This window comes from Mirounga leonina, unplaced genomic scaffold (assembly GCF_011800145.1).
Source record: "Mirounga leonina isolate KUSES-001 unplaced genomic scaffold, KU_Mleo_1.0 Mir_91, whole genome shotgun sequence".
NCBI classification, from domain to species: domain Eukaryota; kingdom Metazoa; phylum Chordata; class Mammalia; order Carnivora; family Phocidae; genus Mirounga; species Mirounga leonina.
The window spans coordinates 32,562,153-32,788,572 of NW_023270839.1; the positions used below are offsets into that span (position 1 = coordinate 32,562,153).

At 46.3% G+C, this 226,420-nt stretch overlaps 1 protein-coding gene and 1 pseudogene across 1 annotated transcript; one reads left to right on the forward strand and one right to left on the reverse strand.

Moving 5' to 3' along the window:
* Positions 1-77,688: 77,688 nt before the first annotated feature.
* Positions 77,689-80,232, reverse strand: LOC118003567 (annotated as a pseudogene).
* An 8,383-nt stretch (positions 80,233-88,615) lies between these two features.
* Positions 88,616-204,734, forward strand: CGNL1 (cingulin like 1). Its single transcript, XM_034994795.1, has 19 exons — positions 88,616-88,851; positions 104,793-106,385; positions 107,152-107,246; positions 109,013-109,118; positions 111,960-112,061; positions 112,809-112,957; positions 114,330-114,465; positions 123,435-123,647; positions 171,395-171,601; positions 172,465-172,569; positions 178,315-178,467; positions 179,374-179,544; positions 183,507-183,668; positions 186,754-186,843; positions 198,469-198,552; positions 199,266-199,390; positions 200,317-200,425; positions 200,726-200,889; positions 201,946-204,734. The coding sequence occupies exons 2-19, from the start codon at positions 104,808-104,810 to the stop codon at positions 202,076-202,078; spliced, it is 3,882 nt and encodes a 1,293-aa protein (XP_034850686.1). The 5' UTR covers positions 88,616-88,851; positions 104,793-104,807; the 3' UTR covers positions 202,079-204,734.
* Positions 204,735-226,420: the final 21,686 nt, after the last annotated feature.

Sequence of the window (226,420 nt, forward strand, 5' to 3'; positions counted from 1 at the left end):
AGGCTCAGGGCTCTCAGTTCACCAGGCCCTGGGTGAAGAGCAGGCCTCACCACCACTGATAGTTTCCTGGAGGAAGAGGAGGGAGAGGAAGAGGGGGGTAGAGGGGGGAGGGGAGGAAGGGGAGGGAAGAGGGGAACCTGTGGGGGAGGGGAAGAAAGGAAGAGAGGAGGGGGAGAGGAGGCAGCAGGGAGAAGGTGTGGAGGGCCAGAGCAGGAAGAGGGGAAGGGACTGAGGGAGGAGAAGGAGGAGGACACCTGTCCCTCGTCCTAGTGGGGACTGTCCCTGCTCCTTAGACCAGACCCCTGCCCCCCATCCCTCTGTCTTCATCTGCAGGCAGGAGGGCCTGCAGTGTGCATTTGTACCACAGTTACTTTAAAACTCCAGGGGCGCCTGGGTGGCTCAGTCGTTAAGCGTCTGCCTCCGGCTGGGGTCATGATCCCAGGGTCCTGGGGTCGAGCCCCACATCGGGATCCCTACTCGGCAGGAAGCCTGCGTCTCCCTCTCCCACTCTCCCTGCTTGTGTTCCTGCTCTTGCTGTGTCTCTCTGTCAAATAAATACATAAAATCTTAAAAAAAAAAACAAAAACGATTAAAACTCTAAGGTTCAACTTGAAAGTTACTTTTATTTTTCATTTTACCCCTCCGTGAGAACCTGTAATGGCGACCAATACTTACTTTTTTATGCTTGTTTAGAAATGCTTTCTTCAAAACATCTTCTCCTATGCCCCTCCAGGCCCTTTACCTATGCTCATAACCCCAGGTAGAGGCAACTGAAAACGTGTGCTTTTTCCCTTGTGTGTTCGGAAAGAATAACACGTACAGGGTGTCGTTCCTTTTAAGTCACTGTTTGTTGTGCAAAAATGGGATTATACCAAATACAATTCTTGGCCACTGAACAATAAATGCATCATGAAAATCCCTCTGCATGAGCAGATATGGATCTTCTCCTTTTTAATGGTGTGGAATACTCCATGGTATGGACTTCTTAGAGCGCTCCTACACGGCTAAGAGATTTTTCCCCAATGGCAAAATGGAAGTAGTTTTTTTTTTTTTTTTTAATGCTTGAGACTTTAGTGAATTCTTTTTATCTGGCAAGGAACCGACCTACCTGGACGGACGGTACAAGAGCCAAGACCAGCAGCCCTGTGTGAGTTTGTTGGTAAAGACAAAAGAAATGGCTCTGTCCCAAGGAATTTGCTCTCCTGCCATTATGCAACCCCCCTCCCCCTGACACACACAGCCATGTGAGGAGGGCTGAATGGCGTATGTGCAGGATGGAGGCCTGACTGACCCCTCGAGAGGGCACAGCCCTGGGGGACAGCATGCGGGCTGGCAAATACTGATGTTGGAAATGATCTGATTGGCAGTGTGGCCAAGACACGAAGCCAAGTCAGAGTGTGTGTGTGTGTGTGTGTGTGTGTGTAGGCTCCATGCCCAACGTGGGGCTTGAACTCACGACCCTGAGATCGAGTCACATGCTCTACCGACTAAGCCAGTCTAGTAGGAAAAAGCGGGGTTACTCTAAGGATGGGTGAGTGGCCACCACCTTCCCGCTGACTTTGCCCCAGGAACTTCAACAGCCCCAGCTTATTTCTGGCCTCTCGTTCCCCTCTGTGAGGCTTGCACCACTCACCTCTTGATTTTCTAACTGCAGAAGGGATGAAAGTCTGAGATTTCAATCAAAAGCTTAAAAAAAATAATAATCCCTTGTTGCCCTAATTCTTTCCTGAAAATACCTCACACTGACAGAAATTGTCTTTAAGCGCCTTTTCTCTTCTTTCGTGCTTTAAATTTCCTCCTTAATTAAAAAGAATTGTTTACTGGATGTGGGCTCCACAGTGCTTATTTATTTTACCAGATCTTGTATCTTTTTTCCTTATCTTAACCAAGTGACTTGATAACTCTATAACTCTCTATTCTGCTGTCTTAAAATGCCATTGTCTCTGTCACCAAGGTAACATAATAATGAACTTTATAATCAGCCCATTTCTATTCCCATGGAACGGAAGCTGTGTTAATAACAGGCAGAAAGCACAGAGCCCCTAAATTCAATGGCCCCAAATTGGCTGCCTGTCCCTAGCGGAGATTTTACAATGGTCTTCTCCTCAGAATAATATTTCAATTTCTCTCAACCCTATGACATCTGATGACGACATTAGCTGAAAATTGATGATGAATGAATGTGTGCATTCCAAAGTACCTGGTTGAATTCACTGAGTAAAAGAAGAAATAGAAAAAAGGCAGCCAAAAGGACACATCATTGAAAACCAGCAACTGTTGATTGACAGACTTTTTTCCCATCCCTTAAGGCGATCAAAAGCAGTACCCCATCTGAGAAAGCCTCCGAGACATGCCACCTGATGACTCGGAACTTTGAGCTCAGGGGATTGTGATAGAATTAAGTCTGACTCACCAAATGAGGTCACTGGGAAGAAGGGCTGGCATTAAATTTACCGTTAATGGCAGGGTCAGTTTGCTCAACAGTCATCCACTTGTGGTTCCAGAAGACCTCTGGGTAAATTCCAGAGATGGCCTGGGCTGAAGATAGCTTGCACATGAAGTCACCGAATCTTGGTCAATGCAACTTTGGGTGACTATCGTTGAGTACCCCAGCAAGTGTTTCCCGAGGCAGGAGGCCATTTTGGTATGGAAAGCCTTTGAAATCTGTGGAAGGTGACTTCTTATGTTAAGTCTAGAAATTGGTGGCGGGAGGCGAAGAAACCACGCTTCTGGTGCCAGGAAACTCGAATTCCAGTTCTGCCACAGATGTTAATGGGCTGAGCAATTGAAGACACCGCATAGCTCATCTCAGAGGTCTTTCTAGATTAGCCGTTGTGCTGTATCAAACGTGTAGAAAAGTAAGGAATTCTGCCAATCAGCAGTTGTCAGGCATCAAGGATGCCTTTCCCCTATTTCTCTGAGCCACACTTTCCTTATCTGTCCCGTGGTAAACAATAATTGCTTACTTCCCCAGCCTCCCTCCCAGGACAGTTAACCCGTGAAAGACGAGAGTATGCATGTGAAATTGCCACACAAAATAGAAAGCACTAGTGGAAATCATTGCTAGATTCTCTCTGATGAAGCTTTTTTTTTTTTAAGATTTTATTTATTTATTTATTTGACAGAGAGACACAGCAAGAGAGGGAACACAAGCAGGGGGAGTGGGAGAGGGAGAAGCAGTCTCCCCACTGAGCAGGGAGCCCGATGCGGGGCTCGATCCCAGGACCCTGAGATGATGACCTGAGCCCAAGGCAGACGCTTAACGACTGAGCCACCCAGGTGCCCCTCTGATGAAGCTTTTCAGTCATTTCCACCCGCGGTTTTAGGGATTCACTAAGCATATCCTTGCTGTGGAGCCTGTGCTCGTTCAAAGGTCACCCCCCCGGGGGGCAGTGGTCTTTTCTCTGGATGGACCCTTGGGGCTCAGCCTGGCTGGCCTTCCTGCCCGGTCTGTCGCTCACGGCCTCACGCCCCCTGCCGGTGACCCTGGGGCAGCAGGGGCCACAGAGGATCCTCTCCCCCTGACACCCCCGTCCCTCACAATGTCCCAGCTGTGTCTTCTCACACAGTCACGGGCTGGGCAACCCCTCTCCTTAAACTAAGTCAGGTCTCCTGAATTCCTAGAAGCTGCAGAGCGAAGGGGCGGCCTGTGGGGCAGACAGATCGCTTATTAATTATCCGTGGGCCTTGCCGAGCCCTGGTTTTCTCATCGGTAAAATGGAGATAATAAATATACTTTACTGGGTATCTAAGAGGATGAAATAAGAGAGGCATATCGTAGGCACTGCATACAGGGTTTTCTCCCCTTCGCCTTCTTCCCCCGCTCCCCACACTGCGGCCTGCGAGGCACTGTGCCCTCTCTCCATTTTCTCTCTCTGCCAAGGAGGTCTGGAACACAAACTTGGCCACGGGTCTGGGCATCCTCCTGGAGAAGCCCTCACAAGGCTGCATCCTGCCCGTCCATACTGGCCGTTTCGGCCTTGTTCCAGATTCTCCGTATTTGGAGTTGTGTGGGGGAAACGTCTGGACGGGTCACTTCATTTTCCGTGTTGCATCTGGATGTGTCACATAGCCACCCCGTCACGGCACACGGCGAATCGTTTGTGTTGCTGGCCAGCCAAGCGGAGGCTCTGTGCCAATTCCTAAAAAGGCTGGGGTGGCCCCAGAGGCAGGGAGAGGGACGCCGCCCAGCGCCTGAAGTGAGGAGTCAAGGAGGATCTTCGGGAGTAGGGGTGTCACTGAAGCTGCTGACGGTCTGCTCCCTGCCGTCCTCGTGGGGGACACCGAGGGTGGGAAGTCAAATCAACCTGGGCTTTCCCAAGTCACTGGAGCCATGCCTTTCGATCCAGGTTGAGGGGGTCACAGGCCCTGCCAGGCACACCTGCCCCATCACCATTCTGCAGGGGGGAGGGGAACGTCACGCTGGAAGAACTGGCACGATCGGCATTCGGCACCCCACCCCACCCCCTCCACCCTGCGGCCCCCCCACCTCTGCCTCTCCACTGTCTCCTCATCTCTGTCTTCATTTTTGTCTGTTCCTGTGGCTGTCCATGGGCTCTCGCGTCACCTTTGTCATCATAAACTCATGATTTCCAAAGTGTTCTCTGTAGAACACCTGTTCTTTGAGAATGTACCTCAAAAAATAGACGGCATGGCAGCAGGGAATGCTGGACCCTCCGTCTCCCTCTTGGGGATTCTTGATTCACATTATCTGTTAAGAGCTCCGAAAGAATCCCATAACCAATGGTTTCATCTTCCTTAGCGAGTTTTGTCCAAAATTCTTATGGTCACGAACCCTTACCTAGGAGTTCCCAAGGAACACCTATGAATGGCGTTTGGTGAATCACTCTTTGGGAAAAGCTGCCATGAACAATGTATTATTTGTAGGAACACTGTGAAGTCAAATTCACTAATGAGGAATCTGGCATCAAAGGCCGATGGGAAAATGCGTGTGCTTTGCTCTAAAGAAAATATGACATTTGTGCAGATCAGAGGTTCCCACCCTTTTCACCATGAAAGATCCTTTTTAGTTCTTTCCTCAAGGGATTCCATGTTTTGAAAGCTTTTATCTACCCAACAAACTACACTTATTGAATAATAATTTGTTTCTTTGAGTTTTATTCATCAAAGACGTATAACTGCCAATTAGTGCTTCTGATCAGTCCAGATAACCACTGTTACCGCACTGAGTTGATATGACTCTAGCCAAAAGCAAATAAACTTAATGTTTTATTTAGTCTGGGAACCTCACTGAGGTAAATGTATGATTTCCTTTGGGCTTTTTGAAATCTTGAAAATAGCTTGCAGACCCCCTCGCTGCCTTCACAAAGTGCAGGGTGGGTGGGAAGCAGGGCTGCGTGTGGAAACGCAAAGAGGACGCACAGGGTTGGAGGAAGTTGGGGAAGTGGGGGTCCGTGGGGGTCCCACAGACAGCGTGGACAGTGAGGGGCTGAGTGGCTGCAGCCCCTGGGAAGCCTGAAGGTCCATGGATTAGGGGGAGCAGATCCTGGTGAACAGATGAGGCCAAACATGGAGCTCTCCAATAGGGGTGAGAACCTGGACAATGACAGCCGCCCTCCGTGCGCCTTCTGCACTTATGGACCCGGAAGAGGGCTGGGGGCGTGGGCAGGGGAGGGAAGCTGCTGGGCGCCTCTCCCCACACCTCCCCCGGAGAGTTTTCATTACGAGCTACTGGGAGGTGAGTGAACTCAGTTCTACGGCTGTCTTGGCTATTGATGGAGCTTTTGAGGGCCCCCTCAGTACCTGCCTTCTAGGTTGCGGTTGGCTCACCCCAACCCCGAAGGAAGAACCTCTGCCCAAGGAGCTCCCTGGCTTAGCAGACCCCGTTCCCGTTCCCATGGGAAAGTGGGGGGTATCGTGTAGCTCTGCCTTAGATGGCCGGTGACCATGGGCTCCTGGTGCGTTTGAAATGGGCTTTAGTGTCCTGCCACCTGGCTTTGCAGAAGAGCTGTGGGGGGCGCTGTGGGTGCAGCCGGTGGCCCTATTACCTCAAGTGAGAGAGGGGGCTCCTCCGGGGGAGTAAAGTGCTCAAGCCGTGCCCTTTAAGCCCTAATCAGCCCTCATGGGCTGGGCCCCCAGCCCTTCATGGCCTCATGGACCCTAGCCGTGCTTAGCAATGGCCTCGAACTTGAACATCCCACCTTGCTTCATGTTCCTTTTCCCTCATTAGACAGGACCCAGCATTTTCCCAGAAGATACAATCTGTGTCTGGCAGAAGCCTGCTTGCAAAAATAAATCTTTCCCTGAACATTTTCCAGGCCCATTTTAGAAACAAATCTGGGTGATGCCTTTTACCCATTTCCAAAGACAAACAACCACCGCCGGAGGCCTCTCTGTGGCATACACGTGCTGAGCACGGAGGAAGGGGTCTGCCCCTCAGAAGAACCCCCCTCTCCGCAGGGAGGGTGAGCAGCTCTCGAGACTGTCCCCTGCCATGGGCCACTGCCGCTCAGTCTGGGGACACAGGCGGGATGCCATCCTGTGGCTTCTGGGAGCACTGCCCTTTGCAGAGGCTACACCCTTCCCGATGTCCCTTCGATCGCTCATTCGTTCACCCAGTACATATGTACAGGGAGCACCTGTCGCATGTCAGGAGGCGCGCCGTGCTAGGGGCTGGGGAACGGCCGCGACGGGGCCCCCTCACGGCCGGGCACATCGCGGGCGCCGCGCCAGGGCCGGGTGGGCAGGCGCGGGCGGTGCGCCCTTCGGGGCGGCATGAGCGCGGTCGGTTCCACGGGCGCCCCGTGAGCTGGGAGGGAGCGAGGGGGCGAAGGAAGCTGCCCTGCATCGCTCGTGCCCTCGGCTCGCGCGCGCGCTGCCTGCTTGAACTTCCCGACTCGGCTACGCCCTAGGACCCTATCCCCATCCTCACTTGCACAGAAAAGGAGGCCAAGGCCCAGAGAAGTGGCAGAGGACGGACAGACACAAGGCGGGTCTGATCCCAGAGCCCCGAACTCTCTCGCGTACAGACACACTCACATGCGCCCACGAGCGCGCACGCACGCGTGCCCACATGGGAACCCTGCTCCAGGGGTACCACCGACTGAACCTCATGCCGACATTTTACCGTCCTTCTTCAACAGATGAAGCCCCTGTCTGCACTGCGCGGGCTCTTCTCGGAGCCTGGCGGCCTCCAGGAGTGGCTGCCCCAGATGGTGGCCACTGGCCACGTGTGGCTACCGAGCACCAGGAATGCGGGTGAATCCCAACTGATACGAGCCGTGAGTGTAAAATACACACTGAATTCCCAACACTTAGTGAGAAAAAAAGGGATGTAAAATACCCTGTCCTTTCTACTGATCACATGTTGAATTTTTATATATCTTCTGGGATATTGAGTTGAAGAAAAAGTGTTCTTAACGTATTTCCTGTTTCTTCTTGTTTTTGAAACATGGCTACTAAAACACGTAAAATCACACACGTGGCTCATGTTTGCGGCTCGCATCCTATTTCTTTTTTTTTTTTTTTGAAGATTTTATTTATTTATTTGATAGAGACACAGCGAGAGAGGGAACACAAGCAGGGAGAGTGAGAGGGAGAAGCAGGCTTCCCGCGGAGCAGGGAGCCGGATGTGGGGCTTGATCCTAGGACCCGGGGATCATGACCCAAGCTGAAGGCAGAGGCTTAATGACTGAGCCACCCAGGCACCCCTCGCATCCTATTTCTAAGGGGTAGTGTGGCTCTTGGTGGAAAGACACTCTAAACAAGTAAACAAATGCAGAAAAGGGGTAATTGCAAGTAGGGAAAAGGGGCGGGAGGAAACGGTGCAGAGCAGGGTGCTGGGCGGGGCTGGTGGGTGGGCATGGCGGTCTCAGGGGGCAGTAGAATGGGGGCAGTAGTAGGAAAGGGCAGCTCCCACAGTGGGGAGGTTCCAGGGCCTGTGTCGGAAGGAAGGAAGGAAGGAGCCGGTATCCGCAGATCCAGGGAGCAGTACATGCTTCCCCGACAGAGCATGAGTCCTGGAGCTGCAAGGACCCTCAAGGTCACCACCTCTGCTTCTGGGTTTCAGAGGGTTGGTGTTTGCCGAGGCCCTGATGTAAGGCCGGATGGCTCTCCTGTGCCCAGTCCCGTGGTGGGGGGTGGGGCGTTACTCCACAAATGTTGTCAGAGTGTCTGTGACTGTCCGGCCAGTTCTAAGCTCTGGGGAAGTAACGGGGATGAAGTAAACCCAGAAGCTCATAAATAGGAGTGGGGTGGCCAGTGAGAGACAACAGGCAAAGAAACAAATGTATATATCAGGTGTGATCGATTAAAAGAAAAACCAAGAGGGAATACGGGTAGGGAGGAGCTCTGTGAGAGAGAAGGTGACATTTCAGGAGGGAGTCCTGAAGTCACCAACAGGAAGAACATCCCAGAGAGCTGGAACAGCATGTGCAAATGTCCTGAGGTAGGAGTATACCTCTTGAGTTCAAGGACAGCTTCAAGCCAGAATGTTGGGCAGTGACCAAAGGAGACTTGGTCAGGGAACCTCAGAATCAGGGTGAGGACCTGGATGGATCCAGAGTTACATAAGTGTTCTCTATAAACGGCAGTCATGGTTACCATCATGACTAGCGTTCAAAGAGAACACAGGCTTCCCAGAAAGATGGCAATTGCCACCATTCACAGGATCTTCCAAGATGAGGAGGTGCCTCTGACCTCAAGGCTCAGTACAAAAGAAATGGGACAGCCTGTGGCTGGGCAAGCACACGCTGTCTTAGGCTCAGTGGTTTATCTGTAAGGGACGTCTGCCAAGAGGCATTTGGACTGCGTGCTCTCTGGGGTGGAAGTTTGTGGCTATTCGAGAGGGAGGAGGCCCAGGTGACCACAGGACTCAGACGATTCCTACAGTCAGGGAGCCAGAGCCCCAGTGGCTTGCTCATGTTCTGCTTTATCGTCCTCTCCCATCTGCCCCCAGCCCTGGGCTTATCATGCCCCTTCCCTACTCAAGAACCCACGGTGGCTCCCTACTGCCTGTTGTCGTCTTCTTCAGCTGACCCTTTACTGCATGATCACTCATGCCCCTCAGGTCTCCTTGTCCGGTGGTTATTTGCCAAAATATCTTGTCTAAGACTGCTGGAGGAAATTACTTATTTTTTGCCAAGAGGCAAAGACCTGTTTTAATGAAATTTTCCCCCCAAGAAAATGATCCTTCGGCCCTTCTCTGAACCACAAAGCCAGCGCTACATTGGCTTTCCTGTCATTTTAAGAGTCCCTCTGGGTGAGGTGGCCTCAGAGAGCAGCCGAATCTCCTCTGGACAGCCATGTTCACCGACCTTGGCCTACTCACCAGCTACCACGGGAGGCCGGCTGTCAAATATGCGTGGCAGGTGCCTTCAAGGAGCACTGGCTCCCACCCCATCTATGCTCAGCCTACGTTTATTGAGGGCCTACCATGTGCCCACCGCTGTGGCCTGACGGCTTGAAGGTGGCCCCTGTAGGGGACACTTGTGTTACAGAAAGGCCATCACCATCTTGGAAATGATGACTGGTAGAAACAGAAAACCTGTCTTGTGACTCTGATAACCACAGTACACCAAGCTTATAAAAATCTTTCCATAATCGATCACATCTCATAACGCCTGTTCTTTGATCCCTGGAGCGGATCCAGTGTGCAGATCCTTCTGTTTGCTCTTTATCAGGAAGATGGGCATCATTACACAGCAATTTGCAAATGAGACTCAGAAAGGTTAAGTGACCTCACTAAAATCACACAGCCCCATGATCTGGAGGCAGAGTGGAACTTCTGCGCCTGAATCCAGAGGCATTCCCCAATCCGGCTGTTCAGGGGATCCCCAGAGGGGAACTTTTGCAATGACCATCCCCCCAGTTGCCACCTGCAGAGGATCTGATTTAATTGACAGGGCCTCTAGGGGAAGTTAAATCTCCCTGGGTGATGCTAATAGGCTGCGGGAGCTGACAGTCACGGCACCAAAGCCTGTAGCGCGAGCACACGGGCCTGAGGACGGAGGAACCATCACGGCTCTGCCGCTGACTTGCTGTGTGATTTGGGGCAAATTCCACAACCTCACTGTTCTTCAGTTTCTTCCTTTGCCAAAAGGGAGATCTCTTTCGGGGTCTCTTTTGCACACGGGGTCTGGGAGTCACGTGGTAATGGGAAGATGCTTGGGAAGCCCACAAGGCAGGACACTGTGAGAAAGGGCTTTGGCCCCCGGCCCTCCCCACATCAGACCAGAGGGAGGGAAAAGAAGGTTCCACACAGGAAACCTGGTCACCGACCCCCTGCCTTCTCCACCCAGCAGTCCCAGGGTTGCTCTTCCTGGGTTGGATGTCAAGTGTTCCTCGGCAAGGGAAAGGCATCTCGGAGGAGGGGCAGGTGTGACGTAAGTGACTGAGGCCGCTGGATCTGCAGGGCCAGCCCTGGGCGTATGGTGGCTCCATAGCCAGGAGAGAGGCCACCAGGGCCTGTGGGTTCAGCAGCCCCCCTCAAGAAGGGAGATTTCCTTGGGGGGGGCCCACAGACAGAGGCCTGGTCTGATCAAGATGACTGGGGAGAGGGGGGTCCTCTCCATAATGTGATGCTCAGAGCTCTTCTTTGTTCCCAGTTCCTGATTGTGAAAAATGTTACAGAACAAACAGAACTATGATTATGTTTCCCACATTAGGAAGGTGATTTCACGTTCTTTGGTGGTTTTTCAGTGTTTCTGAGATAGAGTTTATTTTTCTTCAGAAACATTTTGGGGCTCACTGGGACATTACCATAAGATGATGGGGGGCCGTGGCAGGCCATTGCTCCTCCCCATGCTAGGTTTATTATCACAGTGGAGGGGGCTCAGAGAGCTCGAGACTGGGGGTGGAGGGGGGTGGGGGCTCTGAGAATGAAAGGGCGGGGGGGCAGACCTGAGCCACCAAGAACTCACCGAAGCCCCTTCCTGCACGGACAGAAGCTGTGTCTCCGCAGTTCCCTGTGCCCAATAGGGACACGCGTCACCGCGCCTTTCTACCTGGGGCCCCATGTGACTTCATGTGACTTCATGTGCCAGCAGCTTCCCTGTGGAGTGACAGGCATGAGCTGAGCCACCAGGGCAGTTCCGGCTTTCCCTCTCTGGCTCATTGGTGGTTTTCTCCTCGGCCCCCGGTCCACGGGCGGCCCAGAGGATGCTAGCTGACTGGCCACGTTCCCCCTGAAAATGTGGGCTCTGGAGCCAGGATTTCCTGGTGTGAAAAAGCACATCCTGCCTCAGGAAGTGGATCATCAAAGTCCTTTTCCAAGCCCTTTTCTGCCTGTGTACAGCCTCTGTATCCAGAGTCTATATACATGAGCCGGGGATGGTCAGGAAAGGGGCCGGCAGTCACCGCGCAGTGTGGCCGGGCCACCGAGTCCTCCCAGCAGCTCCCCAAGGCTGCTGTGTCCGGTGCGGGCTGTGGGTTTGCTGGAGAGACTAGGGCCGGAAGTCTGCAGTTTCCTTTGGTTTTCTAGCTCCCTCTACCAGGCTTGGAAGGAAATCCCGCTGTTGTGTCTGGGAACTTTCCTGCTCCCTGGGGTCCTAGGGACCTGAGAAGTGGTGCTCTGGGCCTCAAGACACCATGGGCACTGCTGAGAGATTGGCTCTTTGTCACCTTGGTCTCTGGAGGCAGCAGACCACGGAGTCCAGGCTCAGCACCACCCCCCCAACATTCACGCCCCATCTCCTTGAGCCATCTTGGGCGCTCCCCCAACCCTGATTCCTCCCCGTTTGCTGAGACCACCACTCCTGTCCCCCATCTCTTCTGGCACTGTTGACTCTCCCATTTCAAGTCAAGATACCAATCTCAGCCTCTTCCCCTCTGAGACCACCCAGCTACTCCCTCTCCCCTGTCCCCATGGGTAAAACGTGAGAATTCTTTACTTGAGGAGCTGATAGGTGGGTGGGAGAGCTCAGCCCTTCAGCCCTTCAGAGGTCTCTTATTCCCAGAACAGGGAGGAAGAAAGGTGCTAATCCAGAGCAAAAGCATTATTAGCCAAATGACACTACCTTCTCCCACCACCAAAACAAAACAGAACAAACAAAACCCCAAAGACCAGGTTTTTTTTTTTATTTTACTAAAGAGCTCACCTTGTTACATTAGCTTTATCTTACAGAGGAAGAAACCAAGGCTTAGAGGGGTTCCTTGTGTTGCCACTTGGCCCTTCTAAGTTCATAACCCTCCAGGGAGCTTTCCTGGTTTAATCTGAAACTGCCCCCCGCCCCACCCCCCCGCCATGTGGAGGGCAGGGAGAGACTGAAGAAAGAGGCAGGCTCCTTCACACTCGTAGGTGGCAATTTGTTTTTTAAAGATTTTATTTATTTGAGAGAGAGAGAGCACGAGTGGGGTGAGGGGCAGAGGGAGAAGCAGGCCCTGGGATCATGATCTGAGCCGAAGGCAGACGCTTAACAGACTGAGCCACCCAGGCACCCAGATAGATGGCAATTTTAAGAATAGCAAAGGGGGGGCGCCTGGGTGGCTCAGTTGGTTAAGCGACTGCCTTCGGCTCAGGTCATGATCCTGGAGTCCCTGGATCGAGTCCTGCATCGGGCTCCCTGCTCGGCAGGGAGTCTGCTTCTCTCTCTCCCACTCCCCCTGCTTGTGTTCCCTCTCTCACTGTGTCTTTCTCTGTCAAAAAAATAAATAAAATCTTAAAAAAAAAAAAAAAAAGAATAGCAAAGGGGACTTAACATTTGAGGCTTGTCTTGGATGGGAGCAAATTGAATAGATCCCCACACCTGCCCTCCAATTCTCAAGTTTATGAAAAGGCCTTAATTGGGCTCAGTCATGTGTACCGTGCAGGTGTTTTCCACAGCACATCACCATCTCAAGGTGATGTCCTTGTAGCAGCCTCTGGGAGCAGGAAAGGTAAGAGGAGCCCACGTTTTAAGGAGAGGGGAAGGGGTGAGGAGCCTCTGAGTGCCCAAGTCCAGCTCAGGGGTCAATTGGCAGTCACAAACTTTTGGACGACGTTCCCCAACAGCCCTGGGTTGAAGTTTACCAAGACGCTGGCCCCATTTTTTATCCATTCGACCGGACCAGTGTCAGGCACGGTCCGAGGCACTGCGGACTGAGCTATTACCCACCTGCTGAGACATGGCCTCCATCATAACTTCGGCCACTGCCGGCAAACAGGTGGGACGTGACCAGGTGACTACTACATTCCACCACTGACGGTAGAACTGGCTAAGCCTTCCTTCAGAGGATGCATCCCCATGGCTCAGGATTCCACAACGCGTGTGCTTGATTCCAAGCACCTGTCCTGTCCCTGGCACGGTGCTCACAGTCGCGCATATATTATCTTGTGTCACCTTCATAAGAATCCTATGCCTCTTTTCATTCTCCAGACAAGAAAATGGGTGCCAAGCATGCTGAGTAACACCCACATCCTTTAACTTGTAGGTTGCCAAACTGGGATTTGAACCTGAACCTACTTTTTTTTTTAAGTAGGCTCCACACCCAGCATGGAGCCCAACCTGGAGCTTGAACTCATGACCCTGAGAACAAGGCCTGAGCTGATATCAAGAGTCGGACACTTAACCCACTGAGCCACCCAGGTGCCACTGAACCTCCTATTTTTAACTCTGCTGTTCTTTCCATCATATATCAGTGGATATATTGCTCAGCTGAGCAATTTCATTTTTTTAGACAGAGCAAAGCAAGAGAGGAGAATGTCCATATTCAGTCCTTTAATTTGCGGTGACACACTGGTGGACAAAAGACAACAGGAAAAGGCATCAGAAATTTCAGTCTCAGGAATTTAGGGATCAGAGAGGAGCTACTACGGTGGTTATTCTACAAGCGACCAGCAGGTGGCACCATTGCACAACAGCTGCACACCCAATTGGCTAAAATCAGAACAGGAGGGGAAAATACAGCCCAGGGGAGTGGCCTGATTTCCAAAAGTCACTAAAGAGCTGGTAAGTCTAGCAAGGCTGTGTCCACGCCTGTCCATTGCTCATGTTCCCCCGATGACAAGTGCTGCTGTCTGCATAAGAAATTCACTCAGGCAGCTCATGTCCATTTACTAATTCATCTATTTAGCAAAGATATCCTTTGTACCTAGCAACTATTTAAAAATATTTTGACCTTGTTAGATCTTTTAATAGAATCTGGTCTGTCTCTTAAAATGCTGTGCTTCCTTGTCTGGAGGTACAGGGAGCAGGATGAATTCTTTAATGAAGTCTCCGCCTTGGCCTGAGTGGGTGGTAGAGACAGGTGTTTGGTCTGGGTTGAGAGTGAAGAGGTCAGAGGTCATGCAAGAGCAGAGGTGGGGTTTGAGCAGGCATTTGGGGGCCAAGCAGGCAGCTTTGTACGATCTACCCTTTGCCTCTGTATGGGGTTGGGGAGTTGGGGAGCTTTGGAGTTAGAGAGAGGGGAAGGGAGAGAAGTGGAGAATAAACACTTCTCACACCGTTGATAGGCATAGAGTCCTCTCCATTGCTAACTTGGTGCTTGGATTTGAAGTTCCTAGAAAAGGCGTGGTAGGGGCAAGAATCAAGAGCCCAGGGAAGTCACTGGGCTGGCTCCACTGTGGCCACAAGGGCGTCTGTCACATACTCTGCAAATGTGGCAAATGTCCCCCCAGGAGAAGTAGGGAGTCAAAATGGAGGCCCCAGGCACTGAAATGTGAAGAGATGGGTCTTTCCTGATGGAGGGAAATAATGGGGCAGCCAGAGTCCCGAGTGGGTGATGCCCACACGGGGAGAACACAACTCCCAGTGTGACATGCCCAGGATTACCTTCAAAGAGCAGGTGAAGGAGCAGGTAGAGTTACTTGGCTTGACAACCTCCAAACCACCTTCCCATAACCCAGAGTAAGTCAGAAATAGGGCAAGGGGTCAGGAAAGGAGTTGGGGAAGGGGGCTTTTGGGGACCAAGGCATGAACTGTATGACCATGTGGGCAGCTTGTTGCCCAAGTGAAGGAGATCCAGAGACCAGATGGAAAGTGGCTTCCTCCCGAGGAGCAAGGCAGGACCTCAGGCCACACCTGAGTGCTCATTGCTGAGCTCTGACTCATTGGGAGGCAACTGCCTCCGTGAGGAAGAGCCCAAAGCTCTCCAACAGTGCTTTTCACTTTTATTTTCTCTGAAACTCTAGCCCAATCTTTATACAATGAATAGCCAGTAATGGAGAATTTGCCGGAAGGAATGTGGAGTCTAGAGAGAGATTCTAAGCTGTGTTGGGGGAAAAAAGCATAAAGTACTGTGACAGATTTTGTGAATTACAGCTTAAGAGATACTTTTTCTTTTTTTTTTTTTTGAGATTTTATTTATTTATTTGACAGAGAGAGACACAGCGAGAGAGGGAACACAAGGAGGGGGAGTGGGAGAGAGAGAAGCAGGCTTCCTGACAAGCAGGGAGCCCAATGCGGGGCTCGATCCCAGGAGCCTGGGATCATGACCTGAGCCGAAGGTAGACACCTAACGACTGAGCACCCAGGCGCCCCAAGATACCTTTTTTAAGAAAAAAAATTATTTTATTATTTTTTTCTTTTTAAGATTATTTATTTATTTATTTGACAGAGAGAGACACAACGAGAGAGGGAACACAAGCAGGGGGAGTGGGAGAGGGGGAAGCAGGCTTCCGCCAAGGAGGGAGCCCGGAGTGGGGCTTGATCCCAGAACCCTGGGATCATGATCTGAGCCGAAGGCAGATGCTTAATGACTGAGCCACCCAGTCGTCTCTATTTTATTTATTTGAGAGAGAGAGAGAGAGAGAGAGAAAACACGAGTGGGGGGAGGGACAGAGGGAGAGAATCTCAAACAGACTCCCTGATGAGCGAGGAACCCAATGAGGGGTTCAGTCTCACGACCCTGAGATCATGACCTGAGCTGAGATCAAGAGTTGGATGCTTAACCTACTGAGCCACCCAGGTGCCCCTTTATAGATACCTTTTTAAAAACTATTATCTTAAGATGACAGGTATCCAATTATTTTTATAACTACTGCACAAAATCTGTAAAAAATGAACAATGAGTATTTTTAAATGATTTATTTAAATATAATTATAAAGGAAGTTCATAGATGATTTTGTATTCAAGTTTCATTGCTGTGCAACCTCGGAAAAACTTTCCTTCTGTACAACTTCTCATGTGGAAGCATAAATTTCCATAAGTTGTTCTGTAAGAGAATATAAAAGCAGGTTATCAACAAATAAGACCAATAAACATGGCATAACCTCTATACAATGTAGGAATACTTGTTTTTTATGTAGTAATTTGGATTTAAGGGGCTTCGAATATTTTTAGGTGTTTTGCATATCACCAATACCCCGAAGGTCCTTCAAACGACTAAATCTAGGGGTGCCTGGGTGGCTCAGTCGGTTGAGCGTCTGCCTTCAGCTCAGGTCATGATCCCGGGGTCCTGGGATCGAGTCCCACATGGGGCTCCCTGCTCGGCAGGAAGCCTGCTTCTCCCTCTCTCACTCCCCCTGCTTGTGTTCCCTCTCTCGCTGTGTCTCTCTCTGTCAAAAAAATAAATAAAATCTTAAAAAAAAAAAAAAGATTAAATCTAAATTCTAGTCCGTGTAGTGATAATGCCAGTTCCCAAGTGTTATGGGCTGAATTGTTGTCCCCCCCAAATTTATATGTTGAAGTCATGACCCCAGTACTTCAGAATATGACTATATTTGAAGATAGTTTCTTTAAAGAGGTAATTAAATTAAAATGAGGTCACTAGGGTAGACTGCCACCCAGTATGACTGGTTCCTTATAAGATGAGGGAGTTTGGACCCAGATATATACATAAAGGGAAGACTACGTGAAGACACGGCCAAAGAGAAGGGGCCTCAGAAGAAACCAACCCCGCCGACATCTTGCTCACAAACTTGTAGCCTCCAGAACTGTGAGAAGGTAAGTTTCTGGTGTTTAAGCCACCTGCTCTGTGGTCCTTTGTTACAACAGCCCCCGTGGACAAAGACACTGAGCTACACAGACAGACGGGGACGAGACAATAAGGATAAAGGAAGCTAAGATAGCCTCTTTCCATGATAAATCCCTTTTTCTAGAATGACTTGTACCCGTCTTCTTAAAGGAGCTATTTACACCAAAAGAGAGTAATGAATTTTCAAATTTCAAACATGTTCATTTGTTTCTTTGCAACTGTATATGGCCTGAAAGTGACAGTAATCCTTTCGAGAGAGAGAGAGAGTCCCCTGTCTTCTAAAGACTCACGGCCCGTGCTAACCAGAGCTGTGCCCAGGCCCGGACTCCAGTTTGGGAAGATAAGTGAGCAGACGTGCCTGGTCCTTGTGCCACAGCTGAGCCCCGACGTGGGCAGGAGGAGTTGGCACGGGTGTCCCTGGGGACTCGGGCGGGGTCAGCCAGATGGCGAAGTGACTTCTAGGGCCCCGAGGCCAGCCACAGTGAGTTTGGTGGGGATGCTGAGCAGGGGCTGCTTGGGGGACCCCAGTGGGTAGGCATAAATGCCAAAGCCGGACAGCGAGGACAGGCCATGCAGGAGCGCCCGGTCCCTGTGGGGGTGCCCCACCCAGAACCAGACCGGGGCCCCGATGAGCTGCCACAGGCGGCATCTGGCCCGTCCTCTATTTTGGGGACTGTTTTAAAAACAAATAGTTGGTGGACTGAATAGTGCTTTTTCAAAAAGTGGTTTTGTATGGATGGGCTAGAACCTCCTAACACATAAAGGCAATTTTCTATGGAAAAAAATCCTAGAAACTATAGCTCTAGGTCTATGACGTTGCCAGGCCAGGGAGCAAAATGAATTATTTTAGAGCGCTATTTCTTGGCCGTCAGCATTCTGGCATCGCGGCATATGGATACCTCAACTTTTTCTGCAATAAAACCTTATTAACTCGAAATCCAAAGAACAAAAAGGGAAATTCTCCAACCCTCAATGGACTTTGCATTTACCAGGTTCGGCTTATCTCAGCATTTTTATTAAATAGTAATAAAAGGCCACACGTTGGTTGGGGACTAGCCGTGGCTTTGAAATAGTCGCTATTTTTAATTAACCGACATGGAAATGGTGAGGTTTTACTGTAATTTGGTATGATTTAATTAACTCTGTCTTGTGCCTTAAACCTCTCCCCGCCCCAGTCCAGAAAGTTCTCAGCAAACTGCTCGGATTAGGTGTTTCTCGGGACGGTGGGGCCTCTGGGGAGTCCTGCCCTGCTTGGCCTCTTTGGGCAGTAGCAGACACCCCACTTTTGCTCGGCAGCGTTGGGGTCACCTTATTTTCTGTTTCGTTTTGTTTTTGCTTGCCATCACCGCGGACTCAACATGTCTATAAAGCTTCCAATGCCACCTCCCTCCTGGACTGCGTCCCCTGCTCTGCATCCATCCACCAGGCTCCCAGGCTCAGAGCTGCCCTTAAAAGGTCTTCTCTTCTCCTCAGACCTTCACCAGCCCTCCTCCATCTTCCTTCTCAGAGCCTCTCCATGTCTGTGCTCACCCCTGCACAGTCCAGGCCCTCCACACCCGCAGGCTCCCTGCTCCCCTCCTCAGCCTGCTCAATCCATTCCCTTTTCAACTGACCCTGTCATTCTCCTCCCAAGCCCTCTGGCAGCTCCCATCAGAGCTTGTCTGCCATCCTCAGAGCTCAGGGAATTGGGGGGGGGGGGTGGCTTGGAGGGGATGAGGAGGGGCGGAGGGGACACCACTCCCCGGCAAGCCACTTCATTGGCACCTCTGCTTCGACCACAGTGGCCCTGCTTTCCCCTGAGTCACGCTTGAAGCTTCTGGGGAGTATTTGCTATGGAAACAAAGGTTTCTGTGGCTAAAATTAAGTTCGGAAAAACACTGATCTGTACGATAGGATCCATGTTCCTCAGCTTAACCGTCACGACCCTTAACAGCACAACAAGGACCCCCTCTCTGTTTTTCTCCACCTTTCCCTCCCTCCAGAGCCACTCCCTCATCGGCCCTGAGAACATCTGGTTTCCTGCCTTTGTGTCTGGGCTAGAAGGCCCTCTCTTCTCTTTCTAATTCTCTGGGGTTGAAGGCCTGGTGCAGACCCCATCCCTCTGATGTGGCTGTGTCGTCCCTGACTGTCTCCCCTGGAAGATTCTCTCTCATTCCACAGGCCCCTGCTCCTCTCCCTGGCCACAGCTGGTCCGACCAGGGGACCCCTCACAGCCTTCCGTGGCCTGCTGCAGAAGCACCTGGCTGCTGGAAGGTGTGGAATGAAGAAAGGAGACCCTTCCAGACAGGGGCAGAGAGAGAGAGAGAGAGGGAGAGGGAGTGGGGGCGGCGGGGGGGCTACTCCTGACAGCATCCTGGTTCGGGCTGCTGCTGGGCGGTCTTGCAGCAAACCTTTCCCCTGCTGAATGCAGCCCAGCGCAGGGGCCTCTGGTCCTGCCAACGAAAGAGCTAGTTCACATATCCCTGGCTGGACTTCGAGCACCTCGAGGTCAGAGACTGTGTGTCGTTCAGTGTTTTTTGCTCATGCAGCACGCAGCCCAGGAACACGGCGGGGGAGCTGGGGGGGCTCGAAGGACCAGGCTGCCTGCCTTGACCACAGGGCATGTTTGAGCTTTACTGTGGACTGAGCACAGCCCAAGCCCGGGTAGGCAGTGGGGGGCATCTCACCCCCAGGAGGAGGGCTGTCATCCCCAAGATGACAATAGCAAGTGTCGGGCAAGGATGTGGAGAATTGGGGCCCTCACACTTCGGTGGGAAGGTAAGACGGGGCGGCCTCTGGGGAAGACAGCCTGGCAGGTCCTCAAAAGGGGTAAACACAGAGTTGCTATATGAACCAGAAGTTCCCCTCGTTTTTTTCCCTTCAGAATTTGTTTGTTGACATAACTGAGTTGTTGGTCCGATGCAGTTTCCCTCAGTCTGAACAACACCGTGTGGTGTCGTTTCACGTAGTTCTCTGCCTCTGGGTTGTCTGTAAGTCTGCGCCGGAGCGCCCGGCTTCCTCGGATTCCTGTCCACTTTTTTTTGGCAAGGTTCCTTCAGAGGCGGTGGAGCGGCCTTCCAGCGGGAGGTTCGGGATGTCGTTTGTCTTTCTTTGTTGCCTTATCGGCCATTGCTGCTGCTGTTTACTTCATTAGGGCTGCCTGTATTTTTTAAAAAAGATTTTATTTAATTATTAGAGAGAGAGAGCACGAGTAGGGGGAAGGCAGAGGGAGAGGGAGAAGGAGAAGCTCAGCGGGGAGCCCGACGGTGGGGCTCGGGGCTCGATCCCAGGACCCTGAGATCATGACCTGAGTGGAAGGCAGATGCTTAACTGACTGAGCCACCCAGGCGCCCCCCGCCTATATTTTTTTTTTAACTGAGCTATAATTCCCATACTATAAAATACACTATTTTAAAGTGTACAACTCGGGGCGCCTGGGTGGCTCAGTTGGTTAAGTGTCTGCCTTCGGCTCAGGTCATGATCTCGGGGTTCTGGGATCAAGCCCCGCATCTGGCTCCTTGCTCAGCAGGGAGTCTGCTTCTCCCTCTCCCTCTGCCGCTCCCCCCGCTTGTGCTCTGTCAAATAAATAAATCAAATCTTAAAAAAAAAAAAGTGTACAACTCAGTGGGATTTCTTTTTAGTCTATTTACAAGTTTGTGCAACCATCATCTCTAATTCATCACCCACAAAAGAAACCCCGCTCCGTTAGCAGTCCCTCCCCCTTCTCCCCTTCCCCCGGCCCCCAGGTGCAGACAAACGCTCATCCACTTTCTGTCTCTCTGGATTTTCCTCTTCTGGACATTTCATATCACTGGAATCATTTGTAGTCTTCTGTGACTGGCTTATTCATTTAGCATAGGTTTAAAAGCTTCGTCCACGTTGTAGCTTATATCAATACTTTATTCCTTTTTATTCTCAAGCAATAAACCATTGTATAGACAAACCGCATTTTATTTATCCATCCATCAGTTGATGGACATTTGGGTTGTTTCCACTTTTTGGCTTTTATGAATAATGGTGCCATGCATATTCATGTACAAGTTTTGGTGTAAACATGTTTCTGTTTTTCTTGGGCGTATATTTAGCAGAAGCTTTGTAGTTTGATGTCGTCCCACTGATGGTTTTTGCCTTTATTGCTTGTGATTTTGGTGTCACATCCCAAAAAAATCATTGCCAAGACCAATGTCAAGGTGCTTCTTCCCTGTTTTCTTCTAGGAGTTTTATGGCCTGAGATCTGATGTTTAAGCTTTACTCCCTTTGAGTTAGTTTTTGTGAGTGGTGTAAGAATTTCATTCTTCTGCATGTAATTATCCAGTTACCTAACACCATTTATTTTTTTTTAAAAAGATTTTATTTATTTATTTGATAGAGATAGAGACAGAATACAAGTAGGGGGAGTGGGAGAGGGAGAAGCAGGCTTCCCGTGGAGCAGGGAGCCCGATGCGGGGCTCGATCCCAGGACCCTGGGATCATGACTTGAGCTGAAGCTTAACGACCGAGCCACCCAGGCGTCCCACCTAACACCATTTATTAAGGAGACTATCCTTTCCCCATTGAGGATTCTTGGCTCCCTTGTCAAATATTAGTTGCCCATCTATATCTATATCTATATCTATCTATATATATATATACACACACACACACACACACACTCATATATATATATATGTATGTTTATTTCTGGGCTCTCGATTCCACCTCCATTGATCCCTATGTCTGTTTTTGTGCCAGTATCATACTGTTTTGTCACCTCCAGCTTTATGATATAGTTTGAAACCAGGAAGTGTGATGCCTCCAGCTTTGTTCTTCTTTTTCGGGATTGCTTTGGCTATTTGGAGTCTTTTGTGCTTCCTTACAAAGTTTAGGATTTTTTTTTCTATTTCTGTGAAAAATGCCATTAGAATTTTGGAAGGGATTGCACTGAATCTTTTCAGATTTGATAATAGCCATCTTTTGGTTGCATTTTTGGAAAAAGAGTCCTTACATTTAGAATCACTGAAATATTTACAGGAAAAAAAGAAAAAGCTATGATGCCTGGGATTTATTTCCAAATAATCAGGAGAGAGGGAAATGGGTGGTAGTATAGATGAAAGGAGATTGGCCAGACGTAGACAATTGTGGAAACTGGGGGACAGGCATTGGGGGGGTGTCATTATGTTCCTACTTTTGTGTGTTTGAAATTGTCCACCTTTCCATGTTTGTTTATTTTTAAAGTAAATACGAAAGGGGACATTGAAAGAGGAACGTCACAGGCCAAGCAGTTGCCGAGGTGGCTGTCAGGCCTGCCGTGTGTCAGATGTGGGCAGGCTGGCTGCCACTGCCCTGGGCCATCTCCACGCCCACCCCCCCATCCTGCGGCCACCTCCCAGGAGAGAGTGATCTCAGTGGCTGTGGCCATCTGAGCCTGGCTTCACTGCCATTTCCACAGGGGAAGAGTTGGCTTCTGTGGGCCAAGGTAGGAAGAGCGGGTAATCCCATGTGGCCGGGCTGTCGGCCCTCCCGTCACCAGAGCACTTCAGAAAGCAAAGAGCTGCAGTGTGGGAGAAGCAGGGTGGAGAAACCGAGGCTGAGAGCTCACTGCAGGGTAGGATAAGGGAGAGGGGATTTCTGGATCAGAGGCTGGGGAAAATCCTGACCAAAGGGGTGGACGAGAGCAACAGATAAATCAGGCAAAGCATCTTCGAATGCAGAGCTTGATGAAAATTGAAAGGCCCCGCAGGGAGGATGTGTGCTTCTCCTTTGCTCGAAGACGAGCCACCTTGGAAATGGCTGGTGCCCCAAGAAAAGATCATTTGTAGGCTCAGCTGTTTAAGAACAGGGAACACATTTCCCGTGGGGGCACTGTTACATACAGTGTGGGGTTCCCAAGTTCCCCCCTAAATTTTATTTATCCAGTTTAACTGTTGAGCATTTGCACCTGAAGTCGCTAAGACCATTATAAAGGTTCGGCAAGATAGACAACACTGGAGTTACACTTCTGGCCAGCAAGGTGGGTGCCTGCAGCCCTCAAGGGCTGTGAGGAAGACTCAGCGGGGGAGGGAGCCCTTCCAGATGGCAGTGAGATTGGAGGTGAATACATGGCAGGGGCAGGCACAACCCTTCTGTCCTCCTTCCTCATCTTTGTGAAGGAAAATTCTGAAGTGTGCTTTGAAGCAATTGCCAAATTAGCCTTGAAGGAGGCCCCATGAGTTAGGAGGGAATGTTAGGAGCAAGGCCAAACCCGTCCAAGACAGACATAAATGTTCTGAGGATGTGATGTGCTGAGCTGGTAATCATCCTCCAGGGCTTTGGGATGCCTCCAGGTGACCATCCCCACCCCATATCCCTTCAGACTCTAGCCCCTTGGCTCCCTGACTGATTTCTCACTTCCACGTTTGTCAAAATTGCAGGGTCACATTGACTCTTATCTTTGTTTTTATTTTTGATGTTCCAAACACGGCATTCCTCAAGCAATCTTTTCTACCAGGCCTGTAACTTCTTCCTGAAACCAGCATCCAGAATGCAAATACCAGATCCATTCGGCAGGTTCAAAAAATAGGTCTCTGATGACTTCCTTATTTCAGGAAACATTGAATTAATTATTTCCACTCAGGAAAATACTGTATTGGAACCCATTCCTGCTTCTAGTCCCCACGTGAACACCAGGAAGAAACAAATGAAAAGCAGTCTTAGTGCATGCAGATCAAAGGAGAAAAGGAACTCATTTTCCCTAGAATGAAACTTTAATAATTAAAATAATAAAGAAGATGGGTTTCCTTGACTCCCTCCTATCCACTCCAGCAGCCACTCACTCATTTCCCATTTGCCTCTTAGCCATGAACTGTTCTGTATCAGTTATCTATTGCACAATAATGCCGTGTAACAAAACATCCCCAATTTTAGCAGCTTAAAACAACAACCATTTATTGTTGCTCATACGTCTACAGGTTGGATGGCTGGTTCTGGTGATTTGGGCCAGGCTTGGCTGAACTCACCTGGGCTTACTCTGTGGCCAGCTAGTTGGTTCCAGAGCTAGAGTTAGTGGATTTAGCATGGCCTCGAGTAAGATGAGTTGGCTCTATTCCACAGATTAGCCCATGGTTGGTCTCTTTTCCTCCAGCAGGCTGGTCCAGGCTTGTCTTGATGATTGAGGCAGGGGTCCTATGCAAAGACCAGACACATTCAAGGCTTCCTGAGGCCTGGACTCTAAATGGCACATTACTACTTCTGTTACATTCTGTTGACCAAAGCAAGTCACAGGGCTAGCTCTGATTCAAGGGGAGAGAAAACATACTCTACTTCTTAATGGGAGGAGTTGCAAAGTCATGAAGCCAAGGGGTGGGTACAGGGAGGCCATTAATTGTGGCCATGAATACCATCAATCTATCAGAAATGCCAATTTCTTTTTAATTGTAGACTTAGTCCAATTTCACATATTAGTGAAACTCATTCAGATTCGACTTCCAGATTCCCAATTCCTAGAGGACTGGGAAAGCAGAGCATGCCAACCTTCTATAATCCTTCTTCATGTGACAAACATTTCCAGAGCTCCGACCCTGTCAGGTCCCTTGCTCAGTAGGTCCTGGGGAAGTAGAGGAAAATGACAGTCCCTCGACCCTGAAGTGCTCAGCTCAGCAGGAAAACGGGGCTGTGAACAGTGAGAGCAGGTGAGAGGCAGCCACTCAGTTCCCGTGGGAATCCCTGGGGAAGTAATAGTTGGTCTTGAGAGGTGAGTAAGAGTTTTCCAGAAAGAGAAGGAAGGTAGTTTATTCCAGAAAACTCAAGGATGAAAAGATGGTTGTGTTTTCGGGAATATGAGCTGCTTGCAGGGAACAGGATGTCCCACATGGTGAAGGGACTCATCTGCCCTTCAGTAGAGTATACACCTTTATTGTGAAGGATATGCAAAGCACCGGAGGGTGTAAGCTGCACTCTTATGCTTTTTGGAAGGATCTCTGGGGCAGCAGGGAGGTGGGGGGACAGCTGAAGACAGGGAGACCAGCTGGGAGACTATTTCCATTTTAAATCTATCCTTTCAGGTTGAAGTTTCTATGACTGTCCACCTGAAATGGGGAGATTCTCTGGAGCAGCTAAACTTTCGTGGTTGCTTGCTCAGAATTCGGCTAGTCAGTTTGCGGTGGGGGCAGGGCCAGGAGCTTTGTCCTTCTCTGCTCTTGACTTGACTTCATAACAGGTTAGCTTTTAAACTTCTAGTTCATTCCAGACATTACGCCGTTGGCCCCGAGAAAGAACGTGGCCTCCCTGACCCTGCATAACATTTCCACTTTCTGGGAAACACACCCTGTGCGTGATTAGGTGAGGGAGGCATACACAGACCCTTTCTGTCTCAAGCCTCCCTTCTGCGGTCCCTTCCCTTGTTTATGCACAAAGGTTCCAGCCTGTGACAAGCCCCAGGCACAGTTTTCTTCTTCTGACACCTCGTTCAGCCCTCCCGAGCCTTCTGATTCCAGCCCTTCTCTTGCAAACCAGGTTGTCAAGAATGTCATGGGAAGTGGGACAGGCAGAAGAAATGGCCGCCAAAGATGTCCATGCCCTGACCCCTGGAACTTGTGAATGTGTTATTACAAGGCACAGGGGAACTAGGGTTCCTAATCAGCTGACCCAAAGACAGGGAAATTATCCTGAATTATCAGGTGGGGCTCAATGCAATCCCCAGTGTCCTTAAAAGTGGAAGCGGGGTATAGCAGAGGGGGCAGAAGGAGGCAGTGAGAGAAGATCTCTGCCTGACATCGCTGGCTTGCAAGAGGGAGGAGGAGGGCCATGAGCCAGGAACGTGGGTGGCCTCTAGAAGCTGAAGAAGGCGAGGAAACGGATTCTTCCCTGGAACTTCCAGAAAGGACCAGAGCCCTGCCAACCCTCTGATTTTGGCCCAGGAAGACTCACATCGAACTTGTGGACCACACAACTGTAAAATAATAAGTTTGTGTTATTTTAAGCCACCAATGTGTGGTAGTTTGTTACAGCACAATAGGAAACCAGTACAGATGTGTGAGTTGACTGTGGCCTCCTTGGCGACAGGGTGTCCACTATATCCCCGTTACCTATGTGATGTCAGATGCTCAGGGCTCAGGAAGTGCCTTGGGAATGGACAGGGCTGACTGAGAGGCAGGAGTTGACATCTGGTCTCTCGAGGCCCCATCTGGCTGTGTGACCATGGGTGAGTCCCCTTACTTTCCAGTGACTCAATTTCTATGTCTCTAAAGTAAGGACGTCAGGCCTCATGCCCTTCAACGTTTGGGTGACTTTTGAGTTGACTCATGATATGTCCCTTAACCTCCTTTTCTCTCCCAATAGCCACCAGTGGGTGAGTCTCTCCCTTCCACCTGGTCACACCCGTGAAGTCCAATACCATCAATCTCAAATGCCAAAGTCATTAATTAGTCAGCACCTGAAGCTTTCATCAACTCTGTTCTCATCACCGTCTCTGGGGCCCCCTTGTTTTTCATGGGTCCCCTGTCCACAGGTTCAACTTGGGAGTCACGGTAGATAGACATTGCTGCTTGGACCCACCTCATCCTCCAAACTCTGGGACAGCACCTGGCCCTTTGTCAGCGATGAGTTATGTGGCAGGGACTCCTACATCACGATTTTGCTTATGGTCAGAGCTAGGACACCCCCTTGGCCCGTGATTATATTTTTAGTAGAGCTTTGAATCTGAATCGTGCATTTCCTCTGAGCAGTGTATGGCTTCTGGGTCCAGCTTCTCTATACAGTGTTAGGGGACAACTACTGAATCCATGGGAATAAAATAAAGCTCTGTGTTCTTATTTACTATAAGAACTATGTCACAAGTATAGGAAGATATTCATGGTACCATCTGTTTTCCTAATCCTTTTACCTTTGTTTTCAGAGAGTAACAATATGTCTAAGTGCAGATTCAACTTAGAGGAAATTTTTTTTTCCATTTAGTAAAGAACTGAACCAAATTATTATTATTTTTTAAAGATTTTATTTATTTATTTGAGACAGAGAGAATGAAAGAGAGAGAGCACATGAGAGGGAGGGGGGTCAGAGGGAGAAGCAGACTCCCTGCTGAGCAGGGAGCCTGATGCGGGACTCGATCCCAGGACTCCAGGATCATGACCTGAGCCGAAGGCAGTCGCTTAACCAACTGAGCCACCCAGGTGCCCCGAACTGAACCAAATTATTGCACGTTACCTCCATGTGACACTCACACGGTCTACGTTGTTTTAAGGTTAGAGATGTTTTGTCTTAGAGCAAATTCTGGCTACCCATTAGAATCACTCAGAGTATTTAAAACCCAAAGCTGGACCCCAGAGCCCCTGAAACATTGGGTTAAAATCATTTGGTTTATTCATTCTTTAAAGATTTTACTTATTTATTTGACAGAGAGAGAGAGGGGGAGAGAGAGCACAAGTAGGGGGAGGGGCAGAGGGAGAAGCAGGTTCCCCACTGAGCAGGGAGCCCGATGCGGGGCTCGATCCCGGGCCACTTAACTGACTGAGCCACCCAGGCGCCCCTGGTGTGTCCCCTTCTGAGAGCAGGTCTGACTCCCCTCACCCACTCTGGGCTGCCACGGTTGAGAGGGAGTCCAGTCACACAGCGCATCTCTTTCCTGGGTGAAACCCCTCGGCTAATTGTTCACTCAAAGAAGAGTGAAACATCCCTGCTTCCGAAGAGCTGCTAACAACCAGCTGCTAACTAGGTGGCACTTGAAGTTCACGGACACCAATTCCCATAGCAACCTCAGGGCACTCTCACGGCCTGCCCCTGATCCAAACTGCTTTAGCAGGGCGTTTTGAGAGAATCACATATTTTTAAGACAAGTTTTAAGCATAGTTTTTATGTAGATGTCAAGGGGTTCCTCAACTGAGGCACTTGGATGAGAAAGTTGCAAAACTACTCTGATGTGACTGACTCCCAACGGCTGGGAGCAGAAGGACACGGGCGTAAGGCGTAAAGGCACCCAGACTGCATCCCATGATGCAGGGGGACATCCTAGGCTTGGCATTGTGTTTGAGAACCTTGGACAGACCTCCACGCACAGTGCTGTTTGGGTCGTCTTGCCAAATCACAGAAGCCGTAGATGCATGATGTCAACACTGGTATGAGCCCCCCAGTGGCCTGATGGGCACCGAAAGGTCACATCTTTACTTAGCTCCTCTATTCTGCCACCTCAGGGCCTTCTGATGAGAAAACAATACATTCTTCTCTTTCTTGGGCACTGAAGGGGATGAGTCAGTTTCTCCCCAGGTCCTCTTCTGGGAGAACAGGATGTCTGGCCCACTAGAATGGATTCTCCGGGTACAAGGGCTTCTTGAAAAAAATGGGTTGGGATTTCCCTTGAAAAAGGGAAAATACAAAATAAGCCAGGAGCAGCTTGTGGTGCCAGAAAGCGAGGAAGTCCTTGAAACACAACGGAGACGTGTGAAGAGATCCCAGGAGCCAACTTGAAAGGGCTCTCAATAGCCAAATCTGGGGAATTTGAGCAACAAAGTAAATAACTATGACAGTGGATCATGACCCACAGAGGAAAATGAACATATTTTGCTAAGTGAAAGAAGCCAGATCCCCAAAGCCAGCTATCCCCAAGCTATTACATGAATCCACTTATATGACATTCTTGAAAAGGCAAAACCATAGAGATGGAAAACAGATCAGTGGTTGCCAGAAATGGGGGGTATGGGGAGGGGTTAATTACAAAGGGGCAGCAGAAGGGAATTTTTTTTGGGGGGATGCATCTGTTTGTTTCATGATTGTGGTGATAGATACAGCTCTATACATTTGTCAAATCCCATAGGACTACAAAGCACATAGAGTGAATTTTACTGTATATAATTTTTTTTTTAAAAATTAAGCAGGGTGTGTGTTCCCCAAATAGAACACAGATTGTTACAAACGAACTCAATACAGATGAATACTATAACCACACTGAAAGGGGGGGGGTAGAAAAAAACTAGCTTGGGGGCACCTGGGTGGCTCAGTCGTTAAGCGTCTGCCTTCGGCTCAGGTCATGGTCCCAGGGTCCTGGGATCGAGCCCCGCATCGGGCTCCCTGCTCGGCGGGGAGCCTGCTTCTCCCTCTCTCACTCCCCCTACTTGTGTTCCTGCTCTCGCTGTGTCTCTCTGTCAAATAAATAAATAAAATCTTAAAAAAAAAAAAAGATGATTAGATAGACAAATGGTGAGCATTTAATAAGACCTGTAGATTATATAGTAGTGTTGTATCCATGTTAATTCCCTGGTTTTTATAATTGTATCGTGGACCATGTAAGATATTAATGTTTGGGAAATTTTTTTTAAAAAGATTTTATTTATTTATTTGAGAGAGAGAGAGAGAGAGTGAGCTGGGCCGGGGGGTGGGGGGGGGCAGAAGGAGAGGGAGAAGCAGACTCCCGGCTGAGCAGGGAGCCCGACACGGGGCTCCATCCCAGGACCTTGAGATCACTACCTGAGCTGAAGGCAGGCACTTAACCGACTGAGCCACCCAGGCACCCCTAACATTTGGGAGATTTGAGTGAAGGATTATGGCAATTCCTTTTTGTTCCCCAGGTTTATTGAGATATAACTGACATATAACATTGTGTAAGTTTGAGGTGTTGCAATGTGATGATCTGACATAATTAGATGTTACAAAATGCGTACCACAATAGGGTTAGTTAACATCTTGACTATGTCACATAATTACTTTTTTTTTTTGTAGTGAGACATTTAAGATTTACTTCAAGCAACTTTTAAGTATATAGTTTAATATTGTTATCTATAATCACAATGCTCTACATTAGATCCCCAGAACTTATTCATCTTCTAACTGGAAATCTGTACCCTTTGACCAATAGCTCCCCATTTCTCCCATTCTCCAGCCCCTAGCAACCACTGTTCTACTCTGTTCTATTAGCTCAGGTTATTTAGATTCCACATTTAGTTGAGATCATGCAGTATTTCTCTGACTTATTTCACTTAGCATAATGTCACGTTCCATCCATATTTTCACAAGTGGCAGGATTTCCTTCTTTCTCATGGCTGATAATATTCCAGAGTGTGTGTGTGTGTGTGTGTGTGTGTATCTCACATCTTCTTTATCCATTCATCTATCAATGGACACTTAGATTGTTTCCAGACCTTGGCTATATAGTAAGTAATGCTGTAGTGAATGTGGGAGTGCAGATATTTTATCAAGATCCTGATTTTGTTTGCTTTGGGTATATATCTAGAAGTGGGATTGCCAGATCATATGGGAGGCTTTTGTCTTTCCACATTAACTTTAGAATCAGTTTGTCTATATATAAAATAGTTTGCTGGGATTTTAATTGGATTTGCATTGAATCTCTATACTAGGATGGGAAGAATTGACAATTTAACAATAATGAATCTTCCGATCTGTAAACACAGAATATCTCTCATTTATTTAGATCTTTCTGATTTCTTTCACTGGTTTTGAGGTTTGCTGCATATGGATACTAAAGATTGTTCATTAGATTTATATGTAAGCATTCCTTTTTGGGGGTGGGTTTGTCAATATAAATGGTACTGTGTTTTTAATTTCCAATTCCAATTGTTTGTTGCTGGTTTATAAGAAAGCAATTAATTTTGGTATATAAACCTTGCATCCTGTGACCTTTCTATAATTGCTTATTTTCTGGAGTTTTGTTGTCAATTCTTTGGGATTATCTACAAACAAAGGCAATTTTTTTTTTCTTCCCAGTCTCTATGTATTTTATTTCATTTTCTTCTCCAATTGCTCTGGCCAGAACTTCTAGTACAATGTTGACTAAGAGTGGTGAGAGGTGACATTCTAACCTTGTTCTTGATCTTTGGGAGAAAGCATCCTGTTTCTCACCATTGAGTATGATGATGTTGGCTGTAGGCTTTTTGTATATGCTCTTTATCAAGTTCAGGCAATTTCTATTTCTAGATTACTGAGAGTTTTTAATCATGAATGGATGTTGAATTTCATCAAATGCTTTTTTTTCTAAACAATTGGCATGATTATGATTTTCTTCTTTAAAGCTTGTTTATATGGTGGATTAGACTGATTTTTGAATGTTGAACTAGCCTTGCATACCTGAAATAATTCCCACTTAGTTGTGATGTATAATTCTTTTAATACAATGCTGAATTGATTTGCTAATACTTCGTTGAGGATTTTTCATATTCACGAGAGTTATTGGTCTATTATTTTCCTTTCTTGTAATATCTTTATCTTGTTTTGGTATTAGAGTAGCATACTCTAATAGTATGCTACTCTAATAGCATACTCTAATAGCCTCATTGAATGAGTCAGAAAGCAAACTCTCTGCTTCTTTTTTTCTGGGCAATAATTTTAAAAATGGCTCTTATCATTGGAATAGTCAATATTTATGTAGATTTCCAACATGTTTTTACTGTTGCTTTGATCAGTATTTCTTTGCTAACTGTTTCATCTGTCATTCCATTTCTTCATTAAATGTACATATTTCTCTTAGCAGGGATCTGTATGAAATAAAATCACTTTGTCTTTGTAGTCTGAAAATGTCTTTATTTCATCATTGCTCTTTTTTTTTTTTTTTTTTTTTTTTGAGAGAGAGAGCATGAGTGCAAGCAGACTGAGGGGTAGAGGGACAGAAACCTAAGCAGGATCTGTGCTTAGTGTGAAGCCTGACACAGGGCTTGTCCCATGACCCTGAGATCATGAGCTGAGCTGAAATCAAGAGTCAGATGCTCAAATGACTGAGCCTCCCATACACTCCTTCACCTCTGCTTTTGAATAATAAGCCCAAGTATAGAATTCTCATTTATGAAATTTGCTGTGATTTTCCCTCAGCCCAGTCATGATTATTATTCCACTATTTTTGATATCTATTATTGCTGCAAAAAAGTCTATTGTCGATCTGAGTAGACTTTTTTTTCTAGTACCTTTTAATATTTTCCCTTTATCCCTGATGTTCTCAATTAATGGGACCTTTTAAACCTGAGGACTCATGTCTTTCTTCGATTTTGGGATATTCTTAGGCATTTCATTCTTGCGTATCTCTTATTTTCCCTGTTCTTCATTTCTGGAACTCCTTTTCTTTTTTAAAAAGATTTATTTATTTATTTATTTATTTATTTATTTATTTATTTATTTGAGAGAGAGAGAGAGAGAGCAAGAGAGTACAAGTTAGGGGAGGAACAGAGGGAGAGAGAATCTCAAGCAGACTCCCTGCTGAGCATGGAGCCCGACATGGGGCTCAATCTCAGATCATGAAATGAGCCGAAGTCAAGAGTTGGATGGTTAACTGACTGAGCCACCCAAGCACCCCCATTTCTGGAACTCTTATCTGGAATTGGAGATTTCACCTTTTTTCCCATTATTTTCTATCTCTACCTCTTTAGGTTGAGTCCTGGGTAATTGCCTCGGTTGTATCTTATAATTCATTTACTATAGTTTTTAACTGTGTCCAAACTGATGATTATCCCTCTGTTTAAATTTTTAGTTAAATGATTATTTTTCCATTTCAATATTTTTAGTTAGTGCTTTTCAATATCTGCCTGTTTTTGTTTCACAGCTTCCTCTTCTTGATTTATGAATACCATCCCTTATTTTCTCTCTGGGGATTTTGGGAATATATATTCTTATTATAGTTATCTTGTGGTGTTATCTACATTTCTGCCAGCATGAATTATCTCATTTGCTGAACCCAGTCCAGTGTTCATAGCACTGGATTGACTCATGTGTTTTGCCATTTTGTCTGAGAACTCTTCTTTCAAGTGAGTTTTTTCCTCACTGTTGGGTGGTTTCCTGGTTACACATTCTTAAAATTTGATCTTAGGGTAGTGGTCTAATGTTTCTTCTCTGGGCAGAGATTAAATTCTGGATATTAGGTGTGAGTCAGTTTTCAGTCATGCAAGTGCCCCTGTGTCATTCTCCTGCTGTGGGCAAGAGGTATATTTTTGGTTCTAAATCTAATAAGCAAGCGATTTGAGTCCCTATTCTTGAGCAGAAAGCATGATTTCCAGCCTTGGCTTCATACCCAGGGCTGTCAGGTTAGTCTGCTCCCACTCTGAGGAAAGTGAATATGGCTCCCATTCTCAAGCAGGCATGGGGGCCTTTGCCCCCAGCTCATATCTGACCTTAGCTCTCCATGAGTTCCCAGGGGCAGCCATTATAGCTAAAAATTTTCGTTGTATGTGGGGACCTTCGTCTTTCATTTATTTCTGTATTTGTAGTAGAAGAGAGTGGTTTCAGTCAGTGCCATCTTGACTTGGAAGGTCTGAGTTATTTCTATAATGAAAAAATACACATTCTAAGATAAACATTATATATAAAAGAGCTGGCTCTAGAGACTTGTGATACAGCACAACGATTAAGCACATAATCTTTGGAGTCAGACAGATCTGGGTTTGAATCCTAGCTCTGCTACTTGCTAGTTGTGCAATCTTGAGCAAATTATATAATTTCCGTGTGCCACTTTCCTCCTTGCACAATGGACATAACAACACTGCTTGGGCTAACTTGTGAGGACTGAATGAGACAATGCATTTAAAACCCTGCATAGCCTGGCACATGGAAATTCCTCTCTCCCCTCTTCCCGGGTCCTCACCTATTGGAATGGATGTGGGAAGCAGGCAGAGGAGACCGAACGGGCATTTCTATTGCTGGTGGAGTTGTTGGAGAACAATAGGAATATTAAGTAATGGGTATCTTTCCCAAAAATGATGCCTCTTGTCATCATTAATCCCATTTTCAACAGATTGTGTTACTATATCCAGGTCAATATAAAGAATTTAATACTATACGCAGCTTTGTTGATGCCCCTCCAATAGTTCATTTGCATAAGAAACATTTTCAAAATATGTTGGTATCTTTTGGAGATTTCAGAAGAGGGGTTTGTTGTTTGTGTGGATTTTTTTCTTGGCCTCTGGGTGCTTTGCATGGTATGGAGCAGGACTAAGACTGGAAGAAAACATGGCTATGTGGGCTTGAATAAGACGCTAAATGTTAAAAGTGATGTTGTGATTTTTTTCTTATCATAAGCTAATTAGTGTGTAATTATAATATTTCATAAAATAAGACCCAGACTCAAATTTCCTCCATTTACTAGATGCCTTCACTAGTCCACAACAGCCTAGACATGTACTGATGCTCACATTTTATACTTTCATCAGCTAGACACAAGTAATCAGAAAACTCTTTTTAAAATAAATGTAAATCATCTCCTCTTTTCCTTTTGTCATATATAAGTATACACACATATGAAGACAAGCAAAACCACAATCACAATGTTTTTGTATTTTTCCCCCTACAATCTGGACTCAGGGGCTCATCATCATCATCATCATCATCATTATTATTTAAATTGTGGTGAAATCTACAAACATAAAAATCCCCATGTACACCATTTTAAGTGTGTATTTCAGTGGCATAAAGTACATAACACTGCTGTAAAACTATCACCATCCATCTCCAGAAAATTTTCACCAAAACACAATGTTTTGAAAACTGTCAATTTTATTACGTACCTCTCGTTCAAACAGAACAGCTAAAGAAAGAAATATAGACAGAGAGACATGGACACTCTTAGCTGCTACATTTCAGAAGTAGTAAAGTAACCCGCGTTGAAAAATCTCTTTCTATTTTATCATTCCTTGCAAATCCTTGCAAATTCCTTGCTTTGTGAAAACAAAATTTAAAATATTGCTGGTATATAACAACCAGAGTTTATAACAAGGCAACCATTTTATAGCCCTCCAAGCTCATTAAAACTTCATTCTTCCTGTTGTATTCTATCTTTTGGACAGGTATATAATTAAGATAGATGGTGTGTGTGATCCTAAGAGCTCCCTTATCGGAGAATGTTCTGGCCAAATTCAGTTTGTTACATTATATTATTGTTTTTTTGTTTTGTTTTTTTTTAATGTCGCTTAGTATCATACTTCTTAGCTGTCTCCATTAATATCAAATCTAGGTATTTTCCTTTCTAAAATGTTTTCTTTTCTTTTTTTTTTTTTTTTTAAAGATTTTATTTATTTATTTGACAGAGAGAGACACAGCGAGAGAGGGAACACAAGCAGGGGGAGTGGGAGAGGGAGAAGCAGGCTTCCCGCGGAGCAGGGAGCCCGATGCGGGGCTCGATCCCAGGACCCTGGGATCGTGACCTGAGCCGAAGGCAGCCGCCCAACCGAGTGAGCCACCCAGGCGCCCCTCTAAAATGTTTTCAACCTTTGTTATATCCACTAATTCTGAGATGTCTGAATTTTACCACTGACTGGATAGATCTTTTTCTAGTATTAAGTGTAAGTTTTAAGGCAGTGAAACATGAACTGAACTATGTTTGTGGTAGTTATCTTTCACTTCTTCTGTATTTTCTTAAAAATTTTGTAATCCCGTGAAAATATGCCAGGCCATCTTATGAGAGCATGGTATCCAGAACTCTATCCTCCTTCTTGGAGCTTAAGAATGTTCTAGAATAGTATAAGGTAGGAACAGAGCGTCCAGGATCAGGAGAAGGGGACTATGCGAAATCTCTGGCATGAGTGGGCATCCCCTCCTGGGCGGTCACCGGGCAAAGGGCTGGCTGCGGCATAAAGGAAGTCCTGCCCAGGGAGCGGCAGCTGATATAGTCTGCGAGCCAACATGGTGGCTCCCAAAGTACTCCTCAGTCCCCTTGCAGTGGCCTTTACATCTAGTTTTTCTCATTTGTTTCAGTGGTTTCTTCACATCCACCCACCACGCTCTGCCCTCAGTCTCTTCTCCTCTAGTCTAGAATAATATTTTCTATTCCACCAGAGCAAATCCCACAGCTGTGCCTCACATCGCCCAAACTCTGAGCCTAGGCCTAGAGACCTCCAAGTCCAAAGGCCTTTGAAAAACCACCACGCTGAATTCCTTTCTTGTCTGCCTCCCACCGGGTCACATCTCACCCTCAAGCCAACAGCCAAACAACAGGGGCTTGAAAAGGGGAGGGACAGCTACAGAGAGCAGAAAGAAAGGGGATTTTTGTCACGGATATTTCAAAAACATTGTCCCACTGTGATGTAGAGAAGTAGATTTTGTCTGATAGAAATAAAATATAGGGAAGCCTGGGTGGCTCAGTCGTTGGGCATCTGCCTTTGGCTCAGGTCATGATCCCAGGGTCCTGGGATCGAGCCCCACATCGGGCTCCCTGCTCCATGGGAAGCCTGCTTCTCCCTCTCCCACTCCCCCTGCTTGTGTTCCCTCTCTCGTTGTGTCTCTCTCTGTCAAATAAATAAATAAAATCTTAAAAAAAAAAGGTAAAATAAAATATAGTCAGGCTCTCTACTGGGGAAATTGATCTGCAGAATAGCAGTCCCTCTCTAGCCTCAAAAGGTAGTCTCTTAACAATTTTTTTAGGAAAAAAAACCCCAATAAGTTGGGGCACCTGAGTGGCTCAGTCGGTTAAGCATCTGCCTTCGGCTCAGGTCATGATTTGGGGGTCCTGGGATCAAGCCCCATATTGGGCTTGCTGCTCAGCCAGGATCCTGCTTTTCCCTCTACTGCTCCCCCTGCTTGTGTTCTCTCTCTCTCTGTCAAATAAATAATTAAAATCTTTAAAAAAAAAAAAAAAAAAAGAGAATTTGCTATTGAGAAACATACCTTACAAAGAAAATATTATTAGAACTTTTAAAAATGCCAAAATTGGGTGCCTAGTTTCCCCCTAGAGACTTTGATTTAATTGCTCCAGGGGTAGAGCTCCAAACAAAGCTAATTTTTAAAGTTCCCCAAGTAGTCACTGTAGGGCGGAAACCCTCTGGATATAAACAGGGCCAACTCATTCATTAGACTCAGCATGTACACTGCTCAGGCCCATAATGCTCTCAGAAATCCACAAAATGTTTAATTTCTTTTAAAATTAGAGGAGAAAAAATGAGCATTTAGGTGGAAGAACATGTTTTACTATATAATATTAACATACTTTATACCAATGCATTTGTAAAATATCATTTTTTTAAAGATCTTATTTATTTATTGGACAGAGAGAGACACAATGAGAGAGGGAACACAAGCAGGGGGATGGGAGAGGGAGAAACAGGCTTCCCGTGGAGCAGGGAGCCCGATGTGGGGCTCAATCCCGGGACCCTGGGACCATGACCTGAGCCGAAGGCAGACGCTTAACCAACTGAGCCATCCAGGCGCCCCATTGTAAGATATAATTTTTAATATTTTTTTGGAAGAAGGGACCCACTATGCCAAAGTGCCCAGGTACCGCAGAAGACCACGTAGCCCTATAGTAAAGGAACTATGTAAGGGTACATCTTTGAGTATCCTTAAATATAATTATTCTGTTCGCATTAAAATACATCAGTCATGTTTAGACCTCACACTGGCAATAGTGATGCCTAAATTTCCTTTATCATGTCCTGTCCACTTCAGATGGTTCACGGTGGTCTCTATCCCACTGCAGTGAGCCAGCTGTAAATTCTGCTTTGCTGCCAATGATAGCCTAAGAGGCATCTTTGAGTGCCTAGTCTTTTATCCAAACATTTAATGCTGTGTTCGATTGGAGCCACTGGCCATGTCCCTGTAGTTTCAGAGACAGAGTGGGCTGGAGGCCTCAGAGGAAGAGAAGCTTTGTCCCTGACTGAGAGGCCCAGGGTGACTCTTGTCCCCGCCAATGTAGAGGCTCTCCACCCTGGCTGTGCTGGCCCCTGATGCCCCTGGCCTCTCCTGCGGGCAGAGCTGCTTAAGGCTGACTTATACACAAACCTCTGCTGCCCCTTTTCCTTCTTTCTAAGCCCGCATCCAAAGCTTAAAAGTCATCTTCATTGTGTTGGCACAAAATCTGGAAATCATATGGCGAGGGAAAGCCCTATGGACACCAATATCCATGTCCTTATATTTCACAGAAGGGTCTCAGGGCTGGGAGGGACTGAGGTATCAGGCATGGAGGGACAGCTCCAGGCTGGGTTCTGTGGGCATGTGGTCCCCTCTGAGCCTTGGGTGTGAGACTAAAGCACATGGGGCGAGGGGACAGTGGGGGGCCCAGTGCCTGGGTAGCTCAGTCAGTGCTCTGACTCATGTCATGATCCCAGGGTCCTCACATCAGGCTCTCTGCTCAGCAAGTAGTCTGCTTCTCCCTCTGCCCCTCCCCACCACTCATGCTTGTGCTCTCCATCTCTCTCTTTCTGAAATAAATAAATACAATCTTTAATAAATGAATGAATGAATAAATAAATAAATAAAGCAAGCAAGCAAGCAAGCAAGCCAGCAAGCAAGCACACAGGGGAAAACTGCCCCAAACCACCCATCTGGAAACTCCTCATGGCCGCCCAGGCGCTAAGGGCCCCTTGGCTTCGTGCAGGGCGCTGGAGAGGCGAAGACCAACCCTGTTCTGAAATGAGGGAAGGAAGTCTTGGGATGAATCTCCCTAAATGCCTTCCAGTCTGACAGCCTGGGATTCTCCAGCAAAGCTCTGGTTCTGATAGACCCAGGAGCCATAGAGATTGCTTCTTCACATATTCATTAAGGAGCTGGTCTTGGGCAAGTTGTGTGACTTTTCTGAGCCTCAACTCCCTCATCTGGAAAATGGGGATAAGAACATCTACCTCACCAGGTGGTTCTGACATTTAAATGTGCAACGCGAAGTTCCTCAGACTGCCCCAGAAATCCAAGTTCCTGCTACAATCACTGTCTCCTTGACCACAGGACTGTAAACAGAGGGAATCACCAGCCTGTGGACTTCAGCCTGCTCTTTAGTAGACCAACTCACAAGCCCTATGCCAACTCTTTCTAGGTTCTAGAAAAATAAATCATATTGACTTTTGCAAGATAAACTAAATTCTAGTTTTTGTTATTTCAGGACTAGCTACCAATTAATCCCTTGATACTTTTTCTTTAGACATACCCAGAAAGATGCATTCTGGAAGGAGAACTCCCTTGTTTGAGAGCTTTGGCAATCCTAAATGAACAAAAACACAGCATTTATTTATTTTTATTTTTTTTTAAGATTTCATTTATTTATTTGACAGAGAGAGACACAGGGCGAGAGAGAACCTAAGCAGGGGGAGTGGGAGAGGGAGAAGCAGGCTCCCCGCTGAGCAGGGAGCCCGATGCGGGGCTTGATCCCAGGACCCTGGGACTGTGACCTGAGCCGAAGGCAGATGCTCAACGACTGAGCCACCCAGGCGCCCAAAAACGGAGCATTTAAAAACAGCTCATCTGGTGTTTCAGGTCTCATCTGTTGCCCAGGTAGTCTGAGAATGTGGCCCGCAAGATGGCTTAAATGACCTATGATCAAGTAATCCAACCCCCTACAAATGGTTCATTAATTTGCTACAGAGAAATTGTGGCCCACAGAGTTAAAATTTAAAAAAGAATTTTTTTTAAGTTTTGTTTTTAATCTTGGAATTTGAGCTATCCTGACTTTGGCCAAAGTGTGGTGAAAAGGCAAGGCTTTTATATACTAGAGTTGTTTCGACACAGCCAGGGACACTCTGGGGATAATATTTAACAAATGCATCTTCATTGAACTCATATCAGTGGTGTCAGAATGACCGAGGAGACAGGGACTGTGAACTTGTCCTGTGTGTCCCTCCCTCGGCTGATCGCTGATGAATTCTGCCTTTCCTACTCCAGATAGGCATGACAAGCTTCTAGAAAGTTCAGCCCTGCTTGGGGACAACGGAGCCACAAAATGCACATAAAATTCTTTTGACTATGCTGGATCCCTCTAATGTTGCTATTTATTCTCTCTTGTTTTTTTTTTTTTTTTTTTTTTTTTATTGTGCACATTGAGACACCTGTGGGAAAAATTTGTGGTCCCCTTAGAGGAAATCCTGAAAGGGCAGTGTGGAATCAACTCAACCATGTTTCATTTTTTTTCTCCTCCTCTTTCAACATTTTCACCTATATGATAGGGACATCCTACCTTTAAAGTGAATAAAAAAATAAAGTGACGGTATCTTTATCTTCCTGTCTCCCCCAGAATAAGAATGTGTTAATGGCATACTCAGCTTCATTAACTTCCTCCACACTATACACAAACACATTTGTTTTTCTAAAGGCTATTTAGGATCTTTAAATAGTAATTAGACTCCACCTCTTCCCTGTGGGGTTCATGAATATCACCTCCCTTTAGAGACCCTGGGATCCAGGCCACGGGATTATTAAATTACTAGTCCAAGTCCACGGGGCAAGTTTTGTTAGAATCAGATGGGCGGGGCTATGCCCTGGTCTGGCCACAAAATGATGAACTCAGAACCTGTTCTCAGTGGCATTTCCTGATGGCTAGGGTGTGCAGGGACTAGCAAGTGTTTGTTTATTCATTCATCAAACATTTACTGGACACCGGATATGTGCTAGTGGCGGGAGACTCAGTGAGGGAACTGGCCCTCTCCTTGCAGTTAAGGAGCTCACCATGTGTGGGGGGACTGAGTTATAAGTAAATATGTGCTGTGATAAAACTCTGCAAGGCAACGTGGGTGGACAGAGGAGGAAGGACTTGAGCTAAACCTTAAAAGATAAAGAGCCAGAGGGAAGGACGTTCTAGGTAAAGGAGCCTCGAGAGCGGGCCCAGAGTATAGGGGTGAGGTGGGCAGGGGCATGGCCCCTTGTTGAGTTCTCTGGCAATCCGGGCCAGAGCATGCACGGCTTTCCACACCTCGCCAAGGGGTTAGAGTTTTTTCCAGTAGGCCGAAGGAAGACCTCGCAAGTTTGCCAGCCCACGGGACTCTAGAACTTCAAATAGAAACTTAATTGTTGGGGCACCTGGGTGGCTCAGTTGGTTAAGCGACTGCCTTCGGCTCAGGTCATGATCCTGGAGTCCCGGGATCGAGTCCCGCATCAGGCTCCCCGCTCGGCAGGGAGCCTGCTTCTGCCTCTGACCCTCCCCCCTCTCATGTGCTCTCTCTCTCTCATTCTCTCTGTCTCAAATAAATAAAATCTTAAAAAAAAAAAGGGGGGGGGCGCCTGGGTGGCTCAGTTTGTTAAGCGGCTGCCTTCGGCTCAGGTCATGATCCTGGAGTCCCTGGATCGAGTCCCGCATCGGGCTCCCTGCTCAGCAGGGAGTCTGCCTCTTCCTCTGACCCTCCTCCCTCTCATACTCTCTGTCTCTCATTCTCTCTCTCTCAAATAAATAAATAAAATCTTAAAAAAAAAAAAAGAAACTTAATTGTTTGCTATATTAAGTATCTTCTAGCACCTACAAGAGTGAACACCTGGACAAGTGAATGGTTTGAGGCAGAGATTCTTAGCCTCATTTGGAAAGGGTGGACGGTCTAGAAATGAGATAGGGCAGCCAAGCAATAGCCTCCCCTCTGCTCTGGCTCAGAGCCAGGCCTTGCTGGGGAGGGCACAGCTTGGTCTCACTGGATGGCAGAGAAGTCGCTGTGGTGCCAGGCTGGTGGAACTTGCTAGACGTCTGACCTCTAGAGTTCCAGGGCAGTCACTCCACCATGAAACAGCTTGGGGGTGACGCAGTGGGAGTAGTACCAGGAGAAGCGGCCGGCTGGCTGCCATAGCTGTAGGAGGCAGGGCCTGAGGACCCACACGCACTGTGAGAGCTGTTGCTACGGGATGATTCTGTGCAAACCCAGTGTCACTGAGGGCTGTCAGCTGCCCCCCCCCCCCCCCCCCCGAGGGAGCGCTTTTGCCCCAGGGAGCTGGGGTGGGGAGTGTAGACCTCAGGGGCAGTCCTTGCTGGACTTCTGGGAAAATACTCCAGCTCTCCCCCTGCCCCCCAGACCTCCAGGCTGTGAATTCTGGGGGTGGGGGAGCATTGAGCACCTTCTCCAGAGGCACCATTACACCCTAATGGTGGCTGCCTCCTTCCCTCTCTCACGTTTCCTGCTCCCTCACTCCACTTCTGGAATAACCACCGGACCCATATCCTGTCTCAGGCCCCACTGCCAGGGCAACCCAAACTAAGGCTGACTCTTCCAAAGGCTCCAGCCAGAAGTCCCCTTTCCACCCCCACTTTCTTCCCAAGCAGAGCTTCTCCACTTCAACCAAATAAACCACTTTACTCTTTTCTGCTTTACTCACTTCCTCCTGTTTCCTGTCTTGCATGTCTGAGCTCACCTTCTACAAATGTCCTTCCGCGCTCCCTTTATTACCCGCATTCCCTACATCCTCACAGTGGGAGCCACAGGAAGCGGTCCACGATGCAGCTTCCCTCCCGTGGCCCCTCCTGTGTTCCACATCACTACTTCTATGTTATTCATCCCACAGCATTACTCTCAATGTTCCTGCATCATGTTTTCCATGGACACAAAATTGGGTGGAGAAAAGAGGAGAGTTTTCTTTACTCTTCCTCCTGAAAATTTCACTTCTGGCAAGTTGCTGCAATTGACAAAACAAAAACAATAACAAAACCCCCAAACCAAAGAACGACAACAACAACAACAACACCTCTTTCTACAGGCTCAGTAGCAGCAGTTAAGGGAGACTTACATTGAATAAAAATAAAGGAAGGATGCTTTTCAAAATTTCTCAAGCTTTGCCCGGAGAGAAAGGTTTGCTTTCAGTTAGGGCTGAAGGGGCTTGAGCATGCAACCTGATAACAGCCCATCAAAAGGCAGTTTCTCTGATAAACTAATCTCTACCCCCTCTCTCTCCTCACCCTCAAAGGCTCCCCTTATTTTTGTTATTGGCAACATAGTTGCCTCGAAGTGGGTGGGAGGGCAATTGCTGATTAACGCTTTTTATTTTTATTTGTAAGTTTTAAAAAAGATCTTATTTGAGAGAGCGTGCACAGCACGAGAGAGAGGAGCGGGGAAGGGGGAGGTACAGAGGGAGAGGAAGAGACTCCCCATTAAGCCTGGAGCCCGAAGTGGGCTCGATCCCAGGACCCTGAGATCATGACCTGAACCGAAGGCAGACGCTTAACTGAATGAGCCACCCAGGCGCCCCTGATTAATGCTTTTGAAACACTTAATAAATATTTACTGAGCACGTACTTTCTAGAGCTCCTTGTGCAAGGATCTAGGGAAGAAGTAAGATTAATGACATTCGGCACCAGGCTCTCCTTCAGGAACCACTCACCACTGGTAGCCATCAGAGGTTTCCCTGGGTCTTCCCGATGGCTGGCTGGCTCTCGGCTCTCAAGTACCTTGGCCGCTGCCCTCAGCCCCCTCTGCCCTAACTGAGGGCACGGCACTATTCTCTCCTGGCCCCTGGTCTGACCCTCACTCTCCTTCACCCTGCACCTGGACGCTGCTCACATCTGGCCCTCCACCTCCCACCCCCACCTCCCGCTGCCTGTGGGCTATTTCCACTGGAAAGTGCTGTCATTACCTCAGAGCCTTCCACAGCTCTCATAGAAAATCATCCTTATTTCTGGTGCTCTAAGCCACAGGCCAAAGTCTGTATCAGCTTTGTCTTTGCCTTTTGCAATCCCTCCCTGCACATACCTGGTTCCCAAGTCTTGTGGCTTCTTTTTGGAAATTTCTTTCTTTCCTGTCCCACCCTGCGTCAAAGCCTCCTCATAGCTTTGCTGGTTCCTAGGCTGCAAGTTTCTGCCATTCCTGGTCTCTAGGGCCTTTTAAAAATGCCTTCCCTCCTTAAGATGCAAGTTCTCTTCTAACCATTTTGCAGTGTCCAAGTACTGTTGGTTAACTTGAGCCCCCTCACTGCAGTATTTCATGCCTTTTCAAAGGCATCTGTCTGGCCCCATTCCCCTTTCTAGTATGCCTACAACATAATGATTCAATATTTGTATTGTGAGAGGATCACCACAATAAGTCTAGTTAACATCCAGTTACAAAGATTTGTGTGTGTGTGTGATGAGAACTTTTAAGATTTACTCTTTTATTTTATTTTAAAGATTTTATTTATTTATTTGAGAGAGAGAGCACAAACAGGGGGAGGGGGAGAGGGAGAGGGAGAAGCAGACTCCCTGCTGAGCAGGGAGCCTGGTGCTATGCGGGGGGCCTAATCCTAGGACCCCTGGGGTCATGACCTGAGCAGAAAGGCACTTAACCGATTAACCAACTGAGCCACCCAGGTGTCCCAAGATTTACTCTTTCAGCAACTCTCAAATATGTAATACAGTATTACATATAGTCACCATGACTTATTTATGTAATAACTGGATGTTTGAATCCTTTCAACCATTTGCCACCCCCACCTTCCACTCCCCACCCCCCATCTCTGGCAACCATCAATCTGTTCTCTGTGTCCATGAGCTCCTTTTAAATTTTTTTAGATTCCACGTATAAGTGAGATCATATGGTAGTGTCTTTCTCTGACTTACCTCACTTAGCATAATACCCTCAAGGTCCATCCATGTTATCACAAATGGCAAGATTTCCATCTTTTTTAATGGCTAAAATAAAATTTGTATATATATCATTTATTCATACACACATTTGTGTATGTTACATATTCATCACATTTTCTTTATTCATTCATCCACCGATGGACACTTAGGTTGTTTTCATATCTTGGCTATTATAGATAATGCTGCAATGAACATGGGGGGGGTGCATATATCTTTTTGAGTTAGTGTTTTCATTTTCTTCAGATAAATACCCAAAAGAGGAATTGCTGGATGATATGGTAGTTCTATTTATAATTTTTTGAAGAACTGCCATATTGTTTTTTAAAATGGTTGTACTAATTAACATTCCCAACAATGCACAAGGGTTCCCTTTTGTCTACATCCATACCAACAGTTATTTCTTGCCTTTTGGAGAACAGCCATTCTAACAGGTGTGAGGTGATATCTCATTGTGGTTTTGATTTGCATTTCCCTGATGTCCTTTGCATAGTGATGTTTACAACTTTTCATGTATCTGTTTGCCATCTGTATGTCTTCTTTGGAAAAATGTCTATTCAAATCCTCTGCTCATTTTTAAATCAGCTTGTCTGGGTTTTTTTTGTTACTGAGTTGTAGGAGTTCTTTATATATTTTTGGCTATTAATCCCTTGTCAGATATATAATTGGCAAATATTTTCTTCCATTCACTATTACTTTTTAAAGCCTTTTTTTTTTTAAAGATTTTTATTTATTTATTTATTTGAGAGAGAGAGAATGAGAGACAGAGAGCATGAGAGGGAGGAGGGTCAGAGGGAGAAGCAGACTCCCTGCTGAGCAGGGAGCCCGACGCGGGCCTCGATCCCCGGGACTCCAGGATCATGACCTGAGCCGAAAGCAGCCGCCCAACCAACTGAGCCACCCAGGTGCCCCTAAAGCCTTTTTATATTGTTACTTGAAATTACTGAATTTTCAAGTGTCTACTTCTTTCAGTATGTCCGCAACCACTGACTTACCAATTACAGGTCGCCTGATATTTCCACGTTTTCTCAGGCAACCTTCACAACCTGGTGGGGTAGGTATCCTGTTCCTCATTTCATACTTGGTCTCAAGCTCTCCCAGCTGGCCAGGGGCGTCCTGCAGTTTCCCCTGGAATGGGCCTAAACTAGATGCTAGAAATCTGCTTTCCAATCCCCGTCCCACTACTATCAGCTGTGCGACCTGGGGCACCCCACTCCCCTGCCTCCCTAGGAGGGACAGACTTTTATTATTGTTAGACTGGAAGTGGCCTCTATCATCTGACACCCCTCCACCAGGGTCTAGACATAGTAGGTGCTCAATAAATATTTGTTGAGTTGATTGCAGTGGAAGAAAAGTTACACTTTAAGTTTCTGCCCAGTTGGGGTTAAAAGGGCTGCAGGGAGGGGTAAAGCGAAAACTGGGCTCAGGGGCCGCGGGGTGGGTGCGGGGGGGAGACAGGCCGGGGTTGGGGGGGTGCTGCGGAACCGGGAATTTGGAAAGTTGGCGGCTTGCAGGAGAAAGACACCCAGCGATGGTGGAGGGGAGGTGGGAGGACATTCCGATCCCGGGCAGGGCGAGGACAAAGCGTGGTAAGAGAGGAGCGTGGGGCGTGAAGTGCGGTGGGAAGAGGTGCCGGCGCCGGGCGGCGCGTGCGGCCCAAGCCCCAGTCGGGGCGCGGAGGGGAGCAGCTGGCGCGCGGGGCGGAGGCGGGGAGCGAGGGGCGCCCGTCCCGCGGCCGCCCCGGCTGCTCTCGCCCCCGCGCGGCCCCCTGCCCCTCCTTTCCGGGGGGCGGGGCGGGGCGGGCTCGCCCGGCCTCCTGGCGGCGCCGCGGCCCCTGCACTCCGGCCGAGCTCTGCTGGCTGCGGCGGGAGCGGGACCTGGGCGGCGGCGGCGGCGGCGGCGGCGGTGAGCGAGGCTGGGAGCGGGCGCTGGGCCGGGGGCCGAGGTGACTCGGAGGCGGCGGCGGGACCGGAGGGGCTGGGGCTCCGCCAGGTGCGCGGGGGCGCGTCCGCCGCCAGGCGCGCGGGTGCCGGGGCTGGAAGGTGCGCTCGCGGCCCGCCGCCCTGCCCAACAGACGGCGGGGACTCCGTGGGGAGCGGCGTCGGGGCTGGGGGTGGGCCTCCAGGACCTACCGCCCTGCGGAGAAGAGGGATCGGCAGCCTTCGCACCCTGCCTCGCCCCCCGGGTTCCTGTGACAGCTGCGAGGGAGCCGAGGTCCCAAACGGAGCACCTCAGCCCCTGTCCCACCCAGTTTTAGTTTCTCGGCGAGCTCGTCCAGACCGTCCCTTGCAGAGAAAGGGCTGGTGGCCGCGGCTCTCTCCCTGGCCCTCCCCGTCCAGGCAGGTCTTCCCTGAAAGCCTGTCTTACAGCACAGAACCTTGCTTTCCAAGGGACTTTTCCAAGTTGCATCACTCCTTGGCCTCTAGACAGGTGCTTGGCTATCATGTTGGAGTTACACGGGATTTTAAAAAACTTTGTGTATTTACTATGTGCGGACCCCTTCACCCCAAGGAAGCAGTGCCCTTCCAACGCTGTTCAAAACACATTGAGAATTCTTTTGGGGCACTGGTTCTCAAACTTGGCAGCATGTCTAGAGAGTTTTAAAAAAATACTGATGCCTAGGTCCCACCTCTAGAGATCCCCATTCAGTGGGTCGGGGCTGGGGGTGGGGGGGCTGCCTGGACAGTGGAATTAAGAAGCCAGGTGATTCTGGGGCGCCTGTGTGGCTCAATCGTTGGGCAGCTGCCTTCGGCTCAGGTCATGATCCCAGGGTCCTGGGATCGAGCCCCGCATCGGGCTCCCTGCTCGGCGGAGAGTCTGCTTCTCCCTCTCCCTCTGTCTGCTGCTCTGCCTACTTGTGCTCTCTCTCTCTCTGTTAAACAAAATAAAATAAAAATCTTAAAAAAAAAAAAAAAGCCAGGTGATTCTAACGTGCAGCCACATTTGAGAACCGCTTGTTTGGCGCTTGCTCCCAGAGCTACTTTTTGTACTGGGGAAGATCCGTGTTAACAACTCATCTCAGGCACTCTTGACTGCCTTGCTGTAGGCTACCTCTCCACCTGGAGGGCCTGTTGGTCGGTGCTTTCCAACCTTCGACTGCAGATGGTGCCTTTTTCTGGAGTATGCTTTGTTTCTGCCTTTCTGTTTACAGTAAATATTGCCTGGGCACTTTCTGTCAAGGAGTTGGGAGTGTAGGAATTTAAGCCACAAAGTCCTTGCAGGATCAAGGTTATAATACAGGGTTGTTATGCTTAGGCAAAACAAAGTGATAATTTGACTCATCTCATTTGGAGAAGATTTCAGATTAAAAGGAGGGAAAATACTTTAGGAATCCATTAACTTTTGGAGACCCTCTGCCACAGATAATGATTTTGCCTCTAAGTGTGAGGATTTGATCTTCGAGAAAGCAAGCTAACAAGATCCTTAAGGTTTTGTGGCCAATTTTGTGTTAATGTGCGAGCATTTGTGACTTAAGCTTATTCCCGTTGTGTGATTAAGCCCAGATGTAACACAGTGTATATTTCTTGTTGATAGAGTAATACCTGAATTACAGAATTGGTGCCTTACGGTAGCAATGCACAGCTGAGCTGAGTCCCTAGCCACGTTTCTGATGATCTTAAAAATGACAGGGAAATAGGACTAAGGAAAAATTGAACATGGGTATCAATATTGACTGAATTTGATCATATATATTTTATTAAGTGTGTTTTCAGTGTCCATGCTATTGTGACAGTCTGCTTGGATCTTGGTTAATTTTCTGTTGTATCCAAGTATAATGTTGCTACCTGGCCACAAACCAGTGGCTTTTATTTCTTTTTAGGTGCTGGCTGGCGCTCTATTTTGTGTTTTTCTTAGGAGCAGGGCGTCTTTTAAGAGAATACCCTCCAGAGGTGGAGAAACATTTGAGTTCATTTCTAGCCCCTAACATGAGTCAAAAGAACCATTCATTTTGAAAAATAGAAAATTGTGTAGTTCTGCCCGTTGGATTTTCTTTTTCCCACCTTCTGCTACCATACCCCGCTCCTATCACTGTGTTCAATTGCTGGAAATGGGGCCGCTGTGGGAGCGGTCTTAATTGTCTTGGCTTGAGAATGGAGGTTATGTGGAGTGCATGGTCTCACAGGGTGGCCCCTGACCTGAATCCTCAACCTTTGGGGAGCAAGACCATATGGAAAGTGTTTTCCTACTGTTGATTTTTTTTTTTTTTTTTTCTCCTTGGACCAGGCCAACAAAATGAAGCCTGCCTTATTGTGGTATTGCATGGTATTGCATGGCTTGTAACCTTTCTAATCTTGTCGCCATTTTGGGGAAAAATGTTTATTTGAGGATGCTATTGAATTCTTGGTGTCTGAAAAGTTGCACTTGAACAGCAGTGGTTACACTGTGAATATAATCGTGTATTCTTCCCCCCCCCCAAAAAAAACATAAGAAAGGAAAAATGCATGTTATCTGTGGCTCTAAACAGATTTATTGAAACGTTTCTCACTTGGGTCTTGCGGCTCTGATATTCTAAAATGATTGGAAGTAAGTGAAGAAAAATGAGAAGAAAGTTAGCAAGGGGCTTCTTCATTTTGAGGAAGGGTATACGACACTCAGAAGAATGATTTTTGATTTGTGTTACGAGTAGACTGCCCTATCGGTTTCCTCTTTTTTTCCTTCTGTAAGTAGGGACAGTTAACTTGCTTGTACAGTTGGGGTGCGGAGTGGTTAAAGAAATGTAATGGATTCCTTACCTGCCTTTCCCCCTGAAACCCATTTATCTGAGAGATGCCGTCGACCTTTAAACAACAGCAACAACTGATTTTGCGCTTTTCCTTTCTTTCCCCGCTCTGATCCGGGCAGTGCAATGGGAGAAGTTGGCATCAGCAGAGAAAAACAAAGTTCAAGGGAACTGAAAATTGGGTAATTTTCCCTGAATGACCAAGTGCTTATTTTGTCACATGGCACTGCTGTTATCAAGAAACAAGTAATGGTATGAAGACTCTGAAAATGGAAAAGAAAGAAAAAACAGGGATGTGACAGGAGTATCACCACGGTTGTCTGGCTTTCACGTAGGGGAAGCTTCTGGGAGTTTGCAGTCCAGTGCCCCGGTTCCAACCTGCCTTTACCCTCCTCTGTCAGGCACTGCCCTCTGTCAGCGCCCCCCCCCCCCCAGCCAAGATTGAGACAGTGCCTCAATCTTAAATTCACGCCAGGTTTTTGTTTGTCGTTTGTTTGCCTCGATTACTGGCAAAGCTCCGCATTCGCTCATTGAGTTCTTGGTGAACAAGGTACAGTCCTTGACTTAGGGAGCTTGAAGTCTGGTGGAGATGAAAACTGTGGGTTATAGTCAACTGGGAGCTCTTATAATCACAATGAGCACAAAGAACTGTGAAGAGCAGCCAGGTAGCCCCTGGCTAGCCTCACCTGGGTAAATGCCTTTGCTTGGGTTTAAATTAGAATTTACTAGGTCTGACATCAAGGCTTTTTTGTTTTGTTTTAAGTGGGCTCCATACCCAGTGTGGAGCCCAACATGGGGCTTGAACTCACGACCCTGAGATCAAGACCTGAGCTGAGATCAAGAGTTAGATGCCTAAGGGACTGAGCCACCCAGGTGCCCCTGGACATCAAGTTTTAAATGACTGACTTGAGTCCTTCCTGACAGAGAGGGGAGATGGTGCAGAGAGGTAGTGGGGAGTGAGGAAAGGAGGCCAGATTCTGGCAGAAGCATTTGGTTGAAGGAGCGCTTAACCAAGCAGTGCAGGGCATTCCCTGGGGTTGGGAAGCTGGCAGGGAACGGGGCTGGGTCCATTTGGGGCATGTTGGTAACTGGCAAAGTAAGCTTCGTTAGCAGTGGCTACGTCTGCTGTGGGGCGGGCAGGAGAGAACTCGGTGCTTCTTTGAAGATGCAGCTGGTGTGCTTTTAGAGCAAGTGATTTGCTTACTGTCTGCAACTCCAGCCAGCATGCGACATTCATTCTTTGTCATTCTGTAGTCACTTTAGCTCACATTTCCTTGGACAGACTGAGAACTGGACTTCACACTGTTTTTCCCTCCGGAGGGTGGTTTCCAAACAGCTGACCCACTGGGCTAATAACCCCACGGTTAAAAGAGGAGCTACCCTTTGTTTATTGGCCCCCTTCCAAGCACCGGGTCGCGTGCTTAGCACTTGTCCTGTACCTACTCAAGAGGCAGGTGGCAGTGGCTTCACCTTACGGATGAGGAAGCCGAGGCCCAGTGAGGGGCTGGATCCTGCTGTAGCTCACGGCGCTGCAAGGAAGTAGCAGAGTTGAGGTTCGAGAGCCTTCAGGGTTTTCTACTGCTCTGTGTGCTTAAGCAGAGCTGATTAAGAAAGTATGTTTTCTGTGCCCTATTTTTCTAACATCCAGTCCTCTTAGGTCTGGATTGATTTATCATTTTCCTTTACTAGGTGATATGTTTTGCTTTTTTTTTAATTTTTTATTTAAAGATTTTTATTTATTTATTTGACAGAGAGAGAGATAGCGAGAGCAGGAACACAAGCAGGGGGAGTGGGAGAGGGAGAAGCAGGCTTCCAGCCTATCAGGGAGCCCGATGCGGGGCTCAATCCCAGGACCCTGGGATCATGACCTGAGCGGAAGGCAGACGCTTAACGACTGAGCCACCCAGGCGCCCGATATGTTTTGCTTTTTAACGGAGAGGGTAGATTAGGCTGTTCAGAAAGACTCTGAATGGATCCCACATCCTAAGTGAGAGAGATCCCCACATTTCTGCCAGCTCTGCACACTTCTGAGTGTCTGTAGTTAATTGGCTGTTGGGTAGGAAATTAAAAGCAAAATTCAGTGTTGAACATTCTGGAGCAAAATAAAGCTGTGCACATTCAATTCTTATTTATGTGGTACTTTCGACAAAAACAAACCTTTGCTGCATAGCAATTACCTCAAGCTCCTAAAATTACAGGTAGTAAGGGCTTCGAGGCCCTATGGGGCTATAATTAGGAAAGATGAGTTTAAAACAGGGTTAGTGAGTGTGTGTTCATTACTACAGTGGGTTGTAGCTCAGTATTTCAACCTGAGAAGGATCGGCTCCAGAGAACATTCGCAGGCGTGTCAGGGTAGGGTCATCATAGAGTTGGTATGTTTGAGATTAGAGCACAGGGCATTTGTCTCGAACATGGATAATTTCTGCCAACCTGGCTGGCAGCCTTTTTGTTTATAGGGACAAGTTTATTCCCTGCCACCCAATCACAGGCATTTCTGCTTGCCCTAGGTAGAGTACACAATGGTTCAGGTTGTTACTATGTAGTGTGGTGTGTGTGTTTTTTTTTTTTTAAAGAAGTATAAAGCCCCCTTATTATTAATAATCGTTCACTGTTGCTTATCTTGCTTTAATCACAGAAGACTGAGGCAAGGTGACCATGATTTTCTAGTTTTGGCTTCAGGAATTCTCTTGGTTTTTACCTCTGACTTCCCCTGGCTCTCTATCCTTGCATTTTATTGCATTTGAAACAGGCCTTCTGCGTTCCCTTGCGAATCTACCGTCCATACCAGGGAGAGGGCCTACTGTGGCCAGGACTCCTCTCAGGGATCCTGTCACGTCAGTATTGTTAGTCCCATTTTCCAGGTGAGGAACCTGGTGAGGTCTGGAGGCAGGTACTAAGTGGGAGTTTGGGGGTTTCAGACTCTAAACAGCTGGTCTCTTTGGACTTCATTTGAAAGGAAAGAGAAATGGCCCAGTTATCTAAGCCGTGAAGAGGTTCTAATATATCCTATGAATTAATATATATCTTTGAACTTCATTGTAGCGGTATTGGTCACTTTAAAAAAAAAAGATTTTTGCCTAGGAGATTTTTATACTCCTTCTTAAAAACAGTGACTTACTCAGAATTACACAGTAGTAGCTGAGGAGTTGATTAGCCTCTCGCCTTGCCCTAATCTAATATCAAAAACCCGGAAAGTTTACTGAGAGAGTGATTACAATGGAAGCATTAGGAGTTGGAGAGGAGCTGATAGAGAAAGAATGGAGGGAGAGGTAGGAGTAGTTTGCAAAGAGACTGCAGGGTAGATTTTACCAAATTTAAAAGATTTCTTTTACTTGTGAGTTTCTGGTTTGGGGCTTGAGCCCCTTTGTTCCAGAAGTAGGCAGACAGGCTCAACCTTGCCGCCCTGGGCCACCTGTGAATTTTTTTTTGCGGTGGGGAGGGATGGTGAGGGTGTAGGGTGAGAAGGAGAAAGAGGGGAAATGGGGAGTGGGGCCAGGATTAAAGCCACTGGTTGCCTGGTGTCTGGTCTGCTCTGGACTGGACAGCACTGGGTCCCTGCAGTGAGTCTAACTTCTTGGGTGTGAGGCAGCTGGGTGGTATACGAAAGAGAAGGGGCAGGGTGGGGGGGGCGGGGGGGCGGGTGTCATCTTTGGATATCCCAGAGACTTGCCCAAGATCAGTAATTATCATAATTATAGCAAATCCTCCTAGAGCACTTACTTCCAGCCCTGAGGGCTTTTTAATATAGCAACTCTAGGGACCAGGTACTACCATAAACCCATTTTACAGATGAAGGAGACAAGGCCTTGAGACATTGGGTAAGTCGTCCAGGTTGTGCAGCTACCGAGTGGTGGGACCCAGGGTTCAGACTCGTCTGGCCCTGAGCTGTGCTCTTAATGACTCAGATGGCCTCCTTAGGCCCACGGTGGTCTCTGCACTGGTTCTTCATTTCTTTAAAAGGCCTGCTTGTGTATGCCTTTATCTCACAAGTAGAATGCCATCGGTCCCCTTTGTGAACGAGTTCCATCCCCACAAACCTGTAAGCAAACCTATAAAGAGGAGGGATCTGGCCACTGACCTGTATACTTGCATCTAGCAGAAAAGAGGTGTTTGGTGAAGTTTCATGGAAGGAGGGATGGAAGGCAGCTGGCCTTTGGAAACTTGATGTCCCTGTGTTTCTTCTCTCTCTCTCTAGCAGCTACAGTGATTTCTAAACAGAAAAGAAACAAGAGGGAGAACGGGAGAGTGTTTCATAAAAGTAATCAGAATTCCTGAAAAAAGCACATTTAAAAAAAATGTATTTCCCATGGCCATGATCTCCTGTTTGTGCGTAAAGCAGTTACTGTTCGCAGGGCCTGCCTACCCCCCGCTTGCAGGGGGCTTTGTGAGGAAGGAGGCCCTTCAGACTCTCAGACGCTGTTGGGGCTGCTCTTATCGGAGAGCCCGCAGAGCATATTTTCTTTGGGGCCGAGCACCAAATACCAGACGGCTTTGGCCCACCGTCTGTTTTGCTAGGGCCACAGACATAGAAAGTGGTTCTGTCCCTTGTGTCCTCATTCCGTCTCCAGAATTCGGGGCGGGGTGGGGGGAGCGTCTTCCCTTCGCCGGGAGTGTGGAGTCCTGGGCAGCTCCCCCTTCCATCCGGACTTGTTCCTCACCTGTAAAATGGGGGTGTAGTGCCCGCCTCGTAGAGTTGTTGGGGCCACGTCTCTTTGACACGAGAGACTGGCTCTCAGGTGGGGCCCCGCTGGGGACAGGTGGCGATCTCTGTAGACATTCTTGGTTGTCAGACTGGGGGTGACGGTGGCTCCTGGCATCTGGTGGAGAGAGTCCAGGGTTGCGGCTAAAGACCCCACGGTGCACAGGACAGCCCCCACAACAAAGAAGCATTTGGCCCCAAAAGTCGGTCGTGCTAGGCTGAGAGCCCTGGCAAGTGCGAGCTCTAACAGCGGTGGCTGTTTTTCACATTTCTCGCCAAAGGGAGCCAGGGGGACAGAGAGCCCTCCTTTCTTAAGTAGGGAGGAGGAGATGGAAATTAACCTTTTCTTGATGCGTCTGGGTTTCCCCACAGGTGCCCCTGAAGTGTGGGAAGAGCTACTTTCCTCTCCGTTAAGCGCTTAGCTTCATTTGTAATTGCGTCTATTTACATATAAATAATACGTATACATTTACAAATAAATAGTTAATATGCTAAAACCCTTAACATCTCGGGGTAGTTAAAATCTGGTCTGCAGGAGCCGGGCTTCAGATCAGCCACAAACCTTGTGAGGCTTGCTTTTCTTTTCCATAAAAGAGGACAGGTTCCCCTCCTATCTTCTGTTGTTCCAGGACTAAAGACAGCAAAATGAAATAATTTTCACATGTGCCCATGTGAAAATAGCTCTACACATGCGAAGGTACGGTATGGGTCCTGAGGTGTGCCTTTTGGTCGTGTTTTTCAGAGAACCCCGTTCCTAAGTGGCCACTTGGTAAATGGCACTAAAAAGGACTCGGGCTCGGTAGCCCAAGAATGCTGTGTTGCCGGCAAGGTGGTAAACTCGGCCGGGAAAACAGTCCTGCCCCCGGGGAGCATGTGATTCAGAGGCAGTGCGGCCCGCGGAGGTTGAGAGGCGCGTGTGGGCGTGAACCACCCGGTCACCCTACCTCTAGGTTCACCCTTTGGCTTTTCCCTTATTTGTTCTCTGACCCTGGGCCAACTCCTTGACCTTCCTTACACCCCAGTTTCATCACCTGTGAAAGGAGGCAGACGATGACACCACCACCACCCACCTGAGCACAGGTGTAGGGAAGTGACGCGTCCTTGAGAAGTGTCCTGGAGTGTGTGGTGCGCACGGGGAGCTTAGCTCCATAAATGCACTGTTATTAGTAAAATAGCATTATTTATTATTTTGGCCTATAGCATGTGTAATTTTACTCAGGTGAGGAAGGGACGGCTCTTGGGTTAGGAGCTGAAGAAGGTTTTCTCTGGAGTTCCCGGTATCTTTTAACATTTCAGTGTCACAAGACACATAACATAAGATTGGCCATTCGAGCTAGTTTGAGCAATTTAGATTTTAAGTGGCATTAAGTACGTGCCCAGCACAGCCTTGTGCAACTGTCAGCACCATCTAATTCCAGAACGCCTTCGTCCGCCCAGAGGGAAACCCTGTCCCCACAGAGCGGCGGCTTCATGTTCCTCCCCCGCCCGCAGGCCCTGCATCCCTGCTTTCCTCTTCGGCTCTGCGGGCGGCGCCTGTCCTGGACGTTTTCTGTACATGGGGTGCTACGCTACGTGGCCTTTGTGGCTGGCGTCTTGCACTTCGCATCCTGTTTCCCAGGCAGTCCAGCCAGTTCCAGCACTCTTGCCTCTTTCCCTGGTCTCTCCCGAGATCAGCTCACGCCTCATTTTCATTGGCCTGTTTTTTTCCCAAGTCCTGTCCGGTTTGCAGGCATTTAATGTCTTTCTTCCTTTCTTCCTTTTGGCCCTTTTTGGCCCACCTTTTTTCCATGGTTCCCACCCAGTGATTCTAATGGCCCTTGAAGTGAAGATTGGAATGAAGTGCTCAGGCGGGTTCTTGGTGCTGCTGGAGAGCAGGTCCTATCAGGGATTTTGTTTCTGTTGAAGAATTACCAGCAGGAGTGCACACTGGAGTGGGAGGGAGGGGGGAAGCGGGGGCGGGGGGGCTTGAGCTGTCCCCAGGACAGCGTGGCAGGTTTTAAAAACAAGTGTCTGGAAAACACCTACCAGGCCCCTTTCATTCCTGTGTTTAAAAGCCTTCCACAATGAGAAGTGGCCCTCAATTAAGTTGGTTAATAAAAACCTCCCCCTGTTTTAAAGCATTCTTGGGAAGTGTTTACATTGAACCCCACTGTGGGCTTCTAAATGAGAAGCTGTGGAGTGAGTGATCCTTAACCTGTGACTTTAATAATATCCTTTGCTTTAGATTTCCAGGTGGAGGCCTGGGCCAGATTTGTAGCTTGTCATTGATCCAGACAATCTTGACTCTCTCCCTGTCCCTCCCCCTTCAGCCAGACCCTTAGAAGATTGGACAGGCCTAAAGCAGCTCAGAGATGCAAACTAGCTCCCTGGCGCGGGACCAGGCTGAAAGGGGGTGCTGTGTTCCCCACAACCCCTGTTCTGACCTTTAGTAACAGGATGGAGGGCTTCAGTAACAAGAGATGAAAGCATTTAGGAGAGCAGCTCAGGGCTTGTGAGGTTCTTCTGGGTCCTTCCACCAGGATTTGGAGTTTTCTCGGGCTAAGGAGGCCGTGGGCCCTTAGAGGTGAGGACGCTCTGCTTTTTGCTCTGATTCTGGAGAGAGAAATAGGGCCCACCAAGAGGAAGCAGGATGTTGGCTGCTTTTGGGGGCTTACAGAGTTTCTTTCTTTGGAAACTTTAGAAGTTATCACAGAGATGCATTCAGAGAAAAGCTATGTCCTGAAATAAAGGGCCCTCTAGGATGCCTTCCCTTTGTGCTGCCTTTCTGGGGACCCGAATTATGCTGGCTGAGGGCAGGAGGGTGGGAAAATCCAGAATCACAGGCACAGGTTGGGATTTACCCAGAGGCAGCAGGGCCTGGTGGTTACCAGCCTGGACTCTGGCCCTGGACTGCTTGGATCCAAATCCTGGCTTCGTTACATGAGTTAATATGTCTAAGGTGCTTGGAGCAATGTCTGGATAGGGAGGTGTATATGTGTATGTTCTTATTATTCTGGCACTTTGCTTTTTGTGAATTCCCAGTTAGAATTGTAGAAATCCTTCTTGTTTTCAAAGCAAATTCATCTCTGTACCCGGCAGGCTTGTGCAATCCATGGTAGAGAGTGATATCACTGGACCCTTAAAAGGCATGACCTGCAGATGGAGAAATCATGCTTGATGAGTCTATTAAAGTTCTTTGAGGGAGAAAATAAATGTGGGGAGAAGGGCAAACCCATGGATACAGTTTTAGAGTTCCAAAAGACCTTTGAGAAGACTTCATGCCCAAGCCTATCGAATATATGAGTCTCCCACAACTTTCTGTGTGGAGGAGAATTTAAGAAGGAGTATGGCTAAAAACCATCTTCTGTTTGTCCTCGATAAGAGGAGAGAGGGGAACTGTGAAATCTTCACATTGCAGTTGAAATGGAATCGTTTTAAAAGTAAGATGCAGAAATGTTAGAGTTAAAACCATAAGGAGTTCTGTGGTTTTCTTTTTTTAAAAAAAATTTTGGGTGCTATATGGATATGTCAACTACACTTTTATTTTTATATTATTTATTTATTTATTTCAAGGATTTTATTTACTTGAGGGAGCGTGAGCGCACAAGCAGTGGGGGAGGGGCAAAGGGAGAGGGAGAAGCGGACTCCCTGTTCAGCAGGGAGCCTGACGCAGGGCTCCGTCCCAGGACCCCAAGATCACGACCCGAGCCAAAGGCAGACGCTTAACTGACTGAGCCATTCCGGCGCCCCTCAACTACACTTTTAAATAATTCATTTGTATTCTGTGGCTACACCTCAGCAGCCAAGGGTTGGGACTAGGAATTGTGTATGCTGCTTCCCATGCTATAGGTCACGGGTGCTCAGTAAATATATGTTGAATGAATGAGTAAAATTAATAGAACCAAGGAGTTCATTAACAAATAACTTAAATTCTTTTTTTTTTTTTAAAGATTTTATTTATTTATTTAATTGACAGGGAGAGAGAGAGACAGCATGAGAGGGAACACAAGCAGGGGGAGTGGGAGGGGGAAGCAGGCTTCCCGCAGAGCAGGGAGCCCGATGTGGGGCTCGATCCCAGGACCCTGGGATCATGACCTGAGCTGAAAGCAGTCGCTTAACCAACTGAGCCACCCAGGCGCCCTTAAATTCTGTCTTTTGAAAAATAACATCTCCTTTCTGTATTTTAATTAAATAGTACATTTGTAGAAGGAAGTAGATTCCTCCATTAATAAATATACAAATAGGATCACTTAAATGCTCAGATGCTGAATTTCATCCCTTCTGTGATTTAACCTAGGACAATAAATGAATGAATGAAATGAATAGAAGCTTTGTTAACACAGAGCCCTCTAGCCCAATAGGATTACGAACCTTGGAGTTTTGCTAGACTAAAAAGACACTGGCAGGAATTAGTCGCCTTTGTATTTTTTGCTTTTCTCGGCTCCCTGTGGGTTAGTGTGGTGCCACATGTGTAGAAGTGTTCTATATGTTTGATGAACAAAGTAAGATCTCCTTAGAATAAGCACAAGTGTTTTATTATTTCATGTCTAATATGTACCAGGCAAACTTACCATTGTCTTTGCTCTTAGAGTGGTTATAGTAACTTTTCCTGCATAATAGTGCTGGGTAACAAACAACCCCAGATCGCCATGCCTCACAACCACAAACATTGATTTTCCCACTTGGTCATCTGTTGACTGGGTGTGGTTAGGTTGACCTAGGCTGGCCTTGGCTGGGCCAGACTTCCATTTGGCTTCGGGTCTCTTCCTCATTTGCTTATTCTGGGGCCCAGGCTGAAGGGGCAGCAGTTACCTAGTACATGTGCCTCTTGTGGTGGATCACCGTGGCATAAGATGTCAAGTGGAAATGCATGATGGCTCTTAAGACTTTGGCTCATAACTGCCAAATGTTTTGCCAACATTTCACTGGCCAACAAACACGTGGCCAAATCCATTATCAGTCTGGTGGGGAAGCATGCTTGGTCCATTTTCGTGGGAGGTACTGCAAAGTCACGTGGCCAAGAACGTGGACATGTTACCGCATTATAGTGGAGTGAAGCATGGGAGAGCCTGGAAAACCAGCCTTTGGGGAGCTTGCTAAACCTAGGCCAGCTGGGTGAAGAATCAAAGATGTTTTGTTCAGGTACCAGCTTAGGCCTTGGTAGTTACCGTAAATTAGCCTGACATGCGCTGACTCTTGGCTCGCTGAACGTCATTTCATATTCATTCACTGCTGGTGCTCCTGAGAGTTCCGAGTATCTGTGGGAGGGGCAGAAGTGATGGGCTGGGTTTCCTCCTGGTCTGCAGTCATGACTTGATCTGCTCCTACCGTGATGGCAGGAGAGTGACAGGTAGAGCAAAGAGGACAAAGAGCCAAAGTACCTGGGGAGGCGGGGGGTTTGGCTTACCCTTCGCACGGTCCTTTCTCAGCATAGGTCCATGGGAGTGGGCCTAACTCCCCCTTTACCAGGCAGTGACGCTTGATTATCAGGGCCTTCTTGCATGCTGTCCCATCTTTATAAGGACCCTGGGCCTTCATTTCCAGAGTCTTCCTTTTCTATCTGGAGAAACAGGCCTCAGGAGGGGGGTAGGTGACTTCTCTTTAGCCAAGTGGCTCATAGGTAGCAGATCCAAGCTAGGCCATCCTCGATCACGGTCTAGGGCTTGTCCTTCCCCATGCCCATGACTGTCTCAGCCCAGGCAGAGAAGTGTGCCTGGCTTTAAGGCATTACAATATATCCTGGCCCTGTGATGGCAGTGTCTACTTTCCAGAAGGAGTCGGCTCAACCTTGTGCCTCAATGCAATGCCTTGGGAGGAGCAGAATGAAATTTTGGCCAAGAAGAGCCAGCCTTTGTGTTACCTCTTCGTAGGGTGTCCTTTTTAAATGAAGAACTGTCAGACTCTCCGAGAAAAAAAAGACTGGCCGTTAAGTGAAAATGCACAGAGAATAAATGGGGATGAAACCCCTGTGAGCTAATGGGGTGAGGAGACACGACGCTCCTATGTACCATGGGTGGGGTCATAAAGCCAGTGGACTTCTGGCTTTATGCCAGAAGGTTTGGCAGTGGGGATACTTTCACCAGCAAGTAAATAAAACTCACTTAAAAGTGGTTTAAATAGCAAAGACATTTATTATCGCATGTAAACCAGAAGTCCAAAGGTAGGGCACTTTGGGCATTAATTAATGGAAGACCCAGATGCATTTCCTCCCTTCTCTTGGCCAGCCTCAGTGTTTGGCCTTTGTCCTCAAGCTTCCCTCTCCTATGGTCCTGTTGTGGCTGCCGCAGCTCCATCCTGTATCCTCCTATACAGTGATGTCCAGAGGCGGGAAAAGAGGAAAGCAGAGGAAACCTTTGCTAGGAGTCCCCCGCCCCTTTGGCAAAACTGGCTTAACTGGGTCAGATGCCCACCCCCGACTGATGACTTGCATGGGAGAGGGGGCTCCCGTGGCTTGCTTAGGCCAATCTGTGGGTTAGATAGAGGCCCATTCTTCCCTGAAGCACATGGGTACTGGGAGGAGAGGGGTCGAAACTGGAGCTTTGCTGGCCAGGGGGAAAGGGGTGGTTGTAGGCAGTCAATGGTGTTGGCCACAGCATTATCTTTCAAAATTAAGAATATATACGTCCTGACTCGACCCTTCCACAGTTAGAAATTTATCTTGTGGATATACTTGCCCAAGTGCTGGCAAACATACAGATACTCATTGCAGCATTATAATAGCAGAACACTGGAAATAACTGAAGAATCTAACAATAGTGGACCGGTTAAATAAATTAGTACATTATGGAATTGAGCGAATCTGTAAGTACTGATAAAGAAGAATTCACAAAATCTATTATTAAGGTTTTTTTTTCTTTTTAAGCAAGGTGCATTGGTATGTATTGAGATCCCCCCTTTTTTTTTAATCTTAATTCTTGATTGCAAAGATAAATTTCTGTGAAAAGTCCCAGGAAACATGTTTATTTCTGGGCTATGAGATTGGTGGTATGGTTGGGAAGGAAAGTTTCTTTTTCATTTCATGCCCTTCTTGACTGTTTGAATTTTATAAAAATCACTGTATGTATTACCTTTATAATAAAGAAGGAAATGATAGGTATTAGAGTGTGCAGGAACTTAAGGAGAGGAAACCATGGTCCTAACGTGGGCATTATGAGGGGATGGGAGTGCCATTTGGCCGTGTGTGATTGGCCTGAAGGGAAGTTGGGGAAGGAAAAAAGTCCAGCAGTGAAACAGGGTCATTTAAAAAAAGAAAAATCTCCCTTGGTATCCTGTACCTTGCCTTACACATAGTAGAATCAAACATACATTTGAAGAATGAATGAATATTTAGATCAAGACCCAAAGCAGCTTTAGGAAGCGCCAAAACCCAACTTAGCAGCTCAAGTCAGCAAGAAAGTCGATTCTGCTGGAAACTTATTTTGCAAATAAAATATGGCTTCTGTTTCCTCCTATTTCCTTGAGCTCCCAGAATCTAATTCATTGCAAAAAATCAATCTGAGTATGCAACTTTCTATTCATCATCCATCTCAAACTGAAGCCTACTGTGCCAAGTTCTGAATAATAAAGCTGAGTAAGGTTTTTACAACTAAGGGTAGGGCAAAGACAGGAACCACCATCATATGTTAACTGTGTTTATAGTTGCAGCTTTAGTGAAGAGGTATCTGGATGGTCTAAATAGAGCAATTGTTTGTTTTTTTTTTTAAGCAAAATAAGGCTCTCTGATACTCCAAACTAACAAATCAGAAAATTAATTATGTCACTCTGATAATAGGAAGAAACCAGATAATATAGTGAAATGGGGATTTTCTATTTGGCCAGTATTAGTAGAGAAGTGTGAATGTCCTTATTGGTGAAATGAAAGAATTATACGTAGTAGTATTTTCAAGTAGAATTCTCTGCCGTGTGGAAAGGTAAAGGCATATGATTACTGGAAAGTCTTTATATTGGAGAGGGGTGGATGAAGGGGCAGTAGGGTGCTACCATTCTGTTGTGCTGATACTCTTCATAATTCCTTTGCCTGAGGGCTCTCTCTGAATTTGATTCTTATAAATCAAAGAAAGAATGTTGTAACTGACATTTCCATTAAGTTGCTTTTAACTTTTATACCCTTGGGTTTTAGCATTTAACTCTCTGTAATGGCCACCGGATGCCCACTTTATTCAGACAATAAAGATACCGTTGAGCTGTGGTAAGATCATTTCCTTTGGAATAAAATGAAAAGCTTTCTGCGCTCACAATTGGAGGAAAATGTAAAATTTTAGTAGGCCTTTTCTGCTAAGATTGAAAAGAGTCCATGTTTGAACACCATCAGCTTTGCGGCTCAAATGTGCCTTGGAAATTTCCAGCATGGTTTTAAAATAAAAGAAGCAAATATACCTTTTCATGTGTGTTTTTGTAATGGGTCCTTAGAAATATTTGGAAGATGAGTAATATTTCACATCTTTGTTGGGATCATTTTGGGATCAAAAGATCCTGAGATCATTGGTGCATTATGTTCTAGAGTGGACCTGGTTTAAATTACTTATGAGAGAGAGAGGAAGGAAGGAAGGAAGGAAGGAAGGAAGGAGGAGGAGGAGGAGGAGGAGGAGGAGGTAGAACAGAGGGAAGAATGTTATGGGGGGGAGGGAAGGAGAGAGTCTGTGTGTATGTGCATGTGTGTATACCTATAAACCCAAATGTTTATGCTCACTTCACATAATCTTAGTATATATATCCTCCTCTGGTTTTCAGTCTATCCTATATCTGAATATAGGATAATTTGATAATTTTATTTATTTATTTATTTTTAAAGTAATCTCTACACCGAACATGGGGCTCAAACTCAGGACCCAGTGATCAAGTCACATGCTCTACCGACTGAGCCAGCCTGGCACCCCTAAGTTTGATAATTTTAGATGAAATGTGCATCTACATCAGAAAATATAAAAACTAATGATAGAACCCTTCTATGGTGTTTGATAATGCTTGGCACTGTTTTAAGTACTTCACACCTATTAATTCACTTAGTCCTTATAATAACCCTATTATTATCCCATTTTTACAGTTAAGGAAAAAGGCAGAGAGAGATTAAGTAACTCACCCAAGGTAATGCAGTTAGTAAGTAGTGGGGCTAGGTTCAAAACCAGGTAGTCTGTCTTTCCTTAGTTGAAAGCAAATGAAAAATTAATTGAAGCAAAAATTCATGAGATTTGAGTCCTTCCTAAATCTACTGGTTAATCTTGTCAATCGGAGACTTTTCTATTGGTGTTGATAATGTTTCATTTAACTACAATAATCTTGTGTACTCTTGAGTCCCTTGCTTCATGATCAGCATTTTCAGTTACGTTACACAGTAGTCATACACTTTATAAATTATTTTAGTTGTGAATCTGATACACATTAAAGGACAGTAAATTTAGCTAGTCAGCATGAAAAACTTTACAGAGAGTTCCTTGTCTCCTCTTTCCTTAGGGAAGAAAGATGAGCTCTGTCAGTTCCCAAATGACTCCTCAATTTAAAATGAATTATTCCGCTGGGAGAAAATATTCTTTCTCCTCCTGCAGAAAGCAGCTACTGCTTTCAGAAAAGAAGCTGCAGTCATTTTTCTCTTCAGTGGCCTGGATTTAGTCCTGATGTGTGACTCCTGCCAGTTTCCTTTCTTTGAAACCCCAGCAGCAGCGTAACGAATGATTCACCCTTGTTGAAATAAACGCTGTGTAGAACATAGACAACTTTTGAATGTCCCAGTCCCTGCCTGTGCTCCTGGCCTTGAGTTACGATGGAGAAGGAGGGAGCTCCCACTGGGGGAGATGGTGTTGCAAAGCAATTAAGAGCTGAAAGCTAAGAGCCGTACCTGGCACCCTAGTAAGACCTCAGGACACGGTTGCCCCTGCTATGGTTGTTGGATATCGGGCCCTCGCCTCATGCTGGGCGCTATGGTAGACACTCTGCGTGCATTGCCTCCTTCCATTCCCATCACATTCCCCCCAAGTAGGTGCTGTGTTTGTATCTGTCTCCACTTACAGATGTAGACACACACAGCCCCTTAGAGAGGTGAAGAGTTTGCCCGGGGCCATATGGCTAGTAAGTGGTTAGAGCTATGGTGGTTTAGTTTTTTAAGGTAGAAAAGTACAACTATCATAAGTGCATAGGGTTTAATAGAAGTTTTCACTTCCTCCCAGGCATCATTCCTCAACAGAGATAACCACCGTCCTGTTTCTATCACCATAGGTAAATTTTTTTCATTGTAGGTAAATTTTGACCAATCTTGAACTTCATAAAAATGGAATGATATTCATATAGAGTGTGCTCTTTTGTGTCTGGCTTTTTTCATCCAACATTATGTTGACATTCATGCATGGATTTGCACTAGTAATTTCTTCTTTCTCACTACTAAATACATTGCTATATTTCTCACTGTATATTTCATTGTATGACTGTACCTCAATAATTGATTTATCTACTGTTGATGGACTTTTGGGTTATTTGTATTTCTTGGCTGTTATTAAAAGGTCTTATTCAGTATATGTATGCACATTATTTCTTTCTTTTCTTTTTTTTAAAGTAATCTCTACATCCAACGTGGGGCTTGAACTCAAGACCTGGTGGTGATCAAGAGTTGCATCCTCTACCGATTGAGCCAGCGAGGCGCCCCTATGTATGTCGGTTCTTTGGTTATATATCTAGGAGCAGAATTGCTGGGTCTTCATTATTGTGGAGCCACATTATTGTGGTTGATACTGTGAAACAGTTTTCCAAAGTGGCTTTACCAGTTTACATTCCCACCTAGCAGTGTGTGAGTTTCAGTGGTTCCAGTATCAATGCTTGGTGTTGTGTGTCATCTCCATTTTAGTCCTCTAGTGAGCATGTAGTGGGACTGTGTTGTAGCAAATTTGGTTTTGGATCAATAGATGCTTATTGTAAAATGTTTTGAAAATCACAGAAAAGTATAAGATGAAAATTAAAAACTTCAGTTCTACCATCAAGATATACAGGCATTAATATTTGCGTGTATTTTCTCTTTTCTCCACTGCATATGTGTATGCATATGTATGCTAAATACAAAACTGGAGTTGTTTCGCACAAGCAAGATTCAGTTAGGTGATATTTGGGGTGCCTATACGATGAAATAAGAAAGCAATGAATGGAATGCCCCGGAGTAGAGTCTTGATGATACTGTAAGTGTACATCGTATTGCCATTTTCCTATTTTACTTGGAGGAAGAAGGAAAAAGGAAAGGAATCCAGCATCTATTATGCACCTGCCATGCCCTGGGCACTGTGGTGCTGGGAAGTGCTGTACGCGTCCAGAGGGGACTTGTGTACTATGGGAAAGTGTAACCCACACGGCAGCCATCTACCATACAACATGATTGAAAAATAAGTCTTATTTCACACCTAGTAACAGAGCATGTTGGAAAACTGGGCTCATGTCCCAGTGTAAACGGAGTTTAATTAGACTGGCAGGTTGTTTGCCCAGTCGCAAAGGTACACATACTCCTATTGTTTTAACCACTTGAACACTAACGCACAGGGAACAACACTTTGAATGGAGAACACTTCATTATTTGGTGCACAGGCTTCATATTTTAACAATTGTCTTGTTTCCTTCAAATGCATGAAATCCAACTCTTTGTTGTTTTTCAACATTGAATCTAATCTCAAAATCCTAATTAAAGTCTTTATCTGAATAATTTGCATTATTGGCTGAAATTTTCATTGGTTTGAGAAGTGGAACCTTGCTCTTAGAAGCCATGCTTCATCTCCTGAAGGAGATGACATCTCCAGGACTAATTTTTGTTGCCAGTAAAAATGCACTGGGGGGTGGGGTAAAGAAGAAAAAAAATACACAGGAAATATACAATCTTATAATCCTGAATGTACTTTAGATCTTCATGGCAATCTGTAGAGATCTCTTGTTTTTCTCTCAAGAGCAGAGGGTATGGAATCTTTCTATTGAAGTTTGCTGGCCTACGGTAAAGTTCTCTCATGTAGGTGTAAGTTAATTTTGCCTGTGTGGGGGAATAACTTTTAAGAATGATAATTATTTTGTATAAACTTGTCAAATCACTAAGTTGTACACCTGAAACTAATGTAACATTGTGTGTCAACTATACTCAAATTTAAAAAAATTTTTAAAGAATAGTGAATATTTACTTTAATGGTCTTTAAGAACAAAACCCAGAATTCATAAAACTTAATTCAGAAAATACAACCTAAATAAAAATAATAGCTTAATTATGGAACATGTTGGACAATTAGATATTTCATATTAGGTCATTTTCCTGATTTTTGAAGTTTATTTGTTTAAGGGGCAAGACTAAATATTTAGCTTTTTAATTAAAATTTCAATGGGGGGCTGCCTGGGTGGCTCAGTCATTGGGCATCTGCCTTCGGCTTAGGTCATGATCCCAGGGTCCTGGGATTGAGCCCCACATCAGGCTCCCTGCTCCAATAGAAGCCTGCTTTTCCCTCTCCCTCTGCCACTCCCCCTCCTTGTGTTCCCTCTCTCTGTGTCTCTCTCTGTCAAATAAATAAATAAATGAAATCTTAAAAAAATAAAAAAATAAAATTTCAATAGGGACACATTTCCCTGAATTACTAAAACCTAGACACTAATTAAATTTACCATTTTCATTCCTTTTTTTTTTTTAGATTTTATTTATTTATTTTGACAGAGAGAGACACAGTGAGAGAGGGAACACAAGCAGGGGGAGTGGGAGAGGAAGAAGCAGGCTTCCCGCCAAGCAGGGAGCCCGATGTGGGGCTCGATCCCAGGACTCTGAGATCATGACCTGAGCCGAAGGCAGACGCTTAACGACTGAGCCACCCAGGCGCCCCACCATTTTCACTCTTATTAGTCTTTTTTTTTTTTATTATGTTATGTTAATCACCATCATTCTTATTAGTCTTATTTATCATGTGGAGATATCTTTTTTACACTTTCTTTTTTATTGAAATATAGTTAACATACGATGTTACATTAGTTTCAAGTGTACAACATAATGATTCAACAATTCTGTATGTTCCGCGATAGGTAGTTACCATCTGTGACCATATGTATTACAATATTATTGACTAAATTCCCTAGGCTGTACTTTTCATCTCCATGACTTATTTTGTAACTGGAAGTTTGTAGTTCTTCATCATCTTTATCTAATGTCATCCACCTCCCTCCTCCATCTCTCCTCTGCGCCCACCAGTTCTCTGTATTTATGATTCTGGTTTTTATTTGTTGGTTTTGTTTTTCAGATTCCACATATGAGTGAAATTATATAGTATTTGTCTTTCTCTGACTTATTTCACTTAGCATTATACCCTCTAGATACATCCATGTTGTTGCAAATGGCAAGATCGCCTCCTTTTTTATGGCCGAGTAATAGTCCATTATATATATACTACCTCTTCTCTATCCTTCCATCTATCAATAGACACTTGGGCTGCTTTCATGTGGAGATATCTTTAGAGGCTCTAGGTGCATAAGTCTCCTTGCTCCTACACTAAATAGCTGTGGAAATTGCTGTGCTTCTAATTCATATGACTGCTTTTTGTGGTCCTTCTGTCATTGTCTGTAACTGATACCTTATTTGCTTGCATAGCAGCTCACACTTCTATGTCATTGCTTCTGCTTTACTTTGGCCTAGGGATTGTGATTTCCAACTGTGCAGGGTTGTGTGTAAGAAGAAAAGAAGGAAGCTGATGGTGAACTGTGTTGTATGTTGGGTGCTGGGTCTGAGACTGTGTGTTGCCTGAAAAGGAAATGGTGACTTTCCAGCACCACTGTTCTGCATGCTCAAAGGCCATTTCTGCTTCTATTTATTTTTTGTTTGTTACAGTAATAATAACTTGTTTATAACCACAATGGAAGCACTACAGAAATGTGTGATTTAAATTCAAAATGTCCTATTTTATCACCTCTAGGCATAACTACTCTTTAAGAATTTGGTAAACTTTTAGATTTTTATGTAACTTAATAAACATATATGATTTTACAGAAACAAGGCTAACTCTATAACTATATATATCATTCTGATAGTTTTCAAAAACAAGGTATCTTGATACTTTTCATGGCTGTGTATATAAAACTTTTTTTAAGTTTTAAGTTTAAATTTTGTGGGGGGGCTGGGTGTGGAGCCCAATGTGGGGCTCAAACTCATGACCCTGAGATCAAGACCTGAGCTGAGATCGAGTCAGATGCTTAACCAACTGAGCCACCGAGGTGCCCCTAAAATTTTTTTAATAGCTTTCCGGTATTCTGCAATATGGATATATAAAAATTTAGCCAGCTTCCAATTAATGGACATTTGAGTTATTATAAATGCTTTGTATACAAGTATTTATACATTTAGGATTATGTTTGTATCATTCTTCTGCTTAGGGTGAATTACTAGAAGTAGAATTGCTGGATCAGATGATGTATACATTTAAAATGTGGTATTATCTGCCATAAATGTGCCAATTTGCACTTGTTTTTCTCCCACCCTCATCAAAGGCTATTTCTGCATGTTTCCTGGTGTTTTCAAAGCGCAAATTGTGAGTCAGAAGTGTCAGATGAGATATTTTTGAGTTTCAGTTTTTAGTCAGAAAGGGAGACCTTGATTTCTTGGATGTAGAGGCAAGAAAGAGGAGAAATGGATGCCTCTCTGTCAAGAAGAGAGGCAGATAGAGCCAGGAAAAGGAGGAGGGAAGGATGGAAGAAAGAGAAGACACCAGGGGAAATGCTATCACCAGAAGCAGATCCCTCCTGCGCCCTCTGGTCTCTGCATGTGGCTCTTTCTAGCCTGGCCTCAGGGTCTTCCTAAATCCCCACCTCCCTCTTCACCATTTCAGGTTATCCACTTACCCTGAAATGGATGACCTCTGGGGCACGAGGCCTCCCTCTTTCCATGAGGACACCAATCACGGGTCTTAACTGTCAGTGATAGAAACTAGCCCTTGTAGATCCAAGATATTGTAAGGCTCACAGAATTGCTGGGCAGGTGGGAACCAGCCTGTGGAAATGGTCCGGGACCACAGGTGGGTGGGTAGATAGGGCCACAGGCATGCTCTGAGTAGGCCCTGCCGCCTCGGCCACGCCACCCTGGGGACACAGGCCCACCTCATGGGGGCAGAGATGAGACTTGGGCCTTTTCGTTCCCACCAGCTGGTGGTGGACTCTGCTTCACTTCAGCTCCGGCATATGTGGGGAATTCCCCAACACAGGAAGATATCGTGTTCAGATGCTGACTGAAATATGGATCATTTCCAGCCTCTGACCTCTATCCCTGGGTAATCCCTCGACCTCCTTCCCCTGGGTCTTTGAGATTTCAGAGAAGAGGGATGTACTGCAGATATATAGACACATCCATGCACACACACTTATCTACATATCCATTTTTATTTATTTATATATTTTTAAAAAGATTTTATTTATTTATTTGAGAGAGAGAGTGCACAAGCAGAGGGAGTGGCAGGCAGAGGGAGAAGCAGGCTCTCTGCTGAGCAAGGAGCCCGACGTGGGGCTCGATCCCAGGACCCCGGGAACATGATCCGAGTCGAAGGCAGATGCTTAACCAACTGAGCCACCCAGGCACCCCTATACATATCCATTTTTATTTTTTATTTTTTTAAAGATTTTATTTATTTGCGAGAGAGAGAATGAGAGACAGAGAGCATGAGAGGGAGGAGGGTCAGAGGGAGAAGCAGACTCCCTGCCGAGCAGGGAGCCCGATGCGGGACTCGATCCCGGGACTCCAGGATCATGACCTGAGCCGAAGGCACGCTTAACCAACTGAGCCACCCAGGCGCCCCATATCCATTTTTAAATCACTCCAAGTGCTCCCCCTTATCAGGTGGCGTGCATGGCAGCATGTGGTTCTGAAGGTGTTGGGTCTGACCACAGGGGTAGGGATTCCGGCAGACGGTTGGTTGTGCCATGTTTGCTGGTGGCCAGGTAAGGATGATTTAGATGGAAATTGGATTTAGCTTGGAGACTAAGACCCTTCAGCCAGAACATCTGGGTAGGTTGCCTAGATGGTTGGATTATTTGTGTCCAGGAGTCTGGAGGCCCAAATTTGCATTCCTTTGAGAGATGACTTCAGGTAAAAGAGGACTGGATTATGAGTAAAGAGACCAATATTCTAGGCTTGGTTCTGCCTGAAAACCGATAGGGACCTAGGACAAGTCACATGACTGTTTTAAGTTGTCTTCTCATGTTTTATTATTTTATTTATTTATTTTTCATGTTTTCAGTGAGAGTTGGATGAAGTCATTGTTTTTGAATCAGACTACCCGTCAGAAGAATTACCTGGGTTGCATGTGTGCGTGTGTGTGGGGGGTGGTGTGGGTACGCGCATGCTGGCATGCAGAACGTTAGGCCTCGTCTGTAAACCATCCATCAGAATTTCCAAAAGGGGTCTCAGGGACTTGTTAAAAAGGCTTTCAAGCGATTCTGATGGCGCCACAGTTCTAGAATGTTGAAGAAATTTCCTTATCAGTTTTAATGTCTCGTGAAATATGTTCAGTCCAAAGGTGGGTGGTTCTGGAAAATTGGTTTTATTAAGCATCTTCAACTTAATAAAGATTTTAGTCATCCTTGAGGGATAATATCATTTGAGACTTCATCCCTCAATACCCCTTCTTTTTTTCTACTATCAACTCTTCTCTGAACATAGTAGAATGCCAAATTGTCTCATACTCAGATTCTCTTTTTTTTTTTTTTAAAGATTTTATTTATTTATTTGACAGAGAACGACACAGCGAGAGAGGGAACACAAGCAGGGGGAGTGGGAGAGGGAGAAGCAGGCTCCCCGCAGAGCAGGGAGCCTGATGCGGGACTCGATCCCAGGACCCCGGGACCATGACCTGAGCCGAAGGCAGTTGCTCAACCAACTGAGCCACCCAGGTGCCCTCAGATTCTCTTTTTATGCATTCTGTGCCAAAGACTACTAACTTTATATCCAGTATCACTCCTCTCCTTCTTCTTTGGTAACCAAAAAACCTGATATTTTTTTAGGGTGTAGTAATGTGCCAAGCTAAAAGATTCTGTTTCCCAGCCTCCCTTTCACCTGGCTATGGGCCAAGGACTTAAGCTTTAGTAAGTAAAAGGTGAAGTGTTATGTGTGGGGCTTATGGGAAGGTTCCAGAGACTGACTTGTATAGACAATGCATCCTTTTGCTTCTTCTCTCTCTTCCTACCTGCTGCTTGGAACATGGACACAATGGCTGGAATCCAGCAGCCATCTTGGCTCACGAGCTCATCGTGGAGATGGAAGCCATGCTCTAAGCAAGTAGGGCACAAAAAAAGGAGGAGCCTTGCTCCCTAATGACCATGTGCCACGATACCACCCCTGGACTGCTTAGCCTCCACACTTCTTTCTTAGTGGTTAAGCCAAAGTTATTTTGGGTTTTCAGTCATGAGCAGCTGAACCTACCCTAACTGTGTGGAGGCCCCCCACCTGTAGGTGACTTGCACACAGTAGGTGCTCTGTTAGTATTTGGCAAGTTCAATGCACAGTGGTACTGAAAGCTTCAGCTGCTCTGACCCCCGCCTCTCCTGCGTCACATTAAATCACTCCTAGGGGCCTTTTGTTTGCTCTGTCGCAGCCACCGGGAAGGGGGTTCCCACTCCCCTGTGCCACAGGCTCAAATATTTTGACAGGTCCGTGCACAGTAGGCCTTTGAAATTCCAGCTGCACTGCACGCATGCACTATTTCAAATACAAATCCAAGGACCGGGCACTTTTCTGAATCTACTGATGAAATTGGAGGTGGTTTTCAAATGATGTCAGGAAAGGCCACCATGGGATCTGTTGCTATCATTGGGAGGCTGTACTTTCCGCAGTGCCTGCCAGGAACCGGATGTTAGGGGACCCTTTGGAAAGTGACTGTTCGGGAGCCCTGATTGCCAGCTCCTGACGAGGGGGTCTGCCTTCTCAGTGGCACCCTCAGAGGTGGTCTTGGCCAGACCGGCATGACCCCCTGACTCCTGCCAGGCTTCTCCGGCCAGGCTGACACGCCCCTCTTCTGAGCGCAGGACAACATGCTGGTTTCCTGGAAGCGTTTAGGCCAAGACTCTGCTGTGAAGAAAATTATACTGTTTTTGCAAGGATGGCCTAATGGGAATGTGTTTAAAACTCTTCCTTAACTAGTAAAGCTCCTTTCCAAGAAATATGGGGTTAAAAAAACAAACAATAAAACAAAAAGGCACCTCCTAGAACAAAAAGCAAAGGCTGGGAGATGAATTAACTCTTCACTGATACCAAGGAGTTTCTTTCAAACCACGTTTCATTGACTGCATTGATTTGGGTGGCCTACCCCATCGTTGGCCCATCGAGAGGAGGGGGCAGAGGCCGACCCACGCCCCTTTGTGGGAAAAAGTGAATTCCATGGCAAACCCCAGTACTTCAAGAGTGTTTGCTTCTCCTGGAAATAATTATAGAAATACGCAATCGCTGAAAGGCAACATCTGGCTGGCTGGAGGCAAGCTGGCAAATACTCAGTCTAAACAGATGGAGGTGACGTTGCACAGAAGGAAAAGAAACAGCCTGAGAACACAGCTATGGGGTTTAATGCCCATGTCTAGAGAGACACCCCTCTCTGTCCCAGGGTTGATATTTTCTCTACCTCTGTGGGTTCCCCCTGACCTTCTAGAAGACAGATGCACAGCCGGAGCCCAGTCACCTACCCTCTCTCTTTCTGAGTCTTCCCTGGAGGAGAGGGGGCCTCCTAGAGCTCCGCTTGGCACCCAGAGCTGAGATGTGTTTGCTGCCCGGGGAGCACCCTGGGCCAGTGCTCTGGGGTCAGCCTTGACTTCTTGTCTGCTTCCAGTGCATTATGAGGTGTTGGTTTAGACTGTTAGACATGTCTCTCCCCTCTCAGTGCTTTCTCGAGGTGCCAGGCCCAGAAGAACCTGGGAGCTCTGCAGCATGCCTCCCTGCTCAGTTTGGAGGGGCCCAGCTTTGGACTTCTTGGAACTCCAGGGCAAATCCACTTCTTTCCTTTTCAATTTCTCATCTACCAGCTGGTGACAAAAGCCGAACAGCATCTTCTTGGATTTATGAACACGAAGGGTTTTTCAGTTTTAAAAGCATGTGCGATATTTTCAAGTAAAGAATGCAGTTCTTTTTATTTTATTTTTATTTTTTAAAAAGATTTTATTTATTTGACAGAGACATAATGAGAGAGGGAACATAAGCAGGTGGAGCGGGATAGGGAGAAGCAGGCTTCCCGCTGAGCAGGGAGCCCAATGCGGGGCTCCACCCCAGGACCCTGGGATCATGACCTAAGCCGAAGGCAGATGCCCAACGACTGAGCCACCCAGGCGCCCCAAAGAATGCAGTTCTAATAAATCCGATGAACCTGTCTGGGATTTTCAGAGACCCAAGTTTCTATGAGAGCTACGGTCGTGATTATTTTGAAGGATTTATTGGGAAATCTGGGCCCTTACAGTAAGGTTTTGCAGATGGTGCATTTTCACATAGAAATGCTTCCAGTGGTAGTTTTGTTCATTCATTCTGCTGTCGTTACCTTGTGGCTGTGGTTTTGCGGAGCCGGAGACAGTGGGCTTAGAAGCCTGGGCTTGACTTTGCTCTGGTCTCTTCAGCTTTCAAGCACCCGAGAAAGACTTAGAGAAGACCAAATTTCTTTCAAGTCAAAAGATCATGAATAAATCCCTGGAGGAATTCAGGAAGGGCATCCTGCTTTTCAATAAATAGTCCTTAGCATAATGTGGGTGAAGTCCTGTTAACGATGTTGAGAGGGGTCTCAAGGATTGTTTGTCTGGATTTGAAGGGTTACAAGACCTGAGAGTCCTCGGAGCACTGAGACCCCTGAACTTCCACCTCTGCTTGCTTGCTGTGTGATCTGAGACAAGAAATCACTTGACTTTTCTGAGCCTCAGTTTCCTTACCTGTAAAATGATGCAGCCCACCTCCCTGTCTTTTTATGCGTATCAGTAAAGTCATGTGGTGTTAGTGCTTTCTAAACTGTAAAATGCTGTGTTGGTGTTAGTTATCAAGTCAAGGGCTCTGTTTTTCACTTCGTCCATCCCATGACCTCTGGGGTGAGTGGTGACATCAACATCACTGCTTCTGGCGTCTCTGCAATGGACCCTCTTTCTTGTACCCAGGCTGGTGTGTCACACTTTCCTGTGTCAAGGACTTCGGGCAGCCATTTGGCCCTGCTTCTGATTTGGGAGATGTGACCTTGCTTTTCCTGCACCCAGGTGGTAAGGCTTTCTCTTCCTGTTTGGACTCTGTTATAGGTTCTCTGTTTTCTGCAGCATTTTCTGCTCTCTTGGCTCTTTTCTGTTTAAGGGTGGGTGGTGAGCTCAGTAAGTGGGGAGGGGAGAAGGGATGGGGGGGCCCTGAGAAGGTGGCTTATTAATCTGACCTTTTCGTGCTTCCTCCACATTCCCCTCCCCCAGCCCAGACACTGCCCCCTTCCCTGGGGTTTTGAGAAGACCTGAAAGCTCTTAGAAGGCATTGGCCTTATTTAACCTGGTGGGGCTGCATTTTACATTTAATACAAATGCTTATTATTCATTCAGTACAGATATTTACCAACTGGCATATTTACAGCTATGTGCCAGACCCTACATTAACCCTAAAGATATAGAGGTATCCTTAGCAAAGGATAGCAAAGCAAGGATCCTACTCTTGGCAGCTTGTATTTAGGTGGGGGAGATCTGCTGGAGGAGAAGCCAATAAACACACAAATGAAGGCTTATCAGCGGGTGATAAGAGCTCAGGACAATTTGGTGAGATAAGGTGGATTGTGAGGATGGTGGGGGATGGGGAGAATCCCGCTTTATGGGGATGGTCTTTTCTGAGGTGGTCAACGAGAAGTTGAGGCCAGAACCAGAACGGAAGTCTGGAGCATGGCTCTCTGGGGGAAGAGCATTGGGAAAGGGAGACAGGAGACGGAGACATTCTGGCCCTAAAGTGTGTTCTGGGAACAGCAAGGGGAGTGGGGAAGGGGACCATGTTCTAAGAGGTGGTAGGGTTGGAGGTGCAGAACACACTGGATTTTGCAGGTCATCTTCAGGCTTCTATTGTGATGGCAGTGGGAACCCATTGAAGGGTTTCAAGAAGGAAGGAGGTGGACAGCCTAGAACTCTCTGTGGAATTACAGAAAGCCCAGGACTTCCTGTAGACTCATTCTGCAGCCATTGCCGAATAGCTGTGGCTTAGTGACACGTAAGAGTAGGGCCAGTGACCAAGGCAGGGCCCTGAAGGTGGGAACAACAAGCCTGGAGTGAGTACTCGGGAAACCAGATGCCAGCCGGCTTTAAAAATGTGTTTTAAAATGTCGACTAGCACATGAGAGCACGGTAAGAAAGTTGCATGAAAATGCTGTGTAAGAGGCGCCTGGGTGGCTTAGTCGTTGGGCGTCTGCCTTCGGCTCAGGTCGTGATCCCAGCGTCCTGGGATCGAGCCCCGCATAGGGCTCCCTGCTCCACGGGAAGCCTGCTTCTCCCTCTCCCACTCCCCCTGCTTGTGTTCCCTCTCTCGCTGTGTCTCTGTCAAATAAATAAATAAAATCTTAAAAAAAAAAAAAAGAAAATGCTGTGTAAATCCAGAAAATTATTAAGATGCATACTAAACTGATGGTCAGTTATTGATAGTGCTGTGCCCTGAGTATATTCTGAAACAAATGCTTTTTCTTGCATTCATTTATTTAACAAAAGATTGACTACCTCCCACATAGCAACTTGGTGCTTATGTACTGACTGATACTAGAATTTATTGTCTTATTCCTGGTCGGTTCACAGGCCACGTGGAAGGTTGGGCCATCTGTCTTTCTGACGTGAGTTTTCTAGTATCTGATGGGGGTAGAATTGGTAGCTGTTGGGTCATTTGACTACTGACGGCAGAGCCCTGTCATTTGCCCCAGCTCTTTGGGGGGGGGGGGCTGCCAAAACGGCCTCCTGCATACACGAGGAGTTTCAGGACATTTGGCAGCAAGAGCTAACATTTAGTATTTACGGGAGGTCTTGACTCACTTGCTGTAACTTACCCGATGCCCGGGAATATTATTTTCTTTGTTTTTAGCAAATATGAGGGAAAAAAAAAGATTTCTCATCTGCTTTATTTTCTGAATTGCTTCTAGTCTTACCAAAAACATCTTCAAGGAAATAATTGTGAAAAGTAGGCTTAGTGTGGATGAAGTTTCTTATCACAAAGCTCATTAGAATGACGTGTAGTCTTTTTGCTACTGAAAACAGTGGTCCCCTTTTGATGATATTTAAATTTTTAAGTTTGTTCCATGTCTGAAAGTATTCTTACTCTGTTTAGTTTCTTCAAAAGGCAGGGAGCTGAGAGGGTGGGGTGAAAGTTAAGTGGCCTGGTTAAATATCTGTGTGCTGCTGAAATCTTACAGCAGGTGGGATACTCAAAAAGAAAATACTTCACAAGAAGTTGTTTCCCCAAAGCAACTGAGGACAGAACACACCCTGTTATATGTTTATTTTGGTAAAGGGAAAACAGAGTTGGGTTTCCCTGGGGCCCCAAATGTCAGGGATGATGAACACATACATTCATAAGCTGCACTCATTTCCTGCGATAGAGACCTTTGTCCTGAGTGCCTCACTCAGAGGTAAATCTCTTTTCTCAAATGGGGACCGTCCAGTTGCTCTCTTTGGGCTTGCAGAACTGATTCTTCAGAAATGAGACTTTCAAGCCCAAAAGCAAAGTTCGGGCAGTCTTCCCAGGGCTAGATATCTGGAGGCACTTTCCCACCAGTCAGCACAGGACCTTCCTAGGCTCCTTCTTCATGAGAGGTGTACTCTTTTTTTTTTTTTTAAAGATTTTATTTATTTCACGGAGGGAGACACAGTGAGAGAGGGAACACAAGCAGTGTGAAGAGGCAGAGGGAGAAGCAAGCTTCCTGCTGAGCAGGGAGCCTGATGCAGGGCTTGATCCCAGGACCCTGGGATCATGACCTGAGCCCAAGGCAGATGCTTAACGACTGAGCCACCCGGGCGCAACGAGGGGTGTACTCTTGAAATTGCCATTCAGCCCCCACCTCTGGGTCATTGTGTGCATTCATTGAGGGCCATTAGGAATTAAACACTGTAGAGATTCAGGGGCAGCCCTGCCGTCCAGGAGCCCGTAGTCTGCAACGGGGAGGTAGAGAAGTCAGAGGGAAGGGTGGGAAGGGGACAAAAGGCAGGAAACTTGGGTGACGTCTGAGAAGAATAGGGGTTGCCAGGCAAGCTCATGGAAGCCAAGGAGCATGATGCCTTTGGAGACCCTCAGTCCTGCATGGGGCCATCTCAGGTAGCCCGAGATTGTCAGGGACCTGGTCTTGTATACCATGCTAAGGAGTGCAAAAAAAAAAAAAAAAAAATACCAAGGAGTATTTTTATCCTGAGCGTAAAGGAAGAAATCACTGAATAATTTTTAAGCTGAAGTACAAACGAGTGGACAAATTTGAAAAGGTCACACTTGAAAAGATCAGGGTCATGTGGGGAATGGATTGGAGGAAAACAAGACTGGTGGCTGAGAGAAAATTCAGGAAACCATTGCTGACATGCAGGTGAGAAACAGGGCAAATGAGGATGCCAGCACGGGAACAGGGAAGAACAGCTGAGATGTTCTAGGAGGGTCAGCAAGAAGGAATCACTAACTGGTGTGGTACCTAAGGGAGAGGAAGAATCTAGGATGCTTCCAGGTTGCCTGGGGCAGGGGGTGGGGGGGTTGACATTAATGCCATGTCCCGTGCTTAGTCAGGATTTTTAAGAAAGGATCAGATGGGGCCAGGAGCTTTAGCGCTGTTACAAGGCAATCAGAAGGTACTACAAGAAGAGTGGGCACGGCTCTAAGTTGAGTCTAACCAGGCAGTTGTTTTTCTTATGAGAAAAACATAGAGACGTCCCAATAAGATGTTGTTTGGTTTGAGAAACAAAACTACTTGGAGAGAATTAGGAACGGAAAGTGCCCTGCAGAGCATCTTCACTGTATGCTGCCTTGCCTTAAGGCATTGCCCTTTACCCTCTTGACAGGTGGCAATAATTCCTTCTGTTCGGGAAGATTAAAGGCACAAGCCATCAGCCCAGAAGGTATTTTAGCTCAGAAGGTTTGGGGTTCTGAGCAGCAAGAGCTCACCATTTCAGGGAAGTGAGTCCTGCCCTAGTTGGGGGGCTCCCCTGTGTGTGGTGTGAGGACTGCCTGCTTGGGAGGTGGCATGGTCTAGTAAAGTGGACAAACAGGGACTTGGAGTGGATGGACCAGATGTGCTCAGAATCCACACTCTGTCATTTATTAGCTTATAACCTTGTCCAAGTTACTGAATGAAGCTCCTTGTTCTTTAGTTTTCCCATTTTTTGGAGGGGAGGGAGGTTGTCAAACAGTGTTTATTGAATGTGAAGTAATCCCAGCCCCACGGGGAAGAAAATTCCAAGGAGAAAGGATAAAAGACGTTAAATACCCACCTGTGCCTTCACACTCACACATGTGCACACATGCATGCCCAAGCATGCATGCCACGTACATATCTAAGCCCCAACAGTGACAGATCAAACGCCTGGCTCCCCCAGACTGGTGACAGCTGTTAGGGGGTGGTGCAAAGGTGGGGCTCCAGGATGGGTTCTGATATCAGCAGCCTTGTCCCTCCCTGGCCCCTGACCTGTCCAAGGGAGTAGGGTGCCCAGGAGGTAGGAGGCAACTCTTCCCCACTCTGCCACAGACATTTTGTGGCCCGGATCTCATTCATGGCCTCTTCGATGGAGCATGGATTCCTCTTGTTGGCCATGGGCACACAGCCGTAGGTCTTTTTGGCCTGTAGCATGTGGACCGCATCCTTGGCTGCCCCCTTGCCAATGAGGTGGCTATACTTGTCCTTGTAGTCTCACTAGCAGGGCTCACCACCGTGGGCCCCTTCTGGGCCTCCACCTTCTCCTGCCTCTGGGCCAGCTCCTTCAGCTTCTGTGTCTCCTCTGCCTTCTGCAGGTCCCACTCCTCCCCATGATGGTAGGAGTCCAGCTCTTCATCTGAGGGTACAAACTTCTTTTTGAAGATCTAGTGATTCTCATCATCTTTCCCAAAGGAGAAGGATGTCAGGCCAGCCACTTCCACCATATCGTGTAGAATGCTCCTCTCTATCCTGTTCATCAGCTGACACTTCTTGATCTGCCCAGTTTCTTGGATGAAATCTGACCCCTCTTTCTCCATCCTTTTATTTGTTGTTTCCCTTGCTCCTGTAATGTCTGCCCTCAGGCCTTGCACCGAGACTCCTGGTCACCAAGGCTGGGTGGCTTCTCCATGGAGCTCAGGATGGAGCTGAGCCCAGTAGGTCCGCCGTCTTGGGAGTCCAGGTTTCCCATTTGACAAGAATGTTAGGAAGGTTAAATGTGAACCTAGGTAAAATGCCCTAAGGAGTGCCTGACCCATAGTAGGCACTCAGGAAATTGTCGATCTTTCCCCGTTGTTGATGTGGGACATGTCTGTATCACCACTGGACAGGAACCGTGGCTTTCTGCTTATGACCTGAATGACACTTAGTCCTTTGGGCAGATAGCCATCTTCTTTCTCTTCTACTCCCTGCAGCTGGTTTGGTCAATAGATGGAGGGGGATGGGGGCCATCTCATCACTTCCTCTCTCTCATCTGTCTGCATAGTGCCAATGTGTGTGTGTGTGTGTATGCGTGGTGTGCCTTGAGGTGGGAGGGTTGGACTATGAGAAGGCTCAATAATAATGATTGAGAGAGAGAGGAAAAATACAATTAAATATATCTGTTGCTATAATATTTGTTAAAGACCTGCAAAAAGTCTTGTTAACCACTAGAGAAACCATAAATAGAACCTAGCAAGACTGCTTTTTCAAAATATTAAACCTCTGCACCCTAGTTTTATCATGGTTTATGAGCGTGCCCTTCAATTCTTGTATTAAACATGCTGCTTTTTTTTTTTTTTAAGATTTTATTTATTCACTTCGAGAAGCAAGCTCCCCACTGAGCAGGGAACCCAATATGGGGGCTCTATCCTGGGACCCCAGGATCATGACCTGAGCTGAAGGCAGCCACTTAACTGAGCCACCCAGGTGCCCCTAAACATGATGCATTTGTGTGGCTTTAGTTTCTTCTCTCCTTTGCTAAAAAGATAACGTGCAATCCTTTTCCTACCAAGAGTGAAGTTTATCATGTTTGTGTCTTTTCAGAGTCAGTGGAGGAAATCAGATTTACTTGAAGATAATGAGATATGTAGTTTCTGTATTTTGATACAAGAGTCTGAAAATATAGAACAGCTTAGAGAACACAAATGAGCACTTTACCACAAAGACCACGTTAAAAAAACAACCCAGGGGCGCCTGGGTGGCTCAGTCGTTAAGCGTCTGCCTTCAGCTCAGGTCATGATCCCAGGGTCCTGGGATCGAGCCCCGCATCGGGCTCCTTGCTCCGCAAGAAGCCTGCTTCTCCCTCTCCTCCTCCCCCTGCTTGTGTTCCCTCTCTCACTGTGTCTCTCTCTGTCAAATAAGTAAATAAAATCTTTAAAAAAAAAAACAAAACAAAAAAAACCAAAAACCCAACTTTTGAAGGAGTTAACTAATATGCATGTCAAATTTATACCGTATTGGATGGTGCCATTGGCAACGTCTTTCTCCATGTCAAAATATTACAGAAGTGTGCCATGAGCAGGTGCTTCATCTGTAGATACAGATTTTTCCGACAGGAGCCGGTTTCTGAGTCATCTTCCGAGTCATCTTCTAGAGTCTTCTTGAGCTGTCTGCAGTCTGTATTTGTCCCCTGTGGCTTCACTCACTGCCAGCTGGGCATTCGTTCACGTGTTCCGTGTTACACCAGCTGTGCTCTCTATGGTTTGGGAAGCCGGGACCCCATCTGCCGTCCTTGTCCTCAGGGAGCTTACAATTGGGCTTTTCCGGCGTCCCTGCCATGTCTTGCACACCTCTCACTCCTTGTCTTCATTCTCTTCTGTGATGTGGGTGATTTCATCGGCCTTTGACTCCGTTTCTTTTTTTTTTAATTGCATTATTATTTTATTTTATTATTGTTTTTTTATTTAAATTCAGTTAGCCAACATCTAGTACATCATTAGTTTTTGATGGAGTGTTCGTTGACTCATCAGTTGCGTGTAACACCCAGGGCTCCTCACATCACGTGCCTTCCTTCATACCCGTCACCCTGTTACCCCATCCCTTGACTCCGCTTTGTATGGAGTGTCTTAGTATCTTGCAGTCCTTCCCTGAGAGGAGTCTCCATGCTGCTGCCCCAGCTCTTCCCTAGTACTGCAAGGACAGATGCTGTCCTCAATGAGTGCCCAGTGCTTCTTGGAAAAGTCCATCGAGGCTCCTAGTTTTTGTGTGTTCACAGCCTGGTAATGTGATGTGCCCAGGTTTCCTTCGACTCCCTTCCTCTACCAAGGAGGGCAGCCAGCTGATGATGAGGGTTTGGGGATAAGCCTGATGTCAAGGATGTGCCTGAAGTAATTGTCCTTCACTTCCTGTCCGGGCTGGAGTCCCTTGGCGGTGGATGTGTTGGGTGGGCCAGAACACCCACACCCCAGCTGCAGGCAGGAGCAGCTTCCCTCCACTCAAGGGACTTTTATTTTCAAGTCAGTGTTGGCACAGATAAAAGTGCAGGATAAGATCTGGAGAATACTTTGCTCTTTGGTTGTTCGGTTACCCTCTCCCATCCTAAAGACTGTTCTCTCCCCGGCTGTACTTAACCTTCGTGCTTCTTATCTTTGGTGTGATCGTCCTGATGTTTTCTCTGCATGTGCAAGTGGACAGTTGTTACTGAGTACGTATGAGATGGGATCATTGACTCTCAGATTTGGAAGACCCTTCCCCTTCCGAGGGGCTGACACTGGAGTTCCTTCTCAAACCTGCCTGTGAGCCTATTAAGGGATTCCAGGCAGCCCCATGCTGTTTGCTTTCCTCCACCGATGGGGAACTCACTGTCTCCCAGAACAGCCCATTTTATCTCTAGGCGTCTCTCACTGTTAGAAAACTTTCCCCGGCTCAGATTGAATTGGAATTTGTGTCCCTGGCACATTTAGTCATTATTCCTTGTTGTAACCTCTGGAGCCGTGCAGAGCAAGTTTAATCTCTTTTCGCATGGCAGCCCTTCTGGTATTTATACTGGATGACAGTTTTTCCTGTTCTCAGCCCTGTTCTCCTCCTCTGTACCCAGTGCCTGCTCTTAGCTTCTCAGTCCTGACATTATCCTGGCCATGCAAACTAGACTATCTCTGATCAGCCCCAAGCAGAGGGGGCTCCCTAACTCACCAGGGAGTTAGCACCGATTAGCAGGGTTCATTTGGCTAATGTGATTGCTCAGCTCTTTTGTCCTTGGGACTCCCTGAATGTTCCCCTGAGGCTGTGTGCTTGGGTGTGAAGACACACTTCTGAGATAGTTGGGGCTAGTTGTTCTTGATTTCAAGGGAGTCTGCAGTCCGGCTAACTGCCCTGCCCTGCCCTGCCCTGCCGAATCTGTATGTATAATTCCAGAGCTCATTGTGTTCATTGACAACCATCTATCTCACAGTGAACTTGTCAGCTCTGATCCCCCAACTCCTTTTTTCTTAAAAAACAAGATTTGCTTCTGTGCCTTACCCATTCTGGAGGCAAACAGTTGTTTTTTGGGGGGCCTTTGATGCTCCCTGTTAAACTTCATTTTGCTAGGCCTGACCCATCGTCCAGTCTGCTGGTCTGTTTGGCCCCGTAACTCTCAACACAGCGCCTGTGTTTCCTGAGTTTCTGTGGTTCTAGTGGTTCAGGGCACGGGCTTTAGGGTGTAAATCCCATGTCTACCACCTACTGGGTGTATGGTTTGGGGCAAGGGCATAGTGAAGAATCTTCTGGGGCAACTCGCAGAACAGAGGGGTGGTGTTTTAAGCAACCCAAGGGCAAGAGGGAGCATCCTCAGGAAATCAGAACTGGGGAAGCTGAAAAAAGATCTCATCTCATTCTTGCTGTTTTCTGAACGTTTAATTTTTTTTTTTCTTCTTTTCTGGAGGCTGATTTTCCCTGTCCACTTACATGACAGGCAGAATAATGCCCCCCCCCCCCCAAGATACCCACATTTTAATTCTGGAAACTGTGAATATGTCACCTCACATGGCAAAAGGACTGTGATTAAAATAAGGACCTTGAGATGGGGAGATTCTCTTGGATTATCCCGGTGGGCTCAGTGTCACCGCAAGTCCTCATGAGGGAGGCAGGAGAGGAGGGGCATGACGAAGGGAGCAAAGTCAGAAGAGGCTACCCTGCTGGCTTTGAAGATGGAGGAAGGGGCCAGAGAGCTAAGCAGTGCAGCCAGCTTCTAGAAGCTGGGAAAGGCTGGGGATTTCCCCCTAAAGCCTCCAGAAAGAATGCGGCACTGATGACACCTGGATGTTAGCTGAATGAGACATCTGACCTCCATTTACGGTAAAAATAAATGTTGTTCTAAGCCACTCGGTTGCAAGTGCCTTGCTTTAAAGTCTTCCCCATGCCACCCACCCTCTTGCAGTAATGAGCTCCCCACCTGCCCCTTGTGCCCACGTTGGAGGCAGTTTGGTTTGTTCCTGCCTTCCCACTTCCATCATCACTGTTGTCTGCCTCAGGGCCCGGCATGCACCCTCCGTCGGGTGGGTTCCTGGTAGATGTCCGTGGAACCAAAGACCCCAAGAGAAACCTGGAGGGGTCTTTCATATAAATCCAGCTGCTCAATCATAGTTCTCGGCCTCCCAGCTTACAGCCCTGCCAGAAAAGGAGTAAGGCCAGTCCCTCATGATTTTCTCCCAGTGAGCCCTGTGTGGGCCCCGAGATGGCCACTTCTTCCCTAACTGTTCTTTCACAAACTTGGAATCTGTTCGAGAGCCTCTCTGTGTGAATTCACCTGCTTTGTGAGACTGAATGATTGCCACGTTTTCATAGTCTCCAAATAGCAGAGGTTTGTTAAAAAAACAACCCACAGAAATATGGTTTTGATGCCTTCTTTTTCTTTAATGTACTATAGTTGAAAAAGTGCTTCCACACTGAGGATCTCATTTAATCCTCAACCCTTTTCCAGTTTAAGTATGGAAGTGACAGCATCCAAACTCTACATGTTGGGGTGGAAACCCATCACCCCTTTCCATGGTAGTGACCCGCCCAATCTCTCTCATAGGGGCGGGAGACATTTCTATTCCCAGAGCTGCTGGAACCATGGCTCACCACCTCTTTAAAGTTGTCAAGAATTTTCTCATTTTCCCCTAGAATTCCAGACAGCCCTTTGCATTCTGCTTTCCCTTTTCCCTAAGTCAGCATCCTCTTGTACCCTAGCCCTCCCTTCCCTGCTCTTAACATGGCCTCCTTGCCATCAGACGCCATCTTCCCTCTGGTTGGAATTGGAGGTATTTTGGGAAGGCCTTCCCGAACCATGCTTGCTCTCAGAGGTGCCTGCTGTCCGTGTGTTCTGGAACCTTGTCTCATGTCTACTGCCGGGGCACACAGAGATGCTCAACTGCTGCCCCCCGGGTGTGGTCCTGGCAGCCACATCCTTGGCCTTCTGCAGATGGCCCCTAACCCACAAACCAGATGCGTTCTGAAAGTTTATTTTGCAATTCATTGATTGTTTGGAGCTAGAATGCATTGTCCTGGGGACTCAGTGTTCCAAATGGTGCTTGGGTTCCAGGCCCCCAACCAGCATCTATTGCACCTGTTCTATGGTCAAAATCTGGAGTCACGAAGAGAGAAGGCTTTGGAGTCAGATTGGCCTCGGTGACTTCGGGCTCTGCCACAGCTATCTGGGGGACCTTGGGCCAGTGATTCAACTCCTGTGAGCCTCAGTTGCCTCACCTGCAAATGATGATAAGTAATAAGCTACCTGGCAGGGTTGCTGAACAATGTATTGGAAGTGCTTAGCGTAGTACTTGGTAAATGTTCGGTGAGGGATCGGTATTGTTTATTACTGTACTATTAATCATGTATCTGGTTTGTTTAAAAACACCAGACACCTAATCGCTATTTATACTGTCATTTCTATGGGTAAACTGATTCCAAGGTCAGACTCTGTACCAGGCACTCAGAATGGGAATGTACTTTTTTCCCTCTGGAGGTCTCGGATTGCTGTGGGGGAAGGAGTCTCCGTTCCTTCCTTCCTTCATTCAATCAATCAGTCAATTCACAAACGCACTGTCAGGCATGCTGTAGGGAACTGGGGGTAAAATGGTGAGCAAAACCCAATATAGCCCCTGTTCCCATGGATCTTGCAGTCCGATAGAGAAGACAGATATTAATTTAAAATAAAAAAAAAAGACAGCTGCTGTGGAGGAAGCTGGGAGAGGACCGAGGGAGATGTTGCCCAGTGTCTGGTGGGCCTTGGGGTTGGATCTGTGTCACTGCGGGGCAGACACAGTCTTCGACTGGGAGGCTTAGGGCTTTGGCAGCACTGGGTCCAGATCAAAGCAGGGTGGTGATAGCCTGGGCCCCAGCCGGTGACAGTCCAAGGTGTCTGAGACCTCAGGGACGCCATCAGAGGCATGCGTGTTTATAGGAGAGGGCAACTCTGAAGAGCACGGCTGGGGAGGCAAGGAGACTCTGGGCAGCTGAGCCCTCAGGTGGTGCTTAGTAAGGAATGTTTGAAATGGGGCTTTAACTTGGCCGCTCCTGTCCAGCCCAAATGATAACCCTGGTCCGCATTTCCTGTCACTGCGGCTCCCTGTGGCCAAGCAAGTTTAATTAATATCCTATTCCATATAATTGCTTCCCTCTTATCTCTCATTTTTCACTACTTCTTTCTTGCTCTCAATCCCTGTTTCTCTGTTTTCTCCTGTTTGGTTTGTCCTGTTCTGTGACTAACTCAGCTCTTTTGTGTTTCATCCAGTAAACGTTTCTCTCTAGGAAAAGCGTGCTCTTTGGCTCTGAGATGGAGGAGGAAGGAGGTTGAGTTCTGTCGTCCATAAGCAACACTGGTGAATAGGTTTTGTTTGATGCCCCATTTAAACTCTGCCCCCATGCCGCGTTCTCTGGGGAAGGCATAGCTTCTGTGTTTGCCCAGCTCTCCCCCATGTGCTCGTTCTCCTTTCCACAATGCAGTTTGCAAGTTTTTTGGTCATTTAGCTCTCCTCTGTGTCTTGTGGGAAACTGTCCCCAGCTCAGAGAGCATATTCACACCCCACCTTGTATAGCCTATCAGCTTGGGAACTCGCTGGGTTTCTTTCCACCTCCCTGTGATGGGATGCTCTGTGTTCACAGGGTCCTGGAAGATTATTTACCCTGTTCTTTTCTGGCAGAGGTACCATCCAAGAGTAGAGCTTTGAGACCTCACCAGGGTGGTATGCCTGGTGACCTGTTGAAGGACATGAGTATCTGTGTTCTGACCACCTACAGGCCAGAGGTGGAAGATGAGTCAGGAATTAAAAGTGTTGGCTCTGAAGTGACCACAAGGACCACAGAAGTGGGATTGACTGCCTGGTGGTTTCTTTTTTAATGTTACTTGAAAAAAACAAAACAGAACAAAAAACCCCAACAACTTCCTATTTTAGAATGGTTTTAGATTTATAACAAAATCATGATGATAGTATAGAGTTTCCATAGACTATCCACCCACTTTCCTCTATTGACATCATACATTTGGTTTGTCGCAATTAAGAAACAAATATTGGGGCACCTGGGTGGCTTAGTCGTTAAGCGTCTGCCTTCGGCTCAGGTCATGATCCCAGGGTCCTGGGATCGAGTCCCACATTGGGCTCCCTGCTTGGCGGGAAGCCTGCTTCTCCCTCTGCCACTCCCCCTGCTTGTGTTCCTGCTCTCGCTGTCTCTCTCTGTCAAAATAAATAAAATCTTAAAAAAAAAAACAAATATTGATAAATTATTATTAGTCCATACTTTCTTTAGATTTGCTTAGTTTTTATCTAATGTCTTTCTTCTGTTCCAGGATCCCATCTAGGGTACCACATTACATGTAATTGTAATGGTAGGCTCCTCGGGGCTGAGATAGCTCCTGGGACAACTTTTGTTTCTGATGGTGCTGACAGTTTTGAGGAAGACTAGTCAGGTATTTCATAGGATGCCCCTCTATATTGCCAATTGTCTTATGCTTTTCTCATTATTACCCTGGGGGTGGGGATTTGGGGAGGTAAACTGCCATTTTCCTTCCAGTACATACTATCAATATGACTTGCCACGACTGACGATGACCTTGATGAAGTAGGGACCTGGCTGAGGTCGTGTTGTCGGGGTTTCTGTACTGCAAAGTTCTTCTTTTTTTCTTCTTTCCATCCTGTCCTCTCTGGAAGGAAGTCACTGTGTGCAGCCTACACTCAGGGAGTGAGGAGTTGCGTTCTCCTTCCTTTAAGGCAGATTATCTCAATCAGTTATTTAGAATTCTTCTGCATGGGAGATTTGTCCCTCTTCCTTCATTTATGCATTTATTTAATCATTTGCTTATATCAGCATGTACTCATAGATACTTATTTTTATATTTTGGGTTTTGATACTTCTTTATCTGTTGCTCAAAGTGTTCCAGCTTTAGCCATTGGAAACTCCATATCTCTTATATATATCTGTTATTATAGGCATTGTGGGTTTTTTAAAAATTATTTTTTATTTTTTATTTTTTAAAGCCCTTCCTTACTTTCTGGCACTACAAGATGCTTCAGGCCCTCTTGTATGTTTCCTGCCCCAGTCCTGGAAGTGGCCATTTCTTCAAGGAGCTCTGGTTGCTTTTATGAGAGAATTTATTGGTATTATAAACGAAGATCTGGGTGCTAGGAGTGTTCATTGCTACTGCAATATTGTTGCTCCTAAGCCCTCTTGGCTGACAGAGCAAGGAAAAACATGTATATACTGTATTTATAAATATGTAACTATCTGTATCAATGGTGAGCTAAACACGAGTTCACACTGATGTTTCCAAGTGGAATCCACTATCGAAGGTCATTCTAGCCTTCTCCCCTTGCAGATCTATAGCCTCCCACTCCAATAGTGAGAAACAAGGCCCCCACCGTCTGCCATCCATTGACTTAACTGTTTGTCTAGTACCAGGATACAGGTATAGTGGTTTCAGCATTATTAACCCATCCCTCTTTGGAAAACAACTTAATCAACTACCCTAAAATACCTGTGTATAGTTCCTTTTGCTTTTGGTCTCCACCCATCTTTAGAGTTACTTAGATAATTTCTTTTTCTCACCCCCTTCTGTGAAGTTGTTTCATACATTTTTTTTTAAGGTTTTATTTATTCATGAGAGACAGAGAGAGAGAGAGAGAGAGAGAGAGAGAGGCAGAGGGAGAAGCAGGCTCCCAAGGAGCAGGGAGCCCCATGCAGGACTCAATCCTAGGACCCTGGGATCATGACCTGAGCCAAAGGCAGACACTTAACCATCTGAGCCACCCAGGCACCTGTTTCATACATTTGTAATACAGATAGATTTATTTCAGTCTGATGGCTCTTTAGGAGAGAGAAATGGGGGGATGAAGACTCAGCTGTCAGGGAACAGAGTTAGAAAAAACTTGGGGATATTTAATTATATCTACCAAATGTATGGTGGTTCTTTGCCGCTGGGTGACAGGATTCTCATAATCTTTTCTCCCTCTGCTTCCTTTTTGTCCTACCCATTTGCCACTAAATGTTTGTGTTCCCTTCAAATGCAGATATCTAAGCCAGATCTAAGCCCTTACCCTTCATGTGATGTTATTTGGAGATGGAGCCTTTGGGAAGTAATTAGGATTAGATTAGGTTAGGTCTAAGGGTGGGGCCCTCTTGATGGGATTGGTGGTTTTGGAAGAAGAGGAGGAGAGAGATCTCTCCCCACACAGGCACTGAGGAGGGGCCATGTGCTGACCCAGTGAGAAGTCTGCCATCTGCAAGCCAGGAAGAGAGCTCTCATCAGGAACTGAATCGGTCAGCACCTTGATCTTGGACTTCCCAGCCTTCAGAACTGTGAGAAATACATTTCTGTTGTTTCATCCACTCAGCCTGTGGTGTTTTGTGGTGAGCAGGCTAATGCACCCCTCTCTATAGAAGAAGGATAGGCACCCCTGCACTGTTGAGGGGTCCCTTTCTTAAATCACCGATTCCCTTTCTACCTCTAAACCACAAAGGATCTCCCTTTCCTCCAGTGATCTGGGGTAGGAGATGGGTCTAGGTACATTTACCTATGAAAGCTCCAGGGTAAAGCCTCTATTGGAATTGTCTGATGCTATGATGGGACGCTTTGAGCAAAAATAAGCGTCAGGATCAAGGGAATGCTGCTCAGTGGAAAGATTATAATCACTTAGTTGGAGAAAAACATAACCCCATTCCCCAAACATACCGAGCCTACGAGAGAGCAGGAGGGCCTGGTTATAGAAGCAGGAAGCACACTGCGAAGGGTCGGAGGGCTCGCTCTCTGGTGGCTCTGAGCTGGACTCGAGTTCTAGCTCTTCACTGTGGCCAGCCAGACGGCATCACGTGCTCCTGTCCTGCCCGAGATCGTGAGCTTGGAAGTGCTTGGTGAACATTGCAACGTGGATGTGAGTGACTGGTAAAAGTTCCATGTTAAAGGCCGAGGCTTCCTTGAGGCAGATTTTTCTCTGGGATGCTGCTGTGAGTTCTCCATGTTTCTACTTTTATTGTTAAGTGTTTTTAGCTTCTTTAGACAGGTCATCCTGTCTTTGCCTTACAGCCCTCTGTAGAAAAATCATAGGAGCTGTCACGGAAACAAAAAGAGGCCTGAAGCTCCAGAGAAATGTATGACCCTCAATTCTTATAGATGGGTGATTAAAAAAAACGAAAACAAACCAAAAACTCTTAACTGCCAGGGAGGGACTTCCTTTCATTGTTTTCCTTTTGTGTTTCTTCCTTTTTCCTCTTCTTTTTTTCTCTTTCCTTTGTAGTGATCTTTTTCATGTCTAGGATTCAAAAAAAGTTATTTACTTTTATTGCCTGTTTCATTTCACAACCTTGGCACCTGTGTGGATAGGAATGTCTGCTTCCTGCCACCCTCAGGACAGTCAAAGCGTACAGGGTGAATTTGCCAGGGCTTCACACCCTGATTTCTACTGCTGTGACTCAGAGGAGGCTCCGACTGGGGAGAGCTAGCCAGGAAAACAAATTACACTTTGGGTTTTAATACAAAACCTTGCTAAATTGAGCCCCTAGGAGAAAAATGAGACCTTTAAGTATGTTCCCTTTTTGCCGTATTTTTCTATACGGTCATCACTTACCCACCCAAATTAAAGCGTGTGTGTTAATGCTCAACATTAGGCTAATGTCCAGAGGTTAGTTTTGGACATTACAGTTCAGAGTAGGTTAATGTTTAGTATACAAGCATTTAGAAGAGTACTTGGTGCATAGTGTGGAGTGTTTAAGAGTTAACTACATTATTGTCATTATCGTGAACGAAAGAAGGGCCCCTGTGCAGTGTGTTGTGGGACCGTGAGACAGACACAAGGGACTAACGTCAGTACTGGGTGTAGGCAGAGGAAAATAAACTGGAATTGCTGCTCTTGTGTTACCGGCATAGGAGAAGTGATAATGGGGGTGGGAATGGATCCCAGAGCAGTGGTTTGGGTCTAAAAACTGGGAACGAAGGAGCTTGAAAGTGCTTTGTCTAACGGATGACAGGGGTATGTTACGTGGCCCCTGAAAGCCTTTTTACCTTTAGAACGTGATTCTAGTAGGTTCTCCTCTACTTGGGCTAGGGCTGGGTGGGCATGGGCACGGATAGGTCAGGGGGTTTTGTAGAAGAGAGGGAAAAGGAGTGACTTCTTCCCGTTTGGATTCTGTTAAGTTGGATTTGTTTCTGTCTTTTCTGGCATTTCCAGGGTGAAAAGGTATTTCCATGTGCTTCTGCTGTTAGTCGAAATTAAATGCAGACCATACCTCTTCAGCTGCTCTTGGCACAGCCTTGGAGCTTCAGCTGCAACCAGGACAATAGGCAACTGCCAGAGGGAGGGAGAGAAGTTATATTCCTTAAAATTAGGGAAGGTCTGGCTCAGAATATTTTGAGCGTGAATACCAGGTTTTTCGTTTCATTGGCGCCCCCCGGGCTGCAGACGCATCCCTGGGGATTGAGAATAAATCTGCCAGAGATCTCCTGGGTTGGAAAGGGAGCAGGCTGGGCAAGGGAGACATCTAAGTTTTCCCCGACTGCTTGTGTTTTTGTGCTTTCGTTTCTATGAAAACTGACATTCCTTGAAAGAGTTGTCTTGACTCCGTTCTTTTGCTAGCCCGCTCTGGTCAGGTTTCCCTGCCTTCCGAGTCAGGGACAGAGTTCTCGACTCCATGATGCTTAATACTGGCATTGCTCCCTAGTCTTCATCGGCTTAGTAGCAGCATTTGGCTCCTTGGACCCTCCTTCCTTTTTGAAACACCAGCTTCTGTGGGCTTGTAGGCCACCACACTCCCTGGTTTTCTCCCATCCGCTGGCTGTCCCTGCTCTGGTATCTTTGTCTGTTCCTTCTCTTCTCATTCCTCAGTGTTGCGGCCCTCCTTGGATCTCCTTAAATACAGATAATGATTCACTGGGGGTGGGGCTCCCAGGTGATGCTGTGACTCTGGTCCAGGAGCCCACTATGCAGCAAGGCCTCCGGGGCTCTGTCCTCAGCCTCTCCATCTGCCTTACTTCCTAGGGGAGCTCATCCGGCCCCTGGCTTTCAAGAACATTTGACTCCTATCCGTGACTAACCACCTGACTTGGCATAAGACCCAGAGCCCTTTTGGATTCCCGCACACCCCCATAATTTGGCTCCTGCCCACTGCTCTGCCCTCCCCGGTACCTCTCCTGCTCATCTCTCAATTTCTTCTGGCCAAGTTGGCTTTCTCGCTGATTCTCCAACTCGAATAGTACCTCCATTTCTTGGGAACTCTAAACTTGCTGTTCTGTCTACCTGGTGCTTGCATGGCTTGCAAAGATCTCCCCGTAGCCTTCCAGTCAGCTATTCCCCTCTCAGAGGGGCCTTCCCTGACCATTGTAGTGCAGACGGATCTTTACCACCACCTTGCTCTCTCCTTGCCCTGCTTCCTTGTCTTCACAGCACTTGTCACTGAGTTACCACTAGTGCGTAAGTTCTGCGGTGGCAGGGGCCTCGCCCAGAGAGAGGCTCTCCGTGAGAACCTGTGAGTGACTAAACAGAAGGTTAGTGTCAGCATCTCCTCAGTGACTGGGTGACTCCTGGACACCGACAATCAGTTCCAGTGGCTATGTTTGCAAGGGCTGGGTTTCGGGTAATATTGTTGTATTGTATTGTATTGTATTGTATTGTATTGTATTGTATTTATTTAATTTAATTTATTTTATTTTATTTTAATTTTATTATTTTATTTTATTTTATTTATTTATTTATTTTTATTTTTTATTTATTTTAAAGATTTTATTTATTTATTTGACAGACACAGCGAGAGAGGGAACACAAGCAGGGGGAGTAGGAGAGGGAGAAGCAGGCTTCCCACGGAGCAGGGAGCCCGATGCGGGACTCGATCCCGGGACTCCAGGATCATGACCTGAGCCGAAGGCAGTCACTTAACCGACTGAGCCACCCAGGCACCCAATATTGTTGTATTTTAATTATCATGACCTATTGGAAAGAAACTGAGATACAGTGGGCACGTAAATGAGGCCATCGCCCCACGGAAAGACCCAATAGTTTTATGTCAGACAGCACAGAGGAAGGTTTCGCAGTTGTTTGAATAAAGAAAGGGCACGGAGTATTGCACAAGGTGACGTGTACACGGTGAAACCAGGAGGACCTGCCCCGTAGGGTCAGTGTCCTGCTCACACGACGTACGGCGATGGCGATTCAGTTTCGGCAAAATGAACGTTGTCCTGGGTATTAAATTTGTGTTGTGAATCTGAATTGTTTTGACTTCTTAAACATATTTTGTTTAATGTGCAGATTTGTTTTGGTTGTATGGTATCATAAGAACTATAATGGTTTCATATTTGTACATTAGGTTAACACCAAGGGTCTTTGAGAATTTTTTCTTTAAAGACCTCTGTACTGATACAAGCTTGTGAAAGACTAAAATAGGGACCCCTAGGAATAGGTTTTAACATCTCAAACTGCTGGTGAAAAGCTATTTTTAACACAATGAAGATAGTGTGGCTCTGAATGGGCTCTTTTAGCATGCTTTCAAGAGAGTGAAATTTTAAAAATATCCATATTCCTATGAATACCGAAGAATGTACTGACAAACCCCAAAAGGATAAAGTAGGTACTACTTTTGTTTATTTACATAATTGAACCTTCTGTTTCTGGTTACTGCTTCAATTTCTAATTATTGAAGAGCATCCTGAACTGTGAAACTTCTGTACCCGAGACATCTGCATAAAGTAATGATATTTCCATATTTCTGCACAAAACAAAGACATTGGAGTTGATGGTACCAGGCTGGGGTTACGAAGGTATGCAGGTAGGAGCTCCCAGTTCTGACTTTTGCCCCAGGTGCTTCTGGCCCCTCGAGACTGGAGAGGAGGTGATTCTGCACTTGGGACCTGAGACCCAAGAGGAGACAGATTCTTTGCTTTGAAAGGAGCTGTGAGGGGTACTTCCCCACACATTTCATTTGAATATATGCGTTTGTTTATATCCTGTACATTTCTGTCTCATCCCTTTGGGCTGCTCTAACAAAATACCAGAGACTGGGTTGTTTCTAAACCACAGAAGGGGATTTCTCACAGTTTTGGAAGTCCAAGATCAAGGCGCCAGCATGTGGCGTTCTGGTGAGGGCCCTCTTCCTGGTTCATAGCTGGTGCCTTCTTGCTGTGTCCTCATAAGGTGGAAGGGGCTAGGAGACTCTCTGGGGTCTCTCTTAAAAGAACACTAATCTCATTTATGAGGGCTCCACCCTCAATGACCTAAGCACCTCCCAGAGGCCCCACCTCCTAATACCAGCATCTTTGGCAATTATGAATGCAGCATGAATTTGGAAAGGGGTTGGAGACACAAACATTCAGACTGTAGCAACTTCCAAATATAATTTGAGGCTCTTGTGCTAACGGGCTCAGCCCTGTGGAGCTGTGCAGCCGGGGAGACTGGGGCAAAAGGCGAAGAGCAGAAGGTGGAGATGGAGGTGGGGTGGGAATGCTTCAGGGAGAAGGGTAGAGAGGACTTCAGAAATGCTCAGATTATCTAAAAGAACTTTCCGTTCTCCAGTTACCTAAGTAACTGGTGAGAGCAAGATGCAGCATGTTGGGCGTGACTTTGGGCCCTGGGATAGTCCCCCTTCCCCTGCCACCCGCCCAGAGTTTATCGGAGTTGTGGTGCCATCAGACGCTGGGGGTGATAACTGAATGAATGACAGACAACCTGTATTTACACATGTGGGAATCTGCTAGGTTTCTACTTTAGGTTTACTTTAATTTTATATTGTAAGATTTTTGGGTGCCTACCCAGTGTTATCTTCTGTTTGTTTTTAGCAGTGTGGGACTCAGTAAGCTTCTGTGGGCAAATCCAGGTGCCTGTCATTTATAGCCTTGTCTTTCTGGGTCCTGTGCAAACAACTGAGGGGTGCATCTAGGGCACTTGGTTGGTTTATGAATTGATGGCTGCAGGGAGGTGGGGAGGCTGCATGCCACGGACCCTTCCTGGGTGCCTCTGGGTTTTGAGTCATTTGGCGAGGTTTGCTCAGGATGCCGACTCCTGCCATCTTTTCCCTGGTGAGGACAAAGTTGGACAGATTGCCCTGGTTAATCTTACTTTGAGTGACCAAGAAGAGATACTTTGCAGAAGGCATAACACATATCCCAGGGGAGAATGTTTAGCTTTGGAATTCACTTTGCAGACGTCGTGTTTGAGGAGGTTCTGGGAATCAGGCTTGTTACAGCGGGCATTGTTGGAATTCCAGTGTCCCTTTTACCTCCCCGAGGAGATGCTTGATAACCCAGGGCCTATTTTCTACTTTTGAAGTATGCACATCTTGGTTTTTTTTTTTAGATTTATTTATTTATTTATTTGACAGAGAGAGAGAGACAGTGAGAGAGGGAACACAAGCAGGGGGAGTGGGAGAGGGAGAAGCAGGCTTCCCGCCGAGCCAGGAGCCTGATGTGGGACTCGATCCCGGGACTCCAGGATCATGACCTGAGCCGAAGGCAGTCGCTTAACCAACTGAGCCACCCAGGCGCCCGAAGTATGCACATCTTATAAACATGGCTGCTGGGGTGGGGAAAAAAGCCACAGTGATCTGATGCTCAGGTTCCAGTGTTTAGAACAGTGACACAGGAGCACCTGGGTGGCTCGGTCGGTTAAGCGTCTGCCTTCAGCTCGGGTCATGATCGTGAGCTCAGGGTCTTGGGATTGAGCCCGGAGTCAGGCTCCCTGCTCTGCAGGGGGTCTGCTTCTCCCTCTCCCTCTTCCTCCGCTACCCCTGCTCCCCGCTCATGTGCACTCTCTCCCTCTCTCTCAAATGAATAAATAAAATCTTTTTAAAAAAACACAACAGTGACATACTTAACAGCTGGAGGTAGGAGCATGCGTGAAAGTTGTTCAGATTTTAAAAGGCTACATGCATTGTGCATACTTTATTAATTAGTTCATTCATTTATTCATTTGGTACCTTGCTATGTGCAAGACACTGTCCTGGGTGCAGGAGGAAGGCCTCCTTGGAGACTAACACTGCTCCTGACACCTGACAGTCCAGAGGCTGGCTTGCTGGATGCCAGTGCAGTGGGATGTAGGGGCGCGTTTTCCACAGCCATGCGATGACCACACCAGTGTGACTGTACCAGATGCTGTGGGAGGCAGAAAAAGGAAAACATGGTCCCCGCACAAGAAAGAGCTCAGGTCTTTGGGACAGAAGGTCTGGGCCTGAATCCATCACTGCCCCCAAGCCAGGTGAGATGTTGGGGGAAACCACTGGCCCATCAAGCATTGACACATCTCTAAAAGGGAGAAGTTAGGGGCTGCGAGGCTCTGAGCAGACAAGATGGTACAAAGAAAGCCTCCTGCACATGCCATGGCACGGCGCAACCACATTTGAAAAACTTAAAATGCAGTTGTTGGGACAAAACCCATCAATAGAAGAACCACTGCCGGAGATCCTGTGTGGAGCTGCGTAAGGCAGACTGTCCTGAAATCCAGAGCAGGCAGGTGCTGAGCCTGAAGAAGGAACAGGGTTTTTGTAGCTGAAGGGAGATCGTTTTTTACTGGAGCAAGAAAATGTTGAAAGTCGAGGTTGCAATAACAGGGTGAGGATCGAAGCTTCTCTTGCTGGGTATAAGGGTTCCCTTCCTCTTGGTGGCCTGGTAGAATGTTTTAATGGCAATAAGATGAATGTGAGCATAAGGTATGCACGGTGTTTGAGGAGCATCCCAGTGTTTAGAGTTGCCTACGAAGTAGTGACAAGACTGGAGAAATTTCTCGGGAAATATAAGAAGACTCCCCTAGGTTTTAGGAGGTTAATTTCTTGGCTTCAGTCAGTGTAGATAGTTTTAGGTAAGTATCACGTGTCAGGAATGGCAAGTAGGTTTTATTTTATGTCTACACAGATTGTCAGGGACAATGGGAGTGCGGTGTTGAGGAGGATTTTGAGGCTAGATTTTGGCTTATAGAAAAAAGGCAGTGGTAGATAACCTTGTGTTTATGTGTTTGGGGCTTACGCTCCATATAGGAAACTACAGGACAAATGTCATGGATCTCTCTGGTTAAGGTCTTTTCCGTGTGCCTGGCAACATAAAGACATTCATTTATTCTTACAGCATTTATTTACTGAATTTCCACTAAGGACACAGCACTGTACTTTAGATTCTCAGCTGTTGTCTGGGTTCTTAATTAGTTAATTATTTCAGGATGTTGGTGGTTAACGCTGTTTGGTTAACCAGTGGGGTTTTTAGCCTCTGCCTCATATTTAAAAACACTTTATGATCAAAGTTAGCTTTCTTTTTTTTATTTTTAATTTAAATTCTTTATTTTATTTATTTATTTTTAGACAGAGAGTGGGAGGAGGGGCAGAGGGAGAGGGAGAGAGAGGAGAGAGAGAAAATCTTGGCGTGGAGCCCACCATGGGGCTCCATCTCACAACCCTGAGATAGTGACCTGAGCTAAAATCAAGAGTCAGATGCTTAACCGATTGAGCCATCCAGGCGCCCCAAGAAGTTAGCTTTCTTGTGGCCATAAGCGCCATATTGAATTTTTTTCACTTACTATTGTTATCTCCTTTAGCCTGCAATTTATGATTTAAATTCTCAATTACCTTATGCAGTAATCATCAGTAATCTGACTTTAGAGAGAGGGAAACACTCAGAGATGTTAAAGAACCTGTCCAGAGCCAGGATTTGACTTGAGTTGAATATCAGACACGTTCCCCACCCCTGCACCTGGGTGCTGGGCTCCATTACTTGTCCTCACAATTGCAGACTTCCATCTCTTAGCCCTGCATTGGTGGGAGAACTTTTTAGAAATCGTTTCAGGGTCAAGAGGTGAAAAAGGATGAATAATATATCTTCAACATTGTTTGGACATGAATTCTGTATTTTTTTTCAGAGCCCATGTAGAATATAAAATGTCAGTCACCGAATTTTAGAATTAAAGTTAGGAAGAAAAGGGGCGCCTGGGTGGCTCAGTCGGTTAAGCATCTGCCTTCGGCTCAGGTCATGATCCCAGGGTCTTGGGATCAAGTTCCACGTCAGGCTCCTTGTTCAGCGGGGAGTCTGCTTCTCTCTCTGCCTGTCGCTCCCCCTGCTTGTGCTCACTCTCTGTCAAATAAATAAATAAATAAATAAATAAATAAAATCTTAAAAAAAAAGTTAGGAAGAAAAGAACATTATAAATTTATTGGTAACACACATGCTAACCAGGTAAGGAAAGAGGAGTGGGATCAAAATGGACAAAAATGGAACAGAGACGGATGTAGTGGGACCATCCATGGGGACCATACATGGCAGACTTCCAGAGGAGACTTGGGGGCCCCTGGAAAGCCAGCTTGGCATCTGTGCTCCAGTCTGAGTGTGGTCGGATTGGTTAGTCCTAGATCCTTAGACTCCTGGTTGATTCTCCAAAGCATCCATCCTTTGCATAAAAGGAGACTTTCTACAGGCTTTTTTCTCCCCCTTCTGTTTATCCACTTTACTTTTTGTGTGAGGTGGGTGGGTTTAGGGGGAAGACGCAGCACTCAATATTAAAAATTTAATTTTTTGCCCCCAAATGGAAAACTTTTGGTCGTCATTGTCATTTAAGATGCTGGTTGTCATTCTCATCTTACTCAAACCGTACTGAACTGTGTAGGTTAGCCAGCAAGCTCTGCTGTCATTTTCTAACCTCAGAGCTTAGTTTTGGAATTGTTTTCCCAGGGAGTTCCCAAGGCTTGACTATGTGAAGACATTTCCTTTGAAATCTTAAAAGTTTGTTCAGTTTCCTATGTTGGCACCACAGAACTGATAGGTAGACAGGAAGGAAGAAAAGAAAGAATGTAAAGCTTAGTTTAGGTAAGACTGCCTGTCTCTGTCATGTTTGGGACTATGCACATTTAAGAACCAGTATACATTTTGCTACTCTTTGGCTTTTCACACTCTGATTTTTCACTTTCATCTAGTTGAAGTTCTACTACGGATATTACCCCCAAAATTCAGTCTTCCCACCTGTCCTACAAGCAAGTCTTAGGAGTGAACATTTTGTCCACTCTTTAGAAGTGTTGGTTTGTGTATCATCAGACTGGTAGTAGCTTCCCTCTGAGCGGGACAGCCAGAGAATCCCATTCAGGGGAAATGACTTTTTAGTTTGGGACTCACTTCTTATTTCCTGGAATGAAGCTCAAGACCTCTGAGGAGGCTCATTAGCTCCCTACCCCTGTTTTAGATGCTCTTTTAAATGACTTGTACGATAAAACAGGAGTTACTTATTCTAAGCAAACATACACAGAATCCCTCTCCCATGCCAGGTGCCTTGCTGGGTGATTGGGCCAGCCTGGCCTGGCTCATGGGGACTGTTAGCCTCAGGAGGGAGGGCAAGCCATGGCGGAGACGTTTCCGAATGCCTGACTCTGTTTCCACGGTAGTTGGCAGGGCCTTTGGAGGGGCTGGTGCATAGGCTTCCAGGTCTTAGGGGTGCCACAGGGAATTAGAGCGATGAGGTGGGGATGTGTGGCCCAGCATTGTGACTAATCTCTGTGCCCAGCTGATAACATGTGATGTCCCAGAGAGAGGAACTGTTTCTGTCTGGCATATGTTCATCGTTCTTTCAAGTGCTAAGCTCTTTGTTCTTACTCAGAAACACACTCATTGATCTCGCTAACTAAAGCAATTATCATCATTTAGTAGTCTTTTCCAAAAGCATTATTTCCACTCCAAAACACCACTTTTATTTGCCAAGTGCCACAACGTTACATCCTGGCAATTGGTCTGCACTTATTGCCAAATTATGTAAGTTCTTGGTTGGGCTTAGTCCCCAACTGAGCAAGTGTGTTCTGTGGAGTGTATTAGGATGGTGGTGTGGCCTGGTGTCTGAAAATGAACAGCTGTCCTTAAATTCATTCATTAATTCAGTGTTTACACTGTGATTGGGAAGGAAATCCACATTTGTTTAAAACACCAGTGCCCAGCTGAGAAATGTCATTCTGCAAAAATATTGGATTGAGGTTTGTTGTCAAGGAAATGTGTATTGTGGACATTTCATGAAATTCAAATATGCGGATTAATTTGCTAACAGGGAGCTAAGACTATAATAAACCGAGGTGGCCTTATTCAAAGATTGAAATGTAATTAGTGTTGACTATAGTAGCAGCAGCTAATGAAAGGGCTGTAAAACCCTAGAAAAGAATTTTATTAATAAATATTAAGGAAAAATATTTTCATAGAAAACTCAGAGTCAGCGCAGAAGAGATTATTGGTGAGTAAAATGTGACCCCATTTAGCAAATATCATAAACAAAGCATTGCAGTGAACACATTTGTTTGTTCAGAAACTCTTCTGTTAAAAAAGTATTTGTTATAAACTTTAATGAGTGCAAACACTTCTAGAGATCCAGAATAACACAAGCCAGTGTTGTTCCGTGCAGGATTGGGACACACCCAGGCATTCTGGTCTTGGCCTCTGTGCATTGCTTCCTCGGTCTAAGACACGCTTGCTGTTCTTGGTCTAGTACTGAAGTATTTTATAAATATTATTAGCCTTGTCAAGCTAGATCAGTTTACAAGCAGGGGATTTATCCCTTTTCAAAATCCCACTGAAAAGATAGTAAAGGCGCAAAAATGTTTCAAGCTACGAAGACAAAGAATGTCAGACCTCGTGGAGGAGAGCTTGCTCACAAATGGAAGAGAGACCATTGAACTGGTGGTGGTGGAGAAACGAGATGACTTCCCTGCAGAGCTGCTGGGAGGCTCAGAGATGGAAGGCATTGGTTGGTTGCCGTAGGAGGCGGGAATGAGGGGCTGAAACCTAGGGAATTATGTGAGTGCCTTGAACAGCTAGCCCTCCAGGGCCCTCTCTACACCCTGGTATCTAGACACCCATCTGTGTCTGCTCCCCTCCCCCCTGGAGGAGGTCAGTCAGCAGACTGGAGGTCTGTTCCCTGGAGAAATTGAACTGGAGTAATCTTGGAAGGAGGTATGGATGGCTGAAAACAGGGGGATTGAATGAGAGCTGGGACCTCCATGCCCTTCCCCTGCCCTGTCCCATAATGCCAGCAGCCAGGCTTGTGCAGCCCCAGCAATGGATTGGAAGATTCTTTCCTTGAGAAATCAAACCAATCCAGAAAAAAATGCCCCAGATACTGAAATGTGCATGTCCCTCATTGGAAATCTTGGTACACCCCCATTCCTTGAAGCTCATCAGCTAATAACTCCTCTTCCCACTTGCAGAGGCTCCAATCTGCTTTTAGTACTTTACTGTTAAATAGGACCAGGCAGCCAAGGATCTGAGTCCTCTTAGGAAGGGCTTCAACAGGAAAGAAAGGACCAAAACAAACCAGCAAAGAGATACCTTACAGAAGATGGAGATACTGCAGAAAGCAGAAAAAAACATTTTCTTTTGAAAATTATAGTATCTTCAGAGAGAGAGAGAAGCTATTTCATGTCTAAAATGAGAATAGCATTTATGAAACAGGACCAATTAGAGAACAAGAAGGAGATAATGGGGATTACAAATTAAATACTTGAGTTTTAAAAGAAGTTGAGGATGTAGCTCTCAAAAAGTAAAACGAAAAGGACAGAGTTGAAAAGTAGATGAGGAAAAATATCCAAAAAATTGAAACTCAGTCTAAAAGATGCAACATTACTAATATCTTAGATGCAAAAACCAAAACCAAAATAAAATGGTTCTTTGAACATTCTCACAGAAATAATACCAGAACATTTCATGGAACTAATGACATGAATTTCCAAATTGAAGAAGTATATTAAGTGCCCATGTTTTATAAAACCCTCACTCAGATACATCATGGTGAAATTTCAGCCACAGTAGGGACAAAGAAAAGGTCCTAAAAACTGTCAGAGAAAAGTACACAGGGCACACACAGAGGAAAGGGTGTCTTAATAGAAGAATTCTTAACGGCATCCCTGGAAGCTACAAGGTAATGGAGTAATACTTTAAAAAATCAGAGGGAGGGGCGCCTGGGTGGCTCAGTCATTAAGCGTCGGCCTTCTGCTCAGGTCATGGTCCCAGGGTCCTGGGATCGAGCCCCGCATTGGGCTCCCTGCTCCGCGGGAAGCCTGCTTCTCCCTCTCCCACTCCCCCTGCTTGTGTTCCCTCTCTCGCTGTATCTCTCTCTGTCAAATGAATAAATAAAATCTTTGGGGGAAAAAAAATTAAAGAAAAAATCAGAGGGAAAATTATTTCTAACCTGGATTCTAAATCCAGCTAGACTATCAATCAAAAGTAAGCATAGAATAAAGACATTTTTCAAAACACAAGGACTCAAAAAGTTTACTCCCTTGGACCTCTTAAAAAGCTACCGGAGGGCACCTGGGTGACTCAGTCAGTTAAGCATCTGCCTTTGGCTCAGGTCCTGGAATTGAGTCCCACATAGGGCTGTGTGCTCGGTGGGGAGCCTGCTTCTCCCTCTCCCGCTCCCCCTGCTTGTGCTTGCTCTCTCTCTCTCTCTGTCAAATAAATAAATAAAATCTTAAAAAGAAAAAAAAGCTACTGGAAGTGAGCTCCCTCAGACCAATTGGGTAAACTAAGAAAGAGGAAACTTAGGAAACAATATGCAAGGAAGAGAGCAACCAGACCCTAATATAAGGCGGGAGGATGGAAGGCTGCAGAAGGGAGGGCACCAGGAGAAAAGATCACCACATTATCTGATAGTTTGGTTATTTTGAAATTAGTGCTTGGTAAGCATCTAACATGGGATGTCGCTGACGAAAGGATTTAAGGATAGGTAGGTGTATCAAAAAGAAGACAAGTGAGAATAGCAATCAGATATTAACCCCAGAAAAGTTAAAGTTTTATAAGGAAAGATGGCCAGAGTCAACAGTTTGGCTCTTTAATGAATATTTAAATAGTCATAACAATATATATCAAAATAATATATAAATAATGTATAATCATAATATAAATAATATTATTGAGAAGCTAACAGAATGAGAAATTTGCATGTATGGTGTGTCATCTCCCATATGTAAAACTGGTAAGTTAGGCAATTGCAGCTAGGCATGTTACTGGGCACCATGGAGGTGAATATCAGAGAAATAGCTAAAATTTGCAATTGGTTTCCTCTGGGGAATGTGACTGGGTGGAGAAGGGAAGCCGGAGAGTCCAAGTTTTCATTATATCTTGTTTTACTTCGATTAAAAATGAAATTGCCTAATACTGTTAGGATACATCTGAAAATACAAGTAGGCATCATGAAATCATTGGGGTTGGTGAGTTAATAACGGATTTGCAGATGAATGTCCTTCTCTAAGTTGTTCCCGTTTGTAAAATTGGGGGCGATGACGTCTAACATGTTCTACATTTAGAAGAATAATCACCAAGCAGAAGTGACAACACTAGGCTGGTAGGAGACAGATGTATCCAGGCAGACCCAAGACAAATTGGAAAGACAAAATAAGTCAGGATGCACTATAGCTGAATAAATAATTGGTAAAGTCGTATGGATATATTTTGAATGCCATGCCTTAAAAAAGAGACTATGCCCATTACCCTTTAAATGTTGACAAAAATTATCCATACATTTGCCCACAAAGGAAACCTCAATACATTTAAAAAGGAAGGAATAATAGAAACTTAATTTTTTGACTACAGTACATGGTAGAAATTCACAACATACAGAAATAAGGACCCTCCAAGCCAAAACAACACAACAGCAAACATACTGGATATGAAAAGACTTTCTCGAAAACAACTCATGGGTCAAAGCAAATATCAAATCCATAGATTGAGACTATGTAGGAAATCATGATAGAAACATTACTGTGGTAGAAATTACTGGCTGCCTTCCCAGCGTTAACAGGACGTTGATTTTGTTGAGAGTGTCAATGACCAGCTAAACATTCCTGTTTCTCAATCCGTCCTTGTAGATGGGGGTGGCCATATGATTAAGTTCTCACCAATGAGAAAGATATAAAATAATAGTGGTGGGTGGGAATTCCAGGAAAGCTCCTTAAAAAGGTTGACTCAGCTGACCTACTTACTAAACCTTTGGCATATGTGATGCTGGGTTAACCATTTTGTAATCCTAGGGTGACTAATACATGCTAAAAGTAGATGAGTGGAAAGATAAAAGAGGTATTCCTCAGAAATATACTGCCATCCATTCTGGCCTTGGACTTCCTGCCTCTGGGGAAAAAAAAAATCCTAACTCTAAAGTTGCTATTTTGGGTCTCTTTGTTAGTAGGAGCCAACACAGTTCCTAACTGACAGTCAGATATCACAACTCATGGGATGTAATTAAAGAATAAAAATAGGGTGCCTGGGTGGCTCAGTTGGTTAAGCGACTGCCTTCAGCTCAGGTCTTGATCCTGGAGTCCCGGGATCAAGTCCCACATCAGGCTCCCTGCTCGGCGGGGAGTCTGCTTCTCCCTCTGACCCTCCCCCCTCTCATGCTCTCTCTCTCAAATAAATAAATAAAATCTTAAAAAAAATAAAAATAAAAATAAATGAAGCATGCAAGTCAAGAAATTGGATACTGAACAACAAAACAAAGGAGAGCAGAAGGAAATAATAAAGATCAAGCTAGAACTCAATAAGAAAATTAAAAAAGAGAAATGATTGCGAAATCTTGAGAGCTACTCTTTAGGAGAACAGTTATTTTTGAAAAATATATGTAGATACACATTTTACTTGCTCAGTCAAGAATTAGGTGAAGAAGCACAAATAAACACAACTGGATAATGAGAAATTATAAAGGAGATGAAATGATTTACATTTTGTAAAACTCTGTGCAAATAAACTTGAAAATGTGGATCAGATAGATGATTTTCTTGGAAAATGTGCTACTAGACTGACTCCAGAATAGAAAGAAAACTGAAAAAGGCCCCTAGCAGTGAAAGAAATGAGACAGCTGTTATGTGTGACCACTTGTTACTGCTCTTCCTGGGGCTTCTTTGCTGTTGGGGTTCTCTAGAGGGGGTGGAAGTGAATTTCTGGTGGGAGGCCTCAGAGGGTGGGGTGGGTTGGGCGTCCTGCCTGGTGATCTGTGTTCTGTCTCTGACCACGGTGGCCATGCCCCAGAAAGGTGATGGCACTGATTCTTGGCATTAGGACACATCCCAAAATAAGGGGCCCCAATTCTTTAGTTTTTTGTAACATTTTTCAGATCCATGTGTTACTGGAACCTTTTTGGTAAGAAAAAAATGATGAAAAATTATTTTTAATCATTTGCTCTCATTGGCAGTCTCAGGAACAAAATAAAACAATGTTCTGTACATCATATACAAATAAATAGAAAGATTTCAAAGCAAGATTGTGCATAAAAAAGGTTGAAAATGCTATTCCAACAGGAAGATCAGTAGTACAGGAGAAAAGAGAAAATGGTGAACATCAGAGTGCCTTCGGTCTTAATCGTTTCATGGAAAAGTACCTTGTTCTCAAATGCTAGTAACTGGAACATCCTATTGGTTAAAAATAAATAGCATAAGTTGTGAGGAAACCAACTAAGGAAAAAAACAAAGCAACCAGAATGGCCTGTCAGCTAGAAACAGAATAAGGAGGTTATGCCAAAGGTGTCAGGTTCTTATGCCTGTCGTCCCCCAGAGGCCACGGTTCAAGCCCGGTGTTGACAAAACCATGGTCACGGAGGGCATCCAGAAAGGCCTGTTTGGATGAGCATTTGGTTGAAGTGTCCTTGCTGGTTAAAGTGTTGTGTTTTCTTGGAACTTTCCCCTCATCATCTTCATTTAAACAGATGTAATTCTCTGGGCGCCTGAGTGGCTCAGTCATTAAGTGTCTGCCTTTGACTCAGGTCATGATCCCAGGGTCCCGGGATCGAGCCTCGCATTGGGCTCCCTGCTCAGCGGGAAGCCTGCTTCTCCCTCTCCCACTCCCTCTGCTTGTGTTCCCTCTTTCGCTGTGTCTCTCTCTGTCAAATAAATAAATAAAATCTTTAAAAAAACAAAAAACAAAAAACAGATGTAATTCTAACCTAATGTCCTCTTTTTACCCCATCTTTCCCTGGTAGCGGAAACAGTGAACCATGGAGCTGTATTTCGGTGAATATCAACATGTGCAGCAAGAATATGGCGTCCATCTGAGACTCGCAAGTGATGATAGCAAAAAATCAAGGAATTCCCAACACTCTAAGGCAGGCTCCTATGGTGTCAGTATCCGGGTGCAGGGAATTGATGGCCACCCCTACATAGTCCTGAATAACACGGAGCGGTGTCTGACAGGCACATCTTTTCCTGAAAATGGGCCACCATTTCCATCTCCAATGATAAATAACCTGCCCCTGCATTCCAGCAATGGGTCTGTGCTGGAGGAGAGCAGCGCAGAAGAATTGCAGCTCCCAGAAAATCCTTATGCCCAACCCAGCCCAGTAAGAAACCTGAAACAATCCTCTCTCTTTGAGGGCAAGAATGGGGTTCTCGAATGCAAAGAGGGGCCAGTGAAACCATCCCACATGTTGAACTTTCAGAGGCATCCAGAGCTTTTGCAGCCCTACGACCCTGAAAAGAATGAATTGAACTTGCAAAATCATCAGCCTCCTGAGAGTAATTGGCTAAACACTTTAACAGAAGAAGGTCCCAACAATAAGAAGGCTTGGACTTGCTTCCCCAAACCTGGTAGTTCCCAGCCTACCAGCCCTCCTTTGGAAGATGTGGGCAAATCCAGCGTGACAGCCATTCGTTTGTGCAGCTCTGTAGTCATCGATGACCCCAAGAAGCAGACCTCAGTGTGCGTAAATGTTCAGAGCTGTGCCAAGGAGGGGCTGGTGGAGGAGGCCCTTTCCCCTAGTGGGAGGTCCCTGATGGCCCACAGCCCACACACCCATCCCGAAACCAAGAAAGCCAGGCCGGATGTGCTTCCCTTCCGGCGACAGGATTCAGCGGGACCTGTGCTGGATGGAGCTCGGTCCCGGAGGTCCTCTTCCTCATCGGCAACTCCCACTTCGGCCAACTCTTTGTACAGATTTTTACTTGATGATCAGGAATGTGCCATCCATGCCGACAATGTAAATCGTCACGAAAACAGACGGTATATCCCCTTCTTGCCAGGAACTGGGCGGGATATTGATACAGGATCAATTCCTGGTGTGGATCAATTGATCGAAAAGTTTGACCAAAAACCCGGGCTTCAGAGGAGAGGAAGGTCTGGGAAGCGAAACAGAATCAACCCGGAAGACAGGAAGCGGTCCAGAAGCGTGGACAGTGCCTTTCCTTTTGGTCTCCAGGGGAACACCGAGTACCTAAACGAATTTAGCCGGAACCTGGGCAAGTCCAGCGAACACCTCCTCCGCCCGTCGCAGGTGTGCCCGCAGAGGTCACCTGCTCAGGAGCACCGGGGGAGACAGAGCGTGGGCCGGGCCTTCGCCAAGCTGCAGGGGGCCCACCTCAGGCCTCCCCAGCAGAGCAAGGATGGGAAAGTTCCAGAAAACACAGGTGGTCGGCAGAGTACAAACACGCACGCATCTTCCCTCCCAGCACAGAATAAAAAGGAGGAGGAAATCAAAACAGCCACTGCGACGCTGATGTTACAGAATCGGGCACTAGCAACTTCGCCTGACTCCGGTGGCAAGAAGATTTCTGTGAAGACATTTACTTCTGGTACTCAGGTAATGCTCAGGTGGGCCTGAGGTAATGCTTAGGGAATGCTAGCTGTAGGAGGCTACAGGAATGCAGACCCTCTGTCTTGAATCACTAACTGCATATTTGATTTGTGTCAGTTTTCCCCTACAGAGTTTTCAACTTACTGCCAATTGTGTGGTTTTCCAAGTTAACTCAGGTACAGCTAGAATCCCATTGTGGTCTTGTCTGTCAAGTGACCTGACACTATATGCTTGATTTCTCTGTGTGTGTGTGACATCTGAAGGTGTGCAGAATTTGTTTCCACACAGAGGTTCAGTGCTTAGGTTGTGTAGATATATTGACTTTTCTCATGACATTGAGTGACTGGGTTAATATCTGGCCTGAGAAATTAGGTTAATTTTAATTTAGGTGAATCCTAGAGTGACGGAATTTACTTAAGTGGTATATTTAGTGTTTTGGTAGTACCAATAAAAAATAATGATAGTGGTAAAAATGATGATAAGGTTGGTAAGTGTCAGGCACTATTTGTTATAGATTCTAGGATTGCACCAACCCTATGAAGGTAGGTACTATTAATCTCCATTTACAGGTGAGAAAATTGAGGTGAGGCAAAGTGAAGTAAGTTGCCCAAGGTTACAGAGCTACTAAGTGGTGGAGCCAGTTGTAATGAGGATCCTTATCTGAGGAATTGTTTTTGGAAAGTAGGAATGTGTTTGGAAGCTTCTGCATCAGGGTTTTGACTTCTTCCTGGAAACTTCATCCTGTGGTCTAATAACAGGCTTTATGTTCCAGGCCACACCGGATCTGTTGAAAGGCCAGCAAGAGCTTACTCAACAAACCAATGAGGAGACGGCCAAGCAGATACTTTACAATTACCTCAAAGAGGGGTTAGTGATTTTTCTTAAAGGAGCAAAGTCTTGTCCTTTGGGGGGGGGGGGTTGCTCTTAATTTCCTTTTCTGAGACCTTGTGTTTTCCCCTCCCTTCCTGCCCTTGTGCGAACTCTTTGAGGCTTAGGAGTCAATGGCTGAAGTTTGCATAACAGTATTTGAGTTGTGGGTCGTGGGTGTGAAGAGCAGGGGGAAAATGAATTTATATATATAATTTATTTTTTTTAAGTAATCTCTGCATCCAGTGTGGGACTTGAACTCACGACCTCAAGATCAAGAGTCATGCTCTTCCGACTGGGCCAGCCACGGGCCCCTATTTTTCAAATGACTCCTTATTATTTAAAAAGAAGTTCAAAGATGGGAAGAATGTCCACTCTTCAGTTTTGACTTGAGTCTGCCACCTTGAGTTCTTCATGCATATAGTAGTAATCAATCGTCCCCTTATTAGCCTTTATTAAATAAAACCCCTTTTTTAAATAAAACCACTTCTTCCCCTCCCTGGAGTTGACATTGGCCAGGAGCCCCTGCTCCCATGATTTTTAAAGCATGTATGAGTCATTTAAAAGCACTGCTTTTCACATACTTATCTTGGAGGTTGAGTTTGAGTAATCTGGTTTTCAGTCCTTGCTTAGATATTAGGTCAGGAATTTGCACTTTCTGTTTCCATTGTCTCATCAGAAAGGATTAAAAAGGAAAAAAAGCTTTACAACCTGACGTGACTGCAAGTCACTTGGCAAGTACTCATTGGTATCAAAACGCTTCATATTTTTGCATCGTACCTTACAATTAAAGAGCTGACAAAATAGTTTCAGAATGTAAGAGAGGGGCTCTTTTTGGCATGGGGGTGGGGTGGGGAGTAACCGAGCAGATTCTTCTAGCTAAGAACTAGTTGTTGCTGTATTTTTTTGCTCATGATGTATTGAGAGACTGGTGAAATAGACTTTAACAGGAGGTGACTATTTGAGGAAACTTATTTAAAATTTTTTTCCTAACTGCCAGGTATGTGTGATAGAAGGTGTGGTCGAAGTTAGTAAAACTCTATCTGGGGGTGCCTGGGTGGCTCAGTCGGTTAAGCGTCTGCCTTTGGCCTCAGGTCATGATCTTAGGGTCCTGGGATCGAGCCTTGCGTCGGGCTCCCTGCTCAGTGGGGAGTCTGCTTCTCCCTTCCCTCTGTGCTCTCTCTCTCACTCTCTCTCACTTGCTTGTAAATAAATGAAATCTTTAAAAAACACACAACAAAACTCTATCTGATCATTACCTGTGAAAGTGTAGACAAAGAGCTGGGGTATTGACAGTCTCCTCTTGGGCGATTTATTTTTTTAAACACAGGCTAAAAACCAGTTAAAGTCACTGTAGATCATTTAAGATTTACAAGTAAAGTGTGTGGATGTGGTTTTGTGTGAGAGAGACACACAGAAGAAATTCCTTGCTGGAATGAATATAAGTCAGTTGAGTCAAACAACAAATTACTGAATTTTCACTGTATGTTTTCTCCAGGCTTAGAATGTTGGTACATCTCTTTCACATGCTTGGAAATGGGACCCCTCATTCCAAATTTAGTGTTAACATAGAACAGTTTATTTGAAGAGAAGTACACCATCCATCCTGTTCTTCTCACACTGGCTTTGCCTGCAGCCTTAATTAATTCATACCTCTTGCAGTTTATCTTCTTAAACGGCTCTGTTGTTTGTATGCTGTGGCACCTAAAGTATCTTGAGACCCATGGTTGTACCCCTCACTGTTTTTTCTGCTGCCTCTTTTCCAGAAGCACCGATAATGATGACGCAACTAAACGGAAAGTCAACCTGGTCTTTGAGAAAATCCAGACTTTAAAGTCTCGAGCAGCAGGGAGCACACAAGGAAATAATCAAGTAAATTGGAGTTCTGTATTCTGCAGAGGGCATTTAACTTGGAATGTGGCATACAAATTGCTCTTTCTTCAGCCAGTACATTCCTATACATTTGGTTATTGCAGTAAGTGGAAAGTTACCTGAGTAGGGAGCAGGACCTAAGATGGAAGATCATGTTGTAAATATTATTGTGCACCTGCCTTTTTTTCAGCAAGGTTTTTAAAGAGATTTTATTTAAAAAATATATAACATATAACACGATGAAACAAAAAGGGGGTGAACTTTAGAAAGAGAAAATAAGGGCGCCTGGGTGGCTCAGTTGGTTAAGTGACTGCCTTCGGCTCAGGTCTTGGCCCTGGAGTCCCAGGATCGAGTCCTGCATTGGGCTCCCTGCTCAGCAGGGAGTCTGCTTCTGCCTCTGACCCTCTCTCCCCTCATGTTCTCTCTCTCTTTCTCTCTCTCTCTTTCTCTCAGATAAATAAAATCTAAAAAAAAGAGAGAGAGAGAGAAAATAAAAATAGGAAGAATGGAATGGAATCATGGTCGGAGAACCCTAACATATCCAAGGTATCGAAGGAAGCTCTAGAACTTCAGAGAATAAGAAATAAGAGGATAAGAACAGGAGAATAAGGAATAGAGACTGGTGAAGCCAACCAGCATGGGTGGAAGAGAAAGGAAGAGGTGGAGTGGGGCCAAATTCTTTTTAAAAAAACTGCCTGTTTCATTTATTGTGCTGAATTACAGTTGGGATGTGGAGATTTTTTTGGTTGTTAAAGGAGTCATCCCATGTTTGGTGAACATCTGCTACATGCCAGACATACCTTGTGTCCTGACAGGAAGCAACATTTGAGAGGGACGACTAAAAGCTTGTTCCTCAATCCTGCACCGCCTTGAATTGGGACGCACTTCTTGCTTGTGTGTCTTCTCTTTCTCTCCTGGGGAATTCTGCGTGCAAAGGAAAGAGTATACCAGAGACTGTTCACAGGAAGTTTGCCTATAGCTTCTTTGTCACTTTGGAAACATAGGTATACAGGATGTTCTTAGGCATCAGCTCCCTCTTTTCTCTACTGTTCAGCGCTCAGCTAACCCATGACTGCTGCTATGGCATCTAGTAGAATGATCTCAAACACAACACACACACACACACACACACGAACTATTCCGATGGGGGAATCTTTAAATTATACACCTTGCTTATAGGCAGGCTTCGGGGGCTCTACATAGTTCTTAAAATTGGTGTAGGGGTTTTGTGCTAAAACTCTTAAATCCAAATTACCACTGTGACTCTTGCTTTTCATTCACCTGCATATTTTTAGGGTGAACACATCCTTTGGCCTTGATGTTAAGATTGTCATTGTGGGTCACAGACTATGGGTATCCAGACCAAACTAGGGAAGTTAGGTTAAGCCCTCTGGAATCTGGGACACTAACAGTGTCTTAAAAAAGTAAAGAAGTCTCTGGGAGAAGAAGGGAAGGCAGGATGTTCTAGGTAGAGGGACTAGCATGAACAAATACAAAGAGGTACGTGTTCGCTATGTTTAGGGGACTGGAGGTGATTTAGTGTAGCTGGAGCAGAGAGCCAGGGTGTGGAGAGGAAGTGCCAGATAGAAGGGACCTTGGAAATCACAGAAGTTTCCATTTTTGGCTAACGGTGATGGGCCATCACTGATGGGCTTTGAACAGGAATGAATAGTGTGGTATTTGTAGAATTTCATTCCGTTCATTCATTCACCATGACTGCTTAATTGCCCAGACTTTTCTACTCTTGTTCTTCCTCTGTTATTTTTTGAATCTGATTATCTGTGGCCAGAGGCTTTGGAGTTTTATCTTTTTGGTGTCAGTTGAATGATTTCCTGTGAGAGAAGGAAAGACCATACTGGAAACAGCAGAGTAGGTAGAGTTTTCGTTTGGGCGAGAACAATGTACAATTTCCCTCATTGGGTTGGATTTAGATTTCCATAATGGATTGTTCTCATTTTGCTTAAGAAAATAGGAAATCCTGTGTTTTTGTTGGTGGTTGGGTTCGGTTAACTTCACAGGAGTAGGTGAGGAAGTACCTCATTCCAAGTTCATCACACACAACTCACACCTGGATTCAGGCACGTGAGAGCCAAGACGGCTTTTTCTAGCTTTGATTCCTGTTTTTATCCCTTTTCCTCCCCTTTTGTGGTGTTCTAACCACTTTGCTGTAGGATTTTAGCCAAATCCTTTCAAGAGCATCATTCTGTTATATCCATGGAAGAAAAAAAATGAGATCGTTAATATTCATACTCAGATCAGAGTCTGTTTTCTAATAGACTCTCTAATCAGACCCCTCTTTATTATATCTCCCTTCATTATGGAAATGTAGCATCTAAAAGAAGAAAGCCAATTCAGCCAGCATACATTTATTTACTACTTGTATACAGGCATATGCAGAGAGCAAGAAAATCTCAGGTTCTAGAATAATGATTCCCAGTGCAATGGAAGTTCTGTAATAGATGGATTGTACGAAGGGCCTTGGGAACACAGAAACATGGGCTTTGGTTATAACTTTAGGCAATAGAGGGATCTTCAACAAATACTTATTTTTTATCTTTTTACATTGTTTTACTGGGGTATGACTTATATACAGTAGATCGCACAACTGTCTAGTTCATTGAGTTTTTAATATAGGTGTGTGTCCATGCACACACCACCCTGATCAAGATACAGAGCACTCTGATCACCCCCAGAAGGCTTCCTTGTGCCCCTTTCTCTAGAGGGGTTTACATTTGAATTGGGTCTTAAGATTTTGATGTTACTGCTCGCATTACATTTTGGGAGAAAGAAAATAAAGCATCTCGAACATGTACATTAGGTTATCTCTGCAATTAATTACAGGCTTCTAATTCTTCGCCTGAAGTCAGAGACCTGTTGGAACAGAAAAACAAGTTGACCACAGAAGTGGCTGAACTTCAGAGAAAGCTTCAACTAGAAGTCAAGGTATCTGATTTTTCCTTTTATGTTATTTTTTAAATTTCTGTCTTGCAAAGAATATTTTAAGCAAATCTGGGTGCTCAAGCGAAGCGAAAGCGTTTTTTTCCCCCCCAAAAGAAATATTCCTCTCATCACTGAGTAAATTCCTGTATATTTGGCTCCTGCTATCCAAAGAACTTTTTTTTTAATTTTTAATTTTTTTTTTTTTTTTTAGATTTTATTTATTTATTTGAGAGAGAGAATGAGATAGAGAGCATGAGAGGGGGGAGGGTCAGAGAGAGAAGCAGACTCCCTGCTGAGCAGGGAGCCCGACGTGGGACTTGATCCTGGGACTCCAGGATCATGACCTGAGCCGAAGGCAGTTGCTTAACCAACTGAGCCACCCAGGCGCCCTAATTTTTAATTTTTTTAAAGTAATCGAAGCCCATAGACACAGTTTGCTTTGACAGAGTAAAACACTGTTGGATTCAGGCAGGCCAGTAGGAAACTAAATGCATATTAAATATCCAAACTGAGTAATAGAAGTAGCAGACTGAGGTTTAGCTGTCTTTGTATTTCTCTTAGAAGTATTACAACTCATTCAGTATTTAATGTTTCTAGTTGCAAACTCCCAGGCCTAGTCATATAGGGTGATTAAGTTGTTTAATAAATGAGTGCAAAGACATGGAGTCCATCAGAGTTTTGAGGTAGTCTTCTGTGGGATTGCATTAACGTTCAGTGGAGGTACTTGAAAATCACATGTATTCATCTTAGAATCAGCAGAACATGAAAGAAGAGAGAGAGAGAATGAGAGCAAGCTTGGAAGAGCTCCAGGGCCGGCACGACAGTAAAATGGAAGAGAATTCCGTGCTGCAGCAGCGCCTGGAAGAGAGCGAAGGGGAGCTCCGGAAGAACCTGGAGGAGTGAGTTCTGGGCCAAGAGCCTTGGTTCCTGCATCCCATGTAGCCAGAATCTTTTTGTCTATTTAATACTACCCAGCCTTCCAAATATTTAGAGGGGCTGCTGACCCTTCCTTTTCTCCCTCTTACCTTGTAAAATTGCGAAGCTGATGACACATGCAAGACCGGTAAGCAGAAAGGTTAATAATTTCAAATTTCGTTGAATACCTTAAAGGATGCCTTGTAAAGTTTTAGCTCTGAGACTGGCTCCTGGAGCTGATAAGCGAGAGGCAGGGAATACTGAATGGTGATATCTGTAGACAGAGATTTCAAGAAGCCTGGACCCAGCCTCCAAAAAGCACATGTCCTATGACTTCTGTAATCTCCCAATTTGTGAATTTTATCCTGAATGCTGCTGACCAGTGCTTATGCCTCTGTTGAGTCTGCAGAGAGGGAAGGTCAAAGCCAAGATGGCCCTGCTATTGCATCATATTAAAATCTGTGAAAAAGGGATCTGAAGCCAAAGTCTGCAAACGTGCAGTGCTATGAAGCTCTGCGGCTGTGGTGGAGGTCTTAAGTGAAGGTCTAAGCAGGAGTGAAATCCAGAAGGAAATTCAAGAAAAATATAATAAAATCATTTGATTGCCTTTGCAATTTTGATGACGTAGTTTTTGCTTTAAAAACATTCCTAGATAGAAAAATTGGTGAGAAAAAAACAAAATTTAGGGTGTAGTAAAGACTTTACAAAATCAAAAGGTAAAATAGTTGTGAGTTTGATTTAGAGCAGAGGTTGGCAAACTTTTTCTATCAGGTAGTAAATATTTTATGGTTTATGGGCCATATGGTCTTTGTTGGACCCCTTTTGTTCTGCCATTGTATTGTGCAAATGACCACGTGTAATACATAAATGAATGAGCATGGCTCTATTCCGATAAAACTTTATTTACAAAAATTGGCCGTGGGCCAGAGTGGCCAAGTAGGCCATAATTTGCTGACTCTTCTGGGCCTGGGGGCGGGGTGGGGGGTAGGGAGTAGGGTGGCTTTAGTGAAAGCATTATCAAAGAGGTTCTGCTTTTTTGGGTCAATTTCTTTCTTATCATCTAAATTCTAGTACCCTACAGTCTCCTTTTGGGGAGAAACTGTCACTGCATAACCTTCCCCATTACATTGGTTTGAATTCTCACTTGCCTTCTTATTGGACAAATTAGACTGTAGACATGAGTTCCTACCAGTGCCTTTTCTGGTTTGTGATTCCTTGTTCAGTATAGAATGGAGAATGGAAGGCTCCTTGGGGCTTCAGAGGACTCTGCTTGACCCGCTGAAGGTTTGAAATCAAACTGGATGAAACAATGCAAGGCTTAGCACCGTCTCTCTGATGGGCTTCTTCCCCTGCTAGACTGTTCCAGGTAAAGATGGAACGGGAGCAGCACCAGACCGAGATCAGGGATCTCCAGGACCAGCTCTCAGAAATGCATGATGAATTGGACAGCGCCAAACGAGCTGAGGACAGGGAAAAGGGAGCTCTGATTGAGGTAAGGGGGGGAGGGCGTGGGATCAGGTGTCAAGAGAGGCCCCAACTTCCTGGAGGGGGTGGGGTGGGTAGGGGCGGCGGGGTCTGGATACTACAAGCCATGTTCCACTATGCCTATGGCTAGATTCCATAAAAGCATCATCTGTAATAGTTTTTAAACTTTGTCTTAGGAAAAATTTCAACCATACAGAAAAGTAGAAAAAAGTAATTCATTAACTCCCATAGAGCCCCAATCCAAATCCAATGGTTGTCAATATTTTGTCATACCCCATTTCTTCATGTTCATTCATTTATCCTGTTATTTTTTTCATCTATCCATCTATTCATCTTTGCTGAACCATTTCAAAATAAATTACAGATAATACCACACTTCACCCCTAAATTCTTTGGCACGCATCTTAAAAAATTAGGGAATTTTGTTATAACCACAATACTATTATTATACCTAAAACAATGAATAATTCCTATAATATAACAGTAATACCTGGTCCTTATTCAGAATTTGCTAGTTGTCCCTCAAGTATATTTTATAGTTGTTTCCTCCACCCCCAACCCAGGGTCCAGTCAAGAATCCCATATTGCCTTCATTGTTCTCTTTCTCTGCCACCAATTTCCTATTCCCTGCTCTCTTTCTTCCATTCCATTGATTTTCCAAAGAGACCAGACCAATGGCCCACATTCTGGATTTGTCTGATTATTTCCTCACGGTGTCCGTTAACTTGTTCCATTATATCCTGCATTTCCAGTAAATGTGAAGTTAGATCTAAACACTAATAGATTCAGGTTAAACTTTAGGCAAAGACACTTTGTAAGTAATGCTAGTAATGGGAAAGCATTTTAAAGATGCTCATGCCCATACAGCATTTACCACAGTTTTTTTTTTAAGGCCCCCACAAGAGTGTAAGCTCCAGGAGGCAGGGCTGGTGATGGTTGGCTTAGTGTTTTATCCTCATTAGCTCTGTTCCAGTGCCTGGGACATATAGCACTTGGCAAATATTTGTGGAGATGGTTGGATGGATTCATTATGAATAAATGAATGAGTGAATGAATGAATGAACACTTTTGCTATGTACACAGGCTGTCCGTCTGGCTTCTGCCCATATCAGTATATTCCCTATTGACTATTTAGTTCTTATCAATCCACGAATCAGTGAATGAAGGTGACTCTTTCCTCTGCTTAGCATTTGTTAATTATTGTGTGGTTTCCTAAAGACAGTCATTATCTCTTCCCTGAATTAGACTGCAATCCTGTTAAGGTGGTAGATACATACAAAGGTTGTGAACGTCTACATTTTTTTTTTTGGTCAGAGATGGGTATAATTGAAGATCAGAAATAGAATTTGTATCTCTGTGTCCATTTAGGTGTTTTGATATTGGCTATAATTATCATACCCTGTATTTTTGGCATAGTTTTGAAGCTTATTTCCTTATAAGTTTCGGTTTGTAGGAACAGCCAACAAATAAATGATACACAATTTAGAACAATGCAAAAAAAAAAAAGAAGAAGAAACCATAAAAAAATAAAACAATAAAGGTACTTTGTCAGCATTTACTTCTCATTTTCTACAGCTTTCCCCCTAAGGGCCTGGGTCTTTGTTCTGGTCTTGGAGTTCAAGTTTCTGGCTGCCTCCAAGTCTCAGCGGTCAAGTGTTTTCTCACTCCCTTCCTTGTTTCATTTTGGACTAATTCCCTGGAGGGATTTTAGGTCTTGCTCTTTAGAACTTAGAGTCTCTTCCCTGTGACTTGGTGGTGGCAGAGAGCAGAGCGCTGGTGGCTACCCAGTTATAGGTGTTCTCACAAATTCATTTACCATGTGGGCAGAGGGGAATTGTTTCTCTTCTCCCACATGAGCATCTCTCTCTCTGTCTCCACTTAGATCTTTTCTCCTGAGAAAGCCTTGGGCCTGTTCCATAGCACCTCTTTTTATCCAGTGACCTTTATCTTAAAAACCAGCACATTCATGGTATTATATTGCTTCTCATGGTTCCGCCTTCTTCTTGGGGCTGAGTTACAAAGACAAGGTACATTAGAATGGGGTTTTGAAAATGGTGTATTTGTTGCTGAAATATTAAAACATCATAAAATGGGGGTGCCTGGGTGGCTCAGTTGGTGAAGTCCAACTCTTGATTTCAGCTCAGGTCATGATCTCAGGGTTGTGAGATGGAGCTCTGCATCGGGCTCTGTGCTGAGCATGGAGCCTGCTTGGATTCTCCCTCTCCCTCTGCCCCTCCTCCCCTGCTCACGCGCTCTCTTTATCTCTCTCAAAAAAAAAAAAAAAAAATTAAAATTTTTTTAAATTATAAAATGGAATTTTAAAATGGAGGGGTGGTAGAAATATTTTCCTAACATCTTAATGACTATTTTTATTTCTACATTTTCTATTTTTATATCTACATTTATTTCTTCACTACCTCCCTATCCATTGATAGCTTTCATCTACCCTTCTGTAATTTAGGGACAATTATAGTGTCCCTACAGCTTTGATACCTGCCTTTAAAAATTCATTAGTCAAGGGGCATCTGGGTGGTATAGTCGGTTGAGCATCTGACTCTTGGTTTTGGCTCAGGTCGTGATCTTGGGGTCATGAGATCGAGCCCTGCTTCGGGCTCCGCACTCATTGCTGAGTCTCCTTAGGATTCTCTCTCCCTCTCCCTCTGCCCCTTCCTTGCACATGAGTGCTCTCACTCTCTCAAATAAATAAATAAATCTTTTAAAAAGTTCATTTTTCAGAAACACTTTTCCTTATTATAATTTATAGTCTTCATATTTCATTTTTTAGGGAGATAAACCATAATAAATTTCATCATCCTCTATTGTTTCTCTCTTTTTTTCAATTACATAAAAATGTGTTGAATGTTTTTCACATGTATCCTTTTACTTCTTTAGAAAAATTTCCTAAGGATAAGTTCCCAGAAATGATGTCACTGAACAGTTTATGACTTTCAATAAAAATGTAGCTTCATAAACAAATTTAAATAGAAGACTTTGCCATATCCTATGATACTTGTGTGGACACTTTATTGATTCTAAAAAGGGAAGGTGTTATCTTTGCTGTTGGGAAGTCTTTTAAGTTGCTGGATTTTCTCACTAATAGAAACCTCTAATTGTTAATTGTCCTTTCACCTGAAATCCTGTTTCCTTTTAGGTTCATTTTAGCACATTTGAGCTTGCTCTATTTTCTATCTGTCCATTTCTTCTACTAGCCAGTTAGTTCAAGAACATGTCGGCTTTGCTTCTTCCCCCATTTCATGCCTCACACAGTGCCAAGCAACAGAGCAAATGAATAAATAAATTTCAGTATTTAAATTATTTTAGAACTGTCACCATTTGGGGCGCCTGGGTGGCTCAGATGGTTAAGCCTCTGCCTTCGGCTCAGGTCATGGTCCCAGGGTCCTGGGATCGAGTCCCGCATCGGGCTCCCTGCTCCTTGGGAGCCTGCTTCTCCCTCTGCCTCTCTCTCTCTGTCTCTCATGAATAAATAAATAAAATCTTAAAAAAAAAAAAAAAAAAGAACTGTCACCATTTAAGAAAAGGGAATAATTCTGAATTGAGCCGCATGCTTCTTTGCCTTTTTAAGCACAATGCACCGAGCAGATATTATTGAATAAAATTTAATTAATTAAATAGTCTGACTTATTTATAGTGGTAACTAGGATAAGGATATGAGCCTCAGTTTTGGTGATGTGTTTTCAGGCTGGTAATGAGAGACAGAAAAGGAAACAGAGCACATCTGTTCTTAAAATAGCCGATATTGCTGGCTTTCTGATTATTTGCCTCTTTCCTGTAACAGGAGGAATATCATCTATTCTGTCTTTCTGCAAGATGAGTTAGGGCACAGTTTCTCTGTGTCAGATTGGGTTTCTCTGGAGGTTCATCCTCACTGTTTCAATCAGGTTCCTTTGACTTGTCAGCAATAGTTAAAACATGACCTATGGTTTCTATAGCACTAATAAAATAGACCCTATCTCCTTGTCACATTCAATTTATTCTTCATATCTTAATAAAAAGTGGCCTGGGGGAATCTGATAACAGATTATAGTTATGGCCAAGTTTTCCATGGCATTTGGCTTAGAACAGGCTCTTAAACACAATGAATATTAAGCACTCCTGCTTTTGAGTGTTTGAAAAAAGTTTGAAGGCTTTTTATTTTGGGAGGCTTGCCAAATGCACAAGATTTTTCATGAAATCTCTTTTAATTTTTTACATTTTGTTAAGTAACATTGGACACCAACACAAAATCAGTGAAATAACAGTAAGAGAGAATAAAGTTAAAAAAAAAAAAAGAAGGAAGAGAGAGAGAGTGAAAAAGAAAGAAAGAGTAAAAAATACCATTCTCTTAGGATAAACCATATAATTGACCAAAAATAAGATGACTTTGTTATTCTGTTAAACAGTTGATGGTTCTGAACTTTTTTTTTAAACTCAAGTTACAAAAATGATTACAAAATAAGTTTTCAATCACTTCTTTGTTGGTAAATGCATTCCTCTCCATTCTGGGGGTAATGGGTGAACATGAGACCTTGCTCTAAGTGCCTTGACAGTGGAGTTTCTAATTACCAACCATTGTCTTTGATGGGAGCCTGCAGTGCTGATGGATGGGCCTCACTGCAGCAGAGACTGGTAACGGTTTATCCCTGGCATTTGCCAAGATGCAAGTACTTAAAATATTCTGGTATTGAAATTGTATTGATCTGAGGATAAACTGTGCTCAGAAACGAGGTCTCTAATAGTAAAATACTGGTAGGATATGACTGCACATTTTACAAATTTTAATTAAAAAATAACTAAAAAGTAAGGTTTTTCATCAGCTGTGATCTGCTTTCTAGGCCATTCTTCTGGGGGAAAAAATTACATAATTCCCTATCAGCTACAGTTTTGACATAAAACCTTTTATGTGTCCTTTTAGTGAGTATGGGCCGCAGATAGAGACCTTATAACTTCTGGGAAATATGTACACAGAAGAGATCAGCATTTTTCTCAGTTTGGCATGGAATACCTGTGAATAGGTGGTGTGTGAAATGGGGCTTTCTATGGGCCAGTGAGTTGCTGGCCTGGATATTCTGGTGTGTGGGTCTCAGTGCACCTGCTGTCAGGACAGCCACTTGCTGCTGCTAAGAACAGCCAGGTTCCAGAGTGTGCTTTCTTTTTCTTTCAGCTTTCCTTCTTTCCTTTCAGGTTCTGGGCTTGTCTCTTTTCTTTAAGGAGGTGGACACCCTTCTTATAGGCACTTCCAGCCAAACACAGTGTTCTGTTGCGTTTGCATCGAAGAGACTGAGCACAGTGTAATTGTTTGCCCCTAAGTTCCTCTTGAGTGTGTAGGCTTGTTGTCAGGCCTACAGAGGCTGGGTGATAAAGAGAAGGGGCAGCGGTATTCAGTCTGTGTCCCAGTCTTCCACCTATAAGCTGTGTGATCCTAGGCACGTTAGTGTCTCAGAGTGCCAGTTTTTTTTTTTTTTTTTCATTTAGGAATGAGAATACTATTAATCTCCTTGAATATTCATCTCCTAGGATTTTTGGAAATGCTTAGCACAGTTCTTTTTACATACTGCGTACCAAGCACAGTGAAATTTGTAGCCCCTCCCCCTAGCCCACAGATGTACTCACTAGATTTTTATCTCCTGGAGGCTTCTGTGTCTGCAGCTAGCCTGGATGCATAGAGGTTTTGTTGTTGTTGTTTTTAATTTTTTTTTTTAAGATTTTATTTATTTGCGAGAGAGAGAATGAGAGACAGAGAGCATGAGAGGGAGGAGGGTCAGAGGGAGAAGCAGACTCACTGCTGAGCAGGGAGCCCGATGAGGGACTCCATCCCGGGACTCCAAGATCATGACCTGAGCCGAAGGCAGTCGCCCAACCAACTGAGCCACCCAGGCGCCCTGCATAGAGGTTTTGAAAGTGCTGATTCCGATTGGCCAAGGCCTCCCTCTGTTTTCTCTGAGTGGTGTCTCCAGAGAGGCATGCTCATCTCCAATGGATATTTACTTACGTTTTGAAATTTATATATTTCCTCTCCTTTCTTTGGCTTGAGATGATTGGCAGTAAGGCTGATGAGGTGATGAAGTCAAGTTTTTGAAATCTCTCCTGCCTTTTGGTCTCTCCGAGCCTGGACCACCTCCAAGTGCTGCTGAGCGATACGGCGCGGTGTAATCTGATGGGATCTGTACAACACGGGCCGCCTAGGCGGCAGCCACACACAACACCATGTCGCTGTCAAAGGGACCATGAAAACCTAGGTTCTTGACATGCATTGGTGGCACTACACAAAAGGCGACACAAAGCACAGATATATCCTGGAAAAGATAAGTGTGGGAAGAGAAACTGCCTTATCATCACAACAACTGAGAAACAAATGTGTGAGAGTAAGAGCAGGAAACGAGGGTTGGAATCACAGGGACTCCCACAAACAGGCTGGCAGAAGGCCCAGGAAGACCTGCAGGGACAGCCGGTAGCAACAGTGATGGGTGCGGCTCTGGTCCTCCCGAAGGAGGGACTGGCAGCCTCGGCACCAGGATGTCCCCCTTTTGACGAATCTCAGGATCGGCTCTATTTTCCTAAGATTCGCTCATGTGTTCTGCGCTTGGTGCTTCGGAAGACCCCGAATTGCTGTAGTTACCTGGATGAATCTCTTGGCGTTTCATCTGAACTTACCAGTGCCTGCTAGTGAGATTCTGGAAGGTGCGAAGTCTCGGTGTCTGCAGTGCAGCCCTACCCTGGGACTGCAGAGATTCCCCTGGTTCAACGGATGTGCAGGTCCTAGAGAAAAGGAAAGAGATTCCATTGCCAGTTATATTTTCATCCCCTCATGAGTGACATACTTCTTGAATGGAAAGTAGTTTCTCATCTCTGAGGCCTCGGCTCCCCCAGTGGCAGTCATTCCTCTGATTTCCCGGGAGCTCCAGGAGCACCAGGAGCACAGCATGTGTATTTACTCAGAAGGCACCAGTGAAAAAGAGAGACTAGTTTAGAATTCTGTTATCTGCAGACTTCTGCTGTACTGCACATGTTAATTCATTTATATTCAGAACAGACGCATTCCCAATAACATTGATCCATGCACCAAAAATATGATCACATCGGTATCCTTCTTTTGAGGGGCTGACAGTCTGGCAGGGGAGAAAAGAACATAGTCTAATGGACTGCAGGTAAAAGAATTACATGCTCTGAGATGTATAGCTAAAGTGAGGTGGGTATCAGGAGGGGGATTCAAGGAAGACTTCTTGGAGAAGGTCCTGCTGTATCTGCGTCTTCAGAGATTTTCTGAGAGACAGAGAGAGAGGCGGGACTGAGAGGGAAGAGGAGCACTTGAGACAGAGGATGCATGTGGATAATGTCATAGGGGCCCCAGGTGAGCGACTGGATGCAGGGAGCAGTTGGGTGGCAGGAGAGCCTAAACCAGGGAGGTGAGGGAAAGGATCTAAGATGTTACAGAACTTTTGGAGGAGGAGGAGGAGGAAAGGAAGGAACATGATGAATTCACCAAAAAATATAAACCTACTGAATCTGAGGTGCCCATGGGACATCCAGATGGATGTGTCTGGCAGGTCACTGGAAGTGCCTGTCTGAACTCAGATAGGAGTTGGAGGTAAAGGTTTGGGAGTTACTTGCTTAGAATTAATAGATGGCGGGAAAAAATAGATGAGCTTGCCAAAAAAGAACAAAGAATGCAAAGTTGCATTCTTGGGGATCATCTTAGCTTTTGGGAAGAGGGAGAGAAAAGCCAGAAAAGACTGTCTAGAAAAAGCAGCCTGAGGGAAGAAAACAGGCATGTACCGTCTTTGAACTGCAAGGCCAAAGAGAATTTGAAGGAGATGGGTGGGGAGGATCAAAGAAGGGTCGGGGAACAATTGAGGACCGGGAAGAAGCCTGGATGTGGTAATTAAGAGGTCACTATGACCTTGGAGGGGACAGTCTTAGTGCAATAGGATCCAAAGCTATATAGCAAGAGATTAAGGAGTGAATAGGTGGTTAAGAAGCACAGCCAACAGAAATTATACTTTCAGGAAGTTTCGTGGGGAAGCTTGTTTTTGTTTTGTTTTCTTTTGTTGCCTTTGACCCAGTGGATTCTTACAGCCTGAGGAAAAGGACATAGCTGCAAGGAAACGGAAGAGAACAAAGTGACAGAAGAAAGATCACTGATGGAGGAGAGGCTTGGGGCAGTCTGGCGAGGGGCAGCTGGATGTGTGTGAGGCGGCTGCGGGTGGGAGAAGGCCGGGCAAGCGGAGGAGAGCCGGGGTGGACAGGAAGCTGAGGCAGCCATGGCCGAGTCCCGCCAGCATGAAGTGAGGGCGTCGGGGCTTGACGAGAGCTCGGTGGGTCTGGGACAAAGAGGGCGAAGTAAAAGGAATGCTGAGCTTTTGGCAGGACACACTTGGGTTTAGGGAATGCGATTTGTAGTGGAACTTGCTGCCCCGGTTTTGTGCCTTTCGCCAGGAGCGCTTGGCAGTTAAGGAGGAGAAGATGGGAGTGTTGCGCGGGCTCAGGGGGGCGAGCGGGACCCGAGGAGAGGGGGCGGAGTCAGCCAGGCCTGGGACCCTGGCTCCCGGGTTTGCGCACGTGCCCCCCGGGGTCCCAGGGGCGGTGTGACGTCAGTGAGGCCAGTCCGTCGGCATGTCCCCCAGTGAAGCAACAGCACGCCAAAGCCCGTTCGTTGCAAGAGCGACAGGCCTTTCATTGCACAGGAAGGGAAGGAGGTGGAAAAGGCAGACATGCCCCTTCAAAGCAATGAAAACGAAATCAGTTTCCCTTTCTCCTCCCTCAAATTAAATCAAACTCCGAAAAGCTGAGACAGACAAATCAAGGGGAATGATGGTGTCCAAGGAATGAAAAGAAAGACGGGGAGATGGGCTAAACTGGTGGGGAGTGTGGGGAGGAGAGAGTCGGAGGACAGCTTGGGAGTATGGCCGTTGGCCCCAACCGGGCTGCTCAGCGGAGGTGATTAATCCTCACCTCCCCTTTCATGATTCCTCTCTCTAGGAACTCTTACAGGCAAAACAGGATCTTCAAGATCTGCTCATCACCAAGGAGGAGCAGGAAGACCTCTTGAGGAAGCGGGAGCGTGAACTCACCGCCCTGAAGGGAGCCCTGAAGGAAGAGGTCTCCAGCCATGACCTGGAGATGGACAAGCTGAAGGAGCAGTACGACGCCGAGCTGCAGGCCCTGAGGGAGAGTGTAGAAGAAGCAACCAAGGTGAGTCACCGCGCCAGGTCTGACCAGACCCTAGGGCCCGTGGGCCTGGGGCGCGAGAGTCTGGCTTGGGGACAGACGAGGGGGTGAGACCACCTCGCCCACACCCGTGCTAGTCGTTTTTCATTACAGAGTGAAGCTCAGTTTCATCAGATCATGGAAGTAGAGCTTGTTCACAGATAATGAGCTTGGCAGTGCCGCTGTGGACCCTTTTGAGTCAGTAAATTTAAACGTTGTTAAAGACACGGGCATGCTCTCGTTCAAGGTGAGATTTGGAGGCCCATGAGTGAGCCTCTTGCAGAGCAGAGAGCTGGGCCCCTCCAGGTATGCCTGAAGGTCGGTGGCCGAGGGCATCGTGTGGCTTTGCTAACGGGGCAGGGTGGCCGACCAGACCCAGATTTCTGGAATCCTTCACCCCTGCCCCTGCCTTAGCCTGTTCCTTTTGACTCGTGACGCCTTGTGTTGAACAGTTCAGTTTCTTTTCTCAGCAGAGTTCCACGAGGGTTAATTGGCTGAATTGTCCAAACCCTTGCCAGATAATTTTTCTCTTAATTGAATTCTTGGCTCCTATAAATAGATTGAAAAATTACGTTGAGGTCTTTTGGTGCAGGCCTCATCTTGGCCATTGGAGAAGAGAAAAGCAGTGTTTTGAAGGGGAAAATGCTCTGCAATATCATGCCATCTTTAGGGAACGAGAGGAATTACAGAGCATAAAGTTTTTAGCGTCTCTGCAACGCACAGGTTAAAGATGATGAGGAAAGAACTCTTGATATTGTTGTTTTATTCTGGGATGATTACAGAGACAGCTCAGAGCGAGTAGGCCCCCTGTCTCCCCTAAGCTGCATAGTGATTCACTGATTTTCAATTATGGCATGGTAATTGCAAATGACAAGAAGTGAAAGATGGTTTTGTTTGTTATAACAATAAAAAGTCTGGGAAATAGTCTGTTTGGGGTTTGTTATAACTGAGACAGTTTTTAAAGCTCTTCTCATTGATTTGCCTTAGTGTTTTTCTTGTTTTGTTTTTGAGACTTGGTTTCGTTTGAGGGAGAAAATGGAAACCGATTTCATTTTCGTTGCTTTGAGAGGACGTGTCTGTTTTTTCCATCTTATTTTCTTTCTGTGCGGTGCTCCAGGCCTTTCTGTGCTGTTGTTTCATGGGGGACGTGCCAGGAGGCTAGTGAGAAAGATGATTCTCCTTTGGACCCACCACGTGTTCTTCACCTTCAGACCTTGCGTCAGAGCTTGAGTTAACGTGGTTGATTTATTGAAGGGTATTTGAGGATGGTGTCTTGGGGGCATGTTTATAGTGATTTAAATGTAAGGACAGTTAAGCTTGTGCCACACTTGGGATGCAAGATATTTTGTCAGAAGCTTCTACGTCCACTCACAAACACTGTGAGTGGGGAAGGGAAACGTGGTAGGTGAGTGGAATTGAGATAATCTGTAGAGACTTAGTCTGTTGCATTTTGACCCTTGCAAAGGTCAGTATTATATGTTCATTTACAGCATTTTCATTATGCCAGTTCAAGAGAGATAACTTCCTTGACCTGTACCGGTCTGTGAAAGAAATAACAGGTGAGTTCGCCAAGATATCTATCATGGGCAGAGAACATAGGGTTTCTGAGCACCCAGAAACTAACACAAAGGGGCTCACCTTAGCATCCAAAGGGGTGCATGCCAGCAAGCTTCTTTGCCCCAGGTCATATTCTACAGTGCTATCAGCATCTTTCCCTGAAAGGACAAATCTGATCATGTCAGCCTCTGCTTAAATGCTCTCTTGGCTCCCCACTGCTCCAGATGTAAGTTCAAAATTGTTAGCATGGTAGGCCCTTCCTCTGCCTAACCCTGTCTCCGAAAACTCCATATTATTTTAGTCCTTTCACCTCTGTGCACATGTGGACTGACTTCCTTCCACTTTTCTGCCTGACCACCCTCTTTTCATCCCTCAAGACCCTCCTCAGATGTCGTCTCCCCTGTGATGATGACTGGGTACCTCCACTTCCCTCGGTGGATCCTTCCATAGGGTTTCTGTTGCTCCCTGGTTATTCCTCTACTGTAGTTTGTATCATACCATGTTATAATTCATCATGTCTACCAACTTCATTAGACTCTGAGCTTCTTAAGTACAGGGGCCATTTTTATCCCGCCCCCTTTTTTTTCCCTAGAGTGAGAGTGACAAACCCAAGTACCTCAGGGCCCAGACAGGGACATCAATGAGTGGACCTCTGGGTGTGTTGTTGGGGTGACAGTAGGGCACGGTGGAGACTGTGGCAAACTAGAAAGTGTGCCCTTTGCTGTAGGGTCAGTTGCTTCTCTGCTGCAGTTGAAAGTTGTCAGTGAAGGAATCCTGGGCTCATGTTGCAATCTCTCAAATTTTTTTTTTTTTTTTTTTAAGAAGCCAGATATCTGGATGTTGATGTGAGATCTCCTGGCTTTTAAATTAGCAAGAAAAGAATGATAGAGACCAAACTCAACCCATCTGCACATTGACAGCGTGTGATCTTTGTCTCTTGAGTTTAACACAGTGTTTGGCACGCAGTTATGTCTATGTAATGTCTGACGAATGAAAGTAAGTGGAGGACAAATTCCCCTCTTAACTAGGTTTTCAGTCCCTGTGGCGTGGTTCCTGTTGGATTTTCTCTGATGGTGATGTGGGAGGTCTTTTAAGAAACCCTGCTATGACTCTGAATTTCTGTACCTTGCTTTTATGTTTCCCTGCAGTTTTTTTTCTTATTTTTATTTATTTATTTTTTTTTAAAGATTTTATTTATTTGACAGAGAGAGACATAGCGAGAGAGGGAACACAAGCAGGGGGAGTGGGAGAGGGAGAAGCAGGCTTCCCGCCGAGCAGGGAGCCCAATGTGGGGCTCGATCCCAGAACCCTGGGATCACAACCCGAGCCGAAGGCAGACGCTTAACGACTGAGCCACCCAGGCGCCCCTCCCTGCAGTTTTTTAAAGAGCATCATGATTGTGTCTTTGCACCTGTTAGCTTTTGCTTCTGAAGGTGGTTGCCAAACAAATGTGACAGAATCTTATCTAATGGAAAAAATTATGTCAGTCTAGCGGACAGATGTTGCCTTTTTGTTAAATGATTTACATGTGGATATTGTAGAATAGAATTTTAAGATTATTCTATTAACTACTTGGAGGAGAGTGAATTAAATATAACTTTTTAAATTTGGTAGTGTGTCTCTTAAATGTGTGTGTGTACTAGCCTTCAGCCTTTTCTAGCCCCAGGGGAAGGACTCCCCCATCACTGTGACTAAAAACTGACATTTCCTTGAGGAACTGTGTTGCAGTAAAAAATTCATTTCCTTGGTAAGTCTTAGGAGGCAGCCCAACTGTCTGGCATCAGATTTTCTAATTTTCGCCACTGCCCTGGGGCCAAAAACTCCTAAAGTGTTATCTTATCGTTGTCCAATAACAAATATTTCATCCTGGCCTGAGCTTGAGCACTAAAAGTTTTTTTTTGTGTGTTCCATGATTCATTGTTTGCGTATAATACCCAGTGCTCCATTCAATACGGAGCACTAAAAGTTTTAAATTACTAGAACATTAGGTGAAAACTGTCAAGTTATGTTAAGAACATTTTGAGGATGTTAAAGGAGCGACTTTTATTTTTGTATTGTGTGATAGACTTCGGAGCCATGAGGCTGTTGTACGGCCCCAACATACAGCAGTTAAGCCACAGATATTTCTTACATGAGTGGGTGAGGGGTAAGTGGAGGGAGGATGAAGATATGTGAGAGACTCTTGCCATCCTTCACTTCTCCATTTGTATCATTTGTAAATAATAGCATTTACAGATTTACTTACTGAACCGTTGCCAAGTGCAAGGTATTATGAAGGTTATGAAGATAAATCAGATAAATGTACCTTCCAGAAGATTGAAGCGGGGGAGAGAAGTAACACTCAAGCTGACTACAGAGTAGGAAAAAGTAAATGTCCCAGACACAAAGTGCTGTAGGAGGTGGCTTGTGCTCAGGAGGGCAGTGTGTAGGGGAATGTGAGTGGTGTTTGAGCATGGAGGCCAAGTACACGAGCACCCGGTACTGAGTCCAGCACCTTGTAGGTGGGAAAATGCAATGTGGGTCTGGGCTGGAGCCTTGTGGAACAATACAAGTTAAGATGGTTACAGATTGAAAGAGACTTTTGAGAGGCAGAGTCCCAGATCCAACACGTGGACCATGTTTGGATCCCAGTTCAAACAAACCAACTGTAAATACACACACACACACACACGCACTTGAAATCATTGGGAACATTTAAATACTGTTTCTATATTTAAGGATATTAAGAAATAAAGTAAGCAAAAGCTTTAGGGGTGACAATAGTGTCATTATTTTTAAGAGTCCTTTATCTTTTAAAGAAACTTACTGAAGAATTTTTAGGTGAAATGGTAGGCTATCTGGAATTTGCTTTAAAATAATCCACTTGGGGGAGAAAGTGCGTGGGGGTGTGGATGAAACAAGATTAGCCATGTGTTGATAAGTATTAAAGCTGCATGATGGATAAGAACGAGTTAATTATACTATGTGCTCTACTTTTGCTAATGTTTAAAATTTTTCATAACATGTGTTTTTTTATTTTTTTAAGAACACAGACTTAAGATAGAAAAGGTGAGGCAGAGAGGATGTGAGGACTCATTGAGTGTCATAATGACATGACACATGAGTGGTTTTTAATTGTTGAGGGAACACTTACTTGGTGTTTGTTGTAGGGACCTGGGACGTGCTTTCCTATCAGTGACCTGCAGGTAGGGGAAGTTAGCAGGTGGAAAAGTGGTTAGAAGTAAGGAGTGAGGAAGATGGAACTGCGGGTTTGGGGGATGGTGGCCAGGAGAGGCAGGACTGGCAGGAGAGACCCCACGGGGGTGCCATGATTGAGGTGAGGGAGAAAGAAGAGACAGCTAAGCCGCAGATCTTCCCTCAGGTGCTGAGGCCTTGCTGGGGGTGGGAAAGTTCCAGGTGGGTCCCCTAGGGGAAGCGGTTGGTGAGAGGCAGGGCAGCCCTGTTGGGTGGGATGGTGAGCCACTCCACGAGGGTGGGGACCACTCCTGGTGGACTGGGACAGCTTAGGGTAGGAGAGGAGGATGATGATGCAAGCACAGAGAATTGAAGACAAGCAGCCAGGTCCAGTAACAGGAAAGCAGGCAGAAGAGCACTGAATTTGGCTTAATAAATGATATATTTGAGAAACTTCTAGAAGCAACTTGTTTTTGCATTACATATATTTTTTTAAAGATTTTATTTATGGGCGCCTGGGTGGCTCAGATGGTTAAGCGTCTGCCTTTGGCTCAGGTCATGATCCCAGAGTCCTGGGATCGAGTCCCGCATCGGGCTCCCTGCTCGGTGGGGAGCCTGCTTCTCCCTCTGCCTCTCTCTCTCTCTCTCTCTCTCTCTGTCTCTTATGAATAAATAAATAAAATCTTAAAAGGAAAAGATTTTATTTATTTATTTGACAGAGAGACACAGTGAGAGAGGGAACACAAGCAGGGGGAGTGGGAGAGGGAGAAGCAGACTCCCCACTGAGCAGGGAGCCCGATGCGGGGCTCGATCCCAGGACCCTGGGACCATGACCTGAGCCGAAGGCAGACTCTTACCGACTGAGCCACCCAGGTGCCCCTGCAGTGCATATTTATATAGAAGTCTCCATGCTTTCATCTTGTTTTTCTCTGTAGAGTATAAATTCTTTCTAACATTATGTCTACGTTTTAAATTCTGTAACACTTATATAGATTTTATTCAAATTCAGTAATGTTGCAACTTTTTCTTGCCTCCAAAACTGTCCTCAAATTATGGCTTCATGTTTGCATCTCACTGAACAATCTGGAAATGTCACTCAATCTTACGAAAATGATGTGCTTCAGTGCTCCTCTCCTGTATCACTTCTAGATTTTGCTTCCCTCTTTTCTTACAACCCACGAACCGTTTCTTTAAAAGCAAAAAGGTCAGCAGAGGCTCAGATGGCAAAACCACTGCTAATCTTAGGATCAATGGAATTGCCTCCCTTAAAGACAGGGCTGATTCAGGGAAAAATCTCATTTCTTTTTTCTCCATGGGAACTAGGGTAGTGAGGGAACCTGTAAAAAATCCATATTTCCTGAGCTTGCTAACTTCAGATAATCCGCTTACTCTGCATGACCACTGTTGAGAACAGGAGAAGTGGCGCAGTTGCATGTGCCCAGGTAAAGGGAAGTATCTCTTTTCCACCGACTCACGTGTGCCTGGGGTGGCCTAGAACTTTCCATCGGCAAAAGTAAAATGGGGAAGATTCAAGGTTAAACAAGGTCCCCTTTCATTTTTCTTCTCTCTAGTTTTTTTTTTTTTTTCTCCTCCAGAAATGACTCGTTTAGTAATACCTTGCTCTTTTACATTCTGTACTGATTAAAGAGTAGCTAAATAGGAAGCATGGTGTGGTGTCCTAGCATGTTTGTTTGGGACCCACCGTCTAAGCCCTAGATATGCCCCCTTCCTGCTGTGACTGATCCCAAGTGCAGGGGTCCTGATAAACCTCTTGGGGGCCTTGGTGAACAGGACATCTCTGCACTTCACTCCTGGTGTTTTAGCTGAGCTGCCAAATTCACTTGCTGTGGTTTGTAAAAGACAGAATAAGAGTCCCAGAGACAGCCATTCCTTTCTTATCAAATGTTTGAGTGTGTTTTACTGGTGTCAGTCACTGAGGGCCCCATAGGTGGGCGCACCATGGTCTCTAGCTTTGAAGATCTTTTACAGTCTTGTAGGAAGAAAGGCATGCAGATAAGAGGATAATGAAGTTTTGGTGCTGGGGTTGAGTCACAAGCAGGGTGGGAAAGGCTTACTGCCTTGGATGGCAAGATTCAGGAGAGAAGCAGGCCGCACATCCATTCTGTACCTGGACACCCTAAGTGTCTCCTACGTACCAAATAGTTAAGAATTAGAAATGAAAACGATAACTTCCCTTTCCCAGGACCTCTCCAAGAGTTTCTGGACATTAGCACCCCTTGAACCTGCTGTCTTTGTACTCAACTCCTTTTAGGAAACTCACAGTTAACAGTTAGACATCCTGGACGCTTAAATACCCTAAATGCAAGACCAAGAAAGAGCATTGACTTGGGAGAGGAGCTAAAATAGATTTCATTTGCTTAAGGAGACAGTTGGATTCCAGTTACAGTTAAGATTTCCAGAGGGTAGGACCTCATAAGATAGTTACAAGGAGGACCTCTATTTCCTGGTTAGGACCACAGCAGTACAAGAGCTCTCCTCCTGGGAGTCGTGAGTGGATTTGCTGCTGTATTTGGGGGAGCATCACAGCGCAGGAGGAAGAACCGATGCCGGATTGCATTAGGAAGATTCCTCACACAGGGATGGGTAGGACGTCGGCCAGGTTTTAATGACGGTACCTCGAGGCTTCATGGGTGTGGTTAAGCAGGAGAGCATTTTCCCGCAGCTCCAGTGGGAGGGGTGGCAGAAGCAGGGCTTTCAGGACACCCAGAGCACTCAGATGACCCAGAAAATCACAGTGAATTCACTTGCAGTGTGAAGAGAAAGTGTTGAAACTTAATTGGGTGGGAAAGGAAGTAACAAAACCTTTCCCGGGCCTCAGGGAGGGCAGCACAACAGCCTGGTCTACAAGTCATGCCGTCCCTGCCCTGCCTGACACAGGCTTTGAGGGGGTTGGGAGGAGGGAGGGGAGCTCTTGTCCGTTTCCCATCTGTCCTGAGGAATGACCAGAGGACGAGGCTTAAATAATTCAGGAGATTTGACATTAGCATCAATTCCTAACCTTGGGAATGGGTTGGGAAGGGTTGTTGAGCCAGCCACCCAGGCGTCCCTCAGTTGCATTTTTTTTTTAAGATTTTATTTATTTATATTTTTGACAGAGAGAATGATAGTGAGAGCAGAAACACAAGCAGGGGGAGTGGAAGACGGAGAAGCAGGCTTCCCGCCGAGTAGGGAGCCCGATGTGGGGCTCGATCCCAGGACCCTGGGATCATGACCTGAGCCGAAGGCAGACGCTTAACAACGGAGCCACCCAGGTGCCTCCCAGTTTGTAAACTGTGTCCAGGAGCAAGTGGATGAGGGTGGATAGGGACCTTGGAAGAAGGGAAAAGTTTGCTACATGGTGGTGAGGTTTGTAGGAGGAAAATTCTCATTTGTTACTTGTCTGCTAAGGTGGTTGTAGTGTGTCAGGGCTGGAAATGCCTTCATGCATTTGTAGAAGTAGTGAGAATAACCAAGTGGTGTGCTTGCCTATCTCCCCAAATGGAATGAATGTTTTGAGATCTCTGAAGCATCAGGGACACCACCCAGAGTTCAGGTATGTAAGCAGGTATGTAAGCAAGACAGGAGCGGTGTCCACACGCTGAGGGCCAGCAACCAGACGCGTGTCCGGGCGTGAATATGGTCAGCCCACAGACCTGGGCAGTGTAAAGAGAGGGGCTCTTTCCAACAGCAGGGACCATCGCAGCCACTAGAATATTGCAAATAGTTAAATCCTTAACATCTGAAAGGAAAATCACTTCAGTTTTATTACCAGAAATCCTACTTAATCTGTGTTACACTTTCCCTGATCCTCTATACTCTCTCTGACCCTCTAAACTCTGCCTGATGAATTTTTTTCTAAAGACTTGCCAAGATCATTAAGTAGATTTCTACTTGGTGGAAAAATTTGGCACTGTTATTTGATCATGTTAAGCAGAAAATGGAACCCGTCATAAGCTTTAAGTCCATTAGATAAGGAGCAGTGTGGAAACAGAAATATGTACAACGTCAAAACAAATCTGGATATATAAGGCATTTGTGGTAGCTAGCCTCTGAGATGGCCCCCAGTGATCTGGGCTTCCTGGTGCTCTTGCTCCTTTGTAGTCCCCTCCCGTGTTGAATAGGGCTGATCTGGGTGACCAGTAGGAAATGGTAGAGTATGACTTCCAAGGCTAGGTCGTAAAAGACATAAAAGTTTCTTCCTTGCTTCCTCTTGAACCGCTTGCTCTGGGGGAAGCCAGCTGCCATGTTGTGAGGGCCCACAGGCAGCCTGTGGGAAGTCCCTTGTGGTGAGGGAGAGGGCTCCTGTCAACAGCCATGTGAGTGCGCCATCTTGGAACTGGATCCTCGGGCCCCATTCAAGCCTTCAGATGACTGCAGTCTTGGCTGGCATCTTGACTACAATTTCATCAGCGGACCTGAGCCAGGACTCCCCAACTAAGTCACTTCTAGATTCCTTACCTTCAGAAACTCTTTGAGATAATAAATAGTGTTATTTTATGCTGCTGAGTTTGGGGACAATTTGGCATGTAGTAATAGATACCTGATACCATGGTTTAACAAAGCCATCTCTTCTGTGTCGCTTTTCCTAATAGCCACTGACTCCAGCAGAAATACAGCATCCTGCCACACTGCTGCTCTAGTTCTTGTTCTGTTAGACTATTCCTGTTAGGTCATATGTCATTCTCCTCATCTTGAAGGAGGGACCGTCTTATCCTTTCTATCTCTGATACTTTGCAGAGTGCTCACTAAGTAGTCTCCGTGTGAATGAATCAGAATGTACAACGGCAAAACAGAATACCAGCTTAAGGAGAGGTCGGGGTTCTAAATCTGGCTCTGCTATGGACTTCCCAGAAATTTCCTGGTCCTTGTTTTTATTTCCTTTATTGTAAATGGATACCGTTTGTATTAATAAAAACAAGCCCCAAGTGAATGCATATGCATATATTCTTGTGCACATATAGACAATCTCAGGAAGGATGCAAAGCGATAAGTGGTGATTGCATTTGGGGACAAGTAGGCAGATGCGGTGAGAGGAAAACTCTTTAAAAATCATGTATAAGGGGCGCCTGGGTGGCTCAGTCGTTAAGCGTCTGCCTTTGGCTCAGGTCACGGTCGCAAGGTCCTGGAATCGAGCCCCGCATCGGGCTCCCTGCTCAGCGGGGAGCCTGCTTCTCCCTCTCCCACTCCCCCTGCTTGTGTTCCCTCTCTCGCTGTGTCTCTCTCTGTCAAAAAATACATAAAGTCTTTAAAAAAAATTAAAAAAAAAATCGTGTATAAAACCCTTCATACCATTTGAATTTATCCCATGTACAATGAAATGGGGGTACTGATCTGTGCCTCCACCAGGTGGGCCAAGAGGAACCCCTGAGTTTAGTGAGGAATGTTTACTTTTTGTCCCTGGGATCTCTGTCTCTTCCTTGTCCTTCACCTTCTGTCTGCTGCCCGGGTCTGTGGCTTCTATGCCATCGGCTCGTCTCCTTTCCTATGGCCGCTGCCCTAGTTCAGCCTCCTTAGCGTCAGCCTGGATGCGCTCAGTAATGCCCTTCCTGTTTCCCCTCCTGATTTGGTCCCTCCCCACCATTCCCTCCTGCTGCAGGTGGGCTACCCTGCAGCTGCTCCCCCGCCCACCCCCGTGGCTTCCCTCCGGTCAGAGTCCTACACAGGCCGCCTCTCAGCCTGCCTTTTCAGCCCTGGTCCTCACTGTTTTCTGTGATGAACCTAGCACCAGTCACACTGAAGAATCCCCGTTCCCTCCACAAAAATGTGTGTTTCTGCGCCCCTGTCCCCCATGCTTGCCGCCTCTGGGCCTTTGCTTTGTGGTCCCCTCTAGCCTGGTCAGCATGGTGCAGTAGACAGAGTAGAGACATGGGCCTGGTCTCCACTGCTTACTGGCAGGGAGATCCTTTTTTGGGGTACCATATTTTATTTTGTAGAGTAACATTGCACATGATTTTTTTTTTTTAATTCAATTTCTGTGCACCAGTCACCAAAATACCCTAAATTTTTCTCCTCCTCCCAACCCTTGTAACTCTTTACCTCTTTGGGAGGTGGTCTGTGTTGGGTGTTCTTAGCTGGGCTGATTCTGCCCACTTGCCTTGGGGGACATTTGACAATGTCTGGAGACATTTTTGGTTGTCACAACCAGGGCAAAGCTACTGGCCTCTGGTGGGTGGAGGCCAAGGATGCTGCTAAACATGCTACAATGCACAGGACAGCTGCTCCCCCCAACATGTTGAGAACCTGGAATCTATGCCTACATGTACATCTGTGTATGCGCATGCACATATATATTCTTTTCTTTTTACGCAGATGACTGCTGTGTGACCTTAAGCATAGTTGGTGAGCGATGACTGCATCCTTTGGCAAACCACATCTGTAATCCCCAAAATCCTCCTCTCTCTGTTGGGAAAATAATGCTCACAGAGTCTGCTAACTCTGTCTCCCAGAGCTGTACATATCCTGGCCTCAGCCTGGCTTTTCTGATTTGCTTTCCCGTATCCTCCTCCTGGACCTTCCCCTGTGTCCCCTTGGCAACCCCCTGCCATCTTTCCTCTGTCTCTGGTCATGTTAGCTGTCTGTCTCCAATGTCCTTCCCACCCCGGGACCCCCGTCTCTGCCAGTTAGAACCCTGCCATCCCTTAGGGCTGAGCTCATATGCCCTCTTCCTGGGGTCTGGTAGCTGCTGCCCTTTCTCTTTGAGATCCCCAGAGCCTTTGTCCCTCTGGGAGCACTTACTGTTGTGCTTTGCCCATAGCCGTGTATTCACTCAGCTCAAGGAGCGTCATGCGAAGTGATGGCATCCAGCATGTAAAGCAGAAAGACAAAGGGGATGATTTTGTTCTGTGTAGGCGGGCCAGGAAAAGGGAATTCCCCAGGAGGGAATGAGGCGTGGATGGAGTCTGGGGAGCAGTGAAAGTTAGTGAGTGACTTACAGGTGGGAAAGGGCATTCCAGACAGAGGGAACTTCATGAACTGGAGCTTGGGACACTTTGGGGTTGTTGTCTCCTGAGACTTTTAGGGATAGCCGTTTTCCTTAATCGTTTGGTATCCTCCGTAGTCTTACCCTAGGCAGTTGGTAGATGTGTTTGTGTGTTCATGTCCTTACTCATTCAACAAAATATTTTTGAGTGCCTGCTATATCTGACATAAGTGGATTGAGGCATATTGTTGGTGGCAGATGGATTGCAGAAGAAAGCCATTAGAGTAGTAGGTGTCCTCTGCAGTGATTAGATGTGGCTTAGTGAGTTCTGGAGCTACCGATAAAGTCATGTGTTCGTGGGGACCACACGTTCGGGTCCTGGAAATGTGTGTAAGCACAAGTCAGAGGCAGATGTAATGGAAAACTCCTCCTGCCCCAGTGATCACTAGGGAACAGAACTTGTTTGAGCCAGCATTGTTAGGTTGGTTTCATGAGAGACCAAATAAAGGGCAAGATGTTCGTTCCACAAGGTGATTGCAGCAGTTTTCACAGTAAAGAATAAAGTAATGTTGTTTTGTCAGCAGTGAGTAGGAGTTGGGTGGGAGAAGGGACAGGGGAGAGGTTGGTTCCTTTCCTAGGAAATTCCAAAGTCGCAGATGGGCCTTATCCTTGGGGACTTAGAGACGGAGGGGAAAATATGGCCAAGTGCACATATTTCTCCTTTTAACACTTCTCCTCATTTTCTTTCTTTTTGTTAAAAAAATTTTGTTAAATTTCTGCACATGTTTCTCAAGTGTGTGGTCCAGAGAGAAGGAATACTGGCTGCGTCTGGATTTAGGGAAACTCTGAGTCCACTTATGGTTAGAAAAAAGGGCTGGATGTGCATCAGAGACTTTTTGGAACAAGACTGGGGATAAAGTCAAACAAATAAATGGCCGAGCCCAGAAGAGGTGGCATTGAGAAGGATCTGAAAGTATTTGGGCAGATGTGGCATAGGAGGATGTGAAAACTTGGCTTTTCCATCTCTGAATTGCCCAAGAGCCTATAAAGATGTCTGTCTTGCACCAGGAGAAGTGTGGCCCCCGGCAGGGAAGCCTCTGATGCCTGCATATTTAGTTGGAAAGCATGGAGTTCTTCATGGCTTTGGAGCAAGAGCCAAGGCATTAAGAAGCTCTGGAAAATAAGCACTGCGGTTGTCCTCCACAGTCCATATGGGGAAGTCTTTTGAGCCAGTGGGTTTATGAATAATGACTGTGAACTTGAGTCCAGCACGTGCCAAGCCCGAAGGAGCAGTACATCGTTAGAATCCGACAAGCTCTCTGATCTACAGGGTCCTGTCTGCCTGGCCAGGTATTTTTCTTCTACGTCTCTCAGCCCCTGACCTTGTGTGAGAAGAAGATTCCCACTGCTTCTTTGGGACTTGGTTTCTTGAGACTCCAGGCTGCCAGGTGCTGACCTTGCCTGCTCAGCTTCCTTCTCCCCATCCTGTTACGACTAGTTTCCCTTGCAGCCCCAGCTCGCTGCCCTTCCCAATATCTGTCTCAGTGACCCTTCTGGGCAGAGGCAGACCCGTGGGCTGTGTACCGTGAACTTCCGCTGCTGAACTGGGGAGAGAACGTGGCTGGTGGGTGGTGACCTCTGTGGCTGGTTTGGGCCCTGTGGAGAACCAGGGTTAATAATTTACTGTACCTCTGTGCAGCCATCGATGCTGACCTTGACAAAACTCTGGTGGAAATGAGCCAGAGCCTGGCCTGGCATTGAGCTAACAGGATAAAATGACCCAGAAATAACTTATTGTTGAGAGGTTGCTGCTGTCTCCGCATTTACAGTGGACATTCATCTACATCGGTCCTGTCTGCATCCAGCAGGGGACAACTGTTTGCTTACCATATTCATGGCATCCATGAGATAAAGGTGTCATCCCAGGTCAGGGGGCCTGGCTTCATATGGAGCCACTCCTCGGGGTAGAGAACAAGAGCCACATTGAGGGCTCGGGGTGGGTAAGGCAGGTGGAGAGGCTCCCTGCCAGCCCAGCCCACACAGCTTTCATTTTAAATCATAGCCCCTTTTCTTTCTCTCTTTCTTTCTTCCTTCCTTCCTTCTTTCTTTCTTTTCTTCTTTCTTTCTTTCTCTTCCTTCCTTCCTTCCTTTTTTCCTTCCTTCCTTCCTTCCTTCCTTTCTTCCTTCCTTTCTTTTTAAGATTCCATGTATTTATTTGTCAGAGAGAGAGAGCATAAGCAGGGAGAGCGGCAGGCAGAGAGAGAAGCAGGCTCCCCGCCGAGCAAGGAGCCCGATACGGGACTCGATCCCAGGACCCTGGGACCATGACCTGAGCCAAAGGCAGCTGCTTAACCGACTGAGCCACCCAGGCATCCCTCGCCCCTTTTCTTGAGCAGGTCTGAATCTTTTACTGCCGGTGCAAGGTGAAGGTTATACTGAGTAAACTTCCTAATGCAAAGTCAACAGCACTGCGGCTTCTAGAGGCACTTTATATGGGGGGGGAGGGGGGGAAAGCTCTCACTGTAGAATTTGTTCTCTCTCCTCCCTGAAATGAAAGCAACCTCAGAGCAATAAAGAAACCTGGATTAAAAGTTCTAGTTAACTCTTGGATAAGCCTAGGCTGCTAGCAAATACGTGGTGATCCAGAGGTAGACTCACTTGTTAGGGAGTTGTCCAAATGAATATGTGTTAGCTGCACTGGGGGGTTGCACTCTTGCTCTCTGAAGTAGGAATGCAGTTATTTCCCTGTCAAGAGTTACGAAGTGCTGGGGCACCTGGGTGGCTCCGTTGTTAAGCATCTGCCTTTGGTTCAGGTCATGGTCCCAGGGTCCTGGGATCACGCCTTGCATCGGGTTCCCTGCTCAGCGGGAAGCCTGCTTCTCCCTCTCCCACTCCCCCTGCTTGTGTTCCCTTTCTCGCTGTCTCTCTCTCTGTCAAATAAATAAATAAAATCTTAAAAAAAAAAAAAAGCTACAAAGTGCTGTAGATGGCCAGCTGCCCTTCTCCTTCTCCTAGACCCCTATGAAGGTGCCATGACTTGGTTAGAGATGGTTCCAGCACATAGTTTTTGGTTCCTGGTTGTACTTTTTCTAGTACGCTGGCCAGCACTTTTATGCAGCCAACAAATACGGACTCTGTAAATCCACATGTACTTTTGGGGAAGGCAGCTGCACAAGATGGGAGCGTGTGGAGGATGGGACTGAAAAACACAGCAAGCCAGAGAAAAGGAGAGGAGGAAGAGGAAGGAGAGGAGCTAGAAGGGAGAGGACTGGGGACTGGCCAGTGCCCAGCTACAGGGAAAATCAGCATGAGAAACAGGCACGATGGACAATCATTAGTTGGAAGTGTGATGGGCGTGGTAAGGTGTTGTGGAGGTGGAAGGGATGAGGGATGGCAGGGGGAGGGTGAGAGGGGTAGAGATGGTGTGGATAGGAAGTGGGGGGCTGGGAGCATCAGAAGATGAGAGAGAGAGGAATCAGGAGTTTGAGCCCACCGTCTAGAGGGTAAAGGGAGGAGAGATGGCTCTGAGAGACCTAAGTGGGGCAGCAGAGGATGGAGCCTAAGTGAGCTCTGGGTCATACCAGCCAGGATTTCTGCCCCGGGGGTATTGGCCCACAGTGATCCTAGATACAGAGCAGTCGGCCTTGGTTTCATTGCAATGTTAAAAACATGTGGTTACTAAATAAAGGACTTGTAAAATAAAATGTGAGGTGTGAGAAACTAGAAGAGGATAAACGGACCTTTTGTCACCCAAGATGGATAATCTATGCCTCCTGATTGTAGGGACTCTCTGTCGATAGCATTGAGCATAGGTGTGAAAATATGCATTGGATTTAGGGTTTAAAAGAGTTCCAAGTGGCATTTATGTGTCTGACGAAAATAGGACTGTAGTCCAATAAGTTGTAGCTGTCTCTTTTGGTCTTTGAGCAGGAGTTTGCAGAGTCACCCCTGGAAAGATGTCAAAAGAAGAATTTAAATGATTCAGGTCCCATCCTTGAGAATTATAAGAGAAATATTCACTTTTTAAAAATTTATACTCTAGGGCGCCCGGGTGGCTCAGTCGGTTAGGCGACTGCCTTCGGCTCAGGTCATGATCCTGGAGTCCCGGGATCGAGTCCCGCATCGGGCTCCCTGCTCGACAGGGAGTCTGCTTCTCCCTCTGGCCCTCCCCCCTCTCATGTGCTCTCATTCTCTCTCAAATAAATAAATAAAATCTTTAAAAAAAAAAAAATTTATACTCTAGCCAAGAATTCATACAGCCTTTTAAAGAGGAGGGCGGACACATTCTTGGTTCCTAGTGGTCTGTTTGTGAGCTTGAGGCATTGCTTGGTGGGTCTAGGACCTTGTTCCCACCAGCTGGCTTGGGGCCATCTCCCTTCCACATGAAACCAACTTTCTTTGATAGGTCATTGGAGATTTTCTCTTTCCTCCAAATCATTCCTTGATGATTAGAATGACAGCCTCCCCTTTGTATCTTGACATTATCAGATACCAATAGTATCTTATTAGTTCTAAATTTTTTTTGGGTGGGGAATGGATTCCTTGGAATTTTCTTTTTTTTTTCTTTTTTAATTTTTTTAAAGATTTTATTTATTTATTTGAGAGAGAGAGAGTGAGAGAGAGCATGAGAGGGGAGAGGGTCAGAGGGAGAAGCAGACTCCCCACTGAGTGGGGAGCCTGATGTGGGACTCGATTCTGGGGACTCCAGGATCATGACCTGAGCTGAAGGCAGTCGCTTAACCAACTGAGCCACCCAGGCGCCCTCCTTGGAATTTTCTATATTGACAACCACACCTCTGCCAATAGGGATAGTTTTGTTTCTTCCTTTTCGATCTGTATGCTTTTTACTTCTTTTTTACTATGCTGGCTAGAAACTTCCAGTACTCTGTGGAGTAAGAGTGGTGAGCATGGGTATCTTTGCCTTATTCCTGATATCAGGGGGAAAGCATTCAGTCTTTTACCACTAAATCCAGTGTTAGTTATAAGTCTTTTGTAGGTGCTCTTTATCAAATTTAGGATGTTCCCCTCTAGTCAGAGTTTTCTGGGAGTTTTTATTTTTATTTGTGTTTTTATGAATGGGTGTTGAATTGTGTCAAATGCTTTTTCTGCATCACTGATCTGATCATGTGATTTTCCCGGTGATTTGCAAACATTAAACCAGTCTTGCATCCCTGAAATAAACTCCACTTGGTCTTAGTGTTTAATTCTTTTTATATATTGCTGAATTCTACTTTCTATTATTTTGTTTAGGATTTTTGGGTCTGTACTTGTAAGGGATATTGGTCTATAGTTACGGGGTTTTTTGTGTATGTTATTTTGGTACCGTCTTGGTCTGGTTTTGGTTTCAGGGTAATATTGACCTCATCAAATGAATTAAGAGTGTTTCTTTCCCTTCTGTTTTCTGGAAGACATTGTGTAGGATTCATGTTTGTTCTTTTTTAAATACTTGGTAGAATTCTCCAGCAAAACCATCTAGGCCTGGAGATTTCATTTTGAGAATTTTTAAATTATGAATTCAATTTCCTTAATAGGTATGGGACAGGTAAATGATCTATTTCATCTTGGGTAATCTGTGGTAGTTTATGCTTTTCGAAGAATTGGCTCATTTCTTCTAAGTTGTCAAATTCACGTGTATAAGGTTGTTTGTAGTATTCCTGTATTATCCTTTTGATGCTCGCAAGGTCTGGAACAATACCCTGTTTCATTCCTGATATTGGTAATTTCTATTTTATCTTTTTTGTCATTTTTGCCAGAGGTTTGTCAGTCTTACTGATCTTTTAAAAGAATCAGCTTTTTGTTTCATTTACTTTTTTTTTTCTCTTGTTCTTATGTTTGAAGTTTCATTGAGTTCTGCTTTTATCTTCATTATTTCCTTCCTTCTATTTGCTTTGAGTTTGTAATGCTCTTCCCTTTCTAGGTTCTTGAGGTGGCAGCTTAGATTATTGAACTCAGACTTTTCCTCCTTGAATTTCCCCCTCAGCACTGATTTAGCCGTGTTCCATAAATTTTGATATGTTGTATTTTAATTTTCACTCAGGTGAATGTATTCTCTTTTCTCTTCTTTCAGGCTTTTTCAACCCTTACATTATCTAGAAGTGGGTTGTTTAACTTCTAAGTGTTTAGGTATTTTCCTCTTGTCTTTTATTGATTCCAGTCGGATTCCATTGTGGTCAAAGAACACACTTGCATGACTTCAGTTCTTTTAAATTTGTTGAGATTTGTTTTATGGCCCAGGTTATGGTTTATTGTGGTATATATTCCATCAGTTCTTGAAAAGAATGTGTGTTTTACTAGAAAAGGACTTTAAAGATTATTTATTTATTTATTTGAGAGAGAGAGAGGGAGTGAGCGAACATGCGTGGGGGTGGGGGGGCGGGCAGAGGGAAAAGGACAAGCAGACTCCCCGCTGAGTAGGGAGCCTGACTTGGGGCTCTATCCCAGGACCCTGGGATCATGACCTGAGCCAAAGGCAGACGCTTAACCGACGGAGCCACCCAGGTGCCCCAGAAAAGGACTTTAAAATAGTAAATACAGGGGCGCCTGGGTGGCTCAGTCGTTAAGCATCTGCCTTTGGCTCAGGTCATGATCCCAGGGACCTGGGATTGAGCCCCACATCGGGCTCCCTCCTCCATGGGGGGCCTACTTCTCCCTCTCTCACTCCCTCTGCTTGTGTTCCCTCTCTCACTGTTTCTCTCACTGTCAAATAAATAAATAAAATCTTAAAAAAAATAGTAAATACAGATAAATTTCAGGGATAAAAATAAATGATTTCTTTTACCTGGGCAGTAGATAGATTGTTTCTAGTTGGACAAGCCACTTAATCACTCATAGCCTTAGTTATATCATCAACAGAATGAGAATGCATCCTTTTTAGTGGTTTACAAACACATCTATATTTGCATGTTAAAATTAAGTGGTAGAGGATATATAAAGTATTATATTTGCCATTTTTCCCATTCAGATAATAATTTTACGGAATTTTTCTGTTTTATAGTTGCTTTAGTAAAAGGAATGATAGAAAAAGCTTGCTTTAAAATAATTTGAATAATGCATAAGAGTATAAGATAGGAAAAATATATGTTTCAGATTATGCTTTTGACAATACATATTTTCCTCTTACAATGTATTTGGAGTGTCTTTAGGTGAACAAGTGTAGAACATCTGCATTTTCTTTACTGGCAGCAGCACAGCCCCCTGGACAATGATTTAATAGGGGTTTAGCCACCTGCTACCTCTTCTGGTGCCCCAGCCTCACTGAGTTCTAGCCTAGCATTCTCCTGCTAGAGAAATCAAAGAGCCTGCCAAGGTAAGTCAGCAAACCAAGCCAGAGTCAGGAGAGCCAGAATTTGAGTTTATGAGCAGCTGAGTCAGGGGACTAGAATCAGAAGTGAGGGTGAGTCAAGAGCAGGGCCTAGGCTACTTAGACAAGCTGAGGTGATGACCTTGTTGGATCAGCTGCCGTCTTTTTTTTTTTTTTTTTTTTAAGATTTTATTTATTTATTTGACAGAGAGAGACACAGTGAGAGAGGGAACACAAGCAGGGGGAGTGGGAGAGGGAGAAGTAGGCTTCCTGCGGAGCAGGGAGCCTGATGCGGGGCTCGATCCCAGGACTCTGGGATCATGACCTGAGCCGAAGGCAAATGCTTAATGACTGAGCCACCCAGGCGCCCCTGGATCAGCTGCCTTCTTGATACTTCAGGACAGGGTTGGGCTCACTTGTGCTGAAGTCTGAAACTTTATCTCCCACAGGGCTTGGCTGCCAGATGTGGCCAAAAAATTTGGCCCAGGTCAAGCTTCCCTACCTCTCCTGTATTAAGTTACCTGTCAGAAAAATGTAAACCAAACCTTAGGGTCCCATGACTCTGTTTTTCTCTGTGGAAATGGGAATGGTATCATTGCAAGGGTCAGGGAGAAGGTGGGGAGGGAAGAAAGAAGGAGGTGAATAACTAACAGTGAGTAAGAGAGAAACACAGGGTTGGAAAGCAAGACAGACACTGGATGCTTCTGGAAGAAGTAAACTGTTACTATCATGAAGTATGCTAGTTTCTACCTCTCAGGTAAATCTGTTCAGTCCTCCTTTCCCTCACTTCTGCCATCTGAGTCCTTAAACTGGAGTCCCTGCCCTCAGCCATGGTTTGATTGAATGGGTGAGAACAGGTTGTCAAGAGTGACCTTCAGACATTTATACTAAGTGATCAGATGAGTATTGGAGACATTGAAAATCCAGAGGAGTTGAGGTCTTAGCCGAGTCGTGTTTTGGTGAGGACTTCCATTTTATTTATATTGAGTATGACCGTGTTGAGTTTGAAGGGCGTTTGGGACATCCAAGGAAAGGTCTTTGGCACAAGAGAGAAGCTAGCTGGAGCTACCAGTTTTGGTTGGCCCCAGTGAGCACTTGAAATAGTTAAATGATCCTAAGGAAGAGGCTGTTTGAATTCTGTCCTAGTTTTACATTCCCACTGAGAGGACATATTCTAGAACTTCTTACTGATGTCACAGCAATTGTAGGCCTGGCCTTGCCTGCCATGCTTGAAGTACTGTGGAGATAATTGACTTCTTTGGCACTGTTTTTCCCAGCCCAGTTTAGCTGTTTCCTGATGCAAGCCAAGATTTTAACAGAGGAAAGCTTTTTAGTGGGCAGACTTAAAGGTCTTTGTACCAGGACAACCACACTAAACTCTAATTGCACAGCACGTAGAAGAGACTAAGATCAGATACTCTATATTGTGTGCATGTATTTTGGGGAAGTTGGGTTGAGTTTGCAAATTCATATTTATTATGAAGATCCGAACCACCACTCCTTGGGGGATGAGTTTTTCCAAGATGTTAAGTGAGTTCCAAAGAACAACTTTTCCTTTCTCTTCTTGAGTTTATTTAACCTTCTTAGTTTACTTTCCCTTGAGCCAACATTACTTATTTTCAGGTATGCAAAGCCAAAAAAAAAAGTCATTGAAGAGGAAGGTTGGTTTACTTTTGTTTTTATGGGCAAGAATGATGCTTAGTGGGAATATTTGGCATACTGGCTTAGAATACATTTTTTTATACTAATGTTTTTAGGAATTTTAATGGGTTCGTGTTCTCTGATAATTGGTAATAATATAAGTGTCACTGGGTGTAACCAAATAAATCTATATACTTGGATTTTTCTTTTTGTTCACATTAATTTATATTTTTAAGAGGGCCCAAGGTTGGGGCACCTGGGTGGCTCAGTTGGTTAAGCATCTGTCTTTGGGTCAGGCCATGGTCTCGGCATCCTGGGATTGAGCTGTGTGTGGGGCTCCCTGCTCAGTGGGGAGTCTGCTTCTCCTTCTCCCTCTGCCCCTCTCTGCCCAGCTCATGCGCACGCTCTCTCTCTCTCTCAAATAAATAAATAAATAAATAAAATATTAAAAAAAAAAAAAGAAGGCCCAAGATTGAGGCAAATATCTATATGGGACTGGGTGATTAGAACTGTGTTTAGTTGCTAGCTTTGTAGATAGTGTGTTATTGAGAATCTTGCCCATACTGGCTTCTTTTCTTCTCTTAATGTGCAGGTCTAGGATTAGAGGTCATGTTTTCTGTCCTAATGAACTAGAGTTAGGTCCAAGTTCAGGTGCTGCCAGGTGTGAAAATAAAAACCTTAAGATAGCCTTTCTTGAAAAGAGTCTCCAGTATTCTACAGTCTCTGCATGTACTTATGGAGTAGATGAAGTGTACAAGTTTTTTTAGCAACAGATGTTTTCATTTGTTTAGGGTATATATCTAAGAGTAGCATCTTTGGGTCATATGGTAAATCTATGTTTAATTGTTTGAAGAATTGCCAAACTGATCTTCAAAGTGGTTGTGCCATTTTACATTCCCACCAGCAATGTGTGAGGGTTCCAATTTCCTCACATTCTCCCCAGCACTTATAATTATTTATCTTTTGGATTATAGCCAATGTAATGGTGTAAAATGGCATCTTGTTGTGGTTTTGATTTGCATTTCCCTGATGACTAATAATATGAAGCATCTTTTCATGTGCTGATTGGCCATTTATATGTCCTTTTTGGAGAACTGTCTGTTCAGGTCGTTTGCCCATTTTTGAATTGGATTTTTTTTTTTATTATTGAGTTGTAATAGTTCTTCATATATTTCAGATACCAGTCTCTTTTCCACGTACGTAATTTGCAGATTTTTCTCATTCTTTGGATTGTCTCTTCACTTTCTTGATGCTGTCCTTTGAAGCACAAACATTTTAAATATTCGTGATGTCTAGTTAATGTATTTTTTGTTGTTGTTACCTGTGTCATATCTAAGAAACCATTGCCTAAACCAAGGTCATGATGACTTACTCAGCTAAGAGTTTTATCATTTTAGTTTTATAGTTTTTATAGTTTTGGCTCTTACATTTAAGTCTGTGATCCATTTGGATTTAATCTTTGAGGATGGTGTGGGGTTAAGGTTCTAAAGTCATTTTTTTGCATGTAGATATCAGGTGTCCCCTCACCATTTGCTGAAGAGGCTATTCTTACCCTAATAAATGATCTTAGCCCTGTCTGCCCCCATTAAGGTGTGCTTCCCAGGCCCCTTACCACCTAAATTGTTCCCCAGACTTCAGGTTTGGTGGTGAGGCCTGGACATTAGGACATAGAGGTTTCCCCAAAAGAGATTGTTGAAACCAGAAGGGACTGAGGCAGCACTAACTGCTAAATTCAAGTTGTGGTTACTGCTGTCCCAAATGGGTGAGAGATTGTCAGGAAAATTCAACTGGTTGTAAAAAATAAAGAGTGCCCTCTTCCCTGACTATCTGAAGGTTCCAAAAGCACATTTTTTTTTTTTTTAAGATTTTTATTTATTTATTTGACAGGGAGATAGCGAGAGAGGGAACACAAGCAGGGGGAGTGGGAGAGGGAGAAGCAGGCTTCCCGTAGAACAGGGAGCCCGATGCAGGGCTCGATCCCAGGACCCTGAGATCATGACCTGAGCCGAAGACAGACGCTTAACGACTGAGCCACCCAGGCACCCCCCAAAAGCACATTTTTGACCCCGCTCAGGCTGCAACCTTACTGAGGTCTCTTGGTTAGCTGGAGAGATTCAGTGATGGACACATTTCTCTGTTGTCGACTGGGCATTCACATATGGGCAATAGTAGGTAGTCAGAATAGTGAAAAAAAGAGAAATGAGCTTAAGTAATAGAAAGCAGGGGTTCCTCAAAAGGGCTCTGTGTCCCCAGGCATTGAGGTGACCTCAGGAGGGCACTAGATGAACAACCTCTGAGGTCCTCTCTTACATTAAAGCTCTCTTCTGCTGGTGTACTTGAAGATGTTATCAGCATGGTGAGACTTTGCTATTTAGAAACCATGTTATAAAGACCGATCTGGCAGTGCCAGAGGTAAGGAAACACTAGAAAGAAACACACACACACCATACACACACATGCGCGCGTACGTGCGCACACGTATTGATGCAGATATGGCAAAGGGACTCAGGAGCCAACGGAAAGAGCTCCTAGTGGCCAAGACTTGAACGCTTTTGAGCAATAAAATAAAGTAGTATTGGGTATAGAAAATAAATATCCACGGGTCCATACAAGTATCCATTTGTCCATAAACAAATGACTGAATACATAAATAAATGGGGAAGAATAGACAAATCTCCCTTTCAGAAGAATTCCAAATGATTTATACAGGTACTTTGCTTTCAGGCAGGTCGTTTAACCTTCCCACCCCCTTAAGTGTGGGCTGCACATTGTGGCTTCCTTCCACAGAAGACAGTGTGGAAAGCGGGGAAAAAAGAGTAACTTTTTTGTTTTTGTTTTTGTCAGTGGAAAGATGTGACAAACACTGGTGATGGAGGTCAACATCAACAGTGATCGATCACATTGATAGCATATACCCTTGGTCTGATGTGATGAGAATGCACTTACTTCTGTGCTCTTCTTCCCCTGAACCCATAACCCTAGTCTAATTATGCAAAAAGCATCAGACAAATTCCAGTTGAGGGACATTCTGCAAAATATTTGACCTGTACTCTTTAAACCTAGACAGTCTTCAAAAACTAAGGAAAGTCTTTGGAACCGTCCCAACAAAGAGGACCTAAGGAGACAGGATGACCAAATGTTATGTGGTGTCCTAAGTGGAATCCTGGAATGGAAAAGGGGCATTAAGTAAAAACTAAGGAAAACTAAATGAAGTATGGGCTTTTGTTAATAATAATGTATCGATACTGGTTTGTTAATTGTGACAAATGTACCATGCAATCATAGAGGAAACTGAGTGTGGGGTATATGGGACTTTTATATTAGCTTAGCAATCTTTCCATGATCTAAAACTGTTCTGAAAAATAGATTTTATTTGACAAAGTAAACCTACCTGGTGAGATCGCCTCACACCCAGTTCAGCACCTGTTCCTTGAGGTCATCTTGAACCACCTCCTTTTGATGGCACAACTTTCTCCGTTGCACGCCCCGTGGACCTCTGTTAGATCTCTTGCACATTGCACTGTGGCTAACGCACTCTTGTCTGCCCCACTGGACTGTGCCCTCCTCGTTCATCTTTGTGCACCGCCTCCAGTCCACAGCAGGCACTCACAGGTGTGTTGGCTGATGGAATGAGGGATTGAGTGTCAGAACAAATACTCCATGAATCTACTGTGTGCATGACCATTTGCTATAATTATGGTCCTCGTACCAGAGGTGCCCATCTTGTGGCCAAGAGGTAGAATAGGAATGGATAGTGATGCCATGATGCAGTCAAGCCCAGCATAAAGTTCACAATGGGATACTGTTGGTAAAAGTGCTCTCAAAAAGGGGGTTCATCTCAAGTAGGGTTCCCATGGTACTAGTTGCACCAACAACCCCCTCCCCACCGCACCAGTTTCATGCCCAGGGATTTCTCATTAAGAGGCTTTATTTCTTCATTTAAGGCTTTTGCTCTTGGACATCGACAGGTAGGGGGACATACCTGGAGGAGCCCACTTTATTTATCAACTGAAGACTTCGATTTGTCAAACTGATGAGGGCAGAACAGGAAGACCGGGCAGGCAGGAAGATAGGCATCCCTTCATGGAGGGCTTAGAGGGTCTGACCCTCTTAGTGGTCCCAGAATATGAAGTAGGTGTAATCTGAGTTACTTCCTCAGAGGCATCACACACATTTCAGAATAACACTCGCAATTTTACCAAATAGCACAGTGCAAATATTAAGGGTCGCCAGGCTCTCCTTTGGAAGGAAAAATTTCCATGGGCAATGGGTTTGCAACTTCATTTACATCCTGATATTTTTTATAGGATGAATCTGACACCACTCACAAAAGCATGTAGGATAAAATAAAAAATTATGGGAAATAGAAATTCAAATAGAGTTAATCCTGGGAGTAGTAGGGGACAAAATAGAGCCGAAGCATGTCATCCAAAGATCCTGAAGGCGAATTAGAAAAGTCGCCCTGAGATTCCTGGTGGTCAGAGTGAAAAAAGAAACACGGTCAACCTCATGATGTTTGCTGTCCATAAGGGGGGGGGGGGGGGGGGGGGAGAGAAAACACTTCTTCAGGGGGAAGTAAAGCTTCTCTTGACATACAACTTTGAAAATTATACCCATGTTTCTTTCCTAGGCTGGAGGTATGGGGAGTCTGTGAGCAGAGAGAGAGGACAGATGCTAAGATCCAGACAGGCCTGCTGTCGTTTCTGCTTACTTTAGGCTCACATATGACTGAGAGAGAAATAAGTCATTGCCCTGGAGCCTTGAATAGCCCTTGGGGTATGGGCATTGTATTTCCAGATTTTACTTTCACATTGAGAATTATGGTAGCACATCTGTCCTTCTGCCCTGGGGGGAAGAGGGGACTAGTCAATCAGGCAAATGTGGGTATGAGTGTTTGTGATTCTGAGGTCTGGTTTATTATCAGGAATAAACAAGGCAAGAAAAGGAAGTATATTAGACTAGAACTAATAATGTTTTTAAGAATGAATTCATGATTTCAAATTCGCAGTGATGTTAATGGCAATAAAGGTCAATCGCGTTGATCCTCTTGTCCTTCTTTGGAAACTACTAAGTGTTTGAGTAAGACTGAAGAAAGAGGTAATCCCCGAAAGTCATCAAAAACTCACAGAAGTCATGTGCTTTTCCTTTTAACGGGGTTATTAGGCAAGGAGATTGGGGTTACAGAGAGATTTGGAAGGAGTTGCCTAGTGATAGATGACAGGATCCTTGGCCCTGTTCTGTGAACTTGTTTCCCATGGCCTAAGACCCAGAGCAGGCAGAGAGAGCCCAGCTACTAGATGATGGATTCGAGATTCAAAATGATCAACTTGATTAAACTGAAAAGAGATAAAATGACATCTCTTGTTTCCTTTTCTTTCATTTTTTGGGATTAAGTGTAGAATGCAGGATCAAAGGCTCAGGAGGCCTGTTGGATGGCCGTAAGCTCTACTGCGTCGACCCTGATGTGAACATAGCTAGCCTCACGTGCATTAAGTCAGCATCCTCCAAAGTACCATTTGCTGGATGCAGTGACATTGCAAATTCTTGAATTCTGTTCTTTCCATCTGCTGTGGTTATAATAGGCATTTAGTAATTTTCCCCACTCGGGGGTATTCAGCAAATGGCAAATAGCTGTTGAGCTCCAGTTGTTAATAGGACACTGATCCAGGCACTGTGGCTGAGGAGATAAGTGAGACGTGGTCTCCATCTCCAAGAAACCCAGACTTCTCTCCTCAATCTGTGCGGGTGAGGCATGAAGTCATGGGCCACTGTTGGACCCCTGTACTCAGAAGAGTAAGATAAACAGTAATCACTCAGAGATGTAAAAAGCACTGACTGGGGATACCAACCTGAAAATCACTTAAATCTTACAAGTCAAGGAAGGCTCCAAAGACCATCATTTTTATATGCCTGTGCTCTTGCCATTTAAAAATTTTACATTTATAGGACTTATTGTTTTAAAGGCGTAGTTGTCATATGAGTATTTGTAACTGGATAGTGTGCAAGTGAGAAGGATCTGTGTTCCGAACTGGCGGCCAAAAAGCTTTATTTATGATGGAAATACAAAGAATTCTCTTTCTTCTCTCCTCCTCTCTAGGTTCCTGCCATGGTTCTGTTGAAATCCAGGGCATGAAAGAGCTTGTCTCGGCCACTGTCCTGTCTCTTGGTCTTTTTTTCCCCTCTGCACCCGGATTCAGCATTTAACACCCCTCACTCATGAGCGGCTTATAATAAACTACTCGTATATACGATTAGGCCATTTAAAATAGAAATACAAAATTAAGAAGCATTAGGAAGGATGGATTTTATTTTGGGAAAGGCCCCAATCCCATGAACTTTCTGTTCTTTCTGTTTGGGGCTAAATGGTCCCAATTCTTTATTTTAGACTAATTGTAGACTGGTGTGTATTATATTTTCCATCCCAGAATGACTGGATTATGTGTTTCTCTGTTCATTCCTGAACCCCAGCCACTTGTGATGGTGCACAGCATTCAGCCGGTATCCCATCCAACAGATTTTGGCCAATGGTGTTCCCTGGAAACTTGAGTGTCTAGGCATGAGCTCACGCACTGGCATCTTTGCCATTCCTCTGAATCTCTCCATATGCTTCTTGTAGAATACTGATTGTAAAGCCAGAAGGTAGCTCCTCTTCTCTAGATGCAATAGCTTTCTCTTTGCTCTTTTCTTAGGGATTTATCATCCATTTGTTGTATGAAAGGAGCTGTGAAGATGGTTGTTCATCACCTCGAAACTCTTTGAGGACAGAGTCTTATTTTTCTTTACATCCTTCCAGGGGCTTCGTAGGTTAGAGAATCAGCTTGGTGATACCCCATGGGTCATGAAACCATGGACCTTTCCTGTAGTTTCTAGAGGAGGTTTTGCCTAGGAAGCCATGAACTAGCCTGCATGTGTAACCCAGAAACCGGGTGTCAGCGGCTCATTTGCATTATATCATTAATATTCCTCTTGCTTTGTGAGTCCGCTCATTAACCACTAGGCTTGCCTTGTGTGGGTCTCATTACCAGCTTCCTTGTGGATTGTAAAATGCAGTGACTCTGAAACCTCTGCCAGGTCTCATACCTTGAGAATGTTTTGACCTGTCTTAATAGAAGGCCTCCCTTCCATGTCAAGAATTCCTCATGCCAATTACCTCCTGCTTTCTTTAAAACCAAATTTATCGTAAAACCTGAATTTCTGGTTTTATACCTTGAGGACTCTCAGAAACAGCTTTACTTTGCCCTTTTGACCTAGGAGCACCACCAAGGAGAGAAGGAAGGGATTAGGGTGAACATCAGCCTTCGGAACTGTCTGGGAAAATATGAAAGTAGAGCCACCCTCCTCTTTCTCAGATTCTTCATGGTACAGCATCGATGAGCAGTTTGGGGGGGAGGTGCTTATAAACACCAAGCAAGAGAGGTAAGCTAGTGCACATTGTCTTGGGAAGTGTTTAATGTCACTTGGATGATGATCAGCATTATTTTTCCTGGTATAGAATGACTTTAGTTTAAAGTCTTAAGGTCCCAGTTCCGTTGCAGCTTTGGTTAATGCCACGTAAAGGGTGAGGGAGTTCGGAAGGCATCTATTTTTCTAGGAAAGCATGACTTTGGAAGCCTATAAAGTAACTAATTGACAAGAAAAAATGAAAGCATATTTCTGGAAGGCCAAGAATGTCTTAGCAGTCCAGATAAATGTTGCTTGCAAAAGCAAAACTGATAACCAGGAGTGACCGTGGAGGGGAGCCTCATGAGCTCTGGGGAGCGGAGATAAGATAAATGGGTGAAAGACAAGAGGAGGAAATGTGTGTTTTTAGGGAAAATATTCCCAGGGTTGATCTAAAGTGCAATTGGATGTGCTCACAAAGGCAACAAATACATTCAAAAAGAGAGACAAAACCCACACCGCCTATTTTCGTCTCTGTAGGGTCTTAAAACCAAAATGTGACTATTTCCAAGAAAATGGTTCTAATTATCAATGGAATTGTTCACTGAACCGACCAAGAGTTGTCCTCGACCCGATGTTTGGGTTTAATAGTCTTCCACTCCCTAACAAGTCCCTTTGGTAGAGGAATTACCAAGGCACTCAAGAAAGAGGTCGGTGGCCTGGGGCCTGTAGTCAGGTAGACCTGATCTGAGCCCTGGCCGGGTATGATTCGGGGCATGTCACTTAACTAGTCTGTGCCCTGCTTTTCCCATCCGTCGAATGGGGACAGAAAAGAGCCGCAGAGCTGTAGTGAGGGTGCCATTGGATTGTTGGCAGCACGGTCCCTGGCACTCTGCAGATGTGACAGATGGATGCCTGTAGGCCAGGGAGGAGAGGAGAGGGGAGGCCTGGGCAAGGACTGCCCAGCGGGGGGGCACGCAATCACAATGGAGCCGCAGATACCCTGGCCCCACATGCTACTCCGTTGGGTCCGCCGGGGGTGGCAGTGGAAATAGAAGGGTAGGGAGTGATATTCCCAGTGGCTGCAGGTCCCCGTGGGTGCCTGGCTCAGCTGGTGGCTTCAGACAAAGGGCGCCGGTGACCACATCAGCCCCACAGGAAGGACCGTCTTGGGCAAGAGGGCCTCTTTGTTTGCTCCTGTGTGTGTGTGCACCTCATCTGCCCTGGCAGGCAGAACTAGCTGTTTGGTTTTGTGGAACAAAGAACAGGCCTGGTTAGATTGGGGGCTGGGGGGTGGAGGGGCGGGAGTGGTTCCTTACGGGATTCCTCTTGGTTAAACTCTAGGAGGAGCGTCTGGTGTATGTCTCCCTGTTGCAGACGGGGAGTAGACTAAAGACACGTACACACATGCTTAAACTTGGAAACAGCCAAGTCAAAGCCCACAGAAAAGGGTCATGTGTGACCTGACACCTCTTAACCTAGGCTTCTTATTCTGCATCAATGGGAAGATTACTGAGCACAGTGGCCAGCCACAGAGTGGGATTAAAGAGAGGCCTGCAGTTTCCAGAAATGGGGCGGTTCCCCAGGAGCAGAGGGGTTAGGAAGGGCTGTAGGCCTAGGGGCAGACCCCGCAGAGGCTGCACACCGTGGCTTTCATCTCAGGGCCATGGTGAGCTGAGTGTGTGCGCCGTGCAGCAAAGACGTGGGCTGGCCCACGTACGCACGTGGGGGAGGGTGGCCCCGAGGCTCCCCTGATGGAATTTAGCCCTGCTGACCTACAGGGAGAGGTTCACTTCTCACACTGGCGCACTAGGCTTTGTGCTAGAGAAGAGAGTTTAGAAGACAGTCTCCTTTCCCTTGAGGATTGCAGCTGTAGGGCAGAATCCAGCAGAAAGCAGGCAGCCGTTGCTGGCTTCTGTACCTTGGCACGCACAGCCTTTCCCTTCCCTTCTCTGTGTGGCACCGAGCACTCTGCAGCTTTACGCACTCACCCAGGTAGAGTTAAGGCTCCCCTGCCTCCTCTCCCAGAGCACTTGGCTTATGTCTCCACTATGGGATGTACTGTATTGTACTTTTTTTTTCACATCACTTGCTCATGCTTCAGATTGATTGGTTCACCAATGGCGCGCGCAGATGCGCGTGCGTAATTTTGAGTATTTACTTTGGGCCAGACACTGTATTAAGCCTCTTGAGCAAAAGTGGACATGTGCTTCTTGCCCTCAGAAAGCGTACAGCCCGGTGGGAGAGAATATATAAGGATAAAAAAAATCATGTAAGTAAATGAAAATTGTACCTGTGTGACAAGTGACGAGGCTCATGGAGGGGAGGGGCTAGGATTTGACCTAGGCTGGAGGGTCAGAGACCATTTCCTTGAGGAGGTGATGATGAGGCTGAGCAGGAGCTAATGATATGGGGAGGCAGAGTCATCCAGGCAGAAGTGCAAAGGCCCTGAGGTAGGAGCAAACATGGTTAAAAAAGGCCAGTGGAAGGATGGGGTGAGTGAGGAGGAGTGTGAGATGTGATGGGGCTGGGAAGGTAGGCAGACCATGGAAGCCCTGTGGACCAAGTTAAGAAGGCTTGCTGTTTGTTTTTGTCTTTCTTCTTAAGAGCACAGGAAAGCCATTGAAACATTTAAGCAGGGGATTAAAAATACTCTCTCCTGCCCCTGTGTGCGGGAAATAGATCGGAGAGGGCAAAAGAGGGGCTGTAGGCAGACCAGCCAGGAGGTTTCTGCTGTTATCCAGGAAGGAAATGGTGGCAGCCTGGACTGGCATGGTGGCAGTAGGGATGGAGAGCAGAAGACATATCGGAGACAAATTTGGGAACTCCTGAGATAAAGTTTTTTTGTTTTTTTTTTAAAGATTTTATTTATTTATTTGAGAGAGAGAGAATGAGAGACAGAGAGCATGAGAGGGAGGAGGGTCAGAGGGAGAAGCAGACTCCCTGCCGAGCAGGGAGCCCGATGCGGGACTCGATCCTGGGACTCCAGGATCATGACCTGAGCCGAAGGCAGTCGCTCAACCAACTGAGCCACCCAGGCGCCCCCTGAGATAAAGTTTTAAATGGCTTTTCTTATTACAGGACTTTTCAGAGCCTTTAATATGTGGGTTATGATTACTCAAGAAAGGATGTGTTTCTTTGCACCCTTTCTCCTTGGTGACGGTCTCCTTGGTGGCAGGAGGCCGAAAGAGAATCTCTTCTGTGTTTTTCTGAGGCCAGATAGGCACAGGACTGTCTTGGAGTGCTTGGGTTCCCAGGCAGTGCTGAAGAGGCAGGTGTGTGTTCACCTTGTCCTTGTCAAGGGCAGGAGAGGTACTACCAAGGTTAATAGATAATGCTGGGTCCACCAAGTTCCCACCACGGCGGAAATTCCACCGTGTGACTTTAAACACGTCACTTAACCTCTCCATGTCCTGGAAAATGAATGGCTACAAGATGTCAGGCCCTTTCTAAGCTAAAACCTTTAGCCATCTCAAGGAACTGAAAATTCATTTTTTTCTTTAAAAACAAATTTTATATTCCAGTATAGTTAACATACGGTGTTATGTTAGTTTCAGATTAAAATATAGTGATTCAGCACTTCCATACAACACCTGGTGCTCATCACGACAGGTGCCCTCCTTAATCCCCATCACCTGTTTCACACCCCCTTCAACCCCCAGCCCATCTCCCCTCTGGTAACCATCAGTTTGTTCTCTACAGTTAAGAGTTTGGTTTTTTGGTTTGTCTCTATTTTTCGTTTCTTAAATTCCCCATGTGAGTGGAATCATGTGCTGTTTGTCTTTCTGTGACTTAGTTCACTTAGCATTATGCCTGTTAAATCCATTTAAAATTCAGTAATTAGGATAATCATTTATCAGGTTAAACAAGACGCTGTGCCTCTCAGAACTTACAATTTTGTGAAAAAATTTGGATTGAGAATGGGGCCTTTGTAAAAACTGTGAGGAGTATCCAATTCACACATTCCTTTGAAACTCAGGCATCTTTCCTGAGGCAGAGATGCAGTGAAGTGAAGCAGGCTTGAGTCAAGACAGAGCCCTTAGTAATGCAAAGGTAAACAGCACCCTAATGAAGGAATCTGCTAACTTGGGGCCTCAATTTAGGAAAGGAAGGTGCTAAAAATTTCTTTTATACAGGGTGTTTGGAAGTTGAAAGGATTTTCTCATGGCAACATTGTTATAAATCGGGGTTAGGTTTTCAGGTCAGATAACAAAAGTTGATGTAGCTCATGACTACAGAGGTAGTGTATGTTAACGATTTAAAACAATATAAACTCAATATGTACTGGGGTAATGTGTGTGTTGGTGACTGTCATTGGATACAAACGTACCTAGACACTGAAAAACAGAGATAGCCAGTTGATTCACTGAACTTGAACTTGAGTGCAGTGTGTGCCAGGCCCTGGGCTGGGCCCAGAGGGAGATGCAGGCCCTGCCTGCCATGGGCTCACAGTTGAGTTTTCAGGATGTTGGGCTCTCAAGTCAGGTCGCCTGGGATTATATCCTGGCTCTACTGCCTACTAGCCTTGAAACCATAAGCAGGTTACTTGACCTCTTAGTGTCTCCAACCTCTTAGTGTCTCCATTTCCTTGCTTATAAGCAAAGGATTTGACAGTCTCTCGCTCAGGAGGGGAGGGGTAACGTAGGAGTTAAGTGAGATGCCCATGGGATGGCCTGGTGCCTGCATAGAGCAAGCTCTCAGTTCTGTTGTGCCTGTCTGGCCGGGGACCTTGTCCTGCAGGATGCAACCAGCAGCTCACTTGGGCCGGTGGGAAATTGGGCCTCTGGTCCAGTTCCCCAGGCCTAGCCCTGGAATGGGGTGGGTTGGAGGGTGTTGGCCATAAAGAGAGAGAAGTGCGGGAGGGAAAGGAGGCTAAGGGAAAGAGAGTCTTCCCCCCCCCCCGAAAACTTAGAAGCAAAGAGAACAGTGTTGGGGTGACAGGGTGAGCTCCGGAGCTATATGAGAAATATTGGGGAACCAGGGGGTGGTGGATGGAGGTGCCCTGGTGGTGGGGGAAGCGGAAAGGGACTAGGAGCCAAAGAAGGGATGGGAGCAGGAGTGGGGCTCCGGCAGTGACACCCTGACTGTCACCGTTGGTCCCAGCAGTGTTGCTCACAGGGGGGTCCTGGCCATGGTCTCATGGGTGTCTGTATGTTTCCAGGTCGCTGAAGCTCTGTTTGGCTTGTGGACTTGAGCAAGCACCCGTTTCATCTTTGGCCTCTGTGCAGACCTGTGTCTGGGAGGGATCTGGCTGTTTTATTTCCTGGAAGGCTTTGTTTCCGGAGCCTGGGGTAGCTGGTAATCAGGGCAATGGCAGGCCAGATTCTTCAGGGAGCATTGTTCTGGTTTGGGGCCCCACACTTGAAAGAGTACTTGATACCGTACTCCAGTGGGTGAGGGCAGACCTTTGGAAGTTCAGCCTGAAGAAGAAAGGGCGGGGTAAGGTGGTGAGGGAGGTATGGGGGCTTCACATGTTGGAGCGGCTGTCATTTGGAGGAAGGGCTGTATCCTTCTTGGTTGGGCCTAGTGACGTTATAGGAACACAGATACCATCAGCTCAGCATGAAGATGTTTCCATGGCTGAGAGCTGTCAGAAAACGGAAGGGCCCAATTTGATAGGCAGTGTGTTTCCAGCCCCTGGGAGCTGAGGCTGATGGCTGCTTATCTGCCAGAGATATGGCGGGGGCAGAGAGAGATGGGGGGATATTGGAAATTCAGATTGGGCTTTGAACCAGAGAAATTTGGTGTCTCAAATAGTGCTGACATTGTACCACTTTATGAGCCAGATATGAGTGGATGAATAATATCCAGGTCTGTTTTAACTTATCTGGAGAAATGGAAACTTTGGTGGGCCAGAGAGAGGAAATAACCTTTATCTGCCCTGCAGGCGCCATATTCTTAATCACTGAGACGGACACGGTCTTGGAGGCCACGAGACTGCCGTGCTCACAACCCTCTGTTCAGGCTGTGATTACTTATATTTCAATTGTGAACATGTTTAACTCATTTGTGGCACTTCAAACTCTTTTTTTTTTTAATTAAAAAAAAATTTTATTGTTATGTTAATCCCCATACATTACATCATTAGTTTTAGATGTAGTGTTCCATGATTCATTGTTTGTGCATAACACCCAGTGCTCCATGCAGAACGTGCCCTCTTTAATACCCATCACCAGGCTAACCCATCCTCCCACCCCCCTTCCCTCCAGAACCCTCAGTTTGTTTTTCAGAGTCCGTCGTCTCTCATGGTTTGTCTCCCCCTCCAATTTCCCCCCTTCATTCTTCGCCTCCTGCTATCTTCTTTTTTTTTTTCTTAACATATATTGCATTATTTGTTTCATAGGTGCAGATCTGAGATTCAACAGTCTTGCACAATTCACAGCGCTTACCAGAGCACATACCCTCCCCAGTGTCTATCACCCAGTCACCCCATCCCTCCCACCCCACCCCCCACTCCAGCAACCCTCAGTTTGTTTCCTGAGATTGAGAATTCCTCATATCAGTGAGGTCATATGATACATGTCTTTCTCTGATTGACTTATTTCGCTCAGCATAATACCCTCCAGTTCCATCCACGTCGTTGCAAATGGCAAGATCTCATTCCTTTTGATGGCTGCATAATATTCCATTGTGTATATATACCACATCTTCTTTATCCATTCATCTGTTGATGGACATCTTGGCTCTTTCCATAGTTCGGCTATTGTGGACATTGCTGCTATAAACATCAGAGTGCATGTACCCCTTCGGATCCCTACATTTGTATCTTTGGGGTAAATACCCAGTGGCACTTCAAACTCTTAAGAATGGCACTGTGCCCCATACGACTTGTATAGTTATCCAGCATAGACCCTCAGTCGTGCATGCTTAAATCCTTAATTGGATTCCCTTGTGCCCAGACATTTGATGGCTGTGGAAAGGAGGCTCAGAGAGGTTGTGCCTTGCCTCAGGTCGAACAGCACGTGAGGGGCTGCCACGGGACCAGGCTGCTGGCTCCATCCTGCCTCTAGCATTCCTTCCACACAGGTCACTCTCCGAGCTTTGTGAGCATTTGGGATGTCGGATGTCGTCAGGACCCATGATAGCATTTCATTAAGTCACCATCCACGGGCACACAGCTCAGGACGCTCTGAGTGTTTGGCCAGGGCTCTGGTGGCAAATGGCAGGTTTTCCTGGCTGTGTGTTCAGTTACCCTCAGAGCCTCGCTAGAGCGCTGTAACTATTAACGCTCAAGCTGGGAGGGCCCGCCAGGCTCGCTCTCCGAATCCTCAGTGATAGATCAGTAGGAGCCCTGGTGAGGGACCTCCCCTGGCCAGGGGCCAGATCTTCGTGGATAATATTCAAGGGGGCTTCTCAAATTCATAGGTCACCTGGGCTGGTGGCGGAATCTCAGGGGCAGGTTGGTGTGTGGGTCCCCAAGTTCAGAGTCCCTAACAGAAGCAGTGCTTATGGTCCAGTAAATGGCAACCAGTGAGTTGGCTGGGGCTGGGGGAGGAGGCTTCTGATTGGACGGGGCCCGGAGAGCAGTCGGGAGTCCAGGGCAGGCCAGTCAAGGACTGGGCCCTCCATGCACCCGGGGACGCAGCCTCCCTGGCCCTTGGTGCACTAGGGCTCCCTTAGGACAGGCTGGATAAAGTATGTGGTCTGGAGGAAGGTGGGGTATGCTCCCTTGTAAGCGGCTGCCACCGTGGCGCGGGCGTCCTGCTGCCTGCTCCCGCAGACACGCTCACACCGAGCCCTTGCGGCCACCCTGAGAGCAGGCACAGCACTAGTCCCCCTTTTCACAGAGCAGGGGTCAGAGGCTCCAGTCCACAGCTAGTAAGTGGTCAGAATAGGGCGGAGATGATGGTGTGCGGGTCACTGCATTCTCTGCTGTTTTTCTTTCTTTCTTTTCTTTCTTCTTTCTCTTTTCTTATTTTATTTTATTTATTTGCCAGAGAGAGAGGGAGAGTTGTACAAGCAGGGGGAGTGGCAGGCAGAGGGAGAAGCATCTTTGTGCTAAGCTCCTGCTTAGCAAGGAGCCTGATGTGGGACTCGATCCCAGGACCCTGAGATCATGACCTGAGCCGAAGGCAGACGCTTAACCATCTGAGCCACCCAGGTGCCCCTCTCTGCTGTTTCTTTAGTGCATAGTTCATGCCTGGCCACATGCTACGTACTTCACATTCATTACCTTTGATCCCCACCAGGACCTTGTGTGCTGGGTCATGTAATTGGCATTTCAAAGTTGAAAAACATTTCAACTCAGTTCAGGGGTAATGGACTGGCTCAGAGTCCCATGGCCAGTAGGTGGCAGGTCAAGATTTGAACCCAAGTCTGCCTGACTTGTGACAGCCCCGCAGGCTCTTCGGGATGAAGCTTGCACTGCACTCAGAGTTTTGTTCTCAGGGGACTGGAGGTGGATGGGCTGAACCTGTAAGTAGTAGGGCTTTCCATGACGTGATAGGCTAGGTTATGTCGCAATAACCACATCTCAGTGGCTTAACTAAGAAAAGACTATTTCTTGCTCACATTACATTCCTCATGGGGGTCATGGCAGGGTATGGGTGGAGATTGCTTTGCTCATCAGAGTTCCTGGGAGACCCAGGCCCATGACTGCTGCAGCAGTGGGAGGGGCGTATGGGGATCAGTAAGTGGCGCTTAGAGCTTAGACCTGGCCAGCTCCCTGACAGGAAAGGTGATATTTTGTTCTCTCTTTAGTCTGGGACCGAGTGAGAGTCGTGCCAGCAGCCAAGGCTCAGAAACAACTGGTCCAAGGGGAAGGAGGCCAGAAACTCGCCACGCCTCCTTCAAGCCTCTGTCTCAAAGGCAATCTGTGATTTATGTTCTATAACTTCTGGGTGGTACATACTCATTCTTTCCTGGACACTGCTATTTATACAGTGACTAGTGTTTTGACACTTGGCCCCATTATTTTTCATTTTCCCTGATCCGTACAGTGAATGGATCTGTAATACCACCCCTGCTTTTAAGAAAACCAAACTGTGATTCAGAGAAATTGTTACTGGAGCCAAACCTCCCAAGTGGGCAGGTGACCCTACCTGGATTAGGCCGTTCCTCTTTTTGGCCCTGCTCCCTCTGCTTGTCAGGCTGGCCTGCAGCGAGGGACCTGGGGACCCTGCGTGGGCTTTATAGGAGCTCAGTCTGCTCAGCTCTGTCCTAGGAAACAGCCAACATCTTTGAAGGAGGAAATCAATAAAGGTCATCCTTGTCTTATGTCTTAATCCCGGCTATTGTGGGAACCAGCCTCAAAGCTTGGGGAGAGTTTTGGTCCAGCTAGTCCTGCTTTTCTTTCTTCTGCTCCTGTTGGCTTTATCCCTGCAGCTGCGGAAGTGGGGGACAAAGGAGACAATTTTCTGCATGGAAATTTGGTCTAGCTTGGGAGTGCAAAGAGGCCCTAATGGGAATGGTCATTGGATTGAGAGTTCTTTGTCTAAGAATTTTTATTTAAAATTTTTAAATGGCGTGATTTCTACAACTTAGGGTTAATCCTTTCAGTATGTATAGAAAATACGGTAGGAGCAAAATGGGAAAGTTGAAGGCTCAGCTTTCACAGTAACAAGATTTCTGGGAAGGGAACAGTATAGAACTGTGAACTCAATTAGGAATTGTTGGCTTCTAGATTGAGCCTTTGGTTTATCTTGGAGGGGTCCCCATAACTCCCCCATAGGCAAAGCTCTGGAGAACCTGCTTATTTATCTTCTCTCTCCAAAAATCCTGTTCAACCTGTTGGGCACGTGTGTGCTGACAGCGAGCTGATTTTAACCATTTGGAAAGCTGTCACGCCTATCGGTGACAGAAGTAACTGGGCGTCTAACCCGTGCTTTTTTCCTGCCCCTACCCCCCAATATTTTCCTGGTGACGCAGAACTCTGGATGCATGGCATTGTCTGGGTGGAGTCCTGCCGGCTAGCAGGCAGCTTCTTGAAGGGCCAGCCACACCCGGGAGGATGTTGGGTTCCATAAACAAGAACTGCTACATGCTGGTTACAAGGTCAGCTTAGACAGCCGCCCTCAGGGTGAGGGAAGTGGCGTCTTATAAATATGACGTGAGGGTCCTTTTATCTCCTGAAAACTGAGAGGACCCAGGGACACTGGAGAAATTTTTGTAAGAACTTTTTAAGGAATGGTGTAAAAGAAGAATAAAGGCAAAAGCATAATTGAAAGTCTGTAGCCTGGGGCGCCTGGGTGGCTCAGTTGGTTAAGCATCTGCCTTTGGCTCAGGTCATGATCCCAGGGTCCTGGGATCCAGCCCCACATCAGGCTCCCTGCTCAGTGGGGAGCCTGCTTCTCCCTCTGCCCATCCCCCCTGCTTGTGCTCTTGCTCTCTCTCACTCTCTCTCTCTCAAATAAATAAATAAAATCTTAAAAAATAAAAAAAATAAAAGTGTAGCCTAAGGCTGTTTTAGAGAAGCCCTTGACTGTTTTCCTGATATAATTGCATATTCCTTTCTCCTCCCCACCCCCTTTAAGTCAGGGTGAGTGTGTGGACATTGCCAAACCCCCCAGTTGCCAGGTGTGGATCTTCCTTTTCCTTTCTCTGGATGAATGAACCTGCTGCTCTACTCAGAAGAACCTAGAAGCAGGTAGCAGAGATCAGAGACAGGAATTCGGAGCTAGATATGAGTCCTGGTCATGTGACTTTGGGCTACCTGACCTTAATACGCAGCTGTCATCGATCGAGTTCTTACCGTGCGCCCCAACCATTGCTCTGTGCTTGGTGCAACGTCCCCCTTCATGATTAGAACAACAGGAAAACCGAGGCTTCGAGAGGAACAAGGGGGGCTGATGCCAAGGCCGGTACTCTTTTCTCATTTGTTTTTATTAAGGTGTCATTCACCTAGCATAAAATTTACTATTTTCACTCTTTTAGAATGTACAGTTCATGGTGTTTATGTATTCACAAGGTTGGACAGGTGTCGCTACTTGCCAAGTCCAAAGCATGTCCATCACCCCCAAATGATAGCAAGCCCCTTACATCATCCGAATTTCCCCTTCCCTGGTCCCTTGGCAACCACTAGTCTACTCTCTTTCTCTATGGATTTGCCTGTTCTGGTCATTTCATATCAATGGAATCGTACCATATGTCAAAGCCTGAGCTGTTGAGCATGTAGCTTTTTGGGAAAAGCACTTGACCTATTTAGGGGCAGAGTATGTTTATCATAGATGTTTTTATCTTCATCTTGGGTATCTCTCTAGGTTTATTGTGTGGCTTAAATGAGAACCTATGTCAAATGCATTCTGTGAGTGAATGTGAGGTATTTTATTAGCATAACTTTTGTCTGGGACCTGTGTCTGAATGACAGGCCACTCTGAGAGCAAATCTTGCAGGTTTCTTAACTATTTAAAGGGGGTTATATTGACTTACTTCACAAGAATATTGTGAAGAAAACCAGGTATATTTTTAACCTTTGTAATCACGGAGTTACATAGAGAAAATTGGGTAATTGAATCTGTTGAAAGGGAGTATCTTTCAGGTGGTTTGGTAAGCAGGAAAACTACCACCAGGGCAGAGAGAAAAATAGGATGTAAACAGCATCTTCTTTAAGTATAATACATTTAAACTCGGTGAGTCAAGGCAGTTAAGTGACACTTTGTTCTGCTCGGTGGCCAGAAGTTGCCTGCCTTTGGATAAGAGTCCTCACTTCCAGAAACCAGGGTAGGGACAACGGTAAAAAAGGATCTGAGATTAGCTGACAGCATTTGAAAAAATGAAATTTAAGCATGATGTTAAAAGAGTAAAACCTCTGGAATTCTTTAATTCCATGATTGCCTGATATCGCCTCAGTTTCTTCAAGTTCATTCTAGAATCCCAGACTATGAGAGCCGGCAGGACACTGGAATGAGACCAGTTCGTGAACAGAGGTGCCAACTGCAGGCCTGAAGTCCTCACACAGTGAATAATTAGCCGAGTCTGGTCCAGAATCCCTATCTTCCAACCACTGTGCTTGGTGTTAGAATCAACTCTCCCTTGAAGATATTTGGGGTTTTGGTGATGAGCACCCTCTACTTCCTCGCTGATTCCTGTCTCACTCGTATGCTGCCCCCTTGCCAAAACACAAACAAAGCTCACGGGGAATTCCAACAGTATAACCGATTCAGTTCTGAGCTGCAGATACGTTGGGAAGGAATGGTGTTGGCATTTGGGAAATGTAGTGAGAGAATTTCTGGAAATTCTGATGTAGAGTAGGGATTTAAGAGATGATGTTTTTCAGTGGCTCAACCCCACCGTGACCAAAAAATGGTTAAGTAAGCAGAGTCAGAAAGGAAGGGAAACCCCATCACTTTACATGAGTGCAGGGATGTCAGCTTTTGCAAGCGTCTTTATCTCTTATCTTCTTTTGTTTTAATTTTCTGACCTATTCAGAGCTAATGTTACCTGTTACACTTCTTTTTTTTTTTTTTAAAGATTTTATTCATCCATATGACAGAGAGAGACAGCGAGAACAGGAACACAAGCAGGGGGAGCAGGAGAGGGAGAAGCAGGCTCCCCGCCGAGCAGGGAGCCCGATGCAGGGCTCGATCCCAAGACCCTGGGATCATGACCTGAGCCGAAGGCAGACGCTTAACGACTGAGCCACCCAGGCGCCCACCTGTTACACTTCTTTAATGGTGTGAACTGAGCTCAGAGGGGTCAGAGGTTTGCATAGGTCCCAGCGTGGGCAGGCTGCAAAGCCTGTGGTCACGTCCAAGCCACTTGACACCCCCCACTCTGGGCACTGGAGTCAGGCCAGGAAGCATAAAGGACTTGAACAGTTGGGGCCTCCGCTGTGGGCCTCCGCAGATAGGCCCCGAGGTCACAACAGCCTCTCCTCTGTCTTGGCCTCACCATTCAGAGTGAGACCCACAGGCCAGCATCTTTGGCATCCACTGGGAGCTTGTTAGAAATGCAGAGTCCCAGGCTTCCCTAGTCAGGGTGAGCGTTTAACCAGACCCCCAGGTGAGTCCGAGGCTCAGTCAAGTGTGAGAAGTCCTGGCTTGGAGGCTTTATGCCAATGAAATTCATAGACAGCGAGGGAAAGAGATGAAGTGAGCGGCTTATGACTACAGCTTATGCTGTTTCTATTCCTAAATAGTTTACTGTTGCTCAGGTGAGGACACCATACAGGGAACCTGGTTCTCTATAATTTAAACTGAGAAAGGGACTCCTAATTGTGACCCAAGTCCTCCCTGGGGAGGTGAAAGTGGCGTCCACAGCTGTGCTGGTGAAAAGGCAGGAAGCTCCCGCAGATGGCCTGACCCATGGGCCACTCTGGTAGCCGTCAGCTGAGGTCCTGCAGCCTCAACACACGGGAGTGTGGGGGCGGCCAGTGACGTGGAACTGACAGACCCACATTCCGTTGCCTGGACTCCCGGCCTCCACGCCTCAGCTGTTTTCACTCATTCAGCAAAACAGGGAGACAGAAAAGAAACAAAAGCTGGCTGTGGCGGAGGCCTTGTTAATTAGTAAAGCCCCATCTGGCCACGTGTTGGGTCTGTGGCCAAGCCAGGAGCGAACCCGTCCGAGGTGCCTGTGCTCCTGCAAAGGAAAGTGCATCAGCCCCTTTGGATCAGAAAAAAAAACCACGCAGGCCTGGCTTTTTCTGCTGCTGTTTGGGAATTTTGTGCTCGTCATGGATAAAAGTTTCCTCTGGCTCCAGGGGACAGTGTGAGCATTTCTAAATGTGGGCATTAACTCATGAAAATGGGTCAACTTATAATAGCGAGTCATTATTTTCAGTGAATGGTGGTACTTGGCAAAGACTGGGATTTTGCTTTTTTTTTTTGGTGATACAATTATATCCTCTCCTCCCCTTTTAAGAGTAATTGGGGCACTTAAAAGTCAAGTATTTTGGAAGTAGTGGAAATTCAGGACGTTGAAACATGCTGTTTGTCTATTTTGGAAAAATTTCCTTAGTTGCCATCAGTTTAGCAGACCTTCCTTGATTGGGAAATGATGTTTAAACTTTTAATGAATTAGCCAACCAAGAAACCTGATTTGCCCTTGAAATGAGATGGGGGTCATCTAATTTGTGCAGTGCAGTTGTCCTGGAAAGACCATTGGAAGATCTCGGGTTTCTCTTTGGAGAAATGTAGGCTTGACATTTAGCTGCCCAAAATGTGCAGGTTGTGGTCTGAAGCCAAGTTGGAGGATTTAGAACCACAGTAAGTGAACTGTGCCTAGTCCTGCCCTTGGGGAAACATATGTGGGTTTCGTGGGCTTGGTAATTCTTGGTAATGGTGAGGACTCTTGCCTAGATGTTGACCACAGTGTACCGGGGGGGGGAACTTCATCCACCTTTTCCAAGTGAGGGAAGTAAAGCTCTATGAGGCCAAAAGACACTTTCCAGCAAAAGACACTGGAAATGGGCACAGCCTGGATTTGAGTCTGATCTGGCCGACTGACTGGAGAGCCCCCTGCTCCTTCCTGAGAATTCCATTCTTGATATGATTTACGTCTGTGTTACGCGGGTTGAGGTAGGCATGCATGTACTGGGTACTGGGTAGTTGAGGGGAGCGTACCTGGCACAGCTGTAGGGGAGAAGTGGTCCGTCTTCCAGAGCACCAAGGGCACCGTATCTTAATATAAAAAGAGACATGGAGTAGAATGAAAAATATCGTGGTGTCAAATGCAAAATATATACATGCAGTTTTGTTGGAAAAACCCAAACCTTGAAAAGCCGTTCTCCACAGCCCCTTGGATGTCTCTCATCAGCCCACATTGGACTTCTCTGCCTTCGGGTTGCCGAGTGGAAGTTTTGGAGACATGCTCCCATAAGTGCAAGTCCTGGGCCATCTGGGCCTTTTTGCACTCTCCCAGCTGTATGTGGTGAAAAGGAATTTCTTAGCTATGTAAACCCGCGTGGGAGATCTCGTTGGCGCTAGGCTGTTTGTACAGCTGCACCCCAGGGCTCCGGCTCTGCTATCTTTCATGGCCCAGAAGCATCTGCAAATGTGCTGGGGAAGGGTTCCTAGCGGCTGGAGGAGGCGAGAGCTGGGTTGGGGAGGTGGTTGTCCCCCAAGTGCCTGTGGGCATTGATAGTCTTTTCAAAGAAAATGTGTGTTTATTTAAAAAAAATGTCGTATCTCTTGAATTTCCATAGTTCAAGAGTTACAGGAGGGTTTGCCATGGAAAACGTCCCTCTCCTTCTTTCCATAACCCTCCTTCCCTTCCTCACAGCCAGCCAGTGTTACCGGTTTCTCAGGTAGTCAGGTAATGACCTGTCTATCTCCTGTTGCTTTTCTTTTATACAGACCTCCCTTCTATGGGTACCATTCTCTCCCTTGCATTTTCCTTGCTTTCTTGTTCCTTTAGTTTTTCGGTCGCACAGGTTATCACTGAACTCATGTAACGTTTAACAAATGCCCCACCGGTTGCATTTAGTTCACTTCAATCTTTTGCTATTATAATGCTGCCGTTAATCATCTTGTTTATATGGCATTTTGCACACATGTAGGACAAGTGCGAGAAGAGAAGGTGTGGGGTCACAGGGAATGGACATTATAATTTTGACTGATACTACCACATTGCCCCCCAGGACCTCATACCAGTTTCCAGCACCCACCCCCCACCCAGCAGTGGCGGGGGGGTGGGGGGGTCCTGTGATCCCTTACACCACTTACACCTTACCCACCTGCCTTCTGACCTCGGCCGCCTGAAAGGTGAAGAAATGATCTCAGTGCAATTTTAAGGGATGGTCCAGTCTTGACCAACAATAGAACATATCACATCTGCTACTTTTGCCCTTGTGGTGAAGACTGCAAGGTGCTTCCAACCTTTTGGAATGGCAGAGGAACTAGAGCTGGTTTTTGCTGACACTGTGTGACTGCTTGCAGGAATGAACAGTAGTTAAAATACTGAGAAGTAAATCCATACGATTCTTTTAAAAGTAGATATTACCTTGGTGATGTGATACGGCTAAATGAATCTTTAGAGACCATGCGCTCCTTAGTTTTATTGATGCTTGTAACAGCCTCTGCCATCTTGTTATGACAGACAGGACTTAAGATCAAAGGATCAGAGAAACATGGTCCCAGCAACTTCAGCGAGGTCAGCAGTACCGTCTCCAGTGACCTCTAAGTCGGTCCTTACCAGCTCTGGGCCCGGTAGAGTTCTGCTGCCCTTCACCACATTCCTGAGATACAAGCGTAAGCATTTGGAAAAGATGATGCTTAGGTCAAGGTTCAGAGTTGGAAGGGGGGATTTGAAGGTCCTCGAGAACAGTTTTGTTTTCTTCGCTGAGAAGTCAGGTAGGACTTGCCTTGAACAAAGGGATATGCTGGGAATCGGGTATGGTTGCAGGAAAAGGAAGTTTGGCCTGTGGACTTGATATAAAATAGGGGCTTGGGTGTGTTGGGGGGGCGGTTCAGGGACGGGGAGGGCTTCTGGAAAAGTGTGCCAACAGAGGGTTAAGATAAATTTATTTATAAACATAATGTCTGCCACCCTATGAAGACACAGAGAAAAATATACTATCATTTACAGATAGTCAAAACAGGACTCGGCGTCTCCACCCATGCAGGCTCCCTGGAGTCACACCCAGCCTGTGTTACAGAAGGCTAGCGAGGCCGCAGAGCCCTGCCAGCCCCCAGCTCAGCCATTCACTTGCCTGGCCAACCCGCCCGGCATGCAATCCCTCAGGACTCAGGAGGTGCCTCCCCGACTTGCAAACGGAGAGTATACCAAGTCCTAGACATCAAAACACAGTGCGAGGTCCTTTATCTAGCGTGTCAGGGGGCCAGTTAGGCCCAAATTCAGGTTAAACCAGATCCGGTTTTCAGTGGCCTTGTTCTTCCTGAGATTTCTGGGTGAACAAAAGAGCAGTGATGGCACGTGTGTGTTCTTCACTTCACCAGAGCATCTAGGCAGATATCTGTAGCCTGCTTTTCCTCTCCCTGGTGTCTCGGCCGACCTCAGACCACTGAGGTCAACGCCTCGCCTCTCCCCTCTGCCCTGACTCGGCGTCCCGGTTTCCTTTGTCTTCTCTTGGCTGTAGTGAGACATAATTTGTGTGACATGCAATTCACCTGTTTAAGCGCACAATCCCATGGTTTTTAGTATGTTCCTAGAGTTGCACAGCCATTACCACTGTCAGTTTTAGGACATTTTCATCACCCTCAGCCCCATGCACCCCCTGATCTTCTTTCTGTTTCTATAGATTTGCCTAGTTTGGACATTTCGTATAAATGGCAACATGTGGGCTTTTGTGACTGGCTTCTTTCACTTAAGCATAACATTTTCAAGATTCATCCATGTTGTAGCATGGATCAGGACCTCATTCTGTTTTTGAGCCAAATAATCCATTGCATGGATATACCACATTTTGTTTGCCCATTCATCCGTCGATGGACAGTTGGGTTATTTCCGTTCTTTGGCTATCAGGGATAATGCTGCTGTGAGGTTTTGTGCAAGTTTTTGTGTGGCCGTATGTTTTCCTTTCCCTTAGGTATACGCTGAAGAGTGAAATTGCTGGGTCATGTAACTCTGTTTAACTTTGTGGGGAACTGCCAAACTGTTTTCCAAAGTAGGGGCACCGTTTCGCATTTGCACCAGCAATGTATAAGGGTTCTGAGTTCTCTATAGCATCCTCAACTGTTGCTATTATCTTCCTGATTATAACCATCCTGGTGAGTGCAAAGTGGTTTTGATTTGCATTTCATTATGGCTTTGATCTGCATTTCCCTGATAACTAATGATATTGAGCATCTTTTCATGTGCTTGTAGGACTTTTGTGGATCTTCTTTGGAAAGGGGTCTACTCAGATCTTTTGCCCCCCCTTATTTTGAGAGAGAGAGAGAGAGACTGTATTTGCGAGTGGGAGCAGGGGCTGTGGGGGGGCAGAGGTGGTAGAGAGAGAGAATCTTAAGCAGGCTCCACGCCCAGCACAGGGCCTGACCCAGGGCTTAATTTCATGACCTGAATTGAAATCAGGAGTCTGACGCTTAACCAACTGAGCCACCCAGGTGCCCCTCTTTGCCCGTTTTTTAATTGGGGTTTCTTTTTATTATTGAAGAATTTTTTATATATTCTAGATATGGGTCCTTTAACAGATATAGGATTTATAACTATTTTCTCTTATTCTGTGATCCATCTTGAGTTAGTTTTGTGTATGTTGTAAGGAAGGGGGCTGATTTCATCTTTTTGCCTGTGCATATCCAGTTGTCCCAACACCCTTTGCTGAAGACTCTTCTTTGTCCATCGAATTTTCTTGGCGCCCTTGTTGAAAATCAATCGACTATAAATGTTGGATTTGCTTGGGGGCTCTCAATTCTGTCCCACTGAATTGTATGTGTATCCTCATGCCAGTGCCACACTGTCTTATAACTCTAGCTTTGTAGTCTCATACTTTAATGGGAAAGTTAGGGCAGGAATGGGCAATCTAGACTTTTCTTTTTCCTTCCCTGGTCTGACCAGTTATTGGATTCTTTGGATCCTTACTCATGCTTTCAACCACACTATTTCTCCTTGTTCATCTTGCTGGTTTCGGTAGGAGAGGATACCCAAGTGGGTCCTGAGGAGTCCTAGTGGTTGGCACTTTAGTTTTCTCCTTCGCAATGGCAGCTAACCGTGTTCTGACCCAGTAGCTTGACGTGATGGGTGTTCCCAGATGTATAGAATTAAACATTTGGGTTTGAAAAGATGCTCTGTTTTCTGAAACTCTCTAATCGGTTAAGTTCAGGATAATACATATTATTGTACTGTTAAGAGATTTAAAGATCTTTCTGTAAGGCTATGCAAGCAAATAAGCAATTCCGGCAGATAGTTCTCCCATGGGGCCATGACATAACTTTCAAAGCCAAAGCTTGCCCTCCCTGGGCCTTCCCTTCCTTGCAGGCATCTGCAGGGGTGTTCCGTGAGCATCCGATTTGCTGACATTAGCATCTTTGTAGTAGTGGAGCAATGGAAGGCGAGAGATCTGGGAGAAGTGGAATTCTGGACAAGGCCACTTATCATCACTTCACGTTGCTGAGCCAAAAAAAAAAAAGCGCCCATGGTACATCTGGAATTAGCAGTAACCACACTGTACTTGTCACCATGCCTTTCTGTTAGGAATTTTGTGCAGCATGGAGCTCATTTTCAGAAGATGGCGCCCAGAGCTTGCACTAGGAACTCTATCACAATTTAAGTGAATTTTAATTTCTGCTTTGTATTGGACATTAAAAAAATCTGTAAACAGGAACTGTCCTTCATCCAGAACTTCCATTAAGGGGCCCCGCACTTGGCGAGGGGTCAGGGATGTGGACTCGGGCCGAAGGCAGCGCTTACAAGAACAGGTTCTGGAGTCCGTCTGCCCAAATGCACTTGCTCCTAAGTGACCTTGGACAAGTTCCTTATCTACCCAAGTCTCAGTTTCTTTGTCTTTAAAAACAGTGTTAAGAATAGTACCCACCTCCAAGAGTCGTTAAAAGCTTGAAATCCCATGTTAAAGATTTAGTACAGGCAAGGGATGACAAAGTTTTTCTGGGAAAAGCTAGGGAGTGAATATTCTAGGCTTTGCAGCACCAGGGGGGCCTTCCCTCACAGGCATCGGCCACTTGCCGCTCCGCTGTGTAGCTCGAAAGCTGGTGTGCAAACCAGCGCGCGTTGCGATGCTCCCCGAACACTTTATTTTTAATAACAGGTGGCGTGCTGGACTTGGCCTCCAGGCTATAGCATGTCCATCCCTGGCTTCGCACGGCGCCTGGCACATCGCGGGTTTTTAATAAAGGTCAGCCATGCTCGAAGCTGGGGGCGGCCCCTTGACAGCAGCTCCCATGCTCACCCGCTCCGTGTTTTTAACAGAATGTCGAGGTCCTGGCCAGTCGGAGCAACACTTCAGAGCAGAGCCAGCTGGGAGCTGAAATGCACGTGAAGGCGCTGCAGGAGGAGAATGAGAAGCTGCGGGAAAGCATTGCAGAGCTGGAGCAGAGCGTCGCTCGGCTTCAGAGGCAGATTGCTGACATGAAAGGCGATGAGGCCAAAGCAAAGGAAATGCTCAAGAAGGGCGAGGTAAGGCTCGCTGGGCCCCCAGCCCAGGCCTGGCAGCCGCGGATCCTTCTTTTTTCCTGTGTCTGTGGCTTTGGAAGCGGAAGGAGATTTACTATCATAATTTAGCAGGAAAGCTGGAGGCAGTGGCGACTGTGTCCTCTCCACCAGCCATTTCTGCTGTTCCTCTATGAGGGCATACTGAGGAGATGAGCTTGTCAGGAAGGTAGGAACGGGGCCGATGAAGTCAGGGTGGGAAACACAGGCGTCCCCGCTCGACCAGACGTCAGGCACCCTCAGCTTTTTGACACCGGGCAGAGGCCACCTTAATACCACCATCAGACCCGTTCTCACGCATGGCGATTTTTTTCTTCTTTAACACATAGTTGACGGGTTTTGAAGCCCTACCAGTTTTAACCGATTATCTAGTTTGCCAGCTCTCTAGAAGCGGGAGGCTGTTGGCAAGAGACACGCACATGGAGGGGGCAACGAGAGCTCACACTGACCATAGAAGAGGGGACAGAAGCATTGTAAAGGGAGATGCGTTCCAACAGGGCTCCCCAAAATGCTCCTTGGTCAGAATCACCTGGAAACCTTTCCCAAAACTCCGTATGCCTGAGTCCATTCCATACCTGCTCTTTCCAAAGCTGCAGGGGGGAGGCTGGATATGTATTTTCAGTCATGCCGGATGAGTCGCACTTTCACGTCTGGCTAAATGGGGAACTGCAGACAGGCACACATGTCTAAGAGCCTACCTGCTATGTGCCACCTTGGGTCCACTGCTGGCTGTGTCCTTGGATGTCTCCCGCCTTCCCTTCATGCCCCCGAGCCCGCTTCCTAGACACAACATGCATCCGCGTGCACTCTGACCTTGTGTGTCATTGTAGAGAGAGAGCCGGCAATTAGAGGAGGCCCTTGTGCAGGCAAGAAAGGAAGAAAGAGAAGCCACATCAGCCAGAAGGACCCTGGAGAGTGAGCTGGAAGATGTGCAGGTAAACATAGAGCTGTTGTCTTTATTCCTCATAGAAGAAGCCTGAGAAGCAAAATTGGTGAGACGTGGACAGATCGCCACTGGTCCTCTACACCCAGCGAGTTCCTTGCATAGTAAGAACCACACTGGGCTTTAGACCCTCCATCTAGACCACCAGTGGTTCTTAACTGGGGGACATCTGGCAATGTCTGGTGACATTTTTGGTTGTGACAGCCAGGGACATGCTCCTCGCATCGAGTGGGCAGAGGCCAGGGATGGGACAGCCCCCACAGCAACGAATTATCTGGCCCCAAATGGCAGTGGTGCCGAGGTGGAGAAATCCTGGTGTAGACAGTAAAGAGCTTGACAGCTTTCCAAAGATAAAATATGAATTGTGTGAGAAAGCTGGCAGGATCGGTCCCCGAGGCAGTGTGGAGTCAGCTCTCTGGCAGAAGCCAATTTCCTTTCTCCTCTGGGCAAATATACTCCGCAGAGTGTAGTCCTTCAGGACGGCTATTAAAAGCAGGAGGAAGTCGGGTGTTTTTTTTTTTTTTTTAAACTAGATAGCTATCTGTATTCGAAATCAGTAGATTCTTAGAAAATTAGGTTTTCCCATTTGAAGGTTAGAAAGATTGTAGGAAGTACATTCTTAAAAAAAAAAAAATGTCTGCAGTGAAGCTCTAAAATGAGTTTGCACAGCGACCTCAGTGGGATCCAGGTATGTCCTTCTACCTGCTCTGGGTTTTAAAGAACCAGCACCAAGCATTCCTCAGGCCGTTTCTGAGGAGGCCAAAGGCAGTGATTTTGAGCAGCTGTCAAGGAGGACATTGTTAACGTTTTCCATGAGGACCATTGGGTGGGGAAGGGACATATGAAATGTGTTAGGGGCTGACAAAGCAGTCAGGGTTCAGATTTGTAAATCTGCCTAATGCCTAATTGCAGCTTTCCTTTCAGTATACAGCTTCCCCTCCTCCGGGGCAGAGAGAGCCTGCTTGTGCTAGGATTCACTTCAGGTCCGCCGTAGCCAGGGGCCGTCACCCCCAGAGCGGAGGTCTGTGCCTTCTCTCCAGCTTTGGACAAAGACCTTGTTTTTGCAGACAGTAAAGCCCTCTTTTCTTTGAGTTTGGTGTCTGACTGTCCTCACTTTGGACTTCTTTCCCTCTTTCTCTCCCCTCCCTCCTTCCCTCCCTTCCATCCTTCCCTCCTCTTTGTTACAAACTCTGGTTTGGTTAGTTTGGCGTGGACGGCAGGCTCAGCATGCTGCTCCTGAAGCCTTGTGCTGACGACGGCCAGCCGCTGAGGTGCAGGGTTCCACCGGGAGAGCTAGCTGGGGGCAGGAGGAGAGGGAAAGCATTCCTACTCTGCAGGGACAAAAGTCTGCACCTTCGTGTCACGTCCATACCAAGTGCTGGGCGCAGCTATTACACGCTGTCCGTCTTTATCATCTTTAGGTCAAACCAGAGCATTTCGCACAGAAGGAAGTAGTGTACCAGCTGTGGATCTGCAGCTCCGGGTTGCTTTGGCGGAGGGAGAGCGGGTGATGGCCTCAAGGCCTAAAGGTCTTAATGTAATCCCCACCCACCGCACCCCCGGGTTGCTAGCCTCGCCCCGCCTGGGAAATGATCCCTGACCTGTTCCCGGGTGCTCGGGCCTGTTTGCCCCGTGGTGCCGGGCTGGCTGGCGCATGAAGGCCTGGGGCGGTATGTGGCCGTGCCAACCACCAGCAGCGCTCTCTGGAAGACACTCAAGAAGGCCCGGCAGCCTCCCCGCGGTTCTCTCAGGTAGCCGGTCTCGGAAGGAGTCCCCTGCACAATGCACCATGGCTCTCAGATGCTGGGTTTTCTGTCAAATCGGGAACCAGAGAGCCGGTCCGATCACTTTCCGCATGCCTCCCTTCCCAAAGCTGGCAACCGAAAGCGAACTTAACCCTTCGAGGAGGAGGGAAGAGTAACTTGTTTTTGTTTTTTAGTCCCCACATGGCATTTTATATTTCAGAGTCTTTGTACCTTTAGCAGTCTGTGGCATCTTCATGCATGGTAACTTTTCCTTGACACAGTAGCCGAAGGCCACGGGAACTTAGGTCTGATTTATTAGGACTCAGAAAGTGGCAGTGGGATAGAACGATGCCATTGTTGGTTTGCTCGACCCCTGCTGCTGGGGTTAGGATGGCACTGCCGAGTAGATCCACTGGAACTGCCTTCAGGCAGAGATGTGTCGGATTCCCTTGAGAAACGGCTTCTGCAGATGGGGAAGTGAAGAAACCCTTTCTGGAGAAGCCACCATTCTCTCCTTCGGGGAGGGATAATGTGTAAGTTCTGTAAGCCTTCCCCTCCCACCCTGTCGGACTTCCGTGTCATGAAATGACAGAAGAGAGCCCTAGAGCTTCCCCCGTGGCAGCCCCGGTACTGTGGCAGGGAACTGCCTGGGACCCACGCGGTCTTGTGTCCCCACAGAGGCTGCGTAAGGGGAGCGCGTTTTCATTCATGAGCTGCTCTCACAAGCTGTAACTTGGGTATCTGGACAACACTCCTGAGAAGTGTTCTCATGAGTTCTTTTTTTTTTTTTTTTTAAGATTTTATTTATTTGACAAAGAGACACAGCGAGAGAGGGAACACAAGCAGGGAGAGTGGGAGAGGGAGAAGCAGGCTTTCTGCCGAGCAGGGAGCCTGATGCGGGGCCCGATCCCAGGACCCTGGGATCATGACCTGAGCCAAAGGCAGACGCTTAATGACTGAGCCACCCAGGTGCCCCTCATCAGTTCATTTTTGTCAGTGCTTCATTGCAGCTTTCCTTTCAGTATACAGCTTCTCCTCGGCGGCAGAGAGGAGCCTGCTTGTGCTAGGATTCATTCGGGTCAGCCATAGCTCAGGGGCCGTCACCCCCAGCTTCGGTCTGATCAAGCCTCTCATTCCTGTAAGTCCATGGGCTCACCTGCCACTCGGCTATTGTTAATAGGGACTAACAGGGGCCTTCCTTAGTCATACAGTAAAAGGCTCTGCATCCATCAACAGACAGTGATCTTCAAGCTCAAGGGTACTCACTATACATTCAATAACTGTGTTTTCTATTCTCTGAACTGATCATTTTTTCCCCGATTTTTGTCGCAGTATTTTGGTCAATGGGTTTAAGTTGCTGGTCTTCGAAATATAGTCACTGTAGCAACAGCCTTTCGCTCCTGACTCCCAGCTGCAAAATGGGGAGTTTGCTTCTTTTTGTGTGAGTTTGGAACATGTTTTCTCAGCAATGGTGTATTGGAATACATTCCTGGAGGAACTGAGGAGGCAGAACATTATTCTAAACAGCATCTCTAAAATTTAAAGTATGTTAGAATTTTCTGAGTAAATTTTAAGTCTAAATTTGTGGGCCCCGGTCTAAGGAAAATTGTGATTCCATCACAGGGGGCTAGAATCTGCATTTCAAGTAAGGAACACCCCATCCTTACTTGGCGACTCTGACATACAAAGTCTTTAGACCACTTTTGGGGGTAGGTATTAATTTCCAGCCACTGAGTTTTTATCATATGTCTCATCATGAATCTGGGCTATGAGACATACTCAGATGGAAAATCTCTTCCTGCCTTGACAGATCTTACTACCTTGCAATAGAGGCAAGCTACAAGAAATATTTTTTAAATAATTTAGCAACACTGTTCTTCCAGACAAATGTGTGAGTGTTGGGGTGGGGTGTGTGGGGTTTTGGCGGGGCCCCAGGCCCAGAGTGGGTGAGTCTCGTGTCTCCGGTGGCACGGGAGACCGGGGCCAGGCAGGGCGCCCTGCCTGAGCCAAGGGGGAAGCAGAGATGCACACACCATATGGAGGTTGATTGGAGCCAAGGCTGGCTTGTCTGCTGGCCTGTAGCCTCTGGGATTGGGATCCAGGAGGAGAAAAAGAGGCTGGTTGGGGGGGTGGTCTCTAAGGGCATGGTTGAGTTGGATCCTATAGGAAGCCCTTCATGTCCCTCTGTATTTTGTTGTTTTTCGGGAATTTACATTTTGAGATACGTTACTTGAGAGTTTTCTCCCACACATGGAACCAGACCTTGCTTGCCTTACCCTGCATCCTCCCCTTTGCCCCCAACACCACTAAATCAACTACAAACACAAATCCCAGGAGGTGACCCTGTTTCTGGTATGTGCCCAGCTGGACTGTGGTGGGACACACTCCTGCTAATTGCCTCCACACTGAACTTCTAATTACCTTCCTTTTACCACCTTCTTTTCTCCCAACAGCTTTTGTTGACCTTGGTTTCCCGCAGAAATTAACTTCAGCAGCCCAGCTGCGTTGGCTGGTTCTGTGAGTGCAGTTCAGCCTGGCAGAGTGGAGGGGCCGGAAGGCCTCCACGGGTGGCTTTTTGGCCCCAGGTCACAGGGTCAGCCAGCAGCATGGCTGGCCATGCTTTGCAAACCAGGAGTGCCCCAAGTGATTTGGGAGTGTTTTCAAGACGCCTGAGTTGGTGCATGTGATAGCTTGTAAATTGTTAAGCACCGTACAGATACAGAGACTGTTGTCCTTGTAACAGCAGCTGCGGAGACACAGGACACAAGTCCTAAGCAGTCCCTGTAGCAACTCACATGCAGCCCTCAGTACCTGAGACCATTTTCTTTTTTTTTAAATTTTTATTTATTTGACAGAGAGAGACACAGCAAGAGAGGGAACACAAGCGGGGGGGTGGGGGGGTGGGAGAGGGAGAAGCAGGCTTCCCACTGAGCAGGGAGCCCGATGCGGGACTCGATCCCAGGACCCTGGGACCATGACCTGAGTCGAAGGCAGACACTTAACCGACTGAGCCACCCAGGCGCCCCTGAGACCCATTTTCTAGATGATCCAGCCCACGTCTGGGTCATGCTGCCTCTTTCTGAGCTCTGCCCCTTCTTGGTATCTTTACGCCAGCGGCTGCAGAACTTAGCCATTTAAAGAGGCCACCATAATCTTTTTAAGATACTTTAGGATTTTGTTTTAGAATTGCATCTTTTTACATAAAGAATATCAGGCTCTGTGACTGGGTGAGGTGAGAGCTTCAGGGGATCCTGGGGAAAATAGCTCACTCAAGATAGTTTCATTTTATGGTAAGTACTAGGATTTGGTGCTGAATCACTAAATAACACTCATTTGCACTTTTCTAACTAGTGTCTTTTCCGTTTCACACCTTTTACTCATCAAGTTTATCCACCTGTGGATTGCCAGATTCCTTTTTCTTCCATCTATGAGTCCAACCACGATTTTGTTGATTACAACTCCCTCTACCCAAGTGGACTCTTGACCTTATGGGTCAGTGTTCTCTTTCCTCATAGATTCATTTTTAGCTATTTTAACTGTAGGAAGCGTCTGCAGAGCAGAGGAAATTCTAGACCATGAGATGTAATGCTGTATAACACAGGATGTAAATTGACACATTGGTTCAGGTTTGTCTGATATATATCTTTACCTCAGTTTTCAAGCATGAACTTGAAAATTTCATGTTTTCAGACACTGTCCTTAATCACTGCCCTGAGCAGCCTTGGCCATTTTCTGTATTTCTGTAATAAATCCTTTGCCCCTTTATTCTCATGTGTTTTTTTGGCTGAGTCAACTTTGCATTTGGGTCCTTGAATTTCAGAACCAGCCGTGTCTTTGTGTCTTGGGATGGTTTTGTTTTGATCCTTTTCCTTATCACCGATGTAGCAGGTCTGATTGCTTTGTGGTGTGGCTGCAGAATTCCCTCTGCCCCCTGTTCCTGGGGCTGACCTGGTAGGTAGGTGACCGTGCTGTCCCTTCCCTGCCGTGTGCAGAGAAATCTGAGTCGGGCCACCCAGGAGCAGAAGCAGTTGTCTGAGAAGCTCAAAGATGAGACAGAGCAGAAGGAGCAGTTAAGGAGACTGAAGAACGAGATGGAGAACGAGCGATGGCACCTGGACAAGACCATTGAGAAACTGCAGAAGGAGGTGAGGGGTGGGGAAGCAAGGGGTGTGGGGGGAACACCTGGGCTGGGGCCCAGTGTCCTCTGAGGGCCTGGTGAGAGCTAAGGAAACCTACACTGATGTCTAAGCATGCATGTGTCAGATTTCCAGATCCCCTGAAGCAGCTCTTTGGACTTGTTGAGAATCCCAGTTAAAGGGAAACTGGTCTAGAAAATGCCAGTACTCTCTGGATTCTGGGCCCAGCTCCTCTCAACAATCACCCAAAGAAGCCTGGCACGTAAGGGCAGACTTAACAATTGTTACCTGAATCAGAACCGTGTGTAACGTCTGCATTTGCACCCATCTTTCTTGTCCAGAAATGTGAAAGGCAGTTTCAAAGTCTAGTAGTTGCTACTTCTCTTCTCTGCTCATCTCTGCCCTGAAATATGCAGAAGGGGGAGAGGCACAAAGCTGACGGGCTCCCTGCATTCTAGGAGCCAACAGGAATGCCTGCCATCTTCTGATCCCTACTATGTACCAGTCACTGTACCAGCTATTTTGTAACTGGAATTCTCTTATGTATTAATTCTGACAACACCCCTGTAAGGTACATATGATGATTCCAGTATTTCCGATGAGGACACCACAGAGGCCCAGTGAGGTTTAAGGGCATGGCCCGGTTATGTAGCTGGTAAGTGGCAAAGCAAGGGCATGACCCAGGTCTAGGTATCCAGCCACAAAAGGTGTGCTTGTTCACTCCTCCTTGCTACTTCCAAGTTAGAGGTGACCAAGCCTGGACAGCCCATGACCAGGTGCTTTGCAAAGTCTTTGGGGAGGTTGTAGAAGAAAGAGGAGGAGATGTGTTCTGTGTTTCGATGGGACCCAAACCTAGCTCTCGGGCCCCAGCTGGAGTATCACAGGGTGGGCTCACAGCCATGTCACTCCTTCCAGATGGCTGACATTGTTGAGGTGTCCCGCATATCAACCCTGGAGCTCCAGAACCAGCTGGATGAGTACAAGGAGAAAAATCGCCGGGAGCTTGCAGAAATGCAAAGGCAGTTGAAGGAGAAAACCTCAGAGGCCGAAAAGTCACGTCTGACTGCCATGAAACTGCAGGATGAGGTAATGCCTGGCCAGATCCTTTCCTGGTTTACCCCCCCGTTCAGAGTATGCTGTACTAGAGACTGTTTTGCAACTCTTCTAGGAGAGACTCAGGGTACGTCCGAAGACAGCATTTGGACTTGATTCTTCAGTGTTAACCCTTAGGATGATCACATGGGGCAAATGGCATTCTAAGACACAAAGTCCCAGGGCCCTGGGCTGAAATTGACACAACTTTAAAGTGACCATTTTCTCGATTCATCCAACAGTTTCTGCCTAAAATGTTTAGCTGCCATTTATGGAGCACCACTGGTATACCCAGCTGTGTCTCAACGATTCATGTGTATTAGTGTTTTGTTTTGTTTTGTTTTGTTTTTTAAAAGATTTATTTATTTATTTGAGAGAGCGAGAATGAGAGAGAAAGAGTACATGAGAGGGGGGAGGGTCAGAGGGAGAAGCAGGCTCCTCGCCGAGCAGGGAGCCCGATGTGGGACTCGATCCCGGGACTCCAGGATCATGACCTGAGCCGAAGGCAGTCGCTTAACCAACTGAGCCACCCAGGCGCCCCTTTGTGTATTAGTGTTTTAATTTAACCCTAGAACACAGATTATAGTAAACAATTGCTTTTTGACATTCATTTATAAAATACAGACTTTTATGGGAGCGGGTGTGGTGGACATGAGCTTCAGAACAACGATAATGGAGACAAAAAGAAATCTTCAGGAATGTATGAGTACTGAAATTATTAAAACATATTTTTTAGTATTATATTTAGGAATAGGTGTAGAGCAAAATAACTCAAATGTTAGCTCCCTTCAGTCTTGACTTGTAAAGAGCCAAGAAAAATAAAAGGAATGTTTTTGATTATTTTAATGGAAAGCTGAAGGTTCTAAAACACAAGTACGGCGTATGCTGATTTCTCGTTATGCCTCTTGCCAGCTGGATGACCTTGAGCAACTTACCCCAATTTTCGGAGCATCTGTTTCTACCTCTTTAAAAACACACCAAATAACGATGATTTAATAATGAAATGAGATAACGTGTGAGACTAGAGAGCCGAGGGTTTGTATATCCTGGACACCAATGTTAAGGGTTTTTTTTTTAGAGTCCAAGGCTTGCTTTTTTTCATAAGCAGTGCCAAGAGCATCAAGATTCCACAGGAAAACAAGTTTTTCTTTAAAAAACAAACTTTTAATATCTTTGATGATCAAAGAGATATTGCCCATGAGTCAGTGCTGGAACTGTGTGAAAGAACAATGGAGATTTATTATAGACTTCTAGAACATTTCTGAAAGGATCCTGATAACAAGTCCCCTCTGCTGCAGGGTCATATGATGCAGGACCCCAGTAACTGAAATTAGCATAGTGACATCACAGTTCTTTCTGGCATTAAAAGAAAGTCATTTGCATTTCTACGGCAAACAGGAGGGGAGTTTCGGATATTTGCCAGAACACCAACAAACACATGGTGCGCTGCTTTGATTTCAGAAAAATCACAGTGTCATGATGACCTCTGCAAAGGGCTTCCTGTTGCTTTTTTTTTTTTTAAAGATTTTATTTATTTATTTGACAGAGAGAGAGACAGCGAGAGAAGGAATACAAGCAGGGGGAGTGGGAGAGGGAGAAGCAGGCTTCCCGGCAAGCAGGGAGCCCAATGCGGGGCTCGATCCCAGGACCCTGGGATCATGACCTGAGCCGAAGGCAGACGCTTAACGACTGAGCCACCCAGGCGCCCTTCCTGTTGCTTTTTGTGTGATGGTTATCATTCTGCTAGAATCTTCGGATTGGAAGGAACTTCAGAGATCCTCTAGTTGGATGAGGAAACTGAGACCCAGAGAGATTAGTTAAGGCCAGAAGGAGATCAGTATTGTTCATAAAAGAGCAGTCATTCAAAACGAGATCCCTTAACAGTGAAAACAAAAGATGACCCTTCCTAGATTTTTCTCAGTGGTGCAGCCCTGTGAGACACAGTTTCCGTCTGAATGGCAGAAATGGACACCTCATCGTTCTGGAAGGAAACTGCAGGCAGATACTGCCCTGTATCCAGCTATGGAAGTCAGTGGAGTTGGTGAAAACAAAAGTGAATTGACAAGCCAGGGTCACCCTGGATCCTTGAAAAACTCAAGCTCACCTCTGTTCACGGCCCCCAACCCTGTGTTTTGGTTGAGCTGAGATAAAGCTTGTCTGTTAACATAAAAGGGGCAGGGAGTCGGTCTATCCTCAGGGGCAAAGCACTGCCTTCTTTGCTTTAAGAGAAATAGACATTTGACATGTTTTGCCTTTGGTGTGGAGCCAGAGAAGTTCTGACGAAGGTTATCTCTAGAGAATGAAGGCTTGGAGTTCACTGTTGGTTTATTGTCTGAATCCCACTTAGCGAAGGGCAGTTCTGACTACTTCAGGGGAGCACTAGTGTAGCTAGTAGTGCTTGGGATCCCAGGCACTATCCGTGTTCTGTGGGGCATGGCCTCATTGAGTATTCTTTTTTTTTTTTTTTACTTAAGTATAAATTTTTTTGTATTCTTATGTTAATCCCCATACATTACATCATTCGTTTTAGATGTAGTGTTCCATGATTCATTGTTTGTGCATAACACCCAGTGCTCCATGCAGAATGTGCCCTCCTCAATACCCATCACCAGGCTAACCCATCCTCCCACCCCCCTCCCCTCTAGAGCCCTGTTTGTTTTTCAGAGCCCATCGTCTCTCATGGTTTGTCTACCCCTCCGATTTCCCCCCCTTCATTCTTCCCCTCCTGCTACCTTCTTCTTCTTTTTTTTTTGAGTATTCTTTTTGACAGAGCCCTTGACTCAGTTACCACTACACCAGATGACGGTCTTTATCTGGAGAGGTCTTCTTCAAGGCTGTGCTGTTCTCATTGAAAGGTCAGGGGTTCCTGTCAGCTTCCAGGAACCCATTTCCTAAAGTTTTGCCACTGGGCTTCTGAAACTAGCCTAACCTGGTGCCCCCCCACCCCCAACACCAGACTATCTTTGAGGCTTCCCCAACTTCTCTGTGAAAATCACCCCCAAAAGATGCTGTTCTCTAATGGAGTTTGCCACTCACTGTCATATACTCTCTGAAGGAACTAAACCCCTGGTGTAGTTAGTTATTCCTAAGACGGTGCCTTCACCCAATACCCTATACCAGCTCCAAGAGGGAAGGAAGTTGGAAACAAAACAGATAGTCTTGGTCTTCACTGAATCAATCCACACAGGTGTATGAGGAGCACGTACAGGTGGTTGGTCCCCTCGGGGAGATTCCAGCGAAGTAGAAAACAGGGACAACCCCCTTGCGTAGCAATCTGTTTGTTGCACTTTCTTCAAAGCTGTTAGTTCAGTGCCACCTTGTGGATGAAAAGAACACTGTAGATTATGACAGCTGATTTAGGATTTTCTTCTAGAGAGCAGATGGTTTCACCTAATGTGCATGCTTATATTATTAGATTTTGTGCTTGCGAGTTGTTTTGGGGTCATTAATTTCATTTTTATTTTCCCCTCATTTTGGCCCTCCCACTGAGATGATGCTGGTACAGGTGGGTCATAAATCACACTGTAGGAAGCACTTACCTAGTTCGGTGGCTCTCAAGTGTTTTTGGCCATGACCTATATAGTAAGAACTACGTCCCGCATCGCAACCCAGTAATATGTACATCCATACAAATGTATGAGTGTCTAGTACAAAGGTTTCACAAAACAATATCTATTTGTATTCTACTCTGATATTTTCTGTTATACTAAATTTCAAAATGCTGGCCAACATCTACTAAATTGAATTTATAACTCAGTGGTTTGCTACCTGTAGCTAGGAAGCTGCTGCTTTTTATAGGAGAGGAAACTGAGGCCCAGAGGGAGCTGGAACTGGCTCAGGGTCTTCTGGACTGCAGTATGTGGGCATCCCCCGATCATCTTTGGGGTCAGCCTCTGCACTGTCTGTCCAGATGCTCTCCTGATGCAGCCCAGGTAACCACCCACTCCTCCTTCTAGATGCGCCTGATGGAGGAGGAGTTACGGGACTACCAGAGAGCTCAGGATGAAGCGCTCACAAAAAGGCAACTTCTGGAGCAGACGCTGAAGGACCTGGAGTACGAGCTGGAGGCCAAGAGTCACCTCAAAGACGACCGAAGCCGACTCGTCAAGCAGATGGAGGTCTGTAGGCTATGCGAGTGTGAGCCGGGGCCTGTGCAGGGCAAGCATGGGACACAAGAGAAGTGACCTCTCTGTGCACACCTAAGCCTTTGGGATGCCTTCGGTTTTTATTCTCTGGAACAGCCAGACATTAGTAAAGTCATTTCTTGATTTGAGGAAGAAGCTAATAGTTCATAGACTCATAAGTTGTCAGAGCCAAAAGGAATGATGGGGACAGTTTAGCACAGTGCCCTCATTGTCTTGAAGAGGAAGCAAAACAGAGCCGGAAAGAGGCCAGGTGATTTTACATAAGGGCACATAGTGCATTTTCTATTGGTTGCTTTGGGAGGTGCTTCCAACTACAGAGGAGACAAGACGGCTGCAAATCTAGAGAGGGGCTGAGCTGTGCCTTGGACCCGAACCACCTAACTCCTGGGGACACCCAGCTCTCATTTGTCACACCGCATGCTCTGTTCTTGTCTCCTAACTCTGGCCTTTTTTTTTTTTTTTTTTCTGTCCCATGATCCAGCTTTGCCAAAGCTAGCAGCAAACTGTGGCTCAGTTCATTTTTGGATACACCATATGTACATAGTCTAAGACAGTATGTCAGAATGTGCTCACTGGGGTCACCAGCTGGGGGTGACCTGTTCACAACATGGTAGAAAAATATGAATCAAGTAATAGAATCAAAACATGCACAAGCTACTGAGCAGGACAGGAGGAATCTTAACATCAGTCCACCTGAACTTATACAAAAGAATAATCCTCAAGAACAAAACCAGCCCCAAACCAGAACACCCCCCCGAAAACACACATACCCCACATCCCAATGGAATTTAGTGAGGGGGAGAATCAGCCCCAGACCTATGGGAGAAGTTAAAATTGTCAAGGTTTTGGTAAAAAGACAGTGCTCAAGGACAGGGAGAGATGGTTTGAATTTAAAGTCAATGGAATTTCTGATTCAATTTTGCAAATAAATAAAAATAACTTTTAAAACCTCCAGGGGACTTAGTAGCAATTTCCATCCAGGGAGGGATATTTCAACCATTAAAGATTTTATTAGATGGGCCCCTTTTAGACACTAGAATAACCTGGTTACAGTCTTATTGTCCTTTTGTAGGATTGCTGTGTATTTTGCTATTGTTCCTGCTTCTGATCTCATTAGAGGGGGTCATTTTAAGGCAAGCTAAGGTCAACCCAGTTAACTAGGAAGTGATTTTTCAAGGACCCAAACAATCTGGTTCAAAGCAAGCTAAAGCTGCATTGGACAGCGGTGTGAGAACCTTTGGTGTAATGACCCCTGACCTGGGCCCCTGAATGCTCTTGGTGGGTTTTGAATAGTACAGATTTTAGACAGGAAGAGAGGCCTGTGAGGAGGTGCTTTTAGCTAAACATTGGGTTGTCATCTTCTTCTAGAATATTCTGACTAGAAAGAACATTTCCTTTTACCAAATCAAGGTCTAGAAGCAGTGACATGACTGAGCTTCCCTTGCCCCTGGGCATTATTTTAGATATTTCTCCATTAATGACAAAATGAATAGCTCTCAAGGCCCTACCAGAGCAGCTCGCTGGAGGAGTGTTTCCTCCCCTCAGAGGTAGCTGGCAGGACTAGCTTGCTGTGATGAATATCTTGCCTGTTCCTTCACTAGCACTTAACAAATTAATTCTCTGGACTCAAGAGCTCTCTCAACAATGGGCATTTTCTGTAGGATCAGAGACTCAGGTGGCTGTTTTACGTAAAAGAAGCACTTGTGGACCCTCGGTGATTTCTGCCACGAGTGGAGCTGGCCTCGGAGGCGTCAGGGACCACGGAACAAAGAGGAGGGTCAGGGCGCCTGGGTGGCTCAGTTGGTTGAGCGACTGCCTTCGGCTCAGGTCATGATCCTGGAGTCCCAGGATCGAGTCCCGCATCGGGCTCCCTGCTCGGCAGGGAGTCTGCTTCTCCCTCTGACCCTCCCCCCTCTCGTGCTCTCTCTCAAATGAATAAATAAAATGTAAAAAAAAAAAAAAAAAGGAGGGTCAGTGCAGAACCCGGTGCTCTGTTCCAAGTTGGTCTTCGAGCCTCTCAGCTCACGGGAGAGAGCTTTCTGGGTTCCCTGTAGATTTCATTCACCAGCAGGGAAGGCATTCACAGACATTTACTCATTCACGTGAGTAGCTCTGATTTTTGGCCTTTACAGAAGCGTCCAGAGCTTGTCAGCCAGCCCACTTTGACAATTGCAGAGACAGTGTTTACGTGCAGATGCTGCAGACTCGTGTTTCAAAACTCACGATGCCGATTGCTTTTTTACCAAGTATGGCACTCAGTTAACGCAGACATATGACACATTGGCGAGTGACAGGAGAAACATGTGCATAGACCTTACAAGCCCCTATTTCTAGGTAGGGTGGTTTGTGTTAGAAGCCTCTTTTTTCATACACGCAGCTACTTTGACATGCTTTTCTCTTAGCACTCAGTGGTGTTAAATGAGGAGCCAGCAAGGAAGACAGAAATGACAATTCTTCTGTAATGACTGAGCCACCGCTATCTCTGGGTTACTCAGGTGCAGATTTGGGACTGACTGCCTAATGCACGAAGTGTGTGAGGTGTCCCAGAAAAGCAGGCGGGGGCAATAGTAAGTTGTAGCCTTTACTCCTGCAAGGCTCTCGGAAACTCTGAGCAGGAGGGAGAGAAAGCATTGTCCAGAGCTTGGAATTTTTAGAAAAATGTGTCTTGGATGATGTCTGAGCTCCCACATTGCCTTTTAACAGGTAACTTGGGGACCTTAGGCCTAGGTAGATCTTTGTAAAGTTACTGATTCATAAGGGGGACAAAAGATGTGAAGGAAACAGGCTAAAATATCCACAGGGCTTATGTTAGGGCTCGGGGTAATATTTTGTCTCCTTTCATGTATTTTTGAAATGCACAATTACATCTTACATTATGAAAGCAATACAACTCGGTTTTTTGGGCTGTATGAGAAGGAGATGCATCCTTTCCCTAAACTCTAGTGATACTCAGCTCTGATCTGCCTTTGAGGTTTGCATTCCCCAGGGCCGTCCTTGCACTCCACCTGGGTCAGTGTGAGTTTAATAGGGCTATGTTTGTGTCTTCCTTCTTTCTTAGGACAAGGTGTCTCAGCTGGAGATGGAACTGGAAGAAGAAAGAAATAACTCAGATTTGCTGTCTGAGAGGATCACTCGGAGCAGGGAACAGGTGCTGTATGTAGTTGAATGATGAATGGATTGTCCTTCATGGAAAAGGAAATGTGAGAAGTGAAACCCAAGGATTCAGCTAGAAGAGGGAAGAAAGTTCTTGCCTTATAGAAATGATGGAAGGCTGGGTAGTGTTCACCATAGTAAGCCATGAAGAGGGAGGTGTAGTATATAACATAAAGCACACAAAGTGGAAGTTTCCAGAGTGATTATAGGTAACAGTCTATTAGCCATAATAGGCAAACTGCTCTGCTTAGAGCAGAGGCTCTAAGAATCATTAGTCCAACAAACAATTGTGTGAAATTGGGTTGCCATGGAAAGTAGAGGACATGATGCAGATTTTTCCTTTAAGAACTTTACAAGCTAAATAGCCATACAGACGCCTATGAAGCATTCACAGTACATTAACAACCTCTTCCAAGTGAATGCTTTTTGCAGTTTTCAAAGGTGAGGAATTCCTCTTACCTTCGATCTGTACAGCAACACTGGGAGGCAGCTAGGGACCGTGTTCGCTGTCTTCACACTGTAGATAATAGAACTAATTTCCTAAATGACACTCCATGTAATCCGAAGGTTTTTGAATTTTGTTTCCATTTTTTAATTAAAAAAAAAGTTTAAAGCAGCTGGGTTCTGTCCTGGGGATAGGGAGTCCTCTCATTGGGAAGTGGTGGTTCCCTTCAATGGTTGCCTTGCCCAAACCATTTGACAGATCACATGGGGAAGCATTATGGGACGATATTCAGAATACGTAGTGACAGTTTTGAAAAGAACCTATATTCACTAATCTCAGCCTTTCATTTACATGACACCCATGGCTACCTGTAGAAACCTCTGAAGGGATGTATTTTCAGTGACAACTTAGTTGTATGCTGGGCTTCTGAAAATGGTACCAGAGAAACCATACATAGACATTCAGAAAGTTCTTCACCTCTTGATTTGTTTTGGGCACTTTCTTAATTAAGCAATGCAAACAAAACCTAAAAGCCTTGGATGAGGCTGAATACAAATGAGGAAATTTTATCTATATAAAGGATTAAAATTAAAAATCTAAAATACAAGTTAATTTGGGCAAAATCTTCTTTATCCCAAGAAGCTCTTTCCTCTGGTCACTCTTCGACTTCGGCACATGCCCCACTTTTCCACCACCTCCGGACAACCAAGAACTGGAGGTTCTAATGCTTGGGGATGATGCCATTCCATGATGGTAGCCCCTCTTCAAAGTTGAAGGGAAATCACTGGCTTCTTTTCCATTGTTTCCCTGTTGACCGATTCTTTGCAAACAAGTAAGACAGTTGTGTTGTTTTGCTTCTGAGAGTGGAGAAATTCCAATCCGAACCTCCGTCCTCAGGTTCAGTTCTGTCTACGAGTTCCAAAGCCATGCTAACAGTATCCTGCTCAAGGGGGAGCAGCCCAGCCAACCGGAGCTGCAGAAGCTAGGGAAAGGCTTTCATGGAAACCTCAAATGGATCACCCAACCTTGACACTTGAGCCCTTGTACGTTCTTACTAAAGTCTGCATTTTGTTAGGCTCTTTCCCTGGTATAAAAGTTGCTTGGTGACGCGTTCCTGCCAGTGTGGCTGAGCCCCCACAGGGCCATGGGGCATTTCAGGATCTGCTAAGCATTCATGATAACAGAAGTGGCCACGAATTCGTTTTGCTAATGCTGCTCGTGGCTTAGGCAGGGAGGAACGGTGGCAAAGTCTGTCACCCTGTCAATAACCAGGCAGGCAAAACAGGCTTCCCGAGCCCCATGTTTTACACCAAAAACAAAACACAGACACAATGAACCAGAAAGTGGTTGTCTTGCTTGGCTCAGCTGATGGCCCAGCCTGAAGAGAACTGATGACTCAGTCCCCTTCTTTCTCCTCTCACCTGAGCATGTGACACATAGAGCTGCACTCCGTCATGTGGCCATGGCCGAAGATACTTTGAGCCAAGAACGTGAAGTGAGCCCAGGGAGGAGGTTAAGGGAACGAACTTGGTCTACTGGAAAGAACGTGGGCTTGCGAGTGCCTGGCCTAACTCCTGCACCAGCCCCATGGAGTCCCAGGAAGGTGCCAGCCTCTCTGAGCATATTCTTTAGGGGATGTCCCTGTTAAGGAGGTGTCACAGGTCAGTGTTGGGGTGGGGGAGAGGAGTTATCGTTATCACAGACTATTATTATAGTCTGTGAAAGGGCGGCTCTTCTCCAGATTCCAACACTGAGCCACTCTGACAAGGCTGTGTCTAGCCAAGTGTCATGAGTCCCTCGAACCCCCATCCTTCCCTGTGTCTGAGCTGAGTGCCCGAAGGGAGGGCTCCACAGCCTCTAGCCTGTTTGCCCTGTTCGTTCTGTTTTCCCTTCTATTTCCTTTCTTGTCCCTGCCCTCCCTGAGGTGGGGGGTTGAGGGGTAAAACTTGGTGCCTGTCATAGTGGAGGAACGGAGTGTCACGTTCACCTTGTAGGAATTGCTAAAACAACAACAAAACAAAACTCCTGAGGTAAGGCCTCTCTTCTGGCCTTTGCTATCTCTGGATTTGTGAGAAAGGGTAGCGTAGAGAACTGGGTTGACTGAATACCCGCCTCACAGGACAACATTTAATTCTTATTCAATGCTGGGGTCAATCTGAGACTTCTTTTTTGCCTCTTAAAGTAAAGGTTCCAAGGAAGGGCCTTGGGTATAGATAGTCGGGCCCTAATTTTGATCCGCTTACGTTAACTTGTTGGGCCATGAACCTGCTGCCTTCCTGCCAGAATCAGAGGGGAAACTTCCAAACCTAAGACCCCTTCTCCTCTCCCCCCCCAAACACTGACCTATGATGCCTCCTTAACAGGGACATCCCCTAAAGAACAGGAAATGTTGCCTGTCTGGTATCTCCAACCCGATTTATAGCATCAGCCCCAGAAGCTCAGCAAACTGCTTCCAGGCACTGAAAAGGGAAGGCGTAGGGAGTTAGACTTTTTGGATCTTGCTCTCTTTAAATTGAAAAGGAAAAAGGTTACAGCTCTTACTTAAACTCTGCATTCTTATAAGCTCCCCTTCTGAATTTTGCTTTCCCCAAACATCTCTCATTTTTTCCCTAGTCTTAGTGGCAGGGCTTAGGTAGAAAAGCTGGGGGCGCGGGGGGGAAGGTTTTCCAGCAATATGAGCAAATGGCCAACCCTTTTCACAGAATCTTAGATCTGGCAAGGACCTCCAAGTTCCTCTCCCCAGACTTCTGGTGCAGTGCACAAGAGATCTGAGGCCCAGCCCCATCATCACGCCCCCCCCCCCCCCCCCCCCCCCCCCCCCCCCATCTGGCCAGCTCACACAGGTGGTCAGTTGCAGAGCTGGCCTCAAATCTCCTGACTCCCCAAACAGGGTTCTACCAGTGCTCGGTGCTCATAAGGTATGCTGGATACCTCCTGTGTGCATAAATGGCATTGTGGTGAGGCTGTAGAGATGATCAAAAGTGGCCCCTGTCCGTGAGTGTTTGAAGAGATGGAGGATGCCCCCCAAAATGGATGATTAATAAGAAAAAGCAACAGATACTAAATGCCAAGTGCAGGATTCAGGCAGCTCACGAAGGAAAGGCCATCATAGCAAGGGGTGATGGTGGGAGTTCTTTGAGGAAGGTGAACCTGGAGCTAGTTTTGAAGAAAGGGTAAGATTTAGACAAACTAAGGAGTGGGAAGGGAATCCTAGACAGAATGGATAGTGTGAATTAGGATTGGAAAGTAGGATATTTACAGTGTCTGGGGGACAATGAACGGAATACTGTGATAGGTTTCTGGTTTCCATAAGGGAATAGTAGGAGATAAGTTTGGAGAGGCAGGTTGAGGGTGTTGAATGGACCTTATCCTGAAGGCAGTGGGGAACCATTGAAGGTTGTAGAGCAGACAGTGAGGCATCCGGGGTATTTTAAAAGATTAATGTAGTGGGGTTGGGAGTAAGGACAGCAGAAGGGGAGACCAGGAGGAAGCTCAACTGGGCTGTTCGGGGACAGAGAATAGAAAAGGCAGTTATGAGATCAAACATCCTATCCTTTGTATGTTTTTTTCCCCCGTTCTTATACATACATTTGACACTCAGTAAATGCTGGGCGCATTATTTGTGAGTTCCCAGCCGTTCTTTTCCGTACATGCTCAGGATGTAATTTTTCAGACTGATGGGTTCAGGAAATCCTAACAAATTTTTTTTTCCCCAAACTTTTTGGATGCTTGAATTTTGTTTCCAAATCTGACTAACATGAAGGAGAAGGGATGAATTTAGACTTGATAAAGTCATGTCTTATCTACTCTGTAAAACAGAGGTGAGGACTATTTGTTTTCTCACCCAAACATGGTTTCACCTGATTCAGGAAGGGTTCTGGCTTGTAAGTTGAAGGCAAATTGATTTAAATAGTGGGTATTTCACCGGCTTTGGTCTGTTTAAATACAAAGAAATCCTTTTTTCTCTCCTTCCTCCAAAACCGTGTCTCCATTTACAATTGCTATCTTTACGGAGGATTTGCTAAGTGCTGGGCTCTGTGTGCCCTGCTTACATGCTTTTGTGTCATTGTTTCTGCTTATAAGTGACCACCTAGGGTCCTGAAGCTTAGAGGCCAAGCCAGGATTTGACTCCAGAGCCTACTGCCTCCCACCTGTTCCCATCATTCCAACATCAGACTTAAGACTGGTAAAGACCTCCCCAGATACATTTGGGGCCTCTCTTCACAAGTTAACAATAAGGCCATGGTGTCTTTTAATATGGATGAGGATTTATGATCTTCTCTTGACTGTCCAGTGAGTCCAGGATTTACATAGTAAAAGAGAGGCCCAGCATTGGTGTGTTTTAAACGTGTTCTAGTTCACTGGGCGCTGCTGTGCTGTTCCTGATGGTTGAGTATAAACAGTTAACACTTGGGCTGGGCCTCAATGGAGAGGCGTTTTCTTGGCCATGGAAGCTATGATGACCCAGCTCAGTGGAAAGATGATTCTTCTAATATAGGCAGACAAGAGGAAAAACACCAACTCCAGAGCTTTGGGTGGCTTTATGATCCTTCCAGGGGCTGAGTAAGGCTTCCCTGTTGCCTTGGCAACAACAGAATAAATCCCAGTGGATGAAGTTGCAGACCCCTGCATTCCTTTTTGGAACTGCTCCCAGGTGGTTGGCTCACACCTGCTCCTCAGTCTGCACCAGGGTGATGCATCCGGCAGGATATGGTACTGGGAAGTAAGGCTCCTTTGCAGTCAGTGACTGAACCATCAATTATGGAGCTTCTTTTCTTTTAATTGAAATGCTCCTTAGTCTCAGACCTGGCTCCGATTGTATGGACGGCTTAAAACCCAATGTGTATAGTTGGTTAATAATGGTTTTCCTCTCTTATGATTGAGGATCTTCCTGGTGTTTTTAATACCAGCCAGGAGTGTAGGTCCCAAGGCCCTCTACAGCCCAATGGTAAACACAGGTGATGGGGCAAAATATTGTTATTAGCAATCATAAATATCTCTGGCTTCTCATTAACATGGAAGGCTGCTGAGTCTCATCCTGAGAGCTGGCTCAGGTCATGGGTGCCTCTGACATAAAACCCAGTGGAATCTGATACTGTTCTTTCCGATCAAGATGCTCAGGGTTTAGCATTTCTCCAATCCAGCTCTGATAAACTGTTGCCTTCAGCTCCTGTTCTGTTTTTAATTTGACTGGAAAAGTTTTTGTTTGGTCTATTTAGTATAGTTGAAGGGTAAACGACATGTAAAGCACTAAGCTTATATAAAAGAAATGTTTTCCCAGCCACAGATTTACTTCTCTGGTCCACAGGAGGAAGCTGGCCAAGCCAGCGGCTCTCTTCTCTTCCCTTCTCTCCCCGGCCCTCCCCTCCCCTCCTCGCCCCTTCTCCCCCCTCTCCCCTCCACTCCCCTCCCTTCTTCTCTCTTCCCCCCTTCCTCTCCTCTCTTCTCCCCTTCCCTCCCCTCCCTGCTCCTGCCCTCCTTGCCTCTCTCCCTCCTCTCCTTTCCCCTCCTCTCTTCTCCCCTTCCTTCCCCTCCCTGCCCCTCCCCTCCTCGCCTCTCTCCCATCCCCTCCCCTTTCCTCTTTTCTCACCTCTCCTCTCTTCTCCCATTGTGGGCTCAAGTCACTGGACCAGTCCTAGGGATCACTGTATTGACAGGGCTAAAGCACTTCTGGATTACGGTAAAACCCAGCCTTGGGAGCATTGTCCGTCACTTCACAAGGTCTTCCTTGTATAAGGCTTCATGTAGTGGGCTTATTTTGGAATTTTCTGTCAGGCTGTCCTTTTTGAAGAATTGAAGGAAGCCTCGCATGCCTGCTAAAAGGCCTGGTTTGCGAAAGAGTAAGAAAAAATGGACAGCCCCGTCACAGTAACTGTTAAGTTTTATGGTTGCACATTTGTTCCTTCCTGTTCTTCACTCTGATTTATTTTGCACTTCCATTTTAATAGCCATCTTTTGAAGAGATGTAGGGGAGTATAAATAGTGACGTTTTGTTTTGTTTTGTTTGGGATTTTTTTGGAGTATCACCATTTGCCTGGGGCTCTCCAAGGAGGTCTTTTTTTTAAGCAATGAGATTTTTTTTTTTTTTTAAGATTTTATTTATTTATTTGTTAGAGAGAGAGCACAAGCAGGGGGAGCGGCAGGCAGAGGGAGAAGCAGACTCTCTGCTGAGCAGGGAGCCCAACACGGAGCTCGATCCCAGGACCCCGGATCATGACCTGAGCTGAAGGCAGCCGCTTAACCGACTGAGCCACCCAGGTGCCCCTCCAGGGAGGTCTTGAACCTGAGGAGACCTCTGGGATGCTGCCCCCCTGAGCCCTCCTGTGCACTGGGAGGCCCGTGTCCTGGCGGGACCCAGATTTTCCAGTCAGTGGCACTGAGGGAGCTAGACTTGGCCACTGGTTGCTGCTTGGAGTCACAGGGATTTTCCTGAACTCCCGTCTGGGCCCAGCGCTGCATGGCCCCTTGGTGGTCCCGGAGCCCCTCCCTGCAGCTTCTCTGCCTCGCTCCACTGTGGAAGTCCCCGCCCGAACGCTCTTGCCTTGTACGATTTGCCCTTCACTGAGAGACCTGGGTCTTCCACGTTTGCCGAGAGGGAGAAAAGGAGTGAATGATTTTCAGCCAGAAAGCCTGGGCTAGAATCCCAAAGCTGCGTCCAACATTCCTGAACCTCCCACCTGGAAAATGGGGTGATAACATCTGCTTCAGAGAGTGGCAGGAGGATTGATAGGCCCAGACGTGCCCAGGACACTCGCAGTTGCCCCGGGCATATCACCCGGGGCTTTTGATTCTTGATGTTTCCCTCCTCGGTCCTCAGGCCTGGAGCACAGCTGCAGAAACCACCACCTGACCCCCTAAAAGCAGATGCCATATATAGCTACAACCACACCCTTGTCTCCACTCTGCCGGCCTTTTATTGTCTTTTGGTATTTTTCAGCCTAATGCCTCACAACAACTAAATTTCTAAATTTCTTTCTCTCTCTACAAGCCCACAGTTCTTCCTTATCCCCCACTTTTGGAAAAATAATTTCCCTTCCCTTCGCTCCTTTCCCTCCCTCCCATGCCTCTGAGCTACAGGAGCCTGCCTCCCTTAAGTCCTGCATTATGCTGTCTTTCAGAGGCTCAGAGAAAGTTCTCTCCCACTCCATGCTGCCCCCGGCACCGGGCCTACATCCTGTCCCTCCCCATACACAGTCAGTCTCCCTGTTCAACTCCCTTCTCATCACTGTCCAGCGTCTGTAACTTTTCCCTTCTCCGTGATTCTCACCCTCGCCTGCTAATAGGTGTGGGGCGCCTCTATTACAGCCCTCTTTGGGGCCCTCACATCCCCAGCCCTCCAGTTGTAGCTGTCATCTCGTCACCGCTGGAGTTCGAGGAAAGGCGTTTTTCCACCTCTTCGTGCCCGGCACCTTCCCAGTTTCTGCACTTGGGTTCCCCTCTCTGCCGAGCCTTCCAGAGCCGACTTCTTGTCCAGCTCAGGCGCTTTTCCCCGGGCTTCCTTCTGCCTGACCTTCCTCAGTCCTCACCCTTCTTGGCTTACAGGACAGGGCAGTATCCTGGTTTCGTCCCAGTCTCCCCTAGGGGGAGTGCTCCGCAGGGCACAGTTCTGGGGCCTCCTCATTCTTCATACAGTTCTCCTTGGGGAGCTCATCAGGCCCGTGGCTTCAGCTGGTGCCATCCCATCTCTGCACCTGTCTGCAGCCTCTCCTGGACTCTAGGGTAAATGGGGCTGGTACGGGACCTACCTGCTCCGGCGGGGGGGGGAGATGGAGGACTAAAGGAACAGCACTGTAAAAATGCTTAAGACTTCCTTTAGTAAGTGCAATCCAAGCTCTCTGGTCACCATGTAGTAACAGGCCCCATGGGACTGCTCCCTGTCCCCTCTCTCTTAACCTGCCTGTCTCCTGCCCCTGCGTGTCTAGTCCGGTGCTTTGTTTCTCGAGCACCCCATCTTCTTGCTTACCTCCCACTCTGACTCACTGGTGGCCCTGGTCTGGGAAGCTGTGTTCCCTCTCCTGCCCCTTTCTCTACCCTGCCTGAGCCTGGCCTCTCAGGTGGGTCACAGCTGAGGGGCCCTTTCCCTGGCCCTCTATGCCTGGGCTGTGACCACTGCCATGCGCCACACATATGGGACTTACTCGTTTGTCCCCCACGAGGCTACAGTTAGGGCAGGTCCTGTGTTGGTCTTTGTCAGTGTCCTCGGGCTGCCAACGTCGAAGGAGCGAACTCATCCTGTCACCTATCCCGTCATTCCAAGACCAGCTGTCCCCCAGCACGCAAGTACGTTCGTGTCCTTTCTGGGGACACTCCTCAGTGCCTGGAGAGATGGGGCGGCTACTCTGGTCGGAGGATGGGGGCAGGGGCCTCTGGCTTCCTCGCGGGGAGAGCCACTCTGCACCCACCAGAATGTGCTTTCACTGTGACCAGCCACCTCGAAGGGCCCTCACAGGCTATCTCGTTCAAGTGCCTTGTGTTAGAAATGAGTCTGCATCCCGGAGGTGAGGTGGCTGAGGTCACACACAAGTGAACTCAGAGCCAGAGGAGAAGCCAGGCCTCCGCTGCTCAGCTGTGGAATGACTTCCCATCACAGTGACAGTTTAACCGTGTTCTGGTGAACAGAACACTCTCCCCCGGGAGGCACATGGCAGTCCCGTGGCCCAGCCGTGCTGACGTCCTCCGTGCTCCGTGTGCTGCGTCGGCCGGTTTGGAGGCCGTGCTCAGAGTGGGGCTGTGAGCCCGCATTCGTTAGCTGTGGACTTTGTGCTCATGTGGCAGTTACAGGAATATTCCAGCACCTCTGTAACAGGTGATTCTCGAGGGCTCTGGGGCCAGGCGGGGTGGGAGCCGGGCCACGGACGGAATTCTCCCTGCTCTGCCGGCTGACCCTTAGCATTGCTGGCACTTTTTTCCCTGCAGCGTACAAGGGTGCCCTAAGGAGATTGCCTTCTTCCCAGGTCTTGGTTTTTACATGACCGCTGTATTTGAACCCTAGATCCGTGTGAGGCCTTTGCACTAAGTTGGTCCAGAGAGCCAGGGCAGGCGGAGTAGTGGGCTGTGAGTAGGCTTGGCCTGGGTTCTAGTTCTGCTCTCTCTGGTCACATGTATCCCTGCCCTGGGCGTCAGTGTCCCCTGCTGTAGAATTCTGAATTCCCTTGACTTAGAAGCCTGCTGGCCAGAAATGCAAAAATGTCAGCGTTTTTTTTGTTTTGACCACACAGATACTCCCTCACCTGTGGGCAGAGTCCCAGCCTCTCCAGGTCCAGGTCCTGCCCATCACCAGACTCATTCCTGAGCCCTCCCTGTCACCCACTCTGGGCCACCCACACCACGCTGCTTGTCATTCCCTGCATGCACTGTGGCAGGGACAGCGGGAGACGGGAGCAGATGCAAGCCTGTCCCAGCGTTTCCTCTTATTATCCCTGGCTCACCCTGCAAGGTCTTGCTCTCCAGGCAGAGGGTGGGGGAGGGGTGGGCTGTTCCTTTACTCAGGTGCTTGTGCAGGTGGTGAAAATGCAAGTGGAGACCAGGCCAGTGAGACTGTTACAGGTGTACCCCGGGCATCCAGGGACTCGTGGGTGCACCTCTTACCCAGGCTGAACCTTATGAAGGAAGGGGTGGTTTTATTTTACTGGTTCACGTGGTCAGTTCTCCCAGCTTCTTCAGGCTGCCCTCTGCTGGACAGTCCTGGGAACAGGGTCTGGGGTTCATGTCACTGCTGCTGAAAGCCCGCTGGGGATTGGGGAACAGAGGCAGGCCACGGGATTTCTCTCTGGGTACTGCTCCACCAGGCTCATTTCCTATTTTTTTTTTTTTTTAAAGATTTTATTTATTTATTTGACAGAGAGAGACACAGCAAGAGAGGGAATACAAGCAGGGGGAGTGGGAGAGGGAGAAACAGGCTTCCCACAGAGCAGGGAGCCCGACGCGGGGCTCGATCCCAGGACCCTGGGATCATGACCTGAGCCGAAGGCAGATGCTTAATGACTGAGCCACCCAGGCACCCCAAGGCTCATTTCCTATTAACATAGACGAAATCCTCAGTAACGTTTAGCCTTTGCCAGGTCACCAAGAGCTGCCCAGTGTTCTTGCTGACTTTTGTTTCTGGTACACGAAGGGAGAAATCTAGCAGCGTCTGAAATATGCTAAGTGTAGAAGCCTTTCCCAAAGTTTGAACTTACCCTGCAGCAGTCAGGAACTCAGATGAGTGCTCGCTCCCCCTCTTACTAGTTGTGTAGATCTCGGGCAAGTTGGATCACTGAATCATCCCCGGACGAATGATGCCCGGATGCTCAGTTTTAGCATCGGAAGTCTTGTGCCCCGAGAACATCCTCCGAGTTGGGCGAGTTGGCCGGGATGGTTGAGCACCATGCAAGTTGATGAGCTTCTCTACACCCCAGTGCCCTCCGCAGAGATAGGATTACCTACTTCCTGGGGTTGTTGTGGGGACAGTAATAGTGCTTGTGGAGTGCTAAGCAGGTGATTCCATTTTCTGGAGCTGCTGTAACAAAGTGCCACGAATGGGGTGGCCTAGGACAGAAATTTATTATCTCATAACTCTGGAGCCCAAAAGTCTGAAATCAAAGTATCAGCAGAGCCTTGCTCTCTTTGGACCTGTAGGAGAATTCTCTGTTGTTTCTTCCGGGCTTCGGGCAGCTTTCTGGCTCTTCGGCATTCCCTGACCATAGATGCCTTCCTCCAGTCCTCTGTCCTCACGTGGCATTGTCTCTGTGTCTCTCTTCACGTGGCTGTCTTTTCTGGCTGCATGTCTGTCCCAGAATCCAAATTTCCCATTTTTATAAGGCCACCAGTCATATTGGATTAGGGCCTACCCTAATGACCTCGTTTGAGCTTGGTTACCTCTGTAAAAACCCTGTTTCCAAATAAGGTCATATCTTAGGTACCAGGAGGTAGGACTTCAGTGTATCTTTTTGGGGGGCCAACCATTCAGCCCATAACAGCAGGGTTTGCTATGACCGTTACCGTCGTTTGTAACGTTGTCTTTGCAATCATCACGAAACCAAGAATATCTAAGAAACAGCTCCTGCCCCCAAGAGGAGATGGCATGATGAAGAGAAGCTGGCTTGGTGGTTGGAATTCGGTACCCAGGGACCATATCAACACGAAGGATACAGAGACAGCCCCTCTAACTGCTGGGCTTTGTTCTCCTTGGTGCAGATGGAGCAGATGAGGAGCGAGCTCCTGCAGGAGAGAGCTGTCAAGCAGGACTTGGAGTGTGACAAGATTTCTCTGGAGAGGCAGGTGAGGCTGGTCTTGGATTAGACCCCCTCGGTGGGGTCTCCTTTGCATGGCACCCCAAGAACTCTGGAGCCTAACTCACCTGAGAGGTGGAGGTGTTCTGAAGGCCTTTTCCAGAGAGGTTTTCCCAATAATATTAAATCTGCTTGGAGGTTGAACAGCTAGGGAGGAGGAATTGCGGGTGGCGTCTTCTAGATCCTAAGAGGGCTAAATTCTGACATAAAGGGAATGAAAAATGGGGGCCATGAGTTGCCAACAGAGCTTATTGGAATCGTTTCTTTTTTTTGTTTTGTTTTATTTTGTTTTGGAATCGTTTCTTTTACATGCTATTCATGTAAATTCTTCACTGAATATCCTATATGATCTTGGTGAAGGAGCCTGTTTCTCCTGCCATCCCCACCTCCCCCCCATAGGTTTATACAAAAACAAGGCCATGCATGTTTGCCTGACATCCAGGAGTCCTACGACGGCCAAAGATTTCACTTGGGCTCAGGAGGGAATGTGGTAGAATCTCTTCTCAGCATGCCAGGAGTGGAGTGCAAGGCCTGTCCCTAGAGACATGCCCGGCTTCCCCTGGTCCCCCAGGGCCATGCATCCCGTGTGGAGGGCGGGCTCATCGCAGTTGCTGACCACGTGCTGGCTCCACCCTGTACTCTTCCCTGCACGGAGAGCACAGCAGACGCACAACCCCTCACAGCATCCCTGTCTGATTCTAGAACAAGGACTTAAAGAGCCGGATTATCCACCTGGAAGGCTCCTACAGGTCCAGCAAAGAGGGGCTGGTGGTGCAGTTGGAGGCCAGGATCGCTGAGCTGGAGGACCGTCTGGAGAGCGAGGAGAGGTGAGCCCGGCCAGCCGAGGTGCGGAGGCCCGGTGAGCAGTGGTGTCCACACTGCAGAGCACGTTCCCATTTGTGCCTCTTCCTGTCCTTATGAGCCTTCCTGTGAGGAAGGTGGAGCAAGTACAATAGGCGAGAAAAGCAAGACCGGTGCCAGTAAGTACTGGGGAAGGTAGCCGGGCTGAATATTGGCCCGCGGACTCTAGCGCAGGCGTCCCACGCCTGAGCCCACAGCTTCCGCGCTGTGCTGGCTGCTCCTTTCCACCCCTCGGAATGACAGGCTGCCTCATCAGCTACTGAGTTTGAGCTGGATTAGAGGCAGGGGGTCCACTCTACCCCAGGGGCCAGAGGTATTGGAGCAGAGGCCCAGTGCTGGCTCAGAAATGGGCAGGACCCCCACAGTGGGTGGAAGACGCTTGGGATCAGAGGGCCTCCCTCCTTTCCAGGAGATTCTCTGCATCTGGCTCCGAGATCATAGCCCGAGGGCCAGCGAGCACCCGGTTGAGCCTGACTCGCCTCTGTTCTTACTCTTGGCCCCTCAGGGGTGAGGTGTGCGTGCATATAGCACTGTACATGATCCGTTCCTAGTAGGACTTTGGGGCTGGGCTGGAGCAGCCTAGAGTAGACCCATGCCGCTCATACTTGGGCAGTCGGGGGCCCTCTGCCTTACAAAGTAAAGCTTGGGACTGGAAGAACGCAGGGCAGCTCCATTCCCAGCTCTGCCTGTTGCTGGCTCTGCGGCCTCGGGCAAGTCACTTCCCTTCATGGAGCCCCCGTTTCTTCCCGGACTGACCGCTGCATGTCTCCGACCCTAAGCCACGAGTTGACCAGGCCGCTTGGCTGGAGCTTCCTTGCCTCCACAGCCTGGCTAGGGCCTCCTGTGGGGCTGGATGAGAGGGTCCTCGGTTCTATTCCCCCTGCCCTTCTAGGGACCGGGCCAGCCTCCAGCTCAGCAACCGCCGGCTGGAGCGGAAGGTGAAGGAGCTGGTGATGCAGGTGGATGATGAGCACCTGTCGCTGACTGATCAGAAGGACCAGGTGAGGGACCCTTATTCTCAGATTTTTCTGTTGCGGGTGGGTGATAGAGTTGTAGAGACTGAGTCCTGTCTTCCCCTCTCCCCAGGTACATTGTAGAACAATGGGGCCTTTGTAGCCTACTTTAGCAGGGGGTTCAGCAACCCTCAGCCCCGGAGCTGAGACCGGTTGCTCTCTTTGCCACCTCTTGGTCGCCTGGGGAGGATGCGGCTGGACTGCAGGCCTCTCTGTGCTGGACTCTTCTCCATCCCCGCTGGGCTGGGTGACCAGCCGGCGTTCAACCTGCCTTCTCTCCCAATGCAGCTGAGCTTGCGCTTGAAAGCCATGAAGCGGCAAGTGGAGGAGGCTGAGGAGGAGATCGACAGACTAGAAAGTTCTAAAAAGAAGCTGCAGAGGGAGCTGGAGGAGCAGATGGATGTGAACGAGCAGCTACAGGGACAGCTCAATGCCATGAAGAAGGACCTCAGGTGGGCGAGTGTGGCGGCCCCGCAGGGACTGTGATCCCCCTGCCATTTGAGGAGAGCTCGACGCTGTCAGGGCATGCTTACTGCTGGTGTCTGACTCCAGTTCCTTGTTGTTGCCTCTCGGGGTTATCGCATCCTGGAGTCGAGAGTGGCCACATCCACTTAGGTCACCCCACATGTGTCCTCCCCATACCAATCCCCTGCTGTCAGCCAGACAGATTTCATCCCTCTTGTCCATAAGGGGAAACTGAGGCTCAGAGCAGGAGACCTAGCTCGTACCACCCTGGAGGGGGCAGCCTCTAGACCAGTCCTTAGGAGTCCTGCTTTTAGGGAGAAAAAAGATAAGGTTTGGCTTCATATCCCCATGAAGACTAGACTCTCTTGGGCCTGATCTCAGGAGAGAGCTGCCTCTAAAGTCCCCCTGCCATGACTGGAAGGGGCCTGGGGTGGGGGTCACTTTCCCTGCCCCAGGGTCACTGGGGTACAGGGTGAGATTAAGTTCATGCTCATCCATAGAGCTGAGCCTTTCCCAGAGGCTGACTATGCAGGTAGCCCAGGTGGTTCTCTTGTAAATGGACAGAAGACCCCAGCCCGGTGAGAATCCTATAAATAGGGCCTGTCTATTAAGAGCCTGGCCCCAGGGCTGGCATTAGGGTGCACCATTTAAGGGGGCACCAAAAATCTTAGTAATCAAGATAGATAATTCATGCGCTGTTATATAAAGTGAATGCAAACAACCCATGGTAAACAAGATATCAAAATTTTTAATTAAGATGGGATCAATAACAGCACCCTGACGAGACATATCGTAGCTTGAGGCGAAAGGAAAAAGCCCTACTGAACTTGTTCCAGCCCCGTCTAGCCCTTCCTGGCAACACCGGCCGCCTGCAGGCAGTTTGCTCCCTGTTGCTGAAGGAACTGTCAGGTGCAGACCAGTTCATGTGCTTCCGTGGCAGCCAGAGGGGTGGAGAGATGGGAACCCCAGACCCTTCCTTCATCCCCGATCAGAGACAAACTGCAGCCCAGGGCCAGGACACATGCCCCCTGTTGTTTCGGCAGACTTAAGAAGCTGCCGAGCAAGGTGCTGGACGACACGGATGATGATGACCTCAGTACGGATGGGGGGAGCCTCCACGAGGTGCCGCTGAGCCACAGCTTCCCCAAGGACAGCGCCGCCACCAGCCAGATGTGAGGCCCCTTCCGGGGCTGCGGTGGCCCGTCATGCCTGGCAGGGCCCGGCAGCCAGCCACCCGCAGCGGAGAGCAGGAGAGGCAGCGTCTATGCGGAGCCGAGACCTGAGACCCGTGCACCTCCTCGTCACAGAACAGGCCGACTCCTCCACATTGCATTCCTCCCGGGGTCTCTGAGTTGGTAGCGCACCTCTCCTCGCTTGGACAGGTAGCAGTTTAAATGTTGGCGCCTGAGGCATAGGAACCACCACTCACTGTGGGTTTGGAGGCTCTATTTCAGTGGGAGGAAGCCCAGATTCTGCATAGCTGTCTGCCGCACTGTTCGCAACGGTGCTCCTGCGCCCTCCTCCCTCCCTGGCCAAGGAGAAGGGTCCAAAAGGCTACTAGTTGTTATTTAATAGCCATTGTGCGGGGGAGGAGATGATGCATAGACTGCACATATTTGAATCCAGATTCTCCTGGGCTGCAGCTGTTCCACTGTGGAATGTTACAGAAGCTTGTAGGATGGCTTGTTTGTAAACTCCACACATCTTTCTTCTTATTTTTTAAAACATGGAGCTACGAGGTTTTAAGGATGAAGACACAGAGATGAGAGAGAGAGGGTAGAATACAGACTACTTTTGACATCAGAGTTGGACAAAAGGAATTGTCGTGGTGATAAGGGACAGTTAATCCCGAGAAGAGAAGTTCAAGTGGTCTTGGTGAACAACTTACGGAGGGAGAGAAAGTCAGAAGGTCATGGGTATCTGTGGCCCTGCCTACTTATTTTATCTAGAAGGTTGTTACAATTTCTGAACCATGCTGAGACCAATTCCCAGTCACCAACTGCAATTTCATTTCCACAGTTGGGGTGGGGAGACTCGTAAATAAGGTTTTCGACAAATCATGTGGTTTCTGGAGGGTTGGGGTCCTCCTGTCGTTTCTTACTGGTCCTTTCCTCCTGTCCACCTACGTCAGGCCTCCAGGTAGCCTCCTCTGGCCGATGGTTGCTGGGTAGGGAGTGGGAGGGTGTGAGGAAGAGGCGGGCGGTGTCCAGGAAGGTCATGGGGGGAGGGAGGAGAGGGGGTAAGCGGGCCCGTGTGAGTGTGGGGAGGAAGGAAGAGGGAAGTTCGTGAAAGCTGGGGGATGTGTAGACAAGGGGGATGTTGAGCCAGATCTGGAGTTTATGTCAGGAAAGTGAGGGGAAAAAAGTCAGGAGGTGCAGACTGGAAGGCTCCTTCTGGCTTCCTGGGACGGAGGGACGTGGGCCGGCACAAGGCACGAAGGAAGCGGAATTGGGTGAGGTTACATTGCTGGGGCAGCATTACAGGGAATGTGGAATTGGGAACTTGCAGTCTTGTCGTATCCCAGTACTTCCTCCTGGCCTTCCTGGTGTCACCTCCCAGAGGCCGAGTCCAGGCACAGCCGGGCCCCCACAGGTCAGGGCCGGGGTGTAGAGCAGGCAGCTCAGTAGGGCCACGGCCAGGGAGAGAACCTCGTAGGATGTGTCTGTATACGGGGGCGGAGAGGATCGTGTTCAGTTGGGTTGGCAGTATCCCCAGGTATCCTAAGAGACGGATAGCCCATGGACCAGAGAACTCCATGACAGTTACCGTGAGGAGCAGGGAGCTTCAGTGCCCTAGCTACACCAGGGCTCAGAGCCCACTGAACAGGATTCAGAGTGATCAGCCTGCTTTAAGGGCACGTGTCACCCCACCCCGGCCTCCCTAACAGGACAGGGAGCCCCACCTCTCCTGGCTTGGAGTGGTTCTTGCCTCTGCTTATTCATTTGAGGTGCAGAGAGATTGCTCCCTTTCATCATTCATTCATTGAGCCAATATTGATTGGGCGTCCACCATGTGTCAGACACAGTCCTTGACACTGGGAATACAGCAGTGAATAAAACAGACCCAAATGCCCTCCTAGAGTGCAGGACAGTAGTCCTACAAACGGACGCCGAGGCCTAGCCCCTCCGTACCCAGCCCTGGAGCGCCTCTGTCCTCTTGGGGACACAACAAGCCTGATTCACTGGAATTCCCCGGGGGTTCTCCGACCCTCACTATATTTCTGATTTCCCTGCTGCTTCCACTCACTGTCATTAGCTATATGCCAAGAAGTCTGCCCACAAATGCCTCAGCCTGCTCATAACTACAGGTGGGACAGGAGAAGGTCAGAGGTGCAAGAACTTGGCGGAGGGACGGGGTGGGGCGAGTGTCTATCTGGGGTTTGTGAGAAAGTCACTGTTTCTGGCAGTTCCTCGTGGTCACCAGGCTGCAAGAGGCAAAAGTGCCCATGGAAAGAGAAAAGAGATCCCTGTTTAGAGGGTTGCATCCTCACGGTAAAAGATGGGCCGTTGTAAATGTTAACAAAGGCATCAGCCTACACGGGCTTGGTGCTGGAGGTGAGGCGTGCGGGGTAGCAGGGTGGGAAGAACATCGGACTGGGCCTTGAGAGATGTTTTCAAGTCCTCACTCTTCTTGCCCCGGTGACCTTGACGGGGGTGACCTTGATGGGGGACGGAGCGTGTGCTCTCAGAGCGCAAGATTGCCTGGAATACATGAGGACCATGGCTCAAGGTCCTTTCCAGCTCTGACATGCTATCATTCTTTGATTTTATTATATACTCATTTTCTTTCCTGTTTATTATTTTAAGAACTAACCCTACTCAAGAATATTTAGCTAGCTTAAAAAAAAAAGAAAATATTTTATTTAATAAACCAATATGTGGCCTAATGCAATGCCGAGGAGACAATCATCGTATATCTTTATAATTTTTTTTTTTCCTGCTTCGGAGTGTCCTTTGACAAATGCAAGAAGCTTTATTCTGTTGTGCTTCAGCTTTGGGGATGTTTGATTGCTTTGGTTTGTCATGGGGAAGAGATGTTGTGGGCAGCTACCTCCATGTACGTGAACTGGATAAAGCAGGATTGCCTTTCAATAAATGGTGTCATCCGACAGGAATCTTGACTCTGCCATTATTTTAACTCCCTTGTTTTCTCCAGAGCTTGGTTCCGTGTCCACCAAGAAACAGCCAAGGTGAATGGCTGGAGGCTGCCTGAGGAAGTGGAACGTGGTGGCCTTTCAGGCCCAGAACCAGTTTCTGAAATTAGAAGGATGGGAGCGGGTCCGTGGTAAACACTGGGAGAATTAATATGCCTGCAGATAGTGATGTTCTGAGAAATCCAGCCTGCCCATTTGCAGAAAAAGGCAACATGGGAAGTGCGTTCATAACTGAGGATAAACAGACACGCCCTGTTTATTCCTTGTTCCTAAACTAAAATGTGTTCTCCTACCATCAGAGTTGACGCATGATCTCTCTTGATCGATAGCAGGCTGACAGCAAGTACCAGGGTCCCCATTTTACAGGAAAGGGCTCCTTCTCCACAAAGGGACCTACACGGCTGGTTCTTCATCCTCAGATACAGTCTCTGCCCTGTCCTCTGGAGGCCGATCCCTGCCGGCCCTGGGGTCCCTCCATGACCTATGGCTGCTCTGTTGAGGGTCAGCCAGGAGCAGCAGGTAGGGGTTGGATATTTCTCTGTTATCATTCTCTGCTTCGTGCAACATTTTTGGCGGTGGCTCCTATGGGGGGACGGGGTTCCGTCGTGACTCCAGCTCCCACAGGACTTTGGGTGACCCTACCTCCCCCTTGTGCCTCTGGTCCTAAAGGTGTTCCTGGCTTCCTGTTGCTGTTCCTCTGGGTCCCTCAGCGGCCCTGGCGGGTTCCCACAACACTGCCTACCCTCCTGTGTGGCTTTTCACTAAATTCTTTGGGCCCCTGCAAGGGGGTGCTGTTTACTGCCCTCAGCTCTACCCACTGCCCCCTCAATGCCCCCAGCAATGTAAACATCCTGCCCATCCAGCTATGGTGCAGCCCTAGGCTCCTCTTATTCTGACTAAAGGGAGCATCTCAAATATAAATGAGATTTTCTTTTTTTTTTTTAAAGATTTTATTTATTTGACAGAGAGAGAGAGAGAGACAGTGAGAGAGGGAACACAAGCAGGGGGAGAGGGAGAGGGAGAAGCAGGCTTCCCGCCGAGCTGGGAGCCCAATGTGGGGCTCGATCCCAGGACCCTGGGATCAGGACCTGAGCCGAAGGCAGACACTTATCGACTGAGCCACCCAGGCGCCCCATAAATGAGATTTTCTAATTTTAATAAGTCATCAAAGGCTTTGCATAAATGCTGTTTACTTTCTTCTTTAAGGTCAGGTTTATTGAGGTATCATTTTATCATTTCTAATAAAAGGTGCCCTCTTTGGTATTATCTCCTTTTGAAACTATATTTAGGCCCCTTTTCCTTGGTTCCCCCCGCCAGGGTCCTCTTGGTGGGGATAGGAGACCCAAGGAGAGCCCAGAGCTAAAGGGAAAAGTCCTTCCAGGCCTGTGGCACCCTTGTCTGCATTCTTGACATTCCTTCCTTGAATTGGTTGATAGGAGCTATGATCCTGTCTTGGTTGCTAGACAGTCATGAACCAGAAAGTTTTCTAAATTTTCACATGGTAGGGGGAAATGACCTGACAGCCAGTTCCTGTCAGGGGCTGAACAACCCCACAGGCAGGTGGGGTGCCAGGCTCTGCCGAGGGATCCGCATGCCTTGATGGTGCTCTCAGACCCGTCGAATGCCAGGCGCTGAAAATCACCGCAGGCATTCATGCCTTTCTCCGTGAGGAAAGCGAGGTTTGAGCGTGTGCCCCTTACCAGCGGTCCAAAAGACACTCAACAATACTGCCTGTTGTGCGGGGGATGTTTGCAAGTTTCCCACCGCACGGAATCCCACCTGCTCTCACAGCAGATGGTCAGGGACTCCTTGGGGGTGGGGAGCATGATTCCTGGGGTCTTCTGGGTGAACAGAATTAAACAATTTCATGAGAAAGGCAGAAATTTCGGCAGGTAAGGAATCGGAGGCTGTAAGTCACATCTGGAGTGGGGGCCCCCCTGGGAGTAGTACCTACCACCCCGGGCCAGGTGCTGTAGCAGATGCAAGGTGTAAGCCACAGTCTGGCACCTGCAGGAGCTTACAGTGCAATTATCAAAATGGGGATTATTAAACTGAGTGGAAATTAGATTTAAGTATTCAGTCTTTCCTATGTTTATGGCATGCCAAATTTGTCTTTTTTTCCCATTTATAGTCCCTGACCTTCCCCAGGGCACACGGTTGGAGGTGGAGGTGCAGGACCAGAGTCTGGGTCTGGTTCTGGGGCTCACACTCTGCTCCCAGGAAGCTCTGCTGCCCCTCCCCCAACACTCACCGCCCTGGAGGACAGAGGTCTTTCATCTGATCCCGAATTAGAGACCCCTCAGACCTCCTGATCTTTCCTCTTTCAGATCCCCCTCAGGTGTGAGTTTCTGTGCAGCTCAACCACCTTTGCCTGCCCCCACTCAGCACTGCAATCACAGGCAGGTGGAAATCAAATTAGCCTTCGAAGCCACAGAGCACATGATCAAGGTGAGTCACAGATTTTTTTTTTTTTTAAGATTTTATTTATTTGCGAGAGAGACAACAAGACAGAGAGCATGAGAGGGAGGAGGGTCAGAGGGAGAAGCAGACTCCCCGCCGAGCAGGGAGCCCGATGCGGGACTCGATCCCGGGACTCCAGGATCGTGACCTGAGCCGAAGGCAGTCGCTTAACCAACTGAGCCACCCAGGCGCCCGAGTCACAGATTTTTAGCTGCTCATCTAACCCAACCGTCTCTGGTTCCACTTGCTGCTGGATCTCTCATGTTACCTTCAACGACCTCTTGGTGCTGTGCTCGCCTTTCCTGTCTGGGGTGGGATGGCTGCTCAAGGTGGTCGCTGGGCCTTGCCACTATCTCGTTGCATGGAAGGTGGTCTTTGAGAAACATCAGCAAGTCCTGGAATTTGGATGGTTCCCAGGGAACATTCATCTTCCCAACCCCAGACACTACTCTCTGGTGAGCTCCTTCTAGAGCCGTATATAACAATACTCTTCATTGTGTGGTGTCCCTTTCATGTTCGTTTTACATTCAAAACTGCTCTTGCGATCTGAAATCAGCAGATTGTTCTCACCAGAACACTCTCCACTGAGGTCACTAAGAAAACCCCTCACCCCAGAATCGCTCATTGAAGATTACCAGGTGGTTGGGCTGGAGTCTGAAACTCCTGGGCTTGATAGTGGGCTGCCTTCCCGGAGGTGACAGCATAGTTTCTGCGAGCGTGGGAGGAGCGGTCCCAGTGGGAATGGGCTCTGGATCCTTACAAGTGGGCGGAGGCCACCTTGTGTCTAGGGGAGGGGGGAGTCTGCTGATCACAGCCAGCTTTAGGACTTAGAGCTGTGTGCAGAAGCTCATCTCGAAGGTAAGGGGGCCCTCCGCCCCAGTCATTCCCAGCAGTAGCAGGGCTCCAGCTGGGGAAGCTAGACTCCCGGTCTCCGTAACTCAGTGTATGAGCTGGAGGCGGGGGTTGTGTGTGCGGGTCAGGGGAGCCGATAGCTCTTGCCTCCCCATCCACACAGTGACAGAGAGCGTCCCTTCAGAACGCCACACAGGGACTCTACAAAGTCTAATCAGTCTTGCCCTGTGGGTGATTCTTTGTTTTTTGTTTTGTTTAAATTCCAGTATAGTTAGGGGCACCTGGCTGGCTCAGTTGGAAGAGCATTCGACTCTTGATCTCAGGGTCATGAGTATGAGCCCCATTTTGGATCTAGAGATTCCCTAAATAAATAAATAAACATAAAAAAAATCTTATGGAGAAAAATGATAGCATAAACTCCAATACAGTTAACAGTGTTATGTTACTATCAGGTGTACAATATAGTAATTCAACAATTCTATACATTACTATTTATCATGGTAATTGTGCTCTTAATTCCCTTCACCTGTTTTAACCATCCCCCCCCCCCCCCCATTGACCTCTCCTGGTAACTATCAGTTTGTTCTCTAGAGTTAAGAGTCTGTTTTTGGTTTGTCTCCTCTTTTCTTTGTTCATTTCTTTTGTTTCTTAGATTCCACGTATGAGTGAAATTGTATGGTATTTGTCTTTCCCTGAATGACTTATTTCGCTTAGTGTTATACTCTCTAGATTCATCCATGCTGTTGCAAATGGCAAGATTTCATTTTTTTATGGCTGAATAATATTGCATTCTCTCTCTGTATATCACATCTTTATCCATTCATCTATCGATGGACACTTGAGCTGTTCCATAATTTGGCTATTATAAATAATGCTGCAGTAAACATAGGGGTGTATGTATCTTTGAATTGGTGTTTTCATATTCTTTGGGAAAATACCCAGTTGTGGAATTATTGGATCTTTCGGTAATTCTATTTTTAATTCTGGGGGGATCCTCTATACTGTCTTCTACAATGGCTGTACCAGTTTGCATTCCCACCAACAGTGCATGAGAGTTCCTTTTTCTCCACATCCTCGCCAACACTTATTTCTTGTGTTTTTTATTTTAGTCATTCTGACAGGTATGAGATGATACCTCATTGTGGTTTTGATTTGCATTTCCCTGATGATGAGTGATGTTGAGTATCTTTTCATGTGTCTGTTGGCCATCTGTATGTCTTCTCTGGAGAAATGTCTGTTCATGTCTTCTGCCGTGTTGTATAAGTTCTTTATGTATTTTGAATACTAACCCTTTACCAGATACGTCATCTGCAAATATCTTCTCTCATTCAGTAGATTGTCTTTTAGTTTTGTTGATTGTTTCCTTAGCTGTGCAGAAGCTTTTTATTTTGATGTAGTCCCGGTAGTTTTTGCTTTTGTTTCCCTTGCCTCAGGAGACAAATCTAGAAAAATGTTGCTGTGGCTGATGTCAGTGAAATTCCTGTCTGTGCTCTCTTCTAGGATTTTTATGGTTTCAGGTCTCACATTTAGGCCTTAATCCATTTTGAGTTTATTTTTGTGTATGGTGAAAGAAAGCAGTCCAGTTTCATTTTTTTCATGTAGCTCTCCAGTTTTCCCAACACCATTTGTTGAAGAGACTTTTTCCCATTGCCTATTCTTACCTCCTTTGTCAAAGATTCATTGACCATATAATCATGGATTTATTTCTGGGCTTTCTATTCTGTTCTGTTGATGTGTGTGTCTATTTTTGTGCCAGTAACATCTGTTTTGATTACTATAGCTTTAAGTCTGGATTTGTGATACCTCCAGTTTTGTTTTTCTTCTTTAAGATTGCTTTGGCTATTCAGGTTCTTTTGTGGTTCCATACAAATTTTAGGATTCTTTGTTCTATCTAGTTCTGTGAAAAATACTGTTGGTGGTTTTTTGTTGTTGTTGTTGTTGTTGTTGTTGTTGTTTTAAGTAGGCTCCATGCCCAGCGTGGAGCCCAACACGGGGCTCAAACTCATGACCCCAAGATCAAGACCTGAGCTGAAATCAAAAGTTGGACACTCAACTGACTGAGACACACAGGTGTCCCGCTGTTGGTATTTTGATATGGACTGTATTAAATCTGTAGGTTGTTTAGGGTAGTATGGACATTTTAACAATATTTGTTTTTCTAATGCATGAGCATGGACTATCTTCCCATTTGTTTGTCTTCAATTTCCTTCATCAGTGGTTTATAGTTTCTAGAGTATAAGTCTTTTACCTTCTTGGTTAAAGTTTATTTTTAGGTATTTATTATTTTTGGTGCAAATGTAAATGGGACTGTATTCTTAATTTCTCTTTCTACTATTTCATTATTAGTGCATAGAAATGCAGCAGATTTCTGTATATTGATTTTGTATCCTGTGACTTTAGTGAATTCACTTATCAGTTCTAGTAGTGTTTGGTGGAACCTTTAGGGTTTTCTATATATAGTATGTCTTCTGCAAATAGTGAAAGTTTTACTTCTTCCTCACCAATTTGGGTGCCTTATGTCTTTTTTTTTTTTTTTTTTTCTTTTTCCCTGATAGCTGTGGCTAGGACTTTCAGTACTCTGTTGAATAAAAGTGGTAAGAGTGGACATCCTTGTCTTGTTCCTGACCTTAGGGGAAAAGCTCTGTTTTTTATCATTGAGTATGATGTTAGCTGTGGGCTTTATTATGTTGAGGTGTGTTCCCTCTAAACCTGCTTTGTTGAGGGTTTTTTATCATGAATGGATGTTACACTCTGTCAAATGTTTTTTCTGCATCTATTGGAATGATCATATGGCTTTTATCATCTCTCTCATTGATGCGACGTATCACGTTGATTGATTTGCAAATATTGAACCACTCTTGCATCCCAGGAATAAATCCACTTGATCGTGGTGAATGATTTTTTTTTTTAATGTATAGGAATGATTCTTTGTGAACATCTGAAATCCCTTAATAGGGTGGACGCTGCAACTGGGCAGACACCCATGGGCCAGGAATCTTTGCATTTTGTCTGATTTAATGTGTCCCTTGTGAGGGGGGTAGTTTCACATTTAGGGAACATGTGCAGAAAGAGAGAGAATGTGTCCCAAGTCACGAGCTAGTAAATAGTGGAGCTGGGAGAAAGCCCCTGGTCGGTTGCCCTTGCAACCCAGAGCTTCCCCGTACCTTGGCCGTTCTCCCTTGCTGCCCCTCCGAAACAGTCACCACTGATGTCCCTAGACTTCCCTAGCTGAGGCCATTAGCCCCAAAGTCTGGGTGGTTTATCTGAGGTCACAGAGCCCCAGCCTCTGGACTGCAAGTCTGCACCCGGAGCACAAGGCCTGCCCAAACCTTTCTGCACGCCCCCATCCTGCCGTTTGAAGGCTGCGAGCCTGGCCAACCTCGGGGCCCTCTGGTCCTTTCAGGACAGGCTTGTTTTCCAGGAAAGGGCTTGGAGATTAAGATAAACCAGGTGTCTCCGGTTAAATGCCCTTTGGCCTTCGGAAGGGCCGGAGTGATAAGCCTGTGGTCCGGCTTCTTGGTTTGCGGAGTTGCATCTCTGGGGCTGGGGCTGCCTGGCCTTTCATCGGGTGCCAGGGGTTCCCTGCAGTTCCCAGCCTATCAATGGTCATGAATCCGGGGCTCTTTGGAGATCTGTACAGGGCTCCCTGAAGAGCTAGGCGAGGGAAATTGGATCTGTAAAAGGTAACAGACACCCTCGGGCTCCTGGCTCCTCTTGAAGGAGGTAGGCCATGTCGCTGTCCAATCTCCCTGGGGAGATTCTCTTGGCATTTAGATGATGAAGGGCTAGAAAACAGAACTGGCTTCCACTCAACCTGCCTGCCACCTCCTCATCTGACCGGCTATGATCCAAAGCCCCGACTCCCAAGCAGCGTTTGTTCCTGATGCACGCGTGGCTTCCCGAACCAGCTTTGGTTTCTGAAATGAGTAACAGTTGCTACTGTCTCCGCCCCTTCAAGGCCATTTTTTTCCTTTGTGTGTTTCATTGCTGCTGGATTCTAAAATTCAAGTACAGAGTGCTTGTGGGCTCACTAAAATTAGGTGGCTTCCCAGGCCCCATGGGAAGGTTAGGTGTGCCCAAGATAAGCCGGACTTGTTCAGCCCTGTGATGGTCAGAGGCGTGCAGCCGCGGGGGCCGGGGGGATACTTCTGAGAAGTGCCAGTGTGCGTCCAGAGCTTGCTCCCCAGCTGTTTGGAGGCCAGCTGTGGCGTTAGTCCCTGTGACTTTGCTACCAACATCAGCAAAAAAGACATTTAGGAAGCATCAAATATGAAGAAGACCGAAATGTACAAGGTTAACACGGGTTCAAATCTCTGCGAGTTTCTAGTTGAGTTTGGGTGTGTTCTTTGTTTGTTTGTTTGTTTGTTTAAGGAATTTGTGTTCCCACCACCGAGAATTAACAGTGGCTAACATTGGGTCATACTGCTTCCCATATATAAATAAAATGTTACGGAGAAAGTTGAAGATTTCTCCCTTTGTCCCTCACTCCCTGCTCTTTCCTTTTCTCCCTCCAAAGGCAACCACTATTGAGAGAATCAGCCGGTTGTGTCAGTGTCCAGGATCAGTGAAGTGAGGGACGAGTGGAGATGAGAGCCCTAGAAGGAGAGATGGAAGCTGCACTGGGGAGTGGGGAGAACCCCTCCCCCACAAGGGGCGTATTTGACTGATGGCGTGGTGGTTAAGCTGCCTTCTAATGGTGAACCCAGACAGGGGCAGGGCCCTGGTTTGGCTGAATTGGAATGTCCACGTTTGGGATGTTGCCCCAGAGATATTCCTTCTCTTTCCTTACCCCTCTGTCTCTCAAATATGGTGGACAGATATTAAAGAATATGGATTTGAAGGAACACCCAGTGATTTGCCTGTTTGGGAAGTGGTGTTTTCAGCTTGCCTGTGGTGCCCACAAGCCTAGTTCCAGGCTCACAAAGACCAAGGTCTCACTGGCTGTCTGCCCTAGGGAACGAAGAGTGGTGGCATCCTCTGTCATCCCTGGACACACCCAGCCTTGGCTGCTGCCTCCATGGACCCTGGTGCTTGCAACCTTTCTTGGATGGTCAGACGGGTGAAGAGGGTGCCATGCACATCAATCACTCAGGGCCAGCTGGGGCTGGCTGCCATGTTTCTTTTGCTGTGTTCCATTTGGACCCTCAATGATCAGAATGTGAGCTTCATTTGGTAGACTTCCCTTTTAGCTGCGACATAGAAGCTGGAATCCTTCCATCCCAGGAATAGCTCTTCTAACAGTATGGCAATGGAGGCAGGCATTATGGTGTTCTTCCTTCAGCAGGCATTTTCCAGCCTGAAGTTTCTGGAAATAGGATCACCCCTCAACTTGCCAAGAGGCCTCATGGGTGCTCCCGCTTGGCAGTTAGAGGGACTGGAAGACCTCGTTTCTTTCTTTATGTGTTTATTTTTCCATATAAAATAAGACAACTGTATTACTAAAAATTGGAAAATAACCCCACCAGCCTGATACCACCATCATGAGCATTTAGCACATTTTCTCCCAGTTTTTTTTTCTTATGCAATTTCTTTGAACATAACCACAACCACAGTGTTTATGTGATTTTATATATGCGGTGTGGTCCCTTAACATTCGAATAAGCCTGTTTCCCGATATTGGATAATCTGTAGCACTTTTTAAAATGCTGCAAAACAAGCCATTGAGTGAATTACCATCACCATATATTGGGTGTCTAGGATTCTAAATTTTGCCTTCCTACCATTAATAGTTTTGTATCTGTAGGGTTTTTTTTTTCCATATTTCAATTATTTCCTTTGGTAGAGATCAGAAGTGGAATTACTGGGGTGTCAGGTGAAAAACAAATCTTTAAGTCTCTGTAAGTGCCACCTGATTGCTTTTCAGAAGGGTTTACCAGTTTACACAGACACCAATAGTTCCTCCAGCTTTGCTAATTTGCGTCTCTTCCTGAAGAACAGGATAACCTCTTTCATCAGGTTAATCTCCTTTTGTATTGTCGGTGGGGTTTATGTCACAAGATGTACTTTTGAGATCTGTCTATTGTTGTTCTTTTAATTTTTCTCGGTTAAGGTTAGTGTGTTTTTTAAGTAGCATAGAATAGAAAATGCAAATCATATAATAGAGTAAAATAGTAAAAAAAAAAAAAACAGAGCCCTCCATCCCTGACCCGTTTCTCCAATCTCTATCCCAGTTTCTCCAATCTCTCCAATCTTCAATTAAGCAACCACTCTTTCTAGTGTCTTTTATTTCTTCCAAGCCACCTTCTTTTTTAATTTTTTTTTTTTTAAGATTTTATTTATTTATTTGACAGAGAGAGACATAGTGAGAGAGAGAGCACAAGCAGGGGGAGTGGGAGAGGGAGAAGCAGGCTTCCCGCTGAGCAGGGAGCCCGATGCGGGGCTCGATCCCAGGACCCCGGGATCATGACCTGAGCTGAAGGCAGACGCTTAATGACTGAGCCACCCAGGCGCCCCTTCTTCCAAGCCACCTTCTTGATTTTCATCCAGGCCCCAGAATTTGTAAGCGTCCCACTGGGCACATTCATAGAAAAGTAAATGAAAGCAACTTGAGGGGATTTAAAAGATGGTGAGGTGGCTGTGGGCCTTGGGACTTCCCACTGCTAGGCTGCCTCCTCCCCTGCCTTCCCCACAACAAAGGAAACCTGCCTTTGGACTGCTCACCAGCAGGGCAACATTCAGGACTGGAGCTCATGACCCAGTGAGGTGATCCTGAAGGAAGGCTGACCACAAGGCTTTTCTCCAGTAACTATAGTGTCAAATACATGAGGGGGCTTCACCACAAGAGGCCAAAATCTGTCTGAAGAGGCCTAGGCCTTCAGAAGGGATCCAGGCACCCAAATTCCTGTGCCTGGACATGCCTAGGACTCTGTGCTCATGGCCTTGTCAGCCCCAGATTACTTCGCGGACTGTCCTTTCCCACCTGCCCACTCAGGCATCACATCACTTGGTCCCTCTTTTGGCGACTATCTTCTGCTTCTCACACATTCTCTCGGCCGGGGTGGGGTGGGGGGAGGGAAGGATGTCCTGGATTCCTTACTCTCTGATTTCCCACTGGCTTTCGGGTTCTCTTTCAAGGATACCATTTGTCCCAGTTCCTTTGTCCCACCCTTTGTCAGACCCAGTGGGTGTCTCTCTTTTAGCAGGTCCACATGGTGAAAATCTTAAATATAGGGACGTTTATTGGTAAAGGCAGCGAGGATGGGGATCATTGGGGCAAGTGTCCTGGGAGAAGAGAAATTACAGGGTCAACCCCATTTTCCTGAGATGGCAATAGGAGAATTGGACCAAAGGTTCAGGGTCTGTGGGAGGTGGCATTCCTAACCAGGTATAAATGGTGGCTGCAGGTGTGAAGTTTTCCAAAGGCTCCTGGGTTCTCCGGTGGTTCCTTAAGGGGCTAAGAGACTGATGGGATGGAAGGCTTCACAGGGCTGGCTACCTGCCGTGAGTCCTGGTGCAATCGCTGTAGTGGCCAGCAGGGGGAGCTGTGTTCACTACTGGCCTTGATGGTGGATTACTGGGCGCTGCATATCCAGAGCCCAGGCCATCAGTGGTGGAGTCCCAGAGAGGACTTTGAACAATACCAATGTTTGTCTTCCCAACCTAGCCCAGGTCATCTGGGGCTCCTAAGTTACAGCTATGTTGCAATGTTTGCATCCCACTGATTTTATTTCCAACATTTGCTGTGAGCTGCTATTTCGTGAGACCAAAGTTATTCATTTACACCTTCCAGAGGGCATTTGCTGTGCACCTACTCTGCGGGGGCCTATGTTGAGATAAGTAGGACTCAGTCCCTGGACTCAAAGGGATAAGAAATGACCACTACGAAATAAAAAAACGAGGGGCAGAGCCTAAAGCGCTGAAAGAGAGATACAGGGGAACTGTGATGTGGTTCATGAGGGGAAAGATCGCTGTTGGCTGGGGCAACTGGGAAAGGCTTTGTGGAGGAAATTTTAAACAGATGGGTGCCTCTTTGGTGGACAGAACAGGATGAGTGCATGGATGTAGCTCGGATTCAGAGAATCAGCCAGTTGTGTTAGAGTCTAGGATGAATAAAGCGGTGGAATGATTGGATGTGAGGCTGGAAAACAGGTTTGGGACTCTATTTTTGGAAGATTAAAAAAAAATTATTTAGGGCGCCTGGGTGGCTCAGTTGGTTAAGCAACTGCCTTCGGCTCAGGTCATGATCCTGGAGTCCCGGGATCGAGTCCCGCATCGGGCTCCCTGCTCAGCGGGGAGTCTGCTTCTCCCTCTGACCCTCCCCCCTTCTCATGTACTCTCTCTCATTCTCGCTCTCTCAAATAAATAAATAAAATCTTTAAAAAAAAATTATTTAAATTGCAGTTAGTTAACATACAGTGCAATGTTGGTTTCCAGAGTAGAATTCAGTGATTCATCACTTATATACAATACCCAGTGCTCATCACAACAAGCGCCTTCCTTAATACCCATCACCCATCTAGCCCCTCTCCCACCCACCTCCCTCCATCGCTCCTCAGTTTGTTCTCTATCGTTAAGAGTCTCTTGTAGTTTTTTCCCCCCTCTCTTTTCTTTCTCCCTCCCATATGTTCATCTGTTTTGTTTCTTAAATTCCACATATGAATAAGATCATATGGTATTTGTCTTTCTCTGACTGACTTATTTCACTTAGCGTAATACACTCTAGCTCCATTCCCATTGTTGCAAATGGTAAGATTTCATTCTTGATATCTGAGTAATATTCCATTGCATATATACATATATACACACCACATCTTCCATATCCATTCATCAGTCAGTGGACATTTGGGTTCTTTCCATAGTTTGGCTATTGTTGATACTGCTGCTATAAACATTGGGGTGCTTGTACCCCTTTCAGTCTGTATTTTTGTATCCTTTGAGTAAATACCTAGTACTGCAATCGCTGGATCATAGGGTAGGTCTATTTTTAACTTTTTGAGGAACCTCCGTACTGTTTTCCAGAGTGGCTGCACCAGTTTGCATTCCCACCAACAGTACAAGAGGTTTCCCCTTTCTCCGCATCCTCGCCAACATCTGTTGTTTCTTGTGTTGTTGATTTTAGCCATTCTGACAGGTGTGAGGTAGTGTCTCATTTTGGTTTTGATTTGCATTTCCCTGATGATGAGTGATGTTGAGTGTCTTTTCATGTGTCTGTTAGCCATCTGGATGTTTTCTTTGGAAAAGCGTCTATTCATGTCTTCTGTCTATTTCTTAACTGGATTATTTGTTTTTTGGGTGTTGAGTTTGATAAGTTCTTTATAGATTTTAGATACTAACCCTTTATCAGATGCACCATTTGCAAATATCTTCTCCCATTCTGTAGGCTACCTTTTAGTTTTGTTGATTGTTTCCTTTACTGTGAAGATGCTTTTTATCTTGATGACATACCAATAATTTGTTTTTTCTTTGTTTCCCTTGCCTACAGCTACTTGTCTAGTAGGAAGTTGCTACAGCTGAGGTCAGAGACGTTGCTGCCTGTGTTCTCCTCTAGGATTTTGATGGTTTCCTGCTTCACGTTTAGATCTTTCATCCATTTTGAATTTGTTTTTTAATTTATTTTGTGTAAGAAAGCAGTCCAGTTTCATTCTTCTGCATATTGCTGTCCAGTTTTCCCAACACCATTTGTTGAAGAGACTGTTTTCTTTCCATTAGATATTCTTTCCTGCTTTGTCGAAGATTAGTTGACCATATAGTTGTGGGTCCATTTCTGGGTTTTCTATTCTGTTCTATTGATCGATGTCTTTGTGCCAGTACCATACTGTCTTGATGATTACAAGCTTTGTAATATAGCTTGAAATCTGGAATAGTGATGCCTCCAGCTTTGCTTTTCTTTTTTCAAAATTGCTTTGGCTATTCAGGGTCTTTTGTGGTTCCCTACAAATTTTAGGATTGTTTATTCTAATTCTGTGAAAAATGTTGGTGGCATTTTGGTAGGGATTACATTAAATGTATAGAGTGCTTTGGGTTATATAGACATTGTAACAATATTTGTTTTTCCAATCCATGAGCATGGAGTGTTTTTCCATTTCTTTGTGTCCTCTTCAGTTTCTCTCATAAGTGATCTATAGTTTTTAGAGTACAGATCTCTTACTTCTTTAGTTAGGTTTATTCTTAGGTATCTTACTGTTTCTGGTGCATTGCAAATGGGATCGATTCCTTGATTTCTTATTCTGCTGCTTCATTATTGGTGTATAGAAATGCAACAGATTTCTGTACGTTGATTTAAAATCCTGCTACTTTGCTGAATTCATGTATTAGTTCGAGCAATTTTTTAGTGGAGTCTTCTGGGTTTTTTTCTACATAGAGTATCATGTTGTCTGCCAATAGTGAAAATTTGGCTTCTTCCTTGCCAATTTGGATGCATTTTATTTCTTTTTGTTGTCTGATTGCTGAGGTTAAGACAACAGTGCTATGTTAAATAGTAATGGCAAGAGTAGACATCCTTATCTTGTTCCTGACCTTAGGGGAAAAGCTCTCAGTTTTTCCCCTTTGCGGGTGGAGAATAGCTGTGCATCTTTTGTATATGGCCTTTGTGATGTTGAGGTATGTTCCATCTATCCCTACTTTGTTGATGGAAGACTCCCAGAAACAGGGAAGCAGTGATGTTTATAAGTAAGAGATTCTGGATAAAAAAACAGAGTGTTGAGTTTTATGCCTTCTTGTCCTTTCTGAGAAGAAGATGAATAATTTTTTTAAGTGGCTGGTAACATTTAGTATGATCCTTGATTATCAATAAGGAGAATCAGCTTCCCCCAACTGAGAATTCTCTAATTATCCATTTCAAACATCCCAGGGTGCAAATCACTACTTAGTTTAAATCAGTGCTTTTTGAACTTGAGTGTGCATCACAATAGCCTGGAGGGCTTGTTAAAACTTTGACTGCTGGCCTCCCTCCCGGAGTTTCCAGAACCGCCAAGAATTTGATGCACGCAGAGAACCTTGGGATTACATTTCCTACCTGACCTTTCACAGTGTGTCCACTGGGTGGCAGCAGAGAGCGCCACATTCACCACACTGGCCAAACCTGGAGTCCTGGGACGGAGGCTGTGGGGCCTGTAAGCCTTCACTGCAGGGATTTGCTACCGAATGACTATGCAAACCAACCTCAGCATCAAGCTGTCAAGCATGCAAGGACACATTGTGGAAGGAAGTGCTTAGTGACTGGGATCTTGTTCCTCCTCCTGGATGTCCCCACTCCTGACTCTACCCTAACCACCATCTGCTTGGCCCTCAGAATTCTCCTCATCTAGTCCCTCCCTGAGGAGTGGAGTAGATTTGATAACTTTCAAGGTTTCTTCCAGCATGGTTTTTGTCTGAGTGTAAGGTGAACTAGAACTTGGAATGGGAACTATGGGGTCCAGAATGGACGGGCTAGCCTGTGGCCATGGGGACCTCCTTCAAGCAGATCTCATGGTCAGCAGAGACCAGCCCCGATCCAGACATAGGCTGGAATTAGGTGCCCTCCTGAGTGAGATGGCATCCTGCCATGTCCCCCCAGATGTCTGCAATGTCCACTCCTTCATGCAGGGATTGTCCCTGTCAGCAGCTCCAAGGGCCATTTGGTTGACATTGATCCTTTTACAAACCAACACAGAACCCTGAGAGTGATCAGTTACACACTGCCTGTTAGTTGTTCAATGAAGGACATCATCCCTGCTTGGGTTCTGACTGTTCAACCCACCAGTTGCCAAAACTGTACCCATGCTTAGTGCAAAAGTCCCATATGAAGCCTTCCCTGACCCTTCATCCAAATTGCTCCCTTCTCTGGGCTCCCCTGGTCCTAGTTCTAATGTCGCCCTTCCCGAACTGTGGTTAGCCGATTGTAGTTGTTTCCCCCTTCACCATTAGGTGGTGAGCTCCTCCACGGCAAAGACTCATTATTCATCTTTGTAGGAGGGACCTCGTCAATGTTGGAATTGAAATGACTTTCGTCTCACATTTTGATCAGTGATCAGGGCTATATTTACCTAAACTTTATGATTTTGTAAATTGAAAGCATATTTCCTCTGGGCCTTTCTCCTCCTAGACCAAATAGATGTGATAATTTTAGTCCTACATCATAGTGTACCGTTCACTGATGGAAGAACTGATGTTCTAATGAGTCTAGCAGTTTCTTTCTTTCTTTCTTTCTTTTTTTTTTTTTTTAAGATTTTATTTATTTAGTTTTGGGAGAGAGCAAGAGCACGAACAGGGGGAGTGGCAGGTAGAGGCAGAGGCAGAAGCGGGCTTCCTGCAGAGCAAGGAGACTGCTTCTCCCTCTAACCCTCCCCCCTCTCATGTACTCTCTCTCTCTCTCATTCTCGCTCTCTCAAATAAATAAATAAATCTTTAAAAAAAAATAAAATAAATAAAATAAAAGTTTCTAAGTTAATTTTTGAATCATTGAGAAAGAATGTACCCTGTCCATTCAAAAGGTGACAAATGGAGTTGACTAATCAACAAAGGACAGAGAGTCAAACATGCTAATGTTCTGCTAATGATGATTTTCCCTGTTAATGTTGTTTTCTAATTCTTTCTAGTTTAACTTATGATATTTAATTTTTTTTGTTATATGCTTGAGATCAATGTTTTGACTCTAGTTTACTTAATATTAGTAATATTTTCTAATATTTTCAAGCATTGTTCTGATGTTTTAGAACATCCTGAACATCTTTTAAAATCACTATATTATTCTATAATGTATAGAAAATATACTTTACCTAATTTTTATAGGCAATATTTCCTTTGGTATTTGGGATTATTTCTTGGAATAGTTTCCCAAAATTGGAATTATTATGTCTCATGCTTTTTAAAAAAATCCAAAAGGAATATTTATTTTTTCACTTATTCAAATAATTTGTACTCATTGTTAATAAATACAGATAGATTAATAATTATATGACTATGAGTGAGAAGGAGAAGAGGAGGGGAAGCAGGTTTTGCTATCTAGAAAGAACTCTTAGTATTTTCATGTATATCTGTCTAGAATTTTTTCTCTCTCTGCATGTTTATTTTATAAAATTTGGAAACATACGGTTTGTACTATTACATAACGTACTCTTCAAATTACCATGAATTTTTCCATGTATAAAATACATTTCCTCAGCATAGTTTTAATAATGATAGTTGACACTCCTTTTGTCCTTACTGTATGCTAGGAGGTTACATACGTGAGCTCGTTCAGATCCTTGTGATAAGCCTACGAGAAAGGTACCATTATTCTCTCCATTTTAGCAAAAAGAAAGATTCAGGCATAGAAAGATTAAGTAACTTGCCTAATTATAATGTATATGAACCAAGAGTCTTTTGTACAACATTGAAGTCGGTTTTTGTTTGTTTGTTTGTTTGCTGCCATAAGTGATGTTGCTCTTAATTCATGAAACACATCTTTATTGAACTCCCACATATGCTGGGTGTTTTGTTGGAAGCTGTGTATACAGAAGTACAGTTGTCAGCAGAAGATAAAATTGGTTGAGGAAGAGACCCATCTGAAAGGCTCCTGGCATCGGACTGAGTGTTCTCCATTCTGTTTCCTCCCATGTCTGGCTGCATGTACTTCAGTCTCTTCCATCAGTGTCAATATTTCCCAGCTCCTCTTCCTGTTCCGCACACCTGCCAGGGTAGGGCCTTGTGGAGTCGGCCCTCTACCTTCCTGAAACAGGCAACCAAAGCCAAAGGTGTGTCCTGGGGTGGGGGTGGGGGGCTGGTCCCACACTTCTGATTCTGCTGTTTTGTCTTTGTAGTGTTTTCACAGATAATGAAAGTGTCTAGACATGTTCACTGTCAATTATTAAAGAAAAATGCACTGGTTGCTTCACATGGAATAGCTTCCCACCAGGTTATTCCACTCTGCTCGATCCCCACCCTTTCTTGTAGGCTAGCTGCTGATGTATATTTGGTGTATTTGGAAGGAGGCTAAGACTTTTCTGGGCATTGGAAAGGAAAAATTAAGCATCCTGGGGGTTTTCATGTATTTTATTTTAATAAGTTTTATTGAGGTATGATTTGCATAACATATAATTCACCCATTTAAAGTGTACAATTCGTTATTGTTTTTTTTTAAGATTGTATCTATTTGTTTGACAGAGAGAGAGAGCCAGAGGGAGCACAAGTTGGGGGGAAGGCAGAGGGAGAGGGAGAAGCAGGCTCTCCGCTGAGCAGGGAGCCCGATGCAGGACTCAATCCCAGGACCCTGGGGTCATGACCTAAGCCGAAGGCAGACACTTAACTGACTGAACCACCCAGGTGCTCCAATTCATTGTTTTTTTAGTACACTCACTGTTGTGCAACTGTCAATACTATATAATTTCAGAACATTTTCATCACCCCCAAAAGAAACGCCATATCCATTACCAGTCACTCCTCACTCCCCCGCCCCGCTCCAACCCCCCACCTCATCCTCCTGGCCCTGGCAACCCCTAATGAGCTTTTTGTCTCTATGGATTTGCCTATTCTGGATATATATATATATATATATATATATGAGATCATACAGTATATAAGCTTTTGTGTTTGAACTTAGCCTGGTGTTTTCAAGGGTTCATCCATGTGGCATGTATTGATACTTCATTCTTTTTTATGGCAGATGAGATTCCATTGTGTGACTAGACCACATTTTGTTTGTCCAGTTATCTGTTGATGGACATTTGAACTGTTTCCACTGTTTGACTATTATGATTAATGCTGCTATGAACTTAAGTGTACAAATTTTTATGAGCATATGCTTTCAGTTCTCTTGGGTATACACCTAGGAGTGGAATTGCTGGGTCATAAGGTAACTCTCTGCTTAACCTTTTGAGGAACTGCCAAGCTGTTGTCCAAAGTGCCTGCATAACTGTATGATTATAACAGCCTTGTAGGGGGATTTCATGATTTTTTTTTTTTTAAAGATTTTATTTATTTTTTGAGAGAGAGAGAATGAGAGACAGAGAGCACGAGAGGGAAGAGGGTCAGAAGGAGAAGCAGACTCCCCGCTGAGCAGGGAGCCCGATGTGGGACTCGATCCCGGGACTCCAGGATCATGACCCGAGCCGAAGGCAGTCGCTCAACCAACTGAGCCACCCAGGCGCCCAGATTTCATGATTTTTCATTGCAGCTACCATGACGGTCTCTAAAAGCTAGGCAGTCACAGGCCAACTGGCCCAGAGGCTCCCCTACTCACAATCCCACAGTGCAGAGGACATTCTCAATCAGCTGTGATCCTCTTATCTTTCTGCAAGACACATTGACAGGTATATTGGATCTTCATGTCTCATGTTTGCATATATTGTTTAGACAGTCATTCCTCGTGACTCATAGTTTTCCTACTGATACCTGACTTCAGTGAGGAGGCTCCGTCATACTTTTATCTAGAATCCCATGCCTAGGACCAATAATAACACTCTCTTTGTACGGTTCTTTGTCGTTTACAGAGCACTGTACTACTTCCCTTTTTTTTTTTTTTTAAAGATTTTATTTATTTATTTGACACACAGAGAGAGATAGCGAGAGCAGGAACACAAGCAGGGGGAGTGGGAGAGGGAGAAGCAGGCTTCCCGCTGAGCAGGGAGCCCGATGTGGGGCTCGATCCCAGGACCCTGGGATCGTGACCTGAGCCGAAGGCAGACACTTAACGACTGAGCCACCCAGGCGCCTCCTACTTCCCTTTCCTTTGGGGCCTTGTGCTCTGCTTTTAAAGGTGTTGGCCTTATTAAAGCAAAGTAATCCCTGCTAAGGTGTGTTAAGGCCAATGAGGTGTTGGCCTTTCACGAGGGAACTTGCTGAGTCCCAGTATTTGCCTAGTGTGAACACATCTGTGATGGGGCAGGTGTAGACCCACAACAGAGTAGATTAGTTTTTGAGGCCCTCTCAAATCTGGCCCTAGGGGATCCCTCTTTGTGCATAGGCCATAAGCTCAGCATTGTTGTAGGAACATAGGACCATATTCAAGCCACAAGATTTTTCTAGATCTTTCCTCTTATTCAAAGACCATTTGTGAAAAAGCTAAGATTGGTGGCAGGATTTCAAGGAATTTTTCTTTTTACTTATTTTCATTTTCCTAAACATTGAAGATGTAATCACTAAAAATGTTCAAAAGAAGCAAAAGAATGGTCCAAAGCCCAGGATCCAGAAGCCTCCAGGATTAAGAGTTCTTCTCTGACAGCAATTCTTATTCACAAATGCTCCTTCCTTCTTGCCCATTCACTAGTTCTCTGTGCCTGAGAGAACATTCCTCACAACCATGGCTTCTTTAAAAAGAGAGTCTTTGCCAAAGACTCTTGTCAAATGTTTTTTCATCATCTATAGATTATAACTGCTTTCCGCCAACATTAGCATCAGTGTGTATGCTGATTTCCTCTGAAAATGGTCAGGCATGATCACTCCTCAGAGAAGCTATGTCCCCCCCCCCCCCCCCCACCAAGGTTTATGTATTCCCAAGTAGTCTTTGCATGAGCTTTTTATTATATCAACTCACCCTGGGTAAAAAGATACCAGATTCTGTAGATAAACCTCCTTTAAAACCCAGCTCCTAGGGGGAGATGTGTGTTTCCCAAGCCTGAGCGTCCAGAATCCTACTGAGAAGGCCTTGTGGTCAATCCAAGCGCTGGATGTTCCTTGTTTAAATTCAGATTTATTTTCTAGCTCTAATGCAAATACAGTTTGCAGGACTACTCTACACCACTTACTGATATAACCCACCTGTATACTTCTAATTACTCAGAGATAGTTCTAATATTCCAATAAGCTACCACCTGGAAATAAAGCAATTCAAATTTCCAGCAACAATGAGCTGCCCTATTTCCATCGCCCTGTCTCCCTGTGATATTTAGTCATCAGAGACTCACTGATTCTTTGTGATTTCAGAGCCATCTCACTCAGTTCCTGCTTCCAGAGAGGATGTATCTAAAGTAACCATCACATTCTGCCTGCCCATCATAGTCTTCAGATTTCATGGGTGTGGAAAGATGATATCTTCAGCAAACGATGACTTCCAGGATCTAATTTTTTTTTAAAGATTTTATTTATTGGGGCGCCTGGGTGGCTCAGTTGGTTAAGCGACTGCCTTCAGCTCAGGTCATGATCCTGGAGTCCCGGGATCGAGTCCTGCATCAGACTCCCTGCTCAACAGAGAGTCTGCTTCTCCCTCTGACCCCTCCCCCATGCTCTCTCTCTCTATCTCATTCTCTCTCTCAAATAAATAAAATCTTTATAAAAAAAAGATTTTTTAAATTTATTTGACAGAGAGAGACACAGCGAGAGAGGGAACACAAGCAGGGGGAGTGGGAGAGGGAGAAGCAGGCTTCCCACGGAGCAGGGAGCCCAATGCAGGGCTCGATCCCAGGACCCTGGGATCATGACCTGAGCCGAAGGCAGACGCTTAATGACTGAGCCACCCACGTGCCCCTGGGATGTAATTTTTATTTGGGAAGTTCTACTTGAACAGAAGCTGCATATTTCTTTGCTGCATTGCAGGCCACTGTCTTAGAGTGGATCTGGTAATTGAAAACAGGGACTGTGATGTGTTGAGTACATAGTATATGCCTCACAGTAACTATTACAGGGCTTTATAAATGGTACCTCATTTGATTCCTAGAATAGCCCTGGGAGGTAAGTATTAATTGGCAGCATTTTCCAGAGAAGGGAAAAGAGGCCTAGAGACACGAAGTAGCTCACCAAGATGACACAGATTTTTGGTGAAGCGGCAGGTTGAACTCACTCACTTATCACTGCTCCTTCTTGAAACCCTACTAAAATAGCACTCAGCTCTTTTAAGACCGTAAAACAACAGTAGAAGAGAAGAGGACAGTAAACAACAGCAGTAAAATCTGGGAAACTGAAAAGAGATGGACAAGTGTCAGTTTAATAGACTAGAGAATGGTGGAACCTAGGGCAGAATGTGGATAGAGAGCGAGGGCAGCTTGAAGCTGTATCCTCTGAAAATGGAATGCGGGTGGGGCTACAAATAGCATTTGTACATGACACAGCCCTCCTAGATCCTGTCCCCCATCCTCGCAGAAGACTAGACATTGGTTCCCTGGAGCTGTGGGCTTTGGGCAGTAGCACGGCTGAGGACGGGGCGTTGGATGCTGGTAGTTGGT

What these genes read in the sequence shown, in the direction of transcription:
- CGNL1 (XM_034994795.1), top strand. Translation starts at nt 104,808, where the DNA reads ATGGAGCTGTATTTCGGTGAATATCAACATGTGCAGCAAGAATATGGC. An exon ending in CATTTACTTCTGGTACTCAG is followed by an intron (nt 106,386 to 107,151) that starts GTAATGCTCAGG and finishes TTTATGTTCCAG; the next exon opens with GCCACACCGGATCTGTTGAA. An exon ending in AAAAGGGAGCTCTGATTGAG is followed by an intron (nt 114,466 to 123,434) that starts GTAAGGGGGGGA and finishes TCCTCTCTCTAG; the next exon opens with GAACTCTTACAGGCAAAACA.